We start from the raw sequence: 265,949 nt of genomic DNA, 5'->3' as shown, positions 1-265,949 counted from the left end.
GTGACAGGGACAGGGAGATGTGACAGGGACAGGGGGACACAGCAGGGACAGTGGATGTGACAGGGGGATGTGGAAGGGACAAGGGGACACAACAGGAACAAGGGCACAGGGACATGGCAGCAACAGGGTATGTGGCAGGGACAGGGGGACATGGCAGGGACGGGGGGACACAGCAGGGACAGGGGGACATGGAAGGGACAAGGGTGACACATCAAGGACGTGGCAGGGACATAGGCACAGGGAGATGGCAGGGACAGGGGGACACGAAAAGGCAGGGGTGACACAACAGGGACATGGCAGGGACAGGAGGGACACAGCAGGGACATAGGGGACAGGGAGGACACCAGCACAGGCAGCAGGGACACAGCAGGGCCATGGGACACGGACACAGGCAGGGACACGGTCAGGGGGACACAGTGGGGACAGAGCTGGGGCAGGGGACACCACAAGGACACCACAGGGACACGAACCTGCTTCAGACCCTGCTGGGGACACAGGGGGACACAGGCGAGGGGACCCAGGGCAGGGGGCCATGGGGAGGTGGCAGGGGGTGACAGGGGGTGCCCTGGGGTGACACAGGGGGGGACAGGGGGTGACGGGGGGGGGGACAGGGGGGGACAGGGGCCTCACCGTGTCCAGTTGTACGTCGGGGGGGGGTTGCCGTCCCCCAGGCAGGTCAGCGCCGCCCCCTCCATCCCCTCCTGCCACTCGGCCGTGTGGCCCAGCACCGACGCGTCCGACAGGTCTGGGGACACCGAGGGGACAGTCAGGGGACAAGGTCCCACGGCCCTGCCGTGCCCCCCACGGCCACGGTGTCCCCCTGTGTCCCTCATCCTCCCCATGCCCAATGTCCCACCCTCCGTGTCCCCAAGGTCCTCCGTGCCAGCATCCCCCAGTGTCACCTGTGTCCTCACACTGCCAATGCCACCTGTGTGCCCCATGTCCCCAACAGCCTCCACCTGCCCAGGGCCCCCAGTGTCCCCAAAGTCTCCAATGTCCCCAGTACTGCCCAGATTTCCATGTCCTCAATGTCCCTTTGTGCCCAGGATGTCCCCAACACCCTCCAATGTCCCCAACGTCCTCCACACCTCTCAATGTCCCCAGTGCCTCCATGTCCCTCAAGGCTCTCCATGTCCCCAGTGCCCATTGTGTCCCCAACACCCTCCATGTCCCCCATGTCCCCCATGCCCTCTATGTCCCCAACACCCTCCATGTCCCCCAGGTCCCCAGTGCTCCCCCTGTCCCCAATGCCCATCATGTCCCCAACTCCTTCCATGTCCCCAACGCCCATCACACCCCATGTCCTCAATGCCCCCCATGTCCCCAACACTGTCCATGTCCCCTGTCAACCCTCATGTCCCCAGTGCCCCCAAGACCCTCCATGTCCCCCATGTCCCCAGAGATCTCTACACTCCCCATGTCCCCAACACTCTCCATCTTCCCTGTCAACCCCCATGTTCCCAACACCTCCCATGTCCCCAGTGCCCCCCCATGTCCCCAACACCTCCCACATCCCCAACACCCCCCATGTCCCCCATTACCCCCAATGTCCCCAACACCCTCCATGTCCCCTGTCAACCACCATGTCCCCAATGCCCTGCCACGTCCCCAGAGCTCTCCACATCCCCAATGCCCCCCATGTCCCCAATGCCCCCCATGTCCCAAATACCTCCCACACTCGTTACCCTCCATGCCCCCAACACCCACCATGTCCCCCATGTCCCCAACACCCTCCATGCCCCCAACACCCCCCATGCCCTCAACATCCTCCATGTCCCCCATGCTGCCGTCACCCCCAATGCCCCCGTCACCCCCCAGCCCCCATCACTGCCCGCTGGCGCACAGGCGACGCTGAGCTGGTGCGTGATTCTCTTCTCATGGCGCAGGCCGGGGTGTGCCACCACGCAGGTGAGGCTCTTGCCGTTCATGCTGCGCCCGGGCACCAGGAAGAACTCGCTGGTGACGGAGGCGGAGCGCGCGTGGGCCGAGCGCCGCGTGGCGTTGGTGCCGCGCACCTCGGTCTCCCAGCGCACCGAGGGCACCGGGCTGCCCTCGGCCGTGCACGAGGCCGCCAGCGTCCGGCCCTGGCCCTCCTCCAGCGGCGGGCCCGGGTTCAGGATGGGCAGCGGTGGCACTGATGGGGGGGACGGGGTGGTTAGGGGAGCGGTGGGGATGTTGGGGGTTTATTGGGGGCTTGGGGTGTTGGTGGCGTGTGGGGTGTCCACGTGGCACCGTTGTGTCCCCAGTGCCCAAAATTCCCCAATCCACCATGCCCATGGTGTCCCCTCTGCCCTCCATGTGCCCCATGTCCTACATGCTCCATGTCCCCTGTGTCCCATGTCCCCTATGTCCCCTGTATCCCATGTACCCAATGTCCCGTATCCCACATTCCTCACCCTCCATTCCCCACATCCCCAGTCCCACATGCCCCATGTCCCTGTGCCCCTCATACCCTCCATGTGCCCTGTGCCCCACATGTCCCACATCCTCTGTCCCATGTCCCCTGTGTCCCATATGTCCCCTGTGCCTTTACATCCCCATGTCCCCTGTCCCATGTGCCCCGTGTCCCATGTGCCCCTTGTCCCGTGCGCCCCATGTCCCCTGTGCCCCATGTCCCTTGCCCCATGTGCCCCACATCCCACATACCCGATGTCCCCTCCGCCCCCCACTCCTGTCCCACACCCCCTGTGCCCCACATCCCTGTCCCATGTACCCCATGTCCCCTGTGCCCCCCATGTTCCCCACACCCCTTGTGCCCCCATCCCTGTCCCATGTCCCCTGTGCCCCCCATACCCCCCATGTCCCCTGTGTCCCACGTGTCCCCTGTGTCCCACGCTCCCCGTGCCCCTGTCCCCCGCTCACCGAGCACCCTGAGCGTGAGGCGCCCCTCGAAGTTGCCCATGGGGAAGGTGATCAGGTGGCACTCGTAGTCGCCCTCGTCGCCCTGCACGGCGTTGCGCAGGACGATGGCGCCGTCGCCGAGGTCGCCGTGCCCGTGGCGCAGGACGCGGCCCACGAAGGGCTCCTGCACGTGCTCGCCGTGCTGCGGGTTCAGCACGGCCACCTCGGCGGGCGCCGCGCCCGCGCCGCCGCGCTTCAGCCACGTCACCTGCACCACCTGCTCCTGCTCCTGCGCCCGGTACCGGCACGGCAGCACCACGTCCTGCCCCAGCACCGCCGTCACGCTACGCGGCACCTCCACGCGGCCACCGCCTGCGGGGACACACGGGGGGACAGCTGAGTGACACCCGGGGACACCTGAGTGACACCACCTGTGACACCTGTGTGTGACACCACCTGTGACACCTGTGTGACACCACCTGCGACACCTGTGTGTGACACCACCTGTGGCACCTGAGTGTGGGTACAGGCACCTCCACGCGGCCACCGCCTGCGGGGACACGGGGACAGCTGAGTGACACCCGGGGACACCTGAGTGACACCACCTGCGACACCTGTGTGTGACACCACCTGCGACACCTGTGTGTGACACCACCTGTGGCACCTGAGTGTGGGTACAGGCACCTCCACGCGGCCACCGCCTGCGGGGACACGGGGGGACACCTGAGTGTGGCACCTGGGACACCTGAGTGACACCTGAGTGTGGGTACAGGCACCTCCATGCAGCCACTGCCTGCGGGACACAGGGACACCTGACTGACACCTGAGTGGGACAACTCAGTGACACCTGGGACACCTGTGGTGACACCTGTCTGTGGGTACAGGCACCTCCTCGCAGCCCCCATCTGCAGGGACATGGGGGGGACACCTGGGGGACACCTGAGTGTGACACCTGTGTCACCCGGTGTGGCACCGAGGAGCACAGGGATGTGCAGGGGGACAGAGATATGGCACCTCCACCTGCCCCCACCTGCAGGGACACACGGGGACCTCAGCGTGGACCCTGTGCCACCACCTGTGGGCACCTGGGCTGATTCCAGGTGTGTGAGAGCAACAGCTGGGCACACCTGGGCACACCTGCGCAGGGCTCGGGCACACCTGGGCACACCTGTGCCTGCACTCACAGCCATGCAGGACCCTTGTGCACACTCACACACACCTGGGCACACTCACACACACCTGGGCACCCCTGCACAAGGCTCAGGGCACACCTGGGCACATCTGGGCGTACCTGCAGGATTTGGGGTTCAGGTTCAGGGGCTGGCTGGGCTTTGAGGTGGAGATTGGGGGTGTAGGATTTGAGCTGCAGGTTTGGGGTGCACGATTTGGGGTGCAGAATTTGGGGTGCAGTTTCGGGGGGCTATCAGGGGATTTGAGGTGCATTTTTGGGGTGCAGTTTTGGGGACTCGCTGAGGTGTGGGGGGCAGGTTTGGGGTGGAGAATTTGGGGCACAGAATGTGGGGTGCAGGTTTAGGGTGCAGGATTGGAGGTGCAGTTTTGGGGTGCAGGTTTGGGGTGCGGGATATGGGGTGCGGGATTGTGGTTGAGAATTAGGGGTGCGGGATTTGGGGCTCATTAGGAACCTTTAGGTTCAAGTTTGGGGTGCAGGATTTGAGGCGCACTTTTGGGGTGCAGGATTTGGTGCTCATTTGGAGCCTTTGGATGCTACTTTGGGGTCCAGGACTTGGGGGTCTCCTTGTGGGGGGGGGGGTCGGGGGTGCATTTTTGGGGGTACATTTTTTGGGGAGGGGGCGTGTCCGGGAGGGGAGGGGGGCGTGTCCCGCAGCTTTGGGGGGCGTGTCCCGCCCCGCCGCCGCCGCCAGAAGCGGCCGGGCCGGCCCGTCCAGCCCAACCGGCCGGGACGGATCCCGCGCTGCCGCCCCCGCCGAGCCCCCCGGGGGCTCCCCAAAATGCCCCCCCCCCCCCCTCCTAAACCCCCCCGCCAGGACCCCCGACTCATTAACCCTTTCATTAACCACCCTGCAGCCCCCCCTCCCTCCCCACCACCACCACCACGTGCCTCAGTTTCCCCCGAGCGCCGCCGCTCTCGCAGAGCCCAACCGGGGGTCCCGGGAGGGCTCCGGGGGGGTCCCGCGGGGGTCGCGGCCGCCGTGGGGCGGTTCTGGGGTTCCCTGGGGAGGTTCCCCCCCCTCGGGGCGTCCCCACCCAGCGGGGCCCGAGCGCGTGGGAACGGGCGCGGGGAACCGGCAGAACCGGCCCCGCGGCCCCCACGCCCCGGCCGCGCTCAAAACGGGGCGGGCGGGGGGGGGGGGGGGGGCCCCCAAAAACAGCCCCGGCAGCGGCCACCGGGGGGTCCCGGGGGCGGGGGAGGGGGGTGAGGCGGGGGGGGGTCCCCCAAATCCCAAATTCCCACGGGGGTCGAGCCCCGCGTGGGGGGAAGGGGGAGGAGGCGCTCGGGGCGGGTTTTCTTTTTCCCACGGGGACGCGCGCGCACGTGCGGGGGCACCCCCTGTGCCCGCACCCCGGGATTGGGGAGTGGGGACACGCGTGGAAGGGACCCCCCCTCAAGAATCCAAAAGAATCGCTCGCACGCGCGTGGAAAGCCCGTGTACACTCGTGGGAAGCCCTTGCACACTCGTGGGAACCCCTTGCACACGCGTGTGCGCCCCGCGCCCCCGCAGGGCTCCAGGGCGGGCGCGGGGACCCCGCCGAGTCTCCCGTGGGGTGCGGATCCCGCGTGGGTCGGGGTGGGGGGGGCTCAGCACCTTTCGGTGGTCACCAGCCCGTTCCCACGGGTCCAGAGGGGAAACTGAGGCACGGCGGGGGACGGGGGGCGGGGCAGAGCGGGGACCCCCCCCTTGGGGCATCCCGGTGGTGTCGCCGTTCCCACGGTTTGTCCCCCGTCCCCCCCCCCAACTTCCACCCACGGTGTCCCCAAACGGGTCCGCGTGCCCGGGGGGGGGAGCGGAGCCCACGCAGAGGCGCAGGTGCGCACGCACGGGTGCGCGCACACGCGTGTGAAGCGCCCGCGGCGCTGTCCGCCCCCCCCGTACCCCCCCCTTCCATCATCATCATCATCATCCTCCCCCCCCACCACGGACACACACGGACACGCGCCGCACGGACAGACGGACACGCGGGGCCGCAGGTGCACACGCGAGCGCTCCCACGTACACACACACACACACGCGCGCACCTGCACACGCGCCTGTGCGCGCACACCCGCGCGCGCCCCCGCCGCTCCCGGTTTCACCCCAACCCCCGCTCCATGGGATCCCCGGTCCCCTCCGTCCCCCTTCCCCCATCCCGGTCCCGGTTCGGCCCCTCCGGGAGCTCCGGGCTGGCCCCGGTACCCCCGAGCCTCGGTGCCGGTCGGGGAGAACCGGGGGAGCCGCTCCTGCCCCCGGCCCGACTCGCAGCCGGGACAGCCGCTCCCGGTCCTTATCCCGGTCCTTATCCCGGTGCCAGTCCCGGTGTCCCGTGGCCCTTACCGGTCACGGCGAGCAGGAAGCCGAGCAGGAGCACGGGCGCCCCGGGCATCCCGCGGGGCTCCATGCGGAGCGCTCCGGGCTCACGGCGCGGCTCGGGGCCCGGGCAGCACCATCCGGACCGGAGCGGGCCCCACCGGCACCGCCGGGACAGCGCCGGGACAGCGCCGGGACAACCGGGCACAGCCTCGGCGGCTCCCTCCGGGCAGTACCGGGAAGCACCGGGAGCCACCGGGACGCACCGGGAGGCACCGAGGGGCTCCGGGCTGAGCCGGGCCGGACCGGGCGGGACCGGGGCCGATCGGGCCGAGCCGGGCCGGTGGCGGCGGAGGGGCCGGTGCTGCTCAGCTGCGGGACGGTACCGGGGCAGGGGCGGGGCGGGGCGGGGTTCAGGGGGCGGGGCATGGAGGGGCGGGGCATGGAGGGGCGGGGCCGGGCGGGGCGGACCGGTCCGGCAGGTCCGGCCGGGGGCGGGGCCCAGGGCGCGGCCTTAAAGCGGCGATGGCCGCGGGGGGAGCGGTGGGGCCACACCCGGCGGGGGGAGCGGCGAGGCCGGGAGCGCTCCCGGTGCCGCCAGTGCCCCCAGTACCCTCCATGGACCTCCATGGCACCCCCAGTACCCTCCATGGCACCCCCAGTACCCTCCATGGCACCCCCAGTACCCTCCATGGACCTCCCAGTGCCCCCAGTACCCTCCATGGCACCCCCAGTACCCTCCATGGACCTCCCAGTGCCCCCAGTACCCTCCATGGACCTCCCAGTGCCCCCAGTACCCTCCATGGCACCCCCAGTACCCTCCATGGCACCCCCAGTACCCTCCATGGCACCCCCAGTGCTCCCAGTGACATCTCCATGGACCTCCCAGTGCTGGCAGTGACCCCCATGGACCCCCCAGTGACCCCCCCATGGCACCCCCAGTACTCCCAGTGCACTCCACGGACCTCCCAGTGCTCCCTCCCAGTGCTCCCAGTGCCCTCCATGGACCTCCCAGTGATCCCGGTGACCCCCCCATGGCATCCCCAGTGCTCCCAGTGACCCTCCATGGACCTCCCAGTGCCCCCAGTACTCCCAGTGCATTCCACAGACCTCCCAGTGCTCCCTCCCAGTTCTCCCAGTGTCCCCCATGGACCACCCAGTCCACCCAGTAACCCCCCATGGACCTCCCAGTGCTCCCAGTGACCCCCCCATACACCTCCAGTAACCCCCCATGACATTCCCAGTGCTCCCAGTGCCCCCCCATGGACCTCCAAGCGCCCCTCGTATCCCCCACAGTCCATCCCTGTCCCCTCCCAGTACCCGCCCCCAGCATATCCCAGTTCCTTCCCACACCTGGGGCCATCACCGACGCCCCCAAAAGTTTTGGGATCCCCGAATTTCCCCCAAGGAAACCCACCAGGAGCTGGAGGGGGGGGGGGCGTTTATTGGCACAGCAAAAATTGGGAAATTTGGGAAAAAACCGGGAACAGGAACGGAGGGGGATCAGCAGAGGCCAGACCCAGCTGAGCACATTCGGGGACCCCAAAATTGGGGGAGGGAAACAGGGACCCCCCACCCCCAGGGCCCCTCAGGACCCCCCAGCTTCGGAGCTCTCCGGGGACGGGTCCTTGGAAGCGGAGCAGATGTGGAAAATCCCTTCGGGGGGGGGGGTGGGAAGGAGGGGTTAGGGGGGGTGAGGAGGGGATTTGGGAACCCCAAAACATTTGGGGGGCCGAAATCCCACCCCCTGCAGAGCCTGGGCGCAGGGCAGGGCAGGGATGGACCCCCCCCCCCCGTTACCGTGACCCCCCCAAATCCCCGTTCTTCCCCCCTGTTCCCGTTCCCTCCCAGTCCCGTTCTCCCCTCCCCGTTCCGGTGTCCCCCCCGTTCCCGTTTCCCCCCCGTTCCCGTTTCCCCCGCACCGTTCCGGTGCCCGCCGTTCCCGTTCTCCCCCGTGCCCGTTCCCCCTCCAAATCCCGGCTCCGGTGACTCCCCGTTCCCCCCGCCCCGTTCCCGTTCCCTCCCGATCCCGTTTTCCCCTTCCCGTGCCCCCTCCATTCCCGTTTCCCCCCCCCGTTCCCGTGCTCCCCCCAGTTCCCCTGACCCCCCCCCCCGCCCGTTACCGTGACCCCCCAAATCCCCGTTCCCCCGTTCCCGTTCCCCTCCCTACCATTCCCGTCTCGTTTCCCGTTCCCGTTCTCGTTCCCCCCATTCCCATTTCCCCCCCCCCGTTCCCGTTTTCCCCCCTGTCCCGCTCCCCGCCCCGTTCCCGTTCCCGGTGCCCCCACCCCGCCCCGTTCCCGTTCCTCTCCTATTCCCGTTTCCCCCTCCCGTTTCCGTTCCCCCTGCCCGTTCCCGTTCCTCCCCTGTTCCCATTTCCCCTCCCCATTCCCGTTCCCCTTCCCCCCATTCCCGTTCCCGGTTCCCGTTCCCGGTTCCCGTTCCCGTTCCCGGTTCCCGTTCCCGGTTCCCGTTCCCGGTACCGGCCGAGCCCAGCAGCGCCGCCGCCACCCAGGCCAGGATGAAGGACCAGGAGAAGCTCCAGGAGCTGCGGGGGGGGCCCAGCAGGGCCAGGGCCCCCCCAGAGCCCAGCCCGAGCCCCAGGAGCGCCAGCAGCCCTGGGGACACCGGGGACAGTGGGGACAGGGACAGTGGGGACAGCGGGGAAAGGGACAGGGGCAGTGGGGACAGCAGGGACAGCGGGGACAATAGTGCAGGGACAGGGACAGCAGGGACAGCGGGGACAGGGACAGGGACGGTGAGGACAGGGACAGCAGGGACAACAGGGACAGGGGACAGGGACAGGAGTGACAACAGAGCAGGGACAGGGGACAGTTCGGGATGGGGACAGCAAAGCAGGGACAGGGGTCAGGGACAGGAGTGACAATAGAGCAGGGACAGGGGACAGCTGGGGACACTGATGATCCCCAAATTCCCACCCTGCAGGGACAGGGGACAGCTCGGGGCACGGGTGACACTCGCGACAGGGACAGGGACAGCCCCGATGTCCCCAAATCCCCATCCCGCCCAGCCCAGCCCTGCCCCTATGGGGACAGTCCCCAGCCCCCGTGTCCCCCATGTCCCGCCGTGTCCCCGGTGTCCCCAGATGTCGCCGGTGTCCCCACGCACCTGCCAGCAGCAGGGTGGCCCCGGCCGCTCGTTCCCGCTCCCGCCGGGCCCCGCCGGTCCCCAGGGGCAGCCCCAGGACGAGCCCCGCGGCCGCGGCGACGACCGAGAGCAGCAGCAGCGCCCGGGTGGCCTCCAGGAGCGCTGGGGGGGACGGGGACACGGCGTGGGGACACCGCGGGGACACGCGGGCGACACCCCCGGCTGCCATATCTGAGGGACACTGCGGGGACAGCTCTGAGGGTGGCAGCGCCAGGGACAGGGGTGGGGACGTTGGGGACAGGGATGGACCCCCCCCAGTTCCACCTTGTACGGGGGTGACACCTCCGGGACACCTCCGTTGGCACGGCTGGGGACAGTGGGGACACCCCCAGGGGTGGGGACGTTGGGGACAGGGATGGACCTTCCTCCAATTCCTGCCCTGCATGAGGGTGACATCACGGGGGACACCCGCGGGGACAGCTCTGGGGGTGGCACCACCAGGGACAGACACCTCTGGTCTCCGGGGGACGCTGGGGACACCCATGGGGACACCTCTGGGGTTCCCCGCGGGTGGCACCTCTGGGGACAGCAAGGACATCACAGAGGGACCCAGGGCTGGGGACATTGGGGACAGGGATGGACCTTCCTCCAATTCCTGCCCTGCACGGGGGTGACACCTCCGGGGACATCCGTGGGGACAGCTCTGGGGTTCCCACGGGTGGCACCACCACAGGGACAACGATGACACCCCCAGGGGTGGGGACATTGGGGACAGGGCTGCCCCCCCCCGGGTTCCCACCCCTTGTCCCCCCATCCCGGGCGTACCTGGGGTGGTGGCGTGGGGGTGGCACTGTCCCCCGAGGCAGCCGTGCCACAGCCCCAGGCTGGCCGTGCCCCCCGGTGCCCGGCACTGTGCCCAGAACGGGGTGGCCGTGGCGGCCACCAGCAGCGCCAGGCCACTGGCACCGCACAGAGACCCCCCCAGCGGCATCCTGAGGGGACATGGGGACAGCTGGGGACAGCTGGGGACAGTGTGGGAACACAGGGACGGGTGTGGGGACAGCGTGGGGACAGCGTGGGGACACAGGGACAGGTGTGGGGACAGCCTGGGGACAGCCTGGGGACAGCATGGGGACACAGGGACAGCCTGGGGACACAGGGACAGGTGTGGGGACAGGCGTGGGGACAGCATGGGGACAGTGTGGGGACACAGGGACAGCCTGGGGACACAGGGACGGGTGTGGGGACAGCGTGGGGACAGCGTGGGGACAGTGTGGGGACACAGGGACAGTGTGGGGACAGTGTTGGGACAGCGTGGGAACACAGGGACAGGTGTGGGGACAGGCGTGGGGACAGCATGGGGACAGCCTGGGGACACAGGGACAGCGTGGGGACACGGGGACAGCGTTGGAAGAGCACGGGGACATGGGGACAGGCGTGGGGACAGAGTGGGGACATGGGGACAAGCATGGGGACACAGGGACCATATGGGGATAGTGTCAGGACATCTCTGGGGGACACGGGGACAGGTGTGGGGACACGGGGACAGCTTGGGGACATGGGGACAGTGTGGGGACAGCCATAGGGACAGCAATGGGGACAGCCTGGGGACATCTCTGGGGGACACGAGGATCCCCAGGATGTCATCTCATGGGGACACTGGGGACACCCATGGGGACATTCCTGGAAGGGGCTACATGGGGGTGGCACCTCTGGGGACATGAGGGACGTTCCTAGGGGAGAGCGGGGGGGGGGGACACTGGGGACAGACATTGGGGACATTGGGGACAGACATTGGGGACATTGGGGACATTGGGACTCACCCGCCGTCAGCAGCCGCGGTGCCGCTGGCCCATGGCCGCCTGTCCCCGTGTCCTGCTGTCCCCAGGGAGGGGACAGGGCCCCCGGCACGTGGCACTGCCATTGTTGGGGACACAATGCGGGAAGGCTCTGGCTGCTGAGGTGGCACGAGCCTGTCCCCAGGCGGGTGACACCGCGGGGGAGGGGGGGACACAGCCCTGGTGACACGGCCGGGTCCTGCCAGGCCTTGGGGACAGTGGGTGACATCCCCGAGGGCAGGGCCAGGCCAGGCTGGGCTCAGGACCCTGCCCAGCTGGAGAGGGGACACTGGGGACACGGGGACATTGGGGACACTGGGGACATGGGGACAGTGGGGATGGGACACTGGGGACAGTGGGGACATGGGGACAGTGGGGATGGGACACTGGGGACAGTGGGGACACTGGGGACATGGGGACAGTGGGGTCTGGGACATGGGGGACACTGGGGCAGCAGGGCCAGGGATGCTGGGGACATCAGAACAGGGACATTGGGGACACTGGGGACACAGGGACAGCAGGCCCAGGGATGCTGGGGATGGGACATTGGGGACATTGGGGTCAGGGACACTGGGGACGTTTGGGACACAGGGGCAGTGGGGTCAGGGATGCTGGGGACAGCAGGGACAGGGACAGGACAGGGACACTGGGGACATGGGGGATGGGACACTGGGGACATGGGGACAATGGGGACACAGGGGCAGCGGGGACTGGGATGCTGGGGACATGGGGACAATGGGTACAGGGACATTGCGGACACTGGCGACACGCACAGGTGTCAGTGCCCGCGGGCCGGTGGCAGCAGGAGGACCCCGGTGACAATGGCGGTGACCATGGCGGTGACAATGGCGGTGACAATGGTGACGATGCCGCGGCCACCGCGCGGGGGGGCTCCGGAGCAGGGGGGGCTGCAGGGGGCACCTGGGGGGGGGGGGGCGACAGGGGCGACCCTCAGGGGCTGCAGCCCCAAATCCCACAGAGAGACCCCAAATCCCACAGAGACCCCACAGAGAGACCCCAAACCCCACAGAGAGACCCCAAATCCCACAGAGACCCCAAATCCCACAGAGATCCCACAGAGAGACCCCAAATCCCACAGAGACCCCAAATCCCACAGAGATCCCCCACATCCCATCAAGCCCCCAGACCCATCACGGGAGAAGGGCTGGGGGGGTCCCGGGGGTGATCCCGGGGGTGGTTCTGGGGGTCCCGGGGGTGTTCCCGGAGGTGGTTCTGGGGGTCCCGTGGGGAGTCCCGGGGGTCCCGGGGGTGATGCCCGGGGGTGTTTCCGAGGGGGTCCCGGGGGTGATGCCCGGGGGTCCCGGTGGTTTTTTCCCGGGTGTTCCTGGGGGTCCCGGGCAGGACTCTGGGGAGGGGTCCCGGGGCTGTTTCTGGGAGTGTTTCGGGGGGGGGTCCCAGGGGTGTTCCCGGGGGTGGTTCTGGGGGTCCCGGGGCTGTTCCCGGGGGTGTTCCGGGGGTGTTCCGGGGGTGTTCCCGGGGGTCCCGGGGCTGTTCCCGGGGTGTTCCCGGGGGTGTTCCCGGGGCTGTTCCCGAGCTGTTCCCGGGGGTGGTTCTGGGGGTCCCGGGGGTGTTCCGGGGGTGTTCCCGGGGGTGTTCCCGAGCTGTTCCCGGGCTGTTCCCGGGGGTCTCACCGAGTGGCAGCCGCAGTGTGACGGTGCCACAGGCGCAGTCGCTGTCCCCCACCAGCAGACACGTGAAGGTGCCGCTGTCCCCTCCCCGCACGTCCCGCAGCTCCAGCGACACGGGGGCGACACCGGCGGCGACACCGGCGGCGACACCGGGCGCCACCAGCGCGGCCCTGGCCCCGTACGGGGGGTGGCAGCGCGGGGGACCCCGGCCCCGGCTGCACACGGGGACAGCGGGGACAGCGGGGTCACCCCCAAAGTGCCACCAGCGCACTGTCACCAACCGGCCCAGGGGCGCGCCCGCCGCGGGACAGCCCAGGGTGACACTGGAGCCCAGGGTGGCGTTGGCCACCGCCAGGCCACCGTGGGGGCTGCGACACTGCTCGCAACCCCCCGAGGGGTCGCCTGTGGGACCTGGGGACAACGCCGAGTGTCACCCCCGGGGAGTGGCACCGGAGCCGTGGTGGCGCTGGGGACAGATGCGGGGAGGGGGGAGGTCCATGAGGGGAGCCTGGAGGTGTCACCGTCCCATGGGTGACACTGCTGGGGGACACGCGGGGACGGCCACCAGCTCCGGACAGGGTGGGGACAGCGATGGGGACAGGGACGGGGACAGGGACAGGACAGTGATATCCCCCCAGCCCCGAGTCCCGCACCCCAAATCTCGCCCCCTGTGCACCCCCAGGACCCCCCGAACCCCCCCAGACCCCTCGAACCCCCTCGACCCCACGTCCCCCAAGCCCCCCCCTCACTCCCAGCACCCTCAGTTCCGCCCCCAGACCCCCAAAACCCCCCTGAACCCACAAACCCCCCAGACCCCTCAGCCCCCCTCAATCCCCCGGCCCCTGTGACCCCCCCAGAACCCCCCGGACCCCCCTGATCCCCAACACCGCAAATACCCGGATTCAGGACCCGCCCGGACCCCCCAGACGCCCCCAGAACCCCCCGAACCCCAAACCCCACAGACCCCGAACCCCCAGAACCCCCCGAACCCCAAACCCCACAGCCCCCGGACCCCCCAGAACCCCCCGAACCCCAAACCCCACAGACCCCGAACCCCCCGAACCCCAAACCCCACAGACCCCCCTGAACCCCCCCGAACCCACCGGGGGTCCCCAGGGCCGCCCCCAGCCCCAGGGGCAGCAGCAGCAGCAGCTCCCACATGGCCCCGGGGGGGACACGCGGGGGACACGGGTGACACCGGACCCCGCCAGCCGCGGGGCGGGGGGGGGACACGGGGGGGGTGACACGGGCCCGGCCCTGCCACGTGGCGGCCGCTCCTCCCCGCGGGCCGCGCGGGCTGTCCCCGAATGTCCCCGAATGTCCCCGCGGGTGTCCCCACGCCAGCCCCAGCCAAGAGCTGGGGTCACCTCCCGTGTCACTGTCACCCCCGTGTCCCTGCCAGGGTGTCCCTGTCACCCTTGGGTCCCCCCCCAGGATGTTCCTGTCACCCCCGTGTCCCTCCAAAGTGTCCCCCTGTCCCATCCAGGCTGTTTCTGTCCCCCCCCAGGATGTCCCCATGTCCCCCCCAGGGTGTCCCTGTCACCCCCGTGTCCCTCCAAAGTGTCCCTGTGTCCCTTCCAGGCTGTTCCTGTCACCCTTGTGTCCCCCGCCCCAGGATGTTCCCATATCCCCCCCAGGTGTCCCTGTCACCTCCATGTCCCTCCAAAGTGTCCCCGTGTCCCCCCATGGTGTCCCCGTGTCTCATCCAGGCTGTTCCTGTCACCCCCAGGGTGTCCCCATGTCCCCCCAGAGTGTCCCCGTGTCCCCTCAAAGTGTCCCCATGTCCCCCCAGGGTGTCCCTGTCACCCCCCGTCCCCCCCCCCGCTCCACTGTGTCCCCCCCTCCATCCTGTCCCTGTCCCCCCCCAAGTGTCCCCATGTCCCCCCAGCCGTGTCCCCATCCCCCGATGTCACACGAGGGGACGTTGAACAACCCAACCCCCCCCCCACCACCACCACCCTCGACCCCCCCGGACCCCCCCAGTGCCACCCCCGGTGTCCCGTGTCTCCCCCCCCCATTGTCACCCCCGGGTGTCACCGGACGCTCCCGCCCCTCCTCGGGAAAGCCACGCCTGGATCTCGAGTGCCACCACGGGCTCTTTATTGGGGAGGGCGGGGGGGACCCTGGGGACCCCCCCATCCTGTGACCCCCCCCCCCCCTTTCAGTCCTCCAGGTTCCGGAACGCCGCCACCATCTCCTCCTGCAGCTGCGCGTAGGACGCCAGGATGCGCTGCTCGCCGTCCTTCACCGGGTCCTGGCCACGAGGGGACACGGGGGGACATGGGGGACACGGGGGTGGCACTGTCAGACCCGCACGGGGCGGTCCCAAAGCCCCCCAGGTCACCCACATTGAGATTCGTGTGGGACACGGTGATGTCACCCCCCAAACGGGGTCACACCCACCCTGACCGTCACAAGGGACACGGGGGGACACGGGGGGACACGGGGGTGGCACCGTCAGATCCACACAGGGGGGTCCCGGAACCCCCGCGGGTCACCCACATTGAGATTCCTATGGGACCCCCCAAAAATCCACCTGGGATTTATTGTGGGACCCTCAAATGGGGTCACAGCCCCCGTTCTGATGGTCACAAGGGACACGGGGGGGACACGGGGGTGTCACTGTCAGAGCCACATGATGGGGTCCCCAAACCCCCTCAGGACACCCACATTGAGATTCGTGTGGGATCCCCCCAAAAAAATCCACCCAGGACCCCCCAGATGGGGTCACAGCCCCTGTTCTGATGGTCACAAGGGACACAGGGGGGACACGGGGGTGTCACTGTCAGAGCCCCACAGGGAGGTCCCCAAACCCCCTCAGGACACCCACATTGAGATTCGTGTGGGACACCCCCCCCACGGGGGTCTCTGCCCCCAAATCCCCCTTTAACCTCCCCATGGGACCCCCAAATCCCCTTAACCCTCCCCAGGGACCCCCAAATCCCCCTTTAACCTCCTCCAGGACACCCAAACTCCCCCTAATCTTCCACCAGGACCCCTAAATCCCCCCTTAACCTCCCCATGGGACCCCCAAACCCTCTCTTAACCCTCCCGTGAGACCCCCAACCCCCCCCTTAACCCTCCCGTGGGACCCCCCAAATCCCCCTTTAACCTCCTCCAGGACACCCAAACCCTCTTTAACCCTCCCCAAGGACCACAAACACCCCTTTAACCCTCCCGTGGGACCCCCAAACCCTCTCTTAACCCTCCCGTGGGACCCCCAAATCCCCCTTTAACCTCCTCCAGGACACCCAAACCATTTTTAACCCTCCCTCAGGACCCCCAAATCCCCCTTTAACCCTCCCCCAGGACCCCCAAACTCCCCCTGATCTTCCACCAGGACCCCTAAATCCCCCCTTAACCCTCCCGTGGGACCCCCAACCCCCCCTTGGAGCTCCCCCAGGACCCCACCTGGAACTTCATGGCGCTCAGGCGGTACAGGATGTCGCCGAGGCCCTCGCGGATGGTGGCCCAGGTGACGCGCTGCTCCTCGGGGCCCGCCCCCTCCACCGCCCCCCGCGCCAGGTCGTAGAAGGTGATGAGGTTCTGCAGCATGCCCACGGTCTTGTAGAACGGGCAGAACCTGGGGGGGGCCCGGGGGGGTCAGGATGGGGGGGTTTGGAGGGATTTGGGGGAGTTTAGGGGTGTTTGTGGGGTCAGGGAGGTCAGGATGGTGGAGTTTGTGGGGAGTTTGGGGGTGTCAGAATTGGGTTGGGGGTCTCAGGGCTCAGCACCATCACGGTCTTGTAGAAAGGGCAGAACCTGGAGGGTGCCTGGGGGGTCAGGATGGGGGAGGTTGGGGGAGTTTGAGGGGTTTTGGGGGGGTCAGGAGCAGGTTGGGGGGGTCAGGATGCAGCATGCCCACGGTCTTGTAGAACGGGCAGAACCTGGGGGAGTCAGAGTCGGGGGGGTTTGGGGGGCCCGGGGGGGTTTGGGGGGTCAGGATGGGGGAGGTTGGGGGAGTTTGAGGGGTTTTGGGGGGTCAGGAGCAGGTTGGGGGCGTCAGGGTTCAGCATTACCCCGGTCTTGTAGAAGGGGCAGAAGCTGGAGGGATTTGGGGGGGTCAGGAGGAATCATGGTGGGAGGGGTTTGAGGGGGTTTTGGGGGGGGTTTAGGGGGTCAGGGAGGTCAAGACGGGGGAGGCTGGGGGGGTTTGAGGGGTTTTGGGGGTCCAGGAGCAGGTTGGGGGCGTCAGGGTTCAGCATCAGCATGGTCTTGTAGAAGGGGCAGAACCTGGGGGGTGCCTGGGGGGTCACGATGAGGGGGTTTGGGGGGGTTTGGGGGGGTCAGGAGTGAGTTTGGGGGTGTCAGGGTTCAGCATCGCCATGGTCTTGTAGAAGGGGCAGAACATGGGGGGTCCCTGGGGGGTCAGGGTTGGGGGTTTTGGGGGGAGTTTGGGGGTTCAGGAGTGAGTTTGGGGGTGTCAGGGCGCAGCATCACCACGGTCTTGTAGAAGGGGCAGAACCTTGGGGGTCCCGATGGGGCGGTTTTGGGGGGGATTTGGGGTGTCAAGGAGGGAATGTGGGGGTTCAGGAGTGAGTTTGGGGGTGTCAGGGTACAGCATCACCACGGTCTTGTAGAAGGGGCAGAACCTGGTGGGGCCAGGGGGGCTCAGGGGGGTTCAGGGTGAGGGTTTGGGGGTCCCAGAGGGGCCCCAGGGGTCCCAGTACCAGTCATAGGGAGAGCGGGGTCAGGGTTGGGGTCCCGGGGGGTTCAGGGTTGGGGGGTCCCGGGGGGTCCCGGGGGGTTCAGGGTTGGGGGGCCCCGGTACCGGTCGTAGGCCGAGTATCCGTTCTGCTGCAGGAAATCGTCCTTGAGCAGTTTGGCCACCTCCAGTGTCACTTTGTCACCCTCGGCCAGCGACGCCTGCGGGGACAGAGCGGTCCTGGCACTGCCCGGGCCCCCCTGAGCCCACAGAGCCCGGCCCGGGCCCCAAATCCCAGAAACCCCATCAGTCCCACAGACCCCATTGATCCCATGAGTCCCACAGATCCCAGAAACCCCATGAGTCCCACAGATCCCATTGGTCCCATCAGTCCCACAAATCCCAGAAACCCCATGGAACCCATCAGTCCCATCAACCCCATTGATCTCACTAATCCCATCGACCCCATTGATCCCATCAGTCCCATCAATCCCATCGATCCCACTGATCCCATAGATCCCACTGATCCCAAAAACCCAGTCAATCCCATAGATCACATCAGTCCCACAGATCCTACAGATCCCACAGATCCCATCAGTCCCATCAACGCCACTGATCCCATAGATCCCACAGATCCCAAAAACCCAATCAATCCCATAGATCACAACAGTCCCATCAATGCCACTGATCCCACTGATCCCATAGATCTCATTCACCCCATTGATCCCATCCCACCAATCCCATAAATCCCAGACCTTCCCCACGAGCTGCACGATCTCGGCCAGCTCCTCCTGCAGGGTCCCACATCCCATATCCCACATCCCATATCCCAGACCCCATATCTCACATCCCACATCCCATATCTCACATCCCAGACCATGACCACACATCCCAGACCCCATAAGCCCCCCAGACCCCATAAACCCCCCGGTCCCACCTTCCCCACGAGCTGCACGATCTCGGCCAGGTCCTCCTGCAAGATCCCACATCCCACACCCCACATCCCACACCCCATATCTCACATCCTACACCCCATATCTCACATCCTACACCCCATATCTCACATCCCAGACCCCATAAACGCCCCAAACCCCAATGCCAGACCTTCCCCACGAGCTGCACGATCTCGGCCAGCTCCTCCTCCTCCTGCAGGATCCCACATCCCACACCCTATATCCCATATCCCAGACCCCATATCCCATATCCCAGACCCCATATCTCACATCCTACACCCCATATCTCACATCCCAGACCCCACAGGCCCCCCAAACCCCCCAGTCCCACCTTCCCCACGAGCTGCACGATCTCGGCCAGCTCCTCCTCCTCCTGCAGGATGCGGCGGGCGCGGTCCCTCAGCGCGGGCAGCTCGGGGTGGGCGCGCTCGTAGTGCGGCTCGAGGGCGCGCAGGTACCGCGAGTACGAGATCAGCCAGTTCACCGAGGGGAAGTGCTTGCGCTGCGCCAGCTTCTTGTCCAGCCCCCAGAACACCTGGGGTGTCACACAGTGTCCCCGAGGGTCACCCAGTGTCACCGCCGGGTCACCCATCCTGTCCCCAAGCTTCTTATCCCGCGGGATATCCAGCAGTGTCACCCCCGGGTCACCCCTGTGTCACCCTGTGTGTCCCTGTCCAGCCCCCAGAACACCTGGAGTGTCACTTAGTGTCACCTCGGGTCACCCAGTGTCACCCAATGCCACCTCATGTCATTCTGGGCATCCCCCAGTTTCTCATCCCCATGGAACACCTGCCAGTGTCACCCCCGTGTCACCCAGCATCTCTTGTCCAGCCCCCAGAACATCTGGCAGTGTCACACAGTGTCACCTCATGTCACCCCCGGGTTGGGAATGTCACCCCCGTGTCCCCCATCTTGTCCCCAGGCTTCTTGTCCCCATGGAATACCCGACAGTGCCACCCCTGGGTCACCCCTGTGCCACCCCCGTGTCACCCAGCGTCTCCCTGTGTGTCCCTGTCCCCGCCATGTCCCCTCTCCCAGTGTGTCCCCATCCCACTCATGCCTCCCCCGCAATCCCCTGTGTCCCCAGTGTCCCCAGTGTCCCTGCTGTCCCCCGTGTCCCCTCACCTGCACGATGCCCAGCGTGGCCGAGGTGACAGGATCCGAGAAGTCCCCTCCAGGAGGGGACACCCTGCGGGGCAGGGGGGGGTCGAGGTGAGCTGGGGGTGCCCTGGGAGGTCCCCCCACCCTGGACACGGGGACACACACGGGGACATGGGGACATGGGGACACAGGGACACACACGGGGACATGGGGACACAGGGACATGGGCGACACTCACGGGGGACACTCGGGGGGTCACAGGGACAGGGGACACTCACGGGGGCGCGGTGGGACACAGGGACATTCAGGGCACATGTGACACTCACGCCCCGACGATGCTGACGCTGCCCTCGCGCTCGGGGCTCCCCAGGCACCGCGCCCGCCCCGCGCGCTCGTAGAACGAGGCCAGGCGGGCACCGAGGTACGCGGGGTACCCGCTGTCTGTGGGGACACAGGGCTGTCACCTCCCTGTCACTGCCCTGTCACCTCCCTGTCACTGCCCTGTCACCCCCCAGTACCCGCTGTCTGTGGGGACACAGCTGTCACCTCACTGTCACTGCCCTGTCACCTCCCTGTCACCGCCATGTCAGCCCCGGTACCCGCTGTCTGTGGGGACACGGCTGTCACCTCCCTGTCACTGTCCTGTCACCTCCCTGTCACTGCCCTGTCACCCCCCAGTACCCGCTGTCTGTGGGGACACGGCTGTCACCTCCCTGTCACTGCCCTGTCACCTCCCTGTCACTGCCCTGTGTTTGTCCTGTCACCTCCCTGTCACTGTCCTGTCACCTCCCTGTCACTGCCGTGTCAGCCCCGGTACCTGCTGTCTGTGGGGACACGGCTGTCACCTCACTGTCACCTCACTGTCACCTCACTGTCACTGCCCTGTCACCTCCCTGTCACTGCCCTGTCAGCCCCGGTACCTGCTGTCTGTGGGGACACAGCTGTCACCTCACTGTCACTGTCCTGTCACCGCCCTGACACCTCTCAGGACACCACTGTCACCTCCCTGTCACCCCCCAGTACCCGCTGTGTGTGGGGACACAACCGTCACCTCCCTGTCACCTCCCTGTCACCTCCCTGACAACGCCATCTGCGGGGACATGACCGTCACCTCCCTATCACCCCGAGGTTTTTGGGGTCTCCCCCGTGCCCACCCCGAGGTTTTTGGGGTCTCCCCCGTGCCCACCCTGGCGTTTTTGGGGTCTCCCTCATGCCCATCCCCTGGGATTTGGGTCCCACCCCACACCCCGGTGTTTTTGGGTTCTCTCCCTCCCTGTGACCTCTTGGTTTTTGGGGCCTCTCCCACCCCCACCCCGGGGTTTTTGGGGTCTCCCCCCCCGTGTTTTGGGGTCTCACCCGCCGGCATCTCCGCCAGGCGCCCCGAGATCTCCCTGAGCGCCTCGGCCCAGCGCGAGGTGGAGTCGGCCAGGAGGCAGCTGTGCAGCCCCATGTCCCGGAAATACTCGGCCAGCGTGATCCCTGTCACACGTGTCACACGTGTGTCACACGTGTCACACACCCGGCACACCTGACACACACCCGTCACACCCCCAGGGACAGCGTGATCCCTGCCATGCGTGTGTCACACGCCTGCCATACACCTGTCACATGTGTCACACAGCTGGCACACCCCCAGTCCAGTCACACCCCCAGGGACAGCGTGATCCCTGCCACGCATGTCACATGTGTCACACACACGTGTCACACACCTGTCACACCCCCAGGGACAGCCCCAGCCCCAGGGACAGCGTCACCCCTGTCACACGTGCGTGTCACACATGTCACACATCCATCACATCCCCAGAGACTGCCCCGGCCATGCCCATGTCCCTGTCCCTGTGTCCCTGTCACACACACACACACGTGTCCCTGTCACCCCATGTCACACACATCTCTGTGTCACACACACATTTCCCTGTCCCCGTGTCCCTGTCACACACGTGTCCCCACTTTCCTATCACACACATGTGTCCCTGTCCCCATGTCCCTGTCACACACCCATGACCCTGTCACACACACACACACACGTGTCCCTGTCCCCATGTCTCTGTCACACACCCATGACCCTGTCACACACACACACGTGTCCCTGTCCCCCTGTGTCCCCCAGTGTCCCCACCGGTGTAGATGGAGGCCTCTCGAGCAGCCACGGGCATGTTGGATGTGTTGGCCACGAGCGTCGTGCGCTTCATGATGGACTCGGAGCGGCCACCAACCTCCATGGTCAGCTGGGGACAGCAGTGTCACACTGTCACCTCCCTGTGGCACCACGGCACAGCCCTGCCACCCACCTCCATGGTCAGAGGGGACAGCAGTGTCGCATTGGCACCACGTGTCACCTCTCTGTGTCATCCCCGTGTCACCTCGGGGAAGTCACTCAGGACCCTCCATGTACACCCGTGTCACTGTCACCCCGATGTCCCTAATGTCCCCTGCCACCCCGATGTCCCTGTGTCCCGTGTCCTCCCAATGTCCCATGTGGCGCTGTCACCTCGGGGAAGTCCCCAAAGACCCTCCATGAATTCCCATGTCACTGTCACTGCCCTGCCACCCCCATGTCACAGTGCCATCCCCATGTCCTGCCATGCTCTGTGTCACTTCGGGAAAATCCCTGAGGATTCTCCACAAACACCCGTGCCACTGCCACCCTCCTGCCACCCCGATGCTCCCCCGTGTCCCCATGTCCCAGTGCCACCCCGATGTCCCCCGGATGTCCCGGTGTGGCGGTGTCACCTCGGGGAAATCCCATGAACACTCGTGTCACTGTCACTGCCCTGCCACCCCAATGTCCCCGATATCCCCGCATCCCGCCGCGTCACGGTGCCACCCCGATGTCCCTGGTGTCCCGGCTGTCCCGGTGTCCGCTGTGGCGCTGTCACCTCGGGGAAGTCCCGCAGCACCTCGGACATTTCGTTGCCGCGCTCCCCGCAGCCCACGTAGACGATGACGTCGCTGTTGGAGTACTTGGACAGGGACTGGGAGATCACCGTCTTCCCGCAGCCGAACGCGCCCGGGATGGCCGTGGTGCCGCCCTGCACGCACCTGGTGACACCGCGGTGACACTGCATGGCGCTGGTGGCACCGCGGCCACACCCCGCGCCTGTCCCCATCCAGCCCTGACCCCGCGCCAGCCCCGTCCTGTCGCTGTTTCCTGCCCCCATCCCTGTCCCCAAATCCAGCTCTGCCTGTCACCATCACTGTCCTCATCCCTGTCCCCAAATCCAGCTCTGCCTGTCCCCATCCCTGTCCCCAAATCCAGCTCTGCCTGTCACCATCCCTGTCTGAATTCCTGTCCCCACCCCTGTCCCCAAATCCAGCTCTCCCTGTCACCATTCCTGTCCCCACATCCAGCTCTGTCTGTCCCCATCACTGTCCTCATCCCTGTCCCCAAATCCAGCTCTGCCTGTCCCCATCACTGTCTGCATTCATGTCCCCATCCCTGTCCCCAAATCCATCGCTGCCTGTCCCCATCCCCGTCCCCAAATCCAGCTCTGCCTGTCCCCATCACTGCATTCCTGTCCCCATCCCTGTCCCCAAATCCAGCTCTGCCTGTCCCCATCCCAGTCCCCAAATCCAGCTCTGCCTGTCCCCATCCCTGTCCTCATCCCTGTCCCCAAATCCATCTCTGCCTTCTGCCTGTCCCCATCCCTGTCCCCATATCCAGCTCCTGTCACCGTCCCTGTCCTCAGCTCCATCTTTCCCGGTCCCAAATCCTGTCCCTGTCCCCATCCCTGTTTCCTGTCCCCTGTCCCCATCCCGATCCCGCTCCCTACAGGAAGAGTGCACCCCCCCGGTCCTGATCCCAGTCCCGATCCCAGTCCCGATCCCAGTCCCATTCCCGTTCCCTACGGGAAGAGCGCGTCCAGGACCCTCTGGCCGGTCAGCAGGGGGTGATTGGCCGGGAGCTTCTCGGCCACGGGCCGGACCTGCCGGACCGGCCACACCTGGATCATGGAGAGCGGCTCACGGACCCCCTGGAACTCCAGCTCCAGCACCACGTCCTGCGGGATCGGTGGGGATCAGCCCGGGATGAGCCAGGATCAGCCCCGGATCAGCCCGGGATCAGCCCGGGATGAGCCGGGATCAGCTGGGGTTAGGCGGGATCAGCCCGGGATCAAACCGGGATCAGCTCGGGACACCCTGCCCGGCCCCCACCCCGCCTATCCCGATCCCAATGATCCCGACCCCGCTCCCGCTGGTCCCAATGATCCCGATCCTGATCCCAACCCCGCTCCCGCTGGTCCCAATGATCCCGACCCCGATCCCGCTGGTCCCAATGATCCCGTTTCTGATCCCGACCCCGATCCCGCTGGTCCCAATGATCCCGACCCCGATCCCGCTAATCCCGACCCCGCTCCCCTCGATCCCAATCCTGATCCCGACCCCGCTCCCGCTGATCCCAATGATCCCGATCCTGATCCCGACCCCAATCCCAATCCCGCTAATTCCGACTCTGATCCCGCTGATCCCGACGCCGATCCCAATCCCGCCGGTCCCGGTGCCAGTCCCGTTGCCGGTCCTGGTGCCCAGTCCCATTGCCGGTCCCGTTACCGGTCCCGGTCCCGGTGCCGCTCACCGTCACTCTGTAGTGCCCGGGGGGTGCGATGTAGGTGACGGTGCCGCGGCTGCGGGGCGGGACCATCAGCCGGTGCTGCAGCAGCGAGTTCTCCGCCACCGAGCCGTAAATGTCCCCTCCTGTCACGTGGCTCCCGACCTGGCGACACGGCGGCGACACCGTCAGCGACCCCCGGGGGGCTCCGCGCCCCCCGCCCCGGCTGCCGGGACAACGGCGGTGCCCGTGTCCCGCCGTGTCCCCCTGTGTGACCCCTGTCCCCATGTCCTTGCCACCTTGGAGTCCTCATGTCCCTGCATCCTCACTGTCCCTGTGTCCCCCTCAATGTCCCCTGTGTCCCCCAATGTCCCCGCGGCTCTGTGGCCCCGTGTCCCCGAATCCCCCATGTCCCTGTGTCCCCAACGTCCCCGCATCCCTCCGTTCCTGTGTCCTCTCTGTCCTCACTGTGTCCCCACTCCCTTTTTGGGGTCTCCTCCTCGGCAGGGGGGACAGGGAGGGGACAGGGAAGGACAGAACGAGGGGACAATGGAGGATGATGTCCCTTGGCAGGGACAGGACTGGGGGGGACAAAAAGGGACAGAGGGGTTGAGGGGGACAGGGCAGGATGGGGGGGGACAGGGAGGGGACAGGGAGGGGACAAGGAGGGGACAGGGAGGGGACAGAGGGGATGGCAGGACTGGATGGGGAGAGGACGAGGAGAGGACAAGAGAGGGACAAGAAAGGGATGACAGGACAGGACGGGGATGGGACAACAAGGGGACAGAGGGGATGACAGGACAGGGCGGGGAGGGGACAACAAGGGGACAGGGGAGGGGACAGAGAGCCTGGGAAGCCGGATGGGGAAGGGGGGACAGGACAGAGATGGGACAAAGGGACAGGACGGGGACACAGCGAGGTGCCAGGGAGGGGGCACGCACCCGGAGGTTCTTGCTGGGGACAAAGTCCCAGTCCAGGTGTCGCGGCAGCGCGGGGACATTGGTGCCCCGCGGGATGTAGATGCTGCGCGTGGCCTCGGCGATGTCGCGCAGCGGCCGCTGGATCCCGTCGAAAATGGAGCCCAGGATGCCCGGGCCCAGCTCCACCGAGAGCGGCGTCCCCGTGCGCCGAACCGGGTCCCCAACCTGCACCCCCGCTGCGGCCGCTCAGGAATGTCACCGCCGGAGGGACACGGGGGGACAGCGGGGACACGGGGACTGCAGGGACAGCGGGGACGCGGGAACCGGCGGGACACGGGGACTGCAGGGACAGCGGGGACACGGGAACCGGCGGGACAGCTGGGACCAGGCGGGATAGCAGGGACACGAGGGGGACAGCGGGGACACGGGGACCAGGCGGGACAACGGGGACACGAGAACCGGGGGGGACATGGGGACCGCGGGGACCGGTGGGACACGGGGGGCACAGTGGGGACACGGGGACTGTGAGGACAGTGGGGACCGGGGGGGCAGCGGGACAGGACAGGCTGGGGGGACAGGACACAGGGGACAGGACGGGGGACAGAGGGCACAGGACAGGGGGGTTGGACAGGACAGGATGGGGGTGACAGGGAGGGGACAGGGAGGGTGGGGAGGACGGGGAGGGGACAGGGCAGGGCAGAAGGGAGGGGACAGAGCCGGCTGGGACAGGACAGAGGCTCGGGGGGGGACAAGGGAGGGGACAGCAGAGGACGGCGGGGACAGGGCGGGGCGGTCGGAGGGACAGAGGGGTGGCGGGGAGGGGACAGCGGGGACAGGATACAGGTCTCCTCGTACACCTGGAGCGTGGCCATGTCCCCCTCGAGCCGGATGATCTCCCCCACGAGCTCCGCGTGTCCCACCCGCACCAGCTCGTACATGGCCGCCCCCGCCATGCGCGTGGCTGTCACCACTGCGGGGACACGCCGCTGTCACCCCGGCCCGGGGCCACCACCCCCTGCCATCCCCCCCTTGTCACCGGGGTCACCACCCCAAGCGGGACCCCTCTGTCCCCATCCCTGTCCCCTCTCCACGACCATCCCCGGGTGCTTTCCCACGCTGTCCCCTCCCCATTGTCCCCTCTCCTGTCCCCATTGTCGTGCCACAAACGCCATCGGGATCCCTCTTCCTTCTGTCCCCAGGGTGTCCCCACGATGTCCCCTCCTGTTCTCAACTCCATCCTCTCCTCATTGTCCCCTCCCCAGGTGCTCGCCCCCCCTTGTCCCCTCCCCATTGTCCCCTCTCCTGTCCCCATTGTCGTGCCACAAACGCCATCGGGATCCCCATTCCCGGCTGTCCCTCTGTCCCCAGGGTGTCCCCAGGGTGTCCCCTCCTGTTCCCAACCCTGTCCCCTCCCCAAGTGCTCCCCCCATCATCCCCTCTCCTGTCCCTCTGTCCCCATTGTCCCACCACATTGTCCCCCCTCCTGTCCCCTCCCCAAGTGAGTGCTACCCCCCATTGTTCCCTCTCCCTTGTCCCCTCTCCTGTCTCTCTGTCTCCCTCCATTGTCCCCTCTCCTGTCCCTCTGTCTCCCTCCATTGTCCCCTCTCCTGTCCCCAGTTTAGCGCCACAAACGCCACCGTGTCCCCATCCCCTGCTGTCCCCAAGCTGTCCCCAAGCTGTGCCTGTCCCCAGGTGTCCCCAGTGTCACCGTACCGGGCCCGGACACGCCATGCACGGCCCCCACCAGGCTCTCGCGCTCCTCCAGCCGTGTCCCCCGTGTCCCCTCCATGCTGTCCCCGTGTCCCCTCCCCGCCGCGCTGCCACCGCCGTTAAATGGCCCCGGGCGCCGGTGACAACCGGACAGGGCCACCACCGCAGGTGTGGCACCAGCGGCCGTGTCCCCACCCCCGGGGACACCGCGGGGACAGGGGGTGACACCGGCTGGCTCCGGTGACAGGGCCAGCGCGGGTGTGGCACTGTGTGCAGTCAACAGCTCCGGGTGACACCGGCACGGCCCGGCTGGGGGTGACGGGGACACGGTGTGGGTGTCCTTGTCACCTTCCTGCTGCGTCCTTGTCACCCCCTTCTCTTTGTCACCCCCACGGCCTTTTCATCCCCTTCTCTTTATCATCCCCGTGTCATTGTCACCCCCACGTCCTTGTCACCCCATTCCCTTTGTCACCCCCCCATGTCATTGTCACCCCCACGTCCTTGTCACCCCCTTCCCTTTGTCACTCCCCCCATGTCATCGTCACCCCCGCGTCCTTGTCACCCCATTCCCTTTGTCACTCTCCTCATGTCATTGTCACCCCCATGGCCTCGTCACCCCATTCTCTTTGTCACTCCCCCCATGTCATTGTCACCCCCATGTCCTTGTCACCCCATTCTCTTTGTCACTCCCCCCATGTCATTGTCACCCCCACGTCCTTGTCACCCCCTTCCCTTTGTCACTCCCCCCATGTCATCGTCACCCCCGCGTCCTTGTCACCCCATTCCCTTTGTCACTCCCCTCATGTCATTGTCACCCCCCATGGCCTCATCACCCCATTCCCTTTGTCACCCCCATAGCTTCATCACCTCCCTGCTGTGTCCTTGTCACCCCCATGTCCTTGTCACCTCCTTCCCTTTGTCCCCCCCATGTCCTTGTCACTCCCTTCCTTTTGTCACCCCCCATGGCCTTGTCACCCCCCTGTTGTGTCCTTGTCACCCCCTTCCCTTTGTCACTCCCCCATGTCATTGTCACCCCCTTGGCCCTGTCACCCCCTTCCTTTTGTCACCCCCATGTCTTTGTCACCTCCTTGAACCCCAAAACCTCCATTTTGGGGATCTCCCCCCAAACCCCAACACCCCCCTCTTTTTGGGGTCCCTTCCCCTCGATTTGGGGGTCCCAGCCCCCATCTTTGAGGTCCCTTCTCCCCATTTTGGGATCCCCTCTTTTGGGTCCCACCTCCCCACATTTGGGGTCCCCTATTTTCCCCCCATCTTTGGATCCCACCCCCCATTTTTAGGGTCCTACCCCCCATTTTTAGGGTCCCATTTTTCTCCCTCTTTGGGGTCCCACCCCCATGTTTGGGGTCTCTTTTTTCCCCCATTTTTAGGGTCCCACCCCCCATTTTTAGGGTCCCCTTTTTTTCCCCGTTTTGGGTCCCACCCCCCATTTTTGGGGTCTCTTTTTTCCCCATTTCTGGTGTCCCCACCCCCCATTTTTAGGATCCTCTTTTTCCCCATTTTGGGGTCCCACCCCCCATTTTTGGGGTCCTCTTTTTTCTCCATTTTTGACTCCCACACCCCATTTTTAGGGTTCCCTCTCCCCATTTTGGGCTCCCCCTTTTTCCCCCATTTTAGGTCCCATCCCCCAACATTTGGGGTCCCACCCCCCGTTTTTAGGCTCCCCCTTCCCCCCATTATTTGGGGTTCTCCCATTTCCCCCCTCCCCTCACCCCAAACCCTTTTTTCCCCTTTTCCCACAAAAACCAACCCGGGGATTGTCCCAAACTCCCGTTTATTACCCAAACCCCCCCTTGAAACGCCCCCAAATCCCTCTGGGAATTTTTGGGGGGGGTCAGGACACCAAGACCCCCCCGGGACCCCCCTTGCCCCCCTCGGGGCCGTCCCTGGGGGCGGATTTGGGGTCGTCCTCCCCCACCAGGCGGATGTTGTGGCGTTCCCGAAACTCCGAGAGCTCCCGGCCCTTGGCCTGCAGCTGCTGAGCCAGGGCCTCGATCAGCTTGGAGATCTGGGGGGAAAAAGGGGGAAAATGGGAAAAATGGGGAATGGGGGAAATGGGGGAAATGGGGGAAAAGAGAGAGATTTGGTTAGAGTGGAGATCTGGGGGGAAAAACAGGGAAATATGGGAAAAATGGGGAATAGGGGAAAAGAGAGAGATTTGGTTAGAGTGGAGATCTGGGGGGAAACACGGGGAAAATGGGAAAAATGGGGAATAGGGGAAAAGAGAGAGATTTGGTTAGAGTGGAGATCTGGGGGAAAAATTGGGAAATAGGGGAAATGGGGGAAATAGGGGAAAAGAGAGAGATTTGGTTAGAGTGGAGATCTGGGGGAAAATGGGAAAATGGGGAATAGGGGAAATGGGGGAAAAGAGAGAAACTCAATCAGCTTAGAGATTTGGGGGAAAAACAGGAAAATTGGGAATTGGGAGAAATGGGGGAAATAGGGGAAAAGAGAGAGATTTGGTTCGATTGGAGATCTGGGGGAAAAAAGGGGGAAAATAGGAAAAATGGGAAATAGGGGGAAAAGAGAGAGACTTGGTTAGAGTGGAGATCTGGGGGGAAAAACAGGGAAATATGGGAAAAATGGGAAATAGGGGAAAAGAGAGAGATTTGGTTAGAGTGGAGATCTGGGGGAAAAATTGGGAAATAGGGGAAATGGGGGAAATAGGGGAAAAGAGAGAGATTTGGTTAGAGTGGAGATCTGGGGGGAAAAATGGGGAAAATGGGAAATAGGGGAAATGGGGGAAAAGGGAGAGATTTGGTTAGAGTGGAGATCTGGGGGGGAAAATGGGGAAAATGGGAAAAATGGGGAATAGGAGAAATAGGGGAAAAGAGAGAAACTCAATTAGCTTGGAGATTTGGGGGGAAAATGAGAAAAATGGGAAATAGGGGAAATAGGGGAAAAGAGAGAGCCTCAATCAGCTTGGAGATTTGGGGGGGGAAAGGGGCGGAAAAGAGAAAAAGAAGAGGAAAAAAAGGGGGGAAGGTCCGTCCAGAGAGACTTTTTTGGGGTGGTCCCAGCAGATTTTTTGGGTTCCCTGTTGGGTTTTTATGGGATCCCAGTGGGTTTGGGACCATCCCAGTGGATTTGGGGCTCCCCATTGGGTTTTTATGGGATCTCAGTGGGTTTGGGGCTCCCCATTGGGTTTTTATGGGATCCCAGTGAGTTTGGGGCTATCCCATTGGGTTTTTATGGGATCCCAGTGGGGTTTGGGGCTATCCCATTGGGTTTTTATGGGATCCCAGTGGGTTTGGGGCTATCCCATTGGGTTTTTATGGGATCCCAGTGGGTTTGGGGCTATCCCATTGGGTTTTTATGGGATCCCAGTGGGTTTGGGTCTATCCCATTGGGTTTTTATGGGATCCCAGTGGATTTGGGGCTATCCCAATGAGTTTTTATGGGATCCCAGTGGGTTTGGGTCTATCCCATTGGGTTTTTATGGGATCCCAGTGGGTTTGGGGCTATCCCATTGGGTTTTTATGGGATCCCAGTGGGTTTGGGGCTATCTCAGTGGGTTTTTATGGGATCCCAGTGGGTTTGGGGCTATCTCAGTGGGATTTTACAGGATCCCAGGGTGTTTTTGGGGTCCCAGACCTGCTCCCTGTTGCTCTCCAGGGCGGGCAGCACCTCCTTGACCGTTCTCTCCACCAGCACCCCCCCGACCATGCGGAAACATTTCCGGGTGGGATCCACCTCCCGCAGCGTCTCGATCACCAGCCTGGGGCAGCGGGGTCAGCATCCCAAATCCACCCCAAAAATACCCCAAATGCACCCCAAATGCAGCCTGATCCTTCCCAAATCCACCCCAAATCCCCACCCCAAACACACCCTGATCCACACCAAATACATCCCAAATCCCTATCCCAAATCCCTGTCCCAATTCCACCCCAAATATAATACCCCAAATCTCCACCCCAAATCCACTCCAAATCACTGTCCCAAATCCATCCCAAACCCACCCCAATCCCAACCCCAAAATCTGCCCCAAATCCCCATCCCAAATCCCAAACCCAAACTCCCAATTCCCATTCTAAACCCCCAGTCCTGACCCTGAACCCCTGACCCCAAACCCACAATCCCTGCTCTAAACCCCCCAATCCCAAACTCGACCCCAAATCCCCAATCCCCCATCCCCAACCCTGATCCCAAATCGCCAATCCTGCCCCAAACCCCTGATCCCAATCCCAACCCCAAACCCCCCAAATCCCGACCCCAAACCCCCCATATCCCAACCCCAAATCCCCATCCCCAATATGGACCCTAAACCCCCCAAACCCCTGACCTCAAACCCCTCACCCTTGACTCCAAATCCCCCAAACCTGACCCCAAACCCCCCCAGTCTGGACCTCAAACCCCCCAACCCCAAACCTCCCAATCCTGCTCCCAAACCCCCCAATCCCGAGCCCAAACCCCCCAATCCTGACCCCAAACCCCCCAATCCCGCTCCCAAACCCCCCAGTCCCGCTCCCAAACCCCCCAATCCTGCTCCCAAACCCCCCCAATCCCGCTCCCAAACCCCCCAGTCCCGCTCCCAAACCCCCCAATCCCGCTCCCAAACCCCCCAATCCCGAGCCCAAACCCCCCAATCCCCCTCCCAAACCCCCCAGCCCCGCTCCCAAACCCCCCAATCCCGACCTCAAACCCCCCAATCCTGACCCCAAACCCCCCAATCCCGAGCCCAAACCCCCCAATCCCGCTCCCAAAACCCCCAATCCCGCTCCCAAACCCCCCAATCCTGACCCCAAACCCCCCAATCCTGCTCCCAAACCCCCCAGTCCCGCTCCCAAACCCCCCAGTCCCGCTCCCAAACCCCCAGCCCCTGACCCACGTGTGCTCGTTGAGCTCCAGCTCCAGCTCGGCCGCCTTGGAGGCCAAACCCCGCTGGTCCTGCCGCAGGCGGTTAAACCGGGACACCACCTGCAGCCAAACTGGGATCACTGGGACGGACTGGGATGGACTGGGATGGGACTGGGATGGCAACTGGGACAGACTGGGGGGGCTGGGAGGGGAACTGGGTTAACTGGGAGCAACTGGGAGGGACTGGGACAGATTGGGGGGGGAACTGGGTTAAGTGGGAGCCACTGGGATGGGCTGGGAGGCACTGGGGGAGACTGGGATCGACTGGGATGAGAACTGGGTTAACTGGGAGCCACTGGGATGGACTGGGGGGGGCTGTGATGGGACTGGGGTGGCACTGGGATCAACTGGAAGCAGACTGGGATCAGACCACGAACGGTGTGGGGTAAACTAGGATAGGGATAAACCAGGGTTGGGGAACTGGTAATGGGATAAACTGGGATGGACTGGGATAAACCATGGTAAACTGGGCTAAACTGGGAATGGGATTGCATTGGGATAAACTGGGATTGGGGAACTGGGAATGGGATCAGACTGGGATCAACTGGGATTGGGATAAACCAGGACTGGGGAGCTGGGAATGGGATTGGAAAGCTCGGAATGGGATAGACTGGGGTAAACTGGGATTGGATTGGGATCATCTGGGGTAAACTGGGATAAACTCCTGGGATTGGGGTTGGGATCCCATTGGGGGCTTGGGGAGCCCCCTGAGATGAGGGGGAACCCCTCAACCCCACAGCAGCGCCCCCCCTCGTTCCCCAACCCCAGCCCCCCATTATCAGGGACCTCTCCCCTCTTATCAGAAACCCCTCAGCATTATCAGGGACCCCCCCTCACTCCCCATCCCCTCACTCCCCATCCCCTCACTCCCCATCCCCCCCCCATCCCCCCCTTCTCCTCACGTCCAGGCCCACCCCACTCCGCTTCCCCCTCACTCCTCCGCTCCCGGGGACCCCTCCCCATCTCCCGGTTCCCCCTGACCTGCTCGGCGCTCAGCCCCTTCCCCGCCGGGGCCGCTCCTCGCCCCTTCCCCGGCTCCGCCATCTTGTCCCGCGAGGCTCCGCCCCTTCCGCTCAAGCCGCGCTCGAGCCGCCGCCACTTCCGGGCGCCATCTTGAGTGCGGGTGAGGCGGCGGCGCCGCCATCTTGGGTGAGGGCAGCGCCTGCTGGGGGGACTTTGGCCGCGCTGCCGCCGGCGGGGAATGTGCGGGAATGGGGGCGGAAAACGGGGAAAAAGTGGGGGGAAAAAGGGGTTTGGGGTGGGGGGAGGGCGGAGGTGCGGGGATTTGGGGGTTGGGGACGGGTGGGGGGCGGTTTAGGGGGTGGGGGTAGTTTGGGGTCCAAATTGGAGCCGTTTTGGGGGGTGTTTGGGGCAGTTTGAGGGGGTCTGGGGTAGTTTTGGGGGTGTTTGGGGCAGTTTTGGGAGGTGTTTGGGGCAGTTTGAGGGGGTCTGGGGTAGTTTTGGGGGTGTTTGGGGCAGTCTGGGGTAGATTTAGGGGGTTTTGGGGCAGTTTGGGGGGTCTGGGAGCAGTTTTTGGGGGGCTGGGGTACTGTGGGATCAAAATTGGGGGAGCTGAGGGCATTTGGGGGGTCAGTGGGCAGTTTGGGGTCACACCTGGGGCAGTTTGAGGGGGTCTGGGGTAGTTTTGGGGGGGTTTGGGGTAGTTCTGGGGTTCAGGGGCAGTTTGGGGGGGTTCCAGGTCCCCCCCATCCGTGTGGCCCCTCCCCAATTTGGGGTGTCCCCCCTTCCCCAGGCTGAGGGTGGCCCCCTGGGCCCTGCTGTGCTGCGCCTCGAGAGCCCCCCAGAGCTCCAGCACTGCGGGCAGGTACAGAGGGGAACCCCAAAAACCCCAAGGGGACCCCAGAAACCCCATGGGAACCCCAAGGGGGGCTGAGGGTGACCGTGGGGGTGACCCCAGGTGTGTGTGGGGGGGTTCAGGTGTGACCCTGCTCATGGACAGGCTGTCCCTGTCCCCAAGGGGATGGCCTGTGGGGTGACCCCAGTCCCTTTGAGGTGTCCCATGGGGTGACCCCTGTCCCCATGAGGTGCCCTCGGTGTCCCCTCCCCACAGCCCTATGGCCATGGAGGTGTCTTCCTGTCATTGTGAGGTCCCTTCAGTGTCCCCTCCTCGTGGCCATGGCCATGTCCCCAGGCCTGCTGGTGTCCCCCTGTCCCTCCATGTCCCTCACAGTTGTCCCTTCCCCATGGTCCCTCACAGTGTCCCCTCCCTGCAGCCCCACAGCCGTGGCAGCTTTCCTGCTGTGTCCCCAGACTCATTGGTGTCCCCCTGTCCCTCCAGGTCCCTCACAGCCATGGCAGCTCCCCCGGCCCCCTCAGTGTCCCCAGGCGCCTCGGGCGGGCTGGTGGCGGTGGCCCAGGTGACATCCACGGGGGACAAGGAGCACAACTGGCGGCAGTGCTCGGCCCTGGTGCGGCGCGCGGCGGCCATGGGGGCCAGGGCCGTGTTCCTGCCCGAGGGCTTCGACTTCATCGGGGACAGTCCCCAGCACAGCCTGGAGCTGGCAGAGCCACTGCACGGGGACACCGTGGGGCGCTACCGGCAGCTGGCCAGGTACCCACGCCGCGGGTGGCACCTGCGTGTCCCCGGGGGATGGCACTGTGTGTGTCCCCAGGGGATGTCACAGTGTGTATGTCACTGTGAGTGCCAAGGGAATGGGACACGTGTCCCTAGGGGTTGACAGTGTGTCCCCAGGGATGTGATGGCGTGTCCCCAGGGAATGTCATTCTCTGTCCCTAGGGAATGTCACCGTATGTCCCCACAGAATGTCTCTATTCTCAGAGGATGTCATGGTGTGTTCCCAGGGAATGTCACCGTGTGTGTCCCCAGGGGATGACATTGTCTGTCACCAGGGCATGTCACTGTGTGTCCCTAGGGAATGTCACTCAGTGTCCCCAGGGAATGTGACAATATGTCCCTATGGAATGTCACTGTGTCTATGTCATCGTGTGTCCCCATGGAATGTCACCGTGTGCCCCTAGGTAATGTCACTGTGTGTCCCCAGGGAATGTCACCGTGTGTGTCCCCAGGGACTGTCACCATGCGTCCCCAGGGGATGACATTGCCTGTCACCAGGGCATGTCACTGTGTGTCCCTAGGGAATGTCACTCAGCGCCCCCAGGGAATGTGACAACATGTCCCCAAGGACTGTCACTGTGTCTATGTCATCGTGTGTCCCCAGAGAATGTGATGGTGTGTCCCCAGGGAATGTCACTGCGTGTCCTTAGGGAACGTGATGGTGTGTCCCCAGGGAATGTCACCGTGTGCCCCTAGGGAATGTCACTGCGTGTCCCCAGGGACTGTCACTGCGTGTCCTTAGGGAATATGATGGTGTGTCCCCAGGGACTGCCACTCTGTCTTCCCAGTGAATGTCCCTCTGTGTCCCCAGGGGATGTCCCTGTCTGTCCCCAGGGAGTGTCACTCCATGTCCCCAGGCCCTGTCCCTCTGTGTCCCCAGGGAATGTGACGTGTGGCTCTCCCTCGGGGGTTTCCACGAGCGTGGCCAGGACTGGGACAGCACCGGCCGGATCTACAACTGTCACCTGCTGCTGGACAGCTCGGGTGGGACACGGCCTTCCTGACCCCGTGCCACCCCCGTGCCACCCCCGTGTCCCCCAGATCCCCAGTGCCTGTGCCCCCAACATTCCCAACCCCTGGTTGTCCCCAGTGTCTCCAATCCCTGTGGCTGTCCCCAGGTGCAGCGGTGGCCGCGTACCTGCACCATTCCCACCCCCTGGCTGTCCTTGCCGTCCCAAGTGTCCCCAGTCCCCTCTGGCTGTCCCCAGGCATGGTGGTGGCCGTGTCCCCCCCATTCCCAACCCCTGGTTGTCCCCAGTGTCCCCAATCCCTGTGGCTGTCCCCAGGTGCGCTGGTGGCCGTGTACCTGCACCATTCCCAATCTCCATGGCTGTCCTCAGTGTCCCCAACCCCTGCTGTAGCTGTCCCCAAACCCCTGGTGGTTGTCCCCAATGTCCCCAATCCCCATGGCTGTCCTCACTGTCCCCAGTGCCTGTGGCTGTCCCCAGCCCCCTGGTGGCTGTCCCCAGGTGCTCTGGTGGCTGTCCCCAACCCCCTGGTGGCTGTCCCCAGGTGCTCTGGTGGCTGTCCCCAGCCCCCTGGTGGCTGTCCCCAGGTGCTCTGGTGGCTGTCCCCAGCCCCATGTAGCTGTCCCCAACCCCCGGTGGCTGTCCCCAGGTGCTCTGGTGGCTGTCCCCAGCCCCATGTAGCTGTCCCCAACCCCTTGGTGGCTGTCCCCAGGCGCTCTGGTGGCTGTCCCCAACCCCCGGTGGCTGTCCCCAACCCCCTGTAGCTGTCCCCAACCCCTTGGTGGCTGTCCCCAGGCGCTCTGGTGGCCGCGTACCGCAAGCTGCACCTGTTTGACGCGGCGCTGCCGGGGCAGCCGGCGCTGTGCGAGAGCTCCTTCACCAACCCTGGCCAGGAGCTGCTGCCCCCCATCGACACCCCCGTGGGCAAGGTACGGCCCTGGCCCTGTCCCCTGCTGTCCCCAAGTGTCCCCAAGTGTCCCCTGCCCTCACTGATCCCTGGCATTCCCAAAAAAACCCCATGTGTCACAGCCTGTGGTACCCAGAGCTGGCCTTGCCCTAATCCTCACCCCAGCCCTAAACCCAACCTCTGACCCCACAGTGCCCAGGGCTGTCCCCAGATGTCCCCAGGGTGTCCCAAGGTGTCCCCAGGGTGTCCCCTGCCCTCGCTGACCCCTGGTGTTCCCAAAGAACAGCTGGAATTGGCTGAGTGCTACAGCCTGTGGTACCCAGAGCTGGCCCTGCCCCGACCCCTGACCCTCCCCATGTCCCCAGGGCTGTCCCAGGATGTCCCCAGGGCTGTCTCCAATGTCCCCTCCTGTCCCCAGCTGGGGCTGGCCGTGTGCTCTGCCCTGCATTTCCCAGAGCTGGCCCCGTGCTCAGGGTGTCCCCAGGTGTCCCCAATGTCCCCTCCTGTCCCCAGCTGGGGCTGGCCGTGTGCTATGACCTGCGGTTCCCGGAGCTGGCCCCGTGCTCAGGGTGTCCCCAGGTGTCCCCAATGTCCCCTCCTGTCCCCAGCTGGGGCTGGCCGTGTGCTATGACCTGCATTTCCCAGAGCTGGCCCTGTGCTCAGGGTGTCCCCAGGTGTCCCCAATGTCCCCTCCTGTCCCCAGCTGGGGCTGGCCGTGTGCTATGACCTGCGGTTCCCGGAGCTGGCCCCGTGCTCAGGGTGTCCCCAGGTGTCCCCAATGTCCCCTCCTGTCCCCAGCTGGGGCTGGCCGTGTGCTATGACCTGCGGTTCCCAGAGCTGGCCCTGTGCTCAGGGCTGTCCCCAATGTCCCCTCCTGTCCCCAGCTGGGGCTGGCCGTGTGCTATGACCTGCATTTCCCAGAGCTGGCCCCGTGCTCAGGGCTGTCCCCAATGTCCCCTCCTGTCCCCAGCTGGGGCTGGCCGTGTGCTATGACCTGCGGTTCCCGGAGCTGGCCCAGGCCCTGCGCGGGGCCGGTGCCCAAATCCTGACCTTCCCCTCGGCCTTCACCGTCCCCACCGGAGCTGCACACTGGGAGGTGAGGGGACACCCTGGGGGGGCTTGGGGACACCCCTGGGGGGGCTTGGGGACACCCTGGGGGGGCTTGGGGACACTGTGGAGGGGTTGGGGACACCCATGGTGGGGTTGGAGACACTCAACGGGGGGAGTTGGGGACACCCATGGTGGGGCTGGGGACATCCATGGGGGAGTTGGGGACTCCCTGGGGGGCTTGGGGACAGCGCTGTCCCCGCAGGTGCTGCTGTGTGCCTGTGCCATTGAGTGTCCCCCATGTCCCCCTTGGTGACAGTGCTGTCCCCCAGGTGCTGCTGCGTGCCCGTGCCATCGAGTGCCCCGTGTCCCCCTTAGTGACACCCCACTGTGTGCCCGTGTCCCCCTCAGTGTCCCCACTGTCCCCCAGGTGCTGCTGCGTGCCCATGCCCCCTGTGTCCTCCTTGGTGACACCACTGTCCCCTCAGGTGCTGCCAGGGTGCCATTGAGTGTCCCCCATGTCCCCCTTGGTGACACCACTGTCCCTGCAGGTGCTGCTGCGTGCCCATGCCATCGAGTGCCCCGTGTCCCCCTTAGTGACACCCCACTGTGTGCCCGTGTCCCCCTCAGTGTCCCCACTGTCCCCCAGGTGCTGCTGCGTGCCCGTGCCCCCTGTGTCCTCCTTGGTGACACCACTGTCCCCTCAGGTGCTGCCAGGGTGCCATTGAGTGTCCCCCGTGTCCCCCTTGGTGACAGTGCTGTCCCCCAGGTGCTGCTGCGTGCCTGTGCCATCGAGTGCCCCGTGTCCCCTTTAGTGACACCCCTGTGTGCCCACGTCCCCCTCAGTGTCCCCACTGTCCCCCAGGTGCTGCTGCGTGCCCGTGCCATCGAGTGCCCCGTGTCCCCCTTAGTGACACCCCACTGTGTGCCCATGTCCCCCTCACTGTCCCCCAGGTGTTGCTGCATGCCCATGCCACTGAGTGCCCCGTGTCCCCCTTAGTGACACCCCACTGTGTGCCCGTGTCCCCCTCAGTGTCCCCACTGTCCCCCAGGTGCTGCTGCGCGCCCGTGCCATCGAGTGCCAGTGCTACGTGGTGGCCGCGGCTCAGACCGGCCGCCACAACGCCACCCGCGCGTCCTTCGGTCACTCGCTGGTGGCCGATCCCTGGGGCACCGTGGTGGCTCAGTGCCACCAGGGGCCGGGGCTCTGCCTGGCCCACATCGACCTGGCCTACCTGGAGCAGGTGCGCAGGGACCTGCCCGTGCACGGCCACCGCCGTGGGGACATCTACGGGAGCCTCACGGGGACACCGGGGACGTGACGGCGCCGGCGTTGGGTGGGACGCGCTCGGAATTTGCACCGGGTTTGCTGTTCTGTCCCCAAAACAGAATGGCACAATGAATGTGTCCTCCCTGCTCTTTTTGGGGGGTCCCAAATCAGTCCCAAATCTGCACCAATTCAGCCCCAAATATTCCCCCAAATCAGTCCCAAATCTGCACCAATTCAGCCCCAAATTTGCCTTTTTGTCCCCAAAATGGAATGGCACAATGTGTCCTCCCTGCTCTTTTTGGGGTCCCAAATCAGCCCCAAATCTGCACCAGTTAAGCCCCAAATCTGCACCAATTCAGCCCCAAATCAGTCCCAAATCTGCATCAATTCAGCCCCAAATCTGCACCAGTTCAGCCCTGAATCAGTCCCAAATCTGCCTTTTTGTCCCCAAAATGGAATGGCACAATGTGTCCTCCCTGCTCTTTCTGGGGGGGTCCCAAATCAGCTCCAAATCCCCGTCAAATCTGCATCAATTCAGCCCCAAATCTGCACCAATTCAGCTCCAAATCTGCATCAATTCAACCCCAAATCTGCATCAATTCAGCCCCAAATCTGCACCAATTCAACCCCAAATCTGCATCAATTCAACCCCAAATCTGCATCAATTCAGCCCTAAATCAGCCCCAAATCTTCATCAATTCAGCTCCAAATACTCCCCCAAATCTGCATCAATTCAGCCCCAAATCTGCACCAGTTCAGCCCCAAATCTGCCCTTTTTGTCCCCAAAATGGAATGGTACAATGTGTCCCCCTTACTTTATTGGGGATCTCAAATCAGTCCCAAATCTCCATCAACTCAGCCCTAAATCAGCCCCAAATCTGCATCAATTCAGCCCCAAATCTGCCCCAAATCAGTCCAAAATCTGCATTAATTCAACCCTAAATTTCCCACAAATCAGTCCCAAATCTTTATCAACTCAGCCCCAAATCTGCCCCAAATCAGTCCCAAATCTGCCCCAAATCAGTCCCAAATCTGCCCCAAATCAGTCCCAAATCTGCATTAATTCAGCCCCAAATTTCCCCCAATTCAGTCCCAAATCTGCACCAATTCAGCCCCAAATCAGTCCCAAATCTGCCTTTTTGTCCCCAAAATGGAATGGCACAATGTGTCCCCCCTGCTCTTTTTGGGGTCCCAAATCAGCCCCAAATCTCCATCAACTCAGCCCTAAATCAGCTCCAAATCTGGACCAATTCAGCCCCAAATCAGTCCAAAATCTGCATTAATTCAGCCCCAAATTTCCCACAAATCAGTCCCAAATCTGCCCCAAATCAGTCCCAAATCTGCATTAATCCAGCTCCAAATATTCCCCCAAGTCAGTCCAAAATCTGCATTAATTCAGCCCCAAATCTCCCCCAAATCAGTCCCAAATCTGCATCAATTCAGCCCCAAATCTGCACCAATTCGGCCCTGAATTGGCCCCAAATCTGCCTTTTTGTCCCCAAAATGGAATGGCACAATGTGTTCTCCCTGCTATTTTTGGGGGTCCCAAATCTGCACCAATTCAGCCCCAAATCAGTCCCAAATCTGCCCTTTTTGTCCCCAAAATGGAATGGCACTACATGTCCCCCCTTTCTCTTTTTTTGGGGTCCCAAATCTGCACCAATTCAGCTCCAAATCTGCCCTTTTTGTCCCCAAAATGAAATGCCACATGTCCTCCCTGCTCTCCTTTTGGGGTCCCCACTCTTTTTTGGGGTCCCGATTCAGCCTCAAATTTGCTCCAATTCTGCATCAATTTAGCCCAAAACTGACCCCGAATCTGCCCCAAATCAGCTCCAATTTACACCAAATGTGCTCCAAATCAGCCTTTTTGTCCCCAAAATGAAACAGCACAAAGTGTCCCCCTTTTTTTGGGGGGGGGGAATCCCAAATCTGCTCTGAAACTGCCCCAAAAATCAACCCCAAATCTGCTTCGAATCAGCCCAAAATCAGCCCCAAATCTGCCCCAATTCACCCCAAATTCTGCATCAATTCAACCCCAAATCTGCACTGAATCAGCACTTTTGTCCCCAAATGGGATTTCCAATTTTTGGGGGGGGGGCTCCCCCTTTTTTAGGGGTTCTGGGGGGGAGGAGGAATTTCTTTCTATTAAAATTTGAAAAATACAAAATCCCAGGAAATGACCCCAAAGTGTGGAGGAATTTTGGGATGGAAGGGATTGGGGACAACCCTGAACCCCCCCAAGTGCCTGGGTGGGAATGGGGGAAAAAACAAGAAAAATGGGAAAAAAACTCCATCCCATGTTGGGTTTTGGGGGAAAATGGGAATTTTTGGGGGGAAAAAAAAGCAGGGATTTGGGGAGGAAAATGGGAATTTTGGGGGAAATTGCCATTTGCTTTTCGTTGTTTTTAATGGATATAAAAGAGGGAAAAAATGAAGGGAAAATCATGGAAACCACAAGAAGGAATTTGAAAAGGAAAATGAGGAATTCTGGAATATTCCATTGTTCCAATGTTTTCCACACCTGAAATCCCCAATTCTGGCTTTTTCCTGCTGTTTTTAATGGATAAAAAAGAACAGAAAATAGGGGAAAAAAATCACAGAAAACACAAAGAAAAGGAGGAATTGACAGAGAAAAATGAGAATTTCTGGAACATTCTGTTATTCTGGGGTTTCCCAAACCTCAAATCCCCAAGTCCCAGCGTGTTGCACCAATGGGATTTTTGCCTTTTTGCTATTTTTAATGGATATGAAAAACAGAAAATGAGGAAAAATCATGGAAAACATAAGAAGAGGGAAGAGTTTGATAGAAAAAAATGAGAGATTCTGGAATATTCCACACCCCCAAATCCCAGCGTGTTCCACCAATGGGATTGTGGCCTTTTCATCACCATTTTTAATGGATAAAAAGGAAAGAAAATGGGAAGAAAACGTGGAAAAACATAAAGAGAAGAAGAAAATATGGAAAACACAAAGAGAAGGAGGAATTGAGAGGGAAAAGTGAGGAATTCTGGAATATTCCACACCCCCAAATCCCCCAATTCCCAGTGTGTTGCACCAATGGGATTTTTGCCTTTTCATCACCATTTTTAATGGAAAAAAAGGAAAGAAAATGGGAAGAAAATGTGGAAAACACAAAGAGGAATTGAGAGGGAAAAGTGAGGAATTCTGGAATATTCCACACCCCCGATCCCCAAATCCCAGCGTGTTCCACCAATGGGATTTTTGCCTTTTCATCACCATTTTTATGGATACAAAAGAAAAGAAAATGGGAAGAAAACATGGAAAATATAAAGAGAAGAAGAAAACATGGAAAACACAAAGAGAAGGAGGAATTGAGAGGGAAAAGTGAGGAATTCTGGAATATTCCACACCCCGAATTCCCAGCGTGTTCCACCAATGGGATTTTTGCTTTTCATCACCATTTTTAATGAAAAAAAAGGAAAGAAAATGGGAAGAAAACATGGAAAACATAAAGAAAAGGAGAAAATGTGGAAAACACAAGGAGGAATTGAGAGGGAAAAGTGAGGAATTCTGGAATATTCCACACCCCCTATCCCCAAATCCCAGTGTGTCGCACCAATGGGATTTTTGCCTTTTCATCTCCATTTTCAATGGATAAAAAGGAAGAAAACATGGAAAATATAAAGAGAAGAAGAAAATATGGAAAACACAAAGAGAAGGAGGAATTGAGAGGGAAAAGTGAGGAATTCTGGAATATTCCACACCCCCGATCGCCAAATCCCAGTGTGTTCCACCAATGGGATTTTTGCTTTTCATCATCATTTTTAATGGAAAAAAATGAAAGAAAACGGGAAGAAAACATGGAAGACATAAAGAAAAGGAGAAAATGTGGAAAACACAAAGAGAAGGAGGAATTGAGAGGGAAAAGTGAGGAATTCTGGAATATTCCACACCCCCAAATCCCCAATTCCCCGTGTGTTGCACCAATGGGATTTTTGCCTTTTCATCACCATTTTTAATGGATAAATAGGAAAGAAAATAGGGAGAAAACATGGAAAATATAAAGAGAAGGAGGAATTGAGAGGGAAAAGTGAGGAATTCTGGAATATTCCACACCCCCGATCCCCAAATCCCAGTGTGTCGCACCAATGGGATTTTTGCCTTTTCATCACCATTTTTAATGGATACAAAAGAAAAGAAAATGGGAAGAAAACATGGAAAATATAAAGAGAAGGAGGAATTGAGAGGGAAAAGCGAGGAATTCTGGAATATTCCACACCCCAAATCCCAGCGTGTCGCACCAATGGGATTTTTGCCTTTTCATCACCATTTTTAATGGATACAAAAGAAAAGAAAATGGGAAGAAAACATGGAAAATATAAAGAGAAGGAGGAATTGAGAGGGAAAAGCGAGGAATTCTGGAATATTCCACACCCCAAATCCCAGCGTGTCGCACCAATGGGATTTTTGCCTTTTCATCACCATTTTTAATGGATACAAAAGAAAAAACAGGAGGGGGAAAACCCCATGGAAAACACAAGGAGAACCCATCAGGAACCCCAAAAACCTCCGAATCCCGGAATCCCCCACACCTCCAACCCTCCCCAAATCCACGAGCGAGCTCCGCCGAAGAACCCGGGCGGGGGGGGGGGAAGAGGAAAAAAAAAAACCAGGAAAACCCCCCAAAAAAACCCCAAAAAAAACCGCGGGAAAGGCGGGGAGGGGACGGGGGTGAATCCCTCAGGGAGCCGTGTGGAGCATCAAGTTCCTGAGGAGTTTCTGGCGACCCAACTCGTAATCCTCCTCGTCCACGTTGACCAGCAGCTTGATGGCCTCGTGGCCCACGGCCTGTTTGAGCGAGTCCGTGATGAAGACGCCCTTGAGGGCCTCCAGGAGGGAGCCGTTGATGTAATCCCGCCAGAAGGCGTCGAGGTAGGTGAGCTCCGAGAATTTGATGTCGCAGATGATGGAGCCCAAATCCCGCGATTTCAGGATGGTGTTGGCCTGGTTGAAGCGCTCGAATTGGCGCTCCAGAGGGTCCTGCTTGTTGGAGAAGACGTTGCCGTGCAGGGCGGAGTCGTGCTGGCAGTACTCGGCGCGCACGCGCAGGCGGATGTCTGGGATTGAGGGGGGAAAAGGGGGGTTAGGGTGGGGGAATGTGGGTTTGGGATTGGGGGAAATGTGGGGTTAGGATCAGGGAATGTGGGGTTTTGGGATTGGGGAATGTGGGGGGTTAGGGTGGGGGAATGTGGGGTTTGGGATTGGGGGAAATGGGGTTTGGGATTGGGGGAATGCGGTTTGGGATTGGGGAAATGGGGGGTTAGGATCAGGGAATGTGGGGTTTGGGATTGGGGAAATGGGGGGTTAGGGTGGGGGAATGTGGGATTTGGGATTGGGGGAAATGGGGTTTGGGATTGGGGGAATGGGGTTTGGGATTGGGGAATGTGGGGTTTGGGATTGAGGAATGTGGGGTTTGGGATTGGGGAATGTGGGGTTAGGGTCAGGGAATATGGGGTTTGGGATTGGGGGAATGGGGTTTGGGATTGGGGGAAATGGGGGGTTAGGATCGGGGAATGTGGGGTTTTGGGATCAGGGAATATGGGGGGTTAGGGTCGGGGAATGTGGGGTTTGGGATTGGGGAAATGGGGTTTTGGGATTGGGGGAAATGTGGAGTTTAGGGGGTTTGGGATTGGGGGTAATGTGGGGTCTAGGGGTTTTGGGATTGGGGGAATGGGGTTTGGGATCGGTGGAAATGGGGGGTTAGGATCGGGGAACATGGAGGTTTGGGATTGGGGGATTGGGGGTTTCAGATTGGGGGAATGGGGTTTGGGATTGGGGAATGTGGGGTTTAGGACTGGGGGAATGGGGTTTAGGGACTGGGAGAATGTGGGTTTCTCCCTGGGGATCCCATTCCCAATCCCACAATCCCACATTCCCAATCCCACAATCCCAATCCCAATCCCAACCCCCTCTCACCGCAGGTCTGTTTCTCCTTGGGGATCCCATTCCCAATCCCACAATCCCACATTCCCAATCCCATATTCCCAGTCCCAATCCCACAATCCCAATCCCAGCCCCTCTCACCGCAGGTCTGTTTCTCCCTGGGGATCCCATTCCCAATCCCACAATCCCACATTCCCAATCCCACATTCCCAATCCCACATTCCCAATCCCAGCCCCTCTCACCGCAGGTCTGTTTCTCCCTGGGGATCCCATTCCCAATCCCACAATCCCACATTCCCAGTCCCACAATCCCAATCCCAGCCCCTCTCACCGCAGGTCTGTTTCTCCTTGGGGATCCCATTCCCAATCCCACATTCCCACATTCCCAATCCCACATTCCCAATCCCACAATCCCAATCCCAGCCCCTCTCACCGCAGGTCTGTTTCTCCTTGGGGTCGGGCGTCGCTGACTTCCTGCGTTTCCGTTGGCTCCCGAGGAGGCTCCGGGCCCGGCCCGGGCGCTTCGGGCCCAGCTGGGGCCCCCCCGGGGGGCAGCACAGGGACGGGTGGGGGGCAGGCACTGGGACATGGGGGAAATGGGGTCAGAGACCCCAAATCCAACCCCAGAGATCCCAAATCCATCCAGGGAACCCCAAACCCATCCCAAATCCCACCCCGGGGAGCGGCACAGGGATGGGTGGGGGGCAGGCACTGGGACATGGGGGGAAATGGGGTCAGAGACCCCAAATCCAACCCCAGAAACCCCAAACCCATCCATCAGATCTGGGCACAGCCCCCCAAACCCAGAGCCCTGGGAGGCTCTGGGGTCGGGAACTTTGGGATGACCCAAGGGCGGTGGTGACCCCAAATGGGAGTGATGATCCCAAATGGGAGCGATGATCCCAAATGGAGGTGATGATCCCAAATGGAGGTGATGATCCCAAATGGGAGCGATGATCCCAAATGGAGGTGATGATCCCAAATGGGAGTGATGATCCCAAATGGAGGTGATGACCCCAAATGGGAGCGATGATCCCAAATGGGAGTGATGATCCCAAATGGAGGTGATGATCCCAAGTGGAGGTGATGACCCCAAAGGAGGGGGCAACAATGATCCCATGGAGGGCCGGTGACCCCAAAAGGGGACAGTGACCCCAAAGGGTGATGATGACCCCAAATGGAGGTGATGACCCCTAAGGGTGACAATGACCCCAAAGGGTGATGATGACCCCAAATGGGAATGACGATGATCTCAAGAGGGGATGGTGACCCCAAATGGGAGTAATGATCCCAAAGGGAAGAGTAAGGAAGATCCCAAATGGGGGTGATGATCCCAAAGGAGGGGATGACAATGATCCCAAAAGGGGGGTGACAGTGGCCCCAAAAGGGGGTGACAGTGGCCCCAAAAGGGGGTGACAGTGGCCCCAAAAGGGGGTGACAGTGGCCCCAAAAGGGGGTCCGTACCTGATTTGTGGGGGTGGCCGAGGCCGGGCGGGGCCCCCCCGGGCGCGCGGGGGGTGACGTAGCGGATGGACGTCTCCTCCAGGTACTTGTCCACCAGGTCCGGGCACACTGGGAACGGGAACGTCACCGGGATGGCACGGGAACGGGAATGTCATGGGAATGGCACCAGGAATGGGAATGTCACCGGGATGGCACGGGAATGGGAATGTCATGGGAACGGGAATGTCACCGGGATGGGAATGTCACTGGGATGGCACGGGAACGGGAATGTCACCGGGATGGCACAGGGAACGGGAATGGCACGGGAATGGCACCAGGATGGAACAGGAATGGGAATGTCACAGGAACGGGAATGTCACTGGGAATGCCACGGGAATGGGAATGTCACAGGAATGGCACAGGAATGGGAATGTCACCGGGATGGAACGGGAATGGGAATGGCACGGGAACGGGAATGGGAATGTCACAGGAATGTCACAGGAATGGCACCGGGAACGGCAGATGATGGCGTGACCCCAGTACCGCTGTACACTGTGGCAGTGACTCCGTATATCGCGATATATCGTGACATATCACCCCAGGCACTCACCGGGGCGCCGCCTCTTGAGGCTGACGTAGGGCAGCAGGTCATGGTGGGTGATGATGTGACCCCAATACCCTGATATCACCCCGTATATCGCGATATATCGCGACAAGCACTCACCGGGGTGCCATCTCTTGAGGCTGACATAGGGCAGCAGCTCGTGGCAGGTGATGTGACCCCAATACCCCGATATCACCCCGTATATCATGATATATCGTGACATATCACCCCAGGCACTCACCGCAGCGCCGCCTCTTGAGGCTGATGTAGGGCAGCAGGTCATGGTGGGTGATGTGACCCCAATACCCTGATATCACTCCTATATCAACATGGTGACCCCGTATATCGCGATATATCGCGACGAGCACTCACCGGGGCGCCGCCTCTTGAGGCTGACGTAGGGCAGCAGGTCGTGGCGGGTGATGATGCGCAGCAGCTGCAGCAGCTGCCGCAGGTTGCTCTCGTCGCAGCGGCCCTGGCGCTCCAGGGCCAGCAGGAAATCGCGGCCCGAGCGGATGCGGCCGCGCTCGGCCTCGTCCAGCACGTCCACGAAGAGGAAGGAGAGCACGCGCACGTCGCGGTGCGTCAGCTGCGCGCCCACGATGTCGAACATGCGGTGCAGCGAGTACAGGCCCTGCTCGCGCTCGCCCGGCTCCTCCGGCCACGGCACCGCGCCGCCCGTGCCACCGCCGGCGCCGCCACCGCCTGCGCCGCGCTTCCGGCCCGCCATGGGCACCTGGGGACACCAATATGGGACATGGGTTCAGACGTGGGGTCAGTGGGATATGGGGTCAGTACAGGCCCTGCTTGCGCTTGTCCAGCTCCTCTGGCCACCATTGGCACTGCCAGTGCCGTGCTTCCGGCCCGCCATGGGCACCTGGGGACATGGGGACACAGGGACATGGGGTCAGACACGGGGTCAGTGGGACATGGGGACAATGGGACACGGGGTCAGACATGGGGTCAGTGGGATATGGGGTCAGTACAGGCCCTGCTTGCGCTTGTCCAGCTCCTCTGGCCACCATTGGCACTGCCAGTGCCGTGCTTCCGGCCCGCCATGGGCACCTGGGGACATGGGGACACAGGGACATGGAGTCAGACATGGGGTCAGTGGGACATGGGGTCAGTGGGACATGGGGTCAGTACAGGCCCTGCTCGCGCTCACCCGGCTCCTCCAGCCACCACTGGCACCATCAGTGCCACGTTTCCAGCCCGCCATGGGCACCTGGGGACATGGGGTCAGACATGGGGTCAGTGGGATATGGGGTCAGACATGGGGTCAGTGGGACATGGGGTCAGACATGGGGTCAGTGGGATATGGGCACAATGGGACATGGGGTCAGATATGGGGTCAGTGGGACATGGGGTCAGTACAGGCCCTGCTTGTGCTTGTCCAGCTCCTCCAGCCACCACTGCCACCACCAGTGCCACGTTTCCGGCCCGCCACGGGCACCTGGGGACACCAATAGGGGACATGGGGTCACACAACCCTTGCCAACCTCCTCCAACCATAGCACTGCGCCACTGCCACCAGTGCCACTGGCACTGCCACTGCGCTTCCGGCCCGCCACGGGCACCTGGGGACACCAATAGGGGACATGGGGTCAGAGGGACATGGGGACAATGGGACATGGGGTCAGAGGGACATGGGGACAGAGGGACATGGGGACAATGGGACATGGGGACAGAGGGACATGGGGACAGAGGGACATGGGGACAATGGGACATGGGGACAGAGGGACATGGGGTCAGAGGGACATGGGGACAATGGGACATGGGGTCAGAGGGACATGGGGACAATGGGACATGGGGACAATGGGACATGGGGTCAGAGGGACATGGGGACAATGGGACATGGGGACAATGGGACATGGGGACAGAGGGACATGGGGACAATGGGACATGGGGTCAGAGGGACATGGGGTCAGAGGGACATGGGGACAATGGGACATGGGGACAATGGGACATGGGGTCAGAGGGACATGGGGACAATGGGACATGGGGACAATGGGACATGGGGTCAGTACAGGGCTCAGTACAGGCCCTGCCTGCCCTTGTCCGGCTCCTCTGGCCACCACTGGCAGTGCCCACCGTGGGCACCTGGGGACACGGGGACAATGGGACATGGGGACAATGGGACACAGGGCCAGGGACTGGCAGGGACATGGCCCTGTCACAGCCACTGCGCTTCTGGCCCACCGTGGGCACCTGGGGACACGGGGATCTCAACCCCAGATCCCAAGGATTTTCCATCAGGATCCCAATCCTGGGGATTTTCTGTTGGAATCCACTCAGGATCCCGACCCCAATCCCAGAGATTTTCCAGTGGGATCCCGACCCCAATCCCAGGGATTTTCCAGTGGGATCCTGACCCAAATCCCAGGGATTTTCCAGTGGGATCCTGACCCAAATCCTGGGATTTTCCATCAGGATCCCGACCCCAATCCCAGAGATTTTCCACTGGGATCCTGACCCCAATCCCAGGATTTTCCACTGGGATCCTGACCCCAATCCCAGGATTTTCCATTGGGATCCTGACCCCAATCTCTGGGATTTTCTACTGGGATCCTGACCCCAATCCCAGGATTTTCCACTGGGATCCTGACCCCAATCCCAGGATTTTCCACTGGGATCCTGACCCCAATCCCAGGATTTTCCACTGGGATCCTGACCCCAACCTCTCTGTTTTTCTATCCGGATCCCAACCCCAATCCCAGGATTTTCCATCAGGGCCTCAATCCCAGATTTCCCTGGGATCCACCCCCATCCCTGCTCCAGCTTTTCCCTGTGTACAATCTCCCAAACAAAGGGAAAACATTGGGATCACGACAGGAACCCCCCACCCACCCCAATTCCTCTCCAAGGAGGAAATTCCAAAAAAATCCCTGGAAAAAAAACAACCTGGCCCCAGCTCCAGGGCAAACAGGAATGGGAAGCACCTGGTGCTGTGATCCTGCTTTTTTTTTAGGGAATTTTCCTTAAAATGTCTCTTTTTTCCCTCAATTTGGGTGGTGAATTGTACAAAAATTGGGAAAAAGCCTTGGATTCATCAGCACCAACCCCCCTGGAATGATCCTGGATGGTTTTCCTCCTGTAGAAGCCAGAAAAAATCCAAAGAAATCGGGGAAAATTGAGGTTTTATGGAAGTGCTGAGCCCTGGGAAAGGGGAATTTTAGGGATTAAACTTCCAAAATAAATCCACAAAAATGGTTAAATTCATTTCCAAGCAGGGAATTCTGGCTGTGGAGGAGATCCCACAAATCCCAAAATCCTGAAATCCCAAAATCCACAGGGGTGGGAGGTGGAAATCCCCAAAAAATCCGTGAATTTTCCTCAGAAAGGAGCAAGAAAAATCCCTCAGGAAAACACAAGGATCCCAAAATCTCTCAGAAAATCCCTCCCACCCCTCTCTGGAGGCTTTTCCCAGGAAGAGAATTCCGGGAGCATTCAAATAATTTCGGGATAAACGGGAAAAACGAGTTCCTGGAGTTTCCCAGGGCTCAGCCCCATGGGATCCCTGCAGATATTTTGGGATTTTTCCCACTAAATCCAGGCCAAAACCGTCAGAATTCCAGAATTATCCCTAAAAATCCCAGCCTGGGTGGGGAGAAAAAGCCCAAATCCCAAATTTTAGGTGAATTTTCCAAGGGAAATGGACATGAAGGAGACTTCCCCCCCCCCAGTTCCCAGGGATAGGAACAATTCCCAAACAATTGGGGAAAAACTCCCAAAAATTTGGATTAATCCTGAATTTTCCTCTTTTTTTTCTGATGAATTCACCTCCTAAATCCAAAAAAATTCCCAAAAATCCATTCCTGGCCCCAATAAATTGGATTTTTTGGGAAGAAGAGGAGCTCCAGAGGCTGAGGAGGAGGAAGCTCCTGACAAAACATCCCAAGGAAAACCAGCTCTGGAATTTGGGGCTGGAATTTGGGAATTCCCAGCCCTGGAACCAGCTGGGAATGTGGGAATTGAATTCCTGAGCTTCTCCTGATCCATCCCCAAATTCCCTGGATCCATCAGGACCTTCTGGATCCATCCATGGATCGATCCCAGATCCTTCCAGCTCCACCAGGACCCTCTGGATCCATCCCAAACTTCCTCAGATCCACCCTGAGGCCCTTTGGATCCATCCTGAACCTCTCTGGATCCATCAGGACCTTCTGGATCGATCCCAAACCCCCTTGGATCCATCCTGAACCTCTCTGGATCCATCAGGATCTTCTGGATCCCTCCCAGACCTCTCCAGCTCCATCAGGACCCTCTGGATCCATCCCAAACCCCCTTGGATCCATCTTGAACCTCTGGATCCATCCCAGACCCCTCCAGCTCCATCAGGACCCTCGAGATCCATCCCAAAACCCTTTGGATCCATCTTGAACCTCTTTGGATCCACCCTGAACCTCTCTGGATCCATCCCAGACCTCTCCAACTCCATCAGGACCCTCTGGATCCATCTTGAACCCCTTTGGATCCATCTTGAACCTCTCTGGACCCATCCTGAACCTCTCCAGATCCATCAGAAGCCTCCCTGTGTCCATCAGGACCCTCTGGATCCATCCCAAACCCTTTAGATCCATCCCAGACTCCTCCAGCTCCATCAGGACCCTCGAGATCCATCCCAAAACCCTTTGGATCCATCTTGAACCTCTTTGGATCCACCCTGAACCTCTTTGGATCCATCCCAGACCCCTCCAGCTCCATCAGGACCCTCGAGATCCATCCCAAACCCCTTTAGATCCATCTTGAACCTCTTTGGATCCACCCCAGACCCCTCCAGCTCCATCAGGACCCTCGAGATCCATCCCAAAACCCTTTGGATCCACCCTGAACCTCTTTGGATCCATCCCAGACCTCTCCAGAACCATCAGGACCCTCGAGATCCATCCCAAACCCGTTTGGATCCATCTTGAACCTCTTTGGATCCACCCCAGACCCCTCCAGCTCCATCAGGACCCTCTGGATCCATCCCAAACCCCTTTAGATCCATCCTGACCTTCCCTGGCTCCATCCTGAACCTCTCTGGATCCATCAGGATCTTCTGGATCCATCCCAGACCTCTCCAGATCCATCAGGACCCTCTGGATCCATCCCTGGATCCACCCTGAACCTCTCCAGATCCATCCCGACCTTCCCTGGATCCCTCCCTTGTTCCACCCCCCCCCCCGGCTAAATCCCAAATTAATTCAATCCCCAATTAATTAAATCCCGAACCAGCTCCCGGACCCACCTCAGCCGTGCCCGATCGCGGCTCCCGGGCGTTCTCAGCGATCTCCGATCCCTTTTTTCCTTCTCCTTGATTTTCCTTTCCAATAAATCTCCCCCAAAAAAATCCCCACGGAGGCTCCCAAAGTTCCTTGAGCGCTGTCAGTCCTTGCCGGAAAACACCGGATTTTTCCCCAATTTCCCCCCCTCCCCCCAAAAAAACCCCTTTTTAAAATTATTTTTTAATTTCCTAATTAATAATTTATCGAGGAAAAACCAAGCGTGGCGTTGCCTTTAAGTCATTCCCGGTTCCAAGGTCGACATTCCCGAGGCAGGAATTCCCTGGATCGCGGATTTCTGGCGGATTTTATTCGCTCAAAACAAAAACCGCAATAAAAAACCAAAAAAAAACCTCGCTGGGCTGAAGAAATCCTTGGAATTTCATCCCGTTCCTGCTGGGCCTCAAATCCCGGGATTTTCTGACCCTCGGGAGGAGCCGAAATCCCGGAAAAAAAAAACGGGAAAAGCGCTGTTAAATAAACAAATTTAAAAAAAAATAAACCATACAAAAAAAATCCGATTTTACCGCGATTTCGGCTGAAATCGGCCCCGAATTCCAGCGAGAAAGAACCAAAACCGGGGGCACCGGGGGGCTCCGTCAAAGGACCTCAAAGCCCCGGTTCAACCCCGGAGGCCTCGGGAAGGGCCCGGTTCGACCCCAAAAAGCGCCGGTCAAGGCGCGGTTCAGCCCCGGTAAGGCAGCAAACGGCACCACCGAGCCCCGGGGATGCCCCAAACGGCCCCGCCGAGCCCCGAAAGGCGACGGGGAGGCCCCGGTAAGGCCGCAAAAGGCCCCGAGCAGGCCCCGCGTCTCCCCGGGGGAGGCTCCGGTCAGGCCCCGGGGAGGCTCCGGCGGCGGCAGCGTCGCGAGGAGCGGCGGGGGGAGCGGCGGGGCCCCCCCTGCGGGCCCGTCCCAGCCCGCCGAGCGCGGGGGCCCCTCCCGGCCCCTCACGGCCCCTCAGGGCCGGCCCAGCCCCGGCGCCGCCATCTTGGCTCCGTCCGCTCCGCTCCCCGCTCCCCCCGGGCGGCTCCGCCCTGACGCAACTTCCGGCAGGCAGAGGCCACGCCCCCTTTCCCGCCTCGGAGCCGCGCCCACATCCGGGCACCCGCGCGCCCGCCGCGGCTTCACGCCCATAGAGAAACACGGGGAGGGCGGCGCCATGTTGGGTAAGGGCAAGATGGCGGCTACATCCGGGTTTCTGCTGTTGGCGTCAGCGATATTGGTTAGCACGGGGCGGGCGCCATCTTGAGTAAGGGCAGCCTGGCAGCACGGGGCCGCGTGGCGGCGCGGGCGCCATCTTGGAAATCGTGAGGCGGAGGTGCCGCCATCTTAACTGAGGGCAGCAAGGGGGGTCTCGGGGGGAGTTGAGGAGATTTTGAGGATTTTTGGTGTTTTGAAGTCTTTTTTGGGGCGTTTTGGGAAGGGGTGAGGATGGGAGGGTGGGGATGTGTTCAGGAGGGCTTCTGTGAGGGAGGGGAGAGCGGTGGGGTGGGGTTGATTGAGGGGGGCTGCGCGGGGGGATGAGGGGGACAACGGGAGGGGCACGGGGACAATGCGGGAGGAGGAGGAGGAGCCCGTCCTGAGGGCGGGGGGGACACCCTGGCGACAAGGAGGCGACAACTGGGAGGGCAATGCCACCCCCATGGCCCCGAGCGCTCCCCACCCACGGGTGGGGCCCTTCACCTTTGCCCCTTCCTGGGTGGGGAAACTGAGGCAGGGCAGGGAGGGGACACGGGGGGAAGGGGGGGGGTGACCTGGGTGTGTCCCCTCCCTCACCCTCAGTGTCCCCTTCCGCCCCCCCCCCCCCTTCCTCGGCTGCCCCGGGGCGCGGCAATTAACGATTGTAATTGTAATTAGTGTCATTAGCGCGGCACGCGCCACCGCGGCGCCGGGCCCCGAACCGGGGGCGGGGAGGGAACCTCGGTGAGGCCCCCCCGGGGTCGGGGGGACACCGGGGAGGGACCGAGGGGACACAGGGCGGGGGACACACACGGGGGGGTTATCCAGGGTTATCCAGGTGGTCCCCGGTGCCCGGGGGGGTCCCGGAACAGAACCGGGGGTGTCCCCGCTGTCCCGGGTGGTGTCCGAAACAGAACCGGGAGGTGTCCCCGGAGGATCCGGGGGGGTCCCGGTGGTGTCCCCGCTGTCCCGGGCGGTGTCCCCGCTGTCCCGGGTGGCGCTGGTGGCGCTGGGGGCCTCTGCCCGGGGCGGGGCGCGGTGCCCGGGCGGTGTCCGGGCGGTCCCGGTGAGTCACGGTGCCCCCCCCGCCCGCGCCCCCCGGTCCGGCCCGCCCCCGCCGTGCCTATCCCGGGCCGGACCGCGCCCCGGCACTGCCCGCACCGCCACCGGCACCGAGCACCGGCACCGAGCCCCGCACGGTGAGTGAGAGCGGCACCCCTGGCAACGCGGGGTCGGTTCCGCACCCCAAAACTGGAGAACCCCCATCCCCAAATCCCCGTTTGGGGTTTAAATCAGGGTTTGGGGTCCCCCGCCCGGTAACGGGAATGGGGGCTCGGTTCCGCACCCCAAAATGGGGAACCCCATCTCTAAATCCCGCTTTGGGGTTTAAAGCCGGGTTTGGGGTCCCCCGCCCGGTAACGGGAATGGAGGCTCGGTTCCGCACCCCAAAATGGGGAACCCCATCTCTAAATCCCGCTTTGGGGTTTAAATCCGGGTTTGGGGTTCCCCGCCCGGTAACGGGAATGGAGGCTCGCTCCCGCACCCCAAAACTGGAGAACTCCATCCCCAAATCGCGGTTTGGGGCCCCCCTCCCGGTAACGGGAACGGAAGGTCGGTCCTGCACCCCAAAATGGGGAACCCCATCCCCAAATCCCGCTTTGGGGTCTAAATTCCTTTTTGGGGTCCCCCTCCCGGCCCGGTACGGGGGGGCCCCATCCTGGTGTCCTTTTTGGGGGGTCTCCATCCCCAAACCCCATTTGGGGGCGGATCAATCCCGTCCCCAAATTTGGGGTCCCGCACCCCGATTTTGGGGGGGAATTTTCAGCATCGCTTCGGGGGACCCCATCCCTGTCCCCCACTTTGGGGGGTTTCCATCTCCAAACCCCCTTTTTGGGGGTCTCACCCTTTTTGGGGGTCCCACCCTTTTGGGAAGTTCCCTTTTGGGGTGGTTTCATCGTTTTTTGGGGTTCCTCCTTCTTGGGGCGGTTCCCATTTTCTGGGGGTCACTTTTGGGGGAATTCCTCCTTTTCGGGGCGGTTCCTCCTTTTTTTTGAGCGTTCCCCTTTTTCGGGGGTCCCTCTTTTCTGGGCGGTCACTTTTGGGGGGATTCCTCCTTTTTTGGGGGGATTCCTCCTTTTTTTGGGTGTGTCCTCCTTTTTTGGGGGGGATTCCTCCTTTTTGGGGGCGTTCCTCCTTTTTGGCGTGATTCCTCCTTTTTGAGGGAATTCCTCCTTTTTTGGGGGGTTCCTCCTTTTTTTGGGGGGGTTCCTCTTTTTTGGGGAGATTCCTCCTTTTTGGAGAATTCCTTTTTTTTTTGAGGGGACTCTCATTTTGAGCGATTCCTCCTTTTTTTTGGGGGCGGTTCCCTTTATTTTTTCTCAACTCTTCCCATTTTGTCCGGGCTCATTTTAGGGAGGATCCCTCATTTTTTTTTAGGATTTTTTTTATTTTTGGGTGGGGGACCTGAGGCGGGACCGCCCCTACCCCCTCCCCCCCGTGAGTCACCGGGGTGTCCCCAAGGGGGGGGGACACAGCGGCCACACCCTCGGGACGTGTCCCCCTCGTGTCCCCCCCCTGCTCTGAGTCACGCCCGGAGCATTCCCGGACATTCCTGGAAAATCCGCGGCGAGCGAGGGGGGGGTTGGGGCGTCCTGGAGGGATTTTAGGGGATCCTGGAGGGATTTTAGGGGATCCTGGAAGGATTTGGGGAGCGGCAACACAAATTTTGGGGTTCTCGTGAGGGATTTTGGGGCGTCCAGGAGAGATTTGTGGGGGCGCGGGGGGAATTTGGAGGGGTCCCAGGAGGGAATCTTGGGGGAGCTCAAGGGGACTTTTGGGGATCCCAGGAGGAATTTTGGGGGGGTGGCATCAGGAATTTGGGGTCCCCAGGAGGGATTTTGGGGTGGTCCAGGGGGAATTTGGGGGATCCAGGAGGAATTGTGAGGGGGCTCAGGAGGAATTTTGGGGGATCCAGGATGAATTTGAGATGGCCAGGGGAGTTCTGGAGGGCTCAGGGAGAATTTGGGGCTCCCAGGATTGAAGTTTGGGGGGTCCAGGAGGAATTTTGGGGGTCTCAGGGGGGAATTTGGGGGATCCAGGAGGGAATTTGGGAAGTCCAGGGGGAATTTGGGGGGTCCCAGGAGGAATTTTGAGGAGTTCAGGGGGAATTTGGGGCATCCAGGAGGAATTTTGGGGGTCCCAGGAGGAATTTTGGGGGTCCCAGGAGGAATTTGGGGGATCCAGGAAGAATTTTGGGAGTGTCAGGGGGAATTTGGGAGATCCCATTGAGAATTTTGGGTTCCCATTGGAATTTTTGGGTTTCCCATTGGGATTTCTGAGATTCCCATTGGGGTTTTTGCGTTCCCATTAGGATTTTTAAGGTTCCCATCAGGAATTTTGGGGTTCCCATTGGGATTTTGGGTTCCCATCAAGAATTTTGGGTTTCCCATTGGGATTTCGGATTCCTATCAGGAATTTCAAGTTTCCAATGGGGGTTTTTGGGTTCCCATCAGGAATTTGGTTTTCCCATCAGGAATTTTGGGGTTCCCATTGGGATTTTTGTGTTTCCCATTGGTATTTTAGGGTTCCCATCAGGAATTTCAAGTTTCCAATGGGGGTTTTTTGGGTTCCCATCAGGAATTTCAGGTTCCCATCTGGAATTTCAGGTTTCCCATTGGGATTTTGGGTTCCCATCAGGAATTTCAGGTTCCCATCTGGAATTTCAGGTTTCCCATTGGGATTTTGGGTTCCTATCAGGAATTTTGTGTTTCCCATTGGTATTTTGGGGTTCCCATCAGGAATTTCAAGTTTCCAATGGGGGTTTTTTGGGTTCCCATCAGGAATTTCAGGTTCCCATCTGGAATTTCAGGTTTCCCATTGGGATTTTGGGTTCCCATCAGGAATTTCAGGTTCCCATCTGGAATTTCAGGTTTCCCATTGGGATTTTGGATTCCCATCAGGAATTTTGTGTTTCCCATTGGTATTTTGGGGTTCCCATCAGGAATTTCAAGTTTCCAATGGGGGTTTTTTGGGTTCCCATCAGGAATTTCAGGTTTCCCATTGGGATTTTGGGTTCCCATCAGAAATTTCAGGTTCCCATCTGGAATTTCAGGTTTCCCATTGGGATTTTGGGTTCCCATCAGGAATTTTGTGTTTCCCATTGGTATTTTGGGGTTCCCATCAGGAATTTCAAGTTTCCAATGGGGGTTTTTTGGGTTCCCATCAGGAATTTCAGGTTTCCCATTGGGATTTTGGGTTCCCATCAGGAATTTCAGGTTTCCCATCAGGAATTTTAGGTTTTCCCATGGGGATTTTGTGTTTCCCACCAGGATCTTGGCAGCCCCAGGCAGGATGCCGTCGCAGCTGGAGCACGCCATGGAGACGCTGATGTTCACCTTCCACAAGTACGCGGGGGACAAGGAGCACCTGGCCAAGGAGGACCTCAGGGCCCTCATGGACAAGGAGTTCCCAGGGTTCCTCGAGGTGGGCACGGCTCTGTGGGGTCCAGGGGGTCCATGGGATGGGATCCATGGGGTCCATGGGATGGGATCCATGAGATGGCATCCATGGGATCCATGGGATGGGATGGGATGGGATCAATGAGATGGCATCCATAGGATCCATGGGATGGGATGGGATGGGATCCATGGGGTCCATGGGATGGGATCCATGAGATGGCATCTATGGGATCCATGGGATGGGATGGGATCCATGAGATGGCATCCATGGGATCCATGGGATGGGATGGGATCCATGGGGTCCATGGGATGGGATCCATGAGATGGCATCTATGGGATCCATGGGATGGGATGGGATGGGATCCATGGGGTCCATGGGATGGGATCCATGAGATGACATCTATGGGATCCATGGGATGGGATCCATGAGATTTCATCGATGGGATCCATGGGATTGGATCTATGGGATCCATGGCATGGGATCCATGGGATGGCATCTATGGGATCCATGAGATCTATGGGATCCATGGGATGGCATCTATGGGATCCATGGGATGAGATCAGTGGGAGGTAGAGAACCCCGAGATCAAACCTCGTCAACCTTGGGATGGGATCCCATAAACCCTGGGATCAAACCAGACAGAACCCTGAGATCAAACCCTACAGACCCCCACACTGGATCCCATAGAACTCTGGGATCAGATCCTGTAAACCCCAGGATCAAACCTCATCAACCTTGGGATGGGATCCCATAATAAACCCTGGGATCAAACCAGACAGAACCCCGGGATTGGATCCCATAGAGCTCTGGGGTCAGATCCCATAAACATTGGGATCAAACCCTATAGAACCCTGGAATTGGACCCCATAAAGCTTGGGATGGGATCCCATAAACCCCAGGATCAAACCCTATAGGATCCCGGGACTGGATCCCATAAACTCTGGGATAGAGCCCCACAGCACCCCAGGATCAGCTCCTATAAAACCTTGGGATCAGGAGGTGATGATCCCCCCATTTCCCCCATTCCCATGTGGGATCTGACCCCATTCTCATGCGGGATCTGACCCTGTTCCCATTTAGGATCTGACCCTGTTCCCATTTACGATCTGACCCTTTTCCCTGTTTTTTCCCTGTTTTTTCCCCCAGAACCAGCAGGACCCCAACACCCTGGAGCTGATCCTGTGGGACCCCATTCCCATGTGGGATCTGACCCTGTTCCCATTTAGGATCTGACCCTTTTTACCTGTTTCTATCCCGTTTTTCCCTCAGAACCAATGGGACCCCAACACCCTGGACCCCATCCTGCAGGACGTGGAGCAGTGTGTGGGATCTGACCCCGTTCCCATTTAGGATCTGACCCATTTTCCCCATTTTTTCCCCAGAACCAATGGGACCCCAACGCCTTTGATTGGATCCTGTGGGACCCCATTCCCATGTGGGATCTGACCCCATTCCCATTTAGGATCTGACCCTGTTCCCATTTAGGATCTGACCCCATTCCCATGTGGGATCTGACCCATTTTCCCCATTTTTTCCCCCAGAACCAGCGGGACCCCAACACCTTTGATTGGATCCTGTGGGACCCCATTCCCATGTGGGATCTGGCCCCATTCCCATTTAGGATCTGACCCTGTTCCCATTTAGGATCTGACCCTGTTCCCATTTAGGATCTGACCCCATTCCCATGTGGGATCTGACCCCGTTCCCATTTAGGATCTGACCCATTTTCCCCATTTTTTCCCCCAGAACCAGCGGGACCCCAACGCCCTGGACCGGATCCTGCGGGACGTTGAGCAGAGCCGCGATGGCCGCGTTGGCTTCCAGGGCTTCTTCTCGCTGGTGGCCGGGCTCACCATCGCCTGCAACGATTACTTCGTGCAGCACATGAAGCAGCGCGGCCGCCGCTGAGCCCCCCACCCATGGGTGCCCCCCACCCATCCCGGGGTGTCACCCCAAACCCGCCTTGGATGCTGCCCCAATCCCAAATGTGTGCCCTGATCCCCCTTTGGGGTTCTGACCCCTTCCCATGAAGGTCCTGACCCTCCCCAAAGGTCCTGAACCCCTCCTGAGGAGCTGAGACCCCCACCCATGGGTGCCCCCCACCCACCCGGGGGTGTCACCCCAAACTCGCCTTGGATCCTGTCCCAATCCCAAATGTGTGCCCTGATCCCCCTTTGGGGTTCTCATCTCTCCCCACAAAGGTCCTGATCTCATCTGGGGGTCCTGACGCCCCCCCATTGCAAGCTGAGACCCCCACCCATGGGTGCCCCCCACCCACCCACCCAGGGGTGTCACCCCAAACCCACCTTGGATCCTCCCTTAACCCTAAACGTGTGCCTTGACCCTCATTTAGGGTCCTGACCCTGATTTGGGGTCCTGACCCCCCCCATGGGTGCCCTCCCCCACCCATGGGTGCCCCCAACCCCCCCTGGCTCCTGCTGGGACCCTTCAGTGTCCCCCCCTGCCCCCCATGGGTGCCCCCACCCTGGGGTGCTGCCCTGACCCCCCAATAAAGGGTTTTGTATGAACCGGGGCTCTCACTGTTCTTGGGGTCCCTTTTGGGGTCCCTTTGGGGTCCCTTGGGGGACATTTTGGGGTCCCTTTGGGGCCATTTTGGGGTCCCTTTGGGGTCCCTTGGGGGACATTTTGGGGTCCCTTTGGGGCCATTTTGGGGTCCCTTTGGGGTCCCTTGGGGGCCATTTTGGGGTCCCTTTGGGGTCCCTTGGGGGACATTTTGGGGTCCCTTTGGGGACACTCGGGGCGGTTGGGGCTGTAGGGGAGCTCTGTGGGGTGACAGTGGGGCCCAGGGGGGTGCATAGGGGATCTATGGGGGATCTGTGGGGTTGCATCGGGGATCTCTGTAGGGTCTCTATAGGGTCTCTCTCTCTCTAGGGTTCCATAGGGCTCTGTAGGGTCTCTACAGGGCTCTGTAGGGTTCTGTAGGGTCTCTATAGGACCCAGAGAGTTCCATAGCATTCTATAAGGTTCTCTCTAGGGTCTCTATAGGGCCGCTGTAGGGTCTCTGTAGGGTTCCATGGGGTTCCATAGGTCTCTGCAGGGTCTCTATAGGGTCTCTCTCTATAGGTTTTTCTATAGGGTTCCATAGGGGATCTGTAGGGTCTCTATAGGATCCATAGAGTTCCATAGGACTCTATAAGGTTCTCTCTAGAGTCTCTATCGGGTCTCTGTAGGGTTTCTATAGGGTCTCTCTCTGTAGGGTTCCACACGGCTCCGTTCCGGTCCTTCAGGCCCCGCCCCCGGAAGCGGGGAAACCCGGAAGCGCCGTGACGTCACGGCGGTGGGCGGGGCCCCGGCGCACGCGGGTCCGGGCAGGGCTGGGGACAGAGCGGGGACACGGGGGGGACAGAGGGGAAGGGCCGGGCAGGGGGGACAGAGCGGGGCAGGGACCGGGGGGACACGGTGACATTGGCCGGGGGCGGGGCTGGGGACGGGTGACGTCACGGGCAGTGGGGCGGGGGCTGGTGTGACACCGCTGGTGACGTCACCAGCGGGTGTGACATCACGGCCGGCGTCACTGACCAGGTGTGACATCAACAGCGACAGCAGTGACGTCGGCAGGGAGCTCAGTGTCCAATGTGACGTCACCAATGTCACCAGGAACCAGGTGCGACATCACCGGTGACATCACCGGTGACATCACCGACCAGGTGTGACCTCCCCAGCACTGCCACGCTCCGGGTGTGACACCAGCAGTGACATCATTGTCCCTGTGTGACATCACCGGTGCTGTCACCAAGCGCTGTCATCCCGGTGACATCATGGTGACATTGCAGTCACATTGCAGTGACATCATGGTGACATTGTGGTGACGTTACGGTGATGGCTGTGGTGACATCACTGTGACATTGCGGGGAGGTCACGGTGACGTCACACTGACATCGTGGTGACATCACAGTGACATCACATTGACATTGTGGTGACATTGCAGTGACATCACGGTGACATTGCAGTGACAGCGCCGGTGACCTCGTGGTGACATCACGGTGACATTGCAGTGACATCGCAGTGACATCGTGCTGACATCTCGGTGACACCCCAGTGACATCGCAGTTGCATCGCGGTGACATCGCAGTGACATCGCAGTGACATCGCAGTCACCTTGCAGTGACATCTCGGTGACACCCCGGTGACATCGCGGTGACATCGCAGTGACCTTGCAGTGCCATCCCGGTGCCACCCCGGTGCCACCCTGGCCATGCTGCGCGGCGCCCGGGCGGTGGCTCGGGCCCTGTCCCCTGTGCCGTGTCCCCGGCGCCGCTGCCACCGGCCGTGTCCCCCCCTGCGGGACCTGGCTGTCCCCAACCCCGGCTGGAGCGAGCGCATGCGGCGCCACCACCGGGAACAGCTGGAGCGGGCCCGGGAGGAGGGCTGGGCACGGCTGCCATCGCACCGGCGGTACCGCCCCCGTGAGTGACACTGGCACTGTCACCTGTGTCATTGTCACCTGTGTCACTGTGTCATTGTGTCATTGTCACCTGTGTCATTGTCACTGTGTCACCATGGGCACGGGAGGAGGGCTGGGCACGGCTGCCATCGCACCGGCGGTACCGCCCCCGTGAGTGACACTGGCACTGTCACCTGTGTCATTGTCACCTGTGTCACTGTGTCATTGTGTCACTGTCATTGTCACCTGTGTCATTGTCACTGTGTCACCATGGGCACGGGAGGAGGGCTGGGCACGGCTGCCATCGCACTGACGGTACTGCCCCCGTGAGTGACACTGGCACTGTGTCATTGTCACCTGTGTCACTGTGTCATTGTGTCACTGTCATTGTGTCATTGTCACCTGTGTCATTGTCACTGTGTCACCATGGGCACGGGAGGAGGGCTGGGCACGGCTGCCATCGCACCGGCGGTACCGCCCCCGTGAGTGACACTGGCACTGTCACCTGTGTCATTGTCACCTGTGTCACTGTGTCATTGTGTCACTGTCATTGTCACCTGTGTCATTGTCACTGTGTCACCATGGGCACGGGAGGAGGGCTGGGCACGGCTGCCATCGCACTGACGGTACTGCCCCCGTGAGTGACACTGGCACTGTGTCATTGTCACCTGTGTCACTGTGTCATTGTCACCTGTCATTGTAACCTGTGTCACTGTGTCACTGTCATTGTGCCATTGTCACTGTCATTGTCACTGTGGGCACGGCTGCCATCGCACCGACGGTGCCGCCCCCGTGAGTGACACTGGCACTGTCACCTGTATCACTGTGTCACTGTCACCCGTGTCACTGTGTCATTGTGTCACTGTCATTGTAACCTGTGTCACGGTGGGCACCACTGCCCAGCTAATGGAGCTACTGTCCCCGTGAGTGGCACTGTGTCACTGTGTCACCTGTCATTGTCACTGTGTCACTGTATTCCTGTGTCACTGTGTCACCCTGTCACCTCTGTCTCCATGTCCCCAGTGTCCCCAATGTCCCCAGTGTCCCCAGCCCCTGCAGTGTCCCCAGCCTGGTGACAGCGCTGTCCCCGCAGAGATGCTGGGGCTGCCCGGTGACGGTGACAGTGACAGTGACAGGGACACGCGGCTGTTCCCGAGGGCCATCGAGGGTGACGGGGACGGCTTCGAGTTCGTCATGTTCCTGAATGTCCCCAAGGGCCGCCTGCGCTGCCTGTGCCAGCTGGGGCCCTTCCTCGAGGGACACCCGGGGTGAATCACTGTCACCCATTGTCACCCATTGTCACCCATTGTCACCCACTGTCCCCGCTGTCACCCACTGTCACCCATTGTCACTCCCTGTCACCCACTGTCACCCATTGTCACCCACTGTCACCTACTGTCACCCACTGTCACCCATTGTCACCCATTGTCACCCACTGTCACCCATTGTCACCCATTGTCACCCACTGTCACCCGCTGTCAGCTATTGTCATTGAATGTCACTTCTTGTCACCTCCTGTGCCAACCCAGGCTCTTCCCGCAGGGACACCTGGGGTGACCCCCCTGTCACCTCCTGTCCCCTGTGTGGCACTGCTGCCATCTGTCACCCTCATGTCCCCTGCTGTCCTCAATATCCCCCTGCTGTCCCCAATGTCCCCAGTGAGCCCAATGTCCTCTTTTGTCCCCGATGTCCCCAATGTCCCCGTGCTGTCCCTGCTATCCCCAGTGTCCCCAGTGTCCCCAATGTCCCCTTTTGTCCCCAGTGTCCCCCTGCTGTCCCTGCTGTCCCCTTGTTCTCCCCAATGTCCCCCTGCTGTCCCCTTTTGTCCCCGATGTCCCCCAGCTGTCCCCAACGATGTCCCCAACGATGTCCCCGATGTCCCCAGGCTGGCCCATGGCGGTGCCATCGCCACCCTCATTGACACCTCCCTGGGGACGCTGGCGCTGGCGGTGGCCGGGCGGGTGGTGACAGCCAACCTCAGCATCGACTACCTGGCGTGAGTGCCACTGTCCCCAGCAGTGTCCCCAAGGGACGCGGGTGTCCCCAAGGAGGGGCTGGGTGTCCCCAAGGGTGGTGTGACTGTCCCCAAAGGGCCAGGAGATGTCCCCAAGAACGGTCTGGGTGTCCCCAAGGGTGTCTCAAATGTTCCCAAGGGTGGCAGAAGTGTTCCCAGAGGGTGTCCCCAAGAAGGGTTTAAGTGTCCCCAAAGGGCCAGGAGGTGTCCCCAAGGAGGGTCTGGGTGTCCCCAAGGCTCAGGGGGTGTCCCCAAGAATGGTCTGGGTGTCCCCAAGGGTGTCTCAAATGTCCCCGAGGGTGGTGTGAGTGTCCCCAAAGGGTCAGGGGATGTCCCCAAGGAGGGTCTGAGTGTCCCCAAGGGTCAGGAGATGTCCCCAAGGGTGTCTCAAATGTCCCCGAGGGTGGTGTGAGTGTCCCCAGGGGAGGGCACACACACCTAGAGGGACACAAGGGGACATGAGAGTGACAGGGGACACTGGGATGACCGGGGGGGACACAGGGTGGCACTGGGGTGGCACGGGGTGACACGCAAGGGACATTGGGGTGGCCAGGGGGACAGAGGAGCGACAGGGTGGGGACCAGGGGGACACTGAGGTGACATCAGGGGACATGGGGGTGACTGGAGTGGCCATGAAGGGACACGGGGGTGACCGGGGCGGGGGACAAAAGAGGACACTGGGGGCTGTGACGGTGACAGGGGTGGCACAGGGGGCCCTGGTGTCACTGTGTGTCCCCGGTGTCCCCCGCTGTCCCCAGGCCTGTCCCCCTGCTCTCGGTGCTCCTGCTCGAGGCGTTCCTGCAGCGCCACCAGGGCCGGAAGCTCTTCCTGGGCTGTGACCTGTGGGACGCTGAGGGGACAACGCTGCACGCCAAGGCCACCGGTGAGGGACATGGGGACACTGGGGACACTGGGGGCACTGGGGACATTGGGGGCACTGGGGACACTGGGGGCACTGGGGACAACGCTGCACGCCAAGGCCACCGGTGAGGGACATGGGGACACTGGGGACAGCCTGGGGACACTGGGGACATGGGGACATTGGGGGCACTGGGGACACTGGGGGCACTGGGGACAACGCTGCACGCCAAGGCCACCAGTGAGGGACATGGGGACACTGGGGACAGCCTGGGGACACTGGGGACACCAGGGACATGGGGACATTGGGGGCACTGGGGGCAGCCTGGGGACATTGGGGACAGCCTGGAGACACTGGGGGCAGCCTGGGGACATTGGGGACAGCCTGGGGACATGGGGACACCAGGGACATGGGGACATGGGGACATTGGGGACAGCCTGGGACACTGGGGACACTGGGGGCAGCCTGGGGACACTGGGGACACCAGGGACACCAGGGACACGGGGACACTGGGGACAGCTTGGGGACATTGGGCTCAACGCTGCACACCAGGGCCACCAGTGAGGGACACTGGGGACAGGGCTAGGGACACACCTGGGGACACTGGGAGGGGTGGGGACACACTTGGGGACACCGTGGGTCCCCACCTGAGGTGTCCCCTCTGTCCCCAGGGCTCTTCATCCAGCAGGACCCCCCCAAGGAGCCGGCACAGGGAGGGGACAGTGGCCGGTGGCTGTCACCCGTGTCACCCGTGTCACCTCCTGTGTCACCTCCCGTGTCACCCGTGTCACCCGTGCCACCTCCTGTGCCACCCGTGTGACCCTCGGTGCCCTCCCTGTCCCCCAGCGCCACCCTGGCTCTCCCTCAGCCACCCCTGGATGTCCCCAAATGTCCCCCCCCATGTCCCCAAGTGTCCCCAGGCTGTCCCCGTGCCCATCACGGCCGCTGCCACCACCCCTCGTGTCCCTTGTGTCACTTTGGGGTCCTGGGTGGGGACGGGGGGGGGGGGGGGTGGCACCCCCGTGTCCCCCCCGCTGCCACCGCGGGGTCCCCAAGGGGGGGACACGGGGACATGGGGGGGGGGGTGATTGGGGCACCCCAGAATTGGGAACTTTGGGGTCCCTGAACCCCAAACCGGGAACTTTGGGGGGTCCCCGTACCCCAAAATTGAGGCCGGCGGGGAGTTCGGGGTCCCTGAAGCCCAAAATTGGGAGTTTTGGGGGCTCGGGGCGTCCATGCACCCCAAAAATGGCAACTTTGGGAGGATTTGGGGTCCCTCCGTCCCCGTCCGTGCCTCAGTTTCCCTGCGGGGAAATTCGGAAATTTCCCGCGTTTTTTGGGGTTTTTTTTGGTTTTTTTTGGGGGGGGGGAGGGGCAGGATGCCCGGGGGGGGGGAGGGGCGGGGAAATTTTGGGGGGGGTGGCGTGGTGGGTGGGTGGGAGCGGGGGGGGAGCCCCGATGCCTTAAAGGGGCCCCGCCCGGGCCGGGGCTGGGAGGGAGCCGGAGCCATGAGAGGTGCGGGGCACGCGCGCGTGCAAGGGAGGGGTGGGCGTGCAAAGGGGGCGGGGCCGAGCGTGCAAAGGGGCGGGGCTGAGTGTGCGGCGTGCAAAGGTTGGGGTTTGCGGTGGGTGTGGGTGTGCGGGTGTGTCACGGGGCACACACGTGTGTCACAGGCTGCACGCGCGTGTTTCAGGTGTACGTGCGTGTCACGGGGAGCACACGTGTGTCACGGGCTGTACGTGCGCATTTCAGGCCGTACACACCTGGTACGGGGCACACGGGTGTGTCGCGGGCTGTACGGGTGTGCCACAGGTCACACACGTGTGTCACAGGCTGCACACGCGTGTTTCAGGGTGTACGTGCGTGTCACGGGGAGCACAGGTGTGTCACGGGCTGTGCACGCCTGTTACGGGGCACACGGGTGTGTCATGGGCTGCACATGCATGTCACAGGCTGTTCACGTGTGTCACAGGGCACACACATGTGTTACAGCGTGCACAGGTGTGTCACGGGCTGTTCATGCGTGTTTCAGGGTGTACATATGTGTGACAGGGTGCACACGTGTGTCACAGGCTGCACAGAGGGCACACAGGCATGTCACAGGCTGTTCATGTGTGTCACTGGGCACACACACGTGTTACAGCGTGCACGGGTGTGTCACGGGCTGCACACGCGTGTTTCGGGGTGCACGAGTGTGTCACAGGCTCTACGGGTGTGTCACAGGCTGTTCATGCGTGTCACGGGTCGCACACACGTGTCACAGGCTGCACACGCCTGTTAGGGGGCGCACGGGTGCGTCACGGGCTGGACGTGCCCGTGTCAGGACACACACGTGTGTCACAGTGTGCACACGCCTGTTTCGGGGTGTACATGTGTGTCACAGGGCACACACATGTGTGACAGGCTGTACAGGTGTGTCACAGATGTGTCACTTGTGTCACAGGCTGCACACGCCTGTTTCAGGGTGTGCACGCGTGTTTCAGGACACAGGCGTGTGTTTTGGGCTGTACAGGTGTGTCACAGGGCTCGCACGCGTGTCACAGGCTGTACAGGCGTGTCACAGGTGTGTCACAGGCTGCACAGGGCTCTTGTGAGCTGCACTCACGTGTTCCGGGGGTCACACGCATGTCACATGTCCCACACATGTGTCACAGGCTGTCACACGTGTGTCACAGGTCACACACCCGTGTCACACGTCCCACGTGCGTGTCACAGGTCCCACACACTTGTGTGAGGTGCCACGCGTGTGTCACAGGCTGTCACATGTGTGTCACACTCTCACACGTGTGTCACACGCTGTCACCCGTGTGTCACGCATCCCACACGCGTGTCACAGGTCCCACACACATGTGTCAGGTGCCACCCGTGTGTCCCGGGCTGTCACACATGTGTCAGGTGTCACATACGTGTCCCGAGCTGTCACCCGTGTGTCAGGTGTCACATACGTGTCCCGGGCTGTCACACGTGTCCCCGCGTGTCCCTGTCCCCCCCCCGGCACCTGCGGGTCCCTCCCTTGATGTGGCGGCGGCGCCGGGGGGGGACCCCGGGGGGGACCCTGCGGTGACAACGGCGGGGACGCGCAGGTGGCGCCGCCACCGCCAACCCCCCGGGAAACGGGGAGGGGCGCCCCGGGGCGCTGGGGACCCTCCGTGTCCCCATTGTCCCCTCCGTGTCCCCCATTGTCCCCTCCGTATCCCCATTGTCCCCTCCGTGTCCCCAGTGTCCCTTCTGTGTCCCCTCCGTGTCACCACAGGGTCCCCTCTGTGTCCCATTGTCCCCTCCCGTCCCCTCCGTGTCCCCTCTGTCCCCTCCGTGTTTCCAACACTGTCCCCGCTGTCCCCTTCGTGTCCCCAGTGTCCCCTCCCTGTCCCCTCCGTCTCTCCATTGTCCCCTCCGTGTCCACTCCCTGTCCCCAGCGCTGTCCCCGCTGTCCCTTCCCTGTCCCCTCTGTGTCCCCATTGTCCCCTCCGTGTCCCCACTGTCCCCTCCGTGTCCTCAGCGCTCTCCCTGCTGTCCCGTCCGTGTCCCCGGTGTCCCCTTCGTGTCCCCTCTGTGTCCCCTCCCTGTCCCCTCCCTGTCCCCTCCGTGTCGCGGTGCCCGGGGCGCTCCTGAGGTGTCCCCAGGGGTTGTGGGGACAAGGAGGTGACAGCGCCCGGGGGCGATGGGACTGGGGGTGGGGATGGCGGATACCGGTGAGGGTTTGTGCGTCCCAGTGTGTCCCAGTTCGTTCCCAGTGTGTCCCAGTGTGTCCCAATCCGTTACTGGTGTGTCCCAGTGTGTTCCAGTTCGTTCCCAGTGTGTCACTGGTGTGTCCCAGTCCATCCCAGTCCGTTACTGGTGCCGCTGGTGCGGTTGCCGCTCCCGCCGGTGCCGGGAGAAGACACCGGGCACGGGCACCACCATTACCCCCAGTGCTCCCAGTGCCCCCAGTGCTCCCAGTGCTCCCAGTGCCCCCAGTGCTCCCAGTGCCCCCATTGCCCCCAGTGCTCCCAGTGCCCCCAGTGCTCCCAGTGCTCCCAGTGCCCCCAGTGCCCCCAGTGCCCCCAGTGCCCCCAGTGCTCCCAGTGCTCCCAGTGCTCCCAGTGCCCCCAGTGCCCCCAGTGCCCCCAGTGCCCCCAGTGCTCCCAGTGCCCCCATTGCCCCCAGTGCTCCCAGTGCTCCCAGTGCCCCCAGTGCTCCCAGTGCTCCCAGTGCCCCCAGTGCTCCCAGTGCTCCCAGTGCTCCCAGTGCCCCCAGTGCCCCCATTGCTCCCAGTACTCACAGTGCTCCCAGTGCCCCCAGTGCCCCCAGTGCTCCCAGTGCCCCCATTGCTCCCAGTGCTCCCAGTGCCCCCAGTGCCCTCAGTGCTCCCAGTGCCCCCAGTTCGGCGAGTGCCGCTGGGACTGACGTGCCCGCCTTACCGGCAGCCCCCGGTGTTTCCCGGTGCCCCAGACTGCCCCGGTACCCGCGGAATCCCCGGTCCCCCGGGGCGCTGCGGTGTCCCCGGTTCCCCGGTGCTGTGGCTGCCCCGGTGCCCCGGTTTCCCCCGTTCCCCGCTGTCCCCGGTGCCCCCAGACGCGCTGGGTGCCCCCGGTTCTCCCGGAACCCCCGGCGCCCCCGGTACCCGCGGGGTTTGGGAGCGCCCCGGTGCCCCGGTAACCCCCGGTGTGATGGGGCCTCAACGGCTCCCAGTGCCCCCAGTTCTCCCAGTACCCCCAAACGCGGTGCTTGCCCCAATTTCCCCGCTGCCCGCCGTTCCCGTGGGTGCCCCCGGTGCCCCCAGTTCTCCCCGTTCCCGTGGGTGCCCCCGGTGCCCCCGGCGCCCTCCGCCCGCCGGTTCCCGGCAGGAGCGGCCCCGCCGCGGCGCTTCTCGGCACGGGCTGAGTAATTCGGGGCGCGGGGCTGACTCAGCGCCCCCAAACCCGGGGTCCCCCCTGGGCCCGGTGCCCCCGGTCCCCCCCGGTCCCCCCCGGTCCCCCCCGGGCCCCCCTGGGCCCCCCCCGGGCCGGATGCGCGGGCGGCGCCGGCCCCAAAAAACTGGGGCAGGAGGAAAACGGGGCGGGGGGGAGGGAGCGGGGGTGACACACGTGTGTGGGATGTCACACGTGTCCGGGGGTCACATGTGAGTGGGGTGTCACATGTCTGGGGGTGTCACACGTGTCCGGGGGTGTCACATGCGTGTGGCAGGGCTGGCAGACATGTCCAGGTGTCCCACACACGTGTCCAGGTGTGTCACACATGTCCAGGTGTGTCACACGCGTGTGCAGGTGGAGGAGCAGCTGGGTAAGGGCCTTGCACAAGTGGCAGTGCCAGGCCAGGGCCGTACTGGGATCTCACCAGTGCCATACTGGGACCTCTCCCGTTCCATACTGAGAACTCCCCAGTTCCCTACTGGGCCATACTGGGGCCATACTGGGAGCTCCCATTCCCGTATTGGGCCATACTGGGAGCTCCCAGTCCCCTACTGGGCCATACTGGGAGCTCCCAGTCCCATCCTGGGGCCATACTGGGAGCTCCCAGTCCCATACTGGGCCATACTGGGGCCATACTGGGAGCTCCCAGTCCCCTACTGGGCCATACTGGGAGCTCTCAGTCCCATCCTGGGGCCATATTGGGAGCTCCCAGTTCCGTACTGGGCCATACTGGGGCCATACTGGGAGCTCCCAGTCCCCTACTGGGCCATACTGGGAGCTCTCAGTCCCATCCTGGGGCCATACTGGGAGCTCCCAGTTCCGTACTGGGCCATTCTGGGGCCATACTGGGAGCTCCCAGTCCCCTACTGGGCCATACTGGGGCCATACTGGAGCTCCCAGTCCCATACTGGGCCATACTGGGGCCATACTGGGAGCTCCCATTCCCGTATTGGGCCATACTAGAGCTCCCAGTCCCATACTGGGCCATACTGGAGCTCCCAGTCCCATCCTGGGGCCATACTGGGAGCTCCCAGTCCCATACTGGGGCCATACTGGGAGCTCCCAGTCCCATACTGGGCCATACTGGGAGCTCCCAGTCCCATCCTGGGGCCATACTGGGAGCTCCCAGTCCCATACTGGGCCATACTGGGGCCATACTGGGAGCTCCCAGTCCCGTACTGGGCCCCGCACGTTTCCTGCCCCGGGGCCGTGTCCCAGTTGTGGCTTTGTGGCTCCGGCAGCACCAGCACAGGGTGACAGGGGACACTGGGGACACCATTGGGGACACTGGGGACACCACTGGGGACATTGGGGACACTGGGGGGCCTCAGGACCCCCCAGCCCAGGGGTGGCACTGGAGCCCGCTGTGACCAAAGGGGACACTGTCACCAGAGGGGACAGTCGGTGTCAGTGACACCGTGGGTGGCACAGGTGACGCAGGTGACACAGGAAGCCGTGGGGGGACGTGTGCGCCCATGGTGACGTCAGCACAGAGGGGACACAGGGGGGGCAGCGGCCACAGGGGACAGGGCGGTGACACGCGAAGCTGTGGGTGACATGTGAGGACACGAGGGACGTGTCCCACTGGTGACACGTGAGGGACGTGTCCTGCTGGTGACACGTGAAGCCATGGGTGACACTCAGTCCTAAAGGTGACACAGGAGGCCACAAGTGGCACCTGGTCCCACAGGGGACATGTGGGCCCATAGGGTGACACCTGGCCCCACAGGTGGCACCTGAAGCCACAGGTGACACTTGGTGTCACGGGTGACACACGAGCCCATGGGGACACCTGAACCACAGGAGGACACGGGTGGCACTGCAGGTCCCATGGGAGCCTGGTGACAGGGACCCCGTGCCAATGTCCCCGTGCCAATGTCCCCGTGCCAATGTCCCCGTGTCCCCCCAGCCCACATCGAGGCGATTCCCTGCAAGATCTGCGGGGACAAATCCTCCGGGGTGCACTACGGGGTCATCACCTGCGAGGGCTGCAAGGTGACACAGGGACACCGGGGGGACATGGGGACATGGAAGGACATGGGGACATGTGGGGGATAAGGGGGGACCTGGGGACATTGGGGACATTGGGGAGATGGGGGAGACATGGGGACAAGGGGAGACATGGGGGGACATTGGGGATATGAGGAGATATGGGGACATTGGGGACACGAGGACATGAGGGGGGATGTGGGGGCCTTGGGGAGCAAAGGGACATGGAGGGGACAAGGGAGACATTGGGGACATGGGGACAAGGGGGGGGATGAGGACATGGGGACATGGAGTGGGACTTGGGGACATGGAGACACGGAGGAAAATGGGGACAATTGGGAACATTGGGGTCACGAGGACACGAGTGGGGACATGGGGAACTTGGGGAGCAAAGGGACATGGAGGGGACATTGGGACACGGGGGACGTGTGGGGACACGGGGACATTGGGACAGGGGGTGCCACGGGTGGCCGTGGGGGCACCACGGGTGACGCCGGTGACACGCGTGACACGGCGCCACCCCAGGGCTTCTTCCGGCGCAGCGAGCGGCGCGGGCCGAGCCTGGCGTGTCACCGCGGGCAGCGCTGTGACATCGACCGCGCCACCCGCACGCGCTGCCAGCACTGCCGCCTGCAGAAGTGCCTGCGCCTCGGCATGTCCCGCGACGGTGAGTGACACTGCGGGGACAGCGCGGGGACAGCCGCCACCCGGCCCAGGGACACCGGGGACTGTCCGTGGGGACACCATTCTGTGCCCTTGGGGACGTCGATCTGTGTCCCTGGGGGACAGCTGTACCCTCTGGGGACATTGATCTGTGCCTCTGGGGACACTGCCCTGTGACCCTGGGGACAGCTAGACCCCCCTGGGGACATTGATCTGTGACCCTGGGGACAGCTGTAACCTCTGGGGACATCACTCTGTGCCCTTGGGGACACCTGAACCCCCTGGGGACATCGCCCTGTCACTCTGGGGACAGCTGTACTACCTGGGGACATCACTCTGTGCCCTTGGGGACACCTGAACCCCCTGGGGACATCGCTCTGTGACCCTGGGGACAGCTGTACTACCTGGGGACACTGCCCTGTGCCCCTGGGGACATCTGTACCCTCTGGAGACACCGCTCTGTGCCCCTGGGGACACCTGGATCCCCTGGGGACATCGCCCTGTGACCCTGGGGACAATGATCTGTACCCTTGGGGACATCTGTACCCACTAGGGACATTCCCCTGTGACCCTGGGGACAGCTGTAACCCCTGGGGACACCACTCTGTGCCCCTGGGGACAGCTGGACCCACCCCTGGTGTCCCCGCATTCGGGGACACCTGTCCCCCAAAGCTGCAGACACCTGTCCCCTGCCCTGAGGACACCTGTCCCTTGTCCCTGCGCTACCTGGGGACACCTGTCCCTTGTCCCTGCGCCACCTGGGGACACCTGTCCCCTGTCCCTGCGCCACCTGGGGACACCTGTCCCTTGTCCCTGCGCCACCTGGGGACACCTGTCCCCTGCCCCAGTGCCACCTGGGGACACCTGTCCCCTGTCCCTGCGCCACCTGTCACTGTCACTGCCCAGGGGACAGCCCGAGGTGTCCCTGGGGAAGGGCCGGGGCCGCTCGGTGTCCCCGCGTGCGTGTGGCACTGCGGTGTCACCTGCTGTCCCCTCTGTCCCCTCTGTCCCCGCAGCCGTCAAGTTCGGCCGCATGTCCAAGAAGCAGCGGGACCGGCTGCAGGCCGAGGTGCTGGAACAGCTGGAAAAGCGGGAAAAAAACCGGGAAAACCGGGAACAAACCCGGGAACACCGGGAACAAAACCGGGAACAAACCCGGGAACAAACCCGGGAGCAGCTGGAACAGCCGGAAACGCGGGAAAACCGGGAAAAATGGGAAAAGCGGGAGCAGGAACGGGCGGTCCCGGTGCCACCGCAGCCGCCCCCGGCCGGGCGCTGTCCCCCGCTGTCCCCCGCTGTCCCCGCGGGCTGTCCCAGCAGGGCGTGGCCCGCGGAGGAGGCGACAAGGAGGGGACAGGACGGGGACAGGGCGGGGACGGCGGGGACAGGGCCGGTGCCTCAGCCCGGTGCTGGCGGCGTCCCGGAGTCACCCGCGGGGCTGGAGATCGGTGAGTGGCACCGGGGACTGTCACCTGCGGGGGTGGCGGTGTCACCTGCGGGGGTGGCGGTGTCACCTGTTTGGGCAGGGCTGGTGGCACCTCGAGATGTCACCTGTGGATGCTCCGTGGTGGTGGCACCGGCTCTGTCACCTGTGGATGCCACCACGCTGGTGACTCCTTACCCACCAAGGCCACACACCGGGCCACCCTCCTTGTCCCCACACCTGTCCCCAAGCCCTGAATGTCCCCTCAGAGCTGCTGACCCAGTGTGTCCTGCTGTCACACCGTGTCACCCCTGTGTCCTGCTGTCACACTGTGCCACTCCTGTGTCCTGCTGTCACACCGTGCCACTCCTGTGTCCTGCTGTCACATTGTGTCACCCCTGTGTCCCCTCAGAGTTCCTGACCCAGTGTTCTGCTGTCACACCGTGTCACCCTGGTGTCCTCCTGTCACACTGTGCCACCCCTGTGTCCCCTCAGAGCTGCTGACACAGAGTGTCCTGCTGTCACACCGTGCCACGTGCCACCCCCGTGCCGAGGACCTCCAGGGCCACCGCTGGGCCACCTTCAGCCCCGAGGAGATCCGCGCCTACCAGAGCCAGGTGCGGGCCGGGCAGGGGACACGGCTGTCCCCAAGGGATGGGCGGGTGACACGGCTGTCCCCAGCGGTGGCGCAGGTGACACGGCTGTCCCCAGCGGTGGCGCGGGGGGTGACACGGCTGTCCCCAGCGGTGGCGCGGGGGGTGACAGCCGCTCCCTCGCGCAGCCCATGGCGGAGATGTGGCAGCGCTGTGCCCGCCGTGTCACCGAGGCCATCGAGCGCGTGGTGGAGTTCGCCAAGCGCCTGCGGGGCTTCCTGCAGCTCAGCCAGCACGACCAGATCGTCCTGCTCAAGGCGGGTACGCGGCCACCCATGTGTCCCCGTGTCACTGTCACCACCCCAGGGCCCTGGTGCACACTCGCAGGGACGCCCCGGCCCCTTGTCCCTACCCCCAGGGCCACCCCGGCCCATTGTCACCACCCCCAGGGCCACCCCACTCCATTGTCACCAGCCCTAGGGCCACCCTATCCCCTTGTGGCATTGTCCCCAGCCCTAGGGACACTCTGTCCCCTTGTCCCCAGCCCCAGGGCTATCCCATCTCCTTGTCCCCAACCCAAGGGCCACCCTGTGTCCTTGTGACAATCCCGTGTGTCCCAGGGCGAGGTGACAATCCCCAAAGTCCTCCCCCTCCTCCCTGCCAAGGTGACAATCCCATGTGTCCCACGGGTGAGGTGACAATCCCGTGTGTCCCACGGGGAGGTGACAATCCCATGTGTCCCACGGGGAGGTGACAGTCCCATGTGTCCCACGGGGGAGGTGACAATCCCGTGTGTCCCACGGGGGAGGTGACAATCCCGTGTGTCCCAGGGGGAGGTGACAGTCCCCAAAATCCCCCTCCACCCTCCCTGCCGAGGTGACACCGCCCGGGGCCACCCCCGCGGCGTCCCTGCCGCACCCCCTGTGGCCGGCGGCGGTGTCGCCGGTGCCAGCCGCGCTGTCGCCTCCCCGTCGCGGTGACAGGGGCCATGGAGGTTGTCCTGCTCCGGATGTGCCGCGCCTTCGACGCCGCCACCGGCACGGTCCTGTTCGAGGGCAAACTGGCGGGGCCCGAGCTCTTCCGCTCGCTGGGTAGGGCGGCGACACGGGCTGGGGACACGCGGGGGGACGCTTGGGGACAGCGGTGACGCCGCGCTGTCCCCAGGGTGTCCCGAGCTCGTCGCGTCCGTCTTTGAGTTCGCGCGGGGCCTGAGCGCGCTGCGCTGCTCCGAGAGCGAGCTGGCGCTGCTCAGCGCGCTGCTGCTGCTCAACGCCGGTCAGCCACTGTCCCCAAGTGTCCCCAAGTGTCCCCAAGTGTTGCTCAGTGTCCCCCCGGCGTCCGCACCCCCTGTCCCGCTCCGTATCCCCACCCCGTGTCCCCTTGTCCCTCCCCGCGTGCTCCCCTAACCCCAAATGGGGTTTTGTCCCTAAGCGGGGTGGGCGGCGGGGTGTCCCCAAGGTGTCCCCAGGGTGTCCCCAAGCTGCCCCTAAGGTGTCCTTAGGGTGTCCTTAAGATGTCCCCAGGGTATCCCCAAGGTGTCCCCAAGGTGTTCCCAGGGTGTCCCCCAAGGTGTGCCTAAGATGTCCCCACAGTGTCCCCCACACTGTCCCTAGGGTGCCCCCAGGGTGTCCCCAAATCTCTGTCCCTCTTCCTACATCCCTGACCCTGTCCCCACACCCATGTCCGTGTCCCCGTGGTGTCCCCACACCCCTGTCCGTGTCCCCACACCCCTGTCTGTGTCCCCATACCCTGTCTGTTTCCCCACACCGGGTCCGAGTCCCTGCGGTGTCCCCACACCCCCGTCCATGTCCCCATACTCTGTCCATGTCCCCACGTCCTGCCCGTGTCCCTATCCCTGTCCCCACACCCTGTCCCTGTCCCCACACCCTGTCCCTATCCCTGTCCCCATGCCCTGTCCGTGTCCCTGTCCCCGTCCCCACACCGTGTCCGTGTCCCCACGCCCTGTCCGTGTCCCTGTCCCTGTCCCCACACCCCTGTCCCTGTCCCCACGTCCTGTCCGTGTCCCTGTCCCTGTCCCCACACCGTGTCCGTGTCCCCGCGCTGTCCCCAGGCCGGCCGTGGCTGCAGGACCGCCCGCGGGTGGCGCGGCTGCAGGGCCAGCTCGATGTCGCCTTCCGGCTGCTGCTGCGCCGGACCCGCCGCGAGGGGCTCCTGCCACGGGTGGGGACACCGGGACACCGGGGAGGGGACACGGGGACACCGGGGAGGGGACACGGGGACACCAGGGAGGGGCCACGAGGATCCGTGGGGGTCACGGGGGGGGAGCAGGGTGGGGGTTTGGGGACATTGGGGGTGGCCCTGGGTCGGAGGGTTCCCTGCACATGTGTCACGTGTGTCCCCCCCGGTTGTCCCCGCGGTGTCCCCGTTTGTCCCCTGCGGTGACAGCCGTGTCCCCGCAGCTGCCCGCCCCGGGCCGGCTCCGCGCTCTGTGCTCGCAGCACCTGGAGCAGGTTCAGGCTTTCCGCCGCCTGCACCCCGCGGGGGTCTCGGCCGCCTTCCCGCCGCTCTACCGGGAGCTCTTCGCCCCCGACCCCGCCGATGGCCCCGCGGGGACCCGCTGAGCGCCACGCGAGGACCACCGGGACCACCGGGACCATCCGTGACCCTGCTGAGCGCGACATCGCGACCGCCGGGACCCCCGGGACCCCCGGAACCTCCAGGATCACCGGAACCTCCGGGGTCACCGGAACCTCCGGGATCCCCGGGATGACCGGGACCGCCCCTGCATCTGAGGACACCTGGGGGTGCTCCCCCCCAGGGACCTTCCGGGAATGCGGCGGCGTTTGAGGGGAATAAAGGCGTTTTTGGGGACCGCGTGTCCGTGGGCTCCGTCACGGGGGACACGCGGGGACACCGGGAGCGGCGTTAGAGTCCCGCCACGTGCAGCGCTCCGAGTTTCTATAGGCTGCTGTGCCTGTCACTCAAACAAGAAGGCGGGCATTCGGATTTTCTGGTTCGCTGATTGGCTCACCTCTCCGCTACTCGCCGCGGATTGGTTGCTTTATTCCCGTTATTTCCCGCCCCCGCATGTGGGAGGTCTCGCGGGGATTGGGCGCGGCTCCGCAGGCGGTGATTGGGTGGGAGCGGTGCGAGGCCGCGCTGTGATTGGCTGGGAGGGGAGTAGCCGCCATGAGATTGGTGGAGAGCGGGAGGAGGCGGGGCCAGTGGCGGGGCGCGGGAGGCGGCGGCGGTACCGGGGCCGCACCGGGCCCGAACCGGGGCCGGGCCCGAATCGGGGCCTTTCGGGGCCGGGCCGGGCCGAACCGGGGTCGCTACGGGCAGGGGGGCGGCCCCGGCACCTGCAGGTACCGTGAGACCACCGGGGGGGCGCGGCCGAGGCGGCTGCGGGGGCTCCGCTGCCGCTGCACCGGGCCCGGGGCCTGCACCGGCGCGCCTGGAGCCGAGCAGGGTGAGGGTACAGGTGGGGAGTCCCCCGGGTGGGGAGCGCAGCGCGGCCCGGCCCCACCGGGAGCTCCCGGTGGGCTCCCGGTAATCCCCCGGTAACGGCCCGGTAAAGCCCGGTATAGACCGGTAAGCCCCGTCCGCAGCCGGCGATGGCGGGACGCGGCCCCGTGCACAGCCTGAGCATCCTGCAGAAAACCGCCCTGCTCCTGGGCGTCCCGGCCGCGGCCACCGTGCTCTACATCTTGTACCGGCGCTACCGGGAGAGCCGAGGTGGGTGCGTGTTTCACACCGGGACCTGGCCTGATCCCCCCTCCGGTACCACCGGGAGCTCCCTCGGGGCCCTCGGAGTCGCTTTTCCCACTGGGAATTCCCTTGTGAGCTCCCCAGGGAGGTCCCTGTCCCTTTGGGACCCTCTGGGGACACCCCGGGGACCCTTTGGGGACACCCTGGGGACACTTTGGGGACCCTTTTGGGACTCCCTGGGAAGTGGGGGCCCCTTGGAGTCACTTTTCCCCGAGGGAATTCCCTTGTGACCTCCCTGTCCCTTTGGGACCCTCTGGGGACACCCTGGGGACCCTCTGGAGACACTTCAGGGACACCCTGGGGACACTTTGGGGTTCCTTTGGGGACATCCTGGGGACCCTTTGGGGACCCCCTGGGAAGTGGGGGTGCCTTGGAGTCACTTTTCCCACTGGGAATTCTCTGTACCCTGTTTGTCACCCCCCACCCCGGGGGGGTCCCGGCCCCTCGGTGCCCCCCTTGGGGACCCAGCCGTGTCCCTGCTGTCCCCTCAGAGGCGCAGGTGACACTGGTGGCAGACGAGGGGCTGGAGGTGGCGGTCAGGGTGCCCCGCACGGCCCTGAAATCACTGATCGGCCGCCGGGGAGCCACCATCAACCAGGTGGGGGCAACTGGGAGGGAACTGGGAACACTGGGAGTGCTGGGGGAACTGGGAGTGCTGGGAGTGCTGAGGGGACTGGGGGAACTGGGAGGGATGGGGGAACTGGGAGTGATGGGGGAACTGGGGGAACTGGGAGCACTGGGGGAACTGGGAGCACTGGGGGAACTGGGGGTGCTGGGGGCACTGGGAACACTGGGGGAACTGGGAGCAATAGGAATGCAGGGGGAACTGGGAGCACTGGGGGAACTGGGGGTACTGGGGAAACTGGGAGTGCTGGGGGCATTGGGAGTGCTGAGAGAACTGGGGGCACTGGGAGCAGTGGGGGGACTGGGGGCACTGGGAGTGCTGGGGGAACTGGGGGATACTGGGAGCACTGGGGGAACTGGGAGCACGGGGGGCACTGGGAGCACTGGGGGCACTGGAGGCACTGGGAGTACTGGGAGAACTGGGAGCAGTGGGGGAACTGGGGGCACTGGAGGCACTGGGAGCACTGGGGGCAGTGGAAGCACTGGGAGCACTGGGGGAACTGGGAGTGCTGGGAGCACTGGGGGAACTGGGAGTGCTGGGATCACTGGGGGAACTGGGAGTGCTGGGATCACTGGGGGAACTGGGGGCACTGGAGGCACCAGGAGCACTGGGAGCACGGGGGGCACTGGGAGTACCAGGAGCACGGGGTATCCCCGCAGCTGAGGCAGGAGACGGGAGCGCAGATCGAGGTGGAGGAGGAGGAGGAGGAGGAGGAAGGGGGGCAGTCCCTGGTGCAGATCTCGGGCTCGCCGGGCCAGGTGTGCCGGGCCAGGGCGGCCGTGCTGCGAATCGTGGCCGACAGCGCCCCCGTGGCCGAGCAGCTGCGCGTGCCCCAGCGGGCCGTGGGCAGGATCATCGGTACGGGGCACCCCGAAACCATGGGGGGAGCTTCGGTACCCCTGGGGCACCCCAAATCACAAGGGAACCCCAAATCCCGTGGGCAGGATCATCGGTACGGGGCACCCCGAAACCATGGGGGGAGCTTCGGTACCCCTGGGGCACCCCAAATCACAAGGGAACCCCAAATCCCGTGGGCAGGATCATCGGTACGGGGCACCCCAAACCCTCCCACAGCCCCAAATCCTGTGGGAGGAACCTTTCATAGCCACAGGGTAACCCCAAATCCCAGGGTACCGAGCAGCTCTGTGTGCCCCAGCAGGCTATGAGCAGGATCATTGGTATGGGACAACCCAAAACCTGGAGGGAACCTTCTGTATCCCCAAATCCTGTGGGGAACCTTCCGTAGCCATAAGGACACCCCAAATCCCAAGGGGAACCTTCTGTATCCCCAAATCCCATGAGAACCTTTTGTAACCTCTGGGACACCCCAAATCCCAAGGAGAACCTTCTGTATCCCCAAATCCTGCAGGGAACCTTCCATAGCCATAAGGACACCCCAAATCCTGGGGGAACCCCAATCCCAAACTCCCTTCCCACCCCCAAACCCCCTTTTCCCCCAACCCTCATTCCCTTTGACCACCACCCCAAACCCCCTCTCCCCATTCCCCCTCATTCCCCTCATTCCCTTTGACCACCACCCCAAACCCCCTCTCCCCATTCCCCCTCACTCCCCTCATTCCCTTTCACCACCACCCCAAACCCGCTCACCCCTCATTCCCCTCATTCCCTTTCACCACCACCCCAAACCCGCTCACCCCTCATTCCCCTCATTCCCTTTCACCACCACCCCAAACCCGCTCTCCCCGTTCCCCCTCGCCCCTCATTCCCCTCATTCCCCTCATTCCCTTTCACCACCACCCCAAACCCGCTCTCCCCGTTCCCCCCCGCCCCTCATTCCCCTCCGGGCCGTTCCCGGTGCCCTCAGGCCGCGGAGGGGAGACCGTCCGGGCCATCTCCCGGAGCTCGGGGGCTCGCGTCGAGTGCGGCCACGAGCCCGACGCCAGCCTGGCCCCGCTGCGCATCGTCCGCCTGCTGGGGACGCGCAAAGAGGTGGAGGCGGCCAAGGTGAGCGCGGCTCGCCGCTTTCGGGGCGGCTCCTTCATCCCCCACCCCGCCCCGGGACCCTCCTCATCATCCTCCCGGTGCCCTCGGTAGAAGCTGATCATGGAGAAGCTGTCGGAGGACAAAGCGCTGCGCCGGGAGCTGGCGCAGGCGGCGGCCGCGCGGTGCCCGCGGAAGCAGCCCCTGGGCAGCCGCCGGGAGCCGCCGGTGCCGCCCGCCGGTGCCCCCGGCAGCCCCGGGGGATGGCAGGAGTGCTGGGATGCGGAATGGGCACCGGCGGCCGGCGCGGGAACGGCGGCGGAGGCGGAGATGATGGGGAGTGAGGAGCCCCGGGATGCGGGAGGGGAGCGCGGGGACGGCAGCGAGGAACCGCCCGTGGCCAAGTTCGAGGGTGAGAGCGGCGCTGGGGCAGTTCCCGATGGGAATCGCGGGTGGGATGGATTTCCTGGGATATTCGGGGTGTGGGCAGGGATTCTGGGCAGTTCCCTTCATCCTTCCCTCCCGTGCCTTTCCCTGAGGGATTTTGGGGGGTTCCCTCCATCCTGGGGCTCTCCCGTGCCTTTCCCAGAGGGAGTTTGGGGCATTCCCTCCATCCTTCCCTCCTTTGCCTTTCCCAGAGGGATTTTTGGGCATTCCCTCCATACTGGGGCTCACCCGTGCTTTTCCCAGAGGGATTTTGGGGCATTCCCTCCATCCTGGGGCTCTCCTGTGCTTTTCCCAGAGGGATTTTGGGGCATTCCCTCCATCCTGGGGCTCTCCTGTGCTTTTCCCAGAGGGATTTTGGGGGGTTCCCTCCATCCTGGGGCTCTCCCGTGCCTTTCCCAGAGGGAGTTTGGGGCATTCCCTCCATCCTTCCCTCCTTTGCCTTTCCCAGAGGGATTTTGGGGGGTTCCCTCCATCCTGGGGCTCTCCCGTGCCTTTCCAAGAGGGATTTTGGGGCATTCCCTCCATCCTTCCCTCCTTTGCCTTTCCCAGAGGGATTTTTGGGCATTCCCTCCATCCTGGGGCTCTCCCGTGCCTTTCCAAGAGGGATTTTGGGGGGTTCCCTCCATCCTGGGGCTTTCCCGTGCCTTTCCCTAAGGGATTTTGGGGGGTTCCCTCCATCCTGGGGCTCTCCCGTGCTTTTCCCAGAGGGATTTTGGGGCATTCCCTCCATCTTGGGGCTCTCCTGTGCTTTTCCCAGAGGGATTTTGGGGCATTCCCTCCATCCTTCCCTCCTTTGCCTTTCCCAGAGGGATTTTTGGGGCATTCCCTCCATCCTTCCCTCCTTTGCCTTTCCCTAAGGGATTTTGAGGGGTTCCCTCCATCCTTCCCTCCTTTGCCTTTCCCAGAGGGATTTTGGGGGGTTCCCTCCATCCTGGGGCTCTCCCGTGCCTTTCCCAGAGGGAGTTTGGGGCATTCCCTCCATCCTTCCCTCCTTTGCCTTTCCCAGAGGGATTTTTGGGCATTCCCTCCATCCTGGGGCTCTCCTGTGCTTTTCCCAGAGGGATTTTGGGGCATTCCCTCCATCCTGGGGTTCTCCTTTGCCTTTCCCTGAGAGATTTTTGGGCTGTGTGCCCCTATCCTGTCCCTCTCCTGAAGGAATTTGGGGAGATTTTGGGGGTTCCTTCCCTCCTGTGCCTATCCCAGTGGGATTTTGTGGGATTCCCTTCATCCAGTGCCTTTCCCAGCAGTGTTTTGGGGGGGTTTATGGGATTCCCCTCATGCTGTGGCTGCCTTGGTGGGATTTTGGGTGGATCTTGGTTGGATTTGGGTAGATTTTGTGGCTTTTGAGTAGATTTCAGTGGATTTCGGGTAGATTTCAGTGAATTTTGGGTAGATTTCAGTGGATTTCACGTAGATTTTGGGTGGATTTCAGTGGGTTTTGGGTAGATGTCAGTGAATTTTGGGTAGATTTCAGTGGATTTTGGGTAGATTTCCGTGGATTTCAGGTAGATTTTGGGTAGATTTCAGTGGATTTTGGGTGGATTTCAGTGGACTTCAGGTAGATGTCAGTGGATTTTAAGTATATTTAAAATCAATGGATTTGGGTGGATTTCAGTGGATTTTGGGGTGGATTTCAGGTAGATGTCAGTGGATTTTAGGTATATTTCAATGGATTTGGGTGGATTTCAGTGGATTTTGGGGTGGATTTCAGTGGATTTTGGGTGGATTTCAGTGGATTTTAAGTATATTTAAAATCAATGGATTTGGGTGGATTTCAGTGGATTTTGGGGTGGATTTCAGGTAGATGTCAGTGGATTTTAGGTATATTTCAATGGATTTGGGTGGATTTCAGTGGATTTTGGGCGGATTTCAGTGGGTTTTGGGTAGATTTCAGTGGATTTTGGGTGGATTTCAGTGAATTTCCCTGCTCCCACCACAGTGCCCAGCCCAGATTTCAGTTTCCCTGCTGACGAGCACCTGGACGTTTACGTGTCGGCGGCCGAGAGCCCCGGGCACTTCTGGATCCAACTGCTGGGCACACGGAGCCTGCAGCTGGACAAACTGACAGCTGAGATGGGCCACTTCTACCAGAGCAGCCCCCCTGTGAGTCCCCAGTGTCCCCTCTGTGTCCCCTCTGTGTCCCCAGTGTCCCCTGTGTGTCCCTGTGTCCTGTCCTGCGTCCCCTCTGTGTCCCAGCACTGCACAAGTTCATGGCCAAGATGGGCCACTTCTACCAGAGCAGCCCCCACTGTGAGTCCCCTGTGTCCCCTCAGTGTCCCCTCAGTGTCCCCTGTGTCCCCTCAGTGTCCCCTGTGTCCCATCCATGTCCCCTGTGTCCTGTCTGTATCCCCTCTGTGTCCCTCACCATGCTCCTCTGTGTCCCAGCACTGTCCCCTATCCCGTGTCCCCTTCCCCATCCCATGTCCCCTTCTGTACCAACACTGTCCCCATGTCCCCTCGTGTCCCAGCACTGTCCCCACCACATCCCTTACCCCCATCCTGTGTCCCCTACTGTCCCAGCACTGTCCCCACTATCTCCATTACCCCCTGTCCTCATGTCCCTGCTGTCCCAGCCCCATACCCCTCCCATGTCCCCTGACTGTCCCCATGTCCCTGCTGTTCCAGCCCCATGTCCCTCCTGTCCCAGCACTGTCCCACCACACCCCCTGACTGTCCCCATGTCCCCTTTTGTCCCAGCACTGTCCCCTCATGCCCCTCCCGTGTCCCCTGACTGTCCCCATGTCCCTGCTGTCCCAGCCCCGTGTCCCCTGACTGTCCCTGCTGTCCCAGCCCCATGTCCCTCCTGTGTCCCCTGACTGTCCCTGCTGTCCCAGCCCCATGTCCCTCCTGTGTCCCCTGACTGTCCCTGCTGTCCCAGCCCTGTGTCCCTCCCGTGTCCCCTGACTGTCCCTGCTGTCCCAGCCCCGTGTCCCTCCTGTTTATCCTGACTGTCCCCATGTCCCTGCTGTCCCAGCCCTGTGTCCCTCCTGTGTCCCCTGACTGTCCCTGCTGTCCCAGCCCTGTGTCCCTCCCGTGTCCCCTGACTGTCCCTGCTGTCCCAGCCCCGTGTCCCCTGACTGTCCCTGCTGTCCCAGCCCTGTGTCCCTCCCGTGTCCCCTGACTGTCCCTGCTGTTCCAGCCCCGTGTCCCCTGACTGTCCCCGTGTCCCCAGGTGCCCCCCCCGTCCGTCCGTCCCGGTGACATCGTGGCCGCCCCGTACCTGGACGATGGCGAGTGGTACCGGGCGCGCGTGCTGGGGACACTGGACAACGGCCACCTGGACCTGTACTACGTGGACTTTGGGGACAACGGCCAGGCCCCCCCCGAGGCTCTGCGCGCCCTCAGGTGTGCCAGGGGGGTGACGCTGTCCCTGTCCCCTGCCATGATGGCCCTGTCCCCAGGGAGTGCCACCACCGTGTCCTTGCAGGAGCGACTTCCTGAGCCTGCCCTTCCAGGCCATCGAGTGCAGCCTGGCCGGGATTGTCCCCAACGGTGAGCGGGGTGGGACAGCCCTGTCACCTCCTTGGGTGGGACAGCTCTGTCACCTGCTGAGGGGTGGGACAGCCCTGTCACCTCCTTGGGTGGGACAGCCCTGTCACCTGCTGGGGTGGGACAGCTCTGTCACCTGCTGGGGTGGGACAGCACTGTCACCTGCTGGGGTGGGACATGGCTCTGTCACCTCCTTGGATGGGACAGCCCTGTCACCTGCTGAGGGGTGGGACAGCCCTGTCACCTCCTTGGGTGGGACATGGCTCTGTCACCTGCTGGGGTGGGACAGCTCTGTCACCTCCTAAGTGATGGGAGAGCTCTGTCACCTCCTTGGGGGTGGCACATGGCTCTGTCACCTCCTTGGGGGTGGCACACAGCCGTGTCCCCTCCCGGGGTGCCACACGGCCCATCCCCAGGCCATGTCCCTGCTGTCCCAGTGTGTCTGGTGGCCGGTGTCACCGCTGTCCCTGCTGTGTCCTGGTGTGACCATTGTCCCAGTGTGTAACCGGTGTCCTGGTGTCATCACTGTCCCAGTGTGTCCGGTACCACGGTGTCCCTGCTGTCACCCCTGTCCCTGGTGTGTCCCTGGAGGAGTTTGACTGTGTCCCCTGTCCCTGTGTCACTGTCCCCATGTCCCCACAGGTGGCTCATGGCCTGAGGCAGCCCTGGAGGAGTTTGACCTTGTCATTGTCCCCATGTCCCCACAGGTGGCTCATGGCAGCCCTGGAGGAGTTTGACTGTGTCCCCTGTCCCCGTGTCACTGTCCCCATGTCCCCACAGGTGGCTCGTGGCCCGAGGCTGCCCTGGAGGAGTTCGATCGCCTCACGGGCTGTGCCCAGTGGGCCCCGTTGGTGGCTCGGATCTGCAGCTACGGCCCCGCCGGGCCCTGCCCCCGGCCCCGCCTGCGCCTCTTCACACACTGCCAGGGACAGGTGGGTGACAACTGTCCCCTAGGGTCACCAGCTGTCACCAGAAATGCCCCCAGGTCACCAGTACTGTCCCCACTGCCCCCATTCCTGGTGTTCCCAGTGACATGGGCAGGGGTCACCAGAATTGTCCCCAGGTGTTCCCAGAACTGTCCCCAAGTGTCCTCAGTGTCCCCAGCATCCCACAAGTGTCCCCAAGTGTCCCCAGGGTCACCAGAACTGTCCCCAGTGTCCCCTTTCCTGGTGTTCCCAGAGACATGGGCAGGTGTGTCACCAGGGTCCCCAGAACTGTCCCCAGGTGTCCCCACCCCTGGTGTACCCAGAGACACAGGCAGGGGTGTCACCAGAACTGTCCCCAAGTGTCTCCACAACTGTCCCCATTCCCAGTGTTCCCAGAGCCACGGACAAGTGTGTCACCAAGGTCACCAGAACTGTCCCCACCACTGTCCCCAAGTGTCCCCATCCCTGTGCTCCCTATGCCACAGCCAGGTGTGTCCCCAGCTGTCCCCTCACCACAATTCCCCCCCATTGTCCCCTGTCCCCATTCCGTGTCCCTGTCCCCACCCCGGTGTCCCCGCAGAGCCTGGACGTGGGAGCAGAGCTGGTGCGTTTGGGCTACGCCGTGCCCGGGCCCCCCGAGGAGCCCCCGGTGAGCTGCTCCCGGTGTCCCCTCCCGGTGTCCCCTCCCCGTGTCCCCTCCCGGTGGCCCGGGAGGGCTCATCCCGCTGTTCCCGGCCAGGACGATCTCGGCTGCGCCTCTATCCCCAGCCCGGTGGAGCCCGGGGACAGCCCCGGGGACAGCCCCGAGACCCCGTCCTGCCTCAGCCTGCCCGGTGAGCCCGGCGTGTCCCGGTGACACCGTTCTGTCACACCGTTCCCGGTGTGTCCCAACCGGGAGCGTTCCCTGCCCCGGGAATGGGGTCGGGACCTTCCTGAGCCCTCCCCGGTCCCGCAGCCGCCGCCGCCGCCGCTGCCGTGCCCGGGGACGCCGTCACGGTGACCTGAAGCTGCCCGTGCCCGGTGCCACCAGGAGCCGCTCCCGGTGGCCCCATCTCGGTAACAGGAGCCGCTCCCGGTGGCCCCATCTCGGTAACCGGAGCCGCTCCCGGTGACCCCATCCCGGTAACAGGAGCCGCTCCCGGTGCCACCACCGAGTACAATCCCCTCTCCGGAGCCCTCCGGGAGGCCGCACCGACAAATCGCGGGGATCTCCGCTTGTGCCTCTTGTCGGGACACGACACACCGGGGCCGAGGGCCGGCGGTGCCCCTTCCGTTACCGGGAGTTCCCGGTTCTCTCGCCTTGTTTGGCTGTTCCGTTGCACTAATTGTGGTTCTGAGTTAATAAAGTTGAAGGTTTCTCAGCGCCGCGGCGGGAACCGGGAGCAGGCGCGCCGCGGGCAGCCCCGCTGGGGTCCTTGCGCTCCGCAGGCGCAGTGCGGGCAGCGCGGGGTCCTCAGCGCCGTGAGGGAGCGGGGCCGCCATGTTGGCCCCGGGGGCGGCGGGACGGGTGCTGAGCCGGGCCCTGAGCCTGAGCCATGGCTCGGTGAGGGCGGGGACACCGGGAATGGCGGGGGGACGGGCCCTGAGTCTGAGCCGTGGCTCGGTGACGGCTTGGGCACCGGGTATGGCGGGGGGACGGGCCCTGAGCCTGAGCCATGGCTCGGTGAGGGCTTGGGCACCGGGAATGGCGGGGAAACAGGCCCTGAGCCAGAGCCTTGGCTCGGTGACGGCGGGGATACCGGGACTGGTGTGGGGCTCCTGCGGGTCGGTACCGGAGGAGGGGGACGGGCTTTGACCCAGAGCGGAGCAGCACCGGGGATACGGGGGCCGGGGGTGGGCCTGGGGTCGGTACCGGGGACGGCGGGATGGGCCCTGAGCCGGACCCATAGCCCTGTTATAGAACCCTATAGACCCCATAGACCCTGTAAACCCCATAACCCCCTTATGGAACTCTGTAGACCCCATAGCCCCGTTATGGAACCCTATAGACCCCATAGACCTGTTATAGAACCCAATAGACCCCATAACCCCCTTATGGAACTCTATAGACCCCGTAGCCCCGTTATGGAACCCTAGAGACTCCATAACCCCCTTATGGAACCCTATAGATCCCGTAGCCCCTATAGACCCCATAATCCCATTATGGAGCCCTATAGGCCCTATAGATCCCACAGCCCCTATAGACCCCACAGCCCCTGTACCATACCCGGCCCCATAACCCCCAGTCAAGTTCCCCTCAGGACCTGTAATCCCCCACTCGAGCCCCCCCAGACCCCATACCCCCCCCATATCCCTCAGAGACCCCATAACCCCCCATTGTTATGGGAACGTTCTGGACCACGCAGGGCTCGATGCCCCATCCCCATCCTGAGCCCCATCCCCATCCTGAGCCCCATTCCCATCAGAACCCTTTAGAACATTCCAGAACCCTGCAGGGCTCAGTGCACCATCCTGAGCTCTTTCACCATCAGAACCCTTTAGAATGTTCTAGAACCCCACAGGGCTCAGTGCCCCATTCCCATCAGAACCCTTTAGAACATTCTGGAACATTCCATCCCCCTGCAGGGCTCACTGCCCCGTTCCCATCAGAACCTTCTGGAATGTTCCATCCCTGCAGGGCTCGGTGCCCCATTCCCATCAGAACCCTTTAGAACATTCTGGAACATTCCAGAACCCCAGAAGGCTCATTGCCCCATTCCCATCAGAACCTTCTGGAACGTTCCAGAACCACGCAGGGCTCATTGCCCCATTCCCATCAGAACCTTCTGGAACGTTCCATCCCCCTGCAGGGTTCAGTGCCCCGTTCCCATCAGAACCTTCTGGAACATTCCATCCCTGCAGGGCTCAGTGCCCCATTCCCATCAGAACCCTTTAGAACATTCTGGAACATTCCAGAACCCCTCAGGGCTCAGTGCCCCGTTCCCATCAGAACCCTTTAGAACATTCTGGAACATTCCAGAACCCCACAGGGCTCAGTGCCCCGTTCCCATCAGAACCCTTTAGAACCTTCTGGAACATTCCATCCCTGCAGGGCTCAGTGCCCCATTCCCATCAAAACCCTTTAGAACCTTCTGGAACGTTCCATCCCTGCAGGGCTCAGTGCCCCGTTCCCATCAGAACCCTTTAGAACCTTCTGGAACATTCCATCCCCGCAGGCCTCGGTGGTGGTGGAGCGCGTGTGGCCGGTGCCGCTGGGCCGGGCCGGAGCCGCTCCCCGGCTGCACCCGCGGCGGCACCGCGTGTACCGAGTGCTGCGGGACGGGAAACACCTGCCCCGGGGGGACATGGAGCTGCTGCTGAGCCAGGCTGTGCAGGGTGAGCCAGGGGGCCTCATTCCCTTGGTCTGGGGGGCCTCATTCCCTGGGTCTGGGGGGCCTCATTCCCTTGGTCTGGGGGGCCTCATTCCCTTGGGTCTGGGGGGCCTCATTCCCTTGGGTCTGGGGGGCCTCATTCCCTTGGGTCTCGGGTGCCTCATTCCCTTGGGATCTGGGGGGCCTCATTCCCTTGGGTCTGGGGGGCCTCATTCCCTTGGGTCTGGGGGGCCTCATTCCCTTGGTCTGGGGGGCCTCATTCCCTTGGGGGGCCTCATTCCCTTGGGTCTGGGGGGCCTCATTCCCTTGGTCTGGGGTGCCTCATTCCCTTGGTCTGGGGGGCCTCATTCCCTTGGTCTGGGGGGCCTCATTCCCTTGGGGTGCCTCATTCCCTTGGTCTGGGGGGCCTCATTCCCTTGGGTCTGGAGGGCCTCATTCCCTTGGTCTGGGGGGCCTCATTCCCTTGGGTCTGGGGGGCCTCATTCCCTTGGGTCTGGGGGGCCTCATTCCCTGGGATCCCCTTCCCTGGGGTCTGGGAATTCTCCATTCCTGGGGGTCTGGGAGTTCCCTGAGAATTCTCTGTGCCCTTCCTGGGAATTCCTCAATCCCAGCCCTTCCTGGGAATGGGATTTTTAACCCCCCCTTCCCCAAAAACCAAGCAATCCCATGGAATATCTCTTGAATTTCATGGAATTTTACATAAAATTTAACCCCTCCCAGGCTGCTGGGAGAGTTGGGATTTTTCCCAGCATTCCCAGGTGACTTTTCCCGATTTTCCTGGCAGACCTGGGCAGCCGTGGGGACGTGGTGAGGGTGAGGAAGAGCCTGGGCAGGAACAAACTCCTGCCCCAGGGCCTGGCCGTGTACCCATCCCCGGAGAACCTGCGCCTCTTCCAGCAGGAGAAGGAGGTCAGCAGCTCCTCAGGGCCTCCTCCAACCCTTCCCAAACCTGGCAAAAAGCAGGAATTGGGGTTTAAAGGCTCTTTGGGATCATCCCACATGGGTTTTGGGGGCATTTTTGGCATGGGAGGCGCTGGTTTCCTTAGCAGTGCAATCCCAGGGTGAGCCTTGATCCATCAGAAATTCCTCCACAGGAGGGTTTGGGATGAGGGGAGAGCTCTCCTGGCATTTCCAGCCATGATTCCTTCCTCAATTATCCTTCCTCATCCTCCTCCTCCTCCACCTCTGGGTTTTTCCCTTTTATCCTTCCTCAATCCCTGTTTTCCCCACTTTTCCTCCATCTGTTTTCCCTCATTTCTGTTCCTCAATCCCCATTTTTCCCATTTATCTTTCTATATCCCATTTTCTCTTCTGAATCCTGCTTTTTGCCTCTTAACCCTCTTTTATTCCTGTTTTCCCTCCTAAATTCCATTTTTTCTTCATTTCCCCCATTTTCTTTCCTAAATCCCATTCCCCTCATTCTCCCTCTAAATCCAATTTGCCCTTTTTTACCTCCTAAATCCCATTTTTTCCCATTTACCTTCCTCAATCCCATTTTTCCTTCAATTTTTTCTCCTCAATCCCAGTTTTTTCTCCATTTTCCTTCCTAAATCCCAATTTCTTCCCCATTTACCTTCCTCAATCCCATTTGCCCCCATTTCCCCTCCTCAATCCCATTTTCCCCCATTTCCCCTCCTCAATCCCATTTTTCTCCCATTTCCCCTCCTCTATCCCAATTTTCCCTCCTAAATCCCATTTTCCCCGTTTTCTCCCCTCAATCCCAATTTTTCCCCATTTCCCCTCCTCAATCCCAATTTTTCCCCATTTCCCCTCCTCAATCTGATTTTCCCCCCATTTTCCCCTCTCAATCCCAATTTTCCCTCCTAAATCCCATTTTCCCCCCATTTTTTCCCCTCAATCCCATTCCCCCCCATTTCCCCCCATTTCCCCATTTCCCCCAATTTTCCCCAATTTCCCCCAATTTCCCCCATTTTCCCCCATTTTCCCCCCATTTTCCCCCCATTCCCCCCATTTTCCCCCATTTTCCGTTTCCCCCCATTTTCCCCCCATTTTTCCCAATCCTATTTTCCCCAATCCCATTCCCCCTAACCCCCATTTCCCCCATTTCCCCCCATTTTCCCCCATTTCCCCCAATTCCCCCAATTCCATCCCCCTAACCCCCATTTCCCCCCATTTTCCCCATTTTCCCCATTTCCCCCCCATTTCCCCCCATTTTTCCCAATCCCATTTCCCCCATTTCCCCCAATCCCATCCCCTAACCCCCTTTTCCCCATTTCCCCATTTCCCCCATTTCCCCCAATCCCACCCCCTAACCCCCATTTCCCCATTTCCCCAATCCCATCCCCCTAACCCCCATTTCCCCCCATTTCCCCCCATTTCCCCCAATCCCATTCCCCCCATTTTTCCCAATCCCATTTCCCCCAATCCCATCCCCTAACCCCCATTTTCCCCATTTCCCCCCATTTTCCCCATTTCCCCCATTTCCCCAATCCCATCCCCTAACCCCCATTTCCCCCATTTCCCCCAATCCCATTTCCCCATTTCCCCCAATCCCATCCCCTAACCCCCATTTTCCCCATTTCCCCCATTTCCCCCAATCCCATTTCCCCATTTCCCCCAATCCCATCCCCTAACCCCCATTTTCCCCATTTCCCCCATTTCCCCCAATCCCATTTCCCCCATTTCCCCAATCCCATCCCCTAACCCCCATTTCCCCCAATCCCATTTCCCCCATTCCCCCAATCCCACCCCCTAACCCCCATTTCCCCCATTTCCCCCAATCCCATTTCCCCATTTCCCCAATCCCACCCCCTAACCCCCATTTCCCCCATTTCCCCCAATCCCATTTCCCCCATTCCCCCAATCCCATCCCCTAACCCCCATTTCCCCATTTTCCCCCATTCCCCCAATCCCATCCCCTAACCCCCATTTCCCCATTTCCCCCCAGCTGCCTCAGCAAGGGAAACTGGAGAAGCCCCAAACCCCGAGCGGGCAGAAGGTGAGCGAGCTTCCCCATCCCAAAAACCCCAAAACCCCGGGAATTCCCCCCGTTCCTAAATCCCTTTGCCCAGACCCTGGAGTTCCTGAGGCGCTGCCGGCTCCAGGTGGGGATGAAGAACAACGTGAGCTGGGAGCTCAGCCCCGCCATCGTGGCCCGGCACTTCCTCAAGAACGTGAGTGCCATTTGGGGCATTTGGGGCATTTTTGGGATTCCCAGGGCCAAATCCCAGAGTTTGGGGTCATTCCCGAAGGATTTGAGTGGGTTCAGGCCAGCCCTGCTCCTGGGATTTGGGGTGGTTCCCTGGTTTTGGGGTCATTTCTGGGTTTTGGGGTCATTTCTTGGATTTGGGGTGGTTCCCTGGTTTTGGGGCCATTTCTTGGATTTGGGGTGGTTCCCTGGTTTTGGGGCTGTTCCTGGGTTTTGGGGCCATTCCTGGGTTTGGGGCCATTTCTTGGATTTGGGGTGGTTCCCTGGTTTTGGGGCCATTTCTGGGTTTTGGGGCCATTTCTGGGTTTTGGGGCCGTTCCTGGGTTTTGGGGCCATTTCTTGGATTTGGGGTGGTTCCCTGGTTTTGGGGCCATTTCTGGGTTTTGAAGCCATTTCTGGGTCTTGGGGCCATTTCTTGGATTTGGGGCTGTTCCTGTGTTTTGGGGCCATTTCTTGGATTTGGGGCCATTCCTGGTAATTGGGGCCATTCCTTGGATTTGGGGCCGTTTCTGGGTTTTGGGGCCATTTCTGGGTTTTGGGGCCATTCCTGGTAATTGGGGCCATTCCTTGGATTTGGGGCCATTCCTGGGTTTTGGGGCCGTTCCTCGGTTTTGGGGCCATTCCTGGGTTTTGAGGCCATTCCTGGTAATTGGGGCCATTCCTTGGATTTGGGGCCATTTCTGGGTTTTGGGGCCGTTTCTGGGTTTTGGGGCCATTCCAATGTTTTGGGTTTTGGGGCCATTCCTGGGTTTTGGGGCCATTTCTGGGTTTTGAAGTCACACTCATTCTGTTGAGTTTTGGGATCATTCCCATATTTTGGGGCTGTTCCTGGGTTTTGGGGCCATTCCTGGTAATTGGGGCCATTCCTTGGATTTGGGGCCATTTCTGGGTTTTGGGGCCGTTTCTGGGTTTTGGGGCCATTTCTTGGATTTGGGGTGGTTCCCTGGTTTTGGGGCCGTTTCTGGGTTTTGGGGCCATTCCCATGTTTTGGGTTTTGGGGCTGTTCCCTGGTTTTGGGGCCATTTCAGGGTTTTGGAGTCACTCTCATTCTGTTGAGTTTTGGGATCATTCCCATATTTTTTGGCTGTTCCTGGGTTTTAGGGCCATTTCTGGGATTTGGGGCCATTCCTGAGTTTTGGGATCATTCCAATTTTTGGGGCCATTTCTTGGATTTGGGGCCATTCCTGGGATTTGGGGCCATTCCTGGGATTTGGGGCCATTCCTGGGTTTTGGGATCATTCCCATGTTTTGGGGCCATTTCTAGGATTGGAGCCATTCCTGGGTTTTGGGGTCGTTCCTGGGATTTGGGGCCATTCCTTTTTTTGGGATCATCCCCAGGATTTGGGATCATTCCCAAAGGGTTTGGGGGGCTCTACCCTCCCTCTATTCCTTGGTTTTAGGGTCCAATCCCAGGATTTGGGGTTCCCAAAGGATCTGGGGGGGCTGGGATGGGACTGGGGAGGCTCTGGGGGCTGTGCCTGCCCCTGCTGCTGGGATTTGGGGTGGAACCTCAGGATTTGGGGTGGAATCCCAGGATTTGGGGTGGAACCCCAGGATTTGGGGTGAAGCCCGGGATTTGGGGTGAAGCCCGGGATTTGGGGTGAAGCCCAGGATTTGGGGTGGAATCCCAGGATTTGGGGTGGAACCCCAGGATTTGGGGTGAACCCCAGGATTTGGGGTGGAACCCCAGGACTTGGGGTAGAATCTCAGGATTTGGGGTGGAATCTGAGGATTTGGGGTGGAACCCCAGGATTTGGGGTGGAATCTGAGGATTTGGGGTGGAATCTGAGGATTTGGGGTGGAATCTGAGGATTTGGAGTGGAACCCCGGGATTTGGGGTGGAACCCCAGGATTTGGGGCGGAATCTGAGGATTTGGGGTGAACCCCAGGATTTGGGGTGAAGCCCAGGATTTGGGGTGAACCCCGGGATTTGGGGTGAAGCCCAGGATTTGGGGTGAAGCCCAGGATTTGGGGTGGAACCCCAGGATTTGGGGTGGAACTCCAGGATTTGGGGTGGAACCCCAGGATTTGGGGTGGAACCTCAGGATTTGGGGTGGAACCCCGGGATTTGGGGTGGAACCCCAGGATTTGGGGTGAAGCCCGGGATTTGGGGTGGAACCTCAGGATTTGGGGTGAACCCCGGGATTTGGGGTGAAGCCCGGGATTTGGGGTGGAATCTCAGGATTTGGGGTGAAGCCCAGGATTTGGGGTGGAATCTCAGGATTTGGGGTGGAATCTCAGGATTTGGGGTGAAGCCCAGGATTTGGGGTGAAGCCCAGGATTTGGGGTGGATTCTCAGGATTTGGGGTGAAGCCCAGGATTTGGGGTGAAGCCCAGGATTTGGGGTGGAACCTCAGGATTTGGGGTGAACCCCGGGATTTGGGGTGAACCCCAGGATTTGGGGTGGAATCTCAGGATTTGGGGTGAAGCCCGGGATTTGGGGTGAAACCCCAGGATTTGGGGTGGAACCCCGGGATTTGGGGCGGAATCTGAGGATTTGGGGTGGAATCCCAGGATTTGGGGTGGAATCTCAGGATTTGGGGTGAAGCCCAGGATTTGGGGTGGAACCCCAGGATTTGGGGTGAAGCCCGGGATTTGGGGTGAAGCCCAGGATTTGGGGTGAATCCCAGGATTTGGGGTGGAATCTCAGGATTTGGGGTGAAGCCCAGGATTTGGGGTGGATTCTCAGGATTTGGGGTGAAGCCCAGGATTTGGGGCCATGCCCGCTCTGTCCCGTGCCAGCTCGGGGTGTTCGTGCCCCCCCACGCCCTGCGGCTGCCACCGGAGCCCATCACCCGCTGGGGACACTTCTGGTGTGACGTCACGGTGAGGGGACACAGAGGGGACACAGAGGGGACGGGGGGGACCCCTTGCACCCCATTGCCCTCCCCCTTCCTCCCCATTTCCCCCCAATTTCCCCCAATTTCCCTTTGATTTCTCCCCATTTCTTCCCCAGTTTCCCCAGTTTCCCTTCCACTCTCTCCCTATTCCCCCCTCATTTCCACCCCATTTCCCCCTCCCATTTCCCCCCAATTTCCTCCCATTTCCCCCAATTTCCCTTCGACTTCTCCCCATTTCTTCCCCATTTCTTCCCCATTTCTTCCCCATTTCCCCCAATTTCCCTCCCATTTTCTCCCCATTTCCCCTCATTTCCACCCCACATTCCCCAATCCCCACTCTCAATTTTCCTCTCACTTCCACCCCATTTCCCTTCCACTCTCTCCCCATTCCCCCCTCACTTCCACCCCATTTCCCCCTCCCATTTCCCCCCAATTTCCTCCCATTTCCCCCAATTCCCCCTCATTTCCTTCCCATTTCCCCCTCATTCCCCCCAATTTCCCTTCGACTTCTCCCCATTTCCTCCCCATTTCCTCCTCATTTCTCCCAATTTCCCCCAATTTCCACCCCATTTTCTCCCCATTTCCCCTCATTTCCACCCCATTTTCCCCAATCCCCACTCTCAATTCCCCTTTCACTTCCACCCCATTCTCCCTCCTGTTCCCCCCCATTTCCTCCCCATTTTCCTTTCCACTTTTCCCCTATTTCTCCCTCACTTCCACCCCATTTCCCTCTCCCACTTCCCCCTCATTTCCTCTCCCTTTCCCCTCTTTCCCACTTCCAATTTCCCCCTGACTTTCCCCTCACTTCCACCCCATTTCCCCCAATTTCCCTTCCACTTTTTCCCCATTTCCCCCTCATTTCCTCCCTATTTTCCCCAATTCCCCACTCCCAATTTTACTTTCCCCTCATTTCTTCCCCATTTCCAGCTGATTTCCCCCATTTTCCTCTCCCTCTTCCCCATCTCCCTCCAGCTGGGAACATTGGGGTGGTTTGGGGGATTTTGGGGTGCCCTGGGGCTGCTTTTGGGGTCTCCAGGTGAACGGGCTGGACACGGTGCGAGTGCCCACGGCCCTGGTGTTCCAGGGGGGGTTTTGGGGTGGTTTTGGGGTGGCTCAGGTGGGTTTGGGGTGATTCAGGTGGTTTTGGGGTGGCTCAGGTGGGTTTGGGGTGATTCAGGTGGTTTTGGGGTGGTTTTGGGGTTACTCAGGTGTTTTTGGGGTCCCCATGTGAATGGTTTGGACACAGTGCAGGGGCCCATGGCCGTGGTGCCCTGGAGGTGTTTTTGGGGTGGTTTTGGGTGTTTTAGGGGTGACTCAGGTGGTTTTGGGGTGGTTTTGGGGTGGCTCGGGTGTTTTAGGGCTGTTTTTCAGGTGGTTTTGGGGTGGTTTTGGGATGTCTTGGGTGTTTTTGGGGTGACTCAGGTGTTTTTGGGGTGGTTTTGGGTGTTTTAGGGGTGACTCAGGTGGTTTTGGGGTGTTTTAGGGCTGTTATTCTGGTGTTTTTGGGGTGACTCAGGTGTTTTTGGGGTCCCCATGTGAACGGTTTGGACACAGTGCAGATGTCCATGGCCGTGGTGCACCAGGGGTGGATTTGGGGTGGTTTTGGGGTGTCTTGGGTGGTTTTGGGGTGGCTCAGGTGTTTTTGGGGTCCCCATGTGAACGGTTTGGACCCCGTGCAGGTGCCCATGGCCGTGATGCCCCGGGGGTGGTTTTGGGGTGTTTTGGGGATGCCTTGGGTGTTTTTGGGGTATTTTTGGGGTGTTTTTAGCATGACTCAGGTGTTTTTAGGATGACTCAGGTGTTTTTTAGGGTGACCCAGGTGGTTTTGGGCTCCCCATGTGAACGTTTGGACCCCGTGCAGGTGCCCATGGCCGTGGTGCCCTGGGGGTGGTTTTGGGATGGTTTTGGGGTGGTTTTGGGATGTCTTGGGTGTTTTTGGGGTGTTTTTAGCACGACTCAGGTGTTTTTAGGATGACTCAGGTGTTTTTAGGGTGACTCAGGTGGTTTTGGGGTGACTGAGGTGTTTTTAGGGTGACCCAGGTGGTTTTGGGCTCCCCAGGTGAACGGTTTGGACACGGTGCGGGTGCCCATGGCCGTGGTGCACCAGGGCTGTTTTTGGGGTGTTTTTGGGATGACTCAGGTGCTTTTGGGGTGACTTAGGTGTTTTTGGGGTGTTTTGGGGGTGTCTTAGGTGTTTTTGGGGTTACTGAGATGTTTTTGGGGTCCCCATGTGAACGGTTTGGACACCATGCAGGTGCCCATGGCCGTGGTGCACCAGGGCTGTTTTTGGGGTGTTTTTGGGATGTCTTGGGTGTTTTTGGGTTGTTTTTCACATGACTCAGGTGGTTTTTAGGGTGACCCCGGTGGTTTTGGGCTCCCCAGGTGAACGGTTTGGACACGGTGCGGGTGCCCATGGATGTGGTGCAGTTCCTGCACCCCAAAACCAAACGATTCCGGCACTGGCAGCAGCAGCAGCAGCAGCAGCTGGAGAGCAGCAGGGAGCGGCTCCTCTGACCCCCCCACCACGGATTTGGGGTCCCCTGTAAAGATTTGGGGTCCCCTGGAAGGATTTGAGGCCGTTCCCCCCTCTTTGGGATCCCCTCACTCCGTGGAACTCCCAATTCCCAGAGCAGCAGCTCAGGAGTTTTGGATTGTCCTGAACCCCCCAAATCCTCCTGAACCCCACTCTGGTCCTCCAGGGGTGTCCCTGGGGTGGATTTGGGGCTCCCAGAATGGATTTGGGGTACCCAGAATGGATTTGGGGTCCCTGGGATGGATTTTGGGGCCGTTCCCCCTCTTTGGGATGCCCCCTCACCTCTGTGGGATTCCCGGACATCTCTGAGTTCCCAGAGCAGATTTTGGGGTTTTTTTGAGCTCCCCCCAAATCCCCCTGAGCCCCACTCTGATCTGGGGGGTCCCTGGGGTGGATTTGGGGTTCCCAGAATGGATTTGAGGTTCCCAGAATAGATTTGGGGTACCCAGAATGGATTTGGGGTCCCTGGGATGCATTTGGGGCCATTCCCCCCTTTGGGATCCTGTGGAAAAGGGAATTCAGTGGAATTTTGGGGGGCTGTGGAATTCCTGTGAGACCCTCAGGACCCCTCCTTGAACCCCAAAATCCTGGGGATTCCCTGGGTGGATTTGGGGTCCCTGAGATGGATTTGGGGTCCCCAGGATGGATTTGGGGTCTCTGGGATGGATTTGGGGGAGGTTCCCCCTTTGGGGAGCTCCTGGAGCAGGAATCCCCCCACAAAAGGGGGATCAGGATTTTTTTGGGGGGCATCCCAAAAAATTTTTTTGGGGGGTTCCCAAAATTTTGTGGGGTCTCAGAGATTTTGAGGGGGGGAGAGGGGATCTCGGAGTTTTGGGAGCTGTGGGATTTGGGGAAGAAAATGCCAAAAAAAGGGAATTTTGGGATCCGAATTTTGGGCGTTCGGAGTCAATTCTTGGGGGCGGGACCCACCTGGGGAAGCCCCGCCCCCTTCGGCCAGGTGAGCGCCACCAAGGGGTGTCCCCAAAGTGCCACCAAGGGATGTCCCCAAAGTGCCACCATGGGGATGTCCCCAAAGTGCCACCACGGGGTGTCCCCAAAGTGCCACCACGGAGATGTCCCCAAAGTGCCACCATGGGGATGTCCCCAAAGTGCCTTAGCTGGGTGTCCCCAAAGTGCCACCACGGGGTGTCCCCAAAGTGCCACCATGGGATGTCCCCAGAGTGCCACCACGGGGATGTCCCCAAAGTGCCATAGCTGGGTGTCCCCAAAGTGCCACCACGGGGTGTCCCCAAAGTGCCACCAAGGGGTGTCCCCAAAGTGCCACCACGGGGTGTCCCCAAAGTGCCACCAAGGGGTGTCCCCAAAGTGCCACCACGGGGTGTCCCCAAAGTGCCACCACAGGATGTCCCCAAAGTGCCACCACGGGGTGTCCTCAAAGTGACACCAAGGGATGTCCCCAGAGTGCCATAGCTGGGTGTCCCCAAAGGTGTCACCCCTCGGGGTGGGGGGGGTGTGGCGGTGCCACCTGGGCTGTCACCGGCTCGTTGCCATGACAACGGCGGGGGGGGGGACACGGGGACACGGCTGGGGACAGCGGGACGTGAAAGGAGGTGACATCGGCGGGGGGACACGGTGACACTGAGGGGTGACACCGGGTTTGGGGACACTGGGGGGTGACACCGAGGGGTGACACTGGACCAGGGACACCGGGACATGGAAGGGGTGACACTGAGGGGTGACACCGGCACACGGTGAGGTGGCACCGCATCGGGGACACCGGCACACGGAGGGGGTGACACTGAGGGGTGACACCGGCACACAGAGGGGGTGACACCGGCCTGGGGACACCGGGGGGTGACACTGAGGGGTGACACCGGCCTGGGGACACCGGGGGGTGACACTGAGGGGTGACACCGGCCTGGGGACGCGGGCACACGGGCGTGGGAGGTGACACGGGAGGGGAGGGGGCGGGGCTGACTTCAGCACCGGGGACAGCACCGGGAGGCGACAGTGACACGCGGGGGGGGGAGGGGAGGGGACACGCGTGGGCGGACACCGGACCCTCCCCCCCCCCCTCCCCTCTGCGCGTGCGCGCGGGAGCGGCCCCGGCCCCGCCCCCTCCCCAAAACATCCCCAACCCCCCCCCCCCCCATCCCCCCACCGCCCCCGGGCCCGGGCGGGGCCGTTACCGGAGCCCGGGGCCCCCTCCCGGTTCCCGGGGCCGGTGCTCGGTCCCGGTGTTGTCCCCGGTGCCCGGTTCCGAGCGCCCCCTCCCCGGTTCCCGCTCCCGGTGTTGCCGCCGCTGCCCAGCGTCCCGCAGCCGGTGCCGGTGCCCGTTATCCGCTGCTCGCTTGGCGGTGCCGGTAGCCGCTTCCCAGAGCCCCATCCCCGGTCCCGGACTCCAGGTCCCGCTGTTGTCGCCGGTGCCGGTGCCCGGCGGGCAGAGCCCCGTGCCCCACAGCCGGTGCCGGTGCCCGTTATCCGCTCCCGGTGCCGGTTCCCAGTTCTCGTCCCCGCTCCCGCTCCCCAGGCCCCGGTGTCGTCGCCGGTGCCGGTCCCCGGTGCCGCTCTGACATCAGCACCGGGCGGGGCGGGGCGGGGCGGCTCCAACCGGGGAAGAAAAGCATCTCCCGGTGCCGATCCCGGTGCCGGTACCCGGTACCCGGTGCCGCTGCCCCAGCGGGCGGGGTGGGGCGGGGGGGCTCGGCCACCACCGGGGCTCTCGGGGACCGGCGGCCTCCGCGGCCGCCATGAACCGAACCGGGCATTGAGCTCCCCCCGCCCCCCGCCCGGTACCGGGAACCTCCCCGAGGCCACCGGGGCGGTACCGGCGGGGCGGGCGCTCGCTGCATCCACCGGGATTTTGGGGAGCAGCACCCGGGAAACGGCCGGGACGCACCGGGAGCGCCGGGAGCGCCGCCCCCCGGGCAGAGCTGCCCCCGCCCCGCCGCGCCCCGTCCCCGGAGCCGAGCCGAGCCCCGGGGCCGCCTCGTCCTTTGTGTGCGCCGGGGCACCGGGCACCGCCGGGAGCACCGGGAGCCGAGGCCGGGCGGTGATAGCGGGGAGCGGGAGCGGCCCCGGGGCCCGGGGACCCCCCGGCGGCCCCATGAAGGAACCCGACGCCATCAAACTCTTCGTGGGGCAGATCCCGCGGCACCTGGAGGAGAAGGACCTGAAACCGATTTTTGAGCAATTCGGGAAAATCTACGAGCTCACCGTCATCAAGGACAAGTACACCGGGATGCACAAAGGTACCGGAACCGGTAACCGGCAACCGGCGATGGGCAAAGGGAACGGCCCCGGGCAACGGGAACGGGCGGCGGGAATGGGGCAGGGGCAGCGGGCACGGCCCCGGGTAGCGGGGGTGGGTGCGGGGCACGGGCACGGGGGTGTGGGGGCAGCCCCGGGATTCGGCCGCCGGTACCGGGAATGGCCCCCCGGTACCGGGATTAGCCCCGGGATATGGCCCCCGGTACCGGGAACAGCCCCAAATACCGGGATTAGCCCCGGGATGTGGCCCCCGGTACCAGGATTAGCCCCGGGATGTGGCCCCCGTTACTGGGAATGGCTCCCGGTACCGGGAGCAGCCTCAGGATGTGGCCCCCGGTACCGGGAACAGCCCCAAATACCGGGATCAGCCCCAGGATGTGGCCCCCGTTACTGAGAATGGCTCCCGGTACCAGGATCAGCCTCAGGATGTGGCCCCCGGTACCGGGAACGGCCCCAGAAACCAGGATCAGCCCCGGGATTTGGCCTCAGATACCGGGATCAGCCCCGGGACATGGCCCCGGTACTGGGAGCGGCCTTGTGGAACAGCCCCCGGTACTGGGAACAGCCCCCGGTACTGGGAACAGCCCCCAGCACCGGGAATAGCCCCGGGATCCAGCCCCGGTACCGGGAGCAGCCCCGTGCCACGGCCTCCAGCACCAGGAACAGCTCCCGGTACCGGGAACAGCTCCCAGCACCGAGGATGGCCCTGTGACACAGCCCCGGTACCGAGAACAGCCCCGGGATGGGGTCCCCGGGACTGGCAATGGCCACCAGCACCGGGAACAGCTCCCGGTACCGGGAATGGCCCCAGGATACGGCCCCGGTACCGGCAACAGCCACTGTCAGCAGGAGTAGCCCCGGGATGTGGCCTGGGGTACCGGGAACGGCCCTGGGTACAACCGAGGACACCGGGAACAGCCCCCGGTACCGGGAACAGCCCCACAAACAGCCCCAGGTACAACCGAGGCCCCCGGTACCAGGAACAGCTCCCGGTAACCGGAACAGCCCCAGCCTGGGGAACCATTCCAGATTCAACCTCCGGTACCGGGAACAGCCCCACAAATGGTACCAGGTACAACCGAGGGCACCAGGAACAGCCCCTGGTACTGGGAACAGCCCTGGGTACAACCGAGGGCACCGGGAACAGGCCCCGGTACCAGGAACAGCCCTGGGTACAACCGAGGGCACCGGGAACAGCCCCTGGTACCGGGAACAGCCCTGGGTACAACCGAGGGCACCGGGAACAGGCCCCGGTACCAGGAACAGCCCTACAGATGGCACCAGGTACAACTGAGGGCACAGGGAACAGCCCCCAGTACCAGGAACAGCCCCTGGTACCAGGAACAGCCCTGGGTACAACCGAGGGCACCGGGAACAGCCCCAGGAACAGGCCCAGTACAGCCGCAGGCCTTGAGCAACACCCACAGCTCAGCCTACAGCTGCAGGCCCCGGGTACAGCCCCAGGCACCGGGAACAGCCCCAGGTACAGCTGAGGGCACCGGGAACAGCCCCGGGTACAGCCGAGGGCACTGGGAACAGCCCCAGGTACAGCCGAGGGCACCGGGAACAGCCCCAGGTACAGCCCCAGGCATCGGGAACAGCCCCAGCCCCCAGCCCTGCCGGGGTACCCCGTGTCACAGTGTTGTACCCCAGGTGCTGGGGCCGGGGGTGGCTGTGAGGTGTTGGTGTCAGCTGTGGGGTGTTGTACCCGGCTGTTGTGGGGCTGCGTGAGTGCAGGCTGTTGTTGTCGGGCTGTTGTTGTCGGGCTGTTCTTGGGCTGGGCTTTTTGGGTTTTGTGCTGGTTTTTAGGCTGTTCTTTGGCTGTTGTTCTTGGGCTGCTGCTGTTGTTGCTGGGGTGTTGTTGTTAGGTGCCGTTTGGGTGTTGTTGGTTGGGTGTTGGTTTTTGGGTGTTGCTGGGGTGTTGTGCCCAGGTGTTGTTGTTGGGCTGTTGTTGTTGAGCTGTTGTGCCAGGTGGTGCAGCAGTTCCAGGCACTGCCGGGTGTTGTTTCGGGTGTTGGGTGTCACGTGGGTGCCCCCCCGGGTGACACCCGGCCCTGGGGGTGTCGGGGTGTTGTGTCAGGCGTTGTTTTGGGGTGCCAGGCGGGTGTTGGGTGTCACATCGTCACCCCATGGGTCCCTGTGAGGGTGACACCAGCTCTGGGTGTCCCTGGGGGTGTCTGAGTGTCATTTTGGGGTGTCCGGGTGTCATTTTGGGGTCTCTGGGTGTTGTTTCCTGGTGTCCGGGTGTTGTTTCGGGGTGCTGGGTCTGTTTTTGGGGTGTCACATGGTCACTGTGTGTCCCTGGGGGTGTCACAGCCGGAGGTGACAGTGACAGGGCCCTGCTGCCCCCACCGGGGGTGTCCCCAACACCCGGGGGGGGTCCCTGAGCCCCCCCAAACCCCGGCACCGACTGTGCCCCGATGGGCACCGGAACTGGGGGGGTCTCCAGGGCTCCTGGGGGGCCTCGGGGTCTCTGTGGGACCCCCAGGGGTCTTGGGGGGGTCACTGGGCCAAAATGTGGGGTCTGGGGGCTTGGGGGGGGGGGGGTCTGGGGTCTCTGGGGGTTCTTTGGGGTCTGTCGGGGTTATTTGGGGTCTGTGGGGCTCTGGGTGTTCTGAGGGGGGTCCCGCTACTTTTGGGGCTCTCTGGCCACTCCAGACCCTCTGTGTCACCTCCGTCTGGGGGTGAGGACACCTCGGGGGTCCCCCCTCAAGCCCCCCGACCCTTTTTTTTCCCCTCCTTCCCCCCAGGATGCGCCTTCCTGACCTACTGCGCCCGCGAGTCGGCCCTGAAGGCCCAGAGCGCCCTGCACGAGCAGAAAACCCTGCCGGGGGTGAGTGGGGGGCGTGGGCACCCCCCTCGAGGCACCCCCAAATTCCCCCCGTGAGCCTCCAACCCGGGACAGCCCAAAATCCCCCATAAACCCCCTAAAAATAACAGTGAAACCCCAAAAATCAGAGTGGAACCCCAAAAATCAGAGTGAAACCCCAAAAATCACAGCGAAACCACCCAAAAATCACCCAGAAACCAACCAAAAAAATCACCCTTAAATCCCCCAAAATCACCCCTAAAAATCACAGTGAAACGCCAAAAATCACACTGAAACGACGCAAAAATCAATTATAAGCCCCCCTAAAAATCACCCTGAAATCCCCCAAAATCACCCCTAAAAATTACCCTGAAACCCCCCCCAAATGGCCCTGAAACCCGCCAAAAATCACCCTGAAATCCCCCAAAAATCAGCCCTAAATCCGCCCAAAAATCACCACAAAACCCCTTAAAAATCCCCCCAAAATCACCCCCCACCCCCCCTTTTTCAGGACCACCCCGGTCCCCACTGCGGGGGGGGGGAGATTTTTGGGGGGGCGGGGGCGCCCCCGAACATCTGTGGGGTGTTTAATTAGCGCCGCTAATAAGGGCCCGGCGCTAATGAAGCGCGGCCGGGCGGGCACGGAGACAACAAAGCCCAAGATTTGGGGTGGGGGGGGGTCCGAAAATCCCGGTGCCCCCCACCCTTAATTCAATTTTGGGGGGGTTCCCACCTCCCATTCCCTCCCCCCAGGCTGATTTTGGGGGGGTTCGAGGCTTCCTGGGGGATGAGGGGAGGGAGGGGGGGGGCACTTTGGGGGTCCCCAGGGTGGGGAGGGGGCTCGGGGCGCGCCCCCCCCCGCGGGCTCCGCGCGTGTCCCGCCAGGCCCGGGGGGGATTTGGCTTGGCCGGGATAATCCCGGGATTTGGGGCCGTAAATCCGGGCTTGGGGGGGGGGGGATATTGGGGGGGGTGAATGGGGTTTTTTTGGGGGGGGGGGAATTAGGGCCGGCCCCGCCCCAGCAGCTGCCCCCGCGCAGCGCTGGGAATTTGGGGAGGGGGCGCCACCTTCAGCGTCCCCCCCGCGCTGCGCTGAGCACAGGAAGGGGGGGGGGGGTCCCGGTGTGGTTTTGGGGGGGGTCGGAGGCTTTGTTCGCCCCCCCCCCCCCTGCACGGCCGGGGTTGATCCAGCGCTGGGGGGGAGGGGGATTAGGGGGGGATTAACGCCCCCCGCCCCCAGCCCGGAGGGGGGGGGGGGCATTTCCACATTTCCAGCGCCATCTGGGGCTCATGGCGGGGGGGGGCTCGGGGGGGGGGGGGGGGCCACCTTCGCTTTCGGCGGCGAAAGGAACGCGCGGGGTCAGCCGGGGATGGACCCGCCCCCCCCCCAACCCCCCCCTCCTGCAGCCCAAATTCCCCCAAAATCCCCCCGAGATGGGGCACGGCCGCCCCTCCCCCACACCCCGAGAGGGTTTTTTGGGGGGGGAGGGGGAGGGGCGGGGTCACACCAGGCCTGGGAGGGTCCCGTCCCCCCCCCCCATCCCCAATCCCCAAATCTCCATCCCTGCCCCCCCCTCCCATCCCCATCCCCGTCATTGTTTATCGCGAGCGCTGATGACGTCAGCGGCGTTGCCAGGCAACGGCGATGGGTAAATTGGGGATGAGTGGGCGGTTGCCATGGAGCGGAGCCGGCCGTTGCCATGGCAACCGCGCATCTGCGCCCTCCCCCCCTTCCCCCCCCCGCCCCGTTCCCCTGGGGGGTTCCGGGGTGTAGGGGGGGGGAGGGGCGGGGGTGGGTCCATTCCCCCCCCCCCCCCCCAATTAACGCAGGGGGGGGAGGGGCGCTCATTAACGCGGCCCCCCGGGCCCCCCCTCCTCCCCCCCCCCACGGCAGCGGCTCCCGTTGCCAGGTAACGGGATGCAGGCCCGGCGTTGCCATGGTGACCGGAGCATCTTTGGGGGGCGGGATGGGGGGTTTGGGACCCTCTGAGGGGGTGGGGGAGGTGCTGGATGGCCTGGGGGGGTCTGGGGGGGTCTCTGTGTGTCCCCAACCCCCCCTGTGTCCCCTCCCCCCAGATGAACCGGCCCATCCAGGTGAAGCCGGCGGACAGTGAGAGCCGAGGAGGTACCGCCCTCAAAACACCCCAAAATCCCCCAAAAATCACCCCCAAATCACCCCACAATCCCCCCCCAAATCACCTCCAAATCACCCCAAAATCCCCCCCCAAGTCAACCCAAAATCCCCCCAAAATTCCCCCCCAAATCCCCTCCCAAATCACCCCCAAATCCCCCTAAAATCCCCCAGAATCTTCCCCCAAATCCCCCCCAAACTCACCCACACCACCCTGTCCCCAAACCCCGACGTCCCCACATTACCCCAAGGCCACCCCCCAGTGTGAGACCCCCAGGGCCACCCCACATCTGTCCCTGTCCCCATCTGGGGTGTCCCTCCGTGTCCCCACTCCCAGGAGCTGTCACCCTCTGCCCATTCCCAATGTCCCCACCCCATCCTTCCTGGAGTGTCACACCCCTCTGCGTGGCACTGTCCCCGTGCCAGTGTCCCAGTGCCAGTTGTGATGTCCCCGTGCCAGTGTCGTGGTGCCACCCGTGGTGTCCCTGTGCCCATGTCCCCATGCTGGTGTCCCAATGCCATCTGTGGTGTCCCCATGACGATGTCCCCCTGCCCATGTCCCAATGCCACCTGCAATGTCCCAATGCTACCCACAGTGTCCCTGTGCTGTTGTCCCCATGCCCATGTCCCCATGGCCATATCCCCCTGCTCATGTCCCAATGCCACCTGTGGTGTCCCCATGCCCCTGTCCCCCTGCCCATGTCCCGATGCCACCCGCGGTGTCCCCGTGCCCGTGTCCCCATGCCCACGTCCCAGTGCCACCTGCGCTGTCCCAATGTCACCGGCGGTGTCCCGCAGAGGACCGGAAGCTCTTTGTGGGGATGCTGAGCAAGCAGCAGGCGGACGAGGACGTGCGCAAGATGTTCGAGCCCTTCGGCACCATCGACGAGTGCACGGTGCTGCGCGGCCCTGACGGCACCAGCAAAGGTGGGGGGACCCGGGGGGGACACCCCGGGGTGGGCGGGTCCCTCGGGGGTCCTGGGGGGGTCCCTCGGGGGTCACCGGCGTGGGCACAGGGAGATCTGTGGGGCAGGGATGGGGTTTAGGGGGAGCACGGCAGGGATGGGGTTAATGGGGTTTGGGGGGTCCATGGGGTGATGGGGGTGTAGGGGTGGGGTGGGACCCCCAGAGCTCCCTGGAGCTGCCATGGGGCTGATGTCCCCAGTGTCCCTGATGTCCCTGATGTCCCCAATGTCCCCAATGTTCCCGATGTCCCCAATGTCCCCGATGTTCCCGATGTTCCCGATGTCCCCAATGTCCCCAATGTCCCCAATGTCTCCGATGTCCCCAATGTCCCCAATGTCCCCAATGTCCCCAGGCTGCGCCTTCGTCAAGTTCCAGAGCCACGCGGAGGCCCAGGCCGCCATCGCCGCCCTGCACGGGAGCCGCACGCTGCCGGTGAGGGACCGTCCTCAGCGCTGTCACCTGCGGTGTCACCTTTGTCACTGTCCCCTTCATCGTCCCATCACTGTCCTCATCATCATCCCCTGCGCTGTCGCCTTCAGCATCCTCATTCATCGTCCCCTTTGTCATCCCCTTCATCATCCTCATCATCGTCCCCTTCATTGTACTCTTCATTGTCCTCATCATCATCCCCTTCATCATCTTAATCATCATCCTCTCCATTGTCCCCGTCATCACTCTCACCATCATCCCCTTCATTGTCCTCATCATCATCCCCTTCATGGTCCCCTTCATCATCCTCATCAGGGTTGTCATCCCCATTGTCACCTTCATCACCTCCATCATCCTCATCATCATCTCCCTCATCGTGTCCTTTGTCATCCCTTCATCATCCTCCTCATCATCCTCATTACTGTCCCCACCATCCCCCTCTCCGTCTCCTTCATCACCCCTCTAATGTCCCCTCATCATCCTCATCCGTTATCACCAAACCACCATCCCCATCATCATCCCATCATCATCCTCACCATCATCCCCACCATCGTCCTCTTCATCACTTCTTCCATCATTCATCCCCCTCATTGTCTCCACCATTGTCCCCACCATCATCCTCCCCATGCCCTCCTTCCTTGCCATCTCCACCACCATCCCACCATCATCCTCACCCCATTATAACCCAACCATCATCCCCATCATCATCCCCACCGCCGTCCCTGTCATCGTCCCTATCATCATCCTCTTCATCACCTTCATCATCCCCACCATTGTCTTCGTCATCTCCACAATCAACCCATCACCCCCACCGTCACCTTCCTCATCCTCATCACTGTTCCCACAATCCTCTCCTTCATCAACTCCTTCATCATTCCCTCCATCTTCTCCACCATCATCCCATCACCATCCTCACCAATGTCTGCATCATCATCCCATTGTCATCCTCACCACTGTCCCCATCATCAACCCCATCCTAATCCTCTTCATCACCTCCAGCATCATCCTCACCCCACTACAACCCAACCATCACCCCCATCACCGCTCCCACCACTGCCCCACTCCCTGTGACCCCAACTGACCACGAGTGACCATGAGTGACCACGAGTGACCGTGAGTGACCACGAGTGACCGCCGTGTCCCCGCAGGGCGCCTCGTCCAGCCTGGTGGTGAAGTTTGCGGACACGGAGAAGGAGCGGGGGCTGCGGCGCATGCAGCAGGTGGCCAGCCAGCTGGGCATGTTCAGCCCCATCGCCCTCCAGTTCGGCGCCTACAGCGCCTACACGCAGGCGGTACGGGGCACTGGGGACACTGGGGACACTGGGAGGGATTGGGGACACTGGGGACACTGGAGACACTGGGATGGACTGGGGACATTGGGGACACTGGGGGGACTGGGGAGATGCTGGTCCTGGGGGTGACATCCATGGAGAGATGCTGGTCCTGGATGGGACACTAGGGTGACATCCATGGGGACGTGATGGTCCTGGGGTGACATCCATGGAGACATGCTGGTCCTGCATGGAACATGGGGGTGACATCCATGGAGACATGCTGGTCCCATGTCCCAGGGTGTTGGTGGCACTGGGGTGACATCCATGGGGAGATGCTGGTCCTGGATGGGACACTGGGGTGACATCCATGGGGACGTGCTGGTCCCGCATGGGACACTGGGGTGACATCCATGGGGACATGCTGGTCCCATGTCCCGGGGTGTTGGTGGCACTGGGGTGACATCCATGGGGAGATGCTGGTCCTGGATGGGACACTGGGGTGACATCCATGGGGACATGCTGGTCCCACGTCCCAGGGTGTTGGTGGCACTGGGGTGACATCCATGGAGACATACTGGTCCTAGATGGGACACCGGGGTGATATCCGTGGGGAGATGCGGGTCCCATGTCCCGGGGTGTTGGTGGCACTGGGGTGACATCCATGGGGAGATGCTGGTCCTGGATGGGACACTGGGGTGACATCCATGGGGACGTGCTGGTCCCACGTCCTGGGGTGTTGTTGACACTGGGGTGACATCCATGGGGAGACGCCGGTCCCACATCCCGGGGCGGTGGTGTGGTGGCACCAGGGTGGGCCCCGGGGCGGTGGTGGCCGCGCGGTGCCAGGCGTGTCCCCACAGCTGATGCAGCAGCAGGCGGCCCTGGTGGCCGCGCACTCGGCCTACCTCAGCCCCATGGCCACCATGGCCGTCCAGATGCAGCACATGGGCACGGTCAACCCCAACGGGCTCATCGCCACCCCCCTGCCACCCTCCTCAGGTAACGGGGACGGGGGACAGGGGGACAGCGGGGAGGGGCTGGGGGACACGGGGATGGGGGTGCTGGTGGTGGGGGGCAGCAGGGATGGGGACAATGGGGAGGGACACCAGGGATGGGGACACCAGGGATGGGACATGGGATATGGGGGGACACCATGGATGGGATGGGGACACCAGGGGTGGGATGGGGACACCATGGATGGGATGGGGACATGAGGGATGGGACATGGGACATGGGGGGACACCAGGGATGGGACATGGGGGGACACCATGGATGGGATGGGGACACCAGGGGTGGGATGGGGACACCAGGGGTGGGATGGGGACACCAGAGGTAGGATGGGGACACCAAGGATGGAACATGGGATAAATGGGGACACCACGGATGGGATGGGGACGCTCAACCACCACTGAACCAGTGGGGGGTCCCCCACCCTCTGGGGTCATGGTTCCGGTGTCCCCGGCATGTCCCGGTGCTGTCCCGGGGCTGTCCCGGTGCTGTCCCGGGGCTGTCCCGGAGCTGTCCCGGTGCTGTCCCGGTGCTGTCCCGGAGCTGTCCCGGGGCTGTCCTGGGGCTGTCCCGGAGCTGTCCCGGTGCTGTCCCGGGGCTGACCCGGAGCTGTCCCGGAGCTGTCCCTGGCATGTCCCGGTGCTGTCCCGGTGCTGTCCCGGTGCTGTCCCGGGGCTGTCCCGGGGCTGACCCGGAGCTGTCCCGGGGCTGTCCCGGGGCTGACCCGGCGGTGACCGCGCTGTCCCCAGGAACCAGCACCCCCCCGGCCATGGCGGCCACCCCCGTCCCGGCCATCGCGGCCCCGCTGAGCGTCAACGGCTACAGCCCCGTGCCCGCGCAGCCCGCGGGACCCCCCGCCCCCGACGCCGTCTACGCCGGGGGGGTCCCCCCCTTCCCAGGTGCCCCCCGACCCCTCCCCAGCCCCCCGAGCCCCGCCGGGCCCCCCCCCTAACCCCCCCTGTGCCCCCAGCCCAGAGCCCCGCGGCCCCCGGGGACCCCCTGCAGCAGGCGTACGCTGGCATGCAGCACTACACTGGTGCGTACTGGGGCGACTGGGAGGGACTGGGGGGCACTGGGGGGCACTGGGAGGGACTGGGAGGGACTGGGAGGGCACTGGGCGGGGGTTGTGTGGTACTGGGGGGCACTGAGGGGGCACTGTGCGGGCACTGGGCGGGCACTGGGGTGGCACTGGGAAGGACTGGAGGGTCGTTGTGTGGCATTGGGGACACTGGGAGGGGGTTGTGTGCCACTGAGAGGGCACTGGGGGAGCTGAGAAGGGTAATGGGGGAGCTCCTGATGGGACTGGGAGGAACTGGGAGGGCCTGGGGGGAACTGGGAGGGCAGTGGGAGGAACTGGGGGTGTGATGTGGGGTACTGGGGGGCACTGGGAGGGTGTTGAGTGGCGCTGGGAGGGCACTGGGGTGGCACTGGTGTCACTGGTGGCTTTGGGAGGGTGTTTTATGGCACTGGGGTGGCCCTGGGGGCACCGATGTCCCCGGTGACGCCGTGCCCCCCGTGCCCCCAGCCGCGTACCCGGCCGCCTACGGGCTGGTGAGCCCGGCCTTCGCCCCCCCGGGACCCCTGCTCGCTCCCCCGCCCCCCCCGCAGCAGCAGCAGCGTGAAGGTGAGACCCCCCCGGGACCCCCCAAAACTCCCCAGGACCCCTGAGACCCCCCCCGGACCCCCCAAAACCCCCCGGGACCCCTGAAATGTCTTGGGACCCCCTTGGTACACCTGAGACCCCCCCACTGGACCCCCCAAAACTCCCCGGGACTCCCCAGTACACCTGAGACAACCCCCCCAAAACCTCCCAGGACCCTCAAAATGCCCTGGGACCCCCAAAACTGAGACTTGGGACCCCAAATCAGAGCTGTGAACCCAAAGCAGGAGCCAGGTTTGGGTTGAGAGCCCCGGTTTTGGGGTTCCGTGTCTGGTTTGGGTTGAGAGCCCTGGTTTTGGGGTCCCATGTCGGGTATGGGTTGAGAGCCCAGGTTTTGGGGTCCCGTGTCAGGTTTGGGTTGGCAGCCCCGGTTTTGGGGTGCTGTGTCCATTTTGGGTTCAGAGCTCCGATTTTGGGGTCCTGTGTTTTGTTTGGGTTGAGACCCCCAGTTTTGGGGTCCCGTGTCTGGTTTAGGTTGAGAGCTCTGGTTTTGGGGTCAGTGGCAGTTTTGGGGTCCATGTCAGGTTTAAGTTGGTTTTGGGGTGCCGTGTCTGGTTTGGATTGAGAGCCCCGGTTTTGGGTCCCATGGTGGGTTTGGGTTGGCATCCCCAGTTTTGGGGTCCTGTGTCAGTCTTGGGTTGAGACCCCCAGTTTTGGGGTCCTGTATCAGTTTTGAGTTGGCAGCCCTGGCTTGGGGTCTGTGTGAGTTTTGGGTTGAGAGCCCTGGTTTTGGGGTCCCGTGTCTGGTTTAGGTTGAGAGCTCTGGTTTTGGGGTCAGTGGCAGTTTTGGGTTGGCAGCCCCGTTTTTGGGATCCTGTGTCTGGTTTGGGTTGGCAGCCCCGTTTTTGGGATCCTGTGTCTGGTTTGGGTTGGCAGCCCCGGTTGTGGGGTCCATGTCAGTTATGGGTGAAGACTCCCAGTTTTGGGGTCCGTGTCTGATTTGGGTTGGCAGCCCCGGTTTTGGGGTCCCATGTCTGGTTTGGGTTGGCATCCCCGGTTGTGGGGTCTGTGTTGGGTTAGGGTTGGCAGCCCCAGTTTTGGGGTCCCATGTCTGGTTTGGGTTGGCATCCCCGGTTTTGGGGTCTGTGTTGGGTTAGGGTTGGCAGCCCCGGTTTTGGGGCGCTGTGTCAATTTTGGGTTGGCAGCCCCAGTTTTGGGGTCCCATGTCTGGTTTGGGTTGGCAGCCCCAGTTTTGGGGTCTGTGTTGGGTTAGGGTTGGCAGCCCCGGTTTTGGGGCGCTGTGTCGATTTTGGGTTGGCAGCCCCAGTTTTGGGGTCCCATGTCTGGTTTGGGTTGGCATCCCCGGTTGTGGGGTCTGTGTTGGGTTTGGGTTGGCATCCCCGGTTTTGGGGTCTGTGTTGGGTTAGGGTTGGCAGCCCCAGTTTTGGGGTCCCATGTCTGGTTTGGGTTGAGAGCCCCAGTTTTGGGGTCCCATGTCTGGTTTGGGTTGACAGCCCCGGTTGTGGGGTCCGGTCGGTTTTGGGGACGCAGTCCCAGGTGTGACCCCGCTCCCTCCGCAGGCCCCGAGGGCTGTAACATCTTCATCTACCACCTGCCCCAGGAGTTCGCCGACACCGAGATCCTGCAGATGTTCCTCCCCTTCGGCAACGTCATCTCCGCCAAGGTCTTCGTGGACAGGGCCACCAACCAGAGCAAGTGCTTCGGTAGGGACATGGGACAATGGGGACACTGGGGATAATGGGGACACTGGGGACACTGGGGACATTGGGGATAATGGGGGCATTGGAGACATTGGGGACAATGGGGACATTGGGGCTATTTGGGACAATGGGGACATTGGGACATTGAGATATGGGATAGGCAATGTGGGATATGGGGGCACTGGGGACATTGGGGACATGGGGACATCATCGGGGACATGGGAACATCAGGGACATCGGGGACAATGGGGACATCAGGGGCAATGGGGATAATGGGGACATTGGGGATAATGGGAGATGGGATATTGGGACAATGGGGACATGAGGACATCGGGGACATTGGGGACATTAGGGACAATGGGGATAATGGGATAATGGGATAGACAATGGGGAATATGAGGACACTGGGGACACGGGTACATTGGGGACAATGAGGATAATGGGATATGGGATATGGGGACACTTGAGACATTGGGGACAGTGGGGACAATGGGGATAATGGGATATGGGGATACTGGAGACATTGGGGACATTGGGATATGGGGACATGGGGACAATGACCCCAAATCCTTCATGCCCTCCATGTCCCCATGTCCCCACGATGTCCCCATGTCCCCAAACCCCCCGATGTCCCCGCAGGCTTCGTGAGCTTTGACAACCCCGCGAGCGCCCAGGCCGCCATCCAGGCCATGAACGGCTTCCAGATCGGGATGAAGCGGCTCAAGGTGCAGCTCAAGAGGCCCAAAGACGCCAACCGGCCCTACTGAGCCCGGTGAGACCCCCGGGACCCCTGGGACACCCCTGGGACACCCTCAGGACCACCTGGGACCCCCAAGACCTTCCGGGACACGCCCAGGACACCCCTGGGACCATCTGGGACACCCCTGTGACACCTCAGGATCCCCAGGACACCCCCGGAACCCCCTGGGACACCCCTGGGACACATCTGGGACACCCCGGGACCCCCTGGAACTTCTCCAGGGCTGGAAAACCCTTGGAAAACCCTTGGGATGTCCCCCCAGAAATTCCCTGGACCCCCCATGACCCCCCCAAGGCTGGGAACCCCCTGAGCCCCCCAAAACCCAAACCCCCCGGTTGGGATATCCCCCTATTGGGATTTGGGGTGTCTTAAAGTTTTAGGAGGGCTGGAAATGCCTGGGGGGGTATTTGGGGTATCCCCCATTGGGATTTGGGGTGTCTCAGAGTTTTGGGGGGGCAGGAAGTGCCCCCCAAACTCTGTTTAACCCCTCCATCCCCAAATTTTCCCTCCCCAGGTCCGGAGGCTCCGGAGCAGCACCTTTGGGTGCCCCCCCATTGCAGAGCAGCCCCCCCAAACCCAGCGGTGCCCGGAAGGGGGGGGGGGGGGGGGGGGGCTCGGTCCTGCTGGGGGGGGCCCCAGACCCCCCCACGCTCAGGAAGGATGGACCCCCCCTCCAGGCCCCCCCCGACCCCCCCAGTCCATCCCAGTCCATCCCAGTCCAGCCCAGTGCAGGGTGCCAGTCCCCCCCCAACAGCAGCCGCATCCACTCTGGTTTTGGGGGGGTCATGCCCACCCTGGGGGACCCCAAAAGGACCCCCCCTCATTCTCCCCCCCCCCCGGGGACCCTTCTTGGGGCTTTTCTCACCAAACAGGACCAAAAGCAGCTCCAAACTGGGATGGGGGGGTCTCTGGGGGGGTCACAGGGGGGTCCTGGGGGTTTTTGGGGGTCCCAAAGGGGGGGACACGGCCCCCCCAGTGTCCTCCCGGGGGCGCAGCGGGACCCCAACACTGCCACTGCCACCCGCTCTGCCCACAGCCTGCCTCAGTTTCCCCTCGGGATGGGCCAGCACTGGGATGGGCCGGGACTGGGATGGGCTGGGACTGGGATGAACTGGAACTGGGATGAACTGGAACTGGGATGGGCTGGGACCGGGATGGGCTGATAATGAGATAGACTGGGAGTGGGATGGACTGGCACTGGGATGGACTGGCACTGGGATAAACTGGTACTGGGATAGACTGGTACTGGGATAGACTGGTACTGGGATTGGCTGCTACTGGGGTAGGCTGGCACTGGGATGGACCAGTACTGGGATGGATCAGCACTGGGATAGACTGGTACTGGGATGGATCAGTACTGGGATGGATCAGTACTGGGATGGATCAGTACTGGGATAGACTGGTACTGGGATGGATCAGCACTGGGATGGATCAGTACTGGGATAGACTGGTACTGGGATGGATCAGCACTGGGATGGACCAGTACTGGGATGGATCAGCACTGGGATGGATCAGCACTGGGATGGACCAGTACTGGGATAGACTGGTACTGGGATGGATCAGCACTGGGATGGATCAGTACTGGGATGGATCAGCACTGGGATGGATCAGCACTGGGATGGATCAGTACTGGGATAGACTGGTACTGGGATGGATCAGCACTGGGATGGATCAGTACTGGGATGGATCAGTACTGGGATGGATCGGTACTGGGATGGATCAGCACTGGGATGGATCAGCACTGGGATGGATCAGTACTGGGATGGATCAGTACTGGGATAGACTGGTACTGGGATGGATCAGCACTGGGATGGATCAGCACTGGGATGGATCAGCACTGGGATGGACCAGTACTGGGCTGTTCCATCCCTCGGATGCTCTGGCACCGGGGTGATCCCACACCAGGATGTTCCCACACTGGGATGCTCCATACTGGGATGTCCTGACCCTGGGGTGCTCTGATACCGGAATGTTCCACCACGGGGATGCTCTGATACTGGGACAATCCCACAGCAGAGGATCCCACAGTGGGATGAGCCTGCAGCAGAGGATCCCAGAGCAGGAGATCCCACAGCAGATCCCACAGCGGGATGATCCCACAGGATGATCCCACAGTAGGATGATCCCACAGCAGATCCTGCGGCAGAGGATCCCAGAGCAGGACAATCCCACAACAGGAGATCCCAGAGCAGAAGGATCCCACAGCGGGATGATCCCAGAGCAGGATGATCCCACAGCAGATCCCACAGCGGGATGATCCCACAGGATGATCCCACAGCAGATCCCACAGCGGGATGATGCCACAGTGGGATGATCCCAGAGCAGGAGATCGCAGAGCAGGAGATCCCACAGCAGATCCCAGAGCAGATCCCACAGCAGGATGATCCCACAGCAGGATGATCCCACAGCAGGATGATCCCACAGGATGATCCCACAGCAGGATGCTCCAGCACCGGGATGGTCCCACACCACACCAGGATGCTCCAATCCGGAATGTTCCACCCTGGGGATGCTCCATTATTGGGATGCTCCAAGGTCAGAGGGATCCAGGACCAGAATTTTCCAACACCAGAACATTCCATCGGATGCTCCAACATTGGAATGATCCGATCCCGGAATTCCCCAGCCATGGGACGCTTCAGCACCGGAATGCCCTGACCCCAGGATGTCCCCACTCCTCTGGGATGTCCCCACTGTTTGGGATGTCCCCATTCTGGGATGTCCCCACAAGGAGCCAGATGGACACGCAGTGGCTGATCCCGGGAATTCCTGGGAACTCCAAACGAGCCAAATCCAGGGGACACCAGGAGCAGCCAGATTGGGGACATGGACACGGACACGGACACGAGGCTCCGGCCCTGCCCGGCCCCAAATCCCAAATAATCCCAAACCCCAAATGATCCCAAATCCGGGGGGTGCTGGCCCCCACCAGCCAAACTGGGGCCGTGTCCAGCCCGGAACCCCCAGGACCCCAAACCCCCCCAGTGCCCTCAGTGCCCCCAAACCAGTGCCCCAAACTGGGCCGGTGCCCCCCAACCAGTGCCCCCAGCACCCCCAAACTGGGACAATTCCCCCCCAGCCCTCCCCAGGTGGGGCCGGTGCCACCCCAGCCCCCCCAAACTGGGTTCAATGTCCCCCCAGCCCCCCCAAACTGGGTCAGGGCACCCCCAAATGGGGTCAGGGTCCCCCCAGCCCCCCCAAACTGGGTCAGGGCCCCCCCAAACTGGGTCAGGGCTCCCCCAGCCCCCCCAAACTGGGTCAGGGCCCCCCCAAACGGGGTCATCGCCCCCCCAGCCCCCCCAAACCCCCGCCCCAGTGCCCCCAGCACCCCCAAACCAGTGCCCCCCCTCTTCACCCCCATCCCCACTGTACATAACGGGGGGTGTTGGGCCCCCTCCGTGTCCCCCCCATTTTGGGGGGGTTTGGGACCTGCTGGGTTGATTTTGGGGGGTGGGGGGGGTTTGGGGGGCGTTGGGGAGGGGCAGTGAAGCCCCCTGGGCTCAAGGCTTTATTTATTTGCTATTTATTGCAGTTCCTTTCAGAATTGACTTTTTTTCTCTATTTTTTTTTTTGGTTTTTCTGTCGAAATAAAAAATTAAAAACAAAAACAACAACAACAAAAAAAAAAAACCAACCCACCAAACCACACCTTAAAAACCCCACGAAAATTCCCAAAGTTCAGAAGTTTGAAACCATCCCTGGATTCTCCCAGATTTTGGGGGTACACAGGAGCCCCCCCTTAGGGGAAGGAGCACGGCCACGGCCCTCCAGAATTTCCTCAATAAATCAATTTATTTAAAAGAATATGTTACAATTAATTACACTAAAGGGGCTTTTCCTGACTGGGAACCCGAGGAATGGGAGCAGCTGGAAGAGGGAAAATGGGACAAGAGGGGGGGCAGGGTTTTGGTTTTGTAATTTTTTTGACCGATTTCTCCCTTTTTGGGTTTTTTTTTTTTGTTTGTTTTGCTTTTTTGGATTAAAAAAATCCACAGGGAGATGGTTCAGCTCTCCTTAATCCGTTGGAATTTGGGGCTAGCGGGGAAAATTGGGATCAAAATTAAGATTTTCCTGGGATTCTACCCAAATTGGGGGTGCTGAAGTGGATTTTAGTGGGGGGGGGGGATTTTGGGGATCCTAAACCTCTCCCAGTTTCCCTCCCCTCATTCCTGGGTTTTCCACAGCTCAGGGCTCCCGAGGACAACGGAAATCCAATTAATTACAGGGATCCAATTAATGGAATTCATTCCCAGCTGCTCCAGAGACGAGGATTTGGGATTTCCCACCCCCCCAAAAAAAAAAAACCCCAAAAAGATCTTCCCCCATCCTGGCTCCTCCAGGGGGAGGAGGAGTGGGGAAAACCCCTTCCCAAAAAGGGAATTTTGGGGAAAATCCCACTTTGGAGCAATTCTGGCACATTCCAGAGGTTGGGAATGAGGCCAGGATGCTCCTGCTGGGTTTGGTTCCAAATATTCCCAAATCCACCCCAAACCTTGGTGGGACCAGCTCCAGGCCAGCCCAAAACCAGGCAAAAAGCTTTTCCAGCTTTTTTTTTTTTTTTCCCTCACAAAACATGGAAAAATCCCACTCAAAACCAGGGAAAAACAGATTTTCCATAATTTTTCCTTCTGGGAATTCCTCAGCTGCCGGATCCACGGAAAAATCCCGCTCAAAGCCAAGGAAAAATGGCTTTTCCACCTTATTTTTCCTCCCAAAACGTGGAAAAAATTGCACTCAAATCCAGGAAAAAATGGATTTTCCAGGTGATTTTTTTCTGCTGGAAGCTGCTCAGCCTCCTGGACCATGGAGAAAACTTGCTCAAATCCAAGGAAAAATGGCTTTTCCACCTTATTTTTCCTCTCAAAAGATGAGAAAGACTCGCTCCAAATTTAGGAAAATATCTTTTCCAGAGGGTTTTTTTTTTCCTCTGGCAGCTGCTCATCCACCCAAAATATGGAAAATTCCTGCTCCAAACCAGGGAAAAAAAGGTTTTTCCACCTTATTTTTCCTCCAGAACTCTGAAAAAAATCCTGCTCAAAATGAGGGAAAATGTTTTGGGGTTTTTTTTTTTTTTCAGGTTATTTTTCCTGCTTGGACACCCAAGTCATGGATAAAAAGTGCTCAAAAATAGGGCAAAAATGGCTTTTTCAGGTTATTTTTCCCTCCTGGGAGCTGCCCAGCCACTGGATCCAGGGAAAAATCCCATCAAAAATAGGGAAAAGTGGAATTTCCAGGTTATTTTTCCTCCTGGGAGCTGCTCATCCCCATCCAGGGGTCGCCTCAGGATCCTGGAATCTCCCAGATCCCATCCCAAGGAGCCAGGCACACCCAAATCCCTGGGAAAACAGCCCAAAAAGCAGGAATACAAATCCATGAGCGGGATCCTTGTGCCAGGAGTGGCATTTCCTTGGAATTTTGCTCCTTTTGGATGTTTTTCCTGTTTTTTTTTTGTTTTTTTTTTATTTGTAGTGATTAAATAAACCTGGATTGGGAGGAGAAACAGGGGGAAAATCCCTTTAAAGAGCTGCTGCCACCCTGTGGGATTTTAAAGGAATTATTCCCATGGATGCCCAGGCAGGAATGGAACATTCTCAGGGCTTTTTCCTGCTTTTTTTTTTTTTTTCCCCCCATTATTTTTCCACGTCTGACCCAGCAGAAACAACAACTTCTTAATTCCAGTTGTTAAAAAAAAAAAAAAATTAAAAAAAAAAAAAATCCCAAAATTCCCAGCCTGGAGCTGGATCTGAGTGGGAAAAAGGAGCCCCCTCAGGTGGCTTTTCCCAATTTGTTTTTTTTGGTTTTTTTGTTGTTTTTTTTCCTCTGGAATTCCATAAAGATGACGGGCACGAATGGATTTGGAATTAATGAGATTTAGTTTGGGGTGGGGGGGGCTTTAATACAATAAAGGAATTTTGGGGGTTGCTGGAAAAGCTCCCAGGGTTAAGTGGCTGCATCCCTTTGCTGTGACCTGACCAGCTGGAAAAGGTTCTGGAAAAGAAGGAAAGGGGGACAAGGTGAAGGTGGCAAAACCCCGGGATTCCCAGTGGGAAAATGGGATTGAGGAGAGGATGGGAGTGCTGGGAATGGCTCAGATCCCAGGCAGGGCTCAGCTCACCTGGAGGGTCCCAGTCACAATCCCAAAGCCAATCCTGGGCCCATCCCAATCCCAAATCCAATTTAAATTCCAATTCTAATCCAACTCCAATCCCAATTCCAATTCCAACTGCAATCCCAATGCCAATCCCAATTTAAATTTCTATTCTAATACCAATGCCAATGACAATTTAAATTCCAATTCTAATCCCAATGCCAATTCAAATTCCAATTCTAATCCCAATTCCAATCTCAACTCCAATTCCAAGTGCAATTTCAATTCCAATTGCAATCCCAATGCCAATCCCAATTTAAATTTCTATTCCAGTGCCAATCCCAATCCCAACTCCAATTCCAATGCCAATCCTAACTTAAATTTCTATTCCAGTGCCAATCCCAATCCCAATTTAAATTCCAATTCTAATCCCAATTCCAAACCCAATGTCAATTCCAATCCTAACTCCAATTCCAACTGCAATTTCAATTCCAATTGCAATCCCAATGCCAATCTCAATTTAAATTTCTATTCCAATGCCAATCTCAATTTAAATTCCAATTCTAATCCCAATTCCAAACCCAATCTCAATTTAAATTCCAATTCCAATGCTAATCCGAATTCTAATCCCAATTCCAATCCCAACTCCAATTGCAATCCCAATTCCAATTTAAAATTCTCCTTAAAGCAGGAGGAGGAGGGAAATGGGATGGAGAAGGAAGACTCATCCCAGATTTATCCTGGCCATTCCTACCTCCAGGAGCCTTTTCCCACATTTATCCCAGGTCATTCCCAGCTCCTCAAGATTTTCCCCAGATTTATCCCAGGTCATTCCCAGCTCCTCAAGATTTTCCCCAGATTTATCCCAGGTCATTCCCAGCTCCAGGAGCCTTTTCCCAACACCTGCAGCTCCATTTTCCAGCTGCTCCATGAAACCTTCCCCACCTCCAGAGCTCCTCCCCTGCTTTTCACCATCCTGGGATTATCCAATCATTCCCTGTGGGAATTATGGACCAGGAGAAGCATTTCCCATTGAAAGCCACCTGGGAAAAGGGAAAAGTTTGGAATTCTCACCTCCTTCCTCCACTTGAGCTCGCAGAACACTCGCTCGAAGCACTCGTGCATGTAATTGAACTGTGGGGGGAAAATGGGAATCAGGGAAAATCCAGGGAAAAGCCAGGAGATCCAGGGGGGAGGGAGGAGATCCAGAGGGGAACTGGGAGCTCTGGGCAGAGTTCTGGATCCAGCAGCTCCAGGGAGGAAGCAGGAGCTCCAGGGAAAAGCCAGAGGCTCCAGCAGCTCCAGACTGGAGCCAGGAATTCCAGGGAAAAGCCAGGAGCTCCTGGTTCTTGTTTTGGAACTTCTGGATCCAGCAGCTCCAGGGAGGAACCAGGAGCTCCCAGGAGGTACCAGAAGCTCCAGGGAAAAATCCAGGAGCTCCAGGAAAAAAACAAAAACAAACCAGGAGCTCCCAGAGGAATTTCAGAGCCAGGAGCTCCAGGTAGGAACCAAGAATTCCAAAGAGGGGCCAGCAGCTCCTGGATCCAGCAGATCCAGAGGAGCTCCAGAGAGGAACCAGCCTCTCCCAGGATCAGCCTCTCTGGGATCAGCCTCTCCTTCCCCCCTTTTCCAGCTCTCCCTGTTCCTGAGGGGATTCCAGGCAAGGGTTTGAGGGAATTCTGGACAGGACTGGGACAATCACGATCCAGTTCCCAAGGAAATTCCGGGCAGGATTTAAAGGAATTTTGGGTGGGGTTTGAGGGAATTCTGGGCAGGATTTAAAGGAATTTTGGGTGGGGTTTGAGGGAATTCCGGGCAGGATTGAAAGGAATTTTGGGTGGGGTTTGAGGGAATTCCAGGTGGGACTGGGACACTCACACATCCTATTCCTAAGGGAATTCCAGGCAGGATTTGAGGGAATTCCAGGCAGGACTGGGACAGGGACACTCACAATCCCATTCCCAAGGGAATCCTGGGCAGGATTTGAGGGAATTCCGGGTGAGATTTGAGGGAATTCCGGGTGGGATTTGAGGGAATTCGGGGGGGGGGATTTGAGGGAATTCTGGGCAGAGTTTGAGGGGATTCTGGGTGGGATTTGAGGGCATTCCAGGAGAGATTTGAGGGAATTCTAGGGGTGGGATTTGAGTCAATTCTAGGCCAGGATTTGAGGCAATTCCAGGCAGGGTTTGAGGAAATTTGGGGTGGGATTTGAGGGAATTCTGGGCAGGCTTTGAGGGAATTCTGGGTGGGATTTGAGGAAATTCTGGGCCAGGATTTGAGGCAATTCCAGGAGAGATTTGAGGGAATTCTGGGGGTGGGATTTGAGGAAATTCTAGGCCAGGATTTGAGGCAATTCCAGGCAGGGTTTGAGGAAATTTGGGGTGGGATTTGAGGGAATTCTGGGCAGGCTTTGAGGGAATTCTGGGTGGGATTTGAGGGAATTCCGGGAGAGATTTGAGGGAATTCTGGGTGGGATTTGAGGAAATTCTAGGCCAGGATTTGAGGGAATTCTGGGTGGGATTTGAGGGAATTCCGGGAGAGATTTGAGGGAATTCTGGGTGGGATTTGAGGAAATTCTGGGCCAGCATTTGAGGCAATTCCAGGAGAGATTTGAGGGAATTCTGGGGGTGGAATCTGAGGAAATTCTAGGCCAGGATTTGAGGCAATTCCAGGCAGGGTTGGAGGGAATTTGGGGTGGGATTTGAGGGAATCTGGGGTGGGATTTGAGGGCATTCCAGGCAGGACTGGGACAGGGACACTCACGTAGGGGGTGAAGATCTTGACCCAGCGCGGTTTCTTCTCGGCGCGCGCGTACTCGAAGCAGAAGGCCATGCCCTCCTCGTCCGTGTCCCAGCGCTGCATCTCCTCCCACTCGAAGGCGATCACCTGGTTCTGCACAATTCCCAAACTGAGCCAGGATCCCGGGCAGGGGGAGACCCCGGGAGCAGGGCGGGTCAAGGGGTGAGGGGGAAAAGGAGGGTTTGTCTCAGGTTTAGCACAGGGAGGATTCCCGGAGTTATCCTTGGTTCCCAAATCCCAGCAGGGAGCTCAGGGAGATGCCAGGGATTTGCAAACCCAAAGGTGTGAGGTCAGCGATGATCCCAGGGAATTGGGATGATCCGCAGGGATTTAGGAACACGGTCCAGGTGCAAATCAAGGTGAGAGGTCAGGGATGATCCGCAGGGATTTAGGAACACAGTCCAGGTGCAAACCGAGGTGTGAAATCAGGGATGATCCCAGGGGTGCCAGGGATGATCCCAGCACAACCTCCAGGGATTTGGGAACACTGTCCAGGTGCAAATCCAAAGGTGTTGGGCTGGGGATGATCCCCAGGGATTTGGGGACAAGGGGCAGGTGCAAATCCAAGTTTTGAGGTCAGGGATGATCCCAGGGATTTGGGAACATGGTGATGGTGTAAAACCCAGGCTGTGAGCTCAGGGACAATCCCAGGGAGCTGGGGTGACAATCCCAGGGATTTGGGAATAGGGTGATGATGTAAAAACCCGGGGTGTGAGCTTGGGGACAATCCCAGGGAGCTGGGGTGACAATCCCAGGGATTTGGGAACACAGTGATGGTGTGAAACCCAGAGTGTGAGCTTGGGAACAACCCCAGGGATTTGGGTGATGGTGTAAAACCCAGGCTGTGAGCTCGGGGACAATCCCAGGGATTTGGGTGATGGTGTAAAACCCAGGCCGTGAGCTCGGGGACAATCCCAGGGATTTGGGTGATGGTGTAAAACCCAGGCTGTGAGCTCGGGGACAATCCCAGAGAGCTTGGGAACAATCCCAGGGATTCAGGAACACTGTGATAGTGTAAAACCCAGACCATGAGCTTGGTGACAATCCCAGAGAGCTCAGGGACAACCCCAGGGATCTGAGAACAGGGTGATGGTGTAAAACCCAGGCTGTGAGCTCGGGGACAATCCCAGAGAGCTTGGGGACAATTCCAGGGATTCAGGAACACAGTGATGGTGTAAAACCCAGACCATGAGCTTGGGGACAATCCCAGAGAGCTTGGGGACAATCCCAGGGATTCAGGAGGGCACAGCTGCAGGGCTGTGGGGTCAGAGATGGCCTGGGGGTGGCAGGGATGCAGGGAGTACCTCGAGCTGGCCCTCCTCGGTGCAGGCGTGCAGTTTGAAGTGGCGGATGCTGATGGCGGAGATGACGTGGCCCTTGCGCCGCGAGTCGCACGAGCAGTGAGGGAAGGTGATCTCGTTGTAGCCCTCGCACGTCCGCAGCATGTTCAGGTACTGCGGGGACAGCCCGGGCACCAGGGAGGCACCGGGGTGCCAGGGAATCACTGGGGTGACAGGGAATCACTGGGGTGCCAGGGAATGCACCAGGACCCAAGGGAGTCACCAGGGTCCCAGGGAATTCATCAGGGTCCCAGGGAATGCACCAGGGATGTACCAGGACCCCAGGGAGTCACTGGGACCCCAGGGGTTCACCAGGGTCCTAGGGAATTCACCAGGATCCCAGCAAATGCACAGAGACCCCAGGGAATGCACCAGGATGCCAGGGAGTCACCAGGGAATTCACCAGGATCCACCAGGGGTTCACTGGGATTCCAGGAGTCACTGGGATCCCAGGGAATTCAATGGAATCCACCAGGGAATTCACTGGGATCCACCTGGGAATTCAATGGAATCCACCAGGGAATTCAACGGAATCCACCAGGGAATTCACTGGGATCCACCTGGGAATTCAATAGGATTCCAGGGGTTCACTGGGATTCTGGGATTCACCACAATCTCAGGGAATTCACTGGGATTCCAGGGGATTCACCAGGATTCCAGGGGTTCACTGGGATTCAGGATTCATCAGGATTCCAGGATTCACCGCGATACAGATACGGGCAGGGATTCCATGGGGACATTGCAGGGAGTCACCAGCATTCTGGGATTCACCAGGATTTCAAGGAATTCACTGGGATTTCAGGGAATTCACCGGGATTTCAAGGGATTCACCAGGATTCCAGGGAATCCACTCACCATGACCATCTTCCTCTGCTCGCAGAGCTTCTGGAGCTGGTAGGATTTCTCCTCGGCTTTGATGTAGCCTTTCTTGACGTCATCAACGGCCTGGGAATGGGGAAAAAAACGGGAAAAATCTGGGATTTGGGATGGGAGGAGGAGGAGCCACCTCATGCTTCACCCTCAGGGACCTGTGGGACCTTGGGGTGGCCCAAGAACCTTGGGGTGCCTCCATCCCATAAAAACAACCGAAACCCCATCCCACATGGAATCAACTGCGGGACCCAACCGCCCCATGAGGAGTTTTCCCCACCTGAAGGGGCATTCCAGAGGAATTCCTGCTGGGAATTCCCCACCTGCAGGACCTTGGAGTGGCCTGAGAACCTTGGGGTGGCCCAAGAACCTTGGGATTCAATCCCATAAAAACAACCAAAACCCCATCCAACCTTGGGATCAACCATGGGACCCAAGGACCCCACAAGGAGTTCTCCCCACCCGAAGGGGCGTTCCAGAGGAATTCCAGGTGGGAATTCCTGCTGGGAATTCCTTGAGGGACCTTGGGGTGGCCCAAGGACTTTGAGGTGCCTCAATCCCATAAAAACAACCGAAACCCCATCCAACCTTGGGATCAACCATGGAACCCAACCACCCCATGGGGAGTTGTCCCCATCCAAAGGGGCATTCCAAAGGAATTCCTGCTGGGAATTCCCCCACCTGCAGGACCTTGGGATGGCCCAAGAACCTTGGGGTGCCTCCATCCCATAAAAACAACCAAAACCCCATCCAACCTTGGGATCAACCATGGAATCCAACCACCCCATGAGGAGTTCTCCCCACCCGAAGGGGCGTTCCGGAGGAATTCCTGCTGGGAATTCCTTGGGGTGGCCGGAGAACCTTGGGGCGCCTCCATCCCATAAAAACAACCAAAACCCCATCCCGCCTTGGGATCAACTATGGAATCCAATGACCCCATGAGTTCTCCCCACCTGAAGGGGCATTCCAAAGGAATTCCAGGTGGGAATTTCCCCACCTGCAGGACCTTGGGGTGGCCCAAGAACCTTGGGATGGCCCAAGAACCTTGGGATGGCCCAAGAACCTTGGGATTCAATCCCATAAAAACAACCAAAACCCCATCCAACCTTGGGATCAACCATGGAACCCAAGGACCCCATAAGGAGTTTTCCCACCCAAAGGGGCGTTCCAGAGGAATTCCAGGTGGGAATTCCTGCTGGGAATTCCTTGAGGGACCTTGGGATGGCCCAAGAACTTTGAGGTGCCTCAATCCCATAAAAACAACCGAAACCCCATCCAACCTTGGGATCAACCATGGAATCCAATGACCCCATGAGTTCTCCCCACCTGAAGGGGCATTCCAAAGGAATTCCCACTGGGAATTCCCCCACCTGCAGGACCTTGGGGTGGCCCAAGAACCTTGGGATGGCCCAAGAACCTTGGGATTCAATCCCATAAAAACAACCGAAACCCCATCCCGCCTTGGGATCAACCATGGAATCCAACCACCCCATGAGGAGTTGTCCCCACCCGAAGGGGCGTTCCGGAGGAATTCCTGCTGGGAATTCCGTACCTGGTGGAAGAAGTAGGCGACGGCCAGGTCGTTGTCGTTGAGCAGCGCCTCCTCCTCGGTGGTGAAGAGCCACTTGCGCAGGGTCAGGCACGTCCCCGGCACGGCCGAGGTGTAGTTCTGCACGTAGAGCTTGTGGGGGAACTCGTTGGGAGCCAACTTCCGCACTGGGAACGGCCCGGGAGAGCCCGGAGAGGTCGCGGAATGTCGGGGTCAGGGCGTGGGGAGGACAGGGGTTCCGGGAGAGCCAAAAAAAGAAAATAAAAAATCGGCGTTAAAATGGGGTTTTCCCACAGGGAACCGTCAAAAATGACCCCAAATCCTTCCAGAATGGTGCCAAGTTCTTCAGAATTGCCCTAAATCCTTCCAGAATGACCCCAAATCCTTCCAGAGTGATCTCAAATCCTCCAGAATGACCCCAAATCCTTACAGAATGACCCTAAATCCTTCCCGAATGACACCAAATCTTTCCAGAATGATCCCAAATCCTTCCAGAATGACCCCCAATCCTCCAGAATGGTCCCAAAATCTTCCTAAATTATCCCTGAATCCTCCAAGATGATCCCAAGCCTTTCCAAAATTATCCCCAAATCCTTCCAGAATATGATCCCAAATCCCTCCAAAACCCCTGGAATCTGGAGGGATATCCCGAAAATCCCAGGTGTGGTTCTGCATGTAGAGCTTGAGGGGAACTCATTGAGAGCCAATTTCCACACTGGGAATGGCCCAGAAATCAGGGAAAAATATTGGAAAAATATTGGAAAAATAATGGAATGCCAAGGTCAGCATGTGCAAAGGACAGGGATTCCAGGAAAACCCAGAAATTGGCATTAAAATGGGGTTTTCTCACAGGGAACCTTCAAAAATGATCCCAAATCCTTCCAGAATGATCCCAAATCCCTCCAAAACCCCTGGAATCGGGAGGAATATCCCGATAATCCCGAGTGTGGTTCTGCACATGGAGCTTGTGGGGGAACTCATTAAGAGCCAACTTCTGCACTGGGAACACCTGGGAAATCAGGGAAACATTCCCTCAAATTGTGCCAGGGGAGGTCCAGGTTGGATATTCGGGAATATTTCCCCATGGAAAAGGTGATCAGGTGTTGGAAGGGGATGCTCAGGGCAGGGTGGAGCCACCATTCCTGGGAATTATTCCAAAAACTCCTGGAAGTGGCACCTTGGGGATGGGATTTGGTGGGATTGGCCTCAGTCTCAGGGGCCTTTTCCAGCCAGGATGATTCCCCATCCCTGGGAGTGCCCAATTCCCCCTTGGATCAACCTGGGACAGTGGGAGGTCCCAAGATCCTGAGGATCTTTAAGGATCTTTTCCATCCCAAACCATTCCAGGATTCCCTGTGCTGCTTTAATGGGATTTTAGGGATGAACCCTTCCCTATCCCAGATTATTCCATGGATTGGATTCCCCATCCCTGGAGAATCATCCAAAACCAGCTTGGAGCAGCCTGGGATGGCGGGAGCCCCACAAATTCCACACTCCCACCCTAGGGACCTGCAGATCCCTCCATTCCCTTTTTACCCAGCTTTTTTCTTTCTTTTTATTCCCCCCCTAAATCCCAGGGAATTCCAGGCTCACCGAAGGAGTGGTTGATGACCTCGAAGAGGGCGAAGTAGTTGGCGGTGACGCTGTCCATGCCCACCTTGGCAGCCACCGCCTGGAAAACGCCGGGAAAACGGGATCAGCGCCAGCCGGGCGTTCCCGGGAATTCCCTGACCACGGAAAACCCCGTTGGAACTCTGCCAGCACAACCAGGCCAGCTCCTCATTCCCGTTTTTCCTGGGGATGTTGAGGTTGTGGGGTCCCCACAATTCCAGCCTGGATTCCCCAGGGAAAAAGGAGTTGGAAATTCCCGTCTGGGGTCATTCCGCGGCCAAAACTCAGCGTGGAATTCCATGGGCTGTGTGTCCTGAGCACACCCCAAATCCTGTTTATCCACGGGATTCTGGAATTCCCACTCTTTTCCAGCAGAATTTTCATCTCCTTTTTCCAAAGTGTTATTTAATTGCCCATAATCTTTGGATCCCAGTCTTCAAAAAATGGGGGGAAATCCAGGTGTGAAAAGAGGAAATTCCAGGTGGGAAAAAGGAAAATCCAGGGGAGGGTGGGGAAATTGAGTTGAGGGGATGGAGATTCCAGGTGGGAAAGGGAGTTCCAGGTGAAAAAGGAAAATCCAGGTGGAAGGGAAGAAAATCCGGGTGGGGAAGGAAAACTGAAAGACGGGAAGGAAATTCCAGGAAAACAAGGAAAATCCAGGTGGGGGTGGGGAAATGGAGTTGAGGGGATGGAAATTCCCAGTGGGAAGGGCAATTCCAGGTGGGAATGGGCTCACCTGGTACACCTGGTCCGTGGTGCTGTTCTTCTTCACCCTCACTGTCACCGTGGTGACGTCCGGGAGCGCCACCCGCAGCTCCACGTCGGAGACGCCGTTGTAATTCTGGGAAAAAGGGAAGGGAAAATGCCCCCCCAAAAAAATCAGGAAATTCCCGGTTTTCCAGTTGTTTGTGATCCCTAAAAATCCCACAGTGGGAATTCGGTGTGGGAGGAGGGGATGGGGTTGGATTCTTCTCCCAAGGGAATGGTCAGGGAGCTCAAGGTGGGATGTTTGGGAAAATTCCTCCATGGAATTCCTTCATCCCTTCGTGGTCAGTGCTGCTGAGGGCACTGTGGAATTGCCATCTTGGGAATTGTCCCAAACTGGGGCTTTGGGACCAATTCACCCCCTGGAATTCCTGCTCATTCCTGGCATGTTCCCTGGATCCCAAAGGAGTGCGGGGTTTGGAGGAATTCTGGGAGCTTGGGGTGCCTCAATCCCATAAAAATCAGGGAGAATTGTCCCCAAAACTCATGGATGTGGCACCTGGGGACAGGGATCAGAGGTGGCCTTGGGGGACAGTGGGACCTGAGGAGCTCTGAGGGCTTTTCCCGCTTTGGACATTCCATGGAAGCCTTAGGATTTTTTTTCCCATGGAATTCTGTTGGACCAAGCCCCAATCCCATAAAAATCAGGCAGAATTGTCCCCAAAACTCATGGATGTGGCACTTGGGGACAAGGATCAGGGATGGCCTTGGGGACAGTTGGATATGAGGAGCTCCAAGGGCTTTTCCATGATTCCATGGAAGATTTTTTTCCCTATGGAATTCAGTTGGACCAAGCCTCAATCCCACCAAAAACGGTTGAATTGTCCCAAAACCCCACGGATGTGACACCTGGGGACAGGGATCAGGGGTGGCCTTGGGGACAGTTGGATAGGAGGGGTTCTCCCACCTTGACGATTCCATGGAAGGGTTTTTTCCATGGAATTCCGCGGGATGACGTCACCCACCTCGTCCGACTCCGACAGGAATTCCTGCATGATGTCGCTCTCGCCGATGACCCGGATGGAGCACACTGTGGGACACACGGAATGTCACACGGAATGTCACCAGGACCTGGGAATGTCCCCTCCAGGGCCAGCCCAGCAACCCTTTCCCATCATCCCAACTCATCCTGAAGGGAATTCCTGCACCTGAGGCACCTCCTGTCCCCAGGTGTCACCGTTAACCCCATGTTCTCCAAGTCCTGGTGTCCCTCATGGATCCAGACCCTCCCCAAGGTCATTGAGTGTCCCCAGGGTCACCTCCTGTCCCCAGTGTCACCGTTAACCCCATGTTCTCCAAGTCCTGGTGTCCCTCATGGATCCAGACCCTCCCCAAGGTGATTGACTGTCCCCAGGGTCACCTCCTGTCCCCAGGGTCACCTCCTGTCCCCAGGGTCACTGTTAACCCCATGTTCTCCAAGTCCTGGTGTCCCTCATGGATCCAGACCCTCCCCAAGGTCATTCAGTGTCCCCAGGGTCACCTCCTGTCCCCAGGGTCACTTCCTGTCCCCAGGGTCACCGTTAACCCCATGTTCTCCATGTCCTGGTGTCCCTCATGGATCCAGACCCTCCCCAAGGTCATTGAGTGTCCCCAGGGTCACCTCTTGTCCCCTGGGTCACCATTAACCCCATGTTCTCCATGTCCTGGTGTCCCTCATGGATCCAGACCCTCCCCAAGGTCATTGAGTGTCCCCAGGGTCACCTCCTGTCCCCAGTGTCACCGTTAACCCCATGTTCTCCATGTCCTGGTGTCCCTCATGGATCCAGACCCTCCCCAAGGTCATTGAGTGTCCCCAGGGTCATCTCTTGTCCCCTGGGTCACCATTAACCCCATGTTCTCCATGTCCTGGTGTCCCTCATGGATCCAGACCCTCTCCAAGATGGAGCAGCCCAAGGAGCACCACCTGGGTCATCTCTGGTCACTTGGATCACCTCTGTCACCTCCTGTCCCCACAGTGTCACTGTTAACCTCATGTTCTTCAGGTCCTGGTGTCCCTCACGGATCCAGACTTTCTCCAAGGTGGATCAGGCCAACACCTGCGGTGCCCTGTCACCTGTGTCACCTCCTGTCCCTTAGGTCACCTCCAGTGTCATTGTTAACTCCATGTTCTCCATGTCCTGGTGTCCCTCATGGATCCAGAACCTCTCCGAGGTGGACCAGCCCCAGGAGTGTCCCTGGGTCACCTTTGGTCACCTGGGTCACCTCTGCCACCTTCTGCCCTCTGGGTCACCTCTGTCACCTCCTGTCCCCAGGTGTCACCGTTAACCCCATGTTCTCCATGTCCTGGTGTCCCTCATGGATCCAGACCCTCTCCAAGAAGCTTCACCCCAAAATCCCACCCAACCACCCCAAACCTCCCAGAGCAAACCCACAAATGGACCAGGAACAGCCCCTGGGAATGCTGGTGAGGGGTTTTGGGATGAGGAAGGATTTTGGGATGAGGAAGGATTTTGGGATGATGGATTGAGGTGAGGAGGGGTTTTGGGACGAGGAGAGATTTTGGGGTGAAGGGTTTGGGATGAGGGATCTGAGTGAGGGATTTTGAGAGGGATTTTGGGATGAGGATGGATTTAGGGTCGAGGAGGGATTTTGGGGCATGGGATTGGTCTAAGGATGGATTTAGGGACGAGGAGGGATTTTGGGGTGTGGGATTGGGATGAGGATGGATTTAGGAACGAGAAGGGATTTCGAGGTGTGGGATTGGGCTGAGGAGGGATTTTGGGGTACAGGATTGAGGTGAGGAGGGATTTAGGGACGAGGAGGGATTTTGAGTTGAGGGATTTTGGGTTGAGGATGGATTAAGGGACAAGGAGGGGTTTTGGGGTGAGGAGGGATTTTGGGGTGTGGGATTGGCCTGAGCAGGGATTATGGGGAAGTATTTTGGGGTGCGGGATTGGGGTGAGGAAGGATTTGGGGCCGAGAAGGGATTTTGAGATGAGGGATTTTGGTCTGAGGACAGATTTAGGAGCGAGGAGGGATTTTGGGGTGTGGGATTGGACTGAGGAGGGATTTAGGGATGAGGAAGGATTTTGGGGTGCAGGATGGGGCTGAGGAGGGATTTCGGGACGAGGAAGGATTTTGGGGTGTGGGATTGGGGTGAGGAGGGATTTTGAGCTGAGGGGTTTTGGGCTGACGACAGATTTAGGGTCGAGGAGGGATTTTGGGGTGCGGGATCGGTCTGAGGATGAATTTAGGGTCGAGGAGGCATTCTGGGAGCAGCTCACCCTTCTCCAGGTACTCCTCCAGGCCCCTCCTGCGGGCGTCCAGCTGCTGCTCGGACAGGGAGAACGGCCACTTGCCGGGCAGGCGCGGGAAGGTGAAGTTGGCGAATTCCCGCTTCAGGTTCTGGTGCAGGATGGCGAATTCCCGGTAGCGCTTGGAGCACAGCTGCCTCCCGGCCATGTAAACGTTGTACACCTGGGGAGAGAGCCCCCAGAATTCCCAAATGTTCCCCAGTGTTCCCCACAGCCCGGCCGTGCCCTCCTGGAGTGAGGGGTTTGGGGAAAGAGGAGGGGAATGTGCTGAGCCTGGAGATGGGAGGGGTGTTCCTGCTGATCCCGGCATTCCAGGGCCTCAGGAATCCCAAATCTTGGGATTCAGGGTCATGGATACTTCCCACAAGACACTGAGAGGTCCCAAACTCCCCACTTTCCATGCAAAGCCCAAAATCTTGGGATTTAAGTTCCAAGGTCCTTCCCATGGAATGCAGAGAGATCCCAAACTTCCCATGTTCCATCCACAGCCCCAAAACGTGGGATTTGGGATCATGGATGCTTCCCATGAGACACTGAGAGATCCCAAACTCCCCATGTTACACCCAAAGCCCCAAAACTTGGGATTCACATTGATGGCTTTTCCCTCTGAGAAACAGGGAGATCCCAAAGTCCCCATTTTCCACCCAAAGTCCCAAACCTTGGGATTCTGGATCACAGCTACTGCCTCCAGGACACAGGCAGATCTCAAATTTCTCATGTGGTATCTGAAGCCCCAAATCTTGGGATTCACAGTCATGGATACCCCCTCCAAGATAGAGAGGGATCTCAAACTCTCGGTGTTTCATCTAAAGCCCCAAATCCTGGCATTCAGGTCCATGGCTCCCTCCCTGAGAGATCCCAAACTCCTCATGTTGCATCCGAAGTCCCAAATTTGGGGATTTTAGGCCAAATCCCACTCTGGGATTTCAGCATTCCTATATTCCAATGTTCCTGTATTCCAATATTCAAACAGCCCTGTATTCCTACGTTCAATATTCCAATATTCCTACATCATAACAGTCCTGTATTCCTATACCTTAATATTCCTATATTTCAACAATCCTATGTTTCAATATTCTGAATTTTCACTACTCCGACAGCCCCTGTTTCCCTAAATTCCAACCTTCCTAAATTTCAGCATTCCTGTATTCCAACATTCCAACGGCCTTGTATTCCTACATTTCAACATTCCTAAATTTCAGCATTCCTGTATTCCGTTGTATTCCAACATTCCAACAATCCTATATTCCTATGCTCAGTATTCCAACATTCCTATATCCTATATCATGACATCCCTATATGCTAACATTCCTATATCTTATATCATAACATTCCTATATCCTAACATCCCTATATCCTAACATTCCTATATCCTAACATTCCTATATCCTATATCCTAACATTCCTATATCCTATATCATGACATCCCTATATCCTATATCATTCCTATATCCTAACATTCCTATATCCTATATCCTAACATTCCTATATCCTATATCATGACATCCCTATATCCTAACATCCCTATATCCTAACATTCCTATATCCGATATCCTAACATTCCTATATCCTATATCATGACATCCCTATATCCTAACATCCCTATATCCTAACATTCCTATATCCTATATCCTAACATCCCTATATCCTAACATTCCTATATCCTATATCATGACATTCCTATATCCTAACATTCCTATATCCTAACATCCCTATATCCTAACATTCCTATATCCTATATCCTAACATTCCTATATCCTATATCCTAACATCCCTATATCCTAACATTCCTATATCCTATATCCTAACATTCCTATATCCTATATCATGACATTCCTATATCCTAACATTCCTATATCCGATATCCTAACATTCCTATATCCTATATCATGACATCCCTATACCCTAACATTCCTATATCCTATATCATAACATCCCTATATCATAACACCCCTATATCCTAACATTCCTATATCCTATATCATAACATCCCTATATCCTATATCATAACATCCCTACATTCCAACATTCCCATATTTCAACAATCCCACATTTCAACCCCGCTACTTAGTGCCAACAACCCCCCTAACCCCGCAAACAAACAAAACCCCAAACCCACAGATTTCCCCCCCACCCACCATTCCCAGGGGGACAAAAGCCTCACCACGAACTTCTCCCCGCTCTGCTCCACGTGTTTGTAGGTGGGGATGGAGATGGGCACCGCCTGCTTCTCGCTGTAGTCGTAGAAGGGCGGCCCCAGCGGCTCCTCGGGCGGCTCCAGGCTCTCGGCCTCGTGCGGCGGCACCGACAGCACCGTCAGCACCAGCTCCTTCTCACCAGCACGGATCAGATCCACCACCTGCTTGTGCGTGGCTCCCTCCACGTTCACCCCGTTCCTACAGGGGAAAATATCCCAAATTCCCATGGAGCAGATCCACCACCTGCTTGTGTGTGGCCCCTTCCAAATTCACCCTGTTCCTAAAGGGAAAAATATCCCAAATTCCCATTGAGTTCCCATGGAGCAGATCCACCGCCTGCTTGTGTGTGCCTCTTTCCAAATTCACCCCATTCCTACAGGGAAAAATATCCCGAATTCCAAGTGAATTCCCATGGAGCAGATCCACCACCTGGTTGTGCATGGTCCCTTCCATGTTCACCCCATTCCTAAAGGGAACAATTCCCAAATTCCCATGGAAGTGCTGAAGACATTCCCAAGCCAACCCCAAAGAACATTTTTGACATTCCCAAGAACCTCATGGAAAGGATTTGGCTTTGCCCAGAAAATCTGGATCAAACCTTGGCCAACCAGCCCAGGAAAACTCATCCCAGTCAATCCCAAACCTCCCGGAATCCCATGAAAGTGCTTTAGACCCAAGACATTCCCAAGCCACCTCTAGAACGTTCCTGACATTCTCAAGAGCTCCATGGTCTGGATCTGGCTCCGCCCAGAAAACATGGATCAAACCTGCCCTGGAAACTTCATCCCAAGAAATCCCAAACTTTCTGGAGACAATGGAAAGTCCCACAGAAATAGAGAAAATATTCCCAAGCCACCTCCTGACATTCCCAAGAACCTCATGGAAAAGATTTGGCTTTGCCCAGAAAATCTGGATCACACCTTGGCCAACCAGCCCAGGAAAACTCATCCCAGTCAATCCCAAACCTCCTGGAATCCCATGAAAGTGTTTTAGACCCAAGACATTCCCAAGCTGCTTTGGAGACAAGGGATCCCTTCCAGAAAAGTTGCTCAGAATTTCTCATCGTGGCGATGCCGCCACAATCCCAATTCCCACCAAGGAATTTCTCCACCAAAAAGCCTGGAATTGCCCTCATTCTGTGCTGCTGGCTGGTCCCAGGATCCAGAATGGGATTTGGCCTTCAATTCCCAGCTCTCCAAGGGAAGGGAACAGCTCTGACCAGTCCCATCCATCCATTTTTATGGAATTTTTCCTTACAAGAAATCACCCTGGAAAGTTTGGATCTCCGCTTACAAATCCAGGTGAGAGATCCAGGTTGCAAAAATTCCAACTCTTGCAGGAGCTGGAAAAGTTTCCTCCAGCTCTAACACTACCCAAGGCTGTCCAAACCTGTTGGAGCTTCTGTATCATTCCAGGGAAAAGGGACAATGGAGCAACCTTTGGATGTTTTCTCCCTGAGCCAACAGCAAATTCTGGGAAAAGGGCGTGGACAGGACCCGGAATTCCCAAAAAGAAATAATTCCATTCCCAAAAATGCTGGCTCCCTATCAGTCCCAAAGGGTCTTCCCAAGCTTGGATGCCTCCCTGCTCGTGTCTCCAAGGTGCAGGAGGAGTCAGAACTTTGGGATGAAGTCACCACGGGAACAGAGGCTGGAATCCAGGCATATTAAATCCAGGTGAGATCCAGGAGCCTCTTCCCAAGAAAAAGGAACACTGGGATGTTTTGCTCCTCAAGCTTCTGGCTCTGCTTGGAGCTGGAAAATGGATCCAGGTGTTGCTCTGATCCTTCGGGGAATCCAGGGAATGCGAGGGGAGCAGGGAAAGGACATCAAGATCCAGGAGATGACACCAGATCCGAGGGATCCTTCCTGCAGGGAAGGCGGATCTGCAGCCACGCCTCTCTTCCACAGGATGGAAAACTGAGGAGAGCCATTCCCAGCAGCATTCCAGGAGCAACTTCCTCTGATAAATCCCTTTTTTTTTTTGGGAATGTGGAAGGGGTTCCACCCAGAGCAGGAGGTTCTGGCATTTCCCACTACAGGATGGAGAAGCCTCCTTCCCCTTCATTCCATGGGAAGGTTACAGTGGGGAAAGCTTGGGATTCAACGGGTGGAAGCTGGAGTTTGGATTTCTCATGGAATTCCTCTCCCATCCCTTTTCCAGGGAGCTGGCAAGAAGCTCCTCAGCCCAGTGTGATATTCCCTGGATATAATGGAGGCAGTGTGGAAAACATCTCACCCACCAGCTGGGCCGGGATCTGGAATTCTTCTGTTGGGAAAAACGGAGCTGCTGGCAAAGGCTGGGACATCCTGGGATCTGGGAATCTTCCATTGGGAAGAGCAGAGCTGCTGGCAAAGGCTGGGACATCCTGGGATCTGGGAATCTTCCATTGGGAAGAGCAGAGCTGCTGGCAAAGCGTGAGGATGAAGCAGAATTCCCATCAAGCCAACGTGGATGAGCAAGGGCCCCATGACACGGAAAACATTCCGGGGTTCCTGTTCTGACTGGGATTGAGTCATTTTCCACCAGGATTTGGGAAAATTCCCTGACCTGGGGTCTGTCAGGGGAATTCACTGCGAGGAACTGGGCAAGGAGCATCCTGGAGATGGAGATCGCTGGGAATGGATGGGGTGCATGAAGGATCCAAGAAATTCCAGAGGGGAAAAGGGAAGAAATGGGAAAGAAAAGAATGGGAAGAGGAATCAGCTGCTGATCAGAGGGATTTTACCTTCCCCTTCCAATCAATTCCCTAAATTTTCCAAGGTTAAAGACCCCTCAGGGCTTTCTGGACAAGGAAATTCCCACTGCCTGTTCCCGGGGTGAATTCCCAGCAGCGCCTTTGGCGAGCAGAACACCGGGAATGCGCCGAGCCAGCAGCTCCCACTGCAGTACAGAGACCATTCCAGACCTTTCCAAGGCAGAGCTGGCTTCTCCCATCCCATAAAATAGAAACTGAGCCCACGGAGAGAGGGACAGTCCAACCTCCTGAGGGAAAAGCCTCATGAATATTGGGAAGACGCCGATTCCGGAGGTTATTCCATCAAAACCTGACACTTTCCCAGTGCTGCACCTGTTCCAGAGGTTTCCCTGCAGCAGGAATGAGTCTGGTGGGATCCAGGATGCCCCAGCCCTGCCCATCCCACCTAAATCCGGCCATTTTCCCACTCAGTGTTAGGGATAAATCCCTTTTTCCTCCATTCTGTCCTTCCTCAAACAGCTCCAGAGCTTCTCTTCCCGGTGGATTGGTGATGATCGACATTCCGGGCGTTAATCAAGTGTTCAATTAGCTCCCATTGTCTGTCCCTGCAGATTCCAGAGCATTCCAGAGCATTCCAGAGCATTCCAGAGCCTGGGAAGGCACAGGGAGGAGCTGGAGGGAGGGATGGAAAAAGGACCTGGAGCATCCAGGCAGGACCTGGAGCATCCGTTGGTGTCGGATAAGGATAAGGAAGAGTGGGTTTTTCATGGAAAACACACTTGGATGGGTGATCTCCAGGGTTTTCCAGGATAGGGATGAGCTGTGCAGTGCCAGAGCCACAGGTGAGCGCCCACATCCCAAATATCCCCCACAAATCCCAGCAGGAATCCCTCAGGAGCAGAACAACCTCCTCGCTCCGGCTCTTCCTCCCCAAAAATTCCCCTCCTCGGGCCCGGTCTGCTGGGAATTCCAGGAGGTGGGGAGGAAATCCTGCACGGAATCAACACCCTGAACATCCCAAATCCAGCCAGGCAGCTCCTCCCAGAGCTCCAGGGCCTGGATTTTGGGGAGTTCCCTCTGGAGGAACCGGGATGGCCGGGAGAGCGGATTTCCCGCCCCGATCCCGCTGCTCCCGCGAAAGGAAGGGAAATCAGAGCTATTTTGGGACTCCTGGGTTATTGTTTCCTCCTCCAGGAATTCCAGGAGTTGGGATTTTCACTGAGCTGAGGAAAATGAAGGGGGGTGTTTAATGCTGCCAGAGCAGGGATGGGACTTGGGAATTTTTGGGTGGTTTCTGCAGGAAAAGATGGGAATGCTGGGATATGGGAACTGGGTAATCTTGGAATATTGAAAAATAGGGATATTGGAGTATGGGAACATTGAGTTATGGGAATATTGGTATATTGGAATATAGGGAAATAGGAATTCCCAGTGTTGGAATACTGGGATATTGAAATAGTGAAATATTGGAATATTGAAACATAGGAATATTGAAACATTGGAAGGCAGGATTGCTAAAAAATTCCTGAAATGCAGGAATATTAAAATATTGGAATATCGAAATATTGGAAGACAGAAATACTAAAAAACTGAAATATAGGAATAATAAAATATTGAAATATTGGCACGCAGGAATACTGAAATACAGGAATATTGAAATATTAGGATGCAAGGCTATTGGAAAATTGGAATACTGGAATATTGAAATATTGGAAAACAGGGCTGTTAGGAAATTGAAATATTGGAATGTGGGAACACTGGATTATGGAAATATTGGGATACAGGAATACTGGAATATTGAAATATCGGGATACATAAGTACTGGAATATTGAATATTGGGATACATAAATACTGGAATAGGGCAAGAGCCAACCTGGCAGCCCTACAGGACACAGGGACAAATTAAAGCCACCTCTCCCAGGAAATAAATGGATAAACCAAGAGGAAATTCCCAATCCTTCCAGCTCCCATAGGGATACCAGGACTGGGAGACCACAAGCAAACCCTGCTCATTAACCATCATTAATCCTAGGGCTTAATTATTTCACACATCACGCCCCAGTCCACACCTGGGCCCGGCCACTGAACCCCAAAATTCCAGCACCTCTCTCTCATGCCAAACCCAGTGTTTTAAATGTTCCCCAAAACGCTCAAAAATGAGGGAAAATTTCATCCCAGTGCCCACAAAACTCTCCCCCCTCAGCCTGGGAATGCTGCTCCCCCAATTGGCACATCCAAGTGCAGAATTCCTCCTGCTCCCAGAGCTTCTCCTGCACAGAAGAATCAAAGAATCGGGAATTTGGGTCAGCTGGGACAGAGCCAAATCCCAGCTGGGATTTCTGCAGGATTCGCCGGCCACGGGCAGGTCCTGACAGCTCCTCACACCCCTTGGACTTCCAGAGCTGGCAGCAAAACATTCCTGCAGCTCAGAAATCCCTGGAATTAATCAGTAATTGGACTTAACCGACCCGGAGCGAAGTGCGACGGTGGGAGGATCCGAAGGGATCCCTGAAAACCAAGCCCCACGCTGGGGTTTGAGGGATTTCAGCCACAAAGTTTAAGGACTTTTTTTTTTTTTTTGGGGGGGATGGGGAAAGGAAGATGAGTTTCCACACAGCAGGAATATTCCCATGGGAAGGTGTTTTCTGGGGCAAAGTTACAAATTTGGGTGTGAAAAAGCAGCAGCTGGAGAACACGAGAGCCAGGAATGGGAAGGAAGTGGCTGCAGGTTGGAATTCAAGGGGTTTATCCCTAAAAATGCTCCTCTGCCCTCCCTAGGATGGTCCTCACACTGAGATCCAAGGGGTTTATCCCAAAAAAAGCTCCTCTGCCCTTCCTAGGAGTCTCCACGTTGAAATCAAAAGGGTTTATCTCTAAAATTCCCCCCTGACCTCCCCAGGAGGGTCCCCATGTTCCCCCTTGAGCGGCTCCTCTAAGACCCCCCCCAAAACCCCCAGCAAGGGTTGGGGGGCTCAGTCTGGGCTCAGCCCCCACCTCAGAACCCCCCAAATTCCCCTCAAGGGCCGAGGGCTCATGACACCCTCACCAAGGGACCCTCAGCTCCCTCAAGACCCCCCTTTTGGACCCCCTAAACCTCACCAAGGGATCCTCTGCTTCCTTGGTGCCTCCTCAGGACCCCCAGATCCCCACCAAGGGCTGGGGGTCTCAACCCCTTCTCACGACATCCCCACCAAGGGACCCTCAGCCCTTTCAGGACCCCCCCAAATTCCCACCAAGGGCTGGGGGTCTCAACCCCTTCTCACAACATCCTCACCAAGGGACCCTCAGCCCCTTCAGGGCCTCCTCAGGACCCCCAGATCCCCACCAAGGGCTGGGGGTCTCTTCCTCAGGACACCCTCACCCCCTCCTCACGACCCCCCAAATCCCCACCAAGGGTCGGGGGCTCCCCCTCCTCCCCAGTCACACCTTCACCAGGGGACCCTCAGAGCCCCCAGCACCCCTCAAACCTCACCAAAGGGCGCTCAGCCCCCTCAGGATTCCCCCCAAACCCCCGGGGGTCTCAGTCCCTCCTCATCACACGATCCTCAGCCCCCTCACGACCCCCCAAATCCCCCCTAGAGCCGGGGGTCTCAATCCCCCTCATGACACCCTCACCCGCGGCCCCGCAGAACCCCTCAGCACCCCAACACCGCACCAAGGGCTCGGTGTCCCCTCAGCCCGGGCCCCTCAGAGCCCCCTCATGGCCCCCAGAGCCCCCTCATCGCCCCCAGAGCCCCCTCATGGCCCCCTCAGGACCCCCATTCCCGTTCCCCCGGGACTGCCCGTGGGTGTGGGGCGCGTTCCCGGGCCCGGCTGCCGGGGGGCTGTGGGTGGGCGGCCCCCCCGTACTCACACCTCCAGGATGCGGTCCCCCTTGCGCACCCCGGCGCGGTCGGCGGCCCCTCCGCCCAGCACGGCGCTGACGTGCTGCAGCGGCGCGTACAGCTCGCCGTTGATGCTGCGCAGCTGCCCGCCTTCGCTCACTTGCCCGCGGACGTTAAAGCCGTAACCCGACTCGGACTTGACGATGCGAACGACGCGGGGCCCGCCCGGGGGTCCCTCCCCGGCCCCGTTCCGCGCCCCCGGCCGCGCTTCGCCCTCCTCGTCCGCCATCTTGGCGTCCGCGCACGGCGCGCGTCACGAGACCGGGCCCGCGACGGCCGCCGTAGGGACCCGCCCCTCCCGTCCGCGCCGCGGGGTGCGATGGGAAATGGAGTCCGCGGAGCTGCCGAGTGCCGTTAGCGCGCCGCGGGCCGCGGGGGGTGATGGGAAATGCAGTCAGAAAGACGGGGAGGCGGGGAGAGTGCGGCGCATGCGCTGTGGGCGTGGGAGCGGGGGTGTTGCCATGGGAACGGGGCTGTTGTCACGGGAAGGAGGGGTGTTGCCATGGACACCGAGGGGTTGTTACCATGGGAACGGGGAGAGGTGGGCATGGAAACGGGGGCTACAGGTGCCATGGGTCTGGGGGGCTGTTACCGTGGGAATGAGGGGGTGTAGGCATGGGAATGGGAGGGGCTGTTGCCATGGTAACGAGGGGGCTATGGGCACAGAAACGGGGAGGGGGCTGTTGCCATGGGAACAGAAAGGTGTTGTTGCCATGGGACTGGGGGGCTGAGGGCGTGAGGATGGGGGACTGTTGCCATGGAGATGGGATGCTGTTGCTACGGGAACAGGGTGTGTGTTGCCATGGAAACAGGGGTGCGGTTTCCCTGGGAACAGGAAGGGGGCGCTGTTTGCGGCGGTGCAGCGTGGTGACGTCACTCATGTCACCCCAAGTCCCTGCAGAGGGGCTCTGGGGGTGTCGGGGTGACAGCTGTGGGGTCACTGTGCACTGTCACTGTCACATGCCGGGGACAGCGTCACCCTCAGTCACTCATGGCAGACAGGAGCACAAGAACAGTTCTGCGTGTCCCCATATCCTGTGTGTGTGTCCCCATGTGTCCCCTGTATGTCCCCCATGTCCTCTTGTGTGTCCCCATGGGTGCTGCATCCTCTGTGTCCATGCCCTGTGTCCCCCATGTCCTCTATGTCCCTGTCCCTGCCTGTCCCCATGTCCTGTGTGTCCCCTTAGGGTCAGACCCAGGTGCAGCAGCCCTCACCCCAATCCTAAGCTCACCCTAAACAGCACCCCAGGGACACCAGTTTTCCCCAACAGCAGCACAAGGCAGTGACCCTAAATTTGGGACAGCCCCAAAACCTTTCAAGCAGCACAACACAGCAACCCAAATTTTGGGACAGCCCCAAAACCCCCCCAGCAGCTGCAGGTAGTTACCCCAATTAAAAGGCAGGGATGATGTTTGTGGGCCAGACACTTGCAGGTAGGTGTTGGGGGCTGAGAAGTTTTTGGATTTTGGGTTTTTTTAGGTTTTTTTCAGGGCTTTTTAAGGCTATTTTAGGGTGGTTTTTTGGTGGGAGCTTTTAAGGAATTTTCTGGGAATGCCAAGTGGCTCCTGCAATCTGCTATCAGGAACCTGGGCTGGGGAGTTTTGTTAACCAGGGAAAAGAGGCAGAGTTGGTGTTGGGGGGCCTGTGGCTTAGAGTGGCCATGACTGTGCCCCAGCCTTGTGTGGCCACTGGCTTCAAGGAGAATTTTGGGATCTCCTTCCTGCCCAGGTCTCCATTCCCCAGCTGCTCTTGCCAGCTCAGATCCAGCAGGGGAAGAGCAAGAATAGAGAAGTCTGGACCCCTCCAGAGCTGCCATTCCCCAGGACAGGAACCCCCTGGATGTGCCCCCCTAGGACAGTGTGACAAACGTGACAAATGTTTCCTCTTCCTTCTGCTGCAGGAGAGAGGAAGTGAAAGTGTTGGGGAGGGCACAGTTGGACACCCCCATCCCCCACAGCCTCCCCAGCCCTCCCTGCAGACCCCTCACCCCTGCTTTTCCCCACCCTGGGCTTCCCCCAACCCCTTCCCTGCTCAGGTGCCCCCCAGGATCATCAGGGCATGAACTGGGGACTTGTGAAATTGAGGGGTAAAATGATGGAAATGGAAAAAAAGAGAGGGAAAAGTCACTGGGGGTGGGGGGACACAGACCCAGAGCACATTGGAATCTGTCTGGGGTGAGCCCCTGGCTGCCAGCACCTTATGGGGGCTGTGCTGGGCTCTGGGTCACCCCAAAATCTGAGGCACCCAGGGAAGGAGCTGAGACCCACAGGCCCACCCAGCCACTGCCCGTCCCTGGCACCTTCATTTCCCTGAGAACCGAAACATGGGACCCCCATTCCTTATGTCCCACCTTGCCTGAGACCCCTATGCCAGTATTCACTCAGGGGTGGTTTGGGGTGCAGGGGCCTGGGAGTCCAATAGAAATCAGTGTCTGGTGGGGGCTCAGGGGTCCAGTGGGCATTTAAAGGTCCCAGGTGGGGTTGGGGTCCAGGGCACCCCATGATCACCCCGTCCTCTTTTTCTTGCAGCTCTCAGGAAATCCCAGGACAGGTGAGTGGGGAGCTCCAGCCATGGCTCTCCTTGACCCCCTCAGACCCCCCTTATCCCCACAGGGCCCCCCAGAACCCCCTTATCCCCTGGAGGAGGGGGAGGAGCTGGACACTGAGCGGGCAGGGGATGAGTATGGGGAATGGGTGGGGACACGGACATGTCACCCATGGGTGTCACCCCCAGCCAGGTGTCCCTTACTGTCCCCCCCAAGGACCCCCAGGTGACCCAGGCAGAGCTGCCAGGACCACATGGGCGACTGCAGGACACCAGTGACATCCATGGGAACGTGCTGTGACACTGGGGGACACTGGGAGTCCCCATCCCATGGCTCCCGTTGTGGCCCATCCTGCCTGGGGTGATGATCACGAGTCAGGGGGGGCTGCACAGGGCACCCAGTGCTCCCCTTTCCCCCTCCCAGTTCCCCCAGTACACCCATGGCCCCCCAGGCTCCTCTCAGTGCCAGGGGCACAGGACCCATTTCCTTCATATTTGGTCCAAAATGCAGCTTTTTGGTTAAACTGGCAGAGATGGTGTTTGTTCAGCTTTGTGGGGGTTTAGGATGGGATTCTCCAGTTCTGGGCTGTCACTAAAAACCAGAGGCTGATGCCCCTCTCCCTCCCCGTGGAGGCACAAAGATCCCAAAGGGCTGAGAGAAGAACAATTTCGTGAAACTGCAACGAGAGAGAATAAAACCAACAGCAACAAGGTTCAGAGTCCAAAGGGTCACAAAAGGAACCACTTCCAGGGAAAGCCCCCAATAAGTTCCTGGTGGGGCTGGGCCTAGGAGGGGGCTCTGCTGGCTCGGCTCCGGGCCCTGCGCTCCAACTGGGCAAAATATTTGTCAGGAATTCCGGTGGCTCTGCAGAGGAAAGAATCCATCAGGCTCCCGATGGAAGGGCCCGTTAGCCGAGGATGCAGATGGAGGTGAGGGTGGGACACCAGGAGGGACTCAGGGAGCCCTGAAAGCAGCACAGACAGCCCCTGACCTGAACTCCTGCAGCTTCTGCTGCCTGAGCTGTGCGAGGCGCTGGCTGTGCTGCCAGATCTCCTGCTGCAGCCGCCGGCCCTCCTCAATGACAGCCGCCCGCTCCCGCTCCCGCTGCCGCTGCCGCTCCTGGATCTGCTGCCGGAGACCTTCGGCATGGCCGCGCTGCCGGAGCTGCCTCTGCTCCTGCTCCAGCTTCTCCCGCTCCAGCTGCTCCTGAAGGGCCCTGAGGGAGAGCCGGGCTGGCTCAGTGTTGAAGTTTGCAATGCAAGGTGTTTTTTCCATTGCCATCTGTATGGCAGATTATCTTTGTCAAGTGGGCAGTTTGCTTTATCTCTCTCTCTTTGAGTGACCACATTCACACCTCCCTGGGAGGGGACATCTGCTGATAACAGCTATGGAATGTCACTGCATGGCTGATAAGAACTATAACATCCCATTGGGAGATGCCCCGCCCAGAGGGAGGAGCCAAGCATTGCTACCCAGATATAATCCAGAGGTTTTTGAGACACCAGCACGGCTTTCTGCACGGGATTCCCCAGAGGAACAGCAGCTGCCTCTCCTTCCACTGGATCTTCAGAGGAAGAATTCATCCTTCTCTACAGGACCCCCTGCTCCAACAGAGCCACACCTGATACTTCAGGAGGGCTGCAGCCACATTTCCAATGGGACTGCCACCAACACCCTGACCCACAGGGTGTCAGGCTGGGTTCTGACTCTGTCAGTGTTGTTCTAGTGTACTGCATTGTTTATTTTATCCTTTTATTTTTTTCCTTTCCCTATTAAAGAACTGTTATTTCCTGTTCCCATATTTTTGCCTGAGAGCCCCTTAATTTAACATTTATAGCAATTCAGAGGGGTGGGGAGGGTTTACATTCTCCATTTCAGGGGAAGCTCCTGCCTTCCTTAGCAGACTCCTGCCTTTCCAAACCAAGACACTCAGGGACCCTGCCACAGCCCCCCACACCTGGCACAGCACCTGGGCTGGCACTGGAGCCCCCAGAGCCCCCAACTGGAACTGGGAGCCCCCTGGCCACCAACCTCAGCCATCCCTCGGTCCCGTGTGCCTCACCTGAGCACCCTCTGGAATTCCTGGCGGTCTTGCTGCACCTGCATGGCCAGGTACTGCTCCTTCTGGGCCACCTGCTCCAGCCGATCCTGCTTCAGCTGCTGCTCCAGCTCGGCCTTCTTCCGCGCCTTCTCCAGCTCCCGCCGCCGCCACTCCCGGTCTGCGACCTCTTGGTTCCTCTTGGCCCTCAGAGCATCCTGCCCAAACAGGGGACAGTGCTGGGCTTCCCTCAGGGGCACCTATGGAAGCTCTTGGCCGTGGCTTTGGCTCTGCCAGCACCACTCCAGGACATCCCCTGGCTCCAGGGGCTGGTCCTGCAGAGCCCCCACATCCAGGGGCGCTGCCTCTTCGCCAGGGTGGTGACAGGGACAATGGCAGGGGAGCACAGCACCTGTGCCTGGGCCACTCACCTGCTCTGCCTGCCAGGCCTGGGCCCGCTCCTGTGTGGCCCTGAGCCGAGCCAGCTCCTTCTCCTTCTCCAGGCGCAGCTGGTGTTGCTCTGCCTCCAAGGCAGCCTCGCGCTCCTATGGGGGACAGAGCCCTGGGGTGGGACAGAGCCCCAGGATGGGACTGAGCCCCAGGACACCTCCTGCAGCCCCTGCCCACCCCACCAAGAGCCCACTGCTCTTACAGCCTTCTGCCGCTGCTGCTCCAGCACCCGCTCATCCTCCAGCCTCTCCTGCTCCCGCTGTTGATCCTTCAGCCTCTGGCTCTCCATGTTGAAACGTTTAATATCAGCGTGGATTTGCTTTCGTCGCTCCTCTTTCTGCTCCCAGGCCTGGAAATGCCATGCAGGGTTGGAGACCACCAAGGTGAACGCTCCTTCCTCCTCCTCAGTCAGGGCAGGGAGGCTTTGGGCCACCTCTTCCCAAGGGACCAGAACTCTGATCCTGCTGGCTGCTGTCCCCACTGCCTGAGTGTGGCTGATCCAGCTCTGCCAGGTGGAAACCTCCCTGCACCCCCTGTTCCCTGCTCCCACCTTCAGATCCTCCCTCTTCATCTGCTCCAGCCTCTCCAGCTGCCTCTGGCCCTCCTGGTACAGCTCCTCAGCCCTCAGTGCCCTCTCCTCTGCGTTCTGCTCCATCTGTTTCACAATGTCCTGCCGGGCTCTGGGAATATGAGAAGGGTTTCACTCCATCCTGCTCCCCATTGTGGGAACACTGGCATGGACAGGGCTGGTGTGGTTGGAATGGGCCAGATGCCTCCATGGGGAAGAGGGAGGGATGCTCACCTCATCAGCTCCTGCTTCCTCTGGCGCTGCAGCTCCTCCTGGACCTCCATGCCCTTCTCCCTCTCCATTTCCATCATCTTGTCCAGGCGCTTCTCCTCCTCCGCCAGTTCCTTGTGCATCATCCGCTTCTCCAGGACTTGCTTGTCCCAGATCATGCTGCACTTGGCATTGAGGAACAGCTGTGGGGACAGGAGGTGTCTGTGGACACAGGGAGCAGGGAGGGCCAGGGAAGGAGAGGAAGAGCCCGGGAGCACGAGGAGCAGGGGAGGCTCAGCAGTGCCAGGTGACAGAGGGGAGCGCCTGTCGTAGACATCTTTTATGAAAAATCCTTTCTTTAGGATTTTTCCTCCTGACAAGCTGAGAGGCCTCAGGAACAACATGCAAACAATGGTTATCTGCTGCTGTGGAATGCAACAGGTGGGTCTGGGATTGGTCTCATGTGGTTGTTTCTAATTAATGGCCAATCACAGTCCAGCTGGCTCGGACAGAGACCCCCAAGCCACAAACCTTTGTTATCATTCCTTCCTATTCTATTCTTAGCCAGCCTTCTGAAGAAATCCTTTCTTCTATTCTTTTAGTATAGTTTTAATATAATATATATCATAAAATAATAAATCAAGCCTTCTGAAACATGGAGTCAGATCCTCATCTCTTCCCTCAGCCTGAGACCCCTGTGAACTCTGTCACAAGCGCTGGCCCTACCGTGTTCAGTTCCCGCACATCTTCCTCCTGCTCCAGCCTCATCCTCACTGCCCGCTGCAGCAGCTTCTGCTCCTCCTCCTCGTCTCTCCAGCAGTCCCTCTTGTCCTCCAGCTCTGCCTTTCTCTGCTCCTCCATCTGGGCCTTTTTCAGGGCTTCCTGTGGGGACAGGGAGCGCTGCCCAATCCCGGGCACCTTCCCGAGGGCTCGCAGGGGTCACACTCCAGGTGCTGCATTCCCGACACTGAGTGGGGACATGTGGGGCTCCTGGGGCCCTGGCATGGCCATGGGCACCCCTCCCCACACCTCTGGGCAGACACCTCATGCCCTTGGAAGTGCTGGGCACAATTTCAGGGGTGCTGCCCTGAGCCCTGCAGCCTCCCCTGTGCCCCAAAACATTAGGGACAAAAGGGTTGAAGCCACCACCCCTAGAGCCTGCCAGGGAGCAGGAAAAGGGGGAAGCAGGAAGTGAAATGCCTACAAAAGCAGCGTCCTGTCTGGCTCTCAGGGTCTTCAGCCTGTCCCAGTGCTCCACTTCAGTCAGGGCTCGAGATGATTCCTTGATCCTCTCGTATTCCTTCTCCCCAATGATGAGACAAGGCTGGGGCTTCTCCTGAGGAATGCTGGGGAACACAGGGAGAGAGCTCAGTGGCACGGAGACCCCAACAGGTCCCTGTGCTCCCTGAGCTGCCCACCTGGCCACCAAGCCAGCCCAGAGCAATGAGGGAAGTGCCGGGGAAGCCGTGGGGACCCGGCTCTCTTGTTTTGGGGTGAGGCAGGAAGGGAAAGTGTGGTGAGAGTGGCACCAGGCTGGGATGCAGGGGGCACGATCCCCAGGAGTGGTCAGAGAGGTTTTGGGATGCTGCACTGACACCTGCTGGGCCCCAAAAACCCCTCAGGGCTCAGGCACAGCCTTACATGAGCTCCCGGATCAGGTCCTTGGTGATGACTTGGATGGTCTTGAGCTTGGGCTCGAAGGAGAGCAGCTCTCGAGGATGTTTTGGCACATCCTCAGAGATCACGACAGGGTCGCTGGAGCCCGTCACCTGCCGAAAAGAAAAGTTTGAGAGACCTGAAGCCCTCCACCCCACCTGGTGCTCTCTGGACACGGAGAGATCCCGGCAGAAGCGGGGGTGTCAGGGGCACATCCGGAGGGGACAGAGGGGCTGGGGGTCAGCGGGAGGAGCTGGACATCCTGCGGGGTGTAGGGGAACTGGGGAGCCCGGGGGAGCCATCGGGACGGACGGACTGAGATCCCGGCGGTGAACGCTGCAGACGGCGGGCGAGGAGGGACCTCCGGGAGGAGCCCCGGGCACGGAGGGACCGGGATCCTGTGCCGGCAGTCGCGGCTGCCATCGCGGGGCTGTCGGGGCTATCGGTGCTGTCCTGTTGTCCTGGACTGTGACAGCGTGTCCAAAGCCACTGTCGCGGTGTTGCCATGGCAACGCCCCAACAGCTCGCAGGGTGTGACGGGCCGGGGGGGAGGGGGAATTGGGGGTGGTGCCTCAGGTAGGAGAGGCGGGGCTTAGGCTGAAATAGGCGGGGCTCGGCGGAGCTGTGTCACCCGGTGTGCTCACACTTGTCCCACGTGGTGTCCTCCTTGCAGACCCCCTTAAAGTGCCCCTAAATGAACGCGACACACGGGACTCCCAGGGGGTCATCACCAGTCACGGCCCCGCCCCTCCCCATAAGCCCCGCCCCGATGTTTGCCCCGCCCTTTCAAGCACCGCCCCTCAGCTCAGTCCTGCCCCTCCACCCCAGCCCCACCCCCTCCGCGCCTTTCCTCCTGCCCCGCCTAAGCCACGCCCCTTGGTCGTGGTCCCGCCCCTCCACGCTGCTATGGGGTCTCTGCACCCCCAGACCGGGGTGTCCCCCCTTGTAACCCAGCAGGACCCCCCTGCTCTCCCCCAGCCCCAAATCACGACCGTGGAAAGAAGAGGATCCGTTTATTGGGGTACAGGGGTTGCTCCCCAACACGCTGGGTTGGCCTTCCAGCAGCCCCCAAGGCACTGCGGAGCGGTGGGGTGGGCGCAGCGCCACCGCACCCGCCCAGTCAAATAATATTAATAAAAAATTACTTTGGGCCTGACAAAACTGGGGCCGGGGGGTGCCCGGCTGGTCCACGGCGGGGGTTAAGGCAGGCAGAGGCCTGGGGGGTCCGGAGGTGCTCAGAGGGTTCGGCGGTCCCGGGCCCGGCCGGCGCGGTCGGACAGGCGGGGCCGCCTCACCCTCCGTCCTTCCGCTGGGCTCCAGCAGCGCAGGCTGGGCAAGACCACCCTGCTGAGCGAGGGGGGCTCACTGAGCTCTGCCTCTACGAGTCGAGTTCGCCCGTGACATCTCGGACTCGCTGCCTTCCGGATTTAACGGGGAGGCGGCAGGGAAACGTCCACTCCGCCGCCCGCCCGGCGGCGCCCGCCGCTTCTCCTCCGGGGCTGTGCAGGGTTCCGTTCCTCCCCTCCTCTCGGCCTTGGATGCGGTGGGTCCCCGCCCTCTGCGCTCAGCGTCACTTCCCAGCCGAGCGCGCCATTAAGGGCGGCGTGGGGGGCGCGGTGTGGCGGCTCCGCGAGGCTCCAGAAGGTTCCGCCGCGATGATGGGCCCGCGCCCCGTCCTGGTTCTCAGTAAGTTCCGACCGGTTTGTGGTGGGCAGACAGCGGTGGTTATTAGTGCACCTCATAGCTAGGGTGGTGAAGGGGTAGTGGAGGTTATTTGATGCTGGGTTTATTAGGATAGTGATTGGTATGATGCCGTAGCCTCAGAGCTTTAGGAGTAGGGCTTGGAACCGGCAGTGGGGGCTTGGAACCGGCAATGGGGGCATAGAACCGGCAATGGGGGCATAGAACCGGCAATGGGGGCTTCTCCGTGAGCTTTCGGGAGTCATAGGTGTAAACCGTATAGGGGGGCTTTTACTATTAAGGCTAGGAGTAGGGCTAGGCTTGCGACTAGGCTTGATCAAGCGGTGTTTAATGTGGGATGTGAGAGTTTAAGTATCGGGAACTATAATGCACCGATTTGGTTGTGTAGGTGGAGGATGGCAGTTAGCAATGGGAGTTAGCAGGCGAGCGTGTAGAATAGAAGGTAAATGCCGGCGTTTAGACGCTCTAACAATAGAGCGGGCCCGGCCCGCACTGCCGGGGCGGAGGGCGATGGGGTGGCCGGTTCGGACCCCCGCGCCGCTCTGCCGCCATGTTGCGGCTCCTCATGGCCGGGCGCCCTTTCACGGCCCGTTCCGGCCGGGCCCGCCTGTCCTGCCGGGGATCCAGTTCTCGGGCTTCCAGAGCTGCTGGAGCGGGTCTAGAGGAGGCCACGGGGAGGCTCCAAGGGCTGCAGCCCCTCCGGGAATCGCCCCCAGCTCCCCCTCACAGCTCCCTGCCCACAGCCTCTGCCGCGCCCTGCGCGGGATACCCCGGACCCCGCCGCCCTCAGACCTTTTCTGGCAGCGTTCCGTGCTCGCCTCTTTCTCAGCACGTTGCTTTGTCCTGCCCTGTTTGAACCCCATGTGAACCCCAGTTCTTGGGAGCTTCTGGAGCGGGTCTAGAGGAGTCCACAGAGATGATCCAAGGGCTGCAGCCCCTTCGTAAATCGCTGCTGCCCCCAGCTCCCCCTCACAGCTCCCTGCCCACAGCCCGGAGCCCGCTGCGTTCAGACCTTTTCTGGAAGCGTTCCTTCCTCGCGTCTTTCTCAGCACGTTGCTTTGTCCTGCCCCGTTTGAACCCCAATTCTTGGGCCTCTGGGGCTGCTGCAGTGAGTCCAGAGGAGGCCACAGAGATGATCCAGGGGCTGCAGCCCCTCTGCTCTGGACACGGGCTGGGGGTGTTGAGCCTGCAGAAGTAGAAGCTCCAGGGAGACCTCAGAGCCCCTTCCAGGGCCTAAAGGGGCTCCAAGAGGGCTGGAAAGGGACTTCAGGCAAGGGCCGGTAGTGATAGGGTTAGGTGGGATAGTGGGAAGAAATTCTTCCTTGCGGCAGTGGTAGGGCCTTGGCACATATTGCTCAGAGGAGCTGTGACTTCCCCATGCCTGGAAGTGTCCAAGGCCAGCTTGGACAGAGCTTGGAGCTCTGCTCTAGTAGGTGTCCCTGCCCATGAAAGGGTTTTGGAATGAAATAGTCTTGAAGGTCCACTCCAACCCAAACCATTCTGTGATTCTCTCACCTTCTACCAACATGAGGTATTCCCGGGTTTGTTTTTTTTTTTTCCTGTTTGGGTATCTCGTTGTCTTCTCCATCCATTCTGCTCTCTATTAACCCAATAGGCAGACTATCATAGCCCAGCACCCCTTTTCTGTAAGCCTGCTTGCCTGAGACCTGGTGCTGCTCTTGCTGTTGTTTCCTTTTGTTCTGTCTTACACCTCCCTGTGCATCTGCTCCCGAATAAATCCGGGCGTGCTCGGGCCGGGCTTTCAATAGCAGAAAAGCATCCCTGAGCCCAAATGTGCCCTAGGGCTGAGTTTGTTGACAGCTGGGTTCCAGCTGTGGTTGTGAACCACTCGGTACCCCAGCTGCTGCTCACCCTCACGTGCCAAAATAACCTTGATGGATTAACTTAATGATCACCCTTACAGTTCTGCTCACTGTATGTGAGCCTCTGTAACTTTTTTTGACTGAAGGCTCCTGCACAATAGCAGCTCCTCAGCTTTGGGAGATCTGGCAGATCCCAGTGAGTCCCTGCAGTTTGATTTTTCTGGGGTAATAGGTCCTGTTTCGGGGTTGCAAAGCTTTGTCTCAGGATGCTAACAAGGAGTTGTGTTATAACAGGGAGTGTTGGTTTTCACTAATAGTTTTCTAACAATATATTTCTCATAATGACTGCAGTATTTGTATTAAAACTCTGAATTTCAATCTGGTCACGTGTTGAATGGGTGACTGAGAGGTGACTGCATCCTTGATGTTTTGTACTTGATTAATTTTATTTTTTCTGTATTCTTTAGGTCAGAATACAAAACGTGAGTCTGGAAGAAAAGTCCAGACAGGAAACATCACTGCTGCAAAGGTACCAAATTCTCAGGCTGTGTGTGTGTGTATTTATATATTTCAGAGGGAAAACTGAATGTGGAGCATATTTTCTCTATTTGATATGAATGTAGAGTAGAAGAGGAAGCAACATAGAAAATAATTTTCTATGTTAGCAGAAGATTCCTGTACTATTACATAAAAAATTCTGTATAAAACCAAAATATCTGCATTGTTCATGTAATGGGTACCCTATAAATCACCATGGAGGGATTTAGCTAACCAAACTCCTTTTCTCTGCAAAGTCTGAAAGTGTCTCAGTTTTGACATCTGACTGAGATAATAATTCAGTGTGGTTCCAGTGTCTTGATAATCCCCATATTCTCATTTCCATACAATTCTTAACCGTGGCTGCACCTCAACAACACAATCAACCCCACAGCAGAGTTGTTGGATGACTTTAAATTTTGCAGGGGCTGCTGATTTCACAGTGGGGATTTTTTGGGGCTTTTTGATGCCCTCCTGTATAACCTCCTTTCTTTGATTCCTCCCAGACTATTGCCGACATTATCCGAACATGTTTGGGACCGAGAGCGATGATGAAGGTAAGAATTCGTGCTGCAGCTGGTTAGAAGTGAGACCCACGTGGGACAGAGCACTCAAGTGTTGATTCTCTTCTTGCAGATGCTTTTGGACCCCATGGGTGGGATTGTGATGACCAACGATGGCAATGCTATTCTTAGAGAAGTGAGTTTCCCCTCAAGGGTTTTCTTGTTAAACATTAAATCAGTATGTGCCAAATTTTGGATGGCAGTGGGAGCTGTGTGATCTCCCCTGCTCCAAGAAAGGTTCTCACTGGGGAGAAATGAAACATGTCAAACATACCCAGCAGGTATTCTTGCTGTACAGAAATGCAGGTTTGATCCTACAGTGGGAAGTTTTCATGGAGTATTTACAAAACTGATGCAAGTTCTTTGGGAATTGGAGCTGTTATCAACTGCACTGAGACATTTTGGGTAGATGGTGTTCACAATGCCACATGATGAGACCTGGAAATCATTATTGTTAAAAGAACATCCTAAAAACTGAAATGCCTGAAAAACAGCAAAGAGACACAATCCTGTCAAATACAAGGGCTTGATTTTGGTCTCAGAAAGGAAGAAAAAGCCTTGCTGTTGTTGGACAGAATGCCTTTAATTGTATTAAAGATGTGGTGTTTGTTGCATTGAGTGATGTGAGACGTTTCTGCTTTGATATTCTGAAATAATAATAATAATAATAATAATGATAATAATAATAATTTTATATTAATATTTATATTAATGCATATTATTTGTATTAATGCATATTATTTATATTAGTGCATATTATTTGTGTCTTAATGCATATTATTTATATTAATACATATTATTTATATACAATTATATAATTATATTATTTGTGTTATATTTATATTATTATATCCAATATAAATTATATGTATATAAAATAGAAATAATATTCAAATCCATGCCCCATCCTTGCTCCTGCCTAGATTCAAGTCCAGCATCCAGCTGCAAAATCCATGATAGAGATCAGCCGCACTCAGGATGAAGAAGTTGGAGATGGGACCACATCTGTCATTATTCTTGGTAAGGAGACTGACTCCAACACTTTATTCAAGGCTAAAATTCACTCTTTTTTCCTAAGCAAAGCCTGTGATGAGACACATCCTAATTATTTACTAATCTTGAAATGGAGAGGAGGAGTTTTGACTGTGAGGCCCTGACGTGATCAGCTCCACACTTTGGGAAGTTGTTCTTCCCCCATGATAACCCCAGTTAAGAGTAAAGAAATGTGTGGGTGTTATTAGAGCAGACATATTTTTTTCTGGTATGTGCTCTCCTTTCTTGACTGTTGGTTGTCCTACTAACTTGAAGAATTTTGATTTATTTTAAATTTATTTTTTGTTGTTTTTAGCTGGAGAGATGCTCTCTGTTGCTGAACACTTCCTTGAGCAGCAGATGCACCCAACTGTGATCATCTGGGCTTATCGTAAGGCTCTGGATGACATGATCAGTATTCTGAAGAAAATTGGGTAAGTTTGGGCTGGTGGGAGTCAGAGAGGAGGGATTGGGGCTTTCTGTACTGCTTGGAGCTGCCCCTTCAAGCACTCAAACACAGCTTAGCAAAACTGGACAGGGAGTCCAAAGGGTTAAGGTTGTTGCTTGGAATTAACAACGGTTAATTTGGTTTTTCCTTTATCTCAGAACTTTGGTTTTTGGTTTTTCCTTTATCTCTGGTTTTTCCTTTATCTCAGAACTCTTTGGTTTTTCCTTTATCTCAGAACTCCAGTGGATGTGAACAATAAAGAGATGATGCTTAAAATAATTAAGAGTGCAATAAACACCAAGGCAATCAACCGCTGGTCTGACCTGGCCTGCAGCATTGCTCTTGATGCTGTAAAGACTGTGGAGTTTGAAGAAAATGGCAGAAAAGAAATTGATATTAAAAAATATGCAAAAGTAGAAAAGGTGAGTTTGTCCTGAACTGTTTCTTATCCTTGTGCTCCTTTCTTGTTCTGAACTGGTTTATTGCAGGGTGTGTTGGGAAGAATTTGGTGTTATTTCTCTGCAGTCTGCAGACATAATCCTTGATTATTTCAGGATGATTTATTTTAATCCTTTATAATTTCAGTCAGTGTTGTCAGCCATGCTGTGGCTGCTATTTCAACTCTTTTAAAAAAAGAGTACCTGTCAAAAATATCATTTCAGTTGGATTTGGAGCATGGAAAATTAAACATGTTGTCACACAATAGAATGTTAAAAGTTTCTTAAGTTCTTTCACAACTTCCCACTTAAAATCTAAATCAGTGTGTGCTTAAAATTAAACTTTGTGTAGTGATCTGGACTCGCTGTGGTTACCTGGAAGATGTTTTTGTAAACTAAACTGACTGACCTCATTTCCTGCCTTGTGTCTGTCAGATCCCAGGTGGTTTTAGTGAGGACTCGTGCGTTTTGCGTGGGATTATGGTGAACAAGGACGTGACCCATCCCAGAATGCGCCGCCTCATTAAGAACCCGCGCATCGTCCTCCTGGATTGCTCCCTGGAGTACAAGAAAGGAGAGAGCCAGGTGAGAGAAACCTGCAGCTCTTCATTTAGAATGAGTAAAACAAACAGATGCAGGTGGGTTTTTAAAGCTGCAGGTGGGGAAAGGATTTCTGTGCTCTACTTTTCAGAGACCTATGGAATGTAGGGGCTAATTCTGCTTCAGAAAAATAGGAGTGAGGTTACAGCATTTCAATTGAAGCAGCTACAGTGATTTGTGATTTATCGAAATATGGGGGCTAATTCTGCTGTGGGCTTCTGTGACCGTGGTCACAAGGGTTTTCAGGATGAAGAAGAGACGGGAATGTTGACTCCATGATCAGAAGGCTTGATTTATTATTTTATGATATATGTTGCATTAAGACTATACTAAAAGAAATAGAAAGGAAAAGGTTTCTTCAGAAGCTAGCTAAGCTAAGAATAGACAAGAATGAATAACAAAGATCTGTGTCTCAGACAGAGCAAGAGCCAGCTCTGCCATGAGTGGTCAGGAAATCCCAACATCCACAGGAGACCAATCCCAGGTCTACCTGTTGCATTCCACAGCAGCAGATAACCATTGTTTCCTTTTGGTTGCTGAAACTGCAGCTTCTCACAAGGAAAAATCCTAAGAAAGGATTTTTCATGGAAGATGTCTGCTGTGGGCTTCAGAAAAATAAGAGTGAGGCTACAGCATTTCAATTGAAACAGCTACAGTGATTTGTGATTTATCTAAATGTGGGGGCTAATTCTGCTGTGGGCTTCAGAAAAATAGGAGTGAGGCTACAGCATTTCAATTGAAACAGCTACAGTGATTTTGTGTATCTAAATGCTGGTCAAGAGCAAAAGAAATATTTCTGAGCTTGAACTAAGGTTACTGCTCAGCTGGCACAGTGTCACAGTTTATTTGATCAATGTTTTCATCCCTGACTTTTCCCCTGGTTGTACTGGAGGAGCTGAGCTGCTTGAGGCTGAGGAGGGTGTGTCTAATAGTGTGAAGGTTGGAATGAACACCTCAGCTGTTTGCACCTCTTTTGTACAGACTGACATTGAAATTACTCGGGAGGAAGACTTTGCCCGCATCCTGCAGATGGAGGAAGAGTACATTCAGCAGATGTGTGAGGATCTGATAAGAGTCAAGCCAGATCTGGTCATCACAGAAAAAGGAGTTTCTGGTAATGGCACATGTGATCCTTTGTGTTGAATTCATCTCAGTGAGGTTCATGGTATTAAATGCACTGCTCAGGAAATTAGGAAAAAACCCAACCAAAACTAAAAACACAGCAGCAAACTAATGCAGCTCCTCCCAAACTTGGTGTACACCAGCAAAAAGGGCATTGAGGTTCATCCTTGATGTTGCTTTGTGAAAGTAGACTCCTACAATGATATTTTGCTTTTCCAGCAATTTGGGAAAGATACCAAAACACAAGTGAAGCTGAGTTTTAAGCCCTGGAGAGCTGTGCTGCCATTTTGCCTTGCAGCCTGGTTTAAAAAGCTGCATTTGGGTGCTTTTCTCCTGTAACCCCTTTTGCTTCAAAGACTGGAATGAAAATAGCTGGATTGATAACTGAGAAACAGATGAAATTTAGCATGATGCTGCTGGTTCATTACTGAACTTCCACAAACCTGGTTTCAGACCTGGCCCAGCACTACCTGATGAGAGCCAACATCACCGCCATCCGCAGGGTGCGGAAGACTGACAACAACCGGATTGCCAGGTGGGCTTTGGCTCCTGCCTGGAGCTCGTTCCCACTGTGCCTGACACAGACTCGTTGTGCTCCCACCCTCTCAGCTCTGATTTGGGGGTGTCTGATGCTTTGCTTTGGTGTGCCAGGGCCTGTGGCGCTCGCATCGTCAGCCGCACCGATGAGCTCCGGGAGGAGGATGTGGGAACTGGTGCCAGGCTCTTTGAAGTGAAGAAAATAGGAGATGAGTATTTTGCTTTCATCACTGATTGCAAAGATCCTAAAGCTTGCACCATCATCCTGAGGGGAGCCAGCAAGGAAATCCTAGCGGTGAGTGAGTGCATGGGCTGCTTCACCTCCTGTGCCAGCCACCCTCGTGGTGAGCACACTGTGGGCTGGCCTTTCAGCTGGTGGGGTGCTCCAGGTAATAATGAGAAGGGCAGTGGAGCTGAGGAAGGGTCTGGAACACAAGGAGGAGCTGGGGGGCTCAGCAAGCACCTTATTGCTCCCTATTTAGTCAGGCTCTTCACCCTAGAAACAAATTACAGGGCAAGTGTGGAGAGCTTTGTGGATAATTGGCTGGCTGAGAAAGGCCACTTTGGTGTGATACCGTTGGATAAGGATAGGGGAAACAAGCTGGGGATTAAGTAGTCAGTGTCCAATCACTGACAAGGGTCATGGTGACCTTTGCTGCAACATGAAGATGGGGGAGAAAATCCTTTGCCAGAAAAATGAAGATAGCCTAGGTAGAATAGCCACAAGAATGTAAACATAGAAACAAAATAATCATTAGAGCATAGAAGTAGGTGTGGTTGATTTAAGTGTCTTTTAACCAATAATGAGCTCAGCTTTTGCAATATGTATAAGCTTCGTTAACACCAATATAAATATGTGTGAGCTATCAATAAACTTCGAGATTTGCTGTTCACGCATATTGTGTGAGGCAATTCTCCCGCCGTTCACGACAGGCAAGTGGAAGCGGCCTCAAGTTGCACCAGGGGAGGTTTAGATTGGCCTCAAGTTGCACCAGGGCAGGTTTAGATTGGCCTCAAGTTGCACCAGGGCAGGTTTAGATTGGATATTAGGGGAAATTTCTTCATGGAAAGTGTGGTCAGACCCTGGCACAGGGCACCCAGGGCAGTAGTGGAGTCACCATCCCCGGATGGATTTAACAAATGTACGGATGTGGCACCCTGGGACTTGGCTTAGCAGTGACCTTGGCAGTGCTGGGGGAATATTTGGACTCTTTTATGCTCAGAGAACTTTCCAGCCTCGAGAACGTTGTGACTGTGTGGCTGTTGCAGGAGGTGGAGCGCAACCTGCAGGACGCCATGCAGGTGTGCCGCAACGTGCTCATGGATCCGCAGCTGGTGCCCGGCGGGGGAGCCACTGAAATGGCCGTGGCCCATGCACTGACAGAGAAGTCCAAGGGCATGACAGGAGTGGAGCAGTGGCCCTACCGTGCAGTGGCCCAGGCCCTGGAAGTGATTCCCCGCACGCTGATCCAGAACTGCGGCGCCAGCACAATCCGGGTTCTGACTTCGCTCAGGGTAAGGAATGTGGCAGCAGGAGAGAGTCAGCCCTTCCCTGCTTCAGCAGCTCCAGCTGGGGTCAGGCACTGTTCAGGACGGTGCCCTTGTTGTGCTGTCAGTGATGGGTTCTTGTGTAAACTCCAAAATCAAGAATATTCCAATGACCTGTTACAGTTTCCTCAGCCCATAGTTGGGCTGGGGTTCACAGGGGTCCCAGGAAAAGGGAAGAGATGAGAATCTCGACTCCATGTTTCAGAAGGCTGATTCATTATTTTCTTATATATGTTATATTAAAACTATATTAAAAGGAAGGATTTCATCAGAAGGCTTGAAAGGAAAAACAATGGAATGATAATAAAATCTTGTGACTGACCAGCAAGTCCAAGACTGTGATTGGCCATTAATTAAAAACAAGCACGTGAGACCAATCCCAGATCCACCTGCTGCATTCCACAGCAGGAGATAATAATTGTTTACATTTCATTTCTAAGGCCTCTCAGCTTCTCAGGAGAAAAAATCCTAAGGAAAGGATTTTTCAGAAAACATGTCTGTGACACACAGTCAGTTTGAGACTCCGGAGGGGAAATTGCCACCTCACCCACCCTGTCCTTCTGCTTCCAGGCCAAGCACACTCAGGAAGGCAGCCAGACATGGGGGGTGAATGGGGAGACTGGAGCCCTGGTTGACATGAAGGAGCTGGGGATCTGGGAGCCCTTGGCTGTCAAGCTTCAGACCTACAAAACAGCCGTGGAGGTAAGGAGAGGTGGAAACTTCAGAGCCTCTGTGGGTATCATCTGGGGCAGGAGGACATCCTGCCCTGCATGCTGGGGTGTTTGGGTGGGCATCACACCCAGTGCAGGGCATGCTGGTGTCTGAGAACGAGGGGTGTGGGAGCCCAGCCTCAGGCTTTTGATCCTGCAGCTGAATTTGATCATATTTCATCCCACCTTTCCCTGCAAACAGTGCAGAGTGCAGTGCCAGGCAGAGCTGGGCCTGAGCAATCCCGTGCCACAAATGCTGGAATCATGAGTGGCGGTGGGAGCTTGATCCCTTTGGCTGGCTGGGGCTGCCATGTCTCAGCTGCAATGGGAACGTTGTAGACCCTGCCATTACCTTGCTGGTGTTCCTCGAAGGGATACTGTGTCCTTTCTGTATCAATCAACAGGAAAAAAAAGGGTGTCCTTGTTTCCATGGTGGTGGGAGAGCAGCCCCTTGCTGCTCCCACAAGCCTGTGAGACACCATTCCCCTTTCCTGTGCTGAAAGAGCCATTTCAGCCCAGAGCTGATGATTGTGTGGTGTGAAAGCTGGGCAGCTTGGGTTTTGTGTTTTGTGTTTTGTGATGAGCTCTGAATGAGCCCTGGCCCTGGGCTTTCTCTGCAGACTGCAGTTCTCCTCCTCCGTATTGACGACATCGTTTCGGGGCACAAAAAGAAGGGTGACAACCAAAGCAAGCAGTCTGCAGCACCAGAGCCAGCCCAGGAGTGAGAGGTTGAGTCTTCCCAGGGGGGAGAACCACCTGCCTTGACCTGGACATGGGAGAAGCTCAATGCAGTGGCCTGGTCTCAAGGCTGAGCCTGGAAAAGTTTGTTTAAAGTCCAGGAGGGATGGAGAATACCCTGGGCATGGGGAAAAGGTGCAGTGGCTCTTGGCAGCACTGCACTGCTTGTGGGGTGAGGGTTACTGAGTGAAAATTCTCTTCACCTCGAAATAAATGCGTTGTTTCAGGCTGTTTCTGTCTTTAATCCTTGTGCTGGGGTCCGTGCCAAGCCCAGGAGGTTCAGCAAGGCCAAGGGCAGGTGCTGCACCTGCATTGGGGCACCCCAAAACACAAACAGGCTGGGGGAGAATGGATGGAGAGCAGCCCTGGGAAGGATGTGGGGCATGGGACATTGACAAGAAGCTCAGCACGCTGTGGCAACGTGCACTGGGAGACCAGAAAGGCAACACTGACCTGGGCTCATCCCCAACAGCGTGGGCAGCGTGTGAGGGGGGGATTCTGCCCCTCTGGTCTGTCCTAGAGCCAGAAAATGAGATATTGGGAAGGAATTCCTTCCTTGTGAAGATGGTGAGGCACTGACACAGGTGGCCCAGAGAAGCTGCCCCGGTCCTGGCAGTGGGAGAAGGCTCAGAGCAGCCTGGGCTGGTGGAAGGGGGTTGGACCTGGATACTCCTTAAGGTCCCTTCCAAACCAAAGCAGTTTGTTACCCTCTTGTCCCATTATCACTTCACTCTGATTCTGCAAGAGGAAGAAGAAATCCCCTGTTGTGGGCCTGGCTGCAGGATTTACTCTCACTGCACTCTGGCTTTGAGAGCACAGTGGTGCGAGCAGCGTCTCGGGGTGATTTTATGATTTATTCCTTTATCTTGGCTTTATGCCCAGAAAACGAAAGCTGAAGCTTTAAGATGGAGCCAGAGTTGGGGTGGGGAGCCCTGGGTGGGCTCTGTTCAAGCTCCTCTCTGGGTGCTCAGGCCGGACCGGGCCCACTTTGTCCCTTTCGTTGGATTGGGTTGGGTTTTTTTGCTGCTAGAGTGAAGCAAAAGGGTTTTAAAGGGTTTTTCCCCTTCCCTTCCCTAGCCTGGAGGCCGTACCAGGAATCCTCTTGGTGCTTTGTTATTTCTCTCTGAACTATTCCGGCTTGCTTGGTTTCTTTTTTCTTTTTCGGCCGCTCGGGGGAGCCGGCGGGACCGCCCCGAACCCGAGGCCTCTTGGAGGAGCTGAACCCACACGAGAAATGAAATTAAAATCCACCAACTTCAGCCGCTGCAGGACCCACGCCAGAAATCCAACAGGTTCCAGCTTCTATGAACACTTTTCTGCTCTGTCCTCATAGGCAAAGAAGGGCAGTCACGACTTCTGCCTCTCAGCCACATGGTGAGGTGGGGTTTGAGTTTCAAAATGTTTTCTCCCTTTTTTCCCTTTTTTTTGGGTTGTTGAAGTTTGTTTTTTCTATTAATAAATACGTGGGTTTTTTTCACTTTCATCCCCTGCTATCCATTTCTCTCATTGGCAGAAGAAAGAGAACTTATTGAAACCCTCTCTCTTTTGACAAAATCATTTTAGAGCGTATTTCTCCTAGAATTTTCTCTAAACCAAGACCCAAGGTTTGGGACAGGCTGGGCAGGGGGGTCTGTGCCAAGCCCAGGAGGTTCAGTGAGGCCAAGGGCAGGTGCAATGCTCACTGTCACAATGTTCCTTTTATATTACTACAAAATCCTCAATACTTCCACACAGCCAAACGTGTGCAGAATAAAAAAGAACAGCAAGAACACAAAAAAACCCAAATCATGGCCACCCAGAGAACACCACCAACAGGGACCTCCCTTAGTGCCCCTTTTGGGCCAAGCAGCAGCTGTGACAGCCTCTGTCAAATCAGGGCTGTGATGTCACCAGAGCCACCTCTGTCCCACAGGGAGGCAGCACCCAGAGGGGACCCTGAGATATGACACTGCTATAGGTACATTTTATAATATTGGCTTTTTGCAAATATCCAAATGGATTTTATATGTGTAATGGTAAAATAACTTTGTTATAAAGATGTAGTTTTTCTTTCTGTTGTTCTGTTGAGGACACCTGTCCAGATCTGCCACCCATCAGCATTTGCTGTCTAAGACAGTGTGGACCAAGGCCCAAAAACTGGAAATGATAAAGAGAAGGAGCTAAAACCACAGCCAGGAAACATGCAAGCTCTAAAAAGGCAGGCTCAAGGAGAGGCCGTGTAAACTGGTTTATGGATATGCATAAGGGTCAGATGTAATGGGAAATGTGTTTAAGGGCTATCCCCAAAGGTGGTGACAGTGTGCTCTTGGCTCAGTGTCAAGATGCACCTGGCCATATCAACCTTTGCTATTTGGTCTTTATTTCCTATTGTCCTTTATTAAACTTTTAAAATTTTCACAGGAGAGGGAAGGTGTTTCAGAAAACTGCAGCAGGCAGATGGGAGCTGGAGGCAGCACAGGGGGCAGAGCCCCACACAGGCCCCTCTGGGCACTACCACCCTTGCTGCAGCTGCAGAGGAGAGAGGGGTTCTGCCTCCAAAGGGGTTGGACAAGGCAGTTTGGGACTCCTGCTTGTTCTTTTTTCTTGTTTCTCCAGCAGAACACAGAGGACACCTCACAGCTGCTGCTGCAGCCACTCAATCCTTTGCCCAGAGGGCTGAAGCACCACACAGGCAGCAGCTGGAGGAGGATGGATCCCGACCCAGCCGCTGTTTTTGGGGGTTTGGGGGTGTCCTTTCCCGAGCTCTGGGCTGCTGCTGCTGGCATTGGACTCTGCTCAGTTCTTTTTGCTCTTGGGGGTGTCATACTTCCTCTTGCTCGAGTACCAGAGCAGCAGGGGGATCCCGATGGAGGGCAGGGTCATCACGCCAAATGCCGCCCAGTCCAGCTAGAGGGAGAAATTGTTAAGAGAAAAGTCAAAACAATCCAGGCCAGGGGAGTCTTAGAGCAATGAGGGCAGAGGAGGAGAGGGAGGAGAGACCTCACACTGTCTGCAGCTTCCTCACATGGGGAAGCAGAGGGGCAGGCGCTGAGCTCTGCCCTCAGTGAGCAGTGACAGCACCCACAGCTGTGTCAGGACAGGCAGCATTAAAGTCTGGGTATTAAGAAAAGGCTCTTTCTCCCAGAGGACGCTCTCCCAGGCACTGCAAGAGGCTCCTCAGAAAGTGGTCACAGCACTGAGCCTGACACAGCTCAGGGAGTTTGGATAGGGCTGACAGGCACATGATTGGGATTCCTGGGGTTGTCCTCTGCAGGGCCAGGAGTTGGACTCCACAATCCTTGCAGGTCCCTTCCAGCCCAGGAGGTTCTAAGATTCTACTCTCAGATTTTCTGCCTCAAATGCCAAAGTGCAGCTCCTTCACAGAGGGAGCTGGGATGGAAACTGAGCTGTTTCTGTGATAGCTCTCTGGAGAACTGACAGGAACCAACTCCAGCTCCCTCTGCAGCTCTCCAGGTGACTGCAGGGCAAGTCACACACACCATGTGCATGCAGGAAGCCACCACACTGGGCTGCAGCTGCCTGCTGCACTTTTCCATTGTCCATTGAAAGATACTCACAAAGTGAGGGGAGAACCTCCTGTCGAAATCACGCTGAGCCAGGATTCCTCCCTGCCCAGGAGCACTGGTGAAGCCAACCTGGAAAAGACGGAAAAGGCAGGGAAAAGGCAGGGAAAAGGCAGGGAAAAGACAGGGAAAAGACAGGGAAAAGACAGGGAAAAGACAGGGAAAAGACAGGGAAAAGACAGGGAAAAGACAGGGAAAAGACAGGGAAAAGACAGGGAAAAGAGGCTTTGCCACCTTTCCTGCTTGCTCCAGAACTGGGCAGGGTGAGAGCAACACAGACATGAATCACCTCGACCATGCAGCTCTGGGGTCAGGTGTGTCTGCAGGTGTCACAGACATCTTTTATGGAAAATCCTTTCCTTAGGATTTTTCCTCCTGAGAAGCTGAGAGGCCTCAGGAACAAAATGTAACCAATGGTTATCTGCTGCTGTGGAATGCAACAGGTGCATCTGGGATTGGGCTGATGTGGTTGTTTCTAATTAATGGCCAATCACAGCCCAGCTGTCTGGACTCTCTGTCCAAGCCACAAGCCTTTGTTATCATTCTTTCTTTTTCTATTCTTAGTCAGCCTTCTGATGAAATCCTTTCTTCTATTCTTTTAGTATAGTTTTAATATAATATATATATCTATTTAATATAATTTATATTCATTTAATTCTATATTTAATTATATATTTTATATATATAATATATCTAATTTAATTATATATATTTAATGTATATAACTAAATATATAATTAAATGAATATATATAATTTATATATAAATATATAATAAATATATATTTATATATATAAAAATATATATAAAAATATCTATAATTAAATATATATAATTAAATATATATTTATAAATACATAATATTTATAAATATTGTATATAATATATTATATATATTAATTTATTATATATTATATATAATATATTATATTATATTATATTTATAAATAAATATATAAATATTTATATATTTATATTATAAATTATATTAAATATTATATATTTAATCTGATATACATATTTAGCATAATATCTATCAAGCCTTCTGAAACACGGAGTCAGATCCTCATCTCTTGCCTCATCCTCAGACCCCTGTGAACACCACCACATGCAGGGATCCCATAAATCAGCCACTTACCACCACCTGGGCACCCTCCTGTGCCAGGTAGGTGATGGTGGCAGAGGTGAAGTTGAAGTACCCAGCCTTGAGAGGCCGTAGAACCACGGTGTGGGACACGTTGCTGGCTCTGGGAGTTGGATGTTAAGGAACACTGCTGTATTTCAGCAAGAAAAGTGAGGAAATGGGAAAGAACAACCAGGAGCCAGGTGAGAAAGTCAGTGCTGCTGACAGATCTGAGTGCTGGTGGTCACAGCCAGACCCAGCCAAGGCTGACCCAGCTGCTCCTCCACAGGCAGAGGAACCACCCAGCTCTGCAAGGAGCTTTGTTTTCACACTGCACCATCCAGAAGAGGAGGGGTTTGGATTTGCCACCATGTCCAGGCTCTGGAAGGAATTTCAGGGACAGCAGGTGAAGATAGGATGAAGCTGCAGGATGCTCTGGGGCAACAGAGAGAGCTGGGAAGAATTTCAAAACATGAAAAGATACGGAGCAATCCTGTCCCACTTGACGCTGAGCATGCCAGAGACGATGCCAAAATCTTCTGGGGGGAAGGAATCATCCGAGAGCTCCACATCCAGGGCAGCACTGAGCACAACAAAGAGAAGGGTGAGACAGGAATCTGAAGCTTTGCCATCTGCTCACAGGCTCTGCAGCAAAGTGCACGGACGCTTCCATCTCCAGCAAATGGAAGAATTGATTTTTGAGAGAGGAAATGTCACCAGCAGAAGATGGGGAGGAGAGTTGAGGTATCTCAAAGGGAGACAGCAGAGGGAGGAAGGCAAAGCTGACAGAAACAAACACAAGGACAGGAAAACCACCATTTTTTCCACAACACAATTTGGCAGTTTGCTGAACTTCAGGTACCATCCCATGGATACACATGCTGGCCTAAATAATAACCAAATCCCACATATAAAATTACAGGATCACATTAATGCTGTATCAATTCAACATTACAGCACCATATATTCTTCTGTTAGCAGTACTGCACTCAGTATGCATTATTCTGCATAAAATAAATAAAATAAAAAAAACAAAATCTCAAAGCATTTTAATAGGGTCCTGCATTTGTTCCATCAGCTTTTCATTCTGGAATGAATGGTGGAAGTTCTGTTTTATCTTTGACAGGTCCTCAGTTAAGTCCTGAGAGCAAAAAAGGAATTTTCATTAAAAAGAATAAATGTGAAAACCAGCTTACAAAGCCAAGAAAGGGAGCTGCATGCATGGGGAACAGTGTCACAGGACAGCACAGGAACTAAAAGGCAAATTTCAGGGTCAATCCTTCAGACACTGCTGGAAAGCTCAGAGTTAGAGGGAGCAAAAAGCAACAGCACACCAGAGAACTCAGAAATTGCCTTGCTCCCTGCAGCCACACAGAGAACATTTGCTCGTGGTCAGTACTGAAGCCTGGCCAGGGCTTACCTGGAGCCAACATTGTAGATGTTGTACTGCAAAGTCAAGTCCTTGCCCTCCACTGCATATCTGTTTAACAGGGATTTGGAAGCCAGGAGCCTGGCACCATCCTCACAGCGAGCCACAGACAGCAGAGCAAACACGGCAAGAAGGGGGAGCTTCATCTAGAAACACAAAGAAATGGAACTGAGCATCTGAAATATCTGAACTTGCCCGTGAGGATGGAAGAATTGGCACAGCAGTGTCCCAGATCTGCAGATCTGGAAGAAAAGTTCATGATCTTCTCCTCTTTCAAAGCTCCTGGCCAGTACCACTCCCTTTTGCAGAATATGGAATATCCTGAGTTGAAAGGGACCCAAAAGCATCATCAAGTCCAAGCCCTGGCCCTGCACATCTCAGTAATGGGCAAAGCTTTCAGATCACTAAGGCTCTTCCAGAGCAAAAGCTTTGGTAATGAAGAATTTCATCAGTTTTAGCAACTGATGGTTAATTGCCCTTGCAAAGCCTGGCAACTTTCCAGCACTGTCTTAGACAACAGAATTAGTCCTTAGAAAGCACATTATTATTATTATTATTATTATTATTATTATTATTATTATTATTATTATTATTATTACATTGAGATAATAATGAAGAAGAAGAAGAAAAGAAGAGGAGGAGAAGAGGAGAGAAGAGGAGGAGAAGAGGAGGAGAAGAGGAGGAGAAGAGGAGGAGAAGAGGAGGAGAAGAGGAGGAGAAGAGGAGGAGAAGAGGAGGAGAAGAGGAGGAGAAGAGGAGGAGAAGAGGAGGAGAAGAGGAGGAGAAGAGGAAGAGAAGAGGAGGAGAAGAGGAGGAGAAGAGGAGGAGAAGAAGAAAAGAAGAAGAAGAAAAGAAGAAGAAGAAAAGAAGAAGAAGAAAAGAAGAAGAAGAAAAGAAGAAGAAGAAAAGAAGAAGAGGGAAAGAAGAAGAGGGAAAGAAGAAGAGGGAAAGAAGAAGAGGGAAAGAAGAAGAGGGAAAGAAGAAGAGGGAAAGAAGAAGAGGGAAAGAAGAAGAGGGAAAGAAGAAGAGGGAAAGAAGAAGAGGGAAAGAAGAAGAGGGAAAGAAGAAGAGGGAAAGAAGAAGAGGGAAAGAAGAAGAGGGAAAGAAGAAGAGGGAAAGAAGAAGAGGGAAAGAAGAAGAGGGAAAGAAGAAGAGGGAAAGAAGAAGAGGGAAAGAAGAAGAGGGAAAGAAGAAGAGGGAAAGAAGAAGAGGGAAAGAAGAAGAGGGAAAGAAGAAGAGGGAAAGAAGAAGAGGGAAAGAAGAAGAGGGAAAGAAGAAGAGGGAAAGAAGAAGAGGGAAAGAAGAAGAGGGAAAGAAGAAGAGGGAAAGAAGAAGAGGGAAAGAAGAAGAGGGAAAGAAGAAGAGGGAAAGAAGAAGAGGGAAAGAAGAAGAGGGAAAGAAGAAGAGGGAAAGAAGAAGAGGGAAAGAAGAAGAGGGAAAGAAGAGGAAAAGAAGAGAAGAAGAAAAGAAGGAGAGAAGAAGGAGAGAAGAAGAACAGAAAAGGAGAAGAATTCCAACATTATTCCTCCCTATTTCCAGCCACTGAGCACCACCAACTCCCTCCAGTGGCTTTTGTGATCCCCTGCACAAGTCCCTGCTTCAGGCCACGTTGTCTGACTTATCCAAACCCAGCCCCTGCAGCCACCCTGCTGAGAGGACCAGGAGACAACAGCAACACCACAGGTGTGACCAGTGGGGACACCTGATGGGGCTTTTAATTGCAAAAACTGCTTCAGTGTCAGGGCCTCTGCCCTCCACAGTCACAGGGTGGTGGTTGGGGTTGGACAGGGCTGTAAAGACCATGGAATTGCACCCCCCTGTCGTGGGCAAGGACACCTTCCACTAACCCAGGCTGCTCCAAGCCCCATCCAGCCTGGCCTGGAACACCTCCAGGGATGGGGCAGCCACAGCTTCTCTGGACAAGCTGTGCCAGTGACTCACCTCCCTCACAGGCACCAATTTCTTCCCAATATCCCGTCTAACTCTGCCCTCTGGCAGTGGGAAGCCTTGTTTTGTCACTCCAGGCCCTTGTCAAAGTCCCTCACAAGTTCTCTTGGAGCCCCTTTAGGCCTCTGAGGTCTCCCTGGAGCCTTCTCTAAGCTGAACACCCCCAGCTCTCCCAGCCTGTGTCCAGAGCAGAGGAGCTCCAGAGCCCTCAGATCATCTCTGTGGCCTCCCCTGGACTCACTGCAGCAGCTCCTTGTCCTCCCTGTGCTGGGGAGCCCAGAGCTGGGCCAGCTCTGCAGGGCAGGGTCTGAGCAGAGCAGAGGGGCAGAATCCCCCCCTCACACGCTGCCCACGCTGCTGGGGATGAGCCCAGGTCAGTGTTGCCTTTCTGGGCTCCCAGGGCACGTTGCTACAGCGTGCTGAGCTTCTTGTCAATGTCCCATGCCCCACATCCTTCCCAGGGCTGCTCTCCATCCATTCTCCCCCCGCCTGTTTGTGTTTCGGGGTGCCCCAATGCAGGTGCAGCACCTGCCCTTGGCCTCGCTGAACCTCCTGGGCTTGGCACGGACCCAGCCCGTCCCAGAAGCCCCTTCCTTCCCTTCAGTCGTGCCCTGCTGCAGCCCAGGCTGCTCCTGCCCCCTCACAAAGCCCAGAGGGGCTCAAGGACCCTCCCGACAGGGAACTGCCCGGTTTCACCCACGCTGCCCGCAAAACACCCCGACTCTGACGCTCGTCCTTCCTGGCCCCTCAGAGCCGATCCTCTCCTACAGACCCGTCCCGAGGGCCGAGGACACGGCCTCAAACTGCCCCAGGCCGCCCGCCCCTCACCGTCTCTCCCGCCGCCACCGCCGCAAAGACGAGTCAGCGCCAGCGAGGCGGAAATGACGCACACGAAGCGCGACTCGGGAAACCCCAATGCCCCCTGGGAAATGGAGTCCCGTGCGCACGCAGGGACTCCGCGCATGCGCAGAGCAGCGCTTCCTGCGCTGCCCCATTGCCCAGTGATGGCGGAAGTAGCGGCGGGCGCTGCTTTTAGTTATAGTTGGGACTTTTATAGTTGGTGCTTTTAGTTATAGTTGGTGCTTTTAGTTATATAGTTAGTGTTTTTAATTATATAGTTGGTACTTTTAGTTATATAGTTGGTGCTTTTAGTTATAGTTGGGACTTTTAGTTATAGTTGGTGCTTTTAGTTATAGTTGGGACTTTTATAGTTGGTACTTTTAGTTATAGTTGGTACTTTTAGTTGGTGCTTTTAGTTATAGTTGGTACTATGAAAAATGCGTATTTTATGATCGGCTTTTTGCAAATATTGAAGTGAATATTATATGTGTTGTGTTAGAAAGTAATGCTGTATTCATTCTCTTAAGTAGTGTGTTAAATATAGTTTTAGGTTATAAAAAAAGAAGTTAAAATAGAAACTATGCTGTGTAGGACACTTTTTAAAAAGAAAGGACTCACAGCAAGATAGCAGTTGCAGGATACCTAAATCTTTCAGAGAAAAAGAATTTATTGCCCTCTTATCAGAAGAAACGAACTTCTTCCCGCCTCGAAGGCACTGTCAGGATTCAGAGGAAGAAGCTGACGATGACCAGACAGAATCCTGTGTTTGAATGGAATTTATGCATCATGTATGAAGTGTATGAATATGCAACAGGCTGTTGTTTTTAAGGGTTAATCCTTTGTTAATGTGTGTCCTTTTTCAGGCTCCTGCTGCCCAGAAAAAGGTACCCGGACGTCCATAACTCTTTGTCTCTATTGTCTCATATTGTCCTAATTAAAATTGCCAAAATTATTATTACTCTAATTGTATTACTATTTTTTATAACCATTTTATTACTATTAAACTTTTAAAATTTTAAAAACAAGTGATTGGCGTTTTTCACAGTGGGGGTGGCAATGTCCTGCCAAACAGGAGCCCTGACCTCACTTTGTCCCTGAGCACATCCCCCATAAAGCTGATCCTTACTGCCTATAGGACTTAATAGATTTTTGCACCAATTAATAAGTGGACAGACACAGCCCCACTATTCCAAGCTCACAAAATCCGTATCAGTTTGTCTTCTCCTCTCTTCTGCTGATAGATCTCCAAAAATTCCATTTTAGAGTATAAATGCACCCCTCCATCCAGCAGATCCCTCCATTTGTATGAGGGGTTGGGCTTCTACCACCATCCCTTGATGGATGGATGGATGGATGATGGATGATGGATGGATGGATGATGGATGGATGATGGATGGATGGATGGATGGATGGATGGATGGATGGATGGATGGATGGATGGATGGATGGATGGATGGATGGATGGATGGATGATGGATGGATGATGGATGGATGGATGATGGATGGATGATGGATGGATGGATGATGGATGATGGATGGATGGATGGATGGATGGATGGATGGATGGATGGATGGATGGATGGATGGATGATGGACGATGGATGGATGATGGATGGATGATGGATGGATGGATGGATGGATGGATGGATGGATGGATGGATGGATGGATGGACGATGGATGGATTAATGATGGATGGATGGATGGATGGATGGATGGATGGATGGATGGATGGATTAATGATGGATGGATGGATGGATGGATGGATGGATGGATGGATGGATGGATAGATGGAGGATGGATGGATTAATGATGGATGGATGGATGATGGATGATGGATGGATGGATGATGGATGGATGGATGGATGATGGATGGATGGATGATGGATGGATGGATGGATGGATGGACGATGGATGGATGGATGGATGGATGGATGGATGGATGGATGGATGGATGGATGATGGATGGATGGATGGATGATGGATGGATGGACGATGGATGGATGGATGGATGGATGGACGATGGATGGATGATGGATGGATGATGGATGGATGGATGGATGGATGGATGGATGGATGGATGGATGGATGGATGGATGGATGGATGGACGATGGATGGATTAATGATGGATGGATGGATGGATGGATGGATGGATGGATGGATGGATTAATGATGGATGGATGGATGGATGGATGGATGGATGGATGGATGGATGGATGGATGGATAGATGGAGGATGGATGGATGGATGGATGGATGGATGGATGGACGGACGGACGGACGGACGGACGGACGGATGGATGGATGGATGGATGGATGGACGGACGGACGGATGGATGGATGGATGGATGGATGGATGGATGTATCCAGCCCCACCAGTGCAGCAGAAGCTGAGAGCCACTGGGTGGGGAAGGGCTGGTGAACAAATCACCTGGTCCTCAAGGCACCTGAGTCCTGGTACTCTTGAGTTGGCATCCACCACCCCATGATGGTCCTGACCTTCTGATACCCCAGCTCCTTGCTGCCCTGGCTACATCCCTGTTGTGACCCCAGCCTCTCAATGCCCCCAGCCCCATCTCCAGCACCTTGGTGCCACCATCTCCATGTTCACTGTGCCTCCAGCCCCTACACAACCCTGTCCCCAGCCTTTATGGTGTCCCCATTCCCATCCCTGCGGTGCCCCCCACCCCTCGCTGTCCCTCTCCCCACACACGGTGCCCACTCCCCAACCCAGACTCTCAACGTCCCCATCCCCAGCCCCACAGTGCCCCCAGGGCAGAGATGCAGAACGGACAGACAGCTGGACGCGGGGGAAGTCCCTGCTTCTCCGTTTATTACCAAGCAGCCTTCGTTTTAAAAAAAAAAAAACCAAAAAAAAAAAAAAAAAACCAAAACAAAACAAAAACAAACACAGACATACAGACAGGCAGAGGCGGCCCGGCGGGGCGGGGGCCGCCCGCCCATGGTTTTTGTTTGGTTCCTGACACCAGAGAGGTTCAAGTAGCCGAAAAAGGTTCAAGTTCACCATAAGGCACTTTAAAGCCATGACGGGAGCAGAGCCCCCCCCCCGGCCCCATCGCTCCTGCCAGCACCCCATGGCACACGTGGGGGCCGGGCAGCGCTGGTGGTTGGCAGCGGAGGGGCTGTGGGGGGGAATATATTACATCATCTTTTTAAATATAGATAAAACTCTTATTTGTAGACAAATAGTGCCGGTCCCCTCCACCCCCGGGGAGGCTGCGCCCTGCGGGGGGCATGTGCAAAGGACAGAGGGGTGACCGTGGGGGCCCGGCCACCCCAGGGAAAGGGAGGGGTCCCACAGGGCCAGGGGGATTTCAGAAGGGGAAAAGGGTCCGGGGGGGGCCGGGGCTGCCCCGCACCCGGGTGGGCTCACCCGAATAGTGCAACCAAGAGAAAGCAGCCGGGAGTGCAGGGGCGAGGGGGGCTCGCCGGGGGGGGGGCTGCTCGGAGTGGGGAGGTGGGGACAAGCTATGCACAGCGTAGGGCAGTGCCCCCCTCCACTGGAGAGGATGGGGGGGGCTCTCCCCACCTGGGGGGGGGGCCTTGGTCCATGGGTGCCCCTGCCCGGTCCTGGCATCCACGAGGGGTTTGGTGGGGGGACATCCAAGTCCCGATCCCCCCATCACCCACCTTGGGCATGACCAGGTGGGCCCGGGCACGGTGGTGGGGGGGGGGTGATAGGGGCCCCCCACCCCCTTGTGCAAATCGGCCGAGGGGATTTTCCCCCTTTGCATAACTAGGAATGAACCGTGACGGGAAAAACAGGAACAGAAACCCCAGTGGGCACGGCACAGCTCGGCATGGAACGCCACGACACCTGCCCATCGCATCACCCCTACGCCGTCTCCACCGGCACGGTGCCATCCGGCTGCGGCCCTTCCTCACCCTCCTGCTCCTCTTCCTCCTCCTCGGGCTGCCCTGGAGCCCAGTAGCGGGCAATGGAGAGGCGCAGCCCCTCCAGGCGCCCGTTGGAGAGGTCGAGGCCCGGGGGCCCGGTGGGCGGCGGGGTTGGTTCGTCGCGGCGGCGGCGGCGCGTCCGCACCTCCAGGCAGTTCTGGCCCTTCAGGTGCCGCTGGAGGTGGTCGTCCTTGGCGAAGGCCTTGTGGCAGAGGTAGCACTCGTAGGGCCGGGCACCTGTGTGCAGGTGCATGTGGTTCTTCAGGTCGTAGCTGTGCAGGAAGCGGGCGCTGCAGTGCTGGCAGGAGTAGGGCCGCTCACCTGTGTGCTTGCGCATGTGGATCTTCAGTTTGTCGTTCCTGGAGGTGGGACAGACAGGGAGATTTTGGCATTGAGTGGCCAACATGGCATCCAAACACCTGAGGGAGGGCAATGGCGCTGGAAGCCTGAGAGCAGGGATGCTCTGTAGACACAGGGCTCTGGATGCTCTGTGGGGCACAGGGCTCTGGATGCTCTGTGGGACACAGGGCTCTGGATGCTCTGTGGGGCACAGGGCTCTGGATTCTCTGTGGGGCACAGGGCTCTGGATGCTCTGTAGACACAGGGCTCTGGATGCTCTGTAGACACAGGGCTCTGGATGCTCTGTGGGACACAGGGCTCTGGATTCTCTGTGGGGCACAGGGCTCTGGATGCTCTGTGGACACAGGGCTCTGGATGCTCTGCGGGACACAGGGCTCTGGATGCTCTGTGGGGCACAGGGCTCTGGATGCTCTGTGGGGCACAGGGATCTGGATGCTCTGTGGACACAGGGCTCTGGATGCTCTGCGGGACACAGGGCTCTGGATGCTCTGTGGGGCACAGGGCTCTGGATGCTCTGTGGGGCACAGGGCTCTGGATGCTCTGTGGACACAGGGCTCTGGATGCTCTGTGGGGCACAGGGCTCTGGATTCTCTGTGGGGCACAGGGCTCTGGATGCTCTATGGAGCACAGGGCTCTGGATTCTCTGTGGGGCACAGGGCTCTGGATGCTCTGTGGACACAGGGTTCTGGATGCTCTGTGGACACAGGGCTCTGGATGCTCTGCAGGGCACAGGGCTCTGGATGCTCTGTGGACACAGGGCTCTGGATGCTCTGCGGGACACAGGGCTCTGGATGCTCTGCAGGGCACAGGGCTCTGGATGCTCTGCAGGGCACAGGGCTCTGGATGCTCTGTGGACACAGGGCTCTGGATGCTCTGCGGGACACAGGGCTCTGGATGCTCTGCAGGGCACAGGGCTCTGGATGCTCTGTAGGGTACAGGGCTCTGGATGCTCTATGGAGCACAGGGCTCTGGATGCTCTGTGGGACACAGGGCTCTGGATGCTCTGTGGGGCACAGGGCTCTGGATCATTGGATGGCTCAGATGCAGCTGGCTGCTGGCAGGGGGATGCTGCTGGCTGCCCCAGGCTGCTCTGGCAGCACCTACATAGTGCAGAAGACTCTCCTGGACCTGCACCACAACCATGAGAGATGAGGTGCTATGGGTGCCATCAGGTATCAGGCCTTGGGTGATCTGGCAGCACTCACAGAGTGCAGAACACCCCATTGACCCAACGGCACCAGCAGCTACGGCAGAGGGACACCACCAGGGATGTTCCTGGGTCCCTCAGGTCAGCCCAGCAGCACTCATGAGGTGCAGAAGGCCCCATAACCCCACTGCACCACAACAGAACTTGCAGGGGGTGCCATGGAGGACGCCACTGGGTACCTGTGTTGGTCCAGAGCACCCATGGGGTGCAGAAGACGCTCTGAATGTGCACTGCACTGGCAGGACTGGCAGAGGGGTGCTGTGCAGAGTGCCATCAGTTTGGGCTGGCAGCACTCAGGGGATGCAGAAAACCCCATGAACCCCATGGCCAGGCCCTGGTAGGACTGGCACAGGGGGGTGGTGCCATAGGGGATGTAATTTGGCACACATCAGGCGGGCAGAGCCCATCCAACAGCACTCAGGGGATGCAGAAAACCCCATGAACCTTGTGGCCAGGCCCTGGTAGGACTGGCACAGGGGGGTGGTGCCTTAGGGGATGTCATTTGGCACACATCAGGCAGGCAGAGCCCATCCAGCAGCACTCAGGGGATGCAGGAAACCCCATGAACTACACCAGACCTATGGCCAGGCCCTGGTAGGACCAGGGTGGGTGCCATAGGGGATGTCATTTGGCAGGGAGATCCCATCCAGCAGCACTCAGGGGATGCAGAAAACCCCTGGTAGGACTGGCACGGGGCGCTGGCGCCATAGGGGATGCCATAGGGCACACATCAGGTGGGCAGAGCCCATCCAGGGGCACTCACCGTGTGAACCGGACCCCGCAGACCTGGCAGGCAAAGGGTTTCTCGCCCGTGTGCGTGCGCATGTGGCGAGGCAGCTTGCCAGCACCGTGGATGACCTTGTGGCACACGGGGCACTCCTGGGGCATCTGTGAGCGCCTCTTCCTCACCAGCTTGTCGGGGCTGTCCAGCCCGGGCGCCAGCGACTCGTGGTGCAGCGAGCTCAGATACGCCATCAGGTCGGGGTCAATGGCGTCCTCGTCAGAAGGTGCCTCCTCAGGGGACAAGGGGGGCTGGTAGGGGAAGGGGAAGGAGTGTGGGGGCAGCTCCTCTTCCTCAGGCAGCTCGAAGCTGTCGCAGGGCAGGGAGAGCCCCTCGGGCAGAGGGGGTGAGGGCAGCTGGGAGGGCGGCGGGGGGCTGCCGGAGCCTTCAGCCTCAGCGGCGGGCGGCTCCTCGGCGGCGTGGTTGTTGAGCTGGGCACCGCGGGCCTGCAGGAACTTGCGGGTCTTCTTGCTGCGGCGCGGGGTGGGGCGGGGGGGCGGCGGGGCAGGCACCTCACCCTCGGGGAGGGTGGAAAAAGCCTCCAGGTAGCGGCGGGCGCGTTCGCAGTCGCCGTCATCGGGGCCGGGTGCCTCCAGCCCGCTGCCCTGCAGGATCTCCACGCAGGCAGCGATGACACAGGGGATCTCCAGCAGCCGGGCAGCGCGCAGCACCTCGCCCATGTTGGCGCTGCTGATGGTCAGCGTGGCCGTGTAAGCGAACTCCAGCAGCGCGCCCAGCGCCTCGGGCCCCACGAAGTCCAGCTCGCAGACCTCCTGGCCCGGCCCCGGCCCTGCGAAGAGCTTCTTGAAATAGCGGCTGGAGGCAGCCAGGACGGCACGGTGGGTGCGGTACTCCAGCCCCTGCGTCTTGATGGTGACATCGCAGAGCAGCCCCAGCTGCCGCTGCTCGTTCAGGCAGCTCAGCAGCTCGCTGCTGTGCTCAGGGAAGGGGATGCCGATGAGGTCGTCCTCTGGGCTGGCCATTGTCCTCACCTGCAGGGATAATAAACCCAGGGATAAGACGGGAAGACCCTGTGGAACTTCAAAACCAGCAAGCACCTTGAAACACATACTCACCCACCGGGTTCACTGACACATAAGCTACTGGTCTGCGTTTTTTGACTGGGGCAACCTCGGAGCAAAACAAAACCTCCAAAAATTAGACCACACCTCTAGACTGAGAGCAACCCCTCAACGTGCTAATAGGACCCAGACCCAATACAATTGATCAATGGACCAGGCTACCCCAGGGATAGCAGCACAATCTCCCCCGAGAGTCCCTATTGACGGGGAGGTTTGCGACCTCGATGTTGGATCAGGACATCCCAGTGGTGCAGCCACTACTAAGGGTTCGTTTGTTCAACAATTAACAGTCCTACGTGATCTGAGTTCAGACCAGAGCAATCCAGGTTGGTTTCTATCTATGATGAACTCTTCCCAGTACAAAAGGCCAATACCACAAGCAAGCCTTCGCCTTAAGTAATGAAAAAACAACTAAATTACAAAAGGCTATCACACCACACCACGTCCTGCAGGAAGGACAGGATGCTGCTTGACTGACAGAGGAACAAGCTGGGAGAGAGCGCTTGGAAGAAACACCGCAGCTGGAGCGCTGCTGCCATGAAGCCAGGGCACAAGGAACGCTGCCTGTACACGCTGGGTGGCACTGGGGTTTCAGTGGGACATGAACTGGGGCAGGCTTGGGGCCCAGGGTCTGCCTCAGTTCCCTCCATGCTGTGCAGAGGTTGGTGGGTGCAGGCCCCCCACCACAGGCCTCCACACTTCCTCCACTACCACCAGCACCCAGCCGCCCGCGCCGCCACAGCAAAGGGAGAAATCTCAGCGTGGTGCCTTTGAACAGCAGCGAGGTGCAGCGCTTCCTGTGCCAGCCCACCCACAATCCCCCCAGCCCGCTGCCACGGCCGGGCGCAGCCCCTGGCTCCCAGCAGCCCCGTCCTGGGAACACGGGCCTCGCTGGCGGAGGCATGGTGGGCGGGCGAGCGCTGGGAAGAGCACCCTGAGGGCCAGGGGGCCGCCCCGTGGAGCCCAGCTGGGCTGGGAACAGGGGCCACACTTCCTGCCACGGCAGATTAGGATCAGCACCTGTGCCACCGGTTCCTGCCCCCGCTCCTGGTCGGGACTGGGCCCCCTCCCTCCCCCTGTGCCCCAGCCCGGGGCCACTCCTCGCCCAGCCAAGCCCAGCCTGCGCCAGTCAGGCCTTTCCCACGCTGCAGCTGGCAGAGCTTGGCCTCAGCCCTAAACCCAGCACTGCTCACACTCCCACTGTGGTGCCCATGGTGCACCACCAGGGACACACGTGCAGCCAGCACAGGTGGGAAAGGGGGAGCCCATGACCCTCACAGCCTGCAGGCAGGCTGCAGGCAGCAGTGGCAGCTCCAGGGCTGCAACCTGCCCTGTGACACTGTGCCCAGCTATGGCCCTTGCAGCCAGCCAGGTGACATTGGCACTGCTGGCTGACAGTGGAATGGGAGCCCAGCATCTGCAGCCTGGGGGAGGCAGAGGCTGGTACCACCTCTCCAGTTGTGCCATGTGGCACCGGCCATGGCCAAGCCGTGCCAAGCAACGCTGAGCCACACCAGGCCCATCCACCCCAAACCCACCGGGCCGTGCCAAACCACACTGTGCTGGCACTGCTGGGTGTCAGTGGAATGGGAGCCCAGCATCTGCAGCCTGGGGGAGGCAGAGGCCGGTACAACCTCTCGAGTTGTGCCATGGTGGACAGCGGCATGCGGCACCGGCCATGGCCAAGCCGTGCCAAGCAACGCCGAGCCACGCCAGGCCCACCGGGCCGTGCCAAACCACACTGTGCCGTCGGCAGGCGGGCGTGGGGGACGTGCCCCCTCTTGCCCATGGAGGGGCGGCGCGGGCGACGGCCCCCGGCGCAGGGGCCCATCCCCAAGCCGGCCGCTCCCTGCGCTTGGGCGGCCGCCAGCTGGGGCTGCCTCGGCAGGCAGCTGGGAACGGCCCCGGAGCAACCGGCTGCGGAGCCGCCCCAGCCGCTGCCGAGCAGGCCCGACCGGCAGGGCAGGCAGCAGCCGCCCCTGAAACCGGGAGCCAGCAGTGCCGACCGCCTGGGATGCTGGCGCCAGCAGCCGTGGCCAAGCCCCCCTGGCTGGCAGGAGCCCATCCCGGCACTGGTTGAGGTCCCCTGTGCCTGCCGAGGTGGGGGTGATCGGATTAGGGGTGATTAAACCATCAGGGCCCCCGGAGCCAACAGGCAGTGACAGCCCCCGGTGGGATTAGGCAGGATTAGCTGCAGGGGCAGGATTAAGCAGGGGGGTAAGTATCCCATGCCACAGCTTGGGCAGCTGGAGAGGGGTGACAGGGATGGGGCACCTGCCATGGGTGGGCCAGAGCCCCACGGACCCCCAGGACTGCCACAGGCAATAGTCACAGGATGGGGTGGCACTGTGTCCTCCAACACTGCCTCCCCCAGTGATGGCACCAGCACAGCCTCCCTTCTGCCCTGGTGCCCACAGCACCTCCAGCCCCACGAGAAACCTGGGCACAGGGCACTCGCAAGGCTGATGGCACCCACTGGCACGTGCCTTTGGGGGTGTCTGGGCACAGGGCAGCAGCTGAGACCCCGTCACGTCCCAGCAGGTGGCACGGTGCTCTGAGCGACGGGCACCGGCCTCACCACGTCCCAGCGCAGACGGACACAGCCTCAGCGCTGCCAATGTCACACAAATCACCAGCGGAGCTCTGCTAAGGCAGCTGGGACCCCGGTGAGCAGCCACGGGGCTCGGTGCCACCAGACAGAGCTGCAGGGCTGGGGCAGGGTGGGGGCGAGGTGGCGGCGGCAGGAGGGGGATTTTCCATCGCACCAAACCGCCCCCTTTACGGCTCCTTTGCTGACACCCCCACCCCCCCGCACATCCTCCTCACTGGAGCGAAGAAGTCACATGCTGAGCGGGTGCTGCCGTCGAGGAGATCACCGCAGTGATAAGGAAATGGCAGAGGATGAGGTGTGAGGGGACAGGAGCCGCCCCCGGGCCCCCAGCATTCCCGGGCTGCTCCCGGAGGTGATGGCTGGGAGGGCACAGGTGGTGATGCCCATGGCCTCGCCATGCCAGAGCTTCCTCGGTTACCTCAGTGCTGTGGCTGGGCACGTTTTGGCTGAGCTGAGGAAAGGAAAGGAAAGGGGGAGTTGCTCCCCGTGTTGAGCTGGCTCCCATGCAGGGCGGGTGGCAGCAGGAACAATGTCTGCCCAGGTCACCCTGACATCCATCCCTCTGCCAGCCCAGGCTGCCTGGGACAACCACGGCGAGGCTCCACCCATGTGCCAGCTCCTCTGTGAGAGGGGTCCAGCCACCCAGGCAGGGCCATGGGCAGCGGGCTGGGGTCCCTGCAGTGCCCCTCCTGCATGTGGGCCATGCCACCAAGCAGGGATGGCACCCCGGGTGAGGGCACAGTGCACAGGGCCCGGCTTGGGGACGGTGGGAGGTGGAAAGGGGTGTCCAGTGGGGATCTCCCGACATGGAGATCGGGGAAGGAGAGCAGAGGTCCCAGGAAGCACAGTCCCCACCCCGGGCTGCTGCCGAGTGCCCCTGCTTTCGGTCACAAGAGTCACAAATGCTGTCGAGGGACTTCACAGCCCCATGGGGAGAATGAGTCACCCCGGAAGGGGAGCGCAGCGCGGAGTCGCCCTGGCCCCTCACCCCGTGGGGCCCCTCGCCCTTTGGGATCCAGGATGTGGACCCAGGGGTCCGGGCTGGGCAAGCCCCCCACCCTGCAGCAGCTGAAGCCAACTGGGAGCAGCAGGGGCCCTGGTGCCGATGGCCACGGTGTGGATGGAGGGTGGCGTGGCTGCAGGGCTGGGGCTGTGCAGCCCCTCTGTCTGCCCAGCAGGGAAGGTGGTGGCCGGGGTCTGGCTCAGCTGGTGACCCTGTAGCAAGCACATGCTGAGGGTCCCATTGCTGGAGGAAGTGGGGAGAGCAGCAGTGCTCTTTGAAAGAAGAAAAGAACAAGTAGAGACAAAAGGAAATGGTTTGGAGATGAAAGAGGATAAACAGTCCCCCACCCCATAGCACTGAGAGTGAGGCCCATGGCACTGCTCAGGCCCCCTGGCACTGGCCAGCTCACCCAGAGCTCCCAGGGACATTAGAGACCAGCACTGAGAGGGGGCTGAGCGCCGTGGCCCAGGGCTGCCTCAGTGCCCAGCCAGCACTGCACCTGGGGCCAGTGCCAGCCTGGCACAACAGCTGCCACGGAGGCTGGGCACAGGGCATCCCTGCCACAGTGGAGCAGGACTGGTGGTGTTGCCAGAGCCGCTCCTGGCATCTGCGGCAGGGACGAGAAGCAAAGTTCCCCATGCTGCCCACCCGGCCTGCTGGCACTGTGCTGGCGTCCTGGTCCCCTCCTGCCGCCAAAACCTACCCCACTGCCACATCCAGCTGCCTGGCATTGCCACTCTAGGGTGTGGGCCCTGCTCTGCCAAACCAAAGTGACCCAGATCTCGCCACTCGTCCCATCCCACCCCATCCCATCAGCAGTGAGGGTGGTGTGGGGCTCAGGCAACGCTAACGTCCCACAGCCTGCTGGGGCTGAGGCAGCTGGCCCAGATCTCCCAGCGCCCGGTGCCACATTGGGTCCCCACCACCCTGGCAGCTCCCTGCACCACAGCAGCAGCGCTGGCAGGGTGGGAGTGTGGCTCACCTGCCCCGTGTCCCGGCGTGGCTCCGCGCTGCCTGGCGGCCCCGCTGGCGGCCCGCGAGTGGCAGGGAGGGGAAGGCAGGGGCAGGGTGCTGGTGCTGTGTGAACTTGGCCCCGCTCCCCGCTGCACTTGAGCTCAGGATCCCACCTCAAAAGGAGTCGACGCCCACACCCCGGGTCACGCACCTCCCAGCCCCGCTTCCCAGAACACACACGGCATTAACTCTTTGCGGCCAGTGCTGCGCCGTGGGGCGCCAACCCGGAACGGGGCAGGGGGCATCCCCTGGCCCACTCCCACGGGAGAAAATCCCCAGCGCTGCCAGGACAGGCACCCGTACCTTGAGCACGCCTTCCCCGCCACTAACACCGTCTCCAAGGCGTCTGCCCCTGCCCCCCCGTGCCGTGGCACATCACACAGGCCCTCCTCACCTTCCCGTGTGCCCCAAGGCAGGGCGCTGGGTGCTCGCCACTGGCCATGGCCAGCCCAGCCGGGCTGCCAGGGTGCCTGTGCTCGGCGGCAGCAGGGCAGGGCTGGGTGCAGCATGCTGCAGCCTGCCCGGCCAGCCCTGGAGCCACCCCCCGGTCCTATGGATTCCTGTCCTGCTCTCCCCTTGGAGCAGGTTCCCGAGATCCCCATGGGGAATGTGGGAAGGAGCGACGGCCCAGCTGGGCTGTGCTGCCTGATCCCCTCCACTCCCTGGGCAGGGGCACTCGTGGGCTCCCCAGGCCAGGCTGCACATTCATGCAATGCCCCCATAATTACACCCTCTGTGTCCCCAGCTAAACAGCAATTAGCAGCCCGGAGAGCTCGCCCCACACCCCACCACCAGCACCAGCACCCGCCCAGGCAACCCACGCCACACCAGTCAGGGGCACCGGCACTGCGGCACCCTGGCATGGCCCAGCAGGCTCCAGAGCTGGGGATGTCTGCAGCAGGCCAGGCAGAAAGGGGAAGAGCCCCACAGCAAAGCAGGGGGACAGCAAAGGGCTCAGCCCCAGCAGTGCTGACGGAAGGAGCTGGGTTGTGCAAGAGCCCCTGGGCAGGCAGTGGAGACGGGCAGAGGGGCATCACCAGCGTGCCCTCCATGGTATCCCGCTGTGCCATCACTGTGGGCCCCGTGCTGGGCAGGAGCCAGCTGTGGAGCCACAGGAGTGCCTGGAGTGCAGGCAGCACACAGCCAGCACAGGGTTGTGGGCAGCACTGCCCAGCACACTGCTCCAGGGTGCCCCAGTGGGGGGCACAAAACAGGGCACAGCCCTGGACAACATCCATGAGAGGGAGGGAGGACAGGAGGGAAGGAGGAGGGCTGTGGCACCTGCTGCCAACCCTTCCCCTGCCCTTTGTTCCCCATAAAGGAGGGGAATGGCGCCAGTCCCCCCTGGCCCAGGTGTGCCAGGTGCTAAGGGCGGGAGATAAGGTGGGCGAGGCGGGCAGGGAGGGGCACGGCACGGCATGGGCACGCAGCCCTGAGTCAGGGTTCCTACTGGTGGCCAGGATGGGGTGAGTCACCGTGGCCCCCCCACCCTGGGGGTGTTGCAACCACCCGGGTGCTGGCCACAAACTGCTGCTCGCCCTGGCTGGGGGGCATCGGGCTGGGGGGGCAGCTGGGGAGGTGCTGGCCTTTGGGGAAGATGGGCTAACCTCCATGTGTCCGTCCGTCCATCCATCCATCCATCCGCTCCACCCTTGCCTTGGCCGGTGGCACCCTGACCAGTGTCACCAGTGAGGGGACATGGCCTCATCCCAGCTCCTCTTCCAATGGCACGATGAGCAACCCCATCTCCTGCATCACATCCTGACACAGAGCAGCACCCTGACCTGCCAGGGCATGGCATGGCATGGCCACATGCTTGCCCAGGGCAGATGTGGCCTCTGTGTGTCACCTCTGGCCTAGGAAGGAGGAAGGGAGGGAGGGAGGGAGGGAAGGAAGGAAGGAAGGAAGGAAGGAAGGAAGGAAGGAAGGAAGGAAGGAAGGAAGGAAGGAAGGAAGGAAGGAAGGAAGGAAGGAAGGAAGGAAGGAAGGAAGGAAGGAAGGAAGGAAGGAAGGAAGGAAGGAAGGAAGGAAGGAAGGAAGGAAGGAAGGAAGGAAGGAAGGAAGGAAGGAAGGAAGGAAGGAAGGAAGGAAGGAAGGAAGGAAGGAAGGAAGGAAGGAAGGAAGGAAGGAAGGAAGGAAGGAAGGAAGGAAGGAAGGAAGGAAGGAAGGAAGGAAGGAAGGAAGGCTCTGCCAGCCACCAGCAGCCTGGGACAGGCAGGCTCACCTACAACTGGGCCTGCTGGCTGGCCCCAGGGTGAGCTGGCTCTGGAGCTGCTGGCCCCGCAGCACAGTCACGGGAACCCCTTGGAGGGCAGCCAGACCCCCTGGGTCCCACTGTGCTGCACAGCCCGAGGGGCCCCCCCCAGCTGGTGGCACCTCCTACTCACAGCACCTCGGGGACTGAGCATCACCAGTGGCACAGGCTGTGCCCCCAGCGCTCCATCCTGGCACCAGGGTGGCGCTGGTCCCGGTGGGGTCACCTGGCAAGGACAGTGCCGGCCCACAGCCCCCCCTCCACACCCTCCAAAATAGCCCGGCTTCCGCCCCCACGGCAGCTGCCTGCTGCCAGCTCCCCGCTGCCCACGGCTGATCCCGGGGAGGGAAGGGGGGCAGGAGATTCTAATCCCCCCCCCAGCCCCCCCCCGAGCCCACACAGCACCGACAGCCGGGCCGTGCCCGCCGCGGCCACGCCAACCCACAGAGTGGCACCGAGGAGACCCCAGCCAGCCCTGCAGCAAGGGAAGGGCAATGCCCCAGGGCTCCGCAGGGCAGCAGGCATGGGCAGCCTCTGTGGAGTCCCTCTGTCCCCAGGGCCCACCGTGATATCCACACCACAGCAGCTGCCTAGTGCCACCCCAGCAGGGCACGAGGGGCTCGGTTTCCTTGGTTCCCTTTCTCTTCCTTGCAGTGGGGCTGGCAATCCCCCTGCCCACCCTTGCTATGGCTCCAAGTCCTGTGTGCCCTGATGGTTGCCCAGGGGAGGGGAATCAAAGCAAAACTGCTGGGGTGTCACTGTACCCAACGAATGGCAGCCAGCACAGCCACATTCTCCACCCTGCTGGTGCTCAGTGTCGGCAGTGCCTGGCACCCACCTTGCCCGGGACCCCGAGCCTGGCAGCAGGACCCCCTTACCCACTCCCCACTCCAGCTGCTGCCCACGGGGCCTGGGGACATGACAGAGACAGCTGGGCAGAGTGGAGCACACAGTGCAACCGAGGCTGCCGGGAGAGGCCAGAGCTCGCCTGACCTACTTCTCCTTCCGCATCACCTGCTTTCATTTTCCCTCACCCGGGCTGGTCCCCCTGCCTGCCCAGGGCTCCATCAAGTCATGCCAGAAGCTCTGGGGATACAAATCACCCGGGCACCATGGCTCCCACTGCACCATCCTGCATGTCAACCGACCTGCCCAGCCCTGGGCACAGGCTGTGCCCGGGTGCACTGAAGGTCATCGGCCACAGCCCCGGCACCACCACCTCCCTCCCCTGCCTGCATGGCTACCCAAGCGCCATCTTCCTGGCACGAAGCGAGTTTGACGGGTCTCAGCCCAGCCCCTCACCAGGTCCTCTGACCGCCCTGGGGCTTGCTGGGGTGTGGACATGCAGCTCTCGGGGCATGTCAGGGACGCTGGTGCTGCCACGGGGAGCCAGGCGGGCGCCAATCCTCCAGACGGGGCGGCCGCTCCCACCGGCACCCTGCCTGCTCCCGCCGTGGAGTTACCATGGGAAGGCAGCGCTGGTGGCGCAGGGGGAGCGCAGGCTCCCGGGGGCTCCCGCCAGCAGCCCACACGCTGCCAGGAGAGATTTCTCCCTGGTTTCATCATCCGCTGCCTGCCCTGAAGGAGAAGTTCCTGCTTCACGCACGGGGCAGCAGCCGCCCCTCGAGGGCTGGGGTGCAGCGGGGGCCGCGCTGGGGCCGCAGCCCCGCCGTGCCCCTCCCGCCCCCGTGTGCTCGGGCCTGTCCCGTTCGTGCCACGTGTGCACTGAGGGTGCACGGCAGCAGCTGGCAGAGCCGCGCTGCCACAGCCCCGGGCTCAGCACCGCAGCGCTGGGGACAGCCCGCGCCCGGGCAGGGGGGCTCGGAGGGTCCCCAGGACCTGACACGGGTGTGCCCCCCCGGCACACAGCTGTCACCTCCGCACCCATCCCCGGCACAGACACTCCTAGCCCTGCTGCCCCACTCTCTCTGCTGTGCCAGAGTTTCCCCTTCTCCATGCGCCCACTTTTAAGTTTCCGAGCTCAGTCCCTCCCTCCCAGCACCAGCATCACCACCGAAGCCTTGAGCGGCCGCAGCTGCCTCGTGCCCCCGGCAGTGCCCCCGGCGGTGCCGGGGATCCCAGGCTGACCCCGTTCCTGCCAGCCCGGCTGTGGTGGGGGAAACCGAGGCACGGTGCGACTCACCCCGCGACAAAACCGGCGCTGTGTCCCCTCGCCAAGTGAACGCAGCCACGGATCGAGGGCGGCTGTGGCCCAAGACGTGGATCTGCTCCGGCGGGAGGGTAAATACCGCACCCCGCCCCGGGCAAACAGCGGCCGGGGGCAGCCAGCCAGGGGGACGAGGACAGGTACGGCAGGGCTGGGCGCACGGGGCAGAGTCCACCGGTGCTTGGCAGGTGCTACCATGACACCGATCCCGGGGGACCACTGCACAGCCGAGAAGAGGCACCCACTGCTGCTGCCCAGAGTGCCAGGGCCGGGGCTCACCAGCGTGGCACAGCGTGCTGGGACACTGGGATAGCTTCCAACTCTACCAATATGGGTGCAGAAGGGGCTCTCTGAGTTGCCTTCCTCCTGCAACGCTGCCGTCCCCATCCGGTGCGCCAGGCATGCCGCCAAGCTGCTCACCAGGTTGGGAAGGGGGGGTGGCAGCACGCAGTCACCCGTGGGACCCTGGCTGAATGGAGCAGCACCGCAACAGGACCACAGCGGAACCTTGGCAGCCGCCCCGGCACGCAGCGGGGACCTGCCGATGTCACAGATTTCCCGCAGCCCCGTGCGCAGGGACCGGGAACAGCCCACGAGTGACACCCCCCGCCCCACGGGCGACGTGTCCACCGGCTCCGGCGGCGGGCGGGGACAGAGGGGCCGTGCGGCGATCGCGTGCCAACCGTGCCCACCCGCTGCCCGCAGCATCCCGAATCAGCGCGACTCACCGCAACCGGGCGGCAAAAAGCGGTCGCCGCACCGGTCCCCGTCCCGATCCCGCTGCCGGTGGGTCGGTACCTCCGCGCAAGCCCCGCCGGTGGGTCTGTCCGCTCCCACCCACTGCCGCTCACCTGCGCACCCCGCCCGAGCCACAGACCGGTCCCGGAGCCACGGCCCCGCCTCCGCCTTCACCTGCCGCCGCCGCGCCCCGCCCGCCCCCCGGCCACTGCTGCCGCCGCCGCCGCCGCCGCCGCCGGGGCTCCAGGAAGCGCCCGCCCCCGCCTCCTCATTGGGCAGCGCGCCGGCGGTCACGCGTCCCATTGGTGGAATGCCCCGCCCATCAGCCCCGCCCCACCCCCCCCGGGAGGGCGGGGGTCTTGCGGGCCCGCGGGACCGGGGCGCGCGGGTGGGGGGCGGCTGAGTCAGAGGCGGTTAACGGGATCGGGCGGGGGTCGGGCCCCGGCCCGGGCAGGAGAGCACGGGACGGCCCCGCTGCGGCCCCCACCGGCGCCGAGTGCGGTGCCAGGCGCCGAACGCGCCCCGCCCGCTGCGGCCGCCGAGTGCCGGGGCCGGCACGGCACTGCCCGCTCCGCCCCGCGGACACGGGGGGGCGGGGAACCGGGCATGGAGGTGGAGGGGGGGGGGTGGGTAAGAACCGAGAAGTGTGCACCGAGGGAGAGTTTAGAGTGCCGGGCACGGGAAACCGTGCGTAGGGTGAGGTACGGAGGGTGGAAAGCCGAGCTCGGGGAACCGGGCACCGAGGAGCGGGCACCGGGATACTGGAGCGGCGGGCACGGGGGGATGGAGAGCTGGACACGGAGAACGTGGCACGGCGGGGAGCGGCGCAGGGAGCAGCCCCCGGTTCTCGGCGGCGCTGGAGCGGGGCGCGGCGGCCCCCAGCGGGGTGGCTCCTCCGCAGGTGCCTGGGCGCGGGCCCCGCGCAACCTGTTTGGCCGCTGCCGGCTCACAGGGAGGCAGCGACGGCCCCGGGGCTCACCTCGGCTCACCCCGGCCCCCCCGCGCCTGGCTCCGAGCGCGGCCACTGCCCGGCGCTAGCGGAAAGTGTGAGGAGCCACCGCCGCTCCGGGGCTGCCAAAGCAAACACGGCCCCGCGCAGACGTTATGTCAGTGGGCGGGGGGGGGCCGCGCCGGGGCACAGAACGGGACCCCCACCCCTTCGCCAGGCCCCGGTACCGGGCACCTGCCGCCGCGCCTCGCCCGGCCACGCTCTTCGCTCCCTCCTCGGCTCCGTCCCTCTGACCGTGCACCTGCATCCCCGTCCGGGGTACCGGCCCGCCAGGCTCGGGGCTTCCGCGGGGTGGAGGGGGGAACCCGCAGAACAACCTCACCCTCCGCGCGGCTGCCACCGACCCCCGGCTCCATCGCTCCCCGCCCGTCCCCTCGGGCCACGGTTCGCCATCGCCGCTGCGCTCTGCCACTGCCCGCGGCTGTGCTCCCGGTGATTCTTCTCTCCCTGCTTCCCCCGAGGCGATGCCGACGGTGCGGTCGCACTCACCTCTCCCGGCGGGGCCAAGAGCGGGGCCGGGCGGGGGCCGCGGGCTCAGCCGGGCCGGCGGCGTGGCAGGAAGGACCGGGTGGTCATCGCGGCCCGCGGCAGCCGCCTGCAGAGGGCACTGCTGGCTCCCGGAGCCGAGCCCCGTGGGCGGCACCGATACGCGGAGGGACGCGGGGGTCTCTTGGTGCCGGTGGCACCGTTTATTTAGGTTAAAAACAGCAGACACGACTCGGGCAATCCGGGATCCCCTCGGCTGCACTTGCTCGGGGCTCCCCCCATGCTGCCAGAACGGTTGAAGGAGCCCCCGGGCCTGGGACCTAGTTTGGGTAACCCTGACCCGGTCCCCACCCCAGGGATGCTCACCTGCCCTCCCCATTGCACCTGCCCTGCACCTATCCAGATATTCTAACCTGCCCCACACCTATCCAGATATTCTTCTAACCTACCCCACACCCATCCATATATTCTAACCTACTCCACACCTATCCAGATGTTCCAACCTACTCCACACCTATCCAGATGTTCTAACCTACCCCACACCTATCCAGATAGTCTAACCTACTCCACCACCTATCCAGCCAGATGTTCTGACCTGCCCTACACCTGTCCAGTTATTCTAACCTGCCCCACACCTATCCAGATGCTCTGACCTGCCCCACACCTATCCAGATGTTCATACCTGCCTCACACCTATCCAGATATTTTAACCTGCCCCACACCTATCCAGATGTTCTGACCTATGCCACACCTATCCAGATGTTCTAACCTGCCCCACCTCCCCCCCAGCTGTACCAGTTCACTCCCATTCCCCTTGTCTGCAGTGACACCTAGGCCCACAGCTTCCCCTTCCTCCTCGCTCCCTCTCACCTCTCTTCTCTCCTGCTCCCCCTGTCCCCACGAGCTCTGGCTGCCACCCCCCAGGCCTGGTCCTGACAATGGGGACTCCTGCCTCATGCTCTGCTTTTTTTACAAAAATAGATAAATTAATATAAACTTAAACATTAAAATAATAATTATATTAAAAAAAAAAAGATATTAAATAGTGCCCTGTGTCACTGAGAGCCCCATGGCTGGGGGAAGCAGGTGCTGGCAAGGTGGTGAACCATGCAAGAGGGGCACTGAGGCAGAAAGTCCCCAGAGCCAGGATGATCCTGCTGCAACACAGCCCTGGAAGACACAGGCTGAGGAACAGTAGAAGGGGCCCCCAGTTTGTGAACCTGCTTTGGGGGAGCTCCCTGGCACCCCCCCCCACCAACCCCAGCCTCAGCGTGGCTGGTTCAGCAGGACCTCAAGCCAGCACGGGCAGGAGGTGATGAACTGCCGGGAGTAGCAGGGTCCCCAACCCTTGGCAAAGCTGATGCGGATACTGTGGGGGTCACAGGGCCCCTCCCCAGGCAGCTGCCAGCCCCCTCTGCCCCCTGCCCACTCATAATCGAACACCTTTGCCGAGTAGCCGGGCAGCACCTTGAGGACAGGCAGCCCGCAGGCGCCGGGGGGGCTCAGGGTGGGCGAGCTGACGAAGATGGGGTGCTCGCTGCGGTTGTAGGCCCACACCCCCCCCGGCTCCTGGCTCAGCTGCAGCCCCCGGCCGATCTTGCCCCGTGCCCGGCGCACGGCGCAGCTGCGGTAGGCGGCGGGCAGCTGGGCCAGGCAGAACCCGCTGCCCCGGGGCAGCTCGCAGAAAACGTTCACCGAGGCCTCGTGCACGGCGTAGAGGCGGCCCACGCGCGTCCGGTACTCCCAGTAAGCCAGTTTGCACCAACAGCCGTCCTTGATGGTGCTCCACGAGAGACTGGTGTCTGGCAAGGGGAGAGCAGAGCTGTCACCAGCAGGATGTGACTGAGCCAAGCAGCTGGAAGGGCCGAGGGGAGTGGGCACAGAGGGTGTGTGAGGACAGACAGATGGACGTGGTGCACAAGGGATGCCTCAGTGCAGAGTCCTGCGCTGGGTGTGAGCCTCTGGAGCTGTTCCCAGTCCCCGAGTACGGTGGTGAAGGGCTGGGGGAGGGCTGTCGGGGGGGGGTTGGTCCCTGAGTGCAGGGGAAGGTGGGGCAGTGGCAGCTGGTGGCCTTGGTGGCCAGCAGCCAGGCGGGAGCTGGGGCTGTGTGCGTCAAGGCACATTGTGTGTGTCCCCATAGGCAGCGCTTCCTCCAGCAGGGAGCCTGGTGCTGCCAAAAATAACAGGAGCTTCAGTGGCGGGGGGGCGTCTGGGCCCAGACCGCTCCCCCAGCAGGAACCCCTCATCCCCTGTCGGAGTCTTTTCCTCCTGCTGGGAGTGACTGCTGGCTCCATTCCCTGATTTTCATGTTCTGTCCTCTCCAATCTCCGCTTCTGACTCAGGGGTTCAGCCCTGCCCAGTGCCCTCCTGCCTGCTGGGTGTGGCAGAAGGCTGTGCCCTGTGTGTCTCCCAGCGTGCTGGGCACATCTTACCGCACCAGTCCCCACCGTCGTAGCTGAACTCCATGAGCTGGGGCTCATCTGGCCAGGAGGGACCACACGATGCCTTCAAGTAGGGGGGTGGCGGGGTTTCTGCAGAGGAGAGAGAAGGAAATAGGAGGCTGGGAGTGCATCCTGCCCCTCAGAGCCCACTGGAGCCCTGAGGCAGCCCCAGAGAGCAGGGGTCAGAGCCTGGGTGGGCGAGGCAGCCTCCAGTGTTGCCACCAGCACTCACCAGGTACAGCCAGGCGGCTGAAGTGATGGGGGTTGCAGCACAGCCCAGCCAAGTCCCCACAGGCTCCCTGGCCCCCAGCACAGTAGCAGAGGTGCTTGAGCTCATGGGACTGGTGGAGGTCAGGCCAGCGGAAGAGGCGGCAGAGCAGGACTTGAGGGGGGAGTCCCTGCTTGACCCCTCGCGGGTCCCCCCGTGGCGCCAAAACGCAGCCAGACTCCCAGGCGCCCCGGCTCTCCACCACCTGCACCAGCAGCTCCAGCTCCTCATCCTTCAGCTTCTTGAAGAGGGCATGCACCGCTGGTTTGAGGGCAGCGGGGCCATCCTCGGGGCTGGCTGCTGCACAGCGCTGCCGCCACAGCCTCCGCACCAGCCCAGCACGGCGCGAACGGAACATGCGGTGGTCGTGGGGACCACCTGCAGGATGGAGACAGGCATCACCCCCCGTGCCCTCTGAGAGCTGTGGCTCCGGGGGGTCCCAATGGGGACCCTGTGCATCTCTCCCCGTGTCCACCCAGATCCCTGGCAAGGCTGCTTTGCCTGGATTTGCTGCTGTCATCCCCACCTCATGTGGGCACGGTGCCGCTTTAAGGCATAGTGGCATCCCCAAGGTCACATCAGACACGAGCCCAAAAACAACCCTCACCGCTGGGGAACCTGCCTGTGCTCCTGCCCACAGCACCCACCCGCACCCTCTCACCCCCCTGTCTGTCGTGGGGCTGGGAAAGGGGTCCCTGCAGAGGAGGGTCTCACTCACGGTGGGTGGTGGAGGTGGGTGAGAGGCTCCAGGGCACCGCATGGGGCTGTGCTCTTGGGGCAGCCGGCACTGCTCTGCCCGTCACGCGTCACTGCCTGGACTTTTTCCTGTGCTGGGACGCTCTCTCCCCTCCCCCGGACCTTCCCGTTTGGGGAATTCATTGATTTCCCTCATCCCAGCCAGCCCTGGGGCTGAGCCACCGCCAGGGCCACCACGTCAGGGCTACCACACCAGAACATGGCACAAGATGAGTGGGCTGCAGTGGTCAGGGATGCCCAGCACCGTGCTACCAAGGCAGCCAGGAGCACAAAAAGCACCACAGACACCAGTGCACAACCACAGGGCAGGGTCCAGCTGAGAGCTGATCTGGGCAGGGGGACACCACAAGGCAGAGTCTTTGCAGACCCCATCCCTACTCACGTCCTCGCGGGGATCATTGCAAGGACCACCTAAGCCCCTCGTGGCATCTTGGGCAAGGGTTTCTGCTGCCCCTCAGATGTTGACCTGGCCGGGGCCCCCCCGCGGGCAGTGGGTGAGGGTGGGAGCCTGCTCCACAACAAAGGAGCTAATGTAAACGGGACCCTTATCCCGCGCCGGGCCAGGCTTCCTGCTCCTGACTTCCCGCCGAGATAAGGGAGGCCACGCTGGCGCCAGTGCTGCTGCTGAGGACGGGGCATGCAGAGCTTCCCCTGTGCTGGGGCCAGGCAGCAGCACAGGCAGCAATGGGGCAGGGTGGGCTCACAGACCCACAGCCACCCCCTGGTGCTACAAGCCGTGACCTTTGCTGCAGCTCCCAGCCAGGCTGGGCCCATTGGAGATATTTTTCTCTAGCTGCTTCCCACAGAGTGAAATAGGAAAGAGGCAGGAGTGGGGGAGCAGGCAGGAGATGCAGGCAGAACCCCAGCCCCCCATCTTGCCCCTTGGCCCCAAGGGATGTGGGGACCCTCAGTCCTGGATAGGGGCAAGGGGTGTGCTGGAGTGCCTTAGTGCTACCCAGGGCTAGGAACAGGAGGTTTGGGGACACACACACACACAGACATTCCCAGAGCTCTGCCCAAACAGATACAGCCAGTCAGGCACTGCTCAGGTTTATTGGGGTCTCTGATCAGGGAGGGCACAGGCTGGAGCAGTCTCAACGCCAGAGGTCCATCAGCTCCATCAGCACAGGGCAACAGGGACAGTCCTGGGGAGGGGAGAGAGGCACAGGGGGTAACAACCCACTGACCAGAACCAAGGCCGCACCCTCTCAACCCCCAGAACTGCCACAGCCAGGCCCCTGTCAATGTTCCAAGCACCATGTCAAGTCAAGCTGCAGGCAGGTCACTCACCCACAGCACCAGGGCAGGCAGGGGCTGACAGGGTCCTGGGACACTGGGAGGGTCCTTCCCTAGTCCAGCAGCTCACGGATGCACCAGCTGCAGAGAAGGAAGTAGATGCATTTCCACAGAAGCCGCAGCAACCAGGAGCCCAGGCGCAGCCCGAGGGAGGTGGCAGCGGGTGCTGGCAGTGCCAGGGCCTGTACCCGTGCCACTGGCTGGGGAGCACCCTGCAGACAGGCTGCCATGGTCCAGAGGACGTGCATGGCCCATGAGGAATCAGCAGGATCTGACACGGTGGGAGAGGCAGCAATGCTGACGTGCGGGGCCCTGGCAAGCACTGGAACCTGCTACATTCTCTGCATTTCCAAAACTCCTACAATAGTGGGTGCAGGGAAGGGGGCACAACCTGGGGACCCTTTTGTTCCTCCCACTCCTGCCCCATGGAGCCCTCAGGGCTCAACAAGACCACGTGCCAGTGCAGTGCAGACTGCAGCAGGTTTATTTAGTGCTGACAGGCAGCAACTTTATTCAGGGTCACTCCCAGCAGCATTCCAGTGGAAGAGGCTCCCAGAACGTGGCCTTCACTGGCGGGAGGTGCGCTCTTCTTCCTCATTTTCCAGCTCATAGGCAGGCTGGTAGCTCTCCCGGCCCTGAGCATCGGTGCAGCGTAGGGCTGGGTTCTTCTTTGTGTTGGTCATGCTCCCCAGGGATGTGTAGCTGTGGAGGGAAGAAGCAGCTGCAGGACTGCACCCAGGGCCACTGGCTGTGCACGTGAGAAGGGCAGCACCGGGCACTCACCCTCTGTCATAGAGGATACAGTAGGGGACAAAGAGCTTGCGCAGGAACTCCCAGATGTCCCGGTAGGTCCAGTCCTGCAGGCAGAATTGGGCAGGGATTGAGGCAGAGGCAAAAGGCTGCTCCCTTGCCTCCCAGGGAAGCAAGCCAGACCTTCCTGGAGAGCACCTGGGAGAGCCAGATGGTCAGCAGAGCACCACCACTCCTCCCAGCACCTCCCCAAACACAGGGCAACCCCCCAGGAGGCAAGAAGGAACCCTGCCCAACAGCACCCAGCAGCATCACTGCAGCAAGGGGCACCCACAGCTGCACAGAGGGGCAGCAAATGCTCTGGGAGGGTGAGAATTGGGAGAGAAGCTGTCCAGGATGGGGGTGGATCACTGCTGCTTCCCAGCCCCATCAGATCCCCCTGCCAGGCCCTGTGGCAACAGCTCCAGCCCCACAGCAGGTGGGGGCCACGTACCAGCAAGGGGTTCACCCTCATGTAAGGGGGCCAGTCGGGGTCTGTCACACACATGGGGGTCAGGGTGCGTGAGTAGGGGTCCGTGCGCCGCGTTCCCATCAGGACAGCTTCCAGCTGGGGCTGCTGCTCCTTCAGCTGCGCCAGGGCCTCCCGGATGGAGCCCTCCACAGTGCAGAGCTGGACCCCATACCTGCACAGGCAGGGTGGGCAGCTGTCTGGAGGCTGCACTGCACAGCCTCTGGGCAGCAGCCCACCCCACTGTGCCTCCTACCTCTGGACTGTTGCCTGAATGAACTGCTCCATTTCAGGGAATGGGGACACAATGCGGATGTAGAGCACCTGCAGCTTCTCCTGCCTCGCTGGGAACCGCCTGCAGAGAGACCCAGTGCAGCTGGACTCTGACCCATGGCAACTGGAGGCAAGGCAGCGTCCAGATCCGACCAGATAGAGCCCAGGAATCCACTCATTCCCCCAGGGTGGAGCAAGCAAGAGCCCCAGAGCCCTGGCCAGGGTCTGCAGGACCCCTAAGCCTTGCCCCAGCCTGGAGCCCCATGTGTGGGTACCTCTGCACAGCAGCATGGACGAGGTGCAGCAGGGCTGTGCAGTCCTTGCCCCCGTTGAAGCCCACGCAGAGCTGGACCAGACTGTACTGGTCCAAAGCCTCCTCGATGGTTTTCAGGGCTGCTGCCACCTTCTGCCCCAGGGCCGAGCCTGCCAGGACAGGACAGTTGGTGCCTGCCCAGCTCATGTTCCCTTAGCATGGCCCCAGGGCCTAGGGCACTTCACCCTCTGGACACACAGCAGAGCCATTGCTGGTATCACAGCCAAGAGCTTGTTCAACCCAGAGATCTGGGTCACAACATGACAGGGATCATGAGGACATGGGGAACTGTGGCACTGCAGCTACTGCTGCACACTGTGCTCTCAGACCCTGCCATCACCAGCCCTAACTGAGGTTACAGGTCCCATTCCCACCTGTGTAGGATGAAGCCCACTGCAGCTGCAGCATGCCTCAAGCCTCCCAGCACACAACAGGCAAGCTCTGCTGCCAGGCTGGAGTTCCCACTGCCCCAGCCCTGCTAGGCTGCACAGGAGAAGCACAGAGCTGTGCTGCAGCACCTCTTCCCAGTACCTGACTCAGCCAGGCCATAAACCTCCACAGCTGCTGGAGAGACACAGTCTGTCACCAACGGCACAGCAACACCCGGTGGCAGCTCCCTCATCAAGAAGCCATACGCTTCCTCCAGGTCCTGCTCTGACTCTGAGTCCAGGGTCAGCTTCACACGGTAGTAATTGCTGGTCCAGTCTGGGTACGAGCCCAAGCTGACGCGGCCCCGGAAGGTGGCATCAGCCCTGTCCAGCACCGGCGTGATGAGCATCTCATCAGATGCCACATAGACGGTGCGGGAGTGGAAATGGGTCTGCTTGCTCCGAAAGATGTGAGCGAGGCCATCCAGGGCCCGCTCCATCAGCGCCGGGATGCCGGGGAAGATGTAGACATTGCGCACACTGACCAGAGGGTACTTGAAAGCGCTGCCAGTGTGCCCGTCCGTGCCGTAGTTGAGGCGGGAGGACTCGGGGACGCGAGCCAGCTTCATCTCAGGGCACTGCTCCTCCGTCTTGCCAAAGAACTCGTGCACCAGTGCCACCAGCTCGGGATGGAGGATGACCCTCTCCCCAAAGGCCTTAGCCACGGCCTCGAAGGTCACATCGTCGTGCGTGGGGCCGATGCCGCCGGAGGTCAGCACGTAGGTGAAGCGAGCAGCAAAGGCGGCCACCTCGCTGGCGATGGCCTCCACATCATCGGGGACCACGGAGATGCGGGCGACACTCACGCCAAGAGCCCGCAGCCGCCGGCACATGAAGGAGGAGTTCGTGTCCTGCGTGTAGCCCTGAGGGGACCGCAGACGCCCGTGACAGCGGAGCGCCCCGACCCCAGGCCCCAGCCCGTCCCATGCCCGCAGCCCAGGCCCGCCCGCGGCCGCACCTTGAGAATCTCGTCGCCGATGATGATGATGCCGGCGGTGCTGGCGGATCCCTGGGTCACCGCTGCCGGGCTCGAAGCGGCCATGAGGCGGCAGGCGGCAGCGCGCAGAGGTCCGCGCACCCTCCCCGCAACCCGCAGCACCCCCCACATGGAGCCGCCCGGGCACCTCCGCACACCGCGACACCGCCCCGCGCGCTCACAGGCCAGCCCGCACGTCAGTCACAGGGCTCCGCCAGATCCCATTGGCCGAGAGGCGGGACCTGCAGGGACGGAACCATCGCAGGGCCGAAGGGAGGGGGTGTCGGCCGTGCCCGGCGGACCGGGGCACATCTCCTCTCCGGTGGGCGCGGGGAGCCTCCTCGGGAACCCCCGCGCGACCGGGACCCCTTCGCCCTCCAGCCCAGCTGCCCCCGGTACTGCAGACAGACAGCTCCCAAACATCACTTTATTGAAGCTTTGGAGGCATCGCAACGAGAAGGGCCCTCGGAACCAGGGCCGAGCCGACAAAATGACGCCCAGGCAGCGTCGAGGGTCGGGGGGTGAAGCCCCCGAGAAATGTCGAGAAGAAGAAGGAGGAGAAAGGTGTTTTCTCAGAGTGGAAGGACTGGGAGCTTCGGCAGACCAGGCGCCACTCACTTTTCTGGCTTCTTCGGCAATGGCCGTCGGAAGAGCAGGATATGGGGCTCTGCGGGGCAAAAGAGGGGGTCAGGCCGGGCCGCCTGGGCGCTACCCGCTTCCCCGCGGGGCTCACCTGGCTCGTGGATCATGTAGTGGACCCAGCCCTGGCTCTGCTGCACGCCCAGGTTCCGCCACTCCGACTCCGACAGCAGGTGGGTCTTGGGCACCAGCTTGGCGATGTCCTTGGGCAGCATCACGTGCCTGCAGTCCCGCACCTCTCAGTCAACACTGGGGCACCCCCGAAACCCCCTCATTCCCCACCGGAGAGCTGTTAACGGCACCAGCGCCGTGACCCAATACAGAACCCTCACCGGGACCCCCTCCCCCGAATTATCAGGATAATTCCCCTCTTGCCTCACCAGCGACTCACCCCCCCGCTCCCCTCCCACTCGCGAGCCGTTAATCCTACGCTACCGAGGCACTTCCCTCCCCTCACCGCAGCAAACCTTAACCGACACCCCCTTCATCCTTATCAAGCGGGCATTACCGGCACCCCTTCCCCGCTCCTTACCGGTACTCAAACTCCTCATCGTCGTACTTGTCCGAGTAGTAGATCTGTTTGTGCGCCATAACGGGACAGGCCCGCCGTGCCCTCCCTCGGCGGCCGTTGGCGCCCCCGCCCCCCCGCGGCGCTTTCAAACACCGCCGCCTCGCGCTCCCATTGGTCAGAGCCGCGCCGCGACGGGGGGCGGGGCGGCTGCTCATTGGCCGCCGCTCTGCTTCCCGCGGGCCGGGCGTGGGTCGCGATTGGCTGGTGTGTGAGGGGGGAGTCACGTGGCGCGGGCGCGGCGGGGCCCACGCCGGAGGGGCGCGGGCCGGAAGTGAGTGGCGGTGAGGGCGGCGGGAGGGGGGGGTGGGGGGAGCGGCGGAGAGCGAGGCCCGCGCGTGACCGATGGTGCCCGGTGAGCGCGCGCCGGCCGGGGCGGTGAGGGCGTGCGGACGGAGGAAGCGGGTGGGGGGGGGGGGAGACCCGTGTAAAGGGCCCGGGACTCCGGGCCAGGCCCCGCCGTGCCCCCCCGCGGCCGCTGTGTCGCCGGACTGAGGCTGCATCGCTCGCCGCCGCTTCGCCGCCGCTTTCCGCGGAACGAGTTGTGGGGGGTTCTGCCGCCGTCGCTCCCCGTGCTGTGAGAGCCGAGCCGCCCTTCCCAGCTGCCTCGTTCGCCCGGCGTGGGGCAGGCCCGGACCAGGGGGCGGAGGAGCCGGTGCCGGGCCGTGCTGAGATCGGGGGTGACCCACCCGCCGTGGCGGCTGCTGCGTGTGCCTGGGGTCCCCACCCGGTGCCGGTGCGGTGCACGGGAAGGACACCGTGGGCTGTAGAGGCGCTGCAGGGTCCGGGGACAACCCCGAGCCTGGCACGACCTCCAGCAGGGACGGGGCACGGCTGGGTTTGGAGGGTTCCTCGTTCTCTGCGGTGCTGGGCTCTGCCCTCCCGCCTTCTGTGCTTCAGAGTAAGGCAGCAGTGAGTACCTGGAGCCTACCCAGCTGCTGTGGACAGGGGTAGCTGCTCCCCTTTGGAGATCTGTGTGTCTGCTCTCCAGCAGCGTGTTTGTTGTGTCCATCTGTTCTTGCTTCTCCCCTTGAATCTCTTAGATGGGGTCACCCACACAGATTATAGACCATGGACACGGCTTCCAAGGAGATGTGACCTGGGCCCTGCTTGCCACGTTGGCGCTGCAGAAATCTGTGGGCAAAGGGCACTTCTTTTCCGTGTTTGCCGGGGCTGCCCTGGTGTCAGCCTGTACCAGAGGGGCTGAAGATGCCATCTCCTCTCAGCCAAGGAGGGCTTGAGGATCCACCTGCTGCCCTTTGGTGGGGGAATCCCCTCTGGAGCTGTGCAAAGCAGTGTTCCATCCTGGGCAGGGACACAAATGGGCTTTGGTAAGGCTGAGCACCCTGGCCCTGGGTCCAGGTGCTCCTTCCCTGCCACCAGCCTCGGTGCCCTGGTCACCACCTCTGCTTGGCAGTGGCGTGGTGCTGCAGGGGTCAATCTCCATGGCCAAGCACAGCCCTCCTTATCTTGCTGCTTTCCAAGCTGGTGGTGACAGCTGGCACAGGCAGATAAAGGTACAACTGCTGCCAAGCAGTAAATCATGGCTGCTGCTCTACCAGCCTGGCCTTGACTGCCTCAGCTGGGCAGTGGCAGTGAGAGGAGTGAGAAAAGCTTTGCTTGCCTTGTTTTCCCCTCACAGAGCTTCCTGCCTCTGCCAGCTCACCCCTTGTAGACTCTTTCCATGACTTTTGTCTTCACCGGTCCCCTGGGAGGAAGGGACACAGCCCTGGGGGCTCTGTGTGTAATTTTGCATCAGGATGCCAGCTGAAGTGGTGCAGGAAGAGACAGCTCTGCCCCTCTGGTTGCCTTTGCTCTCCCTCCTTGCGTGTGGCTCTCCAGTACTGGTTTTAGGGCTGGACAGGGATCAGCTCCAGCACTTTCCTTGGGTCACAGAGTGACTCTAGGCCCCCAATACCATTTGCCAGTGTGGGCAGGGCCCAAGCAATGCCAGGCTCAGCCTGGTGTTCCTGTCCCAGCACATCCCATCTCCATCTTCTTTCCAATAGCAAGAAGGCAGCTTCCAGATTTCTCCTGCTCTTTGGTGCCAGCAGCACGGCACAGCAGCCACAACCCCATCCACCTGTGGACAGCATGGAGGAGCAGGGTCTGCCTCTTGGCACCATGGCCACCTCAGCAGGCTGGGACAGGGCTGCCTAACTCCCTGTTTGTCCCTGAACCACAGGTTGGAGTGCCAGACGAGAGGGGCTCTGTGTCTCTGCTCCCCGCCCGGGGCCTGCCCTGCCCTCCGCCGGCGATGGAGTATGTGGTAAGGACCTCGGTGGAGGGCTCAGTGGCTTCGGTGGTGGATCCTGCCTGCCTCCTCTGCCTTCTGGGAGGTCTCCAGCCTCTTCCCCACATCTCCACTGGTATCTCCTAACCCCCTCTGCAGAGTGAAGGAGAAGGTTGCGTGCAGGAATGTGTAAATGTTGTTCGATGCTGTTGTGATGCGTGGGGGGAAAAAAATCAGCTGTTGGCTGGATTTGAGTGTTCTCCTTTGCTTCACCCCTGCCTCAGAGGTTCAGCATTGGACAGAGGGGGTCTCCTGCTCAGGGTCAGGTTTGTATGTGTGGCCACCTGCACCTTGCTGTGATTTCTTGCCAAACCTCTGGTGTGTTCCAGGCCTCTGACTCAGCTGCCAGGTTTTTTTTCCAGGGAGGATGCTGTTAGTGGAGCCCTGAGCATCCCCACTCTGCTTCTCTTCCTTGCCCCAGCTGCTGTGTGAATTCCCAGTCTCAGGTGCCTGAAAGTAGCCCACATCCCTCTGTTCCTCATGATCCAGATCTTTCTGTGGTGGCAGGGCACATGGAGCAGGACATGTCCCCAGAGCACCTCAGGGACAGTTGTTCCAGCTGCTCTGCTCATCCTCTGCTGCAGGGACAGGAGCTTCTGGCATCTTCCTGGCAAAGGGAAGGGCTGCAGCCTGGGGATGGAGCTTGGGACTGCCTGTTCAGGCAGTTCTGCACCTTTGCACATCTCCAGGTTTGCCTTCTGCACTCAGAGCCCACTGAGGGGGTGCTCTGATGCCCTGGGGTGGACTCTGGGGCTGGGGGGGTGCTGTGATGGTAGCACCTCTGGTCTCCAAGGGCTGGGAGCTGCCATGCATCTTGTAACAAGCAGTTACAGACTGGCCTTGAAGGTTCTGAGAAAATCAGGAATTATTTTAGCTTCTAAGAGCAGAGATGTGTCTGAGCAGGAGCTTCGGCTGGGAGGCTCATCAGCCCTTTGCTGCCTGGAGGTGATGGCTGCTGGTGGAAAGGGGCCAAGGAAACTCTCCTGCCCCCTTGCAATTCCCTGCTGCTCTCATCCTGGGAAGCATCAGGGCTCACAGAGCTGCTCTGCCAGGCAAGCCCAAGCCCACATCAACCATTTTGTCCATCCATTTTGTGGGCAAATCCCAGTGCTCTGTGGCCACTTGATGCTGCCCAGCCAGGCTCCCCTGGCAACAGGGCTGCACTGGCCCCTCACCGGGCCAGCAACTTCCTGCCTCCGGGCTTCCTGCTTTTCTTTAGAGGAGTGGTGCTGCGGCCACAGGAAGGTCACAGCACTGACTGAGCAGCCAGGGGCCCCTGGAGGGGACAGGCAGTGTGTGGAACAGCCAGCACAGGCTCTCTGTGCCTGTGGGACCACCTTGGCTGAGCTGGGTGGGGGGCATGGCCAAGGAGATGCTTCAGGGATGGCCCCACTCTTGTGTGCCACAGCCCCTCACATCACGGAGGTGGCAATTTCCAGCCCTCTCGTGGCTTTCCCTGTCCCCATGGCAGGGTGCCAGGCTTTCTGTGCCTGTGGGACCACCGTGGCTGAGCTGGGAGGGCTGGCTTTCACAAAGCTACTGTGCATGGCCAAGGAGATGCTTCAGGGATGGCCCCACTCGTGTGTGCCACAGCCCCTTGCATCACGGAGGTGGCAATTTCCAGCCCCCTGTCCCCATGGCAGTGTGCCGGGCTCTGTGAAGTGGGGCAGGCAGCTGCCAATGCCAAGCAGTGCTGGATGAAGGCTGCAAGCAGGCAGAGCCTTTTCCTTGGCCTGGATTTACCCAGTTTTGGTTTGGTGGACAGAGCACCTGGTGGTTCGGAAGGATCTGGCTTGTGGCGTGTCAGGGCTTGGGTTCTGTCTGAACTCCTTGCCTCATCCTAGAGGGGATGGGGGAGAGCTCTCATCCCTCACTGGGGCCAGGGCTGGCCCAAGTTCCTGCTGCGTGCAAGTGCGCCGAGGACAGGGCAACAAGGGAGAGCTGCCCCTGAGCCCCCTGATCCACAGGTGGGAGTTTCACCCAGCTTCCCGAGGCTGAAGGGGCCAACTTTTCTCCCCCCACGGCACGTTCTTGCCGCCCTCTCCCGCTAGCTCCGCCTGTGACCTTGATTTTTCTGCTCCAGATAAGCGCTGCGTCCCCACCCCTCGCCGGGAGCCCCTCCTGCGCTGCCGCCCCAGCCCCAGCGCAGCCCGCGCCGCGGGCAGAGCCTGCCCCGCCGCCTGTGAGTCAGCACAGCTCTTCCCATCAGCCGCAGCCCCTCCATCTCTTCTCGCAGGAGGAGCAGCTGGGCATGCGGGAAGCGGCAGCGATTCGCTGCAGCCTCTCCCACGGGCTCCCCACCACGGCTGGGGGTTTGTGCTGAGCCCTGCCTTACCTGTATCCTGCTCCTGGCCGTCCTCCTCTTTCTCCCAGCAGCCCTCCAGGCAAGATCTGTGCTCTCAAAAGGACTGCATGTCCCCGTATTCCAGGAAGCTGCGAGCACCGGTGTCATCTCAGCATCGCTGCTCCCCCCCGGCAGAGCCCGGCAAGCCAACAGCAGCTGCTCGCCGCCGGCACGTGGGTTGGGTGGCGCTGGCTGCCACACAAGGACCTTGTTCCCTCCTGGACAGTGCTCGGAGCAGGGCTGGGATGGGCTTGGATGCGCTCTGTGTCTGCCTCATCTCCGGGCTTTAAATATTCATGCTTTTGATTTCCTCTTAGCGGGCAGCGGCGCGGGGGCTGGAGCGAGCTGTGGGGTGGAAGAGGGTGGCCGTGCCGAGCCCAGCAGCAGGGCAGAGGGAGCTGGAGCTCGATGAAGACAATGGGTTTTGTTGCTGGCTCGGTGTTGAAGTGGCAAAGGGCTTGAGGACCTCCAGGCTGAGCCCAGAGCACTCTGAGCTCCCCTCCCTGTGCCGGCAGCTCCGCGGCCCCGTTTCCTCCCTGCTGTAGCGTGTTGCTCTCAGCCTGAACGGATCTGCACATCCTTCTGCCGCTGATCAGGACTGATCAGCTGTGCCAGGCAGCCCCTGGACCCGCTGCCCGGCGTGCCAGGCCCAGCTCTCCCAGCCAGCCATGTGGGGCTGGCGTGGATCTAGCACAGAGTTCAGCCAAGGCTTCTGCTTGGGGGCAGCTTCCCGGCGGCTGCAGGCACTCGGACTCTCTGCAGGGCCCCTGTGAGGCCCAGCTGGCTGCATCCACCCCACTGCCACTCGGGACGGGGCGGCTGTGGCTCTTCTCACCTGCCTCCACCATGGATCTCCTGCAAAAGAGCAAATACAGCCACCTGAGGAATGAATCTGTCTCCTCTCCGGAGGAGGCCATGGCAGGCCTGGGAGTCCTGCCCTCCCCAGTGGAGTCCCTTGCCAGCACGCAGTCTCTGCCTGGTTCCCTGTCCTCCTCCTCCCTCAGCCACGCTGCGCCTCTCGTGGAGCTCTCACCTGAATTGGAGGAGAGCCCTACCACCCTCTGCTCCTTCTTCCCCAAAATGGCCAACCTGAAGCTCTCCAATCCCGCCAACTTGCTCAGCTTGCGGGGCTCTGCAGCCAGCAGCAGCCCAGGGGAGCCTGGTCCCCCTGGGATGCCAGCACTAGTGCCAGGGGGTGGTGCCAGCCCTGGCTCAGGGAGGCCTGTCACTGTCTGTTCCCAGGATATGAACAAGCTGAGCTGTGGGAAGAAGACGCGGGTGGAAGGCGGCCAGCTGGGGGGTGATGAGTGGACCCGCCACGGCAGCTTTGTCAATAAACCCACCCGTGGCTGGCTGCATCCAGATGACAAGGTCATGGGCTCTGGGGTCTCCTACCATGTCCGGGTGAGTGCTGGGGACACTGGGAAGGGTCACTGTGGGGATTTGGGGACTTTCTGGTGGGAGGATGCACCAAGATCTTTGGAAGGGGCGGGGGACAGGGTGGGGCAGTGGGATTCCTGGGGAAGTTACTGCTGTGAGCTGGGGTGCTTGGGGGGACAAACTCCATGGCTGGCCAAGCTCACCTTGCTCTCTTGCACAGTACATGGGCTGTGTGGAAGTGCTCCAGTCCATGAGGGCTCTGGATTTCAACACCAGGACACAGGTGACCAGGTGAGCTCTGCCCCTCCCCCAGGGCTGCTCTTTTTGGGGAGGGGTGAGGAAGTTGCCTGGGCCTTTCAGTGGGGGCCAGGGGCTGCTGCAGCCCATCAAACACTAATTCCAGTGCACTTTGCCCACCCAAAGAGCCCCACTTTGCCTGAGAGCTTCCATTTTGTCACCCTGTCTCTCCTGTGCTGACCCCTGTGTCCCCACTGTCCCGAGTGCTGTGTTTGGGGGGGTCTTGGGGCAAGGCAGGCACTATGGGGGGCTCACATTTCACTGCACTCCCTGCAGGGAGGCCATTGGGCTGGTATGTGAGGCTGTGCCTGGTGCCAAGGGAGCCGTGAGGAGGAGGAAGGTGAGGCCTGGCTGGGAAGCTGCTGGGGGAGCATTTGTGGCTGGTTTGGGCACAGGGCCAAGGACCAGATCCCAGCCCAGCTGGCAGTGCTGTGCTGCTCAGCCCAGGGCTCTGATCTCCTAGCTGAGGCTTGGACCAGGGCCACTGGTGAGGACAAGGTGCCCATCTCTGCTGTGGAAGCAGTGGGATGTGCTCTGTCCTCCTGCTGCTGGGCTCTCTGCTCTGGGGAGCCCTTTCTCTACGCCACCATTTGCCCCTAGCCCTGCAGCCGCTCCCTGAACTCCATCCTGGGCAAGAGCAACCTGAAGTTTGCAGGCATGCCCATCACCCTGACCATCTCCACCAGCAGCCTCAACCTCATGGCCTCAGACTGCAAGCAGGTGAGAATGGGGAGGGGTTGGCTTGGCTTTGGACAGGCAGGAATCCTCATGGAGCTCAGATCTTGCTGGGGCAGGGGATGCCCCCAGCCTCCCCAGGAAATGTCTGGGTGGGCTGTGAGATGGGTGCTCACCTCCCCACAGTGCCTGGGGCTGAAGAGGTGGGAGGAATATCCCATGTGCTTTGTGGGATCTCTCCTGGAGACTGTGAGACCCAAATCCCCTCGATCTCCTGGTTTTGACCCCAGTCCTGGTGATGTCCCAGTCCTTTTCCTGGTGGTCTGTGGCTCATAACCAGGGCTCTGGAGGATTTTGAGCCCCCATGGCAGGTCAGCCCTGGGGAGGAGCGGGATGTGCCACCCCTGGGTGGGTGACAAGGAACTCCTGGCTGTGTCCAACAAACTCTCCACCTTGCAGATCATCGCCAACCACCACATGCAGTCGATTTCCTTCGCATCAGGGGGAGACCCGGTGAGTACCTGGCAGGGTCCCCATCCGTGCCCTCTGCCCAGTGCTCCCCAGCAGCCCCAGCCTCACTGCTGCTGTCTCACCCACAGGACACAGCTGAATACGTTGCCTACGTTGCCAAAGACCCCGTCAATCAGAGAGGTGAGGGTGCTGCAAGGGTCCTCGATGCCAAAGCCCCACTTTGGAGGTGTCGAGGATCAGCTCAACATAGTGGGGGAGCTGGGTGACCCCTAAGAAAGCTCTGGGGTGTACAGGGCAGGCTCAGGGGTGGAGAACCTTGGTGCTGGAGTTGCACAGTCCCACTCCTCCATTTTCTACCCAGCCTGTCATATCCTGGAGTGTCCTGAAGGCTTGGCCCAGGATGTGATCAGCACCATCGGGCAGGCCTTCGAGCTGCGCTTCAAGCAGTACCTGAAGAACCCTCCAAAGCTGGTGACACCCCACGACAGGTCAGAGCAGGGTGCTGTGACAAGGACAAAGGTGGCTTTGGAGAGGGGGGGATGCAGCCCTGGCTGCTGTCACGGGCTTACCTGTGCTGTGCTCCCCCAGGATGGCAGGGTTTGATGGCTCTGCCTGGGATGAAGAAGAGGAGGAACCAGCTCCAGATCACCAGTACTACAACGACTTCCCTGGCAAGGAGCCTCCCATTGGGGGGGTCGTGGACATGCGGCTGCAGGATGGGGCTGCTCAGACCCCAAATCACTTGGGTGCCACGCTGGTGAGGCTCTGGGCACATCCTCTCGGGGAGGCACCATCTTGTAAGGGAGATGTAGGGACCCTAAATGGGCCGTGGGTTCTGCTGAAGGTTATTTGTGCCTCCTCAGTGTCTCTGGGGCGTGGGGAGCAGGAAGGGGGATGAGCAGGAAAAGGGGATGGGGGCTCATCACTGCCTCTCCCTGCAGCCTGTTGGCCAATCCGGTGGGGAGTTTGACCCGCAGAAGCAGCATGCTCCTGCCCAAGGTAATGTGGTGGGTGTCTCCATCCTCTCCCATGGACCCCCAGTGCTCTGATGGGGGGAGGCCAAGGTGGGCTGAAGCCCACCCTGCTGACCACAGTGCTCCTGCTAGCAGGGAGAGAGAAGTACCCCGCTCCAGCAGGCACGGCTGGGCGCACAGACCTCTTTGATGACCCGTCCTACGTCAACGTGCAGAACATAGACAAGACAAGACAAGCTCCAGCTGCCAGCAGCCCTGCCACAGCCAACGGCAGCACACAGAGGGACCTCTTTGACATGAGTGAGTGAACGGTGTGCCTGCAGCCAGGGCTGGGCAGAGGTGGCTCTGGGCTTGGTTATGGTCCCCCTGCTCCTGGGTTAGGAGTCTCCTTCAGCCAGGTCTCGTAAGCTCTTGGAGATTTATATCACACCCAAGATAGCTCAGCTACCTCAGAAAGCATAAAATCAGCAGGATGGCTTCTGTGGCAGTACTGGAAACAGAAAAGTTTCAATAAAAGGCAAAATAACAAATTCTTTACAGAGAAAAACCAATCCAAGTACAAGAAGCCCTCCTGCCTCTAGTAAAACACCTCACAAAAGCAATTAATTTCTTTGTTCTCTTCTTTTTCTAAAGAGAAAGTAAAATTTTATACAGAGAAAGTAAATTGCCCAAGCAAGACTTTTAGGCTCCAATTAGCTATCCTTAAGCTTGAAGTGAAATCCTTCAAGTCCTATGAGATGCCTTTTCACTTAATCCAAAATAGAAACTCCTAAGCTTATTTCCTTTTTAAAGGGACAAAGGATAATTTTGTCACTCCCTCAACAAGAGGCACATTCCTACAAATCTCCTCTGTCCTTGCAGAGCCCTTTGAAGATGCCCTGCGTGTGCCCCCCTCTGTGCCTGTGGGGCTGCCCCCTGCCCAGGTTGTGGCCTCCATGGAGGAGCAGCTGAGGAGGGAGCCCTGGTACCATGGCAAAATGAGCCGCAAGGAGGCCGAGAAGCTGCTGAAGGTCAACGGGGACTTCCTGGTGAGGGAGAGCACCACCACCCCGGGCCAATATGTGCTGACTGGCTTGCAGGGTGGGCAGCCCAAGCATCTGCTGCTCGTGGATCCCGAGGGAGTGGTGAGTCCACGTAGGGGATGGAGCTTGGGGGGCAGCACGGGCAAACTCCTCAGACTCAGTGAAGCACTCACACCAGATGCCTTTGCACCCTCTCAGCAGCTGAAGGGCTGATCCCTGAGGGCTGGGGCTATCAGCCCAGAATCAGTTAGTGCCATTTGTCAGTGGTTCTCCAAGTACAGCAGAAGTTGGAGCTCTCTGGCTCTGGCAGGTGCTGAGCAGGGCCAGCTCTGCACCAGGGGGCTCAAAGGGGCAGCACAGGGCGGTCCTAGGGGTTACAAGAGCCACCAGAGCATTGGGGTGAGCACTGTGAGACCCAAATATATGGAGCATACTGCTTCATATCATAGGGTGTTAATTCACTAGCAGTTATAAATCAAAGGAGAGCTTTGAGGTCCTAGCATAGGAAGGACATGAATCTGTTGGAGCCAGTCTAGAGGAGGCCACCAGGCAGATCAGAGGGATGGAACACTTCTTGTATGAAGAATGGCTGGGAGAATTTGGATTGTTCAGCCTGGAGAAGAGAAGGCTTTGGGGTGACCTGATTGTGGCCTTCCAGTACCTGAAGGGAGCCGAAAAGAAAGATGGAGAGACACTATTATTTACAAGGGCTGGGGTGACAAGGCAAGGGCGAACGGCTTCAAACTGATAAACAGTAGGTTTAGATCAGATATTAGGAGCAACACTGCTGGGCTGGCTTTGGGCAGAGCATGAGTTGGAGACTGCAGCACCAGCTCTGTGCCCAGCCGGTGCCATGGAGGGTGGCAGCTGTGGCCTCACGTGGGCACTGACAGCGTCCTGAGTGCCCATTTTCTGTCCCCCCAGGTGAGGACAAAAGATCATCGCTTCGAGAGCGTCAGCCACCTCATCAGCTACCACATGGACAATCACCTGCCCATCATCTCAGCCGGCAGTGAGATGTGCCTGCAGCAGCCCGTGGAGAGGAGACTGTGAGCGCCCGGGGACCCCAGCGCACGGCACCCCCATTGCGCAGCCCTCCGGCCGTGTTCCGTGCCCCAGGGAGCCCTCAGACTCTGCAGGTGCTCCACCCAGGACTGAGCATGGACTTGCCTGAGGACAGGGCCTCTCTCCTTTCACCACGTGGAGCTGGTGGCCATGGGGGGCTCAGGCTGTGAGTGCCTGCAGGGTAGGGAACTGTTCTTGCAAAGCCTCTCCAGCTCCAGCCTTTGCAGAGCAGCTCAGCTCCTACCAAAATCCAGCCCTGCTGCTGTGCCACAGCCGTTCTTGTGCTCACCAGCACGGGCTCAGGACTGGCAGGGCTGAGCTCCCCTGAGCCAGAGGCAGCCTGTCCTTATCTCTGGCCCCTGGGCCCAAGGAGGGTGCCCGTGGGGGGGCTCTGCTCCCCCAAGCACGAGGCCCTCGACTGTACCGGATCACTTTACGTGTTAACTCTGTGCCTTGACCCCGCAGGTCCCACACTCTTATGCAAGGGCAGGGGCTGGTTACAGAGCCTCCCCCGTGCTCCCAGCACCCTGTACCCCCTCCGTGACATGCTTGTGCTCCAGGACACGTTGCCACCATGTCCCCTTCCCTCCCTGCCCATCCCGGCTGGGCAAGGGCAGCTCCGGGCAGCCCCGGGGGGTTGGCGGGAGGACCCCCCTGCATGCACAGTGTAACTCCCCCAAGCCAAAGCGCAACCTCGCAGCCCCTGCCCCGCTATACCAAAGGAACTGGCGGTTGTATTAAAGTTGGTATTTCTCTAGGTCCTGGCTGGTGTGAGCTGGGAGGGGTCGCTGTGGGCGGGTGGTTCTTCCCTGTGCTTCCTTCTCTTCCCCCGCCGGGACCTCGTACGTGGTTTGTCCCGTCTGCTTCCCCCCCCCTCCTATCGTGCCGCATTTGGTTTGGTCCGACTGGCGGGTGGGGCGGGAGCCTGCGGTGATTGACACGTCTGGCGCGCCTCGCCCCGCCCCTCCCGCGCGCTGTGATTGGCCCCGCGCGGGTTCCGGTTCCGCTCGGGCCATGGCGGCGACGCGCGCGCTCTGAGGGCTATGGCGGCCCCTCACGCAGAGAAGCTGGAGGGAGCGGTCCCGGCCCCGCCGGCCCCGCCGGGGCCCCCGCACCCCGCGGGCAGCGCTGCCGCCGGCGGGCCCGGCCGGAAGCAGGGCAAGGCAGGTGAGCGCGGGGGGACCGGGGTCGGGGTTGGGGTGGATGGAGGTCTCCGCGGCTCCGCTGACGCGGCCTCGCTTATCCCCGCAGGGCTGCAGATGAAGAGCCCCGAGAAGAAGCGGCGCAAATCGAACACGCAGGTAGGGCCGGGCTCGGGGCGGCGCGGGGGCCGGGGACGAGCCGCAGCAACCCTGACCGCCACCTTCTCCCTGCAGGGCCCTGCCTACTCGCACCTCTCGGAGTTCGCCCCGCCGCCCACCCCCATGGTGGATCACCTGGTGGCTTCCAACCCCTTCGAGGATGATTTCGGGGCCCCCAAGGTGGGCGCGGCGCCCGCCCCCTTCCTGGGCAGCCCGGTCCCGTTCGGCGGTTTCCGCATGCAGGGGGGGATGTCGCCGCAGGTGCCCCCTGGTTACGGCGGGGGTCCCCAGCCCCTGCGGAGGCAGCCGCCGCCGTTCGCCCCCGGGCAGATGGGCCCGGCCTTTAGCATGCCCCCCCAGAATCCAAACTACGTGCAGCCGGGGGGCTTGAGCTTCGCCGGGCAGCCCTTCAGCCAGCCCCTCGGACAGAACTTCAGCCCCCCTATGGGGCAGCTCATGCAGGGGCCCGTTGGGGGCTTCGGGCCCATGATGTCCCCCACTATGGGGCAGCCCCCGCGGGGGGAAATGGGACCGGGGCCAGCCCTCAACCCCCCCGGGGGGCCAGCGGTGCCTCAGCGCTTCAGCCAGCCCAGCAACCTCTTTGGACAGTCGCCCATGCAGCGCCCCGGGCAGAACATGCCCCCGCTGCCCCCTACAGCCAGTCCCTTCCCTGGGGCGGATCCCGGCTTCCCTGCTAGCAGCGAGGAGGGGGGCAAGAATCCTCCCCCCAGCACCTTCGCCCAGGAGCAGCACTCGGGCTCGCCCGCCACCGTCAACGGGGCCCAGCCCGGCTTCGCCCCCAACAGCGGCGGCCGCGGCGCCGGCACCCCCGAGAGCAACAGCCTCCCCCTGCCGGCCCCCGGCAAGGCCGGCAGCGCCTCGGGCCACCAGCCGCCCCCGGGGCTCGTCTACCCCTGCGGGGCCTGCCGAAACGAGGTGAACGACGACCAGGACGCCATCCTGTGCGAGGCCTCCTGCCAGAAGTGGTTCCACCGGGAGTGCACGGGCATGACCGAGAATGCCTACGGGCTGCTCACCACCGAGGCCTCCGCCGTCTGGGCCTGCGACTTCTGCCTCAAGACGAAGGAGATCCAGTCGGTCTACATCCGGGAGGGCATGGGACAGCTGGTGACCGCCAACGACGGCTGAGCCACCCTTCAGCCGCCATGTACAGCTTTCCCCACACTGATTTAGGACCAAATACCCGTTTTTTGTAGCTGTCACCCCCCCCTGCCAGCCAGAGAGCCACTGCTATGCACTGGCTGTGGCTGCTCACCGGGCACTGCCTGGCACCGGGACCTTCCAGGGGACCGGGGACGGTGCTGGCCGTGCCGGTGTCAGCCCTTTGGTCCCGGTGTACCGGCTCACTGAGGGCTGGGGTTTCCTGGTGCTTTACAATGCTGCCCCCATTTGGGTCATTACCCTTGCAGGGGGCACCTCCCGGGCTGTGCAGCCCTCCTGGTGTGTCCCGTTTCACATTCACGGGGCAGAGTCCCGGTACCCCCTGCTCCGGTGGTCGGGATGCTCCCAGTACCCGCTCCCCCACCCCAGGTCCGTCCGTTTTAGCCAACCGTTAATGGAAATTTTTGTACCGTCGTTATAAAACTCTGAAACGCGCGTGTCGGTGTCTGTCCGGGGCTGTCGGTGTCTGTCCGGTACCGGGTTTGGGGGTTTGGGGGGGGGGGGGGCGGTGTTCGGTACCGGCCGCTGTCCCCGCCCCTTTCCTCGCGACGCTGCGCCGCGGGCTGTGATTGGCTGCCGCTGTCACGTGCGCGGGGGCGGTGGCGGCGGCCCCGGGGAAAGTTCCCGGCGGGACGCGGCGGGCGCAGGTACCGGGAGCGGCGGGAGCGCTGCCCCTGCCGGGCCCAACCGAGCCAGGACGGGGCTGAGGGCGCGGGCACAGCTCGGAGAGGCCGTGGGAAGCGGAGAGGAGGGGGTTGTCAGCCACCGGGCCGGTTCTGAGTCCCGGACGGGGAACCGGGAGGGGAAGAGAGGGGCGGGGGCCGCTCGAGACCCCCGTCCGGTGTTGCCGCTTTGCTGTGGGGCGGTGGGATCCCGACCGGGGCCCTTGGTTCCCCCACGCCGGGCCCTGCGGCTCCCGTCCACCTGCTGGGTCGCATCACCGGCTAAAAATACCCCGCGGCGGCAGCTGGTGGCAGGGGGGAGCAGCCCAGAGCCGGTGCACCGGGACGGCTCCCTGAAAGCCTCCCAGCTACAGGCTGGAGGGACGGGCTGGCACCGGGACCAAGCAGCTCTCCCGGTCACATCCAGCCGGTCCTGGGAGCTGGGTCGTGTCCCGCTGTCCGTGTGTCCGCCCGTCTGTCCCCTTGCAGGTAGCGCTGGACTGTCCCTATGGCGGAGAAATTGGATTCCCGGGATTCAGAGAGCAACTGGGTGCTGGCGGGCGGTGAGGTGAGGGCTTGCAACCCCTAGAGCAGACCCTCACTGCTTGAGATGTCCAGGGCAACATCCCAGACCTGGGACCCCATGCCTTGGGGGCATCCCCCCAGAGCTGGAGACCCCCGGGCACACCTCACAGTGCCCACCTGGGGCTGCAGGCAGAGTGGGCACATGGAAGCTGGGGCTAAAAGTGTCTCCCTATGTACCCCCTCCCCTAGGGTCTGCCCATTGACACGGTGGGTCCAGAGCAGGACTCAGCTTCCCACTGGTCTGATGATGAGGAACCGGAGGAGGAGGAGGAGGATGAAGGCACCCAGGACACAGTCACAGGCAGGCAGCCAGCAGGGGTATGGGGCAAGCCTGGTGTCACCTTCCTGTGCCACTGTCTCATGACCTTGCTCTGCCTCTCCCCAGCTGTGACCGCCAATGGTGCCACCACCTTCCCCAGCCAGACCTTGTGCCCTGAGGGCAGCGAGCAGGGGGTGAGTCAGACCTGGGGGCTGGGGGTGAGCTGGAACTGCTGGGCTGCTCCCCACACAGAGATACCCCATGTGCCAGAGCCTGTGTCTGCAGGACCCAGAGCAATGTGAGGACTCCAAGGCACGGGCAGAGCCTGCCCTGGATGGCTCTGCAGAGCCCAGCGTGTTGGAGGGCGATGAGCAGGAGGAGCTGGATGCTGAGGCTGAGCCACAACCCCGCCCTGACACCCCCCCAGCAGGTCAGGCCTCACAGGGGACTGGCCTGGGGGAATCTCTGCTGGCAGTATTTAGGTGTAGACCCTCCCTGGAGGTTCCCCCATCTCCCCCTAGGGCCAACAACGGAGGACGTGTCCTGCACCAGCAGTGACGATAACATGGAGGGGCTGCGGTGGAGGCCGGGCCACAAGCCCCGTCCTGAGCCCACCACTGTCACACCTGCCCCACAACGGGGGACACCAGACACTGATGACGATGGGCTCAGTATGAGCACGTACCTGCTGGGGGCCTTGGCCGTGGTTGTTGTGGGGCTGCTGATCATCACTGGTAAGTGGGGTGCCAGTGGCCAAGGCCCCAGGGACAGGGGAGGGTCCAGACGTCCCCCTCATTGTCCCCTCCTCTCCCCAGGTGGTATCTACGACGTGGCAGATGGTGAGTAGAGGTGACTTGCCCACCTGGGCAGGGGGACATCTCACAGCAGCCTGGACATTCAGACCCGTGTCCTTCTCTGCAGGCCCTGTGGAGACTGTGGGGAGCTGGGACTTGGCTGCTGGGGAGCAGGAGTCACTTCTGTCCATAGACAGCAATGTAAGGAGGGGTCCCAAGCAGGTCTGAGTGAGGGCAGAGGGTGTCCTCAATGCCCCCAGGGCTCCCAACCTTCCTGTCCTCCAGGACTCGCAGCAGCAGCCCCCTCTGCCAGATGATGGGGGCCCGCAGAGCATGCAGTCCATGAGCCAGCTCCTGGACAAGCTGGCCAAAGAGAACCAGGAGATCCGGCTCATGCAGGCAGAGCTACAGGTTGGTGGTGCCCAGTACACCTCTGAGCTGCATCCCGGTGCTTCTATCCCGCTGCCACCTCTTTCACAGCCTCCCACCCCTGCCCCAGGCCCACAAGGAAGATCTGCAGGCGCTGCTGCACAAGAGCGAGGGCGAGGCGGCGGCGGCCGGGGCGCAGCAGCAGAGCCTGGCCGCGGAGAACGCGCGGCTGCGCGCGGCGCTGGAGCGCGAGGTGACGGCGCTGCGCCGGGCCCAGGCTGAGCTGCGGCGCCTGCAGGCCACGGGGGACCCTGGCAGCCCCGGGGAGCCACGGGCAGAGCAGCCACGTGCCACGGGTGTGCCAGGGCATGGCAGAGCCACGGCACGGCGGCACAGCAGCCTGGACTCGCTGCGGCAGGAGCTGGCGGACACCCTGGACCGTGTGCGGGGCTCTGGGGATCTCAAGGGGCTCGTGGAGGAACTGAGCGCCCTGGAGCAGCACCTGGCCCAGGTGATGGAGGCAGACAGGTCCTTCTCCACACCCTGGAAGAAGCCATCCAAGGTGGAGAAGGAGAGCAAGTGGCACAAGCAGCACAGCGCCAGGGGATCCCCCCATGAGCAGGAGAGGAGAGAGCAGGGCAAACCCCACAAAAAGGAGCCCCGAGGCCCCCGTGAGCACAAGCCAGGCAAAGCCTGGGGGAAGCCATCTCACAGCCACCCCCGGCACGATTCCCATGAGCTGCCCTGGCTCACGCGGTACCGGGCACCGCAGGGCTGTTCTGGGGTGACCGACTGTGCCCACAAGGAGGGCCGGGAAGTGCTTGGGGTTGCCCTGGAGCCGGTGCAGAAGGCGCAGTTCCTGCAACTGCTGCAGAGCTTCATGGGGCAGCTGGGCTTGGGGAGACAATTTGGGAGGCTGGCACCCCAGCTCGATGGGGCCTTCAGGGCTGATGGTGTCTTTGCCCACGACCGCCTGCGGTTCGTGGATTTTGTGGATGATGTGGAGGATCTGCTTGAGGATGTGGCGTGGCAGGAACAGGGTGACAAGAAGGCGGCTGATGGCTTCGAGGAGTACATGCTGCGGCACTATAGTGGGTGAGCTGGGGTGGGCAGTGCCAGGGGTCCCCAGGGATTCCCTCCTACTGCTGCCCATCACATTTTCCCTTCTCTTGCAGCACCTCCGGGAACGTGTGGAGCCAGAGAACCCCAAGGCAGCATGGCACACGTGGGTAGAGCCAGGGGGGCAGTAGTGTGCCAGCACCCCCATGCAAGGGCTCCCCACATGCTGTTTATGGGGGTCTAAGGGTGACCCACACCCTGTAGGGCCAAGTAGGGCCACATCCCTAACCAAATGCACTGTGTGACGCTGCACTGCCACCATCAATAAAGTCACTGCTGGGCAGAGCTGTGTAGATGTGGGGAAAATGGGGGTGGGGGAAAAGGAGGGTGCTGAGGGAAGAGGGCTGGAGAAATGGGGGTTCAGAGGAGGCAGGGCATGTCAGGGGAGAGCAGATGGGACTGAAGTGCTGTGGAAAAAGAAGGTGCTGTGAGAAGGAAGGAAGGAAGGAAGGAAGGAGTGCAGGGAGGAGGAAGGGATGCTGGGGGAGATGGGGTGCTGATGAAAAGGTGGGGTAGAGGGGAATATGGTGTGCTGGAGGGGAAGGGGGTTGCTGGGGGAGAATAAAGGGTATTGAGGGTGCTGGGGGAAAATTATTTAGAGGAGGAACAGTGAAGAGGAAAGGGGAGTGCTGGAGAAAGTGAGGAGCAGTTGAAAAAGTGGGGTGCAGAGGGGGCATAAGGATGTTGAGGAGGAAGGATGCTCGGAGAGAAAAGAGGCTACTGGGGGAAACGGATGCTGGCAGAAAGCGGGGTGCAGAAGAGGAGTAGGGATTGTGGGGGGAAGAGTGCTGGGGAAATGCAGATGCTGGGAGAAGCAGGGTGCTGAGGAAAGGGAGCATCAGAGGAGAATGGAGGGTGTGAGGATGAAGTGGGGGCACTGGGAGCAGGGGAGAGCAGGGGGCAGAGATGCAGAGGAGCGTGGGGATGCGGGATAGCGGGGACAGAGGGGCAGAGGGGTGCGGGTTACCGGGGGCAGAGGGGTGTCGGGGTGCGGGATACCGGGGCCAAAGGGGTGTCGGGGTGCGGGGTACTGGGGGCAGGGAGGGCAGGGGTGCGGGATACCAGGGGCAAAGGGGTGCGGGACACCGGGGGCAGAGGGGTTCCGGGGTGCGGGATACCGGGGCCAGAGGGGTTCCGGGGTGCGGGATACCGGGGCCAGAGGGGTTCCGGGGTGCGGGATACCGGGGGCAGATACCGGGGCCGTGTCCCCGGGGCGGCCTCGCTGCTGTGCCGGCTCTGCCCGCCAGGGGGCGCCGTGAGACGCGCGGGCTGCCGGGGGCGGGGCAAGGGTGGGCGTGGTCGAGGGCGTGGTCAGGGGCGGGGCGGAGGCGCCGATGGCGGCGCCGCGCTCGGTGCTGCTGCTGAGCGGGAAGAGGAAATCGGGAAAGGATTTCGTGGCCGAGGAGCTGCGGAGCCGGTACCGGGACGGGCGGGACTGGGGCCGGGCGTGAGGGCGGGGAAGGCACGGCGGGCGGGGATGGTACCGGAGCACAGGGAGGCCGGGACTTGGCCGAGTAGAGGCGGTGCCAGTTCCCGTCCCGTTCGCTCCTCTCCCGCAGGCTGGGCCCTGATGTCTGCACCATTCTGCGCCTCTCCGGGCCCCTCAAGGAGCAATACGCCAAGGTACGGAGCCATGTCACAGCCGCCGAGCTGTACCGGGACACTGCCGTGCTGTGCCGTGCTGTGCCATCCCACGCTCGTACCGTGCCACACCGTGACACGCAGTGCCACACCATCCTGAGCTGTGCCAGGCACTGCCGTGCTGTGCCGGGACACTGCTGTGCCGTGCTGTGCTGTGCCATCCCATGCTCATATCGTGCCACACAGTGCCACACTGTCCCGAGCTGTGCCAGGACACTGCTGTGCTGTGCTGTGCCATCCCATGCTCACACCGTGCCACACTGAGCTGTGCCGTGCCACACTGAGTTGTGCCAGGGCATGTGTTCGCCTGTTCTCTGCCTTCCCTGCTGCACTGTGCTGTGCCATCTGATGCTTTGCCATGCTGTGCCATGCTGTGCCATGCTGCACCACACCAAGCCATGCCAGGACATGCTGTGCCACGTTGTGCCATCCCACGGCCGTGCTGTACCACACCGTGCCGAGCTGTTGTGTGCTGTGCTGAGCCATCCCGTCCCTGTGCTGTGGCATGTGACAGCAGCCGTGCCATGCCATGCTGTGTGCCCAGGCCATGCCCACTGACCCACCTTCCCCACAGGAGCACGGGCTGGACTTTGAGCGCCTCCTGGATGCCAGCGCCTACAAGGAGAGGTTCCGCCAGGACATGATCCGCTGGGGCGAGGAGAAGCGCCGCGCCGACCCCGGCTTCTTCTGCCGGGCCGCGGTGGAGGGGGCGCTGCAGCCAGTGTGGGTGAGCACCGGGAGGGCACCGGGCCCTGTGCCGGTGTGGGTGAGCTCCGGGAGGGCACGGGGACCCTACAGCTGGTGTGGGTGAGCTCTGGGACCCTGCAGCCGGTATAGGTGAGCTCTGGGGCCAGTGTGGGTGAGCTCCGGGAGGGCACAGGGGTCCTGCCCTCCTGGGTGTGGGTGAGCTGTGGGTGAGCTCTGGGGGTGCTGCAGCTGGTGTGGGTGAGCTCTGGGAGGGTACGGGGCTCTGTGCCAGTGTGGGTGAGCTCTGGGACCCTGCAGCCGGTGTGGGTGAGCTCTGGGAGGGTACGGGGCTCTGTGCCAGTGTGGGTGAGCTCTGGGACCCTGCAGCCGGTGTGGGTGAGCTCTGGGGGTGCTGCAGCTGCTGTGGGTGAGCTCTGGGAGGTGCACAGGGGCCCCGGGGGCACAGGCCGGGTGCTGATGGAGCCCTGTGCAGGTGGTGAGCGACACACGGCGCCTCTCAGACGTGGAGTGGTTCCGGGACGCCTACGGGGATGTGGTGCAGACCGTGAGGGTGGTGGCTACTGAGGAGACGAGGAAGAGGAGGAACTGGGTCTTTGTCACTGGTGAGCGAGGGAGGGGCAGCTTGGCCTATGTGACACCAAACCTGTCTGCTGCCTCCACTGCCCTTCCTTGGCAGTGGGAGCAGGAGGCTGGGGATCAAGGCTCCCCCACCTCTGGGGGGTGAGGCCGTGGTGGGGGCACAGACAGACACATCCTGACCATCCCTGGGGCCTCCCTGGGCTCTGTGCTACCAGGGGTGGACGACGCTGAATCTGAGTGCGGCCTGGACCAGGGAGTGGCCTTTGACTGGGTGATCACCAATGACGGCGATGAGGCGGCTCTGGGCGAGCAGCTGGAGGAGCTGGTGCAGTCTCTCCACAGGAGCCTATAGCTCCATGTCTCTCCACTGGGGCTTGGGGACTGCCTCATCCCCCTAGCCCCTCAGCATCTCCACCTCCTGCTGCTGCTTCCTGTTCTGGAATAAAGCTCTGACTTCTGGGAAGTGCTGCCACGCTGGGCCTGTGTCTCATTTCTGGGGAAGGGACACACAGGTGATCCTGCCCCATGCCCACCACAGGTTTCCCAGCTTTCAGGAGGCAGAACTTCTGTCCTGCAGTTCTGTCTAAGCAGAGGGTCACCAGCTGGATGTCTCATGGTGTCTTTTAATAAGGTTTCTAGCAGCCAATTCCCTACAGATTATCTGCTTCCCAAACTCGTACACTCACATCTGCTCTTCTCCTGCAACAGCTGGGCACGGCAGGGGCTGGGGGTGCCTGGGTGGGCTGGGGGTTTTGAGGGGGGATTAGGGCCCTATATAGATCTGTATGTGTGTATCCCATACTCTGGCTCTACCCCTACCCTGACCCCGACCTTGGGGACACCGTGGGACACACACACACACCGTGCCCCCCGTCCATGGGGTGACCCACCCCGGGATGGGAACACCTGCTCCGGCTGCTGCTCGTAATCCCCGGCCTCTAAACGGATTAAAGGGGATCATATCAAAGGAGGGGGGATGCCCGTGAAGGGGGAACCCAACGGGTTAACCAGATTTGGGGTCGTTCGGGACTCGTCCATCGGTGCAGCCCGGTGCAGCCCCGTGCACTACAAGTCCCGAACGACCCCGCAGAGATGCAGGAGCCGGGGGTGTGCTGGGGGGGGAGATCCAAAGCGGGGAGCGGGCGGGGATGATGTCAGCCTGCGGGGAGCCCCAGCGTGGCCAATGGCGCTGCGGGGCCGGGCCAGCGGCAGCGGCGGGGGCGGTGGCGGCGGCGATAGCGGCGAGAGCAACGGAGCCCATTCATGATCCAGCGAACGGGGCCGGTGGCAAGTAAAGCGGAACCGGTGCCCTGCAAAGCGGCGCCGGTACCGCCGTCATGGAGACATCGGGGCATCTCCACGATTCGGGCGTGGGGGACTTGGAGGAGGATGGTCGGTGTCCCTGCCCGTTACCGGGGGATGAACGGTCACCGCCGCCGCCCTCCGCGCTGCCGCCGCTCCAGCACAGCCTGTTGCACTCCTCGCCCGGGTCGTTACGGGCCCCTCCTCCTCCTCCCGCCGCCCCCGCCGCCCTCCACCCTTCCTCCCGCCACGGCAGCCAGCTCAACCTCGGCGACCACCCCGCGGGCTCCGGGGTGGCGAGCAGCAAACACCGGCAGCCCAGCCCCCTGGTCCACCGGCGGGACAGCAACCCCTTCACCGAGATCGCCATGAGCTCCTGCAAGTACAGCGGGGGGGTGATGAAGCCCCTCAGCCGACTCAGCGCATCCCGACGGAACCTCATCGAGGCCGAGCCGGAGGCGCAACCCCTGCAGCTCTTTGGTGCCGGTGAACCCCCCGAAATTGTTGTCTCACGCGAGGACAACCATGCGCCCACCGCCCACCGTCCCAGCCGCCCGCCCGCCCGGCCGGCCCCCACCACCTTTGCCAAGGGGCCCAAGCGCAAGGCACAGAACATTGGATACCGCCTTGGGCACCGCCGGGCACTGTTCGAGAAGAGGAAGCGCCTCAGTGACTACGCGCTCATCTTCGGCATGTTTGGCATTGTCGTCATGGTCATTGAGACTGAGCTCTCCTGGGGGCTCTACTCCAAGGTACCGGCGGGGCCGGGGGGTGTGTGCGGGGTGAACGCGGAGCCATTTGCCCCATCTGTGCCACGGGATAAATATGGAGCTGGTGTGGAGCGGAGCAGGGGCAGACAGGCTGGCTGGTGACTGGAGGGACGTTCCCAGAGCTTTCTTTAGCGGATGCCGCAGCCACAGGTGTTGCACAGGGCGAGCACCCGGCTGGAGCTGCAGGGGCTTCGTGCTGGCGGCTGCTGCTCTGTCCAGTCCTGCCCCAGGCACTTGCAGCAGCAGCAGGCACCGACCCACTGAGGTTTGTGGTGCCTGTTGCTGGCATGGCAGTGCACTCCTCACGAGCACTGTGCCCCCGGCCGTGCAGCGAAGCACCCTCTGCCTCCTCCTCCTCCTCCTCCTCCACACCCCTTCCTGCCTTTTTTTTGGCCTTTTTTTTGGCCTTTTTTTTTCCTTTTTTTCCTTTTTTTTTTTTTTTGCAGGACAGTGTCTTTTATTTATAATTCTCCCCCCCACGTCCCTTCCAGCTCCTGCTCCCAGGGCTGCGCTGGTTGGCAGCGATATGAATAACTCTTTGTATAGACATCTGTCATGTTATTTATACTTATCCAGAGAGGGGGGAAGGCATCGGCACCCCCACCAGCACCCATGGGCGTCAGCGGGGCCGGCGCTGCTGCCGAGGGGGCTGGGGTGCAGCCAGCGGGGGTCCCGGTGCCGCCCGGGGCGGGGAAGGAGCGGTGGGAAGGGGAAGGAGCGGTGGGAAGGGGCTGCTCCCCCCTTCCTGCCATGATCCATGGGCACTGCGAGCACGGGAGGTGGAGGAAGGGAGAAATACAGTCGGGGGTCCCGTGATTTTGGGGACCCTGCTGCCTCCCCAGCCTGGTTTGGGGGGGGGGGGGTCCTGAGCCCCATCTTTGCACGGCTCAGTGGGCATGGGGGGTGCAGGCAGCAGCTGCGCTGCTCTGTCTGAGGCTGGGGCATGCCAAGCTGGCATCCTCGCCGAGAAAGAAAGATGCTTCAATGCCAGAGCCTTTTTTTCTGGTGGTTCCCACTCCCCCTTTGGCAGGAGCAAAGCCAAACCACCATCCCCCACCTGCATCTGCTACCTGTTGAGGCTGGCAGGCTCCGTGTGCCCGCGTGCCTGGCGCCAGGGGGACTGTCCAGCCTCACCAGCAGAATGCTGCCATGCCCAATGGAGCTGCTGTGTCAGCTGGGGAAGACCCCGTGAGTCAGCGCTGCTGCCATGCAGCAGCTGTGACACGCCGCTGCCCCACTGTCACACCGACAACCGTGCTGACAGCCACAAGCAGGGTGCAGGACAGTGCCTGGCTCTGGCCTCTGCAGGCCCCTTGGCCAGATTTGCAGCAGCTGCGTGTGAATCCCCCGGTGGGAAACCAGAACTCGCCGGCAGGGCCGTGATCACGGGTGTGGGAGCGCCTGTGGTGCGGATGGGGTGCAGTCAGTGCAGCCCCAGCCCTGCCCCACGGCCCCAGCCATGCCAGCCACAGGGTGCCAGGGCTGAGCTGGGCAGCAGGGACACACTGGCCAGGGCTTGCCTGTCCATTGACTGCGGGCAGGACAGGGCCTCTCAGTACTGCTGCTCCCACCACCTGTGTGAGGCACCCTGGCATCACCTGGTGCAGCAGGACGTGTGCCAGGGGTGCCAAGGCCCTTCCCCACTTTGGCCCCGACCCCATGTTGTTTGGGATGCGGGAATGGCTCTTCCTGACAGCTCTCCTCAGGCAGGAGGCATTGGTACACCCTGTGTGACGCTCGCCAGGTGCCCCACGCAGGGTTTGTGCCCCTGAGAAGGGTCTGGCCAGAGCCACCTTGGCACAATGCTGCCCCGGAGCTTGCCTGTTAATAGTAGTGTTTAGTCACAGCACTTTTCTTAGCACCAGCCATTATATCCACACAATTGCACAGCCAGAGCCAAGTCGTTAACAATGCGGTGCCGCCTCCACAGCAAATAGTCCCTTCTCTGCGTGCAAACAGCCTGTGGGGATGAGGAGCACGGGGAAGAGGGAGCCCAGAGCCAGCCCAGAGCCAGGCCAGAGCCAGCCCAGAGCCAGCCCAGCACGCTGGGGAAGCCAAGGGTTGGGTGCCATGAGCGAGCTGGGCCTTGGCAGGCCGGGTGTGCCAGGCCTCAGCAGGCCGGGGGTGGCACAGAGGTGTGGGATGGGGGCTAAGGGGGGTTGGTTTGGGGGTAACATCCTGCTGAGGGGCTGCCAACTCTCCCCGTCTGTGGGGCTGGACTGTGGCTGGCACGCACATGGGTGAACCAGCATCCAAAGGGAGCGCTGAATCCTGCTTTTCACAGCCATCAGGGAATCAGGGGCTGGTTTAATTTACATAAGGCTAATTAGCTGGAGGGTCTGGTTAGATTTTCTGTGTGGATACCGTAACACTGGGCTCAGGCTGGATGGGGCTGGGGCACTGATGTTGCACATCTCAGAGGGGAGGTTGGGAACTGCACTCAGCAAAAGAGAATTAAAAAAAGAGTTTTTGTTTATTTTTGCTGGTGGTACCAGTGGTGCTGATGGTCCTGATGGTGCCCTTTCTACTGTGTCAAGCTGCCTGGGGGGAAGCTGAAGCAGCAAAAGTGCCTTTGAGGATGGGATAGCAGGTGTTGGGGGCAGTGTTTCCCTTGGGGTGTGGAGCCCAGTGCCAGCAGACTCCCACAGCTGTGTGCCCCTTAATGCCTTCCCTGCTTTCACCCTGCAGGACTCCATGTTCTCCCTGGCCCTGAAATGCCTTATAAGCCTCTCCACCGTCATCCTGCTGGGCCTCATCATCGCCTACCACACCCGGGAGGTGCAGGTAGGTCCTGGCATCACCAGTGAGGGGCTGTGGGGTTTGCCAAGCACCTGAGTGGGACACGGCACCTGAGCTCACACCCTGGAGCATCCTCCCTCTTTGTCAGGGTCTTGGGGGGCACTTCTTGGCCTGTGAGAGCCCCAGGTGCTGGGCAGATATACTGGTGGCTTGGGGAGACTGCAGCCAGGAAGGGCTCAAGGCAGTCAAAGTGCCAAGGAAAGCCAAGAAATCCTTTCCTAATCAGGGCTGCACACTCTCTTCCTCCCTGGGAAGTTAAAGGAGTCCCAGTTTGTTCCAGGAAGGCTCCGCTTCCCTGTGCTTCGGCACAATGCCAGCCTGCTCAGGGCCTGGGAGGAATGAATCACCAGGCAGGAGAAGGAGCATCCTGGGAAGGGATGTCAAAGCCCCTGGCCCTGAGTGCACCAAAATCCCACCCTGTCCCTCCCGAGGCTGGGGGGCTTTGCCATGCAGGGGCTGGCAGCAGCACCCACTCCCTGCCTGCCCCAGTCCCCACTCCAGCTCAGCCTGCGCCCATGGGGACCAAGCCTGGGGGTGAGTTGCTCAATGCAAATATTTGAGAGCTCTGCTTGTTGCTGCAATAATATTTACCCCAGGATGACGGTGGCTGGGGTCAGCCGGGTGAGCTGTGCCCTCGGTGCTCGCTGTTTCCTCTCTGCTTGTTGTTCCTGGCAGTGGGTTGGGCAAACACAGCATCCACCCAGGCAGCACACAGGTCATCCCACCTCTCCTGCCCTGAGCAGAGCCAAAGTGCCACTGCTGTCCCTCTGCACCCCACCATGATCCCAGCTGCTCTGCCAGGCCAGTCACACTGGGAGACAGGGAATGAGACAATGAGATGAGTTGGACTTGATCTGCTCCAAACAAAGTTGTGCTGGCTGCTCATTGCCCTGAGTGTTATAAAATGTTATAAAGAAATTGTTGACAATCCAACAAAAACTGAATGGGGCTGCCAGAGCTGTAAATCCTCGACTTCTTGTACCTCTTGGCCAAGGTGGGGGACTGTGCTCAGCTGGCCATGGCACTTGTCAGACCTCCCAGCCTCTGGGAAACAATCAGCCTCTTCCCTCAGGATTCCCTCTTCAGCTCTTGCCCAGGGAAACTGTGGCTGCCTCATCACTGGAAGCGTCCAAGGCCAGGCTGAATGGAGTTTGGAGCAGCCTGGGGTAGTGGAAGGTGTCCCTGCCCATGAAAGGGGGTGGAGTGAGATGAACTTTAAGGTCCTGTTCAACCCAAACCAGTCCGTGATTCTATCATCCTACTAATTGTGTTAATTAGTCCTTTGAAGGAATTCCTGTGCCTCAGTTTCTCTGGGGCTGAGGCATCACTCAGCACCACGTTATATCACAACAGGTGAAGGAGAGCAGTGCTGGTAATGCTGTCAGCTCCTGCCAGGGTGCTGTGGATGGGCAGAGACCCCCTCATCCCTGTGCTTGGAGTGCCTGGAGCTGTTCAGGCTATTTATTGGTGAAACTTTAGTCCTCATGAGGCGTCTTGGTAGCTTTTCTTGGCCTCTGTTTTTCTGGAGACATGGTGGATCTTGTTCCTGCCCCTGCTGGAGCCAGTGATGCTGCATGTGTTGGGAAATGCCCCCTTGGGTACCACTGAACCACTCCAGGTTTCCATGGAAACCCACTTTGATGCTTTACAGGTACAGAACAGAGAGGGGCTGGCTCAGGGGAATCCTGCCCAAATCTTGCTCCTTCCCCTCCCTGGCCTATGGCAGTTCCCCATCATACAGTCAAAAGGCTCCTGCCTTTTCCGCTTGCTAATTTGTTTATTTTAACACCCTTTTCCAGGAAGGAATAGGCTGTCAGCTTGCTAAATGCCTGAGGATCTCCCTTGACAGCTTGGAGCATTTTTGTAAACAATTTCTCAAACAAAGCAGCTAAAAGGAGCAGAGTTTTCCCTACAGAAAGGGAGGTGGCTGGGACAGCCACTCTGTGACTCAGTCCCCGTGGCTCCTGCCATCCCCAGGGAGAGCCCCAAATGCCACGCTGGGCTGGCACAGGTGTACTGGGGCCTCTGGGGGGTTGCTCCTGGGCTCAGGGCCAGCTGGGGCCGTGCTCCCCACTCACCTCTCACCCTCTGCCTGGGCTCTGCCCAGCCCTGGCTCTGTGAGCGAGCCAGCGTCGCTCCATGAGTGAAGGATTGAGGACACGGACAATGGCACCAGCTGCCACCTCCCCCTTGGATCCCTTCCTGGTGCTTCCTTTGGCAAGTGCTGCTTGCAGAGAGGCCCCGAGCCCGTCCCTCCTGCTGGGTGTCCCTGTCACACCAGGGAGGAGCCAATGGCAGCCTCAGGACTGCCCCTGCCGAGTCACCTGCATGGGTGATTCCCAGGGCTCTGCTGGCATCCCAGGGAGGCCAACGGAGCTGCCACCCCCTCCCAGCTCCTGCAGAGACCCCAGCTCCATCACTGATGATGGGAGAGGAGCTGCTGTACCCAGGATGAACCGTCAGTTGCCATGACAACTGAATCCCATCTCCGCCAGCAGCTGGATGCTCCGACTGTGGTGTTCACTGCCCAGATACTGCCCTGGCACTCAGGGTGTGACAACTGTCAGCAAAATCAGTGCAACCCCAGGAGCAGAGGGACTGGGGTGACTCATGCTGGGGCTCTGTGGCACCATGGCTTGCCCATTTCTGTGGCCTGGATGAGGGGGATGTTTTGGGAGGTGGGCTCCTGCCAGCCAGATTTTGAGTGAGCTTGTCCCCATGCTGTCCCTGGGTGTGTGTGCTCAAGGCCAGGCACCTTAAAGTTTTGGTGACCATCCCTGGCACACACTAGCAGGGCAGCACAGAGCTTGGTGGTGACTCATTCCCATGTTTTTCTTCCCCCATCCATCCCCAACCCTTCTGGCTGAGCCACACCCAGAGCTCCTCTTAGCTCTGACCCCCAGATCCTGTGGAGGGAGGGTCAGGGATGGCAGTGGGCAGGTTGTGGGGCCATTGGTGACTGTTTTGCATCCTGGCAGCTCTTTGTGATCGACAATGGAGCTGACGACTGGCGGATAGCGATGACGTACGAGCGCATCCTCTACATCAGCCTGGAGATGCTGGTCTGTGCCATACACCCCATCCCTGGGGAGTACAAATTTTTCTGGACAGCTCGCCTGGCTTTCTCCTACACACCATCTCGGGCAGAGGCCGATGTGGACATCATCCTGTCTATCCCCATGTTCCTGCGCCTCTACCTGATCGCTCGGGTGATGCTGCTGCACAGCAAGCTCTTCACCGACGCCTCCTCGCGCAGCATCGGGGCACTCAACAAGATCAACTTCAACACCCGCTTCGTCATGAAGACACTCATGACCATCTGCCCTGGGACAGTGCTGCTGGTCTTCAGCATTTCCCTCTGGATCATCGCTGCGTGGACAGTCCGTGTGTGTGAGAGGTGAGAGGGGTTGGGGTGCCTGGTGCTCTGGGATTCAGGGTGTTTGCAGTGAGCTGGGGTTAGGGGCTTGTGGCAGCTCAGGATGCTCAGGGCTTGGTGGTTTGGGGTGCTCAGCTGTTAAGGATGCAAGGAGGTTCGGGATGCACAGAGTTTTGGGATGCAGGGAGGTTTGGGAGGCTCAGTAGTTCAGGATACGAGCATGATGAGCAGCAGTGTGGAGGTTTGGAATGCTCCACGGTTCAGGATGTGCAGCAGTTCAGGATGTGCAGCAGTTCAGGAATGCACAGAGGTTCAGGATGCAGGGAGGTTTGGGATGCAGGGAGGTTTGGGATGCTCAGGACACGAGCACGACAACAGCAGTTTGGGATGTGTGGAGTTTGGAATGCTCCACGGTTCAGGATGTGCAGCAGTTCAGGAATGCACAGAGGTTCAGTATGCACGGAGGTTCAGGATGCAGGGAGGTTTGGGATGCAGGGAAGTTTGGGATACAGAGTGGTTTGGGATGCTCGGTAGCTCAGGACACGAGCATGACAAACAGCAGTTTGGGCGGTGTGGAGGTTTGGAAAGCTCCAGGGTTCAGGATGTGCAGCAGTTCAGGATGTGCAGCGGTTCAGGAATGCATGATGATGTGCAGTGCCTCTGGAAGCTCAGCAGTTTGTGGTTTGGGATTCACGGCAGTCTGGAATTCTCAATGGAGATGTGATGTCCCAACAGCCTGGAGGAGGGGGGGTGTTGGGGCCTCAGTGGTTCCCTGCACTGAGCCCTGCTGTTACAGATGATAAATTGCACAGGCAGGAAGCAGAGCAGGGTCAGCCCTGTCCTCACAGGGTCCTTGTGCAAGGGAACATCTGTGGTGCCAGAAGCTCCAGGAGCACGGGTGGGGGACAAGGAGAGTGCTGGGAGCTGGGGGCTGTGCATGGGGAGGACCCAGAGGTGCTGATGGGGAGTGACAGGGCCTGGCTCAGGCTCCAGCATCGCTGCAAGTGACTGCCATGACAACACTGTGGTGACATACCCACAGCTTGATGGCATCACGCCAGCACCAGCGTGCTCAGCACCGGGGTTGCTGTGGCGACCAGCCTGGTGGGTATCACTGCACCTCCATCTCTCAGGGACCTGCCACCACTCTTTGTCTACTGAGGGAACCGGGGGGCTGTGCTGGTGGCATCCCAGGGCTGTGCCAGAAGGTTTTCTCCACAGCCACAGTGCAGCAGCACCCGGGGAAGGGAGGGCAGGTTCCTCCAGGAGCTGCCCTGTTGTTGTAGCTTTGTGTCATTCTTGGAGCTGAGGTGTGAGGGATCACAGCAACTGGCAGCCCAGGGTTACCTGGGACACCCAGGTTGATTCTAGATTGCTTTCAAAGTGAGAGGAAGGCCACCCCCCTCCTCCTCAGGGTGGGACCCGTTGCTGTGGTCACGCTGCAAAGGGGCATTAGGGCAGCTGGAAGTGCTGTGGCAGTGGCGTGGGACGGCACGCTGAGATTTTATGAGCTTTTACTGGCTGCATTTGCCTTCCTGCCTCCCTTAATGATGCTCTCCTTATGAGCTGGATGCTCAGGCTGTGCCTAATTGTGTTTGAGAGATTGTGGTTTGTGCCTCCTCAGCAGGGAGCAGGAGCACAGGCACCCAGGACACACACAGGAGGGTAATCCAACAGCTGGCAAGGCTCAGGCTGGAAGAAGCAACGAAGAACTATCAGGAACAAAAATCCCCAGAAATTATGCAGACGAGGCACTGCAGATCATTGGCAGTTGCCATCACCTCCCTCAATGTACAGAGAGGCAGAAGAGAACCCAGGTGGGCTGGAGATGCGTCAGTCCTGGGGGATGCAGGACTGGGGGAATGCAGAAGCCCTGGGACACGCTCTGTGTGTGAGGGATGCCACATCCCTGGGGGAGGCACCAGCCCTGGGGGCGTCACACAGCTCCCACAAGGGCTACCCAGGACGTGTCCCCCTGTCCACACTGCCCACCTGCACTGGAAAACAGTTTCCAGCCATTTGCAGCACCATTCCCCAGCAGCACCCACTGGGCCCAGGCAGTTTAGAGGTGGTGGTGCCTCTCCAAGACATCCTGGGGCTGGGGTGCCACATCTTATTGGAATATTTACCAATCTAGCCAGACAGGACGTGCCTGAGCTTGTCTGGCCCTTGCTGCTGAACCAAAAAGCAGCAACTGTGGTGTTTCACCCCACAGACACTTTTGCCTGCCTGGGTGTGTGGTGTTTTACCCCACAGACACTTTTGGCTGGCTGGGTGTGTGGTGTTTCACCCACAGACACTTTTGGCTGCCTGGGTGTGTGGTGTTTCACCCCACAGACACCTTTGCCTGGCTGGGTATGTGGTGTTTCACCCCACAGACACTTTTGGCTGCCTGGGTGTGTGGTGTTTTACCCCACAGACACTTTTGGCTGCCTGGGTGCTGTAGCTGGCACTGCAGACAAGTCCAGGCCTGCAGGAGCTCTGGTGGTGCTGGGATGGAGCTTCCCCCCATAACAGGGGCTGCTCCTCAGGTTTCCCTGTGTGGAGAAGCTTTGAGGCGATGGTGAAGGAAAGGAGTCGGTTCTGATGGAGGGTTTGGATCCAGAGCTTTATTCTGGCCCTCAGGCCTCTGAATGCAGCACCAGCTCCAACAGAACTCCCTGAGCCCGTGGCTGCTGCTCCTTTAACCCCAGGGAGAGGGGCAGGGAAGGGGCAGGGAGGCACCAAGCAGGGACAGGAGGGGAGGGACAAAGGGACAAAGAACACCTGGATGGCCCAGTGCCCCCCAGGGGTGGAAAGCATCTTTTGAATTTTGCCAATCACTTCTGGAATGCCAGGGCTGACAGACAGCGCTGGGAGGGGAAAGGAGAGGTGACTGACACACCTGGCAGGGAATTTTCACGGAGGGACCCGAGGTTCTGAGGTAAACCCCGAAATCACAGCGCAACAACGGCACCGAGCTGTGCTCTCCGTGGCTGTGGGGGCAGCAGCAGCATCCTCAGCATCCTCAGCATCATCCTCAGCATCCTCAGCATCCTCCCGTGCGCCGCGGGGCCGCTCCTCTCGCTGCTTAGCAACCCCGCCCGCCGCTCCGGTGCGTGCCCGCCCGGCCCCACGGAGCGCACGTGTGCCCCAACGTGTGCCCGGAGCACCGGCCGGGGCTGCCCCGAGCCCGAATGTGGCACCGTGGTCACCGGGGTCCGAGGATGAGGGAAGAGAGGAGGATCTGACTCCGTGTTTCAGGAGGCTTGATTTATTATTTTATGGTATATATTATTAAAACTATACTAAAAGAATAGAAGAAAGGATTTCATCAGGAGGCTGGCTAAGAATAGAATAGCAAAGAGTGATAACAAAGGTTTGTGGCTCGGGTCTCTGTCCGAGCCAGCTGGGCTGTGATTGGCCATTAATTAGAAACAACCACATGAGACCAATCCCAGATGCACCTGTTGCATTCCACAGCAGCAGATAACCATTGGTTACATGTTGTTCCTGAGGCCTCTCAGCTTCTCAGGAGGAACAAATCCTCAGGAAAGGATTTTCCATAAAAGATGCCTGTGACACAAACGTGTGCCCAGAGCACCAGCCAGGGCTGCCCAGAGCCCGGGGTTGGTGCCGCTGCGCTCAGGGCAGGGCTGTAGGTGATGCTCAGGGCAGCCAGAGCGGTGAGGGTGGCTGTGTGCAGGTCAAGGGATGACAGAAAGTGCCCCAGACCCTCTGCTCTTCACCCCAGAAAGTGCTGCTGGTGTCTGAGCAGCTGGCCCCTCTTTCGGGTCAACCCCTCTGGTTTATCAATCTTGCTCAAAATGCTGCTCAGTGCAGAAAATGTCCCCCTGTCCAGCAGGCCTGGAACCCCCCCCCCCTGTCCAGCATGATGCTCTTGGGGCTGTTCCCTCAGGACATTCCACCCTGTGGGATGAGGTGGGCTCAGATCTCCTCAGGACAAGACACTGGATGGGAGAATTTTGTGTGTGTGCCTCACTGCTGGCACTGGAATTTTGGGGAGCGCCACTGTGGTTGTGGGCCCTAACTCCCACAGAGCCCATAACCTATCTAGCTCTGGGATGATCGTGGGTGCCCCACTGCTGGCACTGGAATTTTGGGGAGCGCCACTGTGGTTGTGGGCCCTAACTCCCACAGAGCCCATAACCTATCTAGCTCTGGGATGATCGTGGGTGCCCCACTGCTGGCACTGGAATTTTGGGGAGCATCACTGTGGTTGTGGGCTCTATCTCCCCTGGCCAACCCTGCCCAGAGTGAGCCTCACCATGGCTGAGGGTGCTTTCTCCTGCACCAGGACCTCATTTGAGTCCCCAGCTGAGGGAAAAAAACATTTCAGAAGAGGAGAAAACCCAACTGCTCTGCGAGTGATGCTCTTGGAGCTGGGATTGCCAAAAGCTCCATCTGTTTTCCCTCTCCAGATCCTGTGAAGAGGCTGGGAGAAGCCTGCCAGGGAGGCAGGAGAACAACCATCCTGTTCATAGTGGGGTAAAGGCCCTGCCTGCCCCTGCCAGCTTAGGGCTGAGTTTGGCTGCCAGGAGTCAGCACCACATCCCTGGCAGTTGTACCTGCCTGGCTTGGCTGTGCCCTGGGGAGCTTGGAGGCAGCTGGGGCCCCTCTCTGTGTGCTTGCTGGAAGAGCCAAAACCCAGCTCTGGGACAGCCAGAATGGTCACTGACCTCACATCCCCAGCAGGGACCTGGAAAATCTGCAGCATTCCCAAAGCTGCAGCCACTCCACGTGTGCTGTGTCTTGAGTGTGTGAGAGCTGTTCCTGTGTTCCTGAAAGCCAAGGCTGTGCCAGAGGCTCCACAGGACCCATCCCCAGCAGTTCTGCTGGCAGCTGTGCCCTCTGGAGTGCCACAGCACCAGTGGGATGCAGGGGGCTATGCCAAGGGTGAGCTGCTGTGCTCAGAGCCTGTGCAGAGCCACAGCTCTTTATCCCTCCAGCCAGTCCTCACTGCAGCACCACTGGGGACACACAACAGGGCTGGGATGTGGTGACAGGTCTGACTGAAAGCAGAAGCCTTCTCCACCGAGTTTTTGCTCTCATTTTGTCCCATCTGGGTTTCCCAGCGCCAGAAATTACGCAACCACTGCCACTATGGCACATCCTACTGCGCTGCTAATCCTGTACCCCAGCCCAGCCCAGGCTGGGGGAGCCCAGGTACCCCCATTTCTGCCCCATCCATCCCTGTCCCCTGCTGTGACACTGATGCCCCTGTCTCCTTGGCAGGTACCACGACCAGCAGGATGTAACCAGCAACTTCCTGGGTGCTATGTGGCTCATCTCCATCACCTTCCTCTCCATTGGCTATGGGGACATGGTCCCACACACCTACTGTGGCAAGGGAGTCTGCCTGCTCACTGGCATCATGGTAAGGGCCATGCTGAGCTGCTTTCCCTTCTGTGGGCTCTGCCTGTCTCCATGGCAGAGGAGGGGCCTCTGGAGTTTACCAGTGCCTGTTTCTCAGCTGTTTTGTCAATGTACAAGGCCTAATGAGTCCAGCTCTGAGGTCTCACAGCATGGAAGTTGAGAGAGTTGTCTCAGCTGATGAATTTGGGGTGGATTTGGGCCCACAGTCAGTAAGGGTGGAGTCAGGGAGCAGAAGGGCACCCGAGCATCCCTTGGCCATCCTGGTCCACATCATCTGGCTTCCATTGCTCATCTGCCAGAGGTTCCTTTCCTTCTCAGCCAAAAGGCCACCATTCTCCAGAGTACCTGCCCTTAGAAGCCCACCACGAGATCTCCTGGCTTGTGGGACTTTCCTTTCCAGCCAGGGCTGCTGAAGGAGCAGCTGGGGGCTCCTCACAGATGTTCCTCAGCCATCAGCTCTGCCCACCTCAGCTCCAGGCCCTGGGGATGGAGCCATCCCTCCTCCCAGCTAGGGCAGACCCCATGAGTACCATCAGCTGGGGAGGGGCTCCACCAAGAAGAATTCATCCTGTATCACCTGCAAATCTTTGATGTGTCTTGGATGAGGCCAGAGGCAGCAAGGCTGGTGTTCCTGGTGGGAGAAAATCCCTGTGGATGGGGGTGATGCAGCAATTGCCAGCAGAGGAGGAGCTGCTGGCTCAGCTGAGGGGGTTCCAGCTTCCCAAAACCCTTGCCCAGCCAGTGATGACTTTGAAGTGAGGCACCATCTGTCAAAGTGTCCCCCCACCCCTGGGAACGGAGACCCCCACGCCCTCTGGGGTTGGAGGCTTTGCTGGGCAGTCAGCACCAGGGGTAGAGTCACTCATCCTGGTGGCAGTCAGAGAGTGCAGCAGGACCCTTGAGGACACTGAAGGATTCAGGCCAGCAGGTTAATTAATGGCTCTTTAAGGACAGCTTGCCAGGCTGACAGCACTCTGCCAGAGCACTGGGGGCAGGGGCCCAGCTGGAACGAGCAGAGCTCAGGAGCACAGCAGGCACAGAGGCTCTGGAAAGGACAGCTCAGCACAGATGTGCACTGGAGATGGTGGCTGCCACGCACATCTGGCCCTGATTGCTGGGATAAGGGAGTTCCCAGCCGCACCAGTTTGAATTTGGAGCCCCTTCTCTGCTCTCACCTGTGCTGCCTGGTGTTTCCCCACTGCTCTCCCAGCCCAGACCTCTCTTGGGAATGGAGGGCTCCTCATCCCACAGGGCTCTGGCACGGGGCAGATCTCTGGTCTGCAGTGGCACAGGCTCCCCATCAACCACTGCTGACCTTGCTGACAGCCCTGGCCTCTCCTGTTAGTCACAGAGCCCTTCATCAGCCACTCAAGGACACCCAGGCTCTGCCAGATCTTGTCAGGATAACAGGGAGGACACGTAGCTTTAGGAATCTGCAGGTTTCAAGGGTGAGGGTGGGAGTGCTGGTGTTACAAAACAGAGACAAAAACTGTTTCCCCACCTGATGTCCCTGCACAGGGTGCTGGATGTACAGCACTGGTGGTAGCTGTGGTGGCCAGGAAGCTGGAGCTCACCAAAGCTGAGAAGCACGTCCACAACTTCATGATGGACACACAGCTGACAAAGAGGGTAAGGTGCCATGGGGGCATTGCTGAGTGCCAGGAGCTGGGGTTTGGGCCACCGTGGCAGGAGGGAGGCGTCAGCACCTCTGGATCCTGTGGGTATCACAGTGGAAGGAGGTGCCAGCATCTCTGAGTGAAGCTACAACAGGACAGGAAGGTGTTGGCACCTTTGGGTGTGGGTCCTGCGGGTACCACTGCTGAGGAAGTTTTCCAGATGCTGTGGACATTGCACAGGCACAAGTGTTACACCGAGACAAAGAGCAGCAGCTCTCTTCCAGGGATTGAGGTGATTTTGGGAGCACACTCCCTCCTCTTCCAGAGCATGATCTCACTCCTCTTGCTGTCAGGAAGACAACTGGATTTCAGTGATTCAGTGTCCACCACAGAGGAGAACCATACTGCGAGGCTCCCCTGAGGAGAGCCTGCAGCAGGGTGCTCATGGGGTCACCAGAACTGGTGTCACATCCCTGGTAGCATGTAGGAGCAGCAGGAGGTCGCTGGTGTCGGCAGCCTCATCATGGCAAAGCATCAGCCAACCAACAGAGGTGTGTCATAGAATGGTCTCTGCTCAACAGAAAACATTTCAGAGGGGATGGTGGCAAAAGGAGCATCAGTGCAGCCCTTGGAAAGGCAGCCAGTGGTGGGATGCAAGCAGGGCACCCACTTCACCCCAGAGAGCCCCAGACAAAGCCCTGACACCCCAGCAATAGCCAGGACCTTGGTGTGACCAGGCTGGGAGAGCAGAACAGCTGGTGAGCCCCTCTGCACTGCCATTGATAGGGGTCTGCAGGCTCCATGCCAGGCAGAGAGCAGCCAATTGCTCCTGGAGTGAGCAGCTGAGCTGTGGTTCAGGCACAGAGCCTGCAGAAATCACATCCCAGCACCAGCAGCACAGCTGGGACCTGCTGGTCTGGGACCTGCCAGGATTCACAGATGGGTTCCCCCCCTGTCCATCTTGCCCAGCAGAAGCTGCTGCTGATCTCTCTCAGGAGGCTCCCAGCATAGCAATGGAGAATGTGTTAGAAATTCTGAGAAAGAGCCTGAAATGCAGCATTTTCTCACTTTCTCCAGCCTGCAGGCAGCTGGTGGAGAAAAAAACTTTGGGTTTTTTGTTGTTTTTTGTTTTAAATTGAGGTTTATGGTACAACTTTGTGTGTAGGCAAAGAGCCAGGACTGGGATGTGGGTACACCAGGGGCCAACAGCTCTGCCTTCTTTTACTCCTTGAAGTGCTCAGCATCCCCTGGAACAGTCCAGGAGAGCTTTGTGGGTGCAGAGCCCCGCTCCAGCTGGGGCAGGGCATGGGCAGCAGGTCCATGGCAGAGCCAGGGCAGCGTCTCTGGGGTCCCACATGGCTGGTGACCTGCAGCCACTCTTCCTTCTCAGATCAAGAACGCGGCAGCCAACGTCCTGCGGGAGACATGGCTGATCTACAAACACACCAAGCTGCTCAAGAAGATCGACCATGCTAAAGTCAGGAAGCACCAGAGGAAGTTCCTACAAGCCATCCACCAGTAAGAGGCTGTGCAGTGGGCTGGGGGCAGGCTGAGCTCCAGATAAAGCAGGATCCTGTCCCTGGCAGGGCTGTGGGGGCAGTTTTGCATTGCCCAAGATGCAGGCAGGTGCCCAGATGCAGTTTGGAAGAGGGGAGGGAGTGCAGCCTCGTGCTCTTTCCTTCTCCCCAGGTTACGGAGCGTGAAGATGGAGCAGAGGAAGCTGAGTGACCAAGCCAACACCCTTGTCGACCTCTCAAAGGCAAGTCCCACAGGAACCCTGTGGCTTGGCCAGACTGAGTGTTTCTCTTCGCTTGGAATAACTAAAGCAGACTTGGCTGACCGCAAAATGCTCCGACTCAGTAAATGTCAGCAAGGAATAGCTGCTGTGGGATGGCTGCTCTTGCAGAGCAGGAGATACACATTCATGAGCCAGAGGTTCCCTGCAACCCTTTTTGCAAGGGGTACCACGGCTCAGCAGCACAGGGCCAGCAGAGTTTCCTTGCTTTGATGGCCAGGGATGAGCCAAACTGCAGTGGCAGAGCCCTTGGAGAAGCTGGGGTGGCTGAGATGGGGCAGCTCTCAGGGCAGAAAGGGGTAGAGGGGTGAGCAGAGCCAAACTGCAGTGGCAGAGCCCTTGGAGAAGCTGGGGTGGCTGAGATGGGGCAGCTCTCAGGGCAGAAAGGGGTAGAGGGGTGAGCAGAGCCAAACTGCAGTGGCAGAGCCCTTGGAGAAGCTGGGGTGGGCTGAGATGGGGCAGCTCTCAGGGGTAAAAGGGTGAGCTCTGTGGCATTAACCCCTCCAGCCATGGTACTAACTGTCCCCCGTGTCCCCTCCCCAGATGCAGAACGTGATGTACGACCTCATCACAGAGCTAAACGACCGCAGTGAGGACCTGGAGAAGCAGATCAGTGGCCTGGAATCCAAGCTGGAGCAGCTCAGTGCCAGCTTCAACTCCCTGCCCCTGCTGATGGCTGACATGCTGCGGCAGCAGCAGCAGCGCCTGCTCAGCGCCGTCCTGGAGGCCAGAGGGGTTGGGGTGCCCGTGGGCACCCCCCAGACCCCTCTCTCTGAGAGCCCCATTGGGGTCAGCTCCACCTCCTTCCCCACCCCTTACACGAGCTCAAGCAGCTGCTAAAACACTTCAGCCCCTTCAGCCCCGCCGTGGACAGGGGAAGCATTTCCACACAGATCGTGAGGTCTCTGTGAACTTTTCCTCTGGTCCTTGAACCGCTGCAGGAGCCTTCAGCTGGAGCCAGTAGTGGGACCAGCAGTGCCGAGCGTCGCTCGGAGCTTTGCCAACGCCTTGGTATTGGGAATTGCATCCCTCTTCAGGTGCCTCTACACGTGGTGAAGGAAGGGGACAGAAGGTGATGCCTTGGGCCAGCCTGTGCCGCGGCGTCCGGTGGCAGACGGGAAAAACCCACGCTCAATCTCAGGTCTTCACATTTGAAAACAAAACAAAACAAAACAAAACAAAACAAAGCAGAACACCAAGTCAGAAGCACTGAAGCAACGGAGACACCGGAGGGAGAGTTTTTTCTCCCTGGGGCGCCCCCCTGGCCCCCTGGCCCTCTCAAGATTGCCAAACCTCGCCAGGCAGATGCCAGCGTGGGGAGGATGGTGACGCAGGCTCTGGCTGACGCTGCCTATGCTCCATTCCATCTCCTAGCCACAGGACAGCCCCCTCATACTGACAGCTGGGTGACCATGTCTGACTGTAACCTTCCTGTGGAGTTCTCTGGAGCTGTGAGTGTTTTCTACCCAGAGAAGAAACGATGGACACTTCTTCTTTCTGGTCCTTAGTGTCATATTCTGCCTGGAGACACGTGCCAGAGCCAGGAAAGCAGTGCCTACAGCGTGCAGGGCCACGCAGGGCTGCCCCCAGCCAACGTGTTGGTGGCCAGTGATGGGGCTGGCAGGCCAGCTCGGGCACTGAGGGGGTCTCCAGGTGCTCACATCACTGCCTGCTGGGAGCCTCCCAGCATTTTGCAAAGCCAGTGGGCTCTTTGCAGCAGTCTCAGAAGTGCTGGATGAACACCCCATCAGCTCCAGCTGTCTCCACTCGTGCTGGGAACATCCATGCTTGAGCCCAGTTGGCAATGCCCAATCCACCAGGATCAAGCAGGAGCTCACTGGCAAGTGATGTGGTAGCAGGGGCAGGTGCTTCATCTGTTTAAAACAAAGCCCATGGCCTTCGTGCCACTTCTGCTGGGTTTGGTGGAGGGCAGCAGCACTCTCTGGCTCCGTCTTGGCACAGGCACTGCTGCCCATGCCTGCCAAAGAGCAGCACATCAGACCCCATCACAGTTTTTTGCTGGTGTTCAGCTTCCTGAGGTACCCTTGGCATCACCTGGCTGCTTCTGGAACCAGCCACTTTCTGGTTTGCTTTCACCATTTCTCCCTTTTTCCTCCTGAGTTCTTCTTCCCCAGTGTCATGTTCTGGCTTTCCTGGGTCCTTGCATGGAGCCATGCCAGGCTCTGACTTTGGGGTTGGTGTTTGCTGCTTTCCACGAAAACTCAGCAGAGAATATTTCTATATTTTTAAACAGATGAAGCAACCATGTAATTACTCTGCAATATTAATTGCACCTCACCCAGCAGTGTCATAATTGTAATCAGTCACTGTGTTACTCCAGGTATACTCAGCCTGTAACGCTCTCCTTTGTAACTTTTCCCCCTTCCATAAATAATGCTGGATTTTGTGCACACGTAGGGGTAGAGACCCACCACCCCCCTGCACCACCACCCCTACACCCCCAATGCTGAAGAATTTCCTTGCTGCCAGTGGTGTGAGGTGGTTTCACTCCCTGTGCCCTGCAGCTGGAGTTACATAGAAAATAAGCAGTAATTAGTGAGGAGTGCTGCCCCCATGCTGGCCCTAGGAGGAGGAGGAGGAGGAGGAGGAAGGCTGCAAAATGAGATCTCTGTGCTGCAGAGGTGTTGGAAGCAGGGGACAAACACACCCATCCCCGTTGCCTTCAGGCAGGCACGTGCCCATTGCTGCTGGTCCTTGGCCAGTGGGAGATAAACTGGCTTTGGGAAGGAGCTGCTCTTCCAAGCTCTTGCAATTGCTGTCATTGATGTCCCACGGATGGCTGGGGATTCACTGCTGCCTTGGAAGCCCCCCATGGTCTATTCTCAGCCCAGCTGCTGCTCCCTGGGTGCCTGTGGGTGCCCCCCCCGTCCATCGTGCCCAGCAGGAGCTGCTGCTGATCTCTCTCAGGAGGCTCCCAGCATAGCAATGGAGAATATGTTAGAAATTCTGAGAAAGAGCCTGAAATGCAGCATTTTCCCCAGCCTGCAGGCAGCTGGTGGAGAAAAAAAAATGCTTTCTGGGCTTCAGATAGGAGCAAACTGCCCATGGAATGGTGCTGTGAAGATGTGTCCTGGGGCATCAGGGAGCCAGAGGAAGTATTGATCCTTAAAGATCAATATTGCCAGCAGGAACCTCCCTGCCAGGCACAGATCAAGTCTGGGGAATCCAACCAAGTGAGACAAGAGCAGGAGCTGCCTGGAGGTGCTAAGGGCCACAGTGAGAGTGTTGGGATTGCAGCTGGAGCAAGAGCCCCCTGTTCTGGGGCAGAGCAGCTGCTGCTGCAGTGGGATTTCCACAGGGCTGGGGCAGTGGATCCCTGTGCACCCCACAGCCTTCCTCCCCTGGCCTCATCTCAGCACAACCTGCAGTGCAGCCACCCTTCTGCCTGTGACCTGGGGTCTGCACCCTGTGCCCTGCACCCTGCATCCCACACACCCCCACACCCCCATCCTACCCCTTCACCGCCCATTCCACCCCTGAATGCCCATCCCAATCCCCACTCCCCTATCCCACCCCTTCACCCCCCATTCCACCCCTGAATGCCCATCCCCACTCCCCTATCCCACCCCTTCACCCCCATTCCACACCCCTGGATGCCCATCCCAATCCCCAATCCCCATATCCCACCCCTTCACCCACATCCCACACCTGCATGCCCATCCCCATCCCCATATCCCACCCCTTCACCCCCATTCCACCCCTGTATGCCCATCCCAATCCCCACTCCCCTATCCCACCCCTTCACCCCCATCCCACACCTGAATGCCCATCCCAATCCCCACTCCCCTATCCCACCCCTTCACCGCCCATTCCACACCTGAATGCCCATCCCCACTCCCCTATCCCACCCCTTCACCCCCATTCCACACCTGGATGCCCATCCCAATCCCCACACCCCTATCCCACCCCTTCACCCCCATTCCACACCTGGATGCCCATCCCAATCCCCACACCCCTATCCCACCCCTTCACCCCCATCCCACACCCCTGGATGCCCATCCCAATCCCCACTCCCCTATCCCACCCCTTCACCCCCATCCCACACCCCTGGATGCCCATCCCAATCCCCATATCCCACCCCTTCACCCCCATCCCACACCCCTGGATGCCCATCCCAATCCCCACTCCCCTATCCCACCCCTTCACCCCCATTCCACACCCCTGGATGCCCATCCCAATCCCCAATCCCCTATCCCACCCACCCCCCTGCCAGTTTTAGCAGCAGCCCTGACCCACTGCTCCCAGCACCAGACTCCACCATGGCCAGCACTGAGACCAACCCCCTCCAGCCCTGCTCCAGGAGCCCAAATCCCACCTGAGGCCACGGGGGGAGGCAGGAGGAGTGAGGAGCCCCCAGGGCCCGCCGTGCCCACCCAGAGCTGCTCCCTGATGGCAGCTCCAGGTCACCAGCAGCCTTGGCTGGCACAGCCCCGGTGAACAGCTCCAGTAAATGCTCCCCAGCCAGTCCAGCCCAGCCCACACACCTGAGATGATCACTTTGGGTACCCTAAGGGACATCAGGACAGAGAGAAGAGATCGGCAGCCGAGGTGGAAGAACAGCACGAGAGGAAAATCGCAGAGATGCCGACCTCCTGCAAGCTGGGAAGCATCTGATCCCACAGCCCAGTGGGGCCAATGCCCCTCCAGGACCCACCTGACCCAGCCAGTCCCATTTTTGGCACAGTCTTGGGGGCTTTTTTTTTGCTCCACGAGTCTCCTTCCTGCTCCGCCTGCAAGGAACTGTCCTAGAAATCCCAGAAAAATTCCACAATCTCTCTGCAAACTCATGGATGTTTCTGTCCAGACTTAAGGAGCTTTGACCTGGGTTTGCATCTTGCCTCTGTACTGCTCGCTTCTTTTTTAATGATAGGGGAAAGCATAATAGTTTATTTTAACTATGAAATATATTGCTATATTATGATGGTTATGGTAACTTTCAATTATGGTTTTGTACCCAACACGGTTGTTAGCAAGGCAGCAACACCAGGCTGCTGCCAAAAATGTCTGTTTCTGAGTACAGCTACCACTGCCAGTGAGGATGGGGGACAGGGAGAGGTGCAGAACCCACGCTCTTATCCTTTATCACCCTTGTACTCATTTCCAGTACTTGGAAGCTGACCTCTAACAGGTCTGGATCTGTGTGTGGCCCAATGGCACCAGAGCTTTGCTTCTCCCCACAGAAAGGTCAGGCTCCCCCTTTTTTTTCCCCAGGTTCTGGAAAGCCATTTTGCCCCAGGTTGTCTCCTCCAGCAGAAGGAAGAGACTCTGCTCCCTGGGCACAAGCTCTGCAAGAGTCAAAATTCCCCTTTTCCTCCAGGGTGGAGGCTCTTGAGAAAGCAGCACTGCAGAGCACATTTTCATAGAATTATGGAATCATTAAGGTTGGAAAAGTCCTCAAAGAGCATCAAGTCTAGCTGTTAACCCAGCAGCACCACCAAGCCCACGTGCCCGAGTGCCACAAACACAAATCTCCTGGATTCCTCCAGGGATGGGGACTGCACTACTGCCCTGGGCAGCCTGTACCAGAGCCTGGCCACACTTACACGCCAGAAATTTTCCCAATATCCAACCCAAACATCCCCTGGCACGACTTTCAGGCATTGTCTCTTGTCCTTTCACTTGTTACTTGGGAGAAGAGACTGGGACAGGTCCAGTTCACGTTTCACACCCTGCCCTGGGGAGCTGCAGCTTCTGCTGAACCTCAGGATATGATGGCATGGGAGGACAAAACCCTGAGCCTGAAAGAGAAATGAGAAGAGGCTGCAGGGATTGTTTTGTGTCAGCATTCCAGGCTGCCCAGAGCTGTGTCTGCCCCATCCCTGGAAGTGTTCAAGGCCAGGTTAGATGGGGCTCGGAGCAACCTGGTCTAGGGGAAGGTGTCTCAGCCCGTGGCATGGGGAATGAGATGAGCTTTAAGTCCCTTCCAACCCAAACTGTTCTGTGATTCCATGATTCTGTGATTCTATGGACTCCTTGAGCCTCAGAGAGCATCACTACCTTACCTCCAGCCCCTCCTGAGCTGCTGGACCTGATCCCTGCTGGATCCTAAGTCTTAAACTGCTCTTTGGCAGCCACACTTTGCCCTGGCCAGTTTTCACAGAGCACGATGTGTCTGGGAATGAGCAGCACCTATGGAACCAATTCCTGCTGCTTTTGTCCAGAGAAAGTCCAAAAGTCCCTGCACTGGCCCTTCCTGGTCAGAGCTGCAGTCACTGCCGTGCTGTCACCGTAGAGCTGTGCTGGTCTCACCCTTCCAGGCCAGTCCAACCCAGCAGAGCCCCAGCAGCAATGAGCTGCCATGAGGTCTGGATGCTCCTTGCTGGACCCCAGACCTGAAATCTCCCCGCAGAAACCAGCTCTGATGGAGGAAAGAGGCTGGTTCTTCTTCTGAGAGGCCAGGGCTGAGCCTCTGCTGCTGCCAGCCAGGTCTGGGGCTGCCAGGGGATTCCTGGTCCTCTCCCTTGGGCTTTGCCTTGGCCACCAGGTATGTTTGGTGGGGGGCAATGGTGGTGATTGCTCAGCAGGTTGGGAAGATTCTGCTGCCAGGCTCTGTACTGACTGCTCTGAGCTTCTTCTCACCTAACTCCAAGCTCCCTCCTAACAGGCATCCAAAGGGTCCAAGGTTGTAGAGAGGGGAGTTTGCAGGAGAGAGAAAAAGCTTCTTCCCCATGGCATTGGTTATTTCCCTATGGGATGAGCCACCTCAGAGCCCCATGAGGCACCAGGCAGGGCTCCAGAGCCCAGTGGGCGCTCTTGGCTGGGGGCCCTGGTGCTCTGCGCACCCAGCTCTGCTCCTTCTTCCACCCAAAGTGTTCTTCCCCCCGCTGGGGTCTCAGCACTGCCCATGCACCTTCCAGTGGGAGCTGCTTGCATGTTCTCTGTGGTCAGGAGCCAGTCCTGGGCTTTACCTTCCTCCTTCAGGGCCGGTCTCTCAGCTGGAGGACAGGAGTGGGGGCTGGCCCATCCGACAGCAGCCCATCCCCACAGCATTGCCATAAACCCGAGCTGTACCCAGAAACAGGCATGTTTTAAACTATGGCTTTAACCTGTTCACTGTAAAAAGTGCCTTGGACTTTAATCTGAAGAGGTCACTATCTAGAAGTATTTACCTGTGCGGGTGTGTAAGGATGCAGCTCTGTGTGCAGAGTTACACACACAAATATATGATCTATACGTACAGCCACCAGTGCCTCAGACCCTCTGTTCTGCAAGCCACGAGAGCTCTTTCCTTTCAGGCAGGCATTCCTGACCCAGGCACCCCTCGCCAAAGTGAAACTTCGTGCTCAAGGGTTGTGCTGGGTGCAGGGCTTGCCCTCAGCAGTGCTGTTCATCCCCAGGAAGCAGCTTGGTGCTCCTCAGGGTCCGTCTGCACAGTCTGGGAAGCCCCCAGGGCAGGGGATAAATCCCTGTCCCCTTGTGCAGAGGGAAGCTGAGGCAGGGGTCACATCTCTGGACTCCCCATGCCAGGAGCTGCCGGGCACTTTGGAAAACCAGGGGGAACCCCCAGGTGCTTTGTTCTATGGGAGTGATGAGGGGTTTTCCAGACTCCTGGTCCCCAAAAGGATTTTTGGTTGCCAAGTTCTTGGGCTGTGGCTCGAGAAAGGAGCGTAGGAGGTTGGTGCTTTTTCCTCTGGCTCTGTGCAAAGAGCACACACATAACTTTCCCAAATTGAATGCACTGGTTGAGATAAGGGGAAGCTTTCCCAGTGAGCACCACTCTGAGCCCAGCAATGGGGCAGTGCTGGTTTCAGCTCACCCTGAAGATGGCACCCCAGATTCCACCCTCATTTGCAAGCTAGGAGGACGCCAACAGAAACAGCTCCCCCAGCTAAACATGGTGCTGTGGAGCCAGCAGAGGAGGAGGGAGATGTGCAGTAGCTGAACTGTGATTAATCAATAAATCAGGCTTTTTTAGTTTTGAGCTAATACGTCTAAATCCTAAAAATACCTCCAGCAGCCCGGGGGGCTCTCTGATAGGTGATTAAACCCTTGGAGCTTCATTTCCAGGATTAATGGCTTAGAGCAGCAGAGCCCTGCTGTACAAAGGCAGCTCTGGTTCTGATACTGCCCATGAAGGCAAGGCAAAATACGTTAATCTTTATGTGCAGCATGAAATCTGTTTTAAATAATGGCTCAGGATTAAAGTTTCTCTGAACAGAAAGGTAATAATGGCCATAGTGCAGATCTCCACCTCCCTGTGCCTGCCCTTTGCTTTCCCAGTCCCAGGAGTGAGAGGGAGGAGGAGGAGGAGGATGCTGCTGGTATGAAGGTCTGGGCAGCCTTTTACACCCAGCTCAATGTGCCTGCATCAGTGCTGGAATGTGCAGTGACAGGAGGGGAAGCGCATTCCGAAGAAAAGAAGGGAAAAAAGGAGGGGGGAAAAAAACCAAAAACTGAAAAACAAAACCAACCAAAAAAAACCCAAAAAACAAAAAACAAAAACAAAACAAAACAAAACAAAAAAAAAAAAAACCAAAAAAACCAACAAAAAAAAACCAAAAAAAAACCCAACAAAAAAACCAAAACCAAAACCAAAACCAAAAACAAAAAAAAACCCAAAAAACCCAAACTCCAAAAACACACACACAAAAAAACAACCCCCCCAAAAAAAAAAACACAAAAAAAACCAAACTCCAAAAACACACACACACACACACACAAAAAAACCAACCAAACAAACAAACAAAAAAAACACCAAAAAACCCCCAAAAAACCCAAAAAAAGCTGTTGTTTTGCTAAACAGTTCCTTACAGATAGAATTTTCATAAAAAGTGGGGAACTACTGGCTTTCCACAAGGCAGAGGAAAATCCCAAGCAAACCGGCTCCACAGGGCACAGGTTTGAATCAGCCTCTGCCTGCTGGGAGTGAGCAGATGTGGGAGGCAGCTCCTGGGGGCGAGGGAGGGGCAGGCAGGGAACAGGGGCTTTGGAGCAGGCTTTGCCTTTGCAGGCAGGCAAGTGTTCTGTGCTGAGCTGAGGCCTCTAAATAAAAATAAAAAATATAAATATAAATATAAATATAAATATAAATATAAATATATAAATATATAAAAATATATAAATATAAAAATACAAAAATAAAAATATAGAAATATAAAAATATAAAAATTATAAAAATACAAATAAATAAAAATATAAATATATAAATATATTTATATATAAATATATAAATATATAAAATATAAAAATACAAAAATATAAAAATATAAATATATAAATATATAAAAATATAAAAATATAAATATATAAAATTTATAAAATATAAAAATATAAATATATAAATATATAAAAATATAAAAATATAAATATATAAAATTTATAAAATATAAAATATAAATATATAAATATATTTTATATATTTATATAAAAATATAAAAATATAAATATATTTTTATATAAATATATAAATATATAAAATTATAGAAATATAAAAATATAAAAATATTTTTATATTTTTATATTTTTATATAGATATATAAATATATCAATATATAAATATATAAATATATAAATATATTAAAATATAAATATATCAATATATAAATATATAAAAATATAAAAATATAAATAAATAAAAAGGTCATTTCCCCAGTCAGGAGCTGGGAGTCTCACTCCCTGCAGAGAAGCTTTTGCTTCCTAGGGGATGGGGTGGGTGGTGAGTGAGCAGGAGAGGTGGATTCCAGCTGGGCAATGCAGATCTGGTGCCCAGCTCTTGAAGGCAGGAAGAAAAGCATTCAGGAAAGCCTCTTCTGCACTTGCTGCAGAGATAAAATGAGGTGGTGGGGACCTGTCCTGTAGCTATTTCCATCTTGGATGTGCTGCTCCTTTTCCAAGGTAAAATTGAGGCTGCTGTGCTGTTAATTCACCCACCCAGCCTTGGTGCTCCTGGCACGGAGGGGTTCATTCATTATTGCTCATTACCAGCAGTGGTGTGAGCTCTGCAGGCCAGATCAGAGCGGGTAACATCAGCCAAGCAGCTTGGCACCACAAAAACTGCTCCTGAGCCCTCATAAACCCACTCAGGGCTGCTCCAGCTCTTGCTACAGACCATTGCAATGGGATCAGTGAACTGCTGGAGCCTGTGGCAGTGCCAGCTCCCCTGCTCAGTCAGGAAAGCACGGCTGGGGCTGCATGCAGGGGCTGGGGGGATGCTTTTTCATGCTTTTTCCCTTCTGAGCTTCCTGCTCAGCCCCGGCATTTGCATATCGGCTTCCTCCTCTCTCCCTGTAATTCCTGAGAGCACCTGCAAAGGAGGGAGCTGCCTGATGAGAGGCCAGGCTGGATTCAACAGCATCTGTGCCCCTGTACATGTTAAACAGGTGGAAGAAGTCATCTCAGTTTCCCAGAGGCTGCTGGCCTGGTGGTCCCACCATAAGAAAGGTTTTTGAGCAGGGATGGGCTGGAAAATGACACTTTGCTACTCAAATGATTGTTTTGGGGTTTTCTGCTGGGGAGCAGTCACTGTGTTGGAACAACAGCAGCCATCCCAAGCCAGTTGGTGCTGGGGGCTTTGCTACAAAACCCACAGACAGATGAAGCTGTCACTTCATCCATTATGACATTTCAATAGAACTAGCAACCCAGGGCCAGGAGTGGGGTCCAACTCCTGGGTCTGCTCGGGAGGAGCTGTGAGAGGACAGCAGAGCCCCCACAGCCACCCTGCACCAGGGGAAGCCCTTGCACATGTCACAGGGACCAAAGAATTAAAACCATAAGGCGGCATTGCCAAAAGCATTTGAGGTGTGAGCAGGTGCTGAGATGGGGGATGAGGTTGGACGCTGCCACCTAACCTGTACCAGCCAGTGCAGAGCCTGTTTCCATGGAATCACAGACTGGTTGGAGCTGGGAGAGACCTTAAAACTCATCTTGTCCCACCCCCTGCCATGGGCAGGGGCACCTTCTGCTATCCCAGGTTGCTCCAAGCCCTGTCCAACCTGGCCTTGGACACTGCCCGGGATGGGGCAGCCACAGCTTCTCTGGGCAGCCTCTGCCAGGGCCTCCCCACCCTCGCAGGGAAGAATTCCTTCCCAAAATCCCATCTAACCCTGCCCTCTGGCAGTGGGAAGCCATTCCCCCTTGTCCTGTGCCTCCAGACCTTTGACCAAAGTCCCTTTCCAACTCTCCTGGAGCTCCTTTAGGCACTGGAGAGGGCTCTAAGATCTCTTTGGAGGCTTCAATCCTCCAGGCTCTCCCAGCCCATCTCCAGTGCAGAGGTGCTACAGCCATGGGAGCATCTTCATGGCTTCCTCTGGAACCTCTCCAGCAGCTCCATGTTCTTATGCTGGGGCCCCAGAGCTGGACACAGCCCTGCAGGTGGGGAGGGTCCCCAACATCCATTCAAAACTGAAGAGGCAAAAAAGCAGAGAAATCATTTCAGTGCAAACGAAGCCGAGCTCTTTCCCATTTTAAAAATAACTGGATTTGTGGGAGAAGCGGTGAGCAGTTCCCAAGTGAGGTCAGGCACAGGCACAGAAATCCCTGTGAAGTCTCAGTTACTCCAGTTAATCCCAGCCAAGCCCCTTGCTGCAGCTCAGTGTGCAACAGACACTGACATGCTTGGCTCTCCTTCATCCTGCTCTTGCTGCCTCGGAGAAAGTTGTAGGAGCTGGAGTTTGCCTGAATTCCCAGGTGTGGAAGAGGCACTGTCAGCTTCACATGGTTCCCTGAGGTTCCTCTCCTCCCTCCATGCCAAGCTGTGCTGGTACAGGGCCAGGGAAGATGCTGCTTTCTCCAAAGCTGGCACTGAATGCTGGTTGAGTGCAACAGGTTTTGTTCTAATTAAAGAGGAATCAATTAGGCTGCAAGATATTCAGCCACCTGGTGCTTCTGACTATTTTTTCCTCCTCCTTCTCTTTTTTCCTTAACATGCTGCTGCTGCCTCCAGGGAAGCCATGAATGAAGCAAGACATGTTCCAGTTTCTTGCATTCTTTTAGATTAAAAAATGCTGTTTTGGGAGGAAATCTGTGCAAGCCAACCAATGACAGTGCTGTACATGTCCCTGTGATCTGCAGCTGGCATCTCCTCTGCCATCCATTACTCCCTCCAGTCAAGCCTCCTGTGTCTCCAGCAGCACATGGCACTGACTCCATCAGCAGTCAGTTTGTGCTGCATGGAAAAAAAAAAATCATCTGCAGCAATTCAAGAAAAAGCAGTGGAAGAGGTGTAATGGGATCTCACAGGAGGCACAAAGGAGTCCTACGTGCAAGGAAGTCCTTTGGAGATCCAGCTGTGCCAGGCTTTTCCCTGTGAGCTGGTCCTTTAGAATCTCTCTGTGCTCAACAGCACATAAATCAAGAGGAGAGGAGAGCAGCAGCTGCTGCCTTGGGCAGCTTTGGAGTTTGCTGAGCACTGAGCTCTAAGAAAAAGGGGGGGTCAGCAAGCACCTCAAGCAACACAGGTAAAAATCAGGCCCTGGAGTGGTGCTAAGTGGTGAGGGAGTAGTGGTGGAGGGCTCTGTCCTCGGTGCATGTGGTGCTTTTCCCCTCAGGTCAGTGCTTTTCTCCTCAGGGCAATGCTTTTCCCACCCATGGCTCTGCCTCAGGGATGGGTTGTGAAATCCCTTTGGTTTGTCTGAGCACATGATAAAGCCCCCGTGCAGCTAAATCAGATTTAATATTAAATATGAAAGGGCAAAAAGGGGAGCCTGGGCTTGGATGGTGATGTAAAGGTCACAGAAGGGAGTGTTAATGCCATGTCAGCTGACATGCACTGGCAAGATCTTTGAATTCTGGCTTTAGGAAGGATTCATTAATTCAGCTGATTGACTCTCTGGAAACCTCTGCATCAGATGTGCAGGGAAAGGAACTCCCTTCTCCTCACAAGCTGGGAGGTTCATGGTCTGTCTAGGATCCCACCTGACCTCCTGCAGCAAGGCTTTGGCCAACACCTGAGCCAACAGCTCTGTAAGGGACAGGCTGACCATGGAGCCATGCCAGAGACGCTGACATTTGAGCAGCCAGGCTTCCCACAGCTCCTTTCCAAGCTGAAGGAGCCCCTGGGCATCAAGGCACTGGGAGGGAGCCCATTCCAGGGGAGATTTGGGCCACACATGCTGTGATGGCTCTAAAACCACACAAAAAGAGCCCCTGAGTGTGAAAAACGCCAATCACTTGTTTTTAAGATTTTAAAAGTTTATTAGTAATAAAATGGTTATAAAAATAGTAACACAATTAGAGTAATAATAATTTGGATGATTTGAGTTAGGACATTATGAGACAATAAAGACAAAGAGTTACAGACAGTCCAGGTACCTTTTTCTGGTATGAGCCCAAAAAAGGGACACCCATTAACAAAGGATTAACCCTTAAAAACAACAGCCTGTTGCATTTTCATACACTTCATCCATGATGCATAAATTCCATTCAAACACAGGATTCTGTCTGGTCATCATCAACTCCCTCTGAATCCTGACAGTGCCTTCGAGGTGGGAAGAAGTTCGTTTCTCCTGATAATGGAGCAATAAATTCTCTTTCTCTGAAAGACTGAGGTGTCCTGTGGCTGCTATCTCGCTGCAAGTCCTTTCTTTAAAAAAAAGTATCCTACACAGCATCGTTTCTATTTTAACATTTTGTTATAACCTAAAACTCTATTTAACACAGTACTTAAGAGAATGAATACAGCATTACTTTCTAACACAACACATATAATATTCATTTTAATATTTAAAATAGTAACAATAATAATAATAGTAATGACGATAATGATGATGATGATTATAATAATAATAATGATAATAATTTAATAATAATATTTCACATGAGCATCCAAGAACTCAAAGAGGAGGCCGTGCTCACATAGCACGTCCTGCCTGAGCCACAGTCTGCCTTCTGCCTTTTTTCAAGGGTACCTTTTGTACCAGACAGAATAAAACCTGTGCCTGCTTCCCACCACTGCAGCTGCCGTGGGAGTCAGCGTTGCTGCCTCCTTCTGCTGCAGATGTGCCAGGCCCAGCTGCCTTTCAGTGAAGCAGCTCCTTGCTCTGGTGCCCATTCCAAGGGCACAGGCTCAGAATGGGGCAGCACCTCCCATGTATTACCTGCTCCATGTTTACAGCTACCATAAAAATCAATTGGAAGGAAATAAAGCATTTTTTTTTCCCTTCTAGGGGAACCGATGCTGTGGAGTTAGGAAGATTTTCCATGTCAGTTCCCAGCTGTGCATGTACAGACAGACTGTAGAAAGTGCAACACTTAGAAGGACGTGGGAACCAGCTCAGCCCAGCTCCTCACTTCTCATATGAGGAGCCTGCAGTGTTTGATGGGTGCTTCTGCAAGGAGGCCAAACCCTAATTGCACCTCTTAGCAGTAGTGTGAGAGCACAGCTTGGCCCTGGGGCAGAGAGGGGATCAAACAGCAGCACAGCAGGTGATAAACCACCACTCCCAGGGCTGCCTTCCCTTGGAAACCACCATCAGCTGACTAAGAAGTACAAATCTCTCCTGAAGGAACAGGCTGTTTGCAAGAGCAAGGAAGTGATATTTTAGAGTGTCTAATAAAGGAGCTTAAAATGAAACTCTGCAGAACAATAGCCTGAGCTGGTAACTGGCACCCGAGCAGAAAGTCAGGCGGGGGAGCTGTGCCACAATTTATTTCCTCTCTTTTCATTTCATAAGAGGGAAGCAAATCCAAGCAGACACCTGAGGCATCTCCAGCTGATGCTGGAGCTTTAGTGAATGCTGCCATCCTGTGGGGAAGCCTCTGCTCAGCCTGGGGAACGTGGGAGGTTTGGGGCAGCCCCCAAAGAAGCAGGGGAGCAGGATGAGACTCAGCATCCAAGAGCAAGTAATGGAGCTTTTTCCACCCTCCACCAAAATCAGCCAGGCAGCCTCAGGTAAGCTGGTTATCAGCTCCTTATCTCCACCACAAATTGACTGCTTTGGCCATGCCTGCAGTCTCCAGAGGGTTCAGGAAGCTTCTGTCACGGCCAAGCAGATGCCATGGCTGTGTCAATGCTGGGACTTCAGCAGCTGGAGGTCTCCTGCTCTCCCAGCCCGTTCCTATGGAAACAGGTTGGGAGTCTGCCAATTTTCCATAAAGAAGGAGAAAGGAGAAGGAGCTTGTGTGGATGAAGTGCCTGTTTGTCAGGTTTAGGGTGTTGCAATTCTAAAGGATACGTGGCCCAACAGTGCCAGCAGCACAGGATTTCATGAGCAGCCATGTCACACCAAGCAGTGCTGGAACCTTCCCATTCCATCTCCACAGCAGCCAAGATGAATCACATCACTGAGCCTGGAGCAAAGCTTGGGAGTGATCACCAGCAATTAAAAGAGGGTGGAAAAAAAGAAAAAAAAAGAACAGATTGAGGAGTGGGTAGTTGTGTGCTCTGTGTGTTCAGTGAAGTGGATGGGAGACACTGCTGATGTGCACTGTGACCCCTGTGTTTGCCATGAGCCTTGTCCCAGGCAGGAGCCTCTGTGCTTCCAGACCCTCCAGGAACAGATGTGACAACTTCAGTGAGTGTGGAGAGGTCTTTTTTAGGCAAGGAATCTCTCCATTACAGAAATAAAAAAAACAAAACACCAAAACCACACCATGACACAGAAGGCCTAAAATCTCTAAATCCAGAAATAATCTGAAAAAAAACAATCCCCAAAACCTGAACAATCCACAACCTTCACTGAACAAGAGCAGCAGCTGAGCCTGGGGTCTGACTCACCATTTCTGCACCCTGCCACTACTCCAGGTTCATTGAAATGCCTTTGGAAAGCTGCAGGGAAGAGCCCACGCTGGGTTAAGGTCCCCACTCCACTGGGACACACAGAGCTGCTGGGAGGACCAGGGTGCTCTGAGGAGCTTGTCTTTGTATGTTTTGTCCATTCATGGACAAATGTAGGCAGATGGGCCCCCAAAATTCATCCAGAACCCGTGGCCATCCCTCCTGGCTCCCTCCACAGCCACCACTTGAGTGGAAGAGGGTCTGGGCACTCCCAGGGGATGGTGCTGCATGTGATGGTGCTCACTGGTTGTACCACAGCACCAGGATTATAGAATTGCAGATTCTCAGTGCTGAGCTTGGGAAAGCCCTGTAAAATCACAGATTCCAGCTCTTGATTCCCCATCACTGCCAAGGCCACCACTAATCCACATCCCCAGACGCCACATCCATTCCATTTTTGAGCACTTCCAGGGATGATGGCTTCACCAACGCCTCTTCCAGTGCCTGATCACCCCTTCCCTGAAGAAACATCTCCTAACATCCAATCTAAACCTGCTCTTGTGCATCCTGAAGCCATTTCCTCTTGTCCTACCACTTGTTGCCTGGAGCAAGAACCCGACCCCCAGGGCTGCTCCATCTCACAGCTCGGCTCCCAAGCCTTTTGGTTATGATCCTGTGAAAAATGCCAATCCCTTGTTTTTAAAATTTTAAAAGTTTATTAGTAATAAAATGGTTATAAAAATAGTAATACAATTAGAGTAATAATAATTTGGACGATTTGAATTAGGACATTATGAGACAAAGACAAAGAGTTACAGACAGTCCAGGTACCTTTTTCTGGTACAACCCCAAAAAAGGGACACCCATTAACAAAGGATTAACCCTTAAAAACAACAGCCTGTTGCATTTTCATACACTTCATCCATGATGCATAAATTCCATTCAAACACAGGATTCTGTCTGGTCATCATCAACTTCTTCCTCTGAATGCTGACAGCACCTTCGAGGCAGGAAGAAGTTCGTTTCTCCTGATAATGGAGCAATAAATTCCTCTTCTCTGAAAGATTGAAGTATCCTGTGGCTGCTATCTCGCTGCAAGTCCTTTCTTTAAAAAAAGTATCCTACACAGCATAGTTTCTATTTTAACATTTTTTAATAATCTAAACCTCTATTTAACACAGTACTTAAGAGAATGAATACAGCATCACTTTCTAACACAACACATATAATATTCATTTTAATATTTGCAAAAAGCCAATCATAAAACACATGCATTTTTCACACCCCCGCGTGCCCATTTTGCTAGAAAGAACCTCGGACAGGGTGGGATGCGACTTGCTGCACCTCCAGCATTAAAATAATGGATTAAAAAGGGGGTGAGGGGCGTCCCACAGGAAACCTGCGGTAAAAGAGGAGCCCCGCGGGGGAGACCTCGGTGAGGGGCACAGGCGATAAGGAAGCTGCAAGGGAGGAGAGAGCCCCTCCACAGACACAGAGGCTATAGGAAATGGGTGTCCCAAAGGGCATGGCGGCGCACGGAGGAGGGGAGAAACCCCCCAGCCCTGAGGGCACCGCGGCACGGCGGGGCTGCGGGGGACCGGAGCCGTTCGGCGGCGCTCAGGGCGCACGCGCGGGCCGGGGGAACACCGTGTGAGGCGCACGGGCAGCACCGCTCAGGCCACCGCTCCCCCGCGGCACAGCGGGAGTGGCGCTGCCTTTCAGCTGGGGGACTGGCCGGTTGTGCTGCCTCTCCCACAGCGGAGCGGCCGAGCCGAACCCCACCGGGCCCGCGGCACCGGCACATCCGAGAGCTGCCCGCGCCAAACATGGCCGCGCCCAGGCCTGGGGAAAGATGGCTGCCGCGCGGCTCAGTGCGCAGGCGCGCGGGGCTCGCCTGCGTCATCAGCGGGCGCCAGCAGCGGCGGCAGCGGCAAGGTAGCGGGGCGCGAGGAGGGGGCGGCCGCGAGCCGGGTCCGGGCCCGGGCCCCCGTGGGTTCCTCCGGTGTCGCGTGTCCTGCAGCGGCCGCGGGTCGGGTTTGGGCCCCTGTGGGTCCCTCCGGCCTCGCGTGTCCTGCAGTGGCCGCGGGTCGGGATTGGGCCCCCGTGGGTCCCTCCGGCCTCGCGTGTCCTGCAGCGGCCGCGGGCCGGGTCCGGGCCCCCACGGGCCTTCGGGGATCCCTCCTGGCCTGCGTGTCCCGCAGCAGCTGTGGCCGGGGCCGGGCCCCTACGGCCCCGCCAGTCCCGGTGACACCGCGGACCCGCCTCCAGCGCAGGCAGCCCCGCGAGCGTTCGGGACGCGGTGTGACCGTGTCCTGGCCCCCCAAGATCCTTGTCGGGACCGGCTTCCACAGGGCAGAACGGGTAGAATAAAAGCCTCGACTCCCGGCTTTCGGTGCTCGCCGCCCTGTATCCCAGCCCACCCTCCGGGCTCGGCGGCCTCGTCCGGTGCCGCCACTCCCGCCGTGGGTGCGGGGGAACGGGGTTTGTTTGACACGGGTGCAGGCGGCAGCCGTCCTGCCGCTGTCCCCGGGTGTCCTTTGGGGTGTAGCTGAAGGTGGCAGGCGCTCCCGGGCAGGCGTTCCCGCAGCCCCTCCCTCAGCCCGTTCCCGTGTGCGGACCGGGACCCCGTCCCGGCGGCGGCTCCTGAGCGGCGGGGCTGCAGCGCCACAGGGACCGGGGGAAGGAGCTGCCCTCCCGGGGTCCCCTTCCCGCCGCTGGTACGGACCCTGCTGATCGCTCCCGAAGCCCGGAGCCTGCCTGGGAAAGCCCCAAACCCGGCCGGCCCCCGCTGCGAGCTCCCTGGGCGGGGCGGAGCGGCTGCTGCGGGAAACGAAACTGAAACGGAGCTCGCAGCCATCTTGGCGGTGTCCCGGGTGCCTCTTCTGCTGGTCGGCCTTTGTTTTTTTTCCCCCCTGTATTTTCTCATAAAATAATTTGGCGTGCGGATGAGACTGAGGTAAGAGCGGTTTTGGTTTTGTTTTGTTTTTGTTTTTTTTTTTTTTAAGTCTTCATCCTGTTTTTGCCCTGCCCTTGGCTCAGGGAGCGCTTGTAAAACGGGGTCACTGAGCAGGGGGCAGCAGTGGGACTCCCGGGGAGGTGGGGACCTGGCGCTCTGCACTCTGCCTTCCCCGTGTTTGTTGTAAAAATAAGTCCTGGTGAAGGCAGCCGAGTGCAGCTGTTCAATGGAAGTGAAATTTAAGTTGACCTTGAGGTGTTTGGTGAAGATGGGGAGCTTTATGAAGATGAAACTCGGATCAGAAAAACTCTCTTTGTGACGAGAGATGCCGTAAGGAGGTCAAGGAGGAGCAGGTGGGACGAGGACCCGGCAGCGTGTATCATGTTCCTTGTCCTTATCCTCTCAGTTTTGTAGCAAGTGTTATCAGAAAATTAGAATGTGCTGGGCTGGATTCCTTACTTTTAAACAGCATATGAATAGTTTAGTCTTACCCCTGTACCCCAGGGGGGGCAGCACGACTTTGTGTGATAGAGGGAAATTTGGGCTATAATGGAAAAAAACTTGTTGTACCATTGCCAGCTGCACACCTATCCAATTTCTCTGCCTGTTACCACTTTCATTCCCCTGTCGTGTGATGTTTTGCCTCTACAGGTCACATAATGTCCAGGTAGGAAAAGACACTTGGCATTTCAGACTGTTTTGGCCACGAATCTGACAATAATTGCGAGCCTGTTGCAGCTCTGCTCTGTGTGACCATGCAGGTCGCTCCAGCTCCGTGTTCTCCTTTACCTCCTCATGCCCCCATTTCTCAGGTTGCAAAGTAGGTCTGAGATTCTCCTCTCCCTCGAGGCAGGGCAGTGGAGCTCACTGTGTTTCAGGAGTGCATCTTGAGCAGGCCACCCAGCCCCGTGCTGGAATCAAGCCTGAGAGGAACAGTGGCAAAGCTGCTTCTTGGCATTGACTTGAGCTGCTGGTTCTCTGCCGGGCAGCTAGAGTTTGCCATTTTTGTTTTTACAGGACTAGACTCCTAGAAAAGTAGAAAAAAAAAAAATAAAATTGACAAGCGAGAAGATGCTCGAAGTGCCTCAGTAGCTGGGCAGCTGTTTAAACTGCGTTTCTGGAATGCTGTCGTTGTGAGCAGATGTTCTGAGCTGCTGTGTTTTCTCTCCTCAGGGCGGGAGAGTGTGGAGTGAGTGGCAGCTCCTGTCCTGGCTCAGCAGCAGCCTGGCTCCCCCACGTGTCCCAGCAGTGCGCTATGAGCAGAGGCACTGGGCGAGGCAGAGGCTCCTGTCTCCCCCAGCCAAGGCACCATTACCCCAACACTAACCGAGGTCCTTTTAACCACCCTCGTACCCCACAAGAAACTAATCAGGAAAGCTTTTTACACCAGCGGCTGCTGGCAGAGCAGGACGCTGAAGTCTCTGTGTTACAGGGATCACACAAGGAGTGGCGCACCAGAGGCGGGCGGGCTGCGGCACCGGCTCCTGCAGGCAGAGGTCAGCCCAGCTCCGGCAGGGCTGCCGGCCGTAGCTTCTTCTCCAGCCAGCACCCGCGGGTTGAGACTCTGCCTCGCTACTGCCCTCCGCAGCACCACTGGCAGGAGAGCTCCAGGAGAGAGTCTGACGCTGTGAGGCTGAATTTCCAAAGGCTGTCTCTTGCTGGGCAGGACTATGAACAAGAAATTCTGACTGTTTTCAGGCAGCTCGGGGAGGGGAGGACTTGCACGGCTCATGAGCTGGCACGTAAACTTAGAACTCAAAAGAAAGAGGTCAACCGTGTTTTGTATAAACTCCTCAAAGAAGGGAAATTGCACAAAGAGGGAGAGACACCACCACTGTGGAGAGTTGCCAGCCCTGGTTCAGGGAGAGATAGAAGCCCTACTGACCACAGTGCCACCTGCACAGATCCTGCAAATTGTGAGAGCAGAGGAGGAGAGCGGAGCACATTTGGCTTGGGAGACACAGAGATGGCTGAGACAAAGGAGAAAATCTGCAACTACTTGTTCAGTGTGGTGGAAACAACAGCTCTCAATCTTGCCAAGAACATTGGGTTTTCGAGAGCCAAGGATGTTAATGCATTTCTTAGCGCTCTGGAAAAGCTGGGGGATGTCCACAAGCAGAATGCAACTCCGCCACGGTGGTCCCTGACTGACAGGAAACGTGAGAGGATGCAGATGAGGATGAAGGCCAGCACAATAATGCAGATGGCAGATTCCACACCTCCTGAGCCAGGTCTTCCCTCTTCCTTTGTCCCTCCATGTCCCCCAGAGGTGACTGCAGCTTCGCCAGCAGCGGTGAAAGAAGAAGAAGAAGAAGAAGAAAGTGCAGAAAATGGGCAGCAGCCTTTGGGGCAGGCTGGTCAGGGCAATGTCAGTGACACAGAAGCAGATGCATCTGAGGACACTAAGCCTGACTTCTCCAGTTTGAATAATTATGATAACTCAGAAAACAGCAAGTGGACCACAGATGATATCCCAGATAATCTGAATGCTATCAGCAAGCAGCCTGATAAGTCAGAATGCATCATGAATTCTCAGTCTTCCCCCAGTTATGCTGCCCAGTTTGAAACTGCTTTGCCATGTACACCTGTAGAGAAACTGATGGCTTGTCAGGAGAAGAACCCAGTGAGTGGCCTTACAGAATATTCCCAGTACACATACCAACACTGTGATTTTGTCATGCTGGAGCAGAATGGACCCTCTCATGAGCCACGGTAAGAAAATGTCCTGCCTTTTCTGAGCTCTTTTTCCATTAAATTATTTAAGTTCACCCACTCAACTGTCCTGAAGGGGCCTGCTATTAATGTTTCTTTCATTTCAGAAGGATTAGCCTAGTTGATTCCTTGCATCAACTTAAAAAAAAATAAAGCAAGGCTAAAATTTAACCCTAGGTAGCCCAGTTTTGGTATTCTTCAAACTGAGCAGAAAAATATGGGATTAATTTCTTCACTAGGTCCCATCTCAATTAGTTACCTTCAATTTGACCACACAGGGGGAAACTGGTATTTCTAAGGTGCCTCTCAAGATGCTCTCACCCTGGAAATGGTGTAAAGGGAGCCCAGAACAAAGTGTTTGGGGGGAGATAATTTAAACAAGGTGGCCCCACTTTGTACATTTCTGTGTTGTAGCAGGTCAGAGCCAATTCTCTGAGCTGAGCATGTGGCATGACACTGCAGTTGGCTAAGTCAGTCTCTGGAGTCCCTTCAGAATCGTGGCTGTTACTGAGCATAAGCAAGACCAAGAAAATCTCCATATGTGCCACACTGGAATATGTCAATAGATCCACCAGACAGGAAAATTGGCCTAATTTCTAAAGATGGAGTCCCAGGGTTTTGTGTGGTTTTTTTGTTTGTTTGGTTTTGGTTTTGTTTTTTTTTTTTAAGAAAGGATCTGAATGGATTCAGCACCATAATCCCTCTCCAGATCTGGTTTGAGCCACTCTCCTTGGAAGGAGCTTGCCAGGGCTGGAGGATGGAAGATCAACTTGTTTGTTAGAGGTCACAGGAATGGGGGAGGCAGAAATGTCAAAGGCAGGAGGTTTATGTGAGGCAACACCTTTCAAAGAGAATGCCAGAGGGAGCAGTGACCCCTGAATGATGAGGTGCAAATAAAACAGTGCTGGCTGCTTTTGAGCTTTCTTATTCCTTGCCAGGAGCCACAACAGAGCTGCTGCCTGCACACAGCCATTACCTGCTCCTGGCACCTGTGGTGGAACACAACAATTCATCCTGTTCCTTCAGAGCAAAACGTGGAGCTGCTCCTCTGTTGTGAACAGCTCTAGAAATGTAATGATGGAAATGTAATGATGTAATGTAGCCTTGGTATTTTTGTCTTCTGCTCAGGGCAGCCTGGATTTACTCTCCCAGCTGGGACCTGGCTGTTTCTTCTCCTTTGAATTCCAAGAGCAGCCTTGCTTGCTCTGAGCAGACCACACTTGTGTTTCTCAATATGCTCATTTGGTTTTCTCTCTCAAAGGTTTAAGTTCCAGGTAGTGATCAACGGGCGCCGATTCCCACCAGCAGAAGCAGGGAGCAAAAAATTGGCTAAGCAGGAGGCAGCAGCTAATGCCATGAGGGTCCTGATAAGTGAAGTGGAGAATGGAAGGCAAGGTGGAATTAAATGTGAGGAGTCATTACCCTCCAACAGCTCAGAAGCAGAACTGGTGAGTGCTGTTTTCTTTACTTAGTGAAGCTCTTCAAACAGTATCGAGTCTGACACTGATTTCCTCCATCTTCTTGCTGTAGCCTTTGCAGCTGGAGCCAGAGCTGTCATCTGCAGCAGCTCCCCTCAACCTGCTTCCTGGGAAGCACCCTATCAGCATATTAATGGAGTATGGTCAAAAATCAGGGAACATCATTGAATTCCAGCTGCTCTCTCAGGAAGGCCCACCTCATGATCCCAGGTATGGCATATTCTTGTCAGCTGTGAGGGAGGGTGGAAACTCTTTCTTCACTGTCCTTCCCCTTCAACATGCTGCCCACATTGCTGGATTTGTCACTGGCCTGGCTGAGTGCTTCTCTTAGCCAAGGATTCTGGGCATGTTCCAGGTGGAGACCCAAAGTGGTGCCCTTTCTCAGAGAAAGGATGCTGCTTCTTCTACCAGAGCAGGAGGGGGCTCCAGTCCTGTACCCTTCCTGGGGCTGCTCTACTGGAAGTGTTTAGGGCCATCACAGTAAATTTCAATTGGAGATAACCCAGAAGGATTTATCTGGAAGTGGGACGTGGGGATAATAACCGCATTGAGACACCTGTGGTTAACACTTTTCATGTACTATAATGTCCTGTCAGGTTCAGCTACTGTGTGAAAATGGGTGACCAAATTTTCCCTGCTGTGGTAGGAAACAGCAAGAAGGGAGCAAAGCAAATGGCAGCAGAAGTTGCTGTGAAGATTCTTTCTGGAGAGTCTGTACCCCATGTCTTGCCTGAACAGGTACAAAGAGCTTTTTTATAAGACCCAAGTGTTTGGAATTGGGTGTTCCCCTCCCTTTTATTTCCTATTCTGCTGGATTTCACCCCACAAGGTCATGTGGGGCAGAGGTTTCCTGCACTAAATGCAGCTGCTCAGTGTTTAACAGTCTTCTCCTGTCTAACTCTGCTCTAGCCTGTTGTGAAGCCCCTCAGTGACCAGTCCATGCACGATATTGCCACTCCAGATGAATCCAAAGTGGTGAAAACGAAGGGTGTTGGGGAGCTCATCAAATACCTTAACGTCAATCCTGTCAGTGGCCTGCTGGAATACGCCCGTTCCAATGGGTTTGCTGCAGAGTTCAAACTCATTGACCAGTCAGGACCTCCCCATGACCCCAAGTAAGTAGCAGCATCTGGCTGAAGGAAGTTTTTTGTGCTGCTGCTGTTGTCCTAGGAAAAGGGCAGAAAGCTCAAAATGGCTGATGCCTTTTGAGATGGCAACGGGGCTAGTTGCTGCCTCTGCCAAATCTTGTCCCTCTGATTCCCTCTTCTCTCCACTTTGAGAAATGTAAAAACCAAACTGAAATCCACAGGTTTCTTGGTTTCCTTGTAGGTTTGTCTATCAGGCAAAGGTTGGAGGCCGCTGGTTCCCAGCTGTAACTGCACACAGCAAGAAGCAGGGCAAGCAGGAGGCAGCTGATGCAGCTCTCAGAGTCCTGATCGGGGAATCAGAGAAGACCGAGCGCATGGAAGGGATGAGCATCACTGAGGTGAATCTTCTGCCAAAGCTGGGCTTGTGTTTGTAGTCCTGCCTATCTCCCTCCTCTCAGTCCAGCCAAAAAAATGCTTTCAAAATCAGCTGTGATCCCTTTGCTCTCTGCAGCTGTTGATAACCTGATGTGGTTTTCCTGAAGTGGGTTAGATGTTTCCTCAGGGCACAGAAATACCCTTCTGTCCTACAGGCCTCTGTTTTAGGGCTAAATTATTATCAGATTCTTCCACAAGCTACTAAAATGTGTTCCTGTGTTAAAGTAGGAACATGCTTATTTTTAATTGTACGACTTTTTTTATTACTTCTTCCAAATTTCTTTGTGCTGCATTAAAAATTGTGTGTCACCTCAGAAAATTCATGCATCAGTTAAACGCAAAGCCCTGGTTATGTCAGGATGGCTGTCCCAAACTTGGGCTGATACAAATCACACTTAAGAGTTGTTGTGAGCTCTGAAAAGCCTCATTCCAGGCAGCACAACGGGGCACAGCAGCTGGGGCTCTAAATACCAAAGCCATCAGGGAGGATTTGTCAGTCAGCAGTGCTGGAGGAGATGGGTTGGTCTGTGCTGGAATGACTGTGCACTCTCCTCACAGGCAGCCAGAGGAGCAATTCCTCCAAAGCCAGGAACAGATTTCCTTGGCTGAGTCTCTGCAAATAGGCAGGTTGGTTTTGTTCCTTCTTGCTCAGGGCTTTCCCTGGCATTCTCAGGAGGCCATTCCTCAGCCTGTGTCGCTTGCTGCTGTCTCTGATGTGGCTAAAGCAGAGCTCAAAACCTTGGATGAGGTTTTCCCAGAAATACCTAAAAGAACTTCAGCACTGCCCAAAGCTCAGGGTTTTCTGTGCCTTCTGCTTGGAAAGCTGTGAAATAGGAGTTTCCTTGAGCCAGGTCTCACAAGCTCTTGGAGATCTATTTCACACCCAAGATAGCTCAGCTGTTTTAAAAGGCATAAAATCAGCAAAATGGCTTCTGTGGCACTGTTGGAAACAAGAAGGTTTTAATAAAAAGCAAAATAACAAACTCTTTACAAAGAAAAACTGATTCAAGTGCAAGAGTCCCTCCTGCCCCTAGTAAAACACCTCACAAAAGCAATTGGTTTCTTTGTTCTCTTCTTTTTCTAGTAAATTGCCTAAGCAGGACTTTTTGGCTTCTGTCCAATTAGCTATCCTTAAGTTTGAAGTCCCCCAAGTCCTATGGGATGTCTTTTTCACCTAATCAAACAGAAAAACTTCTGGGCTTATTTCCTTTTTAGGGAGACAAAAGATACTTTGGTCATTCCCTCAACAAAGAGCACATTCCTACAAAGCTGTGCTGCAGGTTAGCTCACTCTTGAGTGTGGCCACCAAAAAATTGTTGTGGTGTTGCTGTGAGGGTCCCCAGGACGAGGTGAGAGATGAGAATTGACTCCAAGTTCTCAGAAGGCTGATTAATTATTTTATTATATGTGACATGATATATGACATTAAAAGAAAATGATATACTAAAACTATACTCAAGAAAGAGAAAGCAGACATCAGAAGGTTAGAAAAGAATGAATAATAAAAACCTGTGACTGACCAGAGTCCTGACACATGCTGGGTAAAACAATTCTCCAAATCACATTCCAAAGGAGCAAAACATGGAGAAGCTGAGGCTTGCCAGGAGAAGAAATCCCGGCGAAGGGATTTTTCCATAGAATACCACAGTGACACTGGAGCTGTGTGCTGTGACCTGCTCACACACGTGTCCTGTGCTGTTGTCCCTGTCCCCAGCTCCCTGTGAGTGGCAGCACCCTGCACGATCAGCTGGCCATGCTGAGCCACCAGCGCTTCAACTCGCTCACAGCTCGCCTCCAGCACAGCCTGCTGGGCCGCAAGATCCTGGCTGCCATCATCATGAGGAGAGGAGACCAGGGCCTGGGAGTGGTGGTCAGCATTGGAACAGGTATGAGCAGCTTCTTGAGCACGCTCTGAGCTCTTTTCCGTGCTTGGTTTCCCTGTCAGCCGTGGTTCAGGGATGGGTGTTGCTGCAGGCGTCCTCAGAGAGGGTACAGAACGTTCCCAGGGCTCACACGGTGTCATGAGGGATCTGGTTAGAGAGAGAGAGAGAGAACAAAGCAAATGTGCCTGCAGCTAGATTGCTCTTAATCTTTGCTTGCATTGCTGTGTCCTGCTCTGTGCATCAGAGCATGGGTTCCTTATGTGCACATGATCCCCCAGTTTCTGCCAGCTGCACGTACCTGATCTCCCTGCTTTGCTGCCAGGCTTCTACCTGGAGTGATGGGGCTGAAAAGCCCTCAGGAAGGTACAGTCCCCCAAAACTCATGGCAGTTTGTCTGTCCCTAAAGTGGTGTCCCTTTGTTTTCTTAACTATAGAATTTGCAGGGAAATCCCCGATGAGGGGAGAGAATGATGAGGAGGACTCTGTCTTATCAGAAGGCTAATTAATTACTTTATTATACTATATTACACTACATCTAAACTGAATCTGCCAAGCACTCAACTCTGCACACAACTGCACAGAATCTCATGACTCAGTGACAGTCCTGACACACACACACACACACCTGGCCCTGATAGGCCAAGGAAACAAAACACCATCACTTTGGGTAAACAGTCTCCATATTGCATTCTACTTTGGCACAACACAGGCACAGTAAATGAGATAAAAATCGTTTTTCCTTTCTCTGAGGTTCAGAGAAAAAGTGAATCTCAGAAATAATCTTGGGAAGAATTGTGCCTTGCTTTTCTCTGTGAAGAGAAACGTGGTGGCATTTAACAGCTTGTGATAGTGATTTAATAGGCAGGGTGCTCGTGCTGGTGCTGCTGGTGAAAAGCCCAAAGAAATAAAGACTTCCTCCCTCTGTCTCTGCAGCCATCTTGACTTTGATACCTGCCCTATTATTTAATTCTCTCTTTCTTTCTTTGTTTCAGGAAATCGCTGTGTGAAAGGAGAAGAGCTGAGCTTGAAGGGGGAGACAGTAAATGACTGTCATGCAGAAATCATTTCTCGAAGAGGCTTTGTGAGGTGAGGAAAGGGGAAACTCAAAAGGACAAGGAGAGGGACCTGCCAGGAGCTGCTCTCCCAGTCTGGAGGGGTGTAGCTGAAACACAGCCCTGGTTTATTGCTGTGCTGAGAGATGCTGTGATCCTCAGACACTGTTTGCTCACGTGTTGTTGAATAGAGGGAAGTTATTTCTCATAAGAAGGGGCCATACCTGAATGATGCCCAAATAAGAACTGAATGGGAGACTTGCCAGGAGCCCAAGGGCTGCATTTGATGGACTTTAATATTGAGGCTCCTGCTGAAGCTGCTGGGTTGATGCACAGGGGGCTCACCAGCCTGAAGCTCCTGCCACACCAAGCCCCTGCAGGCTTGCTCTCCTGGCCTTTCTGTAGAAGGATTCATGAAAACATACTGCATATGTTTGCTTTGATAATTAACATGTTTTTCAGAAGCTGGAAAGGGTTTTGCCCTTTCTACACAACTAAACAACACAATTATTTTCTTCCTCTTCCCCTCCCACATTCACTGTGGCACTTTTTAGTTTTTGAAACCTAAAGTGAGATGAAGCTGGACTGCTTGGTTAACATCTGTCCTTCAGTTATGAACAACAAAAAAAAAAAATCAGCTGCTTCCTCCAAGGCTTTGTGTGCTGCCTCTGTGCTCTGCATTCCTCAGCAAGGGGAAGTGTTGAGGGCAGGTCCCTGGGAAGTGATGAATCAGGATTGCATCTTGCTTTACTGTCTGTTTCAGCTGTTAATCTTGACAGCAGTGGCTGCTCTGGCACAGCAGAGTGAACTCTGCCTCTCCTTGCAGAATCAGTCCCTGCACAGGCTCTGCTCAAGGACTGTCTGGGAGGCTGCAGTTTCTCTTTAGTTCAGGGTTTTCCCTGGCCAGAATCAGCCATAAAAGACCCATCAGTGTAAACAGATCATGGGCTCCTTCTAATACCACTTGAATTCAGCTGCCTGCAGGGTTGTTTACTTTTAATGCAAACTTGCTGCTGACTAAAGGTGCTGGTTAACAACCTTGAAGTCTTCTTCACGCTGGGATCAGATGTATGAGAGCAGCACCTGGACAGGATACTGCTTTTCTACTGCTTGTCCTCTGCATGGCAGAAAATCTGCTGGATTTTTTGCCCTTTTTGTGCATCAGGCATTGTTTGCTGGCTTCCCAGGCATCCTCAGCCACAGCTCCTGGTCTCTGCTCTTCCATGTGGCAGGAATGGGTGATGTAGGACCCTGCCTGTCAGTTGAAGCATTTGTTTTCTAAGATACAGAGCAGCCTTTTGACAGGATGGTGGTTTGTTGGTTTTTTTTTCCAGGTTTCTTTACAGTGAGCTGATGAAGTATGACCCATCTAATCCTTCCTCTGCAGAAGAGAGCATTTTTGAGCAAGCAGGAGGACAGAAACTCAAAATAAAGAGCAATGTTACCTTCCACCTCTATGTCAGGTTGGTGGGGAGAGTTGAATGCCTGGTGTCAGCAGCACTGTCATGCCCCTGGCCCTGGCTGTTTCCTTTACTGTCAGGGCTAACCAGGGAGGCTTTGTTTTCTAGCACAGCACCGTGTGGGGACGGAGCACTCTTTGATAAATCCTGCAGTGATCAGGCAAACGAGATGGGGCAGCCCCAACATCAGCCTCTCTTTGAGAACCCCAAGCAAGGCAAGCTGCGGACCAAGGTGGAGAACGGTGAGTGCAGTCGCTCCCTGCACCATGGGGTGGCTTCAGTCCTCTCCTGGGAGCCTTCCTGGTGCTCCAGAGCTTCCTTACCCCTCTCTGTGTGCTGTTGTGGGATTTGAAGCATTCAGGAAGCAAAAGAAGTAGATGGAAGGCTTGAGAGAGAGTCCCTACCCCTTCCTAGGAAGGCTTTAGAGAGAGTCCCTTTCCCCTTCCCAGCCCTGCCTATTGCACTGCCATGCTTGTGAAGTTTGCAGCTGAAGTTTGATGCAAAGCTCAGATCTAGGTGTGTGTCCTGCCTTTCAAGCAAAGTTCTATTCTGCTTCAGCCATGTCGAAAATTATTCATCAGTACCCAAATACTGAACGCCAGATTCTTCCTGAACCTGGTGTCAAACTCTGGGTATCCAGAAGTTTCTCGAGCAGTTGCTGGTGGGGTTTTGATTTATTGAATATCTGACACTATGCAGAAAAGCTTTTTTCTTCTCTTGTGCAGGGGAAGGTACCATTCCTGTGGAGTCAAGTGACATTGTGCCCACGTGGGACGGGATCCAGCACGGGGAGCGCTTACGGACCATGTCCTGCAGTGACAAAATCTTACGCTGGAATGTTCTGGGCTTGCAAGGGGCATTGCTCTCACACTTCCTGGAGCCAGTTTATCTCCACTCTCTTACACTGGGTGAGAAACCCTCTGTCCTCTCAGGGTGAAACTAGGCTGCAGTGACAGCTCGTCTGATGGCCAAGTTTGTTTGTGGAGGGTGTAGGAGTAACAGACTGAAATGGCTTTCTTGGCAGAGTTGTTTGAAAATGCAAAGGGAATCTCTGGATTTTAGGCTGTGGGTATAGTCAGTGTCTCTGCAAAGTTCTGGATTTTTAGGAGGCACATGTGGTCTAGGAGAGTGAGACAAAACCTGCATGTTTGTGTCTTGAGTGAGAAGTGTTGCAGTGTGAACACCATTGTCTTACTCACCCAGGATACACATGGCTAATCCACATGCTCTGAGCTTTCAGGAGCCTGTGAGCAGTGCTGCAGTTCTTGGGGTTTGGCCAGTCCATGACCTGTGCCATCCTCTTTCCTCACACCCTCCCCTCTGTCTCCACAGGTTACTTGTACAGCCAGGGTCACTTGACCCGTGCCATCTGCTGCCGTATGGAGAGGGATGGGAGCACTCTGAAGGAAAAGCTCCCGGCTCCATATCACATCAACCACCCCGAGGTACTGCAGCTGTAGCACTTCTTCATCTTTGCCTGTGCCTTTGGGGGTCCCTGAGGTGCTCTGCAGGGAGGGTCATTGTGCAGCAGCCCTCCAACCAGGGGCAAGAATTAGTGACCAGAAGCACAAAATCATACAAGCAAGGGATATCCTGGGTTGGAAGGGAACCACAGTGTCTCATCAGGTCTAGCTCCTGGCCCTACACAGGACAACCCCAAGAACCTGCCCTCTTCGTGTCACCCCACAGTTTCAGGGTTACTGGCAATGTCTTAGGCTGGAAAAAAGGACACTAAAGTCCCTCTCTAGCCTTCAACTCAGTAAGAACCTTTTCCTTGCGGCTCTGGAAAGTTTGGGATGAGCTAAAACTGTGAGAGATGAAAGAGGCAAGAGACTGAGGCAGCAGGACCAGGTTAAGCTTCCTTCCCGTGCAGGTGGGGCGAGTCAGCGTGTACGACTCTGCCAGGCAGACAGGCAAGACCAAGGAGTCCTCAGTGAACTGGTGTCTTGCTGATGAAGGCGAAGTGGAAATCTTGGATGGCACCAAAGGGAAAGTAGATGGGTAAGAGGAGCCTTTCCTGACACTGCCTTTTCCTGACACTGCCCAGGGGAAGGGGGGCAGCTCTGAGGTGGGGAGTACACTCTGCACTGTTACAGCACCCTGTGTAGTGGATGCTTTTGCCCCCAAACAAGGGGGAGAGAATGATGCATCTGTGACTGTCTTATCAGAAGGCTAATTAATTACTTTATTACGCTATATTATTCTGTATTATATTACATTACATCTAAAGTGAATCTGCCAAGCACTCAACTGCACAGCATCTCCCAACACACACACACACACACCTGGCCCTGACAGGCCAAGAAAACAAAAAACCACCACTCTGGGTAAACAATTTTCATATTGCATTCTACTTTGGCACAACACAGGCACAGCAAATAAGATAAGAATTGTTTTTCCTTTCTCTGAGGTTCAGAGAGTGTGAAACCCAGACATATTCTTGGGAAGAGTTTTGCCTTGCTTTTCTCTGTGAAGAAAAAGGTGGCAACACCCTACACCTGGGGAGGGTTGGATAGAGGAATTTTAAACAGACATAAGCAAACACTCCTGAAGGAAAACAAAATGTTGCCCCACCTGGACCCTACCACTGAGCTCCTCCATCATGGGATTTTTCCTGAGCCCCCTGCTTCTCTTGGCTCTCCTCTGTGTGCTGTCCCTCATTGCTGTCATTGTCTTCCTTCCCAGTGTGAAGCTGGAGGTGTCTCGTGTGTCCAAGAGGAAAATGTTCACCCTGTTCCAGCAGCTCTGTGCAAAGAACAACCGCAAAGACCTGCAGGGTTTCTCTGTGTACTCAGATGCCAAGGAGGCAGCCACAGCTTACCAGGCAGCCAAGCAGAGCTTCTTCAGCACGCTGCAAGAGCTGGGCTATGGCAGCTGGATCTGCAAACCCCAAGAGGAAGAAAATTTCTCTGTCCTTGATGCGTAAGGAAGCACTCTGCAAGGACTGGGGGGTGAATGTGCACAGGCTGGGCATGGCTGTGCTCATCCTTCTTTCACCACGTTTTTGCAGTGGAATCAGGACTGTGCAGTGGTTTCCTCGTAGGCCTGGCTGCCTTGTCACTGTCACTCAGACCCTGTGTTTTTAAAATGTGCATGTAAATGATTCTCCTGTTTTTTAAAGCAAGGGCAGGCTCAGTCCCCCTTTGCTTTTTTTATAGTTTTGTCCCCCCCCTTTATTGTTTTTTAAAGAAGGCATGAGAAACCAGAGGAATTTTCGAGACTGTGAGCTTGAAACCTTTGGACCATGTACTGCAAATCCCTCTGGCAGGTTTTGAGGCAAATTTTCTCCTTTGAGATTAAAAAAAAACAAAAAAACAAAACAGGCTGTTTGACTGGTTTTCTCTGTCTCTGTTGGAAGATGACTGGCAGCCCAGCCAAGCTGGGACGTGGGACTGACCTCTGCAGTGTGCAACCATAGGACCAGCCTAACATTCTGCATTAATAACAAAGAAGAAAGTTTCAGCATTGTTGGCCATGGGTGTTTTTAATTCCCACTGAGGTGAAGAGGGCCCCGTGGTGGGGTTTGGAGAGGGACAGAGATGACTTTGTGTTTGCTGAATGATGAAGGGAGCCAGGTCGAGCTTGAACTTGAGCCTCTTACCTCAAGCCCAAAGTGAGGAGCCCAAGGCTGGGAGCAAGACCCCAGCTCTGGCTGTGGATCTCCACAGAACAGCCAGGCTGGGGCCAAGCAGGGTCACCATTGTCACACGTTCACCCTGCCTGCAGCTGCCCGTGGGCATCCACTGCCATGCAGAGCTGTCAGGGGCAGGAGCTGGGGGCTCCTCTGTCTGAGGCTGCTCAGGGAGCTGTGCCTGAGGCTCTGGGGGCTCTTGTTGTGCTCCCCACACTTTCCCAATACTGATTGATCTCCAGTCCCCACTGGGATGCAGCAAGACCCTCCCATCCTGCACTCACTGAGGTTGGACCAACAGCAGAGTTGGCACAGAGTGGGTGGGATGAGCTGGGACGAGTCCCTGCCATGGGGCTGCTTTAGGAGCAAAGCTCTTAACATTGAGGTATTGGGGTGCACCCCTGAGCTCCAGGAGCAGCAGCTGCAGCAGCTGGGATTTCTCTGGCTGCGTGAAGTGCTGGGATTTAAATTAATTTCTAGCGTGCAGCTTCCCCTGGCCCTGTGTGTTGCCAGGCCCCGCCACCACCACTCCCCCCAGCCTCGGGGATTAGTGGTATTTATAGCAAGCACTCCATCTCAGTTTTCCCCAACGAGGCCAATTCCTGCTGGCCAAGGGAGTGCAGGCAGTGCTGCTGGCCTTGGTGTCAGCCCAGTGACCCACGCTG

The 265,949-nt window shown here is 58.7% G+C and overlaps 26 protein-coding genes and 1 long non-coding RNA gene across 49 annotated transcripts in view; 15 read left to right on the top strand and 12 right to left on the bottom strand.

Annotated features, from left to right (window-relative positions):
- The window catches only part of NECTIN4 (nectin cell adhesion molecule 4), an 11,445-nt gene extending 5,028 nt beyond the window's left edge, over positions 1–6,417 (bottom strand). Inside the window, exons 1-4 of the mRNA XM_066568275.1 lie at positions 6,354–6,417; positions 2,863–3,213; positions 1,844–2,134; positions 631–745 (exon numbers count right to left, since the gene is read on the bottom strand). Of these exons, the coding sequence (XP_066424372.1) occupies positions 631–745; positions 1,844–2,134; positions 2,863–3,213; positions 6,354–6,417 (821 nt within the window). The remainder of the gene's footprint in view (positions 1–630; positions 746–1,843; positions 2,135–2,862; positions 3,214–6,353) is intronic.
- A 1,497-nt stretch (positions 6,418–7,914) lies between these two features.
- Positions 7,915–10,425, bottom strand: LIM2 (lens intrinsic membrane protein 2). Its single transcript, XM_066567958.1, has 4 exons — positions 10,260–10,425; positions 9,456–9,665; positions 8,810–8,944; positions 7,915–7,982 (listed from the first exon to the last, which is right to left on the bottom strand). The coding sequence occupies exons 1-4, from the start codon at positions 10,423–10,425 to the stop codon at positions 7,915–7,917; spliced, it is 579 nt and encodes a 192-aa protein (XP_066424055.1).
- A 4,657-nt stretch (positions 10,426–15,082) lies between these two features.
- LOC136568101 (V-type proton ATPase catalytic subunit A-like) lies at positions 15,083–26,878 on the bottom strand. Its single transcript, XM_066567957.1, has 14 exons — positions 26,803–26,878; positions 25,931–26,059; positions 25,111–25,325; positions 24,197–24,334; positions 23,470–23,621; positions 22,500–22,662; positions 21,740–21,848; positions 20,977–21,099; positions 19,947–20,061; positions 19,645–19,708; positions 18,851–19,054; positions 17,693–17,787; positions 16,333–16,504; positions 15,083–15,175 (listed from the first exon to the last, which is right to left on the bottom strand). The coding sequence occupies exons 1-14, from the start codon at positions 26,876–26,878 to the stop codon at positions 15,083–15,085; spliced, it is 1,848 nt and encodes a 615-aa protein (XP_066424054.1).
- Positions 26,879–28,574: 1,696 nt separating this feature from the next.
- On the bottom strand, positions 28,575–32,734 carry PFDN2 (prefoldin subunit 2). Of its 6 annotated transcripts, none has more exons than XM_066568154.1 (4): positions 32,656–32,734; positions 31,646–31,734; positions 30,412–30,535; positions 28,575–28,825 (listed from the first exon to the last, which is right to left on the bottom strand). In XM_066568154.1, the coding sequence occupies exons 1-4, from the start codon at positions 32,716–32,718 to the stop codon at positions 28,652–28,654; spliced, it is 450 nt and encodes a 149-aa protein (XP_066424251.1). In that variant the 5' UTR covers positions 32,719–32,734; the 3' UTR covers positions 28,575–28,651. The 6 variants fall into 6 exon arrangements, with proteins under 6 accessions (XP_066424251.1, XP_066424256.1, XP_066424254.1 ...); XM_066568159.1 differs by having other exon boundaries at positions 28,708–29,066; XM_066568157.1 differs by lacking the exon at positions 28,575–28,825 and adding an exon at positions 29,076–29,591.
- Positions 32,735–32,809: 75 nt separating this feature from the next.
- NIT1 (nitrilase 1) lies at positions 32,810–40,642 on the top strand. Of its 2 annotated transcripts, none has more exons than XM_066568322.1 (7): positions 32,810–32,823; positions 33,428–33,499; positions 33,974–34,246; positions 35,151–35,254; positions 36,034–36,167; positions 37,116–37,241; positions 38,245–40,642. In XM_066568322.1, exons 3-7 carry the CDS (start codon positions 33,987–33,989, stop codon positions 38,512–38,514), a joined length of 894 nt encoding a protein of 297 aa, XP_066424419.1. In that variant the 5' UTR covers positions 32,810–32,823; positions 33,428–33,499; positions 33,974–33,986; the 3' UTR covers positions 38,515–40,642. The 2 variants fall into 2 exon arrangements, with proteins under 2 accessions (XP_066424419.1, XP_066424418.1); XM_066568321.1 differs by lacking the exon at positions 32,810–32,823 and adding an exon at positions 32,834–32,877.
- Positions 40,589–52,549, bottom strand: DEDD (death effector domain containing). Of its 2 annotated transcripts, XM_066568318.1 has the most exons (5): positions 51,644–52,549; positions 46,786–47,149; positions 45,831–45,938; positions 44,800–44,946; positions 40,589–43,540 (listed from the first exon to the last, which is right to left on the bottom strand). In XM_066568318.1, the coding sequence occupies exons 2-5, from the start codon at positions 47,141–47,143 to the stop codon at positions 43,164–43,166; spliced, it is 990 nt and encodes a 329-aa protein (XP_066424415.1). In that variant the 5' UTR covers positions 47,144–47,149; positions 51,644–52,549; the 3' UTR covers positions 40,589–43,163. The 2 variants fall into 2 exon arrangements, with proteins under 2 accessions (XP_066424415.1, XP_066424417.1); XM_066568320.1 differs by lacking the exons at positions 46,786–47,149; positions 51,644–52,549 and adding an exon at positions 46,420–46,748.
- Positions 52,550–53,954: 1,405 nt separating this feature from the next.
- On the top strand, positions 53,955–59,844 carry S100A10 (S100 calcium binding protein A10). Its single transcript, XM_066568216.1, has 3 exons — positions 53,955–54,057; positions 57,187–57,340; positions 59,063–59,844. Exons 2-3 carry the CDS (start codon positions 57,209–57,211, stop codon positions 59,222–59,224), a joined length of 294 nt encoding a protein of 97 aa, XP_066424313.1. The 5' UTR covers positions 53,955–54,057; positions 57,187–57,208; the 3' UTR covers positions 59,225–59,844.
- Positions 59,845–60,620: 776 nt separating this feature from the next.
- On the top strand, positions 60,621–65,540 carry LOC136568311 (acyl-coenzyme A thioesterase THEM4-like). Of its 4 annotated transcripts, XM_066568250.1 has the most exons (7): positions 60,621–60,639; positions 60,875–60,941; positions 61,266–61,743; positions 62,815–62,989; positions 63,607–63,717; positions 64,494–64,618; positions 65,266–65,540. In XM_066568250.1, the coding sequence occupies exons 3-7, from the start codon at positions 61,533–61,535 to the stop codon at positions 65,412–65,414; spliced, it is 771 nt and encodes a 256-aa protein (XP_066424347.1). In that variant the 5' UTR covers positions 60,621–60,639; positions 60,875–60,941; positions 61,266–61,532; the 3' UTR covers positions 65,415–65,540. The 4 variants fall into 4 exon arrangements, with proteins under 4 accessions (XP_066424347.1, XP_066424348.1, XP_066424350.1 ...); XM_066568251.1 differs by lacking the exon at positions 60,875–60,941 and having other exon boundaries at positions 60,625–60,639; XM_066568253.1 differs by lacking the exon at positions 60,621–60,639 and having other exon boundaries at positions 60,816–60,941; positions 61,288–61,743.
- Positions 65,541–71,288: 5,748 nt separating this feature from the next.
- Positions 71,289–76,985, top strand: RORC (RAR related orphan receptor C). Of its 2 annotated transcripts, XM_066568194.1 has the most exons (9): positions 71,289–71,481; positions 72,001–72,142; positions 73,155–73,586; positions 74,057–74,178; positions 74,343–74,475; positions 75,138–75,245; positions 75,319–75,429; positions 76,226–76,335; positions 76,575–76,837. In XM_066568194.1, exons 1-9 carry the CDS (start codon positions 71,362–71,364, stop codon positions 76,734–76,736), a joined length of 1,440 nt encoding a protein of 479 aa, XP_066424291.1. In that variant the 5' UTR covers positions 71,289–71,361; the 3' UTR covers positions 76,737–76,837. The 2 variants fall into 2 exon arrangements, with proteins under 2 accessions (XP_066424291.1, XP_066424290.1); XM_066568193.1 differs by lacking the exons at positions 75,319–75,429; positions 76,226–76,335 and having other exon boundaries at positions 76,575–76,985.
- A 400-nt stretch (positions 76,986–77,385) lies between these two features.
- TDRKH (tudor and KH domain containing) lies at positions 77,386–86,674 on the top strand. Its single transcript, XM_066568192.1, has 13 exons — positions 77,386–77,480; positions 77,724–77,850; positions 78,375–78,481; positions 79,168–79,366; positions 80,334–80,473; positions 80,564–80,861; positions 82,836–82,999; positions 84,069–84,241; positions 84,324–84,388; positions 85,166–85,317; positions 85,892–85,960; positions 86,051–86,144; positions 86,267–86,674. Exons 2-13 carry the CDS (start codon positions 77,730–77,732, stop codon positions 86,314–86,316), a joined length of 1,632 nt encoding a protein of 543 aa, XP_066424289.1. The 5' UTR covers positions 77,386–77,480; positions 77,724–77,729; the 3' UTR covers positions 86,317–86,674.
- Positions 86,675–86,749: 75 nt separating this feature from the next.
- MRPL9 (mitochondrial ribosomal protein L9) lies at positions 86,750–98,054 on the top strand. Of its 4 annotated transcripts, none has more exons than XM_066568283.1 (7): positions 86,750–86,854; positions 88,467–88,626; positions 89,407–89,531; positions 91,531–91,581; positions 91,655–91,756; positions 94,534–94,617; positions 97,014–98,054. In XM_066568283.1, the coding sequence occupies exons 1-7, from the start codon at positions 86,792–86,794 to the stop codon at positions 97,143–97,145; spliced, it is 717 nt and encodes a 238-aa protein (XP_066424380.1). In that variant the 5' UTR covers positions 86,750–86,791; the 3' UTR covers positions 97,146–98,054. The 4 variants fall into 4 exon arrangements, with proteins under 4 accessions (XP_066424380.1, XP_066424382.1, XP_066424381.1 ...); XM_066568285.1 differs by having other exon boundaries at positions 94,500–94,617; positions 97,014–97,130; XM_066568284.1 differs by lacking the exon at positions 97,014–98,054 and adding an exon at positions 96,691–96,801.
- Positions 98,055–99,725: 1,671 nt separating this feature from the next.
- Positions 99,726–113,696, top strand: LOC136568191 (CUGBP Elav-like family member 3). The gene is made up of 13 exons (XM_066568072.1): positions 99,726–100,376; positions 103,146–103,228; positions 105,280–105,328; positions 106,133–106,261; positions 106,653–106,732; positions 107,878–108,021; positions 108,864–109,002; positions 109,761–109,910; positions 109,982–110,047; positions 110,537–110,635; positions 112,192–112,335; positions 112,972–113,104; positions 113,607–113,696. Exons 1-12 carry the CDS (start codon positions 100,232–100,234, stop codon positions 113,097–113,099), a joined length of 1,356 nt encoding a protein of 451 aa, XP_066424169.1. The 5' UTR covers positions 99,726–100,231; the 3' UTR covers positions 113,100–113,104; positions 113,607–113,696.
- A 3,169-nt stretch (positions 113,697–116,865) lies between these two features.
- On the bottom strand, positions 116,866–140,382 carry SNX27 (sorting nexin 27). The gene is made up of 12 exons (XM_066568062.1): positions 140,119–140,382; positions 133,533–133,764; positions 131,339–131,531; positions 129,080–129,144; positions 128,086–128,190; positions 127,332–127,410; positions 125,742–125,905; positions 124,175–124,264; positions 123,284–123,433; positions 121,944–122,072; positions 120,255–120,314; positions 116,866–119,080 (listed from the first exon to the last, which is right to left on the bottom strand). The coding sequence occupies exons 1-12, from the start codon at positions 140,376–140,378 to the stop codon at positions 119,033–119,035; spliced, it is 1,575 nt and encodes a 524-aa protein (XP_066424159.1). The 5' UTR covers positions 140,379–140,382; the 3' UTR covers positions 116,866–119,032.
- Positions 140,383–140,620: 238 nt separating this feature from the next.
- Positions 140,621–143,625, top strand: LOC136568197 (uncharacterized). The gene is made up of 3 exons (XR_010785189.1): positions 140,621–140,690; positions 142,679–142,700; positions 143,546–143,625. It is a non-coding gene; the product is annotated as an uncharacterized lncRNA (long non-coding RNA).
- On the bottom strand, positions 143,348–148,128 carry LOC136568182 (cilia- and flagella-associated protein 45-like). Its single transcript, XM_066568059.1, is given in 12 exon segments — positions 143,348–143,559; positions 143,687–143,911; positions 144,758–144,951; positions 145,165–145,278; positions 145,386–145,532; positions 145,734–145,863; positions 145,986–146,164; positions 146,688–146,843; positions 147,166–147,307; positions 147,603–147,760; positions 147,763–147,908; positions 147,911–148,128. Coding segments are annotated over 12 exon segments (1,884 nt in total). The 5' UTR covers positions 148,125–148,128; the 3' UTR covers positions 143,348–143,480.
- Positions 148,129–149,199: 1,071 nt separating this feature from the next.
- Positions 149,200–159,644, top strand: CCT3 (chaperonin containing TCP1 subunit 3). Its single transcript, XM_066568061.1, has 14 exons — positions 149,200–149,303; positions 151,609–151,670; positions 152,185–152,235; positions 152,315–152,377; positions 153,165–153,261; positions 153,590–153,707; positions 153,957–154,143; positions 154,594–154,743; positions 155,740–155,872; positions 156,334–156,415; positions 156,532–156,712; positions 157,687–157,932; positions 158,536–158,667; positions 159,296–159,644. The coding sequence occupies exons 1-14, from the start codon at positions 149,273–149,275 to the stop codon at positions 159,398–159,400; spliced, it is 1,638 nt and encodes a 545-aa protein (XP_066424158.1). The 5' UTR covers positions 149,200–149,272; the 3' UTR covers positions 159,401–159,644.
- Positions 159,645–161,769: 2,125 nt separating this feature from the next.
- Positions 161,770–168,377, bottom strand: SSR2 (signal sequence receptor subunit 2). The gene is made up of 6 exons (XM_066568077.1): positions 168,304–168,377; positions 165,520–165,674; positions 164,584–164,682; positions 164,115–164,223; positions 162,971–163,048; positions 161,770–162,299 (listed from the first exon to the last, which is right to left on the bottom strand). The coding sequence occupies exons 2-6, from the start codon at positions 165,672–165,674 to the stop codon at positions 162,189–162,191; spliced, it is 552 nt and encodes a 183-aa protein (XP_066424174.1). The 5' UTR covers positions 168,304–168,377; the 3' UTR covers positions 161,770–162,188.
- A 2,880-nt stretch (positions 168,378–171,257) lies between these two features.
- ZBTB7B (zinc finger and BTB domain containing 7B) lies at positions 171,258–185,600 on the bottom strand. The gene is made up of 3 exons (XM_066568071.1): positions 185,562–185,600; positions 174,562–175,571; positions 171,258–172,590 (listed from the first exon to the last, which is right to left on the bottom strand). The coding sequence occupies exons 2-3, from the start codon at positions 175,560–175,562 to the stop codon at positions 172,170–172,172; spliced, it is 1,422 nt and encodes a 473-aa protein (XP_066424168.1). The 5' UTR covers positions 175,563–175,571; positions 185,562–185,600; the 3' UTR covers positions 171,258–172,169.
- Positions 185,601–187,122: 1,522 nt separating this feature from the next.
- On the bottom strand, positions 187,123–190,584 carry LOC136568193 (mothers against decapentaplegic homolog 6-like). Its single transcript, XM_066568075.1, has 4 exons — positions 190,371–190,584; positions 189,617–190,030; positions 189,376–189,474; positions 187,123–188,745 (listed from the first exon to the last, which is right to left on the bottom strand). The coding sequence occupies exons 2-4, from the start codon at positions 190,008–190,010 to the stop codon at positions 188,210–188,212; spliced, it is 1,029 nt and encodes a 342-aa protein (XP_066424172.1). The 5' UTR covers positions 190,011–190,030; positions 190,371–190,584; the 3' UTR covers positions 187,123–188,209.
- Positions 190,585–192,170: 1,586 nt separating this feature from the next.
- Positions 192,171–195,092, bottom strand: FLAD1 (flavin adenine dinucleotide synthetase 1). Its single transcript, XM_066568063.1, has 7 exons — positions 194,935–195,092; positions 194,080–194,839; positions 193,511–193,658; positions 193,219–193,317; positions 192,948–193,137; positions 192,488–192,561; positions 192,171–192,406 (listed from the first exon to the last, which is right to left on the bottom strand). The coding sequence occupies exons 1-7, from the start codon at positions 195,082–195,084 to the stop codon at positions 192,271–192,273; spliced, it is 1,557 nt and encodes a 518-aa protein (XP_066424160.1). The 5' UTR covers positions 195,085–195,092; the 3' UTR covers positions 192,171–192,270.
- A 273-nt stretch (positions 195,093–195,365) lies between these two features.
- CKS1B (CDC28 protein kinase regulatory subunit 1B) lies at positions 195,366–196,425 on the bottom strand. 2 transcript variants are annotated; one of them, XM_066568080.1, is made up of 3 exons: positions 196,124–196,424; positions 195,686–195,813; positions 195,366–195,619 (listed from the first exon to the last, which is right to left on the bottom strand). In XM_066568080.1, exons 1-3 carry the CDS (start codon positions 196,315–196,317, stop codon positions 195,567–195,569), a joined length of 375 nt encoding a protein of 124 aa, XP_066424177.1. In that variant the 5' UTR covers positions 196,318–196,424; the 3' UTR covers positions 195,366–195,566. The 2 variants fall into 2 exon arrangements, with proteins under 2 accessions (XP_066424177.1, XP_066424176.1); XM_066568079.1 differs by having other exon boundaries at positions 195,366–195,813; positions 196,124–196,425.
- A 56-nt stretch (positions 196,426–196,481) lies between these two features.
- SHC1 (SHC adaptor protein 1) lies at positions 196,482–207,437 on the top strand. Of its 5 annotated transcripts, none has more exons than XM_066568067.1 (13): positions 196,482–196,514; positions 202,039–202,200; positions 202,397–202,467; positions 202,750–202,813; positions 203,074–203,193; positions 203,608–203,661; positions 203,748–203,799; positions 203,981–204,107; positions 204,208–204,376; positions 204,561–204,618; positions 204,726–204,893; positions 205,455–205,717; positions 206,540–207,437. In XM_066568067.1, exons 2-13 carry the CDS (start codon positions 202,042–202,044, stop codon positions 206,666–206,668), a joined length of 1,434 nt encoding a protein of 477 aa, XP_066424164.1. In that variant the 5' UTR covers positions 196,482–196,514; positions 202,039–202,041; the 3' UTR covers positions 206,669–207,437. The 5 variants fall into 5 exon arrangements, with proteins under 5 accessions (XP_066424164.1, XP_066424165.1, XP_066424163.1 ...); XM_066568068.1 differs by lacking the exon at positions 196,482–196,514 and adding an exon at positions 197,974–198,428; XM_066568066.1 differs by lacking the exon at positions 196,482–196,514 and adding an exon at positions 198,333–198,428 and having other exon boundaries at positions 204,729–204,893.
- Positions 207,438–207,708: 271 nt separating this feature from the next.
- PYGO2 (pygopus family PHD finger 2) lies at positions 207,709–209,598 on the top strand. 2 transcript variants are annotated; one of them, XM_066568074.1, is made up of 3 exons: positions 207,709–207,847; positions 207,932–207,981; positions 208,057–209,598. In XM_066568074.1, the coding sequence occupies exons 1-3, from the start codon at positions 207,724–207,726 to the stop codon at positions 209,128–209,130; spliced, it is 1,248 nt and encodes a 415-aa protein (XP_066424171.1). In that variant the 5' UTR covers positions 207,709–207,723; the 3' UTR covers positions 209,131–209,598. The 2 variants fall into 2 exon arrangements, with proteins under 2 accessions (XP_066424171.1, XP_066424170.1); XM_066568073.1 differs by having other exon boundaries at positions 207,724–207,981.
- Positions 209,599–209,751: 153 nt separating this feature from the next.
- Positions 209,752–213,234, top strand: PBXIP1 (PBX homeobox interacting protein 1). The gene is made up of 11 exons (XM_066568060.1): positions 209,752–209,810; positions 210,315–210,393; positions 210,600–210,711; positions 210,796–210,863; positions 210,955–211,099; positions 211,191–211,403; positions 211,485–211,508; positions 211,591–211,664; positions 211,749–211,874; positions 211,963–212,927; positions 213,008–213,234. The coding sequence occupies exons 2-11, from the start codon at positions 210,334–210,336 to the stop codon at positions 213,063–213,065; spliced, it is 1,845 nt and encodes a 614-aa protein (XP_066424157.1). The 5' UTR covers positions 209,752–209,810; positions 210,315–210,333; the 3' UTR covers positions 213,066–213,234.
- Positions 213,235–214,260: 1,026 nt separating this feature from the next.
- Positions 214,261–216,342, top strand: PMVK (phosphomevalonate kinase). The gene is made up of 5 exons (XM_066568076.1): positions 214,261–214,368; positions 214,511–214,574; positions 215,167–215,319; positions 215,773–215,902; positions 216,095–216,342. Exons 1-5 carry the CDS (start codon positions 214,286–214,288, stop codon positions 216,229–216,231), a joined length of 567 nt encoding a protein of 188 aa, XP_066424173.1. The 5' UTR covers positions 214,261–214,285; the 3' UTR covers positions 216,232–216,342.
- Positions 216,343–217,132: 790 nt separating this feature from the next.
- KCNN3 (potassium calcium-activated channel subfamily N member 3) lies at positions 217,133–234,131 on the top strand. The gene is made up of 8 exons (XM_066568056.1): positions 217,133–217,933; positions 220,640–220,735; positions 223,729–224,147; positions 229,362–229,503; positions 231,021–231,131; positions 232,509–232,636; positions 232,808–232,877; positions 233,457–234,131. Exons 1-8 carry the CDS (start codon positions 217,217–217,219, stop codon positions 233,751–233,753), a joined length of 1,980 nt encoding a protein of 659 aa, XP_066424153.1. The 5' UTR covers positions 217,133–217,216; the 3' UTR covers positions 233,754–234,131.
- Positions 234,132–250,484: 16,353 nt separating this feature from the next.
- Positions 250,485–264,973, top strand: ADAR (adenosine deaminase RNA specific). 3 transcript variants are annotated; one of them, XM_066568054.1, is made up of 15 exons: positions 250,485–250,524; positions 252,719–254,257; positions 255,519–255,705; positions 255,788–255,945; positions 256,332–256,473; positions 256,645–256,850; positions 257,065–257,221; positions 258,973–259,144; positions 260,134–260,227; positions 261,528–261,656; positions 261,762–261,895; positions 262,379–262,561; positions 262,986–263,098; positions 263,527–263,654; positions 264,339–264,973. In XM_066568054.1, the coding sequence occupies exons 2-15, from the start codon at positions 252,801–252,803 to the stop codon at positions 264,577–264,579; spliced, it is 3,501 nt and encodes a 1,166-aa protein (XP_066424151.1). In that variant the 5' UTR covers positions 250,485–250,524; positions 252,719–252,800; the 3' UTR covers positions 264,580–264,973. The 3 variants fall into 3 exon arrangements, with proteins under 3 accessions (XP_066424151.1, XP_066424150.1, XP_066424152.1); XM_066568053.1 differs by lacking the exon at positions 250,485–250,524 and adding an exon at positions 251,393–251,545; XM_066568055.1 differs by lacking the exon at positions 250,485–250,524 and having other exon boundaries at positions 252,978–254,257.
- Positions 264,974–265,949: the final 976 nt, after the last annotated feature.

The sequence above is a fragment of the Molothrus aeneus genome, chromosome 31 (assembly GCF_037042795.1).
Source record: "Molothrus aeneus isolate 106 chromosome 31, BPBGC_Maene_1.0, whole genome shotgun sequence".
Classification (NCBI taxonomy): domain Eukaryota; kingdom Metazoa; phylum Chordata; class Aves; order Passeriformes; family Icteridae; genus Molothrus; species Molothrus aeneus.
This window is presented reverse-complemented; position numbering and strand designations above follow the sequence as displayed.

What these genes read in the sequence shown, in the direction of transcription:
- LIM2 (XM_066567958.1), bottom strand. Translation starts at nt 10,425, where the DNA reads ATGCCGCTGGGGGGGTCTCTGTGCGGTGCCAGTGGCCTGGCGCTGCTG. An exon ending in CCCCCACGCCACCACCCCAG is followed by an intron (nt 9,666 to 10,259) that starts GTACGCCCGGGA and finishes AGTGTCCCTCAG; the next exon opens with ATATGGCAGCCGGGGGTGTC. An exon ending in GGCCACCCTGCTGCTGGCAG is followed by an intron (nt 8,945 to 9,455) that starts GTGCGTGGGGAC and finishes CGGTGTCCCCAG; the next exon opens with GGCTGCTGGCGCTCCTGGGG.
- LOC136568101 (XM_066567957.1), bottom strand. Translation starts at nt 26,878, where the DNA reads ATGGAGGGGACACGGGGGACACGGCTGGAGGAGCGCGAGAGCCTGGTG. An exon ending in GTCCTGGACGCGCTCTTCCC is followed by an intron (nt 22,663 to 23,469) that starts GTAGGGAACGGG and finishes CGGTGTCACCAG; the next exon opens with GTGCGTGCAGGGCGGCACCA. An exon ending in TGCTGCGGGACTTCCCCGAG is followed by an intron (nt 21,849 to 22,499) that starts GTGACAGCGCCA and finishes TGCTGTCCCCAG; the next exon opens with CTGACCATGGAGGTTGGTGG.
- PFDN2 (XM_066568154.1), bottom strand. Translation starts at nt 32,718, where the DNA reads ATGGCGGAGCCGGGGAAGGGGCGAGGAGCGGCCCCGGCGGGGAAGGGG. An exon ending in AGGGGCTGAGCGCCGAGCAG is followed by an intron (nt 31,735 to 32,655) that starts GTCAGGGGGAAC and finishes GTTTGGCTGCAG; the next exon opens with GTGGTGTCCCGGTTTAACCG. An exon ending in CTGGAGCTCAACGAGCACAC is followed by an intron (nt 30,536 to 31,645) that starts GTGGGTCAGGGG and finishes CCGCTGCCCCAG; the next exon opens with GCTGGTGATCGAGACGCTGC.
- NIT1 (XM_066568321.1), top strand. An exon ending in CCTGCTGCTGGACAGCTCGG is followed by an intron (nt 35,255 to 36,033) that starts GTGGGACACGGC and finishes GGCTGTCCCCAG; the next exon opens with GCGCTCTGGTGGCCGCGTAC. An exon ending in CCGGAGCTGCACACTGGGAG is followed by an intron (nt 37,242 to 38,244) that starts GTGAGGGGACAC and finishes ACTGTCCCCCAG; the next exon opens with GTGCTGCTGCGCGCCCGTGC.
- DEDD (XM_066568318.1), bottom strand. Translation starts at nt 47,143, where the DNA reads ATGGCGGGCCGGAAGCGCGGCGCAGGCGGTGGCGGCGCCGGCGGTGGC. An exon ending in CCTCAAGAGGCGGCGCCCCG is followed by an intron (nt 45,939 to 46,785) that starts GTGAGTGCTCGT and finishes TCCCGTTCCCAG; the next exon opens with TGTGCCCGGACCTGGTGGAC. An exon ending in CGGCCACCCCCACAAATCAG is followed by an intron (nt 44,947 to 45,830) that starts GTACGGACCCCC and finishes CCCATGTCCCAG; the next exon opens with TGCCTGCCCCCCACCCGTCC.
- S100A10 (XM_066568216.1), top strand. Translation starts at nt 57,209, where the DNA reads ATGCCGTCGCAGCTGGAGCACGCCATGGAGACGCTGATGTTCACCTTC. An exon ending in AGTTCCCAGGGTTCCTCGAG is followed by an intron (nt 57,341 to 59,062) that starts GTGGGCACGGCT and finishes TTTTTCCCCCAG; the next exon opens with AACCAGCGGGACCCCAACGC.
- LOC136568311 (XM_066568250.1), top strand. Translation starts at nt 61,533, where the DNA reads ATGCTGCGCGGCGCCCGGGCGGTGGCTCGGGCCCTGTCCCCTGTGCCG. An exon ending in CTCAGCATCGACTACCTGGC is followed by an intron (nt 63,718 to 64,493) that starts GTGAGTGCCACT and finishes CGCTGTCCCCAG; the next exon opens with GCCTGTCCCCCTGCTCTCGG. An exon ending in GCTGCACGCCAAGGCCACCG is followed by an intron (nt 64,619 to 65,265) that starts GTGAGGGACATG and finishes CTCTGTCCCCAG; the next exon opens with GGCTCTTCATCCAGCAGGAC.
- RORC (XM_066568194.1), top strand. Translation starts at nt 71,362, where the DNA reads ATGTCCCCGTGCCAATGTCCCCGTGTCCCCCCAGCCCACATCGAGGCG. An exon ending in ACCCGCGGGGCTGGAGATCG is followed by an intron (nt 73,587 to 74,056) that starts GTGAGTGGCACC and finishes GTGTCCCCTCAG; the next exon opens with AGCTGCTGACACAGAGTGTC. An exon ending in CGAGCTCTTCCGCTCGCTGG is followed by an intron (nt 75,246 to 75,318) that starts GTAGGGCGGCGA and finishes CGCTGTCCCCAG; the next exon opens with GGTGTCCCGAGCTCGTCGCG.
- TDRKH (XM_066568192.1), top strand. Translation starts at nt 77,730, where the DNA reads ATGGCGGGACGCGGCCCCGTGCACAGCCTGAGCATCCTGCAGAAAACC. An exon ending in GCCCGTGGCCAAGTTCGAGG is followed by an intron (nt 80,862 to 82,835) that starts GTGAGAGCGGCG and finishes CTCCCACCACAG; the next exon opens with TGCCCAGCCCAGATTTCAGT. An exon ending in TCACACACTGCCAGGGACAG is followed by an intron (nt 85,318 to 85,891) that starts GTGGGTGACAAC and finishes GTGTCCCCGCAG; the next exon opens with AGCCTGGACGTGGGAGCAGA.
- MRPL9 (XM_066568283.1), top strand. Translation starts at nt 86,792, where the DNA reads ATGTTGGCCCCGGGGGCGGCGGGACGGGTGCTGAGCCGGGCCCTGAGC. An exon ending in TGAGCCTGAGCCATGGCTCG is followed by an intron (nt 86,855 to 88,466) that starts GTGAGGGCGGGG and finishes CCATCCCCGCAG; the next exon opens with GCCTCGGTGGTGGTGGAGCG. An exon ending in CCCGGCACTTCCTCAAGAAC is followed by an intron (nt 91,757 to 94,533) that starts GTGAGTGCCATT and finishes GTCCCGTGCCAG; the next exon opens with CTCGGGGTGTTCGTGCCCCC.
- LOC136568191 (XM_066568072.1), top strand. Translation starts at nt 100,232, where the DNA reads ATGAAGGAACCCGACGCCATCAAACTCTTCGTGGGGCAGATCCCGCGG. An exon ending in AGCAGAAAACCCTGCCGGGG is followed by an intron (nt 103,229 to 105,279) that starts GTGAGTGGGGGG and finishes CCCTCCCCCCAG; the next exon opens with ATGAACCGGCCCATCCAGGT. An exon ending in ACAGCGCCTACACGCAGGCG is followed by an intron (nt 108,022 to 108,863) that starts GTACGGGGCACT and finishes GTGTCCCCACAG; the next exon opens with CTGATGCAGCAGCAGGCGGC.
- SNX27 (XM_066568062.1), bottom strand. Translation starts at nt 140,378, where the DNA reads ATGGCGGACGAGGAGGGCGAAGCGCGGCCGGGGGCGCGGAACGGGGCC. An exon ending in GGTCATCAACCACTCCTTCG is followed by an intron (nt 125,906 to 127,331) that starts GTGAGCCTGGAA and finishes GGCCGTTCCCAG; the next exon opens with TGCGGAAGTTGGCTCCCAAC. An exon ending in TCGCCTACTTCTTCCACCAG is followed by an intron (nt 124,265 to 125,741) that starts GTACGGAATTCC and finishes CCCCATTCCCAG; the next exon opens with GCCGTTGATGACGTCAAGAA.
- CCT3 (XM_066568061.1), top strand. Translation starts at nt 149,273, where the DNA reads ATGATGGGCCCGCGCCCCGTCCTGGTTCTCA. An exon ending in GAAACATCACTGCTGCAAAG is followed by an intron (nt 151,671 to 152,184) that starts GTACCAAATTCT and finishes GATTCCTCCCAG; the next exon opens with ACTATTGCCGACATTATCCG. An exon ending in CCTACAAAACAGCCGTGGAG is followed by an intron (nt 158,668 to 159,295) that starts GTAAGGAGAGGT and finishes CTTTCTCTGCAG; the next exon opens with ACTGCAGTTCTCCTCCTCCG.
- SSR2 (XM_066568077.1), bottom strand. Translation starts at nt 165,674, where the DNA reads ATGAAGCTCCCCCTTCTTGCCGTGTTTGCTCTGCTGTCTGTGGCTCGC. An exon ending in ATCTACAATGTTGGCTCCAG is followed by an intron (nt 164,683 to 165,519) that starts GTAAGCCCTGGC and finishes TGTTGTGCTCAG; the next exon opens with TGCTGCCCTGGATGTGGAGC. An exon ending in AGGAGGGTGCCCAGGTGGTG is followed by an intron (nt 163,049 to 164,114) that starts GTAAGTGGCTGA and finishes CGTCTTTTCCAG; the next exon opens with GTTGGCTTCACCAGTGCTCC.
- ZBTB7B (XM_066568071.1), bottom strand. Translation starts at nt 175,562, where the DNA reads ATGGCCAGCCCAGAGGACGACCTCATCGGCATCCCCTTCCCTGAGCAC. An exon ending in TGCGGGGTCCGGTTCACACG is followed by an intron (nt 172,591 to 174,561) that starts GTGAGTGCCCCT and finishes TCCCACCTCCAG; the next exon opens with GAACGACAAACTGAAGATCC.
- LOC136568193 (XM_066568075.1), bottom strand. Translation starts at nt 190,010, where the DNA reads ATGTTCCGTTCGCGCCGTGCTGGGCTGGTGCGGAGGCTGTGGCGGCAG. An exon ending in CAGCCGCCTGGCTGTACCTG is followed by an intron (nt 189,475 to 189,616) that starts GTGAGTGCTGGT and finishes TCTCCTCTGCAG; the next exon opens with AAACCCCGCCACCCCCCTAC. An exon ending in CGACGGTGGGGACTGGTGCG is followed by an intron (nt 188,746 to 189,375) that starts GTAAGATGTGCC and finishes TCCCCTTGCCAG; the next exon opens with ACACCAGTCTCTCGTGGAGC.
- FLAD1 (XM_066568063.1), bottom strand. Translation starts at nt 195,084, where the DNA reads ATGTGGGGGGTGCTGCGGGTTGCGGGGAGGGTGCGCGGACCTCTGCGC. An exon ending in TCGGCGACGAGATTCTCAAG is followed by an intron (nt 194,840 to 194,934) that starts GTGCGGCCGCGG and finishes CGGTCCCCTCAG; the next exon opens with GGCTACACGCAGGACACGAA. An exon ending in ATTCAGGCAACAGTCCAGAG is followed by an intron (nt 193,138 to 193,218) that starts GTAGGAGGCACA and finishes CTGCCTGTGCAG; the next exon opens with GTATGGGGTCCAGCTCTGCA.
- CKS1B (XM_066568079.1), bottom strand. Translation starts at nt 196,317, where the DNA reads ATGAGCAGCCGCCCCGCCCCCCGTCGCGGCGCGGCTCTGACCAATGGG. An exon ending in GATGAGGAGTTTGAGTACCG is followed by an intron (nt 195,814 to 196,123) that starts GTAAGGAGCGGG and finishes GCGGGACTGCAG; the next exon opens with GCACGTGATGCTGCCCAAGG.
- SHC1 (XM_066568064.1), top strand. Translation starts at nt 201,643, where the DNA reads ATGGATCTCCTGCAAAAGAGCAAATACAGCCACCTGAGGAATGAATCT. An exon ending in GGGTCTCCTACCATGTCCGG is followed by an intron (nt 202,201 to 202,396) that starts GTGAGTGCTGGG and finishes TCTCTTGCACAG; the next exon opens with TACATGGGCTGTGTGGAAGT. An exon ending in GCAGCATGCTCCTGCCCAAG is followed by an intron (nt 204,619 to 204,725) that starts GTAATGTGGTGG and finishes TGCTCCTGCTAG; the next exon opens with CAGGGAGAGAGAAGTACCCC.
- PYGO2 (XM_066568073.1), top strand. Translation starts at nt 207,724, where the DNA reads ATGGCGGCCCCTCACGCAGAGAAGCTGGAGGGAGCGGTCCCGGCCCCG. An exon ending in GGCGCAAATCGAACACGCAG is followed by an intron (nt 207,982 to 208,056) that starts GTAGGGCCGGGC and finishes TTCTCCCTGCAG; the next exon opens with GGCCCTGCCTACTCGCACCT.
- PBXIP1 (XM_066568060.1), top strand. Translation starts at nt 210,334, where the DNA reads ATGGCGGAGAAATTGGATTCCCGGGATTCAGAGAGCAACTGGGTGCTG. An exon ending in CTGAGGGCAGCGAGCAGGGG is followed by an intron (nt 210,864 to 210,954) that starts GTGAGTCAGACC and finishes CTGTGTCTGCAG; the next exon opens with GACCCAGAGCAATGTGAGGA. An exon ending in GGGGCTGCTGATCATCACTG is followed by an intron (nt 211,404 to 211,484) that starts GTAAGTGGGGTG and finishes TCCTCTCCCCAG; the next exon opens with GTGGTATCTACGACGTGGCA.
- PMVK (XM_066568076.1), top strand. Translation starts at nt 214,286, where the DNA reads ATGGCGGCGCCGCGCTCGGTGCTGCTGCTGAGCGGGAAGAGGAAATCG. An exon ending in GCCGAGGAGCTGCGGAGCCG is followed by an intron (nt 214,369 to 214,510) that starts GTACCGGGACGG and finishes CCTCTCCCGCAG; the next exon opens with GCTGGGCCCTGATGTCTGCA. An exon ending in GAACTGGGTCTTTGTCACTG is followed by an intron (nt 215,903 to 216,094) that starts GTGAGCGAGGGA and finishes CTGTGCTACCAG; the next exon opens with GGGTGGACGACGCTGAATCT.
- KCNN3 (XM_066568056.1), top strand. Translation starts at nt 217,217, where the DNA reads ATGGAGACATCGGGGCATCTCCACGATTCGGGCGTGGGGGACTTGGAG. An exon ending in GCCTGCTCACTGGCATCATG is followed by an intron (nt 229,504 to 231,020) that starts GTAAGGGCCATG and finishes GTCCCTGCACAG; the next exon opens with GGTGCTGGATGTACAGCACT. An exon ending in TTCCTACAAGCCATCCACCA is followed by an intron (nt 232,637 to 232,807) that starts GTAAGAGGCTGT and finishes CCTTCTCCCCAG; the next exon opens with GTTACGGAGCGTGAAGATGG.
- ADAR (XM_066568053.1), top strand. An exon ending in CCCATGTCTTGCCTGAACAG is followed by an intron (nt 256,474 to 256,644) that starts GTACAAAGAGCT and finishes ACTCTGCTCTAG; the next exon opens with CCTGTTGTGAAGCCCCTCAG. An exon ending in ACCAAAGGGAAAGTAGATGG is followed by an intron (nt 263,655 to 264,338) that starts GTAAGAGGAGCC and finishes CTTCCTTCCCAG; the next exon opens with TGTGAAGCTGGAGGTGTCTC.